This window comes from Acartia tonsa, chromosome 2 (assembly GCF_053477335.1).
Source record: "Acartia tonsa isolate MP-2025a chromosome 2, ASM5347733v1, whole genome shotgun sequence".
Classification (NCBI taxonomy): domain Eukaryota; kingdom Metazoa; phylum Arthropoda; class Copepoda; order Calanoida; family Acartiidae; genus Acartia; species Acartia tonsa.
Window position 1 is genome coordinate 10,057,826 of NC_137261.1, and position 288,358 is coordinate 10,346,183.

At 31.9% G+C, this 288,358-nt stretch overlaps 5 protein-coding genes and 1 non-coding gene across 7 annotated transcripts; 4 read left to right on the forward strand and 2 right to left on the reverse strand.

The window, feature by feature from the left end:
- Positions 1–6,156: 6,156 nt before the first annotated feature.
- On the forward strand, positions 6,157–140,658 carry LOC145304221 (uncharacterized). Its single transcript, XM_080146061.1, has 28 exons — positions 6,157–6,436; positions 75,643–75,747; positions 84,554–84,596; positions 92,970–93,045; positions 93,418–93,518; positions 94,566–94,623; positions 95,069–95,161; positions 102,241–102,298; positions 105,406–105,494; positions 108,454–108,517; positions 111,921–112,012; positions 112,335–112,391; positions 112,792–112,866; positions 115,633–115,728; positions 116,463–116,533; positions 116,773–116,869; positions 117,197–117,253; positions 121,381–121,503; positions 132,044–132,106; positions 132,492–132,550; positions 133,085–133,157; positions 133,490–133,595; positions 135,365–135,406; positions 137,465–137,538; positions 137,790–138,006; positions 138,189–139,039; positions 139,260–139,425; positions 140,080–140,658. Exons 1-28 carry the CDS (start codon positions 6,341–6,343, stop codon positions 140,146–140,148), a joined length of 3,171 nt encoding a protein of 1,056 aa, XP_080002187.1. The 5' UTR covers positions 6,157–6,340; the 3' UTR covers positions 140,149–140,658.
- Positions 140,659–148,653: 7,995 nt separating this feature from the next.
- LOC145312704 (uncharacterized) lies at positions 148,654–150,350 on the forward strand. Its single transcript, XM_080151963.1, has 2 exons — positions 148,654–148,732; positions 149,370–150,350. The coding sequence occupies exon 2, from the start codon at positions 149,398–149,400 to the stop codon at positions 150,229–150,231; it is 834 nt and encodes a 277-aa protein (XP_080008089.1). The 5' UTR covers positions 148,654–148,732; positions 149,370–149,397; the 3' UTR covers positions 150,232–150,350.
- Positions 150,351–159,279: 8,929 nt separating this feature from the next.
- LOC145304230 (acetylcholinesterase-like) lies at positions 159,280–223,276 on the forward strand. Its single transcript, XM_080146073.1, has 11 exons — positions 159,280–159,500; positions 191,229–191,285; positions 210,573–210,719; positions 211,734–211,807; positions 213,049–213,153; positions 213,457–214,662; positions 216,495–216,658; positions 217,355–217,411; positions 218,218–218,286; positions 220,161–220,211; positions 221,016–223,276. The coding sequence occupies exons 3-10, from the start codon at positions 210,573–210,575 to the stop codon at positions 220,181–220,183; spliced, it is 1,845 nt and encodes a 614-aa protein (XP_080002199.1). The 5' UTR covers positions 159,280–159,500; positions 191,229–191,285; the 3' UTR covers positions 220,184–220,211; positions 221,016–223,276.
- LOC145312901 (U1 spliceosomal RNA) lies at positions 209,802–209,965 on the forward strand. Its single transcript, XR_013877172.1, has one exon. It is a non-coding gene; the product is annotated as a U1 spliceosomal RNA (small nuclear RNA).
- A 9,834-nt stretch (positions 223,277–233,110) lies between the features above and the next one.
- Positions 233,111–248,447, reverse strand: LOC145304238 (facilitated trehalose transporter Tret1-like). The gene is made up of 8 exons (XM_080146085.1): positions 248,267–248,447; positions 247,583–247,639; positions 241,169–241,267; positions 238,271–238,388; positions 237,075–237,183; positions 236,364–236,445; positions 235,932–236,042; positions 233,111–235,273 (listed from the first exon to the last, which is right to left on the reverse strand). Exons 1-8 carry the CDS (start codon positions 248,395–248,397, stop codon positions 235,231–235,233), a joined length of 750 nt encoding a protein of 249 aa, XP_080002211.1. The 5' UTR covers positions 248,398–248,447; the 3' UTR covers positions 233,111–235,230.
- A 990-nt stretch (positions 248,448–249,437) lies between these two features.
- On the reverse strand, positions 249,438–267,092 carry LOC145312706 (facilitated trehalose transporter Tret1-like). 2 transcript variants are annotated; one of them, XM_080151964.1, is made up of 9 exons: positions 266,899–267,092; positions 266,294–266,373; positions 263,909–263,960; positions 263,174–263,260; positions 257,951–258,020; positions 257,013–257,091; positions 251,157–251,229; positions 250,597–250,670; positions 249,438–249,647 (listed from the first exon to the last, which is right to left on the reverse strand). In XM_080151964.1, exons 2-9 carry the CDS (start codon positions 266,336–266,338, stop codon positions 249,441–249,443), a joined length of 687 nt encoding a protein of 228 aa, XP_080008090.1. In that variant the 5' UTR covers positions 266,339–266,373; positions 266,899–267,092; the 3' UTR covers positions 249,438–249,440. The 2 variants fall into 2 exon arrangements, with proteins under 2 accessions (XP_080008090.1, XP_080008091.1); XM_080151965.1 differs by having other exon boundaries at positions 266,894–267,070.
- Positions 267,093–288,358: the final 21,266 nt, after the last annotated feature.

A 288,358-nucleotide genomic window follows, 5' to 3' on the forward strand; every position in this document is an offset into this window, starting at 1 on the left:
TTAAACACTTTCCTTTAACAATCAATTGAACAGTAAAAACTAAGAACCCCGTTTAAATTACTGTAAATGAAGGAACTTGTAACAAATTCTGCATTGGGTAGCTAGACAAAAAGCTTAAAATAGTCAAATATTTTAAAAGAAACTAGCGGCTACGCTCTAGAAGCCTCTAGGGGCACTTGAAGAGGGGAGAGTATTTATTTTTTATTTGGGGGGGTCCCCCCTTCTTATTTTCATTTTTAGTTAAAAAAAATTAAGAAATTTTTTTTTTTTTTTGGGGGGGGATTTTTTTCTAGGGGCGATTTCTCTTCGGAGGGTGGTAGTACCCTCCCCTAAAATGGTTATAAACCTTCCCGGGACCTATGAGAATCTACCATGTTCAGGAGAACCCGATCGGTTCAGCGGTTAGCAGAAACACACAAACACACAGACACACTGACACACAGACACACAAACAGACAAACAGACATCCTGTTACTTTAGTATAAGGATATCTATAATATTGATATTCTTTCTAAATTACTGTAAATGAAGGAACTCGTATTTAATTTTGCACTGTTTAGATATTACAACAAGTTTAGGTCAAGGAAGGTAAATGGCTTGCACATATAAAAATTTAAATCGTCCCATTGAACGAACTTACCAATATGTGATGTCCATATTAGCAACTTTAATTTTAAATTGACGACAATTTTCTCATGTAACTATATCCACGAACATTCTATATCCATTATTATCATATACATTTTTAAAGGTGGGTGCGATTAATGGATCAAATTAAACTACATAAGAAATTGAACAAAATTTTTCTGATATTTTGGACATGTTTACAAACTTCCTTTCCCTAGCCTAGCCTATGTGGGTTTCTAGAGTAGCTTTATTATGGATTGATACTGTGATTAACATTAGTTGTAATAGTTAAAATTGTGGTGTAATTAGCAGGGTATAAACAATTCTAGAACCTACCGCGTATTTGATTGGAATCATGAATGAGATTTAATATATTCGAGTAAGAATCATAGATTGATCAATTTTAAGAACTATTTTAATTACTAAAAGTGATTAACTCAGATTTTAAAGTTATAAAAGAATTGAATTAAGGTAACTTTTAGTTCAGATTTATTTAAATTTGAAATTAGCTCTACTAACAATCGTTTGAAGGCTCGTCATTCGCCGACTAAATAGCTCAGGTATCTTAGGGGATAAGACAATAGACGAAAAATTTATGTACATTCCCAATGATTATATGAAAAATTACCCCTATTCTAGATTAAAACCGTCGATTAAAAAGTTTATACACACTCCCAGTTGGGAACCAACAAATTAAAATTCAATTCTTGGGTCAATCCTGTATTTTTGCCATTCCAAGTTTATCTATATAGTAGGATATATAAGTTGGAAGGAATTTTAATGTCAGGGGGAAATTTGAAATCTGCACCAAATTTTAAGGATTTTTTATCTATAAAATTCATTTTTTGTATAATTCTTTATCTATAAGCGGAAATACAATTTAAGTTTATTAATTTTGACCAATAGGATAGTTGGATTAGAAACTACCTGCGCTCTATTGGGTGAATGATGTACGACACTTAAGCTTCTCCAATCAGAGCGCAGATAGTTTTCAATCCACCAATCACAGATGTCAAAATTAATTAACTTTAATTGTATTTCCGCTTTTAGATAAAGAATTATACAAAATACGAATTTTATAAAAAAAATCCTTAAAATTTGATGCAGTTTTCAAATCTCACCCTAACATTAAAATTCCTTCCAACTTATATATCCTACTATATAGTATGAAATTTGAAGGCGTGAGATTTCAATCTAAATGTTTTTAATTGTAAGCATAATGGATATATTATTACTTGGATCTTACACCTGATTTTCATATTCTCTAATAAAGTGAAACATCCAGCGGGCTAAAATAATAATACCCCACTTTCACCCCTTTACCCCATAAATTCTCCACCCACTGGATGAACCAAAAAATGACTTCCATATTAGCAAGATAAATTGACGACAACTTTTCCTCTGTCATAATATCCACGTATATTCTACATCCATTGAGAGCATCCTAGAGAGACAGTTTGTCTACTATCATAAAATTAAGACAAAACTAAAATATTAAGGGGAGGGAGGGGCCAGATAAGATAACAAATTTCTACAAATTAGCAGATCATAATCAATTCACTAAATTGAAAAACAAATATTTAATTCAACATATCCAGAAACATACTGGCTAATAATATTCTTCGTAGCTAAACGTGTTATTCTCGGCTTCTATAAAAGATATGCGGCTGAAACTTCTTGTCAACATTTTTTAGGCAGGTGTTATTTTTTTCTGAACATCCAGTATATAATTTATTTTGACCGTCATTCTGTCTGTCATCATACAAATTATATATATTAAAAATATAAAAGTTCTTGGTATAGGTTTTATGATTTTTTTCTCCAATATGTAAATTCTTGACTTTAACAAATAATCTAAAAATCTCATTGTCTGTGTTCTTATCCATGATTTTTTTGTGCTTCGCTGATTATGAATGTTGTAATCCATGCTGGTGTAAAAATATGACAGTAGACTTTTTAAAAAAGTTTGAAAAAGTTAATTAAATCAATAAATAAGGAACATTTAAAGGAAAAGAGCAAATCAAGAAATAATAGAGAGAAAAAGAAATTTGTAAATTTGCGCATTAACGGATGTTGTCTTTCTTGTTGACTAATATAAATCTAAAACATAAACTCTAAGTCCAACCACAAATAAACTAAAACAAGAAAAGACTAAAGTGCAATTGCGAAAATGATTTGCAATAAAATTAGAGCTTAACATGATTTGCTGCTGTTGCTTGCTCCTATCATAATGTAAGATTGGTATTATGTATGATGGTCTGTCTTTCTGTCTGCTAAAATCTCATGATCAATGGATATATTTTTACATTTTAGACAAGGTTTATTCATTTCTTAATTTAATTCAGGAGCAAGTATATGAGATTGAAAAATTTTACATCTATTCTAGTATGGCTTTGAAACAGATTGAAATCCGCAGTATTAGAACCGGTTATTAGTCGTACTGAAAAATAATGTATAGTATCGTATTACAGAAAATATCTACGAATACTAAAATTAACACGTCGCAGCTTAGGTTTTGATCTTAGTATTATTCATTTTGATATCCGCTGAAAGCTGTCTATAATACGTTGCAATGAAGAACTATTGAAAATTAAATTTATTGTGGTGGGCTGTTCTACCCTCATGTTTTTTGGAAAAATGATTGCTAAGAAAATATTTTAAGCGAAGCATCTCCATAATGTATTATTCCCAAAATGTAAACACAAGACTGCTTTTAAACAATTTTGCAGTTGTTTACTTTCTTTTTGATTTCAGAGCTTCACTTTTATCGGTGTAGTCATCCTTGTTAAGTTTAATTTATTTGTGTGGACGGACAAAATGATGTAAATGATGTAGCTAAGAGTAGCACCGCCACATCTCAAACACTTAAAAACCACAGCTAGACCTTAAAAAGTGAAGTTGTGTATTGGTTTAAGATTAAGGAGGTTGAATGAACACCCAGTAGACCGAGAATGTACACAAGTTTCAAGAGTACAAAGGCAAACAAATATTAATATTCTACGTCTAAGAAACTTTTAGTTTTGTGCTTTTTAGTAAATAAACCTTTTTTTACAAATATGTGTAAAAACCAAGAACAAACCAAAGCACAAAATCTGATCTTCACAAAATTGAAAGCTAATTATAAAACGATGCGATAAGTAATTATTATTTAGCTTAAATTAATTGTATGAAAATAGGCATGTTTTCATGTACATAGTTATTTTCTATGTCAACTTTGGGCTTTTCATAAGTGTGTGTGTGTGTGAGTGTGCGTGCGCCGGTTTTTCGGGGAAATTTTTGGAAAATGGGGTTGAGGGGGGAAGGCAAGTGGGAATTGAGTGCGTACAGGTGTTATAAGAGTGGTTTCCTATATAGTAATATGTGTAGAGTGTTTCTCTTAAACTAATGGAACTTAAATTTTAGCAAATTTGTAGTTATCCCATTGTAGTTTGGTGTTGAATTTGGAAGATCTTGTAATTGTCTGTATAGACCAACAGCATAAAGCCAAGCTTTGCATTGGTCCTCGGTATGTTTTAGTCTATTCTATACACACTTTAAAACAATGAATCCCTCACTTTTTATTTTTCATATATTCAAACAAATTATGTATTTGTATCCAAGGGAGGGGCCAGGGGGGGGGGGGGCTGATATGCTAGGGGTGCAACCACTTAAAACAATTTTTTTTGGCTATTTGAAAGTATTGGTTATTTCTTAAAAACTTTATAAAATGGTTAGACTGGGGGAAAGTTATGTCCCGCCCTCTCCCCTCTCACTCCTAATATAAATCCCTTCTCCCCAACCCCCCGGTGTTCTTTCCCTTTCATCACCTGATTTCCCTCTCAGCAGTGGTATAAATCTCCCCCCCCCCCTTAAGATTCTTTCGCTATTATAGGGTGAGTCAAATGTTAAAAAAGGATAATGGTGTATTTTTTTTGCGAAACAAGTCTTGCATATGAAGTAGTAAGTTTTTTTTTGGTATGAAGCTTAGGATTTCGATTAATACTGAACAGAATAGGTTCTACATTTTAGAGATGCTTCACATATGTCCCGGAGTAGATTCAGGATATCAAAGTTTTAGATGTAGGTCTTCAGATAGTTTTTTAAAGCTATTTTTCTTCTTTTCGATCCCTTACCCTTCAAATATACAGGTCCCCTAGATGCTGGGGGCGAAGCCACTAGTAAAAAATTAAGAGTGCGTAATCTTCTGTTCTTGTCTTTTAAAATGTTGTGGTCGAAATAAAAAAAAATATTAGATTTTGTAATCGAATTATATATTGTATGGCATATTACTTGGTAATTATTTATTTTCTATTTTTTAAATACGCCAAAAAATAAATCTGGCGAAGAGACTTAAATTTATAGTAGCTTCGCCGGAAATAAATAAAATTAAGATCAGATCAATAATGTGCTATTATTAGTTGTCTTTGATCTTAGATTAAAATATAAATATTTCAATTTAATATTAAAATATAGGTTAGTTAAAAGTATAAATATTCTATTCATATTATTAATAGGCATATTTTTTAAAAAGTTATTATTAATAAATTACTTTGTATGGTACGTTAGCTGGTTAAATTGTATTTTCATTAAAAAGTTGAAATAATTCTCGAATCAAAAATACAATCTGATACACCCTAATCCCCCTTAAGTTTCCCCATACCCCCTTATGAGGCCTATGTGGCTTGAAGTAACTGCCTAGGTAGACGATGATTCCCAAAAATTATTGATATACTAGTGTCACATTAAGATTTAAGATAGAAAAAAAAGGTATAACTGTGTTGTGATAATCATAAAAGAGAAAGATTTAGAACCAGCCCCAAGGCACTTGCTGTGTAGAGCCACTGTGAGCGATTTCAACGAAATTTCAAGAAAGAGAGAGCTCTAACTTAAGAAAGAAAGAGAGAGAAGGAGAGAGAAAGAAAGAGAGAGAAGAGAAAGAACGGGAAACCTAGAATTAAGGCAAACATGGGGAAAAAGGGGGGAATTGGCTTAAAGTATGCGAAGTTTTGTATTTCAAGGGTACCAAGTGGTTTTAACCATCGCTATATTTTTGAAATGGCGATAGAATTATATTTTCTTGACAAAAAATAATAAAAGACTATTGAATTCTATTAAAGACGAAGTTATGTAACTTTAGAATTTAAAAACTTTTATTTAAAAAGATTAGAAACAAAAGGTTTCTTTATAGATTAAAATATAAATATAAAATCTTACAATTAAGTAAATCTTTGAGCCTAATTGAAAACCATCCTAAAGGCTTTAATTTAAAAATGAAATAGGATAAAACCATTCTAGGACCTATGTGAAGTTTCCCTAAAACTAAACCCGATTTGCTAGGTGGTTAGCTAGATCTTGATATACAAACAAAATACCTTACTACTTAAACAATAGAAGTTTTTGAGGTTTTCAACCTTATTAAAATGCTTCAAAAAATGCTTAACATTTAACAAATTTGGTTGTATATTTGTAACAAAAACATGGTGTCCGGTAAAAGTAAAAAACCTGGCACCCCTTTCTGTCAGTATCCCGTAGTAATAGTTAAGCCTGTGAAGGGATAACATACCACATTTGAAAATTAAACCCACCATATGTGACTACAAATTATAACAAATATCGTGAAAATTATTATTAAAATGTTTGATTTTATCAATAAATAAGTTATTGTTAGTAAATAATTATGTAGATATTAATTTTTTATAAAGTTATTAAAAAGTGAAATTAAAAAGAAACAAGTATGGGTCTTGGTGATATTGGGTGCATGGGGCAAACCAAATCTTTTCATATTAAGATTCTACTTCTTGACAAGCAAGAACTTATTCAAGAAGTTCAGGTGAGTTTTACATTTTGTGCGGTGGCAGGTTCGAATCAATGTATTATTACTGTTTAAATGCAGAGACCTAAAAGGATAAGACAATGGTCTATAATTGTACATTAGGCTATAAAAGTTTTCCGGAATTTTAATAAATATTATAGATTTGAAATCTGCATAAAATTTTAAGGAATTTTTATAAAATTCGTTTTTTGTATAATTCTTTATCTATAAGCGCAAATACAAATTAAGTTAAATAATTTTGACATCTGTGATTGGTGGATTGAAAACTATCTGCGCTCTGATTGGAGAAGCTTAAGTGACGTACATCATTCAACCAATTAGAGCGCAGGTAGTTTCCAATCCACCTATCCTATTGGTCAAAATTTATTAACTAAAATTGGATTTGCGCTTTTAAATAATGAATTATATAAAAAACGAATTTTATAAAAAATCCTTAAAATTTTATGCAGATTTCAAATCTATTATATTTATTAAAATTCCGGAAAACTTTTATAGCCTATTGTACATCCCAAATGATCACATAAAAAATCACCCCTTCTGTGATTACAATAAGTGGTTTACACTTAACTTCATCAGAATTTTGTCCATAATTCAATATTAAATATACTATATAATGGAAACCATCAACTTAACTTTCTTATCTTAAACAGAAATGCTGTTAAAATGATAACTAAAATATCTTTAAATCTTATCTCAAAAATATGTAAATATCTAATAATCAATTAAGTTTGATGTAATAATTCATTTTTAATAATAAGAAAGCTTTATAGCAAAAACGACCTATAAATATGAAGAAAAAAAACATTATTTACTTGTATTGGCATCTACAGTAGAGAGGTGTAGTAAAATAGCCTTAAACCATCATCGACTTGATAAAAAATTGCCTAAAAAGGAAAATATTGCACCCCAAAACAAACATTTAAATAATTTAAAACTTTGCCTTTAGTGATAAATACCGATCATTTAACCGTTTATGAGATCTTACTGGAAACATAAATACATATCATAAACACACATATTACTACATAATTATATAAGACTAGTTGCTTCGCCCCTAGCATCTAGTGTAAAGCAGAAAAATAGCCCAAAACCACGTAAAGATATTTATAAAGCCTCGCTGAAAATTATAATTCATTTTGACCAGCTGTTTCAGAGATCTCCAGCTGCAGACAAAAAACCTTAATACATTTGGACAATCAAAAATCCTATCGATGAAAGTTTAGACTCTGTACTTATTAAAGTGGGCTAAATTGGGCACACAATAAATTCCAAACCATTTAGGATCAGGGGCCTGTATTCAGAAGAAAAAAAAATTCAAGAGACAATTTAGGGCGGCTTCACTTAAAGTTCAAAACGTACACAGATATCTCTCCCCATTATTATCAAATAAATTGGAAACAATGGGTTGAGGGTAGTGTTTGTCTAAAAAAAACAAAATGTAACTTTAAATGTAAGTTTTTATTGACATGACAATATTTGTCAAAATAAATTTGGTTAGGTACCTGTTATAATACAATATGTATATACATACTGGTACCCAAAGTTTATAAAACACTCTCTGTCGTGTTTTACTTTGGATAGGTACTCTTTTGTGTCCAAACTTTTCCACTAGTAATTTTAATCTACAGAAAGAGTAATTTTATTTATTTTAATTTGGAGTGTACAATAATTTAGCATATCTGATCTTATCCCTTTAAATCCCTGGATATTTTCAAAGAGACTCGCCCTTTCATCTATGGTATAACCTAATAATTGGTATTAGCACATCTACTCTATAATTATTATTTTCCAAAGTACCTATCCCAATCTGTGATTGTATTATCTATGGATCTGTAAAACGTCCTGTACAATTAATTTGCCTTATCAACTGGCATATCTGCCAGGAGGCAGGGTTAGGACAATGGACATTAAATTAATCTTCTCCCATATCTTTTATGTGTGAAATACTTTCTATGAATGTATATTATTAAGGGATTTAGTGTAGATTCTTATAAAGATTATTACATGGATTGGACAATGGCCAACAAGTTGATTTTCTTCGAAAGTCATGCACGTTGAATTTTAAATTTAGGAAATATAATATATTAGAGGGAAGAAATGGTAAAGATTAATTTATCTACCGGCCTATATACGGTATTGAATAAAATGCAAAAGGTCGTCATAATGGTATGTTTTGACATGCTGGAAAAATTGAACAACGTACATTTTCGCCTGAATTAAATGCCCATATTGGTAAAATTTATTTATATAATCTTTCTAAGACTGGCTGGTTTAGTTTCTCCCTCTTAAAGATATATGTATTGAATTTGATTTAAATTTTTGCAATTAGATATAAACAAACAATGTAACCTAAAGTTATTAAAATGAAATTTTAAAATAATATATTATTTGATAGATTCATGCATTACTTAAAGGTGATGCTGTCTAAAATGGTGCAAAAAATGGGGACAAATTTCAAATTGATTTGACGGGGCTGTTTATTTACGTCACAAGTGAGGGGAAAGAAAAGGGAAGGAGGAAAGAAACCCCCTAGAAAAGAGATGGGGGTATGACGTCACACGCCAAAACAATTTGAAATTTGTCCCCATTTTTTGCACCATTTTAGACAACATCCTTAAAGTTAGATGTAATAATAAGTTGTGTGCTATTTGAAATTAGCGGCTGCAGTTTGCAGATTTACCAATTTTACACAAAAAAACCTTTTGATATGGATATTATTATATGTATTAACGAGATCCTTCGGTACAGACACACAAACACACAGACATCCTGTTACTTTAGTATAAGGATTATTCAACAACATAAGATTTGTTATCTGGGACTGAATAAGTCTTTTTATTGTATAAAGTTAGAAAGATTAATGATAGCTACGTTAGAAACTATTAAATATCTCAGTATCTATCTATCTAACTAGCTAACTAACTGCATTTAAATAGATATCGAGTAAATGAATTCACTGAGCAAGGCAATTAATCTGCATAAATTTTCCTAGAAAACTTTTAGATTTTGGATTTTTTACCCCTTTTTAGCAGCGCCACCATTTTTTCTCTTGCGTCTGTTCGTATGTATGCCAACAATGGATGTAGAATATACGTGGATATTATAACAGGAGAAATATAATCGTCAATTTAGGTTGTAATTTCCCCTTGTAATCATTGGTTAGGTCATTTATTCAAAAGGAAAGAAGGGGATGGAGTAAAGAGGGGGGATGGGGGAGATCGTTATAGTAGCCCGCTACAGAGTTCACTTTTTTTTATAGAACATAAAAATCTCGTGTAATATCCAAGTAATAATAAATCCATTATGCCAACAATTTATTTGAATCTAAAGTTAAAAAATCGGGAATCTAGAAAATTTAATATGATTTGGCTTACTATTTGACCCGATATCTGGTCCATGGTTTAAAAGCTTTTTGGTCAATTTCTGTCACCCAAAACATATATGATTGACATAATAAGGTTACACCCAATTAATTTTTTTATCTCCAGAAAGTAGTGAAATACAAAAAAAACTTACGACTGTATCCCTAACATCTAGGGCAAATAGCCTAAAACTAACCCAAGGCTTAAATATACAATTATAATAGCCTAAAACAATTCCGGGAACTATGTGAAGCTCCGCTGAAAAGAAGAATTCAATCAGATCAGCAGTTATTTAAATCTTATGCTTCAGACAGAAAAAATACTGCTTTATATAATGGGAGATAATGATTTATAGAATATTTATTCTACTTTTGATCAAGATATAAAGAAACAAAAAAGTCACCATTACTATAAAATACCAATCCAATTATCGTTGGGATGTAGTCGGAATAAGAGGATAGCTAAATGCACTAGAAAAAAACAAAATCAAAAGTATAACTACATTTATGATAAACTAAATTACCACGTCTGTAGATTATAATTATTAAAAAGCGCGCCGCAAATTTTTTTACCCCCCCCCCAAAATTTTTACCCCGGGGGTAAAATTTGCTTGGGGGGGGGTAATTACCCCCCCTGAAATCTGTTGGCAGGGGTAATTTAAATTTTATTAAATACATAGTATTAAAAATGCGCGCAAAGCGCGCAAAAATTTTTTTTATTAGAGATTTTTTATTTTGGGGGGGTATTTACCCCCCATAATTGTTTGGAGGGGGGGGGTAAATACCCCCCCATTACCCCCCCCCCTTGGACGCCTATGTGTGTTAAACTACCTTGTATTAATACTATAAAACAAAACAAATTTTTTTTTAGTTTTTCAAACTACTGAAAAATTTGAGGCAAAAGATAATTAAATAGTATTATCCTTTAAACTTTTAGTCTAATTTTGAGCAATTATATTAATTAATATTTTTAATTTGTTTCTTTCCATAATCTAACTCCACCTGTTTTGTCAGGGAGAAAGGGGATTCTGGACTGTAAATTGTATAGGTCCTCAAAGTTTTATTAACACGATCTCTCATTTATAGGCTAAAGAAACTTGTTTACATATAATTTTATCTATTCGAAATTGGCATACTATGTTTTTTTACAATTGAGGGTGTAAGTACAATGTACATATATTTATCATCCATTGTCTTATCCCTTTAGATCCCTGTTTATAAGACTTTGTTTCTTTAACAGTTGGCAAACGAATATAATTTATCAGGGATATAAGAATATGCAAGTAGGAAAAAAACTATCAATTAATCTATCTAGAATGGCTATGTGCTATCTAATCAGGTTGGAAATTGTTTTTTTTTGCAGTCAACTTTTGTCACAAAAAAATATTTATATTAATGTAAAACTTTTTCCAATATTACTTCGAAACCAATTAATATCCGCTGGCTAAGAACCGGTTCTCATCCATACTGAAAAATCATGTAAAGCATCGTATTACAGACATTTTCCATGATGCAGTAAATAACTATTCCTCTTACGGTAATAACGTACAAAAAAATCAATACTGTTTAAAGTAGGATATATTATTAATGGAGTAATTTGAAAATATTCCTACACTAAGCTGTGTTATCTAGGATTCTATTACTTTGTAAAATGTAAAGGCAAAAAATGTTTGATAAGATCTTTAGTGGTTTATGGTAGATGATAAAGGTTTATGACTTAACTTCTATAACATCTCTATTTAGCAAGGGAGAGATATTTCATCTCATAAAAATCTGTTATTCCCCAAACTTTTTCACGTACATATTCTTTTTAACGTTTATATAGTTTTCTTTGCCAATGCGCTTATACTCTGTAACTTACATTGACCGTGAGTCTACAGCTAATGTTATGAAATACTTGGAATTTGAATAGGAAAAATATATACCTATCTCGGTTGCTATTAGACATATAAAGTTAAAATTTCTCTATGTTAATAATATTTCTACCAAAGAGTATATATTAAACTCAAATTGTCCCAAAGGGTCTGCCTGTTTGTCTATGAAAACAGTAAAAGTGTCTGACTATGACGTCAGAAAAAATTAACAATTAACCAATGAGAGGTCGCTATATATTTTACCATTGTGAATACTGGCTTCTCATTAGTTAATTGTTAATTTTTTCTGACGTCATTGTCAGACACTTTTACTGTTTCCTTTGTCTATCCGTATTGTACAGATATGTAATGTACTCAGCTGCACTTTGATTCTTTGAATGAGGATTTTAGATTTTTTTCTTATATTTCAAACATTGTCTGTGAACCATTCTCCCCCCCTCTACATAATCAACATTTTTACAATTAAAAAAGCACCCATTGATCGGTAAATTGACGCGCGAAGCATGTAGATTTTTGTCATCCTTTAACAAAACTTGTTGGATCAGGCTAAAGCTGAGTTGAAAGAAAAAATATGATATATAAAATATTTAAACTATTTATTATAAAGAAAAAAACATATTTTATTGTGAAAATTCATAGAAGCTGTCAGATATTAAATCAGACAAAATATTTTATTGTTTTTATTGTCAAATAAATTTTAACATATTTCTATGGAAATAATATTTCTTTAAATTGATAAATTTATTATTTATTTTTTAAATATTATAATCTGAATTAAATTTTTTTTCAGGTAAGCGATGACATATTAGATTGAAGAAAAAGAAGCTAGAATTTTACAAAAGAAGAATTTCAGAGGATAAAAAGATAGAAAGGGAGAGAGACAGATATGGAAAGAAAATGAGAAAGGAAGACTATAAGAGAGAGAAACACAAAAAAAAGGGAGAGAGAAAAGAAAAAGAGAAAAAAAAGAAAAGAATATTATATACTTGAATAAGAATAAGAATGAACAAGCTAAATAAATAAATATTTTGTATTGTCTCATAGCTAAGAGGCAACTTACCCCCCGCCCCCCCCCCTCCTCCTCAATTTTTAAATATAATATCACTTGTTTTTAGCACAATTATAAATACTTAACCTAACTTAAGTCAAATTCATTCTAGCAATAGTTTTATAGTTTTTTTTAACAGCTAGAGACAACACCGCTCACGCGACATCTTAGCTGCCAATGTAAATACAAAAGCAACTCAAATATGAAATTATTTTATTATAAATATACTTATGCTTATTTTATCTTACATTATTTTATTACTACTACTACTACTAACCAGCAATGTTATATAACAAGTGGAGAAGAGAGGGAAGGAGTTGGGTGGTCCACTAAAATTTCAAGGAATATTGTCAAATACTCTACTAAACACGATTTAATCCTACTTATCAAGATTAATGTCTGTCAAAATATATGACTACATATGTACATGCTTACATACAGACAGACAGGAGAGACATAAAGATAGATGAATTAACATTAGGGATGGATAAGGCAACTAAAGTAAAAAAACTTCAACTTTTGTCAGCCAAGATATTTAAACAGGTGCCTATGAAAGCCATAGTACAAAATTTCTAAAAATTTATTTTACCAAAAAAATAAAACTATTGAAAATATTTTCTTTAAGAATAAAATTGTATTTATATAAGTATTTAGAACATTTCCATGTACAAATAATTCAAGGTAGAGAATCAAAGTACCCAGGGAGGAAGGGGACATTGGACTATAAAGTACACTAGTACCCGAAGTTTTATAACTACGATATCTCATGCGTTGGCTTATAAACCTTGTTGACAATGGCCGATAAATTGATGTTCAACCCAAATGATAATACACACAATTACTCCTTCCGTAGATTACAATTAGAGATTGAATTGTTTGGACACTTAATTTAATGAACCAACCAATAAAAATTCAATAAGAACATACCTTAAAGTTAAAAGCCAACGAATATGAAAACGTTATTTTACAACAACTAAGGGGACTATAAAAAACGACCAAATTAAAAAAAAAATTGGGGGTATTTTATCGTTTCTCCCACCATCCGCCAAATAGACTAAACTATCCATGGACCTTAGTTAAACTTCCCTGAAAAGATTAGAACAATCGGTCAGCACTTTCACAAGAACTTTCAAGAAATACTTTGTTGCTTTGTTGATGCTTGACATTGCAGCAGTAGATGATATGTTATCTAGGTTCGATTCTGTTACCGATAATGTGTGTAAACTAACTTTTCTGTATCTTCCTTCATAAAGGAATTTAAAATTGTAGGCGTTGAAAATTGACGTTTTTATTACTTATTACTTATGATATTTTCTGAAAAGTAGTCTATGTTTAGTACATTAGTATGTGAATGTCCAAAGGTGTTAAGAAAGCTAACAGTAAAGATGCTTTTTAAAAATACCATTGACTTAATAAAAAGGCTGGTTGAAAGGGGACACTGAATGATCTGGACAGCCGCGTGTGAGCCTCAGTTTAATTGTCATATAATAACTTTAAAAACTCAGCTTTATGTCTAAACCTTTCTCCATACAAACAATACCATCTTTTCGGAATTTTTTTTTTTTTGTACACAAGACTTTGGGTATTTTTGATTAATCTTGTTTAGTTATTACAAAGCAATGTAAAATATTTTCCACAAATAATTCAAAAAAGGAACTTTTATAGGAACGAAATATAGAGTATCTTTTCTACCATAAAAGGAATGTTAATATTGAAATTTCTTGACAATTCAAATAATACATATTCTATAATGAAAGAATTATTGAAAAACCAGGAATTAAGTAATAAGTTGATAAAAAAAATTAATCAATTTTCATTATGGGTTATTGCAAACCCTACTGCATGACTCTGGTTAGATTTTTCATTTTTCAAGTGTTGTAACACATTTTCTATGCAAATTGTTATCTAAGCTTTGTATGATAAAAATATATCAAAAGGGTTTAAAAGGTTGATTTGAAAAAGTTAGATTTAAGCTCAATTTAGAGCTTTCTGTGAAACATATAAAAAAATATTTTTTTTGGGAGGTGGGGGGGGGGGGGGAGAATCGGGGAAATTTCGTTTGTTTGTTCACTACTATTAGTTCAGGTTAGGTATGATTATATTGGGTAGTCCCGCAGAGTAAGGGATTCCCGATGGGGCTAGGCATAATAAAACTAACCCCCTTAACTTCAATTTATAATTAAATGCATCCATAGACGTCCAAGGTATACCCTCCTAAAACTAAGACCATTCTAAAAATAAAAAAAAAAATACATTAGATTACCTCCCTCAAACCTTGGAAACTTCTTATTTTACCCCTCTTAAAATTAAAGCTTTGACGTCCCTGAAAGCATCCATACTTTCATTTCTGTCAATAATTTACTGCGTGTGTATAATGGATTAAGAATATAAGTGGATATTTATAAAAGGGAAAATTTGTTGTCAATTTAGGTTGCTAATATAAACTTCATTTATTGGTTAGTTCGTTCATCTAGCTGGAGGGGAGGAGATTTGATTAAGGAAGTGAATAGGGGGTATCGTTATATTAACCAGCTGCGAATATCACTTTATTAGAGTACATGAAAATCTGGTGCATCATCCAAGAAATAGAATATCGATTGTTTGAATAAAAAGGATACAAAGGCGGATGTTACACAAAATAAATTTCAAATTAATTATATATATTTTGATAATCTAATACAGCTTTTTAAAAAATTCATTATTTTTAAATTTAACGCATTAATAATTTTTAAATAAAAAATGTACCTAAATAATGTCGAATTTGTAGATGAAAGATTTTTGTACAAAAAAGAATACATAAAATTTCTGGCAGGTAAAGTTAATAAATTTCAAAATAGCTTAAAACCACCGCAGGACCTTTTGCTTTATTTTCCTGAAGAGTAGAGCCTTATCGATTCTGCGGTTACCGATATCTTAAGCTAGACGGACAACAATCAATAGATTAAAAATTAGATTTTAACAGATACAATTAATTGGAAGTAGAAGGATTAACAGACGGGCATTTACATATTCAAAATAGATAGTTTAAATAAAACAGCGGTAATCAACTTGAACAAAATACTTTCCTTGATTAAAGCATCCTATTAAATAAAGAAGTAAGCTTTTTTTGTTTGTAGTAAAGGATCTCGCTAAACGCTAAACTGATAAGGTTCTCCTTTACAGTAAAGATTCTTTTAGGTCCTGAGATGGTTTAAGGCTGTTTTATTTTCATAAGTAGGGCTAGGTATGGTTTTAGACAATTTTTCTGCCCTTCCATATCTTTTCGAATATCAGGCCCTATATGCTAGGGGCTCAGCCGCTAGTAGTATATAAAGTATAAAAACATTTTTATTAGAGTTTGTTATTTTGTAAAGGTTGCACTCTATCATAACTTAAATAAATAAACTTATACTGGACCTTCAATAAGTTTTCCTGAAAAATTAAACCTATCTACCAGAGATTAATAGACAAACATATTACACTATACATTCTAAAAAAATTATAATTTCTATCTTTTACAGATTTTGCACGCATTTTTCAGAAAGATAAAATATGATAATTTTAGGTTTAATAGTCCCCTTTTTAATTTCTAAAATTCCTCTTTTTGAATAAAAAAGCTTGGCTAATCTCATCCTTACTTTTGTGAGAAAGTATGTGGTGCCCATGCAGTGTAACCAAAAGTTTGATTTAAGCAAAAAAAAGGACAACTATGATCGTAACGACTATCACAAAGATAACAAGGATAAAAGGTATAAGAAAAATAAATCTATTGACTCAACTAAAAGAATTAATTATATTTATCGTTTTTTATTAAAAAAAAGGTTTCTGAAAATATTCTTATTATGTAAAATTATATTTATGTTTTTAGATAACATCAGAACTTTTTACAATTCACAATGATTAAGAAAGCCATAAAAAGAATCAAATCAAGCCAAAACTTATTAGTTTAAATGAAGTTATACCAGATATAAAACATTATTCTTTAAGTTTTTTGTCTGAATTTAAAGATCTCAAAGACTGGTAGTTTGAATCAATTGTACTTTTCAGAGAAGCTTTACAAATGTGTTTGGGTGGTTTTAAGCTAGTTTAAGACCACGTTAGCCCTCCCCTAGAATCTATGGCCGATGCAACTAGTTTGCTATATTTTACAATTGTTTATTTTCACTGTTTTGTACCCACTTATTCTAAAATATGCAGCGAATTCTCATGAAATATGACGGAAAGCGCTGGTTGAAAAAATGTTAAAATTTTTGGTTAATTACCGCCAGCTAATTAGCGGATTTTTATACAAGTATCTGGTCAGATTTACTGGCGACAGACATATTTATTCTGAAAAAAAATAGAAAGAAGCATTCCTGTTCCATACCTAAGGTATTACCCCTGTAACTTGTGCTAATTGCTTTACTTCTAATGTTTTATGTAATCCACTAGCGGATACGCCTCTAGTGGCCTCTAGGGGCACTTGAGGAGTCAAACATACTGATACTTTATTTTAAGGATAAACATAAGTAACAGGATCTGTGCGTGTCTGTACTGAACTTCTGAAGGATCTCGTGAACCGCTTAGCCGATACTGTTCTCCTTTTTTCTTTTTGAAAAATGGGGAATTCGAATTTATGAAATGACTTTATGACAACAAAGTAATAGGTTTTTTTAACATAAGCACAAAAGTAGTATATAATTTCCAGTATGGCTTCGAAACCGATTAATATCCGATGAATTAGAACCGGTTCTTAACCATACTGAGAAATCATGCATAGCATCGTATTACAGACAATTTTCCACGAATATTGAAAAAAAAATCACAAAACTCGTTTTAGTCTTATTATTTTTTCTTTAAAATCCGCGAAAAGCTGTCGAAAACGATGCAATAAATAACTAACTATTACGTATGTTTGAATGTTAACGTCTTTTTTTAAGCTGCAGTTTGGTCCAAAATTATTTTGGTTTGGTTTTTATGAATATTTATCCATTAGTTCTGTGGTAAGATGTACATGAAAAAATGAATTAAAACACACATATGATTCTAAATTGTTGAAAAAAATTGCGGGGAAATTTTAAAAATGCATTCTTCTTACAAATAAACATATGTTTATTTTAAAAAAATAATTATTAAATTTTTAAATCACATTTAGACGAATAAACATCATTTTGTTATGATTTCTCTTAGGAGGGTGGTGGTACCCTCCCCTAAAATAGTTATAAACCTTCCCAGGACCTTTAAGAAGATAACCTGTAAAGGAGAACCATATCGGTTCAGTGATTAGCTAGATTCTTCGGTACAAACAGACAGACAGTAAACATCCTGTTACTTTATTACAAGCATTCTAGTAGTTTTGACTTTTGTCTCTTATAAGGGTAACTTACCATAGGAGTTGCTTTTTAAGGAATTTAAACCATTTTCTGACCCGCGAATTTCAATTTAAGTTTAAAAAATAAATAATTAAAAATAAAGTTTGTTATTTGTCAATTTTTTACTGGTAGAGATACTCTCCAACAAAATATTTATAAACCTTCCCTGGATCTAGAAAAAGCTTCACTGTAAAGGAGAACCATATCGGATCAGCGATAAAAGTAATGGCATGTTTATGTGTGTCTATATTTTAAGATCTTATTAACCTATTGACCGATATTGTTATCTTTGCAAATGGGTCCGTCTTTTTTTTTTTGGGGGGGGGGGAGAGTATCTAAGAGAAATCACTCCTGTAAAAAAATATCCCCCATCCCTTTCCTTAGGTGCCTCTTGAGGGGCGTAGCCGTTAGTTAATATAAAAAACCAATGAGTAATTGATCTGAAATTATAGATGAGAGAGAATTTGTTGTTGTAATTCTCTCTTTTGTAATAGATTACATGCAAAAAGTGCAAAAACGAATTCTTTTGGTAGGCCAAAAAATGGTTTGGCATTGAGTGGCTTTGAGTATTCAAAATAGATTGAAACAGACAGAGAGACAACTATTTTTATAAACAAAGTACAAGCATGAAAATTATTTGCAGTAAACAGTTTTCTTGATATTCCTTTGCTGTGAGCAATTTTTACTTCATGTTTTTGAGTAGAAATATAGTGAAAATGGCTAAATAAAACGAGTAATACTATCTATAACATTACAAAAGTGTCTAAATGCCGTTATTTTTAGTTTTTATGATAATGTTGCCGTTTATTTGAATGAAATAAAAAGTATCTTTTCATTGACGCCAGGCACAAACATTCTTCTTCTAAGGGGTGACGCCCTTCAGCTTAATGTGTATTCACTTCCCCACAAATGGATATAGATTCAATATACCTTGATATTATGACAGGGGAAAAATTGTCGACAATGTAGGTTGCTATCATAGGGCTTTTGATTTTCGTCTGCTAAATTTTCTTTAAAGATTTAGGGATGGGGAAGTAGTATTTTACCATGAAAAGGGGGTGAGTATTCATCCTCTTATCCTTTTTCCTTATGGTTGCTATTAACCTCCGGAATTTAATGGTTATTTTATTAATCCAGTAGGAAGGGGAAGGGGTGGTGGGGTAAAGGGGTAAATGGGGGGGCGGGGGGTATTTAACCAACTGCGTGTTTCACTTGTGTAAGATCCAAATTATAAAAAAATGCTTTAAGTTGTTGGGGAGGTGATGAAATCGAGACTTGGCTCAGCACCGCATCAATACTAAAGACGTTGAAATGGCTTTGACTGCTGCTATGTCAGTTGTGCGACATGGAAAGGACCGCAGTGTCACCTAGCCCACAAGAGGTCATCATCATATTAAAAGATAATCAGAAACGCATATATTATCACAGACACGGCTCAAAAAACTGACATCAATCTCATAATTAGACATCCTAGATTTTAATTTACCACCCATGCAGGATATGGCCCTAGCATTTAGCGGAGGTAGAAGGCAGTAAAATAGTCTAAAACTATCCAAAGACTTGCAGTTAATTAAATTAGCTTCTCTAAACTAGAGAACTCAATTGGTTTAGTAGTTAGCGAGATTTTAAAAGACAAAAAACCTGACTACTTTATTTTATAGAATTTTGTCCTTATGCGAATATGTATGAAAATGCAAATATGTCAATGTGCAGAATTGATTGCACACTTTTCATCTTATCAGTGCATGCCTATCTATCTAAATAGATAGGAAGATAGATATCTCTATCCGTGTTAAGACTAACACCATATCTCACTTTTTAGATGCGAATCTACTATATACCTAGTTTATGTCTCAACGAACATAAATACCATATCTTTTTGTTTACCTTAAGACAAAAAATAACTGTTAAAAATCGATATATTAGTATCAGGATGTGGCACCACATTTTAAAGTACTCTAAGAAAGTTATGCTTTCATCTGGCTAAAAATATTTAAAAAGAATAAAGGGTACACTGAAAAACTGAATCATTTTAAGTAAACAAACAATATTTTCTCTTTTTAAATTCATTTTTATAAATCTTATTGATGCAGAACAGAGTTTTTTTTAACAAAAATAAAAATTCATTGTACTTTTTGGCCAAAGTTTTAAACACTCTCTTGCTAGCTCATTGGGTGGCGATTTTTATCAACATAAGGTGTAATTTTGTTTATCATAATTGGATTGTACATTAAATTATCTTGCAATGTCTTATCCCTTGAGATCCCTGCATTTTTCATTGGACATGTAGTAGGTGTTTGAATAGGTACATCAAACTTAAACCTAGAACTTATTAAATTTAAACTTATTTGAAATTGAATATGCTCAAATTTGATTCAAAATTGTAACTTTGTTATGAATAGTGTGGGTAGGTGGGGGTGTATTAAAATTGCTTTCATTTTAATTTGAAACTTTTAAAAATGTATTTTGTTTGTAATGTACCTATACAGGTTATTCAATTGGATATTTTACTTTTAAAACTTTTAAGCCACTGAAAGACATTTTAAAAAGCTTAAGGTTACTTCTTGCAGGCTGCATAAAATTAAAATGGAGTGCGGTTGGGTAGTGTTAATCCCCCCCCCCCCCCTTAAAATTTGAATCGGGAAAGACTGTCTTCCCGTTTTTTACTGCCTTAGTGAATCACTGTGAACGTCACTGGCATTAATTATCACACCTAATTTACACTTTTTGACATAGCCCAAAGTCCAAAACTTAAAATTAAAAAAAGTAGGTATATGGGGAAAAATATGAAATCTTATGTATAGCATCGTTTATCAAACAATATTCTACGAATATTAAAATAAAATCAAAATACAAGATGATAACAAAACTGGTTTTTAGGTTTTACTTTTTCATTTTTAAGTCCACGGAAAGCTGTCTGTAATACGATGCAATAAATAACTATTCTCCTGAAATTTGAAGTGTATTTCAACTCAATAAAAATAAAAGTAACGATAATTTGTTTAAAATGCTCAAGGGCCTGATTTAAAGTTTGAAAATGCACTTTTGTAGGACACAAAAAATTGCTGCCCAACCCGATGAACTTTTGAGGTATTCTATAACTAACTTAACTGTAGAACATTTTTTTAATTGTATGCAGTATTGGAATTATTTTAATGCTATTTTAATTTTGTTTTTTTTCCTTGTGATGTCAACCCGATTATTAATGAAATGTAGTTTGGATTTAATTTTTGTGCTGTTATCATATAAACACAAGTCAATAGGCTTAGTGCCATTGTTAGAATATGTCAACTTTTCGTCGGTACATAAAACTTACTAGAATTCATGTAAATTATATATGACTGTTATAATTAATTTGATAATATTCTATTTTTATTGCTATAACAGGATATTTTAAAAGTATGGCGGGTGTCATTCACAATAGCTGTGCTTCTATTGTATGTCATTGTGATTGTCCTTGTTATATATACATGTATTCTGTTTGCATTTCAAGTGTGCATGTAAATACATGCGGACGTGTGTGTGTTTGCAGGGATCTAAAGGAATAAGACAGTGGCTGATAATTTCCCAATGTACTTCCCCAATGATGATACACACAATTATTCTTTCTGTAGATTACAAATAGTGGTTAAAACACTCAACTTAATGAACCAATCAATCAAAATTCCATAAAAGTCTCCAAAGTTGTTAAGCCAACAAATAAGAAAATATTTTTGGAAAACTAATGTAATAAACAGCCCAATGTACCAACTCTGTGAGTGTGCATGTAAATGGTGTGCCCACACTTCTACATATCCTATACTATAAAGTAGTGTTTTTTTGTCTAATGATAAAGATCTCGAAACTTGTAGTAGAAATTGGTTTTACCTTTTCAGGTAAGCTATAAAAATATGTTTGAGTGGTTTTAAGCTATATGCCTTACCTCCCCCACCCTCCTCTAGGACTTGATTAGGATCTACAAAACCCTACCCACCAATTATGGTAATAATGGTTATCGGGATTGGGGGTAAACATCAATTTATCGGCTATTGTGATATCCCTTAAGATCCCTGATTTGAATACATGAGGACGTTTATGTGTGCATGTTTGACACTGCAGGCCTATATTAGCTAGCATAGGGTAAAGGAAACGTTGATTGGCTAAACAAAAATTTATAGAATTAACCCAGCTATTCTATAATAGGTATGCTATAAAAGGTACCTATTTTAAAAAGATATTTTAGATGTCGTATCTATTTTATAGAGATATTCTTTTCCAATCTACTTATCTACTACTAAAATCTTAAGTTTAAAACACTGTCCTTAAATTAAACTTTGATGCTTAGAGTAATCACCTATGGTCTTTTTAACCAAAAAATATATAGTTTTTTTTATAAACAAGGATGTGCATCCATAAAAGTGAATCTTAACAGAAGTCAGACAAACAAACATTAAAAAGTGTATTAATACATTTATTGTTTAACAGATTTTTGTATGGACCTATCCAAACTAAAACTAATACGTCTATAGGGTATATTTTCTAATCTACAAGATCTTTGGAATGAGGTTTATGTAGTAGCGTATCTATTAGTTGGTTCTATAAAACAAATCATCACATAACATCACTGTTGTAAGCTAGAAGATATCTAAAGTTGGCTGTGATTTTAAGGTTTTATTAACATGAGAAATCTTACCTTCCTGAAACAATTGTTTACAAATGTTTACATTAGTGGTCCAGGAATAATGTTATCAGTTAGGAGGGTAAACCATTTATGTAAAAGTAGAAAAGTAATCTATGATTAAGGTTTTGTCCCTTTAAAAAAAGATAATTTATGATTTATTTTCCCCTTTCTTCATCAATGAAATCATCTCGTTCAATATGATTTTTATAATCCCCCATTCCACTTTCAATAGAGAGGAAACTGGAATGGTACATTTATGTTTCCAAACGGTTCAGTAGTAATTGAGATCTTAAGCTTCAGGCAAAAATCCTTACTATTTCACATAATAGGATATATACGAACGCAAAGGATTTTGGAGTAGCCTCCTCTTTAAAGTTTTAAAATTATTTATCTAAAATGAATGAATATGGAATACAGAAGCCTATTTTGCTTACAATATAGCCCTTTAGTTATGTACCTTCAATTTCGCTTTTTATCATGTATGCACAAATAATCACAATAGCATATAAGTCAGAGGAAGTGCTTAATAAATAATAAGAATAAGAAAAAGTAGACTTAATAATAATACTTATAGAAAAGTAACAGGGTGTGAGTCTGTCTTTTCTATGAAATTGTTTGTCTGTTCCTTAAGATCTCGCTAACTGCTGGACCAATATGTTGTTTTGATTTACACAGAAGCTTCTTATAGGTCCAGGTATTGTTTAATGTTTATAATTATTTTGGGGATATATACCAACCCCACCAACAGAAATCGCCCTGAAATTGAAAGCAGAAAGTCGACTTACCCCCCTTCGCCCAAGTGCTAATATTGGCCTCTAGAGACGTAACCGCTAGTCATTTATTAATGTGATAAATTAGGCGAAAGTGATCTTGTACCAAGTTTAGTTCACCTTTTCAAATATCATTCTATCCATAATAAGAATAAGAATTTAAAATAGTTATTCAAACAAAGCAACAAAATATATTTAAGCAATATGTAATATTTAAGGAGGGATGGGACATTGGGCTGCTTATTACACTAGTCCCCAAAGTTTTATGATAACGTTTTTTATAAGTTGGTTTAACAACTTTGAGGACTCTTATTGAATTAATATGTGTCATAACGTTTTAACAACTAATTATAATCTACATACGAGCTAATTTTGTGTATCATCATTGGGAATTTACATCAATTTATCAGCGATTATCTTATCGCTTTAGATATCTGTTTTTGAGGAATACCTGCAGGTTTTGGGCGTGTCAATAAATTGTGTGTTCAAACTTAAATGCAATTTAAAGTTGGCTGGGAGCTCTAGCTTTAGTATCCACAGTGATATAGGGATATACGAATTTATTTACGGTTAGCTTAATAGAGATTTGCCCAAAAAAGATCCCAATGGATTTTTTATAACTTGGATCTTACACCAGATTTTCATGTTCTATGATAAAGGGAACTCTGTAGCGGCTAAAATAAAGAATTCCACCATCCCCTCTCCCACTATTGAATAAACGACCCAATAATAAAAGCGAGGGGATATTGAAATCTAAATTGACGACAATCCTGTCATAATATCCACGTATATTCTACATCCAGTATCCCATTCAATAGGATTTAATTTTTTTTTGTTGACTTCTTTCGCCAATTTATAATTTTTTCTATAACCTTTCACTAAATGTAAAATTAAAATTATCTCTTTATCCTTGGCATGGCATATAAATAGTTGAACATATAGCTTGCCTTTTATTCTGATTCATGTACAATCCAATACGTGGTGGATTTTTACCTTCATTGAATGCAGGATGAGCAAAAAAATCAAGATTTTTTATTTTTTACAGCGCAGCTACTCAATAACTAGAGTGTACCAGAACGTCTGTAGGTTGTCTATCAAGATCTCTAAATTGACTGTGACTGGGCTATAAATTTAATTTTCAATACGTGTAAAGGTCATACGTTGCTTACAAACATACACAATATTAAATTTATAGCCCAGTTCACAAAAGACTTTTTGAGCCCATCTCACACAAAAAATTTGTGTTCAAAAAGAAGAGAACACAAACTTAAAAAATATAACGGTTGAATTTTTTTATCTGACACCCTGTTGGTAATGTTAAGGCCTAAATATTTATTTGTAGCCCAAGTATTCTTAGCACACAGAATTTACCAATTTGACCAACATTTTTAGCTAGATTGAGCATTAAGAAAATCAAGTCAATCCTTCTTTTAGATATAATGTCAGATTTAGTTAAAAGGATTAAAATAGTTGTGTTTTAAATAACACCCAAGTTAAAAAGTATGATGCAACAAGATTAGGATATCTGTTTTTGCGTATAGTGTAATAAAAAAGACTGCGTTTTCCAATTTTCTTAGGAATATGGAAAAGTTCTTATACTATGAAAAAAATCAAATATTTGTAAAAATGAATAAGTGTTAATATTAATTAATCTACAAAAAAAGTTCAAAATATTACTCTAATATATCATAAAACATACTGTTTGTAATTTTTACCTTAATTCAAGTATAAGGGTTTTATTCCCATTTTGATATGTGCGGCATGTGGGTTTTAATGTACTTTTGACATATGCTAAACCCACAAAGTCAAGTGTACAAATAAATACATTGTGGTACCATCCATCTTAGTCCAGGTATGTGGGTTTTATTGTACTTTTGACATGTGCCAAACAAAACCCTTTCTTATCATGCATGTACCCTCACGGACTAAAGGAAAACATGGTACATACCTAAAAGCCAAGAATTATTTTCATTTACAATGTTTTATTGAATAAATGTATTTAGACAATATTAATTAATCTTTCAAGAATATTTTTGTTTCATCATTAATTGATCTATTCCCGCATCCCTGACTATTATAAATTGTACTACAACATAAAAATGTATTGTACATAGAAAAATAGGATATAAGGGATATAACATACGAAGAAAAATTATTTTTTTTATCAAAAAACAATGTTTTTTTTTTAAAGAATACAGGTACTCTATGTTTAGATTTTAAAATAAGCATAGGAAAAAATAAAGATTTCAATAAGTTTTAACTTGAAATATTGGCAATTTGTTTTTATCGCCAATTTGAAATATTCCATTATATTTTCCATTTTTCATAGAAATACATTCAAAAATAAAATAATATTAGCGTTTTATCTTCTCATGTAACTTATCTCTTACATTTTTGATATGAAAATAACAATGCATGCTTACTTTGACAAATGGAGGGATCGTACAAATATATACACTCTCTACCCATATGAGCTAGTCGGATTGTTCTACCACTGTGTCCCTATTGGTCCAAAAAAAAGGATTGATCATGTATTTTATATATTTATTTAGTTTCTAATATAATATTTTAAAGTGATGCTTCTCTATATTTTAAAACTTCTTTTTATTCCAGGTATGTCTAGCTTAATGTATTATCATGGTTCTATAAGATGCCAACAGTAACGAAAATTAAATCCTAGGTTTGTCTGTAAAACATACTAGAGATGAAACTAGTCATGTTTTCTCTATGCACGTTAAAGTCTCTTCTTTTTTGATATCACGAACATATACACATGAATCGATATATTATTACTTGGATGTTGCACTAAATTTTCATGTTATCTGACAAAGTGAAACTCGCAGCTGGCCAAAAAGACACCTCACACATACACCCCCTCACCTACTACCGGATGAACGATCTGACCAATAAATGAGGTCCATATTAGCAAGCTAAATTGACAACAAATTTTCCCCTGTCAATTTATCCATGTATATCCTATATCCATTTTTACATGTATGCATGTTTATAATATATGAAGTTTTGATTTAAGATGTGAATAGAATAATAATAACCATTTCTTTGTTTTATATTAGACGTATACATTCTCTGGTATTAGACTAAGCATAGAATTCTAGTGATTTATATTTACTTTAATTTAGTTACAGATCTTTGTTTTAATTATAAATTAGAATGACTAACTAGAATTTTAAATCCTGATATATAAAGTAGTAAGCTTTTTTTGTCTGTAGCGGAGGATCTCGCTAACCGCTAAATTGATATGGTTCTCATTTACAGCGAAGCTACCTATAGGTCTTGGGATGGTTTTAGGCTATTTTATTTTTACAAAAAGTCTAGTTCTGCCCTTCCATATTCCTTCGAATATATAGCCTCTAGATGCTAGGGGCGCAGCCGCTAGTTTTATAAGTAATAGGGTGTCTAAATAAATCTGCTAAGACATCATAATCGAACGTTCCACATTTCAGGGAAATTAAGTGTTAGTTTAAGGGCAAGCTTTTTATGGCATTTCAAAGATGGGGATACAACACCCCCTTGAATATGCCATGTCTAGAAAAAATGGGGTTGTCCTTAGATGTTCAAAAATGACTATGAATCCTCTATTGGCCTGAATATAAAAATGCTTCAGATGCATAAAATTCTACTTTATTGTATTTATTCCTCTTTCCACTTTCTAGTTTAGTCCATGGAGGGAGAGCACATTGTAGCATAAATTTCAGTTTTATACCCTCGTTGTCTTATGTGTTGGCTCTATTACTTAGGGTACTTTATTTGAATTTATCTGTCTTCAATGTGCATGTACAGTACATTTATCGTCTATTGTCTTATCTCTTTTAATTATTCAGTTTAGTCGCAGAAGTGTAAGATGTAGAGTAGTGTTTGTTTTTAATAACAAATAATTTTCCATGGTTGCTAGTTTTCGTCCTTGTCAATTTTAATTTTAAGAAAAGCCTGGAACATGAAATATGAAATTTATGTAAAGAATTTTGTTTAGAATTAGTTCATAAGACAAACTTCAATAATGTATAATCATAAGCTAGAAAAAGTTCATATACAAGTAACAAAAGCTTATACATAAACACAGAATAATAAATAGCTGCATCTTAAAGTACATTACAGACTTACAGGACATAAAAACCTACATATAAGAGTAGCTTCGTTACTTATCTAAGTAAAAGTTGTATTTAAATGTGATTAATCATATACTATTATACACACCAGCATAAATCAAAATCATATGTTCACACATTGTAGACATTCTATGAAAAAATAGCGCATTTCTTAAAGCAAAGCAAAGCTACTCTACTACATATCTGGGTTGACCAGTGCTCACAGATTGGCAATTTCACTTCACAAGAAACAGAACCACAAATAAAGTTTTTTTTTTCAATTTAAAACAATAAGAGGAGGTTCATTTAGTGCCATTTCATTTAGTAGTTTTGGACTTTAACATTGATCTAAAAAAATAATTTAGCTATTTTTGAGTAACTTTCAAAAGGCTCTGATTCCAAATTTTTCCATTAATTTATTATCACTGTCGCTGTTTTAAACGAACTCCTTAAATTCAAGGATATTTGAATATATGTGCATAGTTAATATCCTTAAATATCTTACCTAATCATATGTTTCACATTTTCATGTTCTCTTATAAAGTGAAATAAGCAGCGGGCTAAAATCCCCATCCCATCCCCTTCTACTGGATAAACGAACTGACCAATAATTCAGTTCGCAACCAAAACTAACGACATTTTTTCCCTTGTCAAAATGTCCACGTATATTTAATTTCCATTCTTAAATTATTACATAATAAGAGTTTTAATATTCTTTAAAGAAAATAAAGCATCTTTCTTTTTAGATTAAAAAAAATTTAAAACACAAAGCTACTAATAGTAATTTGTTCCTTCATTTTACCTTATTTATACTATCTCATAAATAGTTTGCTGTTTTCCCTTTCATGGAATGTTGTTAGCTTGTTATTGCTGCGTTTTTGTACGTACGTATAATTTTTTTTGAGTAACTTGATAAAGTGTCTCAAAAATCAGCCATGTTACGTCATAAAAATGAGGGAGATGAGAGAAGAAGTGGGAAAGAAAACCCCCCCAAAAAAGAGATGGATATTCCCTCATTTTTATGACGTCACATTGCTGATTTTTTAGACACTTTGTTCATTTACTTTTTTTGATATCCAGTTTTAAAAATTTTTTTACTAAATGTGCATCTTTAAAAATATGGTCTTGCATATACATATTAATAAAATGTATATACGCTAGCCAACTGGTGCTATTAACAAAAATACTTCATTTATTATATTCATTAAGGATACTTGAAACATCTTCTTACTTTTAATAAGATATTTTAAATTTTAACAATGTTTTAAAACACTTATCTATTTAAATTCTATCATCAAGGATCCAAATGGATAAGACAATGGATGATAAATTGTTGCAAATCTACTATAATGATAAACAAAATAACCACTTCTGTATATTGGTATGATCAAATGAAAAGTTTGGACACTCCTAGTTTTAAACCAACCAATCAAATTCTTTATAAGTAGATAAAGTTTTTGAGCCAATAAATAAATAAGACAACTTGTTTTGAAATCAGTGAATTATCTTAGGGATAAGACAATGGCAGATAATTTGATGTACATCCTCAATGTTAATACCCAAATTTATTCCTTCTGTAGATTACAATTAGTGATTTAAATGTTTGGACACTCAAATTAACAAACCAACCAATCAAAATTCATAAAAAGTCCCCAAAGTTGTAAAGCCAACGAATTAAAAAAAAAACAGCCCATTGTCCTCTCTCAATCTTACATGATTGAACTCTAGAGAAGAAACACGTACCAAAACTAGCAAAACATATTTAATTAAATCACTCATTATACCTTAAATAGTCATGTTCTAAACATTAAAAAATGCTCTAAGTAAATTAGCAAGAAACAAGAATGACTAAATTATAATTTGCATAGCAAGTTTAATGCTTTTTCAGATATAGTTAAAGGCTTAAACGTCAAGAATGTAAAGAAAATGCTTCTTCGAACAAGAATAATTAAGTACACAAATACGTAACATAAACTTTTAACCAAAACAATGAATTAATTGTAAAATATAAAAAGATAAAAAAAATCCGAAGCTTTCTTTCATTATTTCCTGCAGTCAGTAAAGTCGCAAAATTTGTTATTCAGTTATGCCTTTAAAATATTAAAAACCAAGTAGTAAATTTATGTCGCTTCAGGTGTTAGACCTCTACACGCACCTTGAAACATGTTCTGTTTATGTGCCAAGGAATTCCCCCATAATCTTACTATTAATATCACGTGCCTGCCTAGTAGCACTAGGTACCATTTTTAACGTATCTAGTATAGTGCGGTGTGGTCCAGACTCGAACTCGACACCCCCCCCCCCCTACTGCAAACGTACACGTTACCAATAACACTAATGGTGCGGGTTTAAACCTTAGTTATGGAGTAACAGTGCTGCCAAGAATGCAAACTAAATTAGGGGTAAGAAAAACGGTTAGTTTAAAGAAATTACATTATCTTGACCACAGCAGTAAAAATGTTTTAGATAGGGAATACTATTCTGAAGATAAAAAAAAACTGACTATGCGCATTAAATACAGCTTTATTTTATAATTATGCAAAGTAAATTTAAATGAAAGTATTCATGGCTAAAATTTTAACATGTTTAAAATGTTATAAATATTTTACCTTATATTTACGTTGACATTGAAACCAAAATTTCTAGACTTTGAAATTTAACCAGGATGATTTTATGTAGGTTATTTAACTATTGTTTTATGTCAACATAATAACAACACAAACAAACTGACAGGAATAAGAAGTAGCACAGTAAATTTTGAAAATATTTTTAGAATAACATACCCCGTCCCAAAATTGACCTACATTATTTTAACTTTTATTGCCCTTCCTCCCCACCTAGCTCTTAGGGACAGTGAAAAGTAACCAGAAAAATAATCTTTAAAGCTTAAAAAAAATTTCTTTGGCATGAGTATTTTTAAGCCTTCGGTCCCTCGAGGCTAACAATACTGATTTTAATATTATAATTTTTTATTTAAATATCCGCAGAAAGCGGTTATATTATGTGATAAATATATAGTCTACCTTAACTCTAAAGGCTATAAAAATAATCGTGAAGTCGATTAGATTGACTAATGTTTTTTTTATGTATTTAAATTTATATTCCATAATGTAATTTAGTTTTTAAGAATATTTTTTCCATATCTTCTTTACTGCTTTGAATCTTGGCTTTTTTGTCAACACAAAATAACCAAAAAGTATAAAAGCAAAAAATCTAGCTTTTATTATTTACCGACTTAACATTCCAGTAACAATATTATTTTGATCTGTTCTTAATGGTCGTTAATGAAAATATTTAACAAATTATATAAAGATGTCCTTAAATTATAAGGTGTGTAAGGTGTCTATATAAATTTTATTCACACAATATAAGCAAATTTTTTAAAAAAAAATTGGCCATTTGTGTTAACATCCTTCATCCTTTTCTCTCCCTTACTCTAAATAAGAAAGTGCTTTTATTATTACTCAGGGAGGGAGGTGACATTGGTTTATTGAGCAAGTTCCCAAAGTTTTATGATAATGTTTTCATATTCGTTGGCTTAACAACTTTGGGGACTTCAATTAAATTTTGATTGATTGGAATTATTTGTGTTCAACCATTAGTAAAATACATAAGGGGTAATTTTGCGTATCATTGGGGATCAAAATCATATTATCGGCCGTTGTTTTATCCCTTTAGATCCCTGATTATTATTTCAGTAAATTGTATATACGGGTACTTTTACGTTTTTTTGTCCTGTATGTATATATGATGAATTTTGCCTACTTGTCATTAACAAAACATGAATTCTTGACGGACAGATGGATAAAGTGAGTTATAGAGTAGAAATATGAAAGATCATTAAGAGAGAGAGAGAGAGAGAGAGAGAGAGAGAGAGAGAGAGAGAGAGAGAGAGAGAGAGAGAGAGAGAGAGAGAGAGAGAGAGAGAGAGCGTGATACCCATGTTCTTATTATTTAGGGAGGGAGAAGACATTGAACTGCAAATTTTAAGTCTTTTAAGTTTTATTTTATTCGCTAATTAAAAGTTTTGGAGACTATTAGAAAATATTAATTGGTTAGTGAAAACTATCTGTGTCCCACAAATAATCTTTAACTACAGAAGTGTAAATTATCATAAATGTCAATATATATTTTTTCCATTGTCTTCTCCCTTAAGATTTCTGGTATTATTAAAGAACTCCTGCTAATAAAGATAATTATGATGAATCTCGGTTTTGTATAACTTTTTCAAACAAACCATTTATTTTAGAAGATTTTAATGAGAAGCTTTTAAAACGTTAAATAAACCCTTAATTTAGGCTTTTAAAATACTAACACTTCATAGAAATTATCAACTTCAACTTAACTAAATTTGTGTTATTGAAGGACGTACGACAAACACAAATTATAGAGTTGTTGCGGTACCCAAAAAAGCCTAAAATCGAACCAGACTTGGGTAACATTTGATAAAATTATTCTGTAGTAGCTATGAAGGGGTTTAAGTTGAGATATCTGAGTTTATTTACATTTTATATATTTTTTGCAAGTAATATTATCAACGGGATCATCACGATTTAAAAATGGTCGACAAATTTTCCTTCGCTGTTTTGTATTTTTTTTCGTTAAGAAAGGGAGATTATTATTATAGCGATGAAATTTATCCACATTTGTAACTGCAAAATTAGAATTTAAAAGAAGGAAGTTTTTCTACAAATTACAAACTCTCAAGTACTAAAAAGTATTAATATCATTAAGGTTTGGATGATTTTAAGTAAAAAGCATTTTTTTTACGTGATCGTAATGTGTAAAATAGTAAAGTTTAGTTTAGCTACTATTAAACTTAATACAATACCTTTCAAAGATAAGAATAGAATGTCGGTATAGTTTACTTTTATAAACGGCTTTCCGCGGATATAGAATGTACAATTATGAGATTAAAACTAGTTTTTTAGCCCCGAGGTGCCGAAGGCACCGGCTAAAAAACTGTTTTTAATCTTATGATTGTACATTTTTATATTCGTAGAAAGATGGATATAATACGATGCTAGACATAGTTTTTTTTCGTATGGATGAGAACCGGTTCCTATCCACCGGATTCGAATGAATACGAGAAAAATATTTACTGACATAGATAACACCAGAAAAGTTAAATGATGAGCTATCGCTCGATCATCTAAAATACAAAATGATAAATATACAGTAAAGTGTTAATATAACTTTTTTTTTATAAGAAAGCAATAAAAAAAAACATTTCTTATGGTTACAAAAGTGTTACAATTATCTTTTTAAAAGCTAATCACATTTTTTGTCAGCATTATAAAGATAAAAATATTGTCTGTATTAATATGATAAAGAATTCTATGATATTGATAACAATTGCATATAATATAATGATATAAGATAATGGCTGATAAAGTGATGTTACATCCTCAATGATGATCCACAAAATTATCCTTTTTGTGGATGATAATAGTAATTGAATCATTTGGACACTGAACTAAATGAACCAACATCAAAATTCAATAAAAAAAAAATTCAAAAGTTGTTGAGTAAACGAATAAGAAAACGTTATTCGATACAAGTATAAAAAGCAGCCGCCCAATGTACCCTCCCTCTGAAATCCCGGAAAACGAAAAGATGTTCTATAATTGCAACTTTTGAAAATATTTGTCTTTGTTTTGTAATTTTTAGTATTCTAAAAAGTTGCAACGATGCAATATATTTGTTCTTGTTATATATTTTTAAAAGCGAAGCTTTTCTATAATTAGGGTCGGTCCGTCCGTACGTCCGTCCGTCCGTACGTCCGTAACGGATAGCTTTTTTCGTTAATTTAGGCATGTTAGAATTGTCCTATTTATATTATTATAATTAAGTTCTAACACTATACAAGTTTTAATGTCCGTTTGTCCTACCGTTTCAGTGCTTCGCTTTTATGGATGTTGTCATCCTTGTTAAGTAAAATTTCAACCTTTTTCCCTATAGATTAAAACAATTCCAAGTTTAACAACTTAAATTTAATTTTAATTAAATTACACCTACAAGAAAAACAAGGATGACAACATCCATAAAAGCGAAGCACTGAAACGTTAGGACAAACAGACATTAACAATTATATGTTGTCAGAACTGAATAATCAGAATATAAATGTATAAGAGTCAAAGCAAAATTGTGAGTAAATTTGTTGAAAAACTGCTTAATACAGGATAATGTTTATGGACATAATTACATTTTTAGGACTTGATTATAGAGTTGCTTCGCTTATAACATTATACTTTATTGTCCCAGGAATCAACATTTAAAAAATCAGATCAATCGGATGATTAGATCACATAAAAATTTGTTGTTAAAAAAGTAAAAAAATCAACATGTTTAAAATGACGTACGGACATTCTTGTAATGATTATAGAGTTGCTACGCTTTCTAAGTCGTACCTAACTACTAAAGGAATCACCATGCAAAGTTTGAAATCGATAGGACAATTCTAACATGCCTAGATTAACGAAAAAAGCTATCCGTGTGTGACGGACGGACGGACCGACCCTAATTATAGAAAAGCTTCGGTTTGAACCCAGTAAAAGTGTCGGACTGATTATGACGTAAAAATAATTATTAGCCAATGAGAGGCCACTATAAAATTTTACCATTGGTCAATAAAGGCCTCTCATTGGCTAATTATTTTTTTTTACGTCATAATCAGTCCGACACTACTACTGGGTTCCTTCGGTTTTAAAAAATAAGAAAGTTACAACACTTAGTACTTTATTGCATTTTGTCTCAAACTTCTCAAAAAAAGGGAATATTTCTTATTTTAGATTCCCTATTTAACAATTTTAGAATACCATGTAACAATTTATAGATCAAGTAGGGGCAGTGAGGGTAGAGAGACTGCCTTGGCCCATAAACAGGCACTGCTCAATTCCATGCACAGTTAGGACATTCAGAGAAAGTTCGTGCAATCAAATTGTTGATTATCTGTTGGATGTTACTTAACCTATTTTCCTTGGGTGTTAGAGTTTCGCATCCCACCCATTACAAGTGGAAGAAAAATCCCGGCTTAACGAGATAATTACGAAGTATAATTGTTTGATTTGGAAAAGATTATTTTATCTCTTATTAATCTATCTTTGCATCCCTTAACCTTTATATAATGTTTGCAACACGTCAAGAGTTTGGGTATCAAATTTTAGTTCTCAAATTTTGCTAAAATTGAATTTTAATTGAAAATTAATGTAAAAAAGTTGAGCTTTTTAGATTAGGTAATTTAAATTGGCTATCATTTCTTGTAGTTGGTACAAAAAGAGTTAAAACAGGAGAACAATAAGAATTTTAGATAAAAAAGTTTTTAAAAGCGAAGCTTTTCTATAATTAGGGTCGGTCCGTCCGTCCGTCCGTACGTCCGTCCGAGATAGATAGCTTTTATTCGTTAATTTAGGCATGTTAGAATTGTCCTATCGATTTCAAACTATGCATGATGATTCCTGTAGTAGTTGGGTACGATTTAGAAAGCGTAGCAACTCTATAATCATTACCAGAATGTCCGTACGTCCATTTTAAACATGTTGATTTTTCTACTTTTTTAACAACAAATTTTCAAGTGTTTTAATTATCCGTTTGATCTGATTTTTGGTATATTGATTCCTGGGACAACAAAGAACAATATTATAAGCAAAGCAACTCTATAATCAAGTCCAAAAATGTAAGTATGTCCATAAACATTATCCTGTTTTTAGGCAGTTTTTCAACAAATTTACCTACAATTCTGATTCGACATTTATACATTTATGCTCCGATTTTTCAGTTCAGATACTATACAAGTGTTAATGTCCGTTTGTCCTACCGTTTCAGTGCTTCGCTTTTATGGATGTTGTCATCCTTGTTCTTTTATAATGCATAATTAGAACTTTAGGAATAAAAATACAACAAATCCCTAGATTGCACGACCTGTGTATTTTAATGTGTTACCCTTATTTTTAATCCATTGTATTTCTACCATACTTTTATTCACTTGTAACGTCTTTCGTCATGATACAAATTTGGATCAGCAATTTTGCTCAGGCTATCCTGATCAAACCTAAAATAATTTAATTCTAAAACCATTCTTTTCTTTATTGTTTATTATCTTTCTAACAAGGATGACAACATCCATAAAAGCAAAGCTCTGAAATGGAAGGACAAACGAACATTCACACTTGTAGATTGTCAGGACTGAATTAACAGAATATTAATGCATCAGTACAAACAATATTTTAAGAAAATTTGTTGCAAAACTGCATAAATAGATGATACTGTTTAAGGACATACTTACATTTTTAGGACTTGTTTATAGAGATGCTTCGCTTATAACATTGTACTTTGTTGTAATAGGAATCAGTTTTCAAAAAATCAGAAGAATCGGATAATTTTATCATACAAAAATTTGTTGTCAAATCGACATGTTTAAAATAGACGTACGGACATTCTGGTATTGTTTATAGAGTTGCTACGCTTTCTAAATTGTACCTAACTACTATAGAAATCATCATGCAAAGTTTGGAATCGATAGGACAATTCTAACCTGCTTAAATTAACGAAAAGAGCTAACTCTCTGTTTTGGACGGACGGACCGACTCTAATTATAGAAAAGCTTCGCTTTTAAAAATAACTTTGGACTTATACACTTCCATACACCTCATTTGCACTTTAATTGCTTTTGAGCACATTACTTTCAGAAAAAGGGGTATTGGTATTCGGAAAATTTAATCAAATTAAATCATGTAAAGATAAAGTAAAAAATAAAACAAATGTTAGATCTAGTGCAGTTCACGGTAAAATGTTCCGGGTAACGATTATCTCCAAAAATCTAACAACTTTAAAGGCTGCTATCGGCCAAGCAGTTGATCTTTACAGATTATGCTTGAGGTCAAATGCCCCCCCCCCCCCCCCCTGGGAATAAAGATAAGGAAAAGTTAAAATTTTTATGAATCTTAATATATTTATCTCTTTATTTTAGATTTGTTAGAACAACAAGAACATTAACAAAAAGCATTTTTGCCTCGTATGCTTCATGTTCATACATCATTTTACAATACTCAACATCATCGCAAAATTTAATCACCATTTAATTTATGTGAACAGTATGGCCCACAAATAATTGTATTTGTATGTTCTTTTTAAAAAATAACTTTTGTATGATTTTTAAAAAATATATAAATATGATATTAGATATTTTTATTTAAGCATTTTAAATTCCATCATGTAAAGTATTCAGTTTGACCCAAACAACTTTTTATACCTAAATCTTTACAATAAGATCTTGTTATAATTTTCATAGTGTGTCATGCATGATAACTAAACATAAAAGAATATATTTACCGATTTTACATTTTACCGTGTGACGAACCAAAAATGTAAAACAAAGAACTGTATTATTCGAATTATTTTTCTTTTTATTTTTACAAGAAATTGCTTCGAATACGATTAGTATCCACTGGATTAGAACGGTTACTCTGCCGTATTTTTTACAATTTCCCATGTTAACCCGGGCCTTGGTCCCACAGAGCTAACAAGACTGGTTTTAATCTTAATTTTTCATTTCAATAACCGCGTAAAACTGTCCGTAATACGATGATATAAATATTTATTTAAACTGTGACTGAGATGATGATGAACTAAATTCAATTCAATAAAAAAATGAACATATTTGACAAAGTAAAAAGTGGAAAAAGTATAAAAATACAGTAGAGTTATAAAAATGAGAATAATATTAGTTAACTCAGGGAGTGAGGGGACATTTGTCTGCAAATTACTTAGTAACCAAAAAATAAAATTTGTCAGCTCCAAAATTTAGTGTACTTTTATTGAATGTGATTCTTTGGTTCCAAACTAGTAATTTTCAAATATCCAACTTTTACATTTGGGGTAAAATTGTTCAGCGTCAATTGGGATGCTTATCATCTTAGCCCAAATTGACTTTTCCCTTAAGATCCCTTAACCCCTTCCAAATATATCCCAACAAATTTTCCAGTCTACTCGTCATTGCGGAGCAAAGCTACTAATATTTTTTTCAATTTTTTTAAATAAAAATTTTCGATGATTTTTAAATTAATTGTTTTCTAGATATCCCAGCTGAACTTGTTAAATTTTACTTTACAGTCAGCAAAAATTATCATTATAATAATTCATGTCTGACAAATAAAATAATCGTAAAGGAACTGTAATTTATTATTGACAGAAAAGTTAGAGGCAAAGTATTTTTATTATTATTGATTTATTATAAAGAAACTTAATTTATACAGCATGACTGATCAACGAACAAGGCATTCCTTGTTTTATTATATTTGAATTTCAAATTTTACCAAAATATTAGATTTACCGTTGGCCCAAGGCTAAAAAAGGTTTTCATCAGAAATTTAAGTTAATTCTTTTTAGTATAAATGGTAAATGATCATCAGGAGGTATTTTTAGAGTTTAGTAATGGTCAATTTTAGTAGCGCAGCTACATTATAAGTTAAATATGTCCATTTCACAAGTAACCAGGGCTCTAAAGGGATAAGACAATTGCCGATAAATAGATGTACTTCTGTAGATTACAATTAGTGGTTAAAAAGTTTGGACTCTCTACCTAATAAACCAACTTATTAAATTTAGTAAAAGTCTCCATAGTTGTTCAGGCATTGAATAAGAAAACGTAATTATAAAACTTTTGGGACTAATGTAATAAGCAGCCCAATGTACTCTCCATCTCCAATAATGCAAAAATAAATGCTTTATGGACATTGTGTCATTTCATATATATTTCTTAATGACTGCATTTTGGCTAAGAAATATAGTATTTTGTTTAATAATTTTATGTTTACTACTGTTAGATTAATTCGCTTCTTTTGTATGAACATGATCTTGATTATTAAATTGACCCACCATCCAAGAATATTATAATAAACAATAACCAAGCATAAAATATTCGTTGAGTTTGGGTGTGTTATCTTTATTCTTTGTTTTTTAAACTACCAGTTTTGCTTAAGATCGCCAAAACATTTGGACCTTTTAAATAATTATTCAAATTAAAGTCTATAAAAAATAGTTAAGGAATGTAATTAAAAATGGAAGTCAGGCTGGCCATTCCTGAAAGGGTAATGTGGGGGGGGGGGTGGTAGTTGAAGGTCCCCCATAGCTAATAGCCGCAAACCCCATAACTAGGACGAACCTTCCTTTAAAAGCAAATATGAACGAATTGGTCTAACTGACATGAAAAATCAGACAAATATCTTTTGTATGAAATTTATTTTTCTCACATTACATATACATAATTATTGATGCATAACTAACATTAAACAAAATGAAATTATATAAACAATCACAAGCATAATTGCGGTCACTATGATCGCTGTTGGTGGACAGGGATACCAACTCTAAAAACAAAATTATATTATATAAACAATTAATAGTATATTTGTGGTCACTATGACCCTTAGAGAAACAGGGATACCGACTCTAAAAACACAATGAACTATATGAACAATTACAAGTATAATTGCGGACACTATGACCACTAGAGTGATAGGGATACAAATTCTAAGAACAAAATGTAATAATAGATAATAGAAAATTATAATAAGACTTTTTTATTTCAAACTGCAAAAACATATATGGATTCAGTGTCGTGCACAGCGATTCACCAGGAGTGTGTGAAACCATTAGGGGGTGAAAAAAGATGAAGACAGGCTTTCCATAATTTTAATTTTTAAGGGAGTAATTGCACCCTTCTAATTTGTTTTTCATTTGTTTATCAGACTAATTTCCATTCTTTAGCAAGCCACACAAAAATTGTTGGAAAAATCGCTTAGCTGTAATTGGCATCCAAACGGTTAATTGTGGGAAATTCTGTCATCTATATACATTTCTTACAGGCAGCGTAGCAACTCTATATATCTTGCATGTTCTGTCTGACAGATGCTAAATTGAATGACTATCAAATTACACACACACGAATACAGAAAATGCACACTAATCCTTTGAGCTTTTGCAAACAAATAAATCAATTGAGTTCTCAAAATTGGATAAGCTTCAAAATAATAACTAGATTGTTTTTAGATTTTATTTGTTTTGTGAATTTACAGCCTCTAGATTATAGGGGCGTAGCCGCTAGTTTTACTTAAACACCAGCTTCGATAAAAAGCTATATTTATATTTTGAGAGATCTTCCTTGTAAAAAATGTTTGAAGTTTTTTTTTATTCCATTAAAATTTGTTACATAAGAATTTTATTTAAATTCCAGTCTTTACTACAGGTTGTATCAACTGTAGTATTTGTGGTAATACACACCTTCGGAAACGGATTTTTTCACGTTTTCTTCAAATTCATTCATATTTGAAAATTAGAAAAATTTATAATTAACAATCATGATGAATTATAAAAAACTAGCGGCTTCGCACCTAGCCTCTAGTGTGTCCCACCCCACAAGAAAATAGCCTAAAACCACCACAGGACCAGTAGGTATATTCCCTGAAGAGTAGAATCCGATCGGTTCTATGGTTACCGTGATCTTAAGGGACAGACGGACGGACAGACAGACAGACAGACGGACAGACATCATTCTACTTTGTATTATAGATACCTAGAAGTAATAATTATCCTTAAGGATCCTGCAACAGGTTTTTATCGTATCGTATATGTATTTCCGCGGGTAATAAAATAAAAAATAGTTTAATTGCAGTGTTTTTGGCACCCGTAAAGGCCCGGGCAAAAAAACTGGTAATATTTTATCATTAACGATAAATTTCCTGAAATACAATACGATACATGATGATTCAGTACGGTATAGAAACCAGTTCATTACAGTGGATATTAATCGGTTTTGAAGTCATACTAGACATATCTTTTGAAAGTACCTTTTAGTTGCTGGATAAATATAAATTTCAATTATATCTATTTACATTTGCTTAAGTTGGAGAAACACACGTATAGATTTAATTGTATTTTTATGCAAGTAGTTTTTTTCTCGAATTCTATTAATATGTCTTTAGAAGAAATATAGTATTGATTACCTATCTATATAAGTAACTATTGACAGTGCCCCAAGCAGGGGTGGGGCACATCTAAAGACATTTATTCAAATAAATATCATAGAACCTACCTGCAACTTATGTGTAGCTTCCCTAAATTCTTTGTTTCTGTCCATCTTTATGCCTGTGTGAAAGAATCATTCAACTAAAATCATGGAGGGAGGGGACGTTTGGCTGCTTATTTTACTAGTCTCAAAATTTTCTATAAAAATTTGGGGACTTTTATTGAATTTTGATTTGTTGGTTCATAAAGTTAAGTCTTCAAAAGTTTCAACCACTAATTGTAATCTATAGAATCTTACACTGAGAGTAATCGTTATAAGGTTACTACGCTCATTTTTGGAATTTATTTTGAAAAATGTTTAAGTCATAGGCAGAGGCACAGGCAGGCCTATTTCATTATCTAGCTATGTATGCATTAAGTATAGTAGGACATACTTGAATTGTGGACAAAAACATGGGTCTTTTCTATATTTTCAATGAACAAGTTTCCCATGTGAGAATGTTCATATCGTTTGATATTGAAGCTACTTTTCATGGATCTAAAGGGATGAGACAATGGCTGATAAATTTATATACAACCCCAATGATGATAATAAAGTTACCCCTTCTGTAGATTATAATAGTGGTTGATACGTTTCGACACTCAACTTAATGAACAAACCAATCAAAATTTAACAACAGTTGTAAAGTCAACGAATAAGAAATCTTTGTAGACTAGTGTTATGAAAAGCCCAATGTCCCCTCTCTCCCTGGAATAGAATTAGTACTACCTTTATTCTTTCTGGCTATTATTAGTTTCCTCTTACGATGATTAATCATATTAAACATAGAAAATTGTGTCTATACGTACAAGTATAAGCACAGCAATACAAACATTCTAAATAACTTAGAGGAAGGGCGTCAAGGGGGATGTCAGAGAAAAAAAAGTCACAACCCCCTTAACATAAAATTGGATGTACTACAAAATTTTCAGTTGGTTGGTACAAACCAGCGGAGTGGATGCACTCCCTACCCCCTTCCCTCTGACACTAATATACATACACCCCTCGAGGGGCTGAGGGGTGTCAAAATTCTCTGCACGCAACATTTGCGAGATCTTTATAAACAAACAATCATACAGATTGGCGCTAGTTTTATAGTGGCAATACTATTTTTAATTAATTGAGTCCTACAGATAATGATTTCACATTGTTTAGAATTGATATATTATTAATCTTAAATTAAACTATTAAAACTATCTTGTAAGGTAATAGTTATTTTTATTATTGAAGCCACTCTACAAGTTACTGTTTCGGTCCGTCAGTCTTTGTCTGTTGGTGGGTAATGCCACATTGTTTCCATAAATCTTCAAACATTTTACTTACTATTTTCTTCTTTGTTTTACTTTCTAGTTTTTGATAGCAACCTTATGGTTTCGCTCTTATTGTCTCCTCTCTAGAATAATTTGTTTTAGTTCAAAATTTTTAGCTAATTTATGATATTTTTTTAGGTAAGTTTAAAGATCTTTACTGTCAAGTATTGCAGAAAATAAATTAAATTAATTAAAGTTGCAAATTTACTAAAATTTAACCTTAGTTGCTTAAAGACAACATAAGAAGCGTTACTTAATTTCTAAGATTAATCAAGGAGAAAGGTGACATTGTTTTAGGACTACGATGTGTCCTTTGTAAGCTTAGAATCGTGATTAGGTCGTTTCATAACATTTGATTGATTACATAGGGGGTAATTTTGTTTATTATAATTAATAGAGTAAATAAAATTATCATTCATTGTCTTATACCTTAAGATACCTTAAGACGGGTAGACGGATTCGCCATTCGGTCGGTTGGAGTCGTGGACATAGCTGGTCATAAAAAAGCTGCTATTTATAAATCCTTGTACATTTTGATCATTCTGACTTATCGACCTTATAAACAAAATTCCATATGGCGTAAAATCCAAAAAGTATAACAGCATAGTTGAAGGATAATTCAAACAGTAATATTATTGTAATTCAATAATAAATGAGCTCCTTAGAAATCATTTTAGATATCCCAATCTAAACTCTCTATATCATGAATCTAAATTCAAAAGTGTTTACTTAAACAAACATTGATAGGTAAGATAGCAAATTTCTAAAAAAAAAATAAAGATTTTTACACTTTTTTCTAACTATACCGAAATTTGATTTATTGGTTGAAAGATAAATGTGTATGTTATTGGATTTATTTCAGCTTTACATGTTACAATATGCATCTAATATAAAATATAACTTTTCCTTTAATTTAGCTATTAGAAAAAGTTACAGTTTTATGAGATATTATTTTGATAAAATCATGGGCCTCTAAAATTGATTATCAATTTCAAATTTTACAAATTGGGGAAAGCTATACGCGTAGTTTATAATAGACATATTACAATAAAGTAAAAATATAACTTTTCTATAATTTTATTATGTTTTTTTTTGTTATGCTAAATGTGCTAATGATAAGATTAGAATTAAATGTGGAAAAGGTTAAACTTTGAAAAATTTCTTGAAATATAAGTCTATTTTCTCACAAGCAGATAAATGGTATGTCTAAGATACTTGCTAGCTTAGAATCACACCAGAATTAATACTATTTTAAAACTGTGATGATATGAAGATAAAATGACTACACAAACAGCCTTAAATGGGAATTATGGTATAAGTAGGAGGTCTGGTGTATCATATCTATAATCTTCATATTAATATCAAATTAGATCTATATCTCATATTGAATTTTTACATTTTAAACAAATGATAACCAATATATATATATATATATATATACTAGCGGCTACGCCCCTAGAGGCCTCTAGTGGCACTTTAAATGTTTTTTTTATAAAAATAATACGATACTTTGTAATGTTGCATAGGAGTCTCTATCAAGTTTCTACGATACCCTGCAATGTTTCGTAGGAGTCTCTATTTGAGAGAAAAAAATCGATTTACTGTGATTTCTCTTGGTAGGGTGATGGTTACCTCCCCCAGAACAGTTGTAAACCTTCCTGGGACCTATGAGAAGCTACCCTGTTGAGGAAAACCCGATCGGTTCAGCGGTTAGCGAGATCCTTCTGTACAAACACACAGACAAGCATACCCACATACATCCTGTTACTTTAGTATAAGGATATCTATCCTAAAACCATCACAGGACAGTGAAGCTTACTTAAAATAGAGAACCCAATCGGTTTAGTAGTCATGAGATCTTCGCATCAGACAAAAACACTCTTAGGATTTTATTATCTATAATACAAAGTAGAACGATGTCTGTCTGTCTATTTGTCTGTCTGTCTGTTTGTTTTTCTGTCTGTTTGTTTGTAGCGAAGGATCTCGCTAACCGCGGAACCCTTCGGGTTCTCCTTTACAGGGTAGCTTCTCATATGTCCCGGGAAGGTTCATAACTATTTTCTTGGGGGTTGGGACACCCCCAACCCCCCCCCCCCCAAAATGTAAAATACCCCCCCCTCAAAAAAAATTTTTTTTTCTTTTTCTTTTTTAAACTAAAATTAAAATAGTGGGTAAGACTACCCCCCCCCCCCAAAAAAAAAAAAAAAAAAATTCAAAAAGGATTCAACATTTTTATGTAATATGCACTTCTCTTTAACAATTAATTGCTTTACAAATTTTCCATTGTACATTTGCTTTTGTTCTACGTATCTAAGATGCAATAGAACACAAGTGAAAATATTTTTAAAACCTAGAAATGCTTATTTTTACAGTGGCTTATTAATCAACCTAAGGATGTTTACACTGTGTAGCTAATGTGCAGATTTAAGATTAAATAAGGCTTTTCTGGTTAGCAAAACTAGAACGTTTTACTTTTGTAGAATATAAATTTTTTTGGATGAAAATTATGAAGATTTTGAACAATATTAAGACATGCAAACAGAAACTGAATTATTAAATAATTATTTCATCAAAACATTCATGACGGACGTACGGGCGAATTCATGGACTGATTGACCCTAAATGTAGAAAAGGTTTGCCTATAAAAAATATGAAAATAATATTGTAAATGTTTTGTTAAATTGTATGAAGATAACCTTTCTTTCTACTTAAGCTACGTATCTAAACACATTATATTTTCTTAACCGCAAAGCTTGTTATTTTTACTACCAGAAAAAACATATGCACTGTTGCAATGGATGTAGAATATGCGTGGATATTAGGATAGGGGAAATATTGTCGTCTATTTAGCTTGCTAACATGAAACTCGTTTATTGGTCAATTCGTTCATTCAGTAGGAAGAGAGAGGAAAGAGTAAAGGGGATGAAAGGGGGAAATCGTTATTAAAGCCAGCTACGAGTTTCACTTTATTAGAGACTATGAAAATCTGATGTAACATCCAAGTAATAATACATCATTTACTGCTGCAAGAATTAAGGAATAGGACAATGATAATGGTTTAAAAGCTTGATATTTTTCTAGCATGCTGAAAAAACATATGTACTGCTGCAGGGATTAAAGGGATAGAGCAATGACAATACTACCAGTGAAACTTTTAGATGGATTAAATAACGATCATCTACAACCACCTCCTTTACCAAATCCCCTCCCCTCCTACTAGATAAATGAACCAATAAATGATATCCATGTTATTAACCTAAAATGAAGACAATTTTCCCCACGTATATTTTGCAGGTGCAGGGAGTAAGGAATGGGAAATTGTTTTTATTTTCTTACATGCAAAGCTAGGTTACTACTGGAAAAATGTCCTGTTATATAAAATATTAAGGTTTTTTGTTTTCCATTAAGATATCTTTCACAATTTTTAACATTATTTTAGTGGATTTTCACCTGTTTTGTTTTAAATTAAATCATTTGGTAGGTTTTTAAATTTTTACCCTCTCATACCCCCTAACAAACAATAGATCATAGAGTCTCTAGTACATTTTATAATATTAATGTTATATGTTCTAATATGGGGATAGTACAATGGACTATAAATTAATCTTCTACATAGTTCGCATGTGTAAAATTATTTTGAAATGTCAATTATTTGAAATGCAAGGAGGAAGATAATTGATTTCTGAGAATTTAGTTGCAGATACTTTATCTAGGGCGATCACACATTTAATATACTATTACTAACTGCCTCGCCTCTAGCATGTAGAGTAATAAATAGCCTTAAAACTTCTCAAAACATATATAATGCTTCCCTAAGAAGCAACATCTGATCAGACCAATGATTTCTGAGATCTTAAGCTCCAGACAAAACAATCTTACCACTTTATAATTTACAATATAGAATAAGGTTTTTATAATAATATTCAAAAATCTAGCTATAGCTTTACTCAAAAGTAGTTTCAAAAGTAGATTTTGTCCGCAAAAAAATTTTCGCAGATTTTTATAAGCGAAGCTACTCCGTAAGTAATCATCTATCCTTCCTTCTGTTCATTCTAATGTCGGCAACGTTGCTCGTTTAACAGGATCACAATAGTTTTCATATTAGGACTAGGTTTACTTGTATTTTATGTTGTAAAAGTAAAATGCAAAAGTACATTCTTGATAAAAAGTACATATTACCAAACCTACTGTGTAATAATATAAGATTGCTTATCATTTTTTTCATGCAAATTAGACGAGAACTTCTTCATTACTCAGAGTTGAAGTAGATTATAATCGAGGGATCTTAACCCTATTCCGGTGGGGGGGGGGGGGCGGGGGGCGTACAACTATAAGAGATATCAAGACACTCTTGAAAGCAAAGTTGTTCCTTTTTAAAATTCAGAAAAATTTAAATTAATAATATCGCCTTGGCACCGTTATCACTGTTAAAAACAGCGATAACTGAAGAAAGCCAGAAAAAGTAAAATGCCATGCTTGCTTGAAAAAATCGCATGAGAGATTCTCCATGATTGTTAGGTGCTTCACTACTTATGGATGTTGTCATTATTGTTCTATATTGTATTACGGATATAGAATATACATGGATATAATGACAGAGGAATGACTGTCTCTGCTTTAGGTTGCTAACGTGGAACGCATTTATTGGTCAGTTCGTTCATCCAGTAGAAGGGAGGGGATTGGGTAAAGGTGAAAGATGATGAGTATATTTTTTAGCCCTCTTCAATTTTTACTTGATTAGAGAACATGAAAATCTGGTGTAACATCCAAGTAATAATAAAATCCATTATTACGATGCAGGGAAGAATAGTAATTATTAGAGGGCGGGGTTCTGTTATATGCTCTCATTTTTAAGGCAATTATTTTGTCCATTTTAAACGTTGGGTTTATGCTAGAAATACAATGATAGGTAAATGACCCTTTAACCCTAAGTGTATTATTTCAAAGTACTAAATTTTTGGTAGCATGCATTGTAAATAGTGCATGTTCGTACCAATAAACTTTATAGCAATTTTTTAAGATAGGCATTGTATTCATTGCATTTAAAAGTAATTTTAAGTTTAAAAGAAAACCATCTAAAAATGTGTCATCTTTTTCTATTTATCTATCATTGACCTATCTAGATATTCCTGTTTATAAACATTTCGACTCAGTCAGACATACATTAAGGTAGAATAGTTACATTTTTCTTTTGAAAGATAATCAATTTTGCCAAGTGTTATTTGGTAAGACATAGAGATAAAACCTTCCAAACTAAATATTATTTTGTACAATGTGACGTATCTTTAAATCCATGAGCACATAAACCTTTTTTTTCTACAACATTCAACTGTTATTTGTTTTAAGTATTTTTATAGGAGCGATACTTCTCTATTATAAACATACAATAGACATAATCTATTGTAATATACATATATCTGTTGGTCATTAACAAGAACCTAAAAGAAAGAATAGTAATATAATTATGAAAGCAATTTAGGATTTAGTAAAAATTACATGAATTTCGGGTAATTTTATTTAATTATAATTGGTTGGTTCTAACTTTGTAAACTTTCGAAGTTCGAACTCGGTAACCAATAATTTTAATCTACAGAAGAGTTTATTGTGTTAGACTGTAAGTGATAATAGGGGAATGGTTATCGATTGTTTATCCATTGTCTAATCCTTTTAGTTCCCTGATTTTCGTAGAAGAACGTAAATGACAAATTTAATACTAATTGGTCATCATAATTGTTATGTCACTTAAGTTATACGCCCATATTTGTTCTAAGAATTAATTATAACATTATTAAAGAAATTAATAATCTATGCTTTTTTTCAGTTTTTAATCACTTTATCCTTATAATTATAAAGTTTTATGTAATCTTTGTTTTAAAAGATATAAATAAAACAAGGATGACAACATCCATAAAAGCGAAGCACTGAAACGGTAGGGCAAACGGACATTAACAATTGTATAGTGTCAGAACTGAATAATCATAATATAAATGTATAAGAGTCAAAGCAAAATTGTAAGTAAGTTTGTTGAAAAACTGCTTGCTTTAGGATAATGTTTATGGACATACTTACATTTTTAGGACTTGATTATAGAGTTGCTTCGCTTATAATATTGTACTTTGTTGTCCCAGGAATCAGTATACCAAAAATCAGATCAATCGGATTATTAGATCACATAAAAATTTGTTGTTAAAAAAGTAATAAAATCAACATGTTTAAAATGGACGTACGGACATTTTGGTGATGATTATAGAGTTGCTACGCTTTCTAAATCGTACCTAACTATTAAAGGAATCACCATACAAAATTTGAAATCGATAGGACAATTTTAACATGCCTAAATTAACGAAAAAAGCTATCCGTTACGGACGTACGGACGGACGTACGGACGGACCGACCCTAATTATAGAAAAGCGTCGCTTTTAAAAATAATTAAACTCCTACCTGCTTATTACGTAGCATGAATGATGGAGTATTGGACTGTAAACTATAATGGTCCCATTCTCATCTCATTCATTGGCTCTAAAACTAAATTAATAATATACATTTTTGACTTAACTCTTTTTGTTAATAAGTTTCAACCACTCCCCTCCCTTATGACTTTACCTCATCCACTCCCCTGAACATAAAGGAACGTATTAACCAATATCTATGACGAACCCCAAACTGTCCCAGTTTTGAGCAAGACGATTCCTGTGACGTCATATAAAAAGGGAAGGGGGGAAGAAAATCTCTTCCCTTTTCTCCCATCTCTTTTGAAGGGATTTTCTTCCCCCCTTCCCTTTTTCATTCCCAAAACGTATATGACGTAACTGGAATCGTCTTGCTCAAAACTGGGACAGTTTGGGGTTTGTCATATCTATTGACTGTATTAGCGACCTAAATTGACGACAAAAAATCTACGTATGCTATATCCAAGATATTACAGTCATATATGTTTTATGATGCTGGGTAATACCAATTTCTTTTTATCCTCTACAAAGAGTAGTTTTGTCTGTTCATTAAGATTTCACTAACCAATTAATCTGATTAAGTTCTACATTGTGGGGAAGCTTCCTATAGGTCTATCGGTTATCCAATCGTTTGGCATATCGAGGCCATCAAAACTGATATTTATTTATGTTTTTTTTTATTTGATGTTTGTGGAAAATCGTCTACAATACGATGCTATAACTGATTTTTTAGTATGGCTCGGGACCGGTTTTAATCCAGCAGATATAAATCTGATTCGAAGCCATACTGGAAAGTATTTTCTTCTTAATTCTTAATAAACTAAAATGAATATTCTCAATGTATCGACTTAACCTATCATAATGTATAAAAATCGACAGCCTCTACTAAAATTACCCCCTTGATATAGCTTATTATGATATTGAGTTGTCTATACCCCGTGTTATGTGGAAAAGTATCTCAGTGGTGATTCAAAATTATGAAAATAGTTATGCTACATTTTCTGCCTGTGTTAAATGGTTAACTACACCCCCCCCCCCCTCTATTGTTAAGGGTAATTTGTCAATTCCCATCATAGTCGAGCACAAAAAGTCCTTACCCCTTTTTCTCCCGTTTTTTATTACTTTAGGCTAGGTTAGTTTATGTAAATTGGGTACTGAGTAGCCTCGCAGATTTAGGGCATCGCCGGGATTAGGCATAGGAAAAAACACCCCCACCCCATTATTTTCAATTTGTTTAAAAATAAGGAGAAAGATAAGTAAAGCGCCGATAATTATTCCGATCATTTTGATGTGCATTAGCTTATGAACCATTACAATTTTCCCATTACTAATTATGTCAAGAATCTGACATGGCAGCAGTTTTTTTGTTTAACCATGTAATTATAGACTACGAATCTGACATAGGAGCCGTTTTTGTTATTTGTAGATTGCCGATATATTTCTATCAGCTATAAATCTTTGCTGAGATAGCAAGGTAATGGTTAAAATACAAAATAACGATAGATTTAAAAACTGAAAAAAATATTTTGAGTTTAGTTAAGTCATATACAAATTCACGTGCATTTACGTATTTAATCGTGAAAAATGTACACAATATGGTTAAAGATAAGGTATTTAGTAGTGTAAATATAATGCCTTAAAAATAGCTGATACTTTTTCATAGCGGCTGAGTGACTGCAATTTTTGTGAACCTACAATCAATATAAATGTTAGAACATAGAAGCTGTACTTTTTAGAATAAGATGCTTGCTTTTAAAAATACGATAAAAAATTAAAAACTACGCTACTTTCGAACGTAAACTTATTTGTTTGTAATATTTTAACACCTTTGTTATAATTCTACGTTATTGTTATACTTTTTTTTTATGGGAAATATTATCTACCATATTATATTGGTTAGAGAGATAGATATATCAATTCATTTTATGGTTGGAGAGAATTCACAGTATGAATCCTTCCCTCAAATTTAATGAAATTCTGCCTTTGATAGCATGTAATTGCCGAGGGGGAAATGGTTGTTGATATATTTAACCTTATACTAATATCAGGTTGACAACATCCATAATACAGTTATTGAGCATAGCAAAGAAAAAAAAAGAGAGAAAAAAAAACAAAACAAATTAATAAAAATCAAGAAACAGATTAAAAAAGGTTTATGTTCTTTGAAGCATAACTGACAGACAGACGGACAAAACAATGTTTAAGCTAGAGGAAAATTCCAGCTTTCTATCTTAAATAGTAGCTGAGAAATTCACGTCCATAGCGTTACGGACTGACTGACGGAAAAACAAAGTGAATTATAGTGAATCTTCGCTACCGAAAATCTGAAAGCGCAAATTTAGGCTTAAAATTTTGTCCAAATGTTTCAAAGTTTGTATGAAGATTCCTGTAACAAACGGGTATCATCCTATATATTATGAAAGAGTCTTTGCGGCTTTCAAACATATTTTTACTATTTTGAACGACCAAATCTATATTTTTCTTAAAGATGAATTATGTAATTTGATTTTTTCTCAGTTACATTTTTAACTCACAAGTTAATGATACTCTAAAAAGTAAAATTAAATAAAATTACAGTCAATTATAGCCGTATTGATATTTAATTGATGTCAAATATTTGAAGATATTTTTAGTAGTGAAGATAATCTACAATAAAAACTAAAAGTAATACGTAAGTTGGTAATTTCAGTCTTTAATTGTAGAAGATATAAGTCATGGCACGTAAACAATATATTGAAGAAGAGAAAAAAAACTTCATCTAAATTCTCCCATTTGCGTTTGTAATTTTAAGAGGATGGTAAGGGGCGAAGATCAATTAATTTACCCTCTCCTTTTACTATAACATTTCCGATTTTAAGCTGTGATTAAAAAATTGAACCATAGAATTAGAGCTTGCACAAGTTTTCACCAGGAGGAGGTGTATTCTTACCAAATTAAATGTTAAGGGGGGTGTTGACACCCATCAACACTCTTCTGTATCTTCTTGAAATTGTGAATGGAAACTTAATTGTTTTTAACGAAATCGTCCTTGTATATCAGATACAAAATGTCTTAAGAAATTACTAATTGTTGTAATATGTAATTTTTTCAACATTGTTAAATCTATAAAATATCTTAGTAAAGTAAATTAGCGCCTTATATGACATAAAAAGTTCTAATAAAACGGTTAAACATTTATGTGCATGTTTTATGTTGGTCCTAATTCTATTAAAATCACCATTGAAACTTTTAATATTTTATGAGACAGTTTTTCCAAGAATATTACTATCAGGGGATATGACCTACCCCTCTCCATCTCCTGCAAATAGATTAAAAACCTGATAATTAACAATATAAAGCTTTTATGCAAGAGTACAGAATAAACAGTTTGGTGTCTAAAATTGCTGTTTTGACCCTTCCCTAAAGATATGGCCTGTCATTTTTTTTGTTTTTTTTTACAAAAAAAATAAAATGCAACAACCTGTTAAGATTCATGGAAAAATGGATCATGGATAGTTTTGGTTGTATGTCACTTAAATTATAAAGTAAACATAGAGATATGTTTTTATAAGACATGTTAATTGTTATCAAAAGAAAAATATCATTTTTTTATGGCAGTATTTTTAATAAGTCACTGAAAATGATTTTTTTTCGATAGCCCAACATATTTGATAAATGAATGATAATTTATAATACACAAAGAAAGAGAGAGGGGAAAATGGGCAGTTTATTACATTAGTCCCCAAAGTAATGGAATAACATTTTCTTATTCATCGGCTTAACAACTTTGGAGACTTTTACTGAATTTTGGTTGGTTGGTTTATAAAGTTGAATGTTTAATCATTTCAACCACTAATTTTAATCTACAGAAGGGGTAATTTTGTGATTTAAGGGATGTACATCAATTTATCGTCCTTAGTCTTATCCCTTAAAATCATTCTGACATAATATGAAAAAATAATTTTGAAAACAATAAAATGGGTTAAAATATCCTCTAAACCCACCCTCCCCCTCCTATGTGGTGTGTCCTAACAAACTTTTCAAATAGTAGCTGAATTAAAATTTTCTTTGTATAATGTTTAAGCTTCGCTTCGTTGTCAGGATGGTTATGTGTTTGAGTCTTATTCCTAAAAAAATAATTTTTACTGCTGCTACGACAAGAGCGTGACAATTAAAGAATGTCCTTAAAGGAAAAGTAATTTCAAAATTAGTATGAATGTTTGAACAGCCCTTTCACAAGGTAAATGGCTTATGGAGAAAATGTTGCAAGCAGGGGAGGGATGCTAAAACGGGTTGTAGGTAAAATAATACCTAAAAAGGGAAGGTGTGTATGTGTGTTGTGTGCCTAAAAAGGGTTTTCCAAGTAAACCCAGGAATAAAGAGTTTAAAACAAATTTAAAGATGCATTGAAATATCTAGAAGAAAACTGGTATCCAGCTTTGCTCTTTACTTAACAAAACATAAATTACGCATAAAAAATCGTTTCGAGAAAAAGTCCTACAGGGGTCCAGATGTGAGGGAAACCGCCAGTAATTGTTGCTGCTTTTCCTATGTACAAAATTACATAAAAATGCGAAGTTGTTTATTATAAAAATTATGTCAGCCCAAGCTTTTTGTGTCTCAAAGCAAAACTAGCTTTAAGATTATATATTTTCATTTTGATATTTACATAAATCTGCCTATAGTACGATTCGACAAATATCTATTTTGTTTTTGTTTATCTGTCCCTCTATCCCTGTGTAAATTAGGGGTAGACCGTTTCAAAATATAATGATAGACGCTGAGAAACAAATCTGTACACACAAAAAATATTATACATTCCATCAGACCAACAAAACCAGAGATAATTAGGTCCATAAGCAGCGCAGCAGCAGTAACAAGTTTACAATAACAACATATTTGATGATTTAGAAAAAATATCAATTACATTTTTTGGGATAGTTAATATAATTAACTATTAAAAGAAATTTTTTTTTTAATAGCGTATCCATTTATGCAATTTCTAATTTAGATATTTTTTAATCTGTCAAAATGCAAGTCTTAAATTTGGAGTCAAAAACAAACAAACAAACGTGTGTAACTTTGTTATAGAGCAGCTACGCTACTTCCTAAACCAAGTTTAGGATGTTTTTTAATAGTTTTAATCATTCCTTACAAGCATTTAAAGGATTTTTAGGAGTAGGGTTACTCATAAAGCTACACATGTTTGTCAGTCACAAAAAAGATATATTTAGTGATCGATTTAAATCATAAAAAAACTTTATTTTCGAATAATAGGAAGACTGTTAAAAATATTTAGATTTTCGTCCGAACTTCTCTATAAACCTTCCTATAAACTTGTGAATTTAGGGTGATATTTAGGAACCATTTTATGGAAGAAACTGACCTCTATATGGGGGATATCACCAAACATCTTATAATTTGCAAAGCTTCCCTAAAAAATGTCGAAAGTTTGGTCAATTTGCGAGATCTTTTCGGACATATACACACAACTTTTATGATAGCTTGTTTGATTTACCAATGCAGGTTTTAGGCTAGTTGATGATTTTATTAATTTAAGTAAGAGTATGTCTCACACTTAAATTTTTAAGTGTACTTTTAGATAAATGAATATTAATGTGAATATCATTTTTTGTTTAGTTAAAAAGTGATTACCAAAAACTATAAAAACAAGGATGACAACATCCATAAAAGCGAAGCACTCAAACAGTAGGACAAACGGACATTAACACTTATATAGTGTAAGCACTGAATAATCATAATATAAATGTATAAGAGTCAAAGCAAAATTGTAAGTAAAATGTGTTGAAAAACTGCTTGATTCAGGATAATGTTTATGGACATACTTACATTTCTAGGACTTGATTATAGAGTTGCTTCGCTTATTACATTATACTTTGTTGTCCCAGGAATCAATATACCAAAAATCAGATCAATCGGATGATTAGATCACATAAAAATTTGTTGTTAAAAAAGTAAAAAAATCAACATGTTTAAAATGGACGTACGGACATTTTGGTGATGATTATAGAGTTGCTAAGCTTTCTAAATCGTACCTAACTATTAAAGGAATGTGTGTGCGAATGGGGCGTTTGTCCATATTTAGGTATGGAGACCGCTCTTCTATGAGTACTACTAAAACCTAATTTTAATGCAATACACATAGACACTCTCATCGTCGGTTCGTTTGTTTAGAATGCTTAACCCTCTATTCCCACAAGAATAATACGAATTTGGTTGAGCTGGTGGAAGCTCAACAAAAGACCCACGCGAAGTATTATGTTGCTTTAACCTAAGAATAAATGGTTGGTTTTGATATTCGATCAGAATTATATAAGTATATTAAGTATTAAGGAAGGAAAATGTTTTTATAAAGTGTATTTATATCACAAGTGCATAAGTTAAGTATGGAAATATTTACAGGATAAGTGTTAAAATTATAAGTAGAGTAGGACAGAAATGTGCCCTAAGTCCCAAGCAGTGAATTGTGCTAAGTGTTAGAGTTCTAACATAAGGCCTGAGCTCAATTCATGCTAAGTACTAAGGGGCCTAAATTTAAACTACAATGCATGCCAAACAACTAAGTCATTACCTTTTTAAAGCCAGAAAGAGAAGTTGATGGTAGGAGAGTTAGTAAATAACTGAATAAATTCAAGAGGTACATGCTATAACATTAGCTCTGGACCAGGATTTTAGTGTTTGTCTGTGCAATTAAATATCTGTGTGTTAATATGTGACGTAAATCAGGCATAGTTGTAGGCATACATATATGTACTGGATGTTTATATGATTACATTAACTATAAACATAATATCTTTAATAAACATATACTATTAGCAAATCACATACAGATTACCATGAATAGGCTTTCGTTACCCATATATGGTGTCATATAGGTAGAAACAGGCCTATGAATGCATAAATTGATACAAATAATGCCTTGGGCCTAGCTAAAGTAATTGTGTCTTGCCCCTGAGTGCTACTAGTTAATTGCAGGGCACGTGTCAATCAAAGGTTCATAATATGATCTATATAGTGTTGATTTTATATCAAGCATAGATAGATAGTTGTGGATGCGAAGCATTTCTGTAAAAGTCTCATATGTACGTTCAAAGAATTTGAAAATTGAGGATCGCATCTCCAATGGGGGTAAGTTGTTAAAAAAGAAAAAAGAGAAAAAGAAAAAGTTTAGTAGTCCCAGTATATAGGCATATATAATAAACTATAAATGTATTCCAAGCTAAGTTAAATACGCTTTCCATTAAGAAAGTATGATTTGCGTATCTTCATAGCTGGGTATACAAGATGATAAACCTCCCAAATAGAATACATTCTTTTCTTGAGGGGTTTAGTTTTATCTAACTTTGTCACATCAATAAATGTTTTTGCATTGGTTGTTCTGGATAGTTCAGCTTCTTCTGATGATGAACTAGGTGGTGAAGTGCTCTCGTTCGAAGTGTAGGTTGAGGTTGGGGGTGAGGTAGATATGTAGCCAAGGGCGTCCACTTGTGCTACCTCGTTTCCATTCTCGTCCAAGGCGATTGAGTGATTTTCCAGGTCATAGTAGAGTTGGTTGAGGTCATCGGTAGAGAGGGATAGTGTGCTGCTGGAGCTGGTGTCACTTTCGGTCTCCACTCTACTATCTTCTCTGGTAGTCAGGGCTGTATTTAACAGGAAATTCCTGATGGTGATGGACAGGTTCTCTGAGAATCCATCGTACTCAGGTGTGGTGATGATGTTGTTGTTCTCGTCTATTGTGTCAAGGTGTTGACAGGAACACAACCGCAATCCGTCCAAGGTAGGGTGGTGGTAGGGCTCCAATACTCCATGATCATCTAGGTTATCTCCAGGCTGGTCCATGGTAGATCCTAAAAAGAGTTAGTGCGCGTGCTCCAACCGGTTCCTTGGGGTATCCTGGCTATGGTAATCTAAACAAAAGAAATTTTAATAATCTTTTATTAATCCTTTTATCCCTGGGATATTCTAGAAATTCTTTCGTTACAGATAGACCTATAATGGATTGGTTAGTTATCTCTATTTCTGTTAAATATAACTGTTTCCTGAATATAAACAATATTTTATATAAAAATGTATAAGTACAATTAGTATTTACATATCGTATTATTTTCTTTGGTTACATTACTCGTATATATGTAAAAATATAAGATTTTACTAACAAAAGTTGGTAACCCTTTGTTTGTATATTTTGTATATGTACATATGGTTTATACCATTGTTGGTATTAGCCGTATTTATATTAATTTTAACATGAATAAATTTTAATCATTTTAAAGACTAATATCTTACATTACGTCGCTATTAAGTGTACCTTTTAAACTTAATATCTATAAAATATATCGTTCGACGTCCGTAATTAAATTTTACGTAACAATAAGTTGTCAACCCTTTGTTTATGTTTGGGCGGTCAAAAGTGATAGGGTTGGCTTTGAGCGAGGTTATAAAAAGCTGGCGGCCCAGTAATTATGCTCATTTATATAATAATTGTCTTTGCGAGCGGAGCTTGCGTTCGAGTGTTTAATTTTACCGCTAAATTCCAAGAGAAATTATATAAAAGTGATAAAATATAGTAACCCGTTTGTTTTATATGACTGTTTTTATGTTATAGATTGTTGATGTGCTCATTATTGCATTCGTTAGCCATTATTTAAGACCCAAGAATCTTATTTTTCTTCGTCGATAAGGCCTTTATCACTGTATTTTCAAATGAAAGTGGGTTTGAAGCAATATGGGTACATCTTCAATATATGACAATTTTGTTCTATATAATATTTGTAGTTTTGATAGGACATATCTGAGTCAGCAAGTAAATTGACGTACCTTGTTTTGGTTACGTTTCCCGTCTGCAAAAGTTAAATTGGTTCATCGTAAACAAAACTTATAATGACACAGATATATTCCATCATTCTACTTGTTTTAACTTTTGATTACAGCGTCCCCTTTGTATAATCAAAACTTATTTGTGTCCTGATTCAAATTTTCTAAAACAAAAATTTTTTTTTTACTATAGGTTTTAAAATAAGATTTTCTTTTTACGTAATTCAATTATAATGACGTTAATTGATAGATTTTTTACGTTACGAGTAACTCAACCATATTATATAAAAAAAAATGGTCGCTTACAAAAATTATATTTAGCTAGCTTTATCTAAAGTGTTTTTAAAACATCATTGAAGATATTCAGATTTAGCTAGTACATAAGTTTCTAATTGCTTGATACATCATAATGAATATGTTTTTGATAGCTCAGCGATAGCTATTTTTAAGCGTTGAATCATGTAAAGTTAATTACATATTCTTTAACTTAATTGAGTCTAATAAAACAAAGTTTTAATGTTTAAATAGCTTAACGATAGCTATTTTTAAGCGTTGAATCATGTAAGATTAGTTACATATTCTTTAACTTAATTGAATCTAATGAAATAAAGTTTTTAATGTTTGAATAGCTTAACGATAGCTATTTTCAAGCATTGAATCATGTAAAATTAATTACATATTCTTTAATTTAAAAAATTTTACTTTTAGATACTAAATTAAAGTTTTAATGGTTAGGAGGTTCAACCATAGTTGCTTAAAATACAAAAAATTATTCGTGTGTACAGTCTTTTTCATAAAATTAACTTTACTATATTGCCTTTCAGAATCACTAGTCCTCTTATTTTAAATTTACATTCGCTCATAATGTATGTGCCTGACAGCCTGGACGCGCATCAGAATATTAAGGAAAGATTCGAGGAATCAATGAGGGCGGCTGCGGCCACTCTCGCCAATTCCTCGTTTCTTGAAAATTCCTTAGACGACTCGAGTTCAGTGTACAGCGACCAGTCTGGGATGCCAAGCCTTGCTGATGTCGATGACTATGGGGGCACAAGTACTGTAGAGTCCGAAAGGGATCAAGGGGAGATGTTCGGCAACGAGCATCTCTCACTGATGCTTAGTAGAACGATACAAATCATCTGGTCTCTCCTCAATTCGGTGATGCAGAACTCCTGCGGTGACATTGGTGACGATGTTGCCGGAGGTGATTCTGGGTCTGCCGAGTTGGGGAGAGACCAGAAGACGAGTCTGGACACCTTAAACATGGATGGCTTAATTAACATGTTGTTGGGGTTTGGCTTGTTTTCATGTGCTCTTATAGTGGTCTTCTTCGGCGCTGTAGGGCTTGAGACTCTCACACGTATTGACGACACCTCAGACAGGTCGTTGGCTCGCTGGATAAGAGATGTATGTACGCGCCTCCGAAACATAGGCGTCAGGACCATTGAGCTTCTCCACTGCAGTAACAGGACCAACAGGACTAGAGCTGGGGCTATGTCGCCAACTGCGGAGCCGTCGGACACCATGTATGAAGCCGCGTCCTCTGAGATTGATGATATTCTGTCGGATACACAGGTGAGTTTTCTTCTGTTGTATATTTCTTATATTTCTCTAGCCACCCGTTTTGTCTAATAAAGCATCATGTTGGTGTATGGTTGTTCTGTCCTATTCTCACTTCCTCAACATTGACTTTCGGCTCTTCCATATATATCGCTCACCGTTTGTCGTCGTTTTATGTCGCCAGAGAAATCTGCTCGGTTACCGCAATTAAGTTGAGATACCAGTTAACATTTACTAAAATCTTAAGTAGCAACCTAATATTATTTCCCTCTGGGAAAATTAAGAGTTTGCTCGTGCCATACGTTTCTCATTGGGGTTTAAATGTTAGATCAAGGCTTTAATGTTTTCCTTTTGTTTTAGGCTCCCTCTGCTAGTCCATCGACTCCAGCAGAAGTGAGGTCCAGGATTGGCCTGTTTGCCGTACACTGTTTGTCTGCTACTGAGGATCGGATTACTGGAAGAAGTGTGCCTGTGGGCTTGGAAACCTCGACGGGAAGTCCTGGCTTCCGTCCGTTGATTGTGGATCAAACAGAGCGTTTACATGTAAGTATCCATGCTTTAGTTTTCTATTAAATTTCAGAAAGAGGCTGTATATTTGTACACGTATCTAGAGGTATTTGCAACTAAAATTCTTTTATTGGTAGAATATTAATCTTAAAATGTATGGTTGCATAAGCATTTTTGAACCGATCTAAGATTTTAATTCTAGTATAAAGTAGGTTGAATTGCTACCTAATCATATAGCTTTACAGGATTTTAGGCATTCTCATTTCCTGATTTTCCTAGACTCATTGTTGGTATTGCGATTAAACTAATAAGATCTATTATATTTTAGGCAACCAACTCCATCCCCCTGGCACAATTTTACACCAATATGGGGAGGTGTAATCGAGTCAGTTCTGAGAGGACAGCTGAGGTATCCAGCGACAGCTCTTCCTTGAGCTCTATTATGTGCTTAAGTCGCATTGAATCTCCTTCTGCAGCTGATTTGTCTGTGGTAAGTTTGATAAGCTCTTATAATATTTCTTCGTTGCAAAAATTACGTAACTTAGACTAGGCTATTTAGCTCAGCTAGCTATGCTTTTAGACAATAACTTTACTTTAACTATGGTGTAATTTCTTCCTAATAGTTAATAGCGAGATTCTAGATAAAGTATTAGTAAAATTGACTCATAAACATATATGGATTAACGTTGATAAATTTTCTTGTGACCATTTATTAACATGGTTGTCTAATAATGTCCCTTTTCTTAATTTTAGGATGCGGCCAGTTTAGTCCCACTGGTTGACGATATCGAGGACCCCGATCTTCCGCCGATTAGATTTAATGCGGTGACTGATGAGATCGAGTATCCCACTCCACTGCGGGTCCTCAGTTTAGAACGTTTGCGCCGCTCCATGCGTACTCCAACGCCTGCTATCCTGGAAGAGATAACATCAGCGGAGAGTAGCTTCAACTCAGCTACGCATTCCTCAGATAACAACAGGACAGAGGATTCCGGCGTCGAGGGAGTCCCTCGACGTCGGGGTCCCATGTTCCCTAAACGCACGCCGTGAAGTGGCGCTGTTAGCTTGGTTGAAACTATGACCTACAAAATTTTTAAGACAATGACCAGTTTTAGACAACATGTGACTAAATTTACAAATTTTCTATTCTTATGTAACTAGTCAAAATAGTAATCACTATGCAGTAACGACTTTTGTTATTAGACATTATGACTTTTTATACTGTACAAAACCAAACATTAATTTACACTACTGCCATTATATTATGTACATATATGTTTAGTCTGTAAGGATATTTAGTATGTAAGGAAATGATTGTAAGGTTGTATTTTCTTTATGCCCATAATTTAAAACTTCATTCAATTCTTAATTACTTTCTTCGTAAGCGAACTAATCCCTTTTTTTTCTCAATAGTATTTTAACAACTGTAATTACAGCCTTATGTCACAGTTTATTCATTCTTGTTAGCTTGTAAGGGTCATGTATATATAAATATTTAATCGAACTCGCAACTCAGTACCTTTTCTCTAAATTTCATTTATACCTATCCCTGTGCATTAATCGTGAATTTTAATTGTGCTGTGATATAGAGAGGACTTGTAAATAGCATATATATTTTTTTTTTGTAAACAATATCTAAGTAGACCGAAAGACTGACGTTTGGACAAAATCATTTACATATGCTTATTCAAGTGTTTTTAAGAAAACTCGTGTAAAGGCTGTTAGTAACTCAAGTAATTAAAGTAATATCATTGATTGGATGATCTCATTAAGGAAGTTTTATTTAATTAGTAAGGCTTAGAATAAAAGGTTTTCCCCTTTTAAATTTCAATACAATAGTCATAAAGTTTAAAGTCTCAAGGTAAAATGTTCTTATGTCCATTTGGATTTTAAAGCTAAGTCTTAATTCCAACAAGTAGAGCTAAATTTCCTTTTTGCTCACGTTGGCTTGTTGTTAGGCTATGCGCTTTTTATATGTACAAATTCAACATTTAGCGTTTGATTAATCGTATTAGCAATCTCGAAGTTTTTATTATGTGCCAATATACAGCTTATGTCCAAATTATATTAACTAAGATGTTAAATTGTCAGAAAACTTCTTACTATCATAATGTTTTCCCAATACTGTAAAAATAAAAATTTATGTTCTGTTTTCAAAATTGATTTAAATTTAAGTTTTCACCAAAGAAAAATATTTGTCAAAATTTTTATACCATTCTAAAGATTATTTACTTTTGTTTAAATAAATATAGCAATTTTAAGTAGCGTATACACTGTTATTTACTGATTTAGTATTTGTTGTGTACGATTCCCGTTTACGTAGCTACTCTATAAGTATTATTGTCTGTTCCTTAATTTAGTTAGATACATAATTGAAGTTTATTTTTGCAAGGTGCTTAATTTAGCTTACATTCACTTGGTTTATGATAACTTGTATAAATAACAACATTTCTTGTTATGTTCTTTTTGATATCTCTACTATGATTTATGCGATTAATTTCCTATCGTTTTCAATAATTACATAGAGATATATGAGAATATAAGTATTTTACATCAATACACATATGTACAAGAGGTTTTATCATATGCAAAACTTTTATATCGTTAGGATACGTCCGTACGTCATTGTTAGAAATCAGATTATAAGAATCAGTTGTAATCTAGTTTACTCTTCGTGGATAGTGGGGAGAGTACAATGTCCAGAAATAAGAAGGACTGTGTCTCTCAAATTCTCTATTTGGCGTGCTACTGCCCGTAATTCGTCTGTTATAGTCTGTCGGTTTCTATACTCTTGCTGTCTATACCGTATAACCAAACGGTTGTATGCGTCTCTATAAGTGTTTCTAAGTATACGACAGTGCAAGTATCGTACAATACGACTAGGTTGGCTGATTCCACAACTAATTTTAAACGCTAACATTTCTTTAATCATCGTAAGCAAGTTATAACAATATTCTACTAGGTTTGCGAAGGTCTCATGTAGAACCCGTTGTGATCTAGGCATAGGCTTTCGGAATCTAGTTTGCATTTTATAACTTTTGTAAAATATTCTGTTAAGACTTACGTGTTATGTGATAACTGTAGTACTTCACAAGGTTGGTGATTTCCTCACTTGTGGATATGTTATAGTAAACTGACTCAATTTCAGGGTAAAATTTAAGTTATCGTTATTGTTTACTACTACTAAAATTCTGAGTGGGCGTTTCCTGTCCGAAGTTATAATTAAAGTTTTTGACATATTTTTTTTGTATGTAGAGTGGTTATAGTTTCTAATAACTAATCAACTCATCATAATTCAAGGCGAATATATATAGGTTGCCTATTAGTACTGCTATGTTTGTACACTTTGTACAATTTGTATTAAATGTTTTAAATAGTTTTTGTGTATATTTTAGGGTGCGTGTTTAACATTCGTAACATTCGTATTTTTTTTTTACAATCTGTATCAATCGTTTGACTCTGTTTGCCTATACAGATTCAAAACTCTCTATATGCAAAAGTTTGTTTTATGTAAGTGTTTTTGAGGGGATCGACTCTTTAGTCGACGTATATTGCATATAGTTGGTCTCCCCGTTGAAGAGAAAAGATGTATATTTTACCACTGAATATATAACCTTGAGTGGGAAAATTTACATGAATATGATAACTTAGTTATCAGATTAGAATAACATATTATCATATTGTTCACAAGTTTACAGGGTAAATGGAAATGTAAATTATGGTTGTGAACTTGTGCTATTCCGAAATCTGACATGTCTATCATTTATTTTCCTAAGTCGTCGACCTCCGGTAATAAATACGGAATCGAGTGTCATGTCCTCGTCGTCACTTGAGTCCTCTATGTCCGAATCAGAATCTAATGGTTTCTTATTTTGTGACGCTTCTTTTCGTGTTTCTAAGGGTGAGTGTGCGCGTATTCCTGGTTGTGGATCTTTTGAATTAACCGGAAATATAAGCGGAAGTGTGTCATTTTTAACTAATGTGGCTATCTCTTGATTTGTGAGTTTATTATAAGGCTTTGTGATAATATCCCTTATTTCCTCTGGGAGGGTGTCAAAATGTTCGTCAATTGGCTTGAACTTTTTGATTTCGTTGAAAGAGTATTTAAATATTTCAGTCTTCTTGTCAGAAATTCTTTCAAGCGTACAACTGTTAGGGCTTACATCTAATACTCTATAGGGTGAAATGTGATAGATAGGTCTAAGATTGGGGTTAACACCAGGTGTAATGGTGTTATTTCTAACCAAGACAAGGTCTCCTATATCAAATTGTTTGTGTATGCGGGTTTTGTTAATATACTTTAGTCTTGCCTCCCTTCCCTTTTCAATAGCTTTTGCTGAAATGTCCAAGTTTTCTTGTATACCGTCTGAGAGGTCTTGCACATAAGCTTCTGTGCGTGCTATTTCAGGGTGATATTCGTCCGGTTTTATTGCTCCAAAGAACAATTTAGACAGGGAGCTACGTGTCCCGAATAATAACTCCATGGGTGAAAATCCAGTTTTTGGTATTTTAGTGCAATTATATTGTCGGACTATTAACGGTAGTAGATATACCCATGAGGTTTTTGAGTCTTGCGCCAAAATTTTAATGATTGGCCATTTTATTACTTTGTTGCTAGCTTCCACCAATCCTTTAGAGGGTGAAAAGTACGCAGTAGAATACAAAACTCGGATGCCAATAGAAGCAAAGAATATTAAATTTTGCTTATCTAAAAATGATTTTGCATTGTCGCACAATATTTGTCTGGGGGAGAAATTAGGATAGAAATAAAACATGAATTTGTTTATAAATTCACGGGATGTGAGTGATTTCATGGGATATGCAAGAATCATTCCTGTTAGTTGGCAGACTATAGTGAGGATATGATTATAACTACGATATGGGGGCAAGGATTGTATATAGTCAATACTTACACATTCAAAAGGTCTTGAAATTGTACTATAAGTTCCTACTTGTTCTAGTTTTGTAGATGAATTTTGAAGTTGACAATTTAAACAAGATCTAGTGTAATTTCTAACATATTTTTTAAGGTTAGGGTGGAAGAAATTTTGCATATTCAAAAGCATTTTAATTTCTCCACTATGTACTAACAAAAGATGAGTATAGCATACTAATACTGGTAATAGTTTGGTTGGGAGATAAACCTTTAAATCTCCTTTTATTTTTGTGAACAGAATCGTGTCCTTAAGTTCGTAGTTCTGTCTTTTATAAGTGTAGGTGCTTGATTTAGAGGTTAGACAACGTGTGTAAATATCAGAGTATTCCTCTTTTTGGTTTGCAATTATATTTTCTATGCTAATCCTTTCTTTTAGGATTTCCAAAGGTCTTAGTACTTTGCCTATAACTCTATGTTCTGCGGCAAGTGAATTTATGGTGATTTTGGGTTTTTGTTGCTTTGGCTGTGGGGGTTGTTCATCGTAACCCAAATAGTCGGGGTTATCCATAATGAACTGTGTCCATTCCTCAATAGTCCAAACTTTATATTGGGGTAAGTTATCTTCAAACCCAGATTTAACGAATTTAGGCAGGGCTACCTTTTTAATGCTTGGTAAAGTAGCCTTATATGCCCTTGTTAAGAAATCTGCCAAATTGTCTTCTCCTCTTAAGAAAGACATTGTTAGCTTCGGTATTAGAGTTAACAGAGTGGTATTCCACCTCTTCAATTTATTAACGGCTGTTAATGCTTTAGGATTAAAGAGATAATAAGCACACTTTGCATCTGTTAACAAAGTACATTCACAGCTTGGACCTATTAGAGTTCTAAACGAGTGTGCTGCATAAATAATTCCTAGGATTTCAATGTCTATGATATGTAATCTTGACTCAGCAACGGTAATTTTCTTTGAGGTGTATGCGATAATTTCAAACATAGACGCTAAAGATTTTAAATTAAAGCTATTGGTTGATGAAACCATTGCGGGTCTTACTATGTGTTGCTCTTTGTGTCCATATAGTAAAAATACAAAAGGGGGTTTTGTTTTGTCTGAACAGTGTTGAGTGACAGGTTTGACACCCTCTATATTTGTGATAACTATCACAGGACGGTACATAGCTACACTAAGAGCTTCAAATATGAGTTGTTGCGGATCTAGATATACATATCCATGCTCTAGTTTGCGAACAAATTCTAAGAATTTATCCCTATCATTATTAAATACAAACTGAATATACTTTTGTCTCAACATCGTAGAGCGTATAATTTTTGATGCTCTTTGCAGGATAGTGGTCAAAGGTGTTTGAACTTTATTTAGTTCTAGAAGCAATTGTAAAGATATCCCGAGACTATTGTGTACCATGTCTTCAGGATAGCCCAAAGTTTTACTAGCCAAATATTCAAACTCAGGTGGTCCATCTTCAGACATACGCTTTGCATAATCCTTAATGTTTTCACCTTCATTCTGCAAAGGTAGGGGTAAAATTGGTAACCTATTATCATAAATAACATGGTGTACAGGGTCATCGAAATTTAGCCCAGGGGGTAGGGTTTTAGCCTGTAATTCTGGTGTCACTATTTGCGCTAAGACTGCCGAATATGAGCCAGTTGAGGTGCCGGCTGCGTCTGACAAGATAATCTTAGGTGCAGATAAGTTAACTAATTTGCTAAAAATTGGTCCTGAGGCTAAAGCTTTCTTAACGTCTTCGAATGCTTGTCTTTGTTCTGGAGTTGGGACAAAAGTTTTACCTATTCTAGTAGAAGTAAGTGAAGTTAGAATATGTGTAGGAGCCATAATATCAAATCTTAAATGTTTATGCATACTCTGTAGTACTCCCATAAAAGATCTCATTATAGTAATATCAGTAGGCATGGGAATATTTAGAAGTTTTTGTACTCGCCTTTGATCTACACAGCAATAATTATGTGAAATGAAGAACCCAAAGAAATTTACCCTACTTTTAAAAAGTTGTGATTTCTTTAAACTAATCTTTCCTTTATGCGTGTGTATTCTCCCCATAACTTTCTTCAAAATCTTAAAATGTATATTCAATGATTCTGATCTAGTTTTAGCTAGTTCAGTTGAGACAATGAAATCATCGTAAATGTGTTGGACTTCTGGGATAGGTGAGTATACCATCTTGGCTAAATCACCATCCATTACAACATTACCATTATCATCATAAACCAATTCCCAGTGTAATATCTTTTCCATAAAGCGTGATAGACTTTCAGGTGAAGTCTTAATGCCGGTTGGTAAGGATGCATGTCTAAAAGCTCCTAAGGGGGTTGCAAACAATGTTAGGTCTCTGCAAGAAGGTTCTAGCGTTATACTATGAAAGGCGTTAGCCATATCACTACTACTATGCACAAATTTGTCCCTTAGAGACTGAATCAAATTTTCTGCTGTGGGTAGCAGTGCAGGTTCAGATTGCAGACAAGGATTCAATTGTTGAAAATTTACAATTAAACGAGGACAGCTCCCCTGATCCGACTTTGGAATCAGATAGGCTGGGCTTGCATAGTTGTTATAGGAATCCCCATCCAAATTAGCTCTTTCAATGGTGCCGTTTTTTAACAAAAACTCTAAGATAGATTGCATTTGCATTTTCTCTACAGGTGATAAATAATATAATTTCTTATGCTGGGGTAAAGTTTGACCAGGTTTTAATCTAATTGTATAATTGCCTAGATATTTACTCATGTTACCTCTATCAGTAGAATGTGTAGATATGATATCAGGGTAAGATTTTAGGAATATGTCTTCTATATAATGTCTTACCTCTGGTGGATAGTCTGACAGCACCACAAGATCCTCTGGTTTAACAAACTGATCCTTAGGCACACTGTAGCCAGTAGGTTCTGTTACATAATCCATGAGGTTATCGGATTCAGCTATATGTTTTAAGCCAAGTTCAATAACGTCATCACTATTTTCAAAAAGCTTATTCTTTCCAGGATCTGGTGTAGTTAGAATTTCATCAATATTAGAACGGTAGTCAGATAAGGCTACTCCTGGTACTGGAGTGTCATTGTTTATAGCTGTAGGATTCGGTATATATCCATCAGCTAAAGGAAAGGATCGTTCTACCAGATTGATGGCGCTGTATTTTGGTAGCTATAAGAGTTGAACTGAGTGGTTTCTGGTGTCTAGTGAGATCTGATTGATGGCTGGAGCCGTGTCCTTTTCTGCGTGTCGCTCCAGGGCTTGTACAATCTCATCTAGCTCAGTTGTCACAGATACATTGTGTAGGAATGATTGCGTAAAATCAAAGTCTGTGGTGATCTCCTTGACTACAAATTGGTTGCTTGGTTCCAAGTATCCGGTGATAACAGTGTTAGTGATTGCATGTTCAGTGACATTTGTTATCATTGCTCTTCCACTAAGTTGTCCTCGGTTGTTGACAGTCAGTTGCGTTTGTCCAGGTTGAATTTTAACTCCTCCATTTCTATCATTGGCAATGTGGTCATCGCTGAGAATGACTTTTGTTCCAGGAGCTAAGTTGAAGAAATGGTTGATGTTCATTTCTATAGTCTGAGTTTCATTAGGGTCAATTTTGTCTATTGTCCCTGTGCAGAGTTGTAACTCATAATCAGAACAGAACAGGCTATCTAGTACTCTCCCAGGATGGAACATAGAGTATAGATATGGTGCTGGCGGGTGATTATCCGCAACGAAAGTCAACCCTAATTGGAGATCTCTAATGCCGTTCATTCCAATGATCATAGGTGTGACATTCTTGTGTTCCTCAGGTACAATCATAAATGGTACTGGTCTATAGATGCCTGAGAATTGTGTGAGACGAATCATGAGAGTTATCTCTCCAGCTACTGGGATTTTGTGTCCAGAATAGCTGACAAGAACCATGTCACTCTTTTCCAGATGGTTCTTAACCTCATTTTGTTGTACTCCAAATAACATACCAAAATAGCTGGTTGACATGATATTTCTGTCTGCTGCTGAGTCAAACAAAGCTGTCATGTATACATCGTAGTTTCCATTTGACATACAGCCAGAACAGTTCAAGTACATTTTCCTATTTTCATCCATGATAGCTGCAGAACTATCGACCGCTAAAATCTTGGGGTCGTTTGGATCCATTCGAACAGTGATAGCGTTAACTCTACCTGTTCTGCCACGCTCCTTGGATTGTCCATTGGCTTTGGCCTCAACCCATTCTTCATATGCCTGTCTAAACACACCACCAGGTCTTACTTTACCACTATGGTACAGTTCCATCATTGCTGGTCGTCCAGGGCATAGGTGTTGTGCATGGTATAGGTCTTTGCCATACTTCTTGTGACAGCTTGGGCAGTATCCGGATGTTAGTGCTGTTTGATATTGTCGTCCTTGGTCATCACACAGTAGTCTGCATCCATCGGATATTTTGTGGGAGTTTTGACCACATGCACCGCAGTAGCGCTTATTGGATGTACCATAGGAGATATGATAATCTTGTTTGGTGTTCTTTTGTGGTTGCCTATCTCTATTATCCCTGTTTTCTCTGTTGTAGGTTTTAGGATAGGCTGGTTTAGCAGTAACTTCTCTAACTGTTGGCCTTTTATAATAGCTTGACGTAGCGGCTACTTTAGCAGGTTGTTTGTCTCTGTTCATTCTTGTATCCCTGTCATGTGAGTAGTTGGTGTTGTTCGTCTTTTTATGAAGCGATAAGTCTCCATTGTAACTGGCTGATACACCATTCTGCTGTAGGTCCAGATCTAGGTCTTCAGTTCTAGGATACATGGAAGCGGTCAACTCATGATATGTAGGGGATCTTCCAAGATCATGTGTGAGATTGTGATGGTTTTCAGATGCTATATTGCGGCTATTTGTTGGTAAGCTACGTTTGAGTGCCTCCACTGCAGTTATGTTGAATACATTCTGTCTTTCCTTCTTGTCTGTATAATGAACAGCGGCTCTGCTGGCAAGATTCTGAATTGTACTGACAAGCTTAGGGAATGACATGGCTTTTGTTCCCTTAAAGGCTATCAGCTTAGCTTGAGCTTCCTGTGGGCTGATGAGTATATCATACTGTAGCAGTAAGCTATTGTAGACACTTTCAATGGATAGTCCAAGATTGAAACTCTGCTGGATAGTAGTATATGCTTCGCCAGTTGTGGTTCTAAGCATAAAGGTTTCAAATTCTGATCTTGAGAGGTTACATAACTCCTGAGCAGTGTTCATCTCTGATAGGTAATCAGTAATGTAGGGTGGTTTACCATCTCCTTTGAAGCAATGCTTGAGAAGGAAGGTTCCATTGGCTAACTTAAGCTTTTGATCGTTGCTTAGGGTGCTCTTACTTGCATAGCTGCTTGGTGGTTTAATTCCAGTTTGGTTGGTGAAGTTACTGAAGTGTCGTTGAGTGCGTTTGTCATTCTCCACTTGTACAATACGCTGGGCTTCTAACTCAACTTCACGTCTTTGTTCCTCTTTGTATTCCCTCATACTCTGTGTGTAGTTTGTACAGAAGTTCCTCATCATTTCTGAGTCCACACGTAGGTTGGGGTTACAAAGTCTTATTGTATCCAGGAATTGTGGGAACAGGAAATTTCCCAGAGGATCTGCTAGTGTTGCTCTAACATATCGATCTCTGATCAGTGCGTCTGGTGAGTCCTCTCGCATGGGTATGGATCTTACAGATTCCCTGTCTGGTTCTGGCGTCTGGGTTCTCTCACCATTCTGTTCTGGTTCCTCCTGGTTGGGCATTGGTTCCTCTCTTCGTGTATCATCTCCTGCAGAAGCTGCATCAGCTGACGGAGTTCTTCTTCCAGGCGTCGTCGAGCGTCCTCGACGTGGAGTGTTCGCCTTTTCAGCGTTGTCATCTTTCTTACTTTTATTAAATAATGGCATTACAGCTAGCTTAAAGCTTTTAAACTTTCTATGAGTTCTTTAAAGAAGCTTATGAGATGTTGTACTATTTTAGGATTTAAATAGCAGAGGTACAAGAAGAAACCGACTAATGCGCTTAACGTTAAAACAATCAGGAATTGTTTACAATAACAAATTTTTCTTTTAAAATTGTTAAATATAGATGAGTATGTATTGTCTACTTCACCTACAGTTGTTTCTACGTCGTGAATGCTTGCGTGTGGGCTTGGAATCTTATTCTGGAGTGTGCGCTAATGCACTCTTATCCTTAATTAAGCTCAACTGTAGAAACACTTTTACTTAGAGTTATTCTATATTTGCTTACAAAGCTAATGTGGGTTAGTTAGCTATACAAATTAGCTATAAGGTTAGATAGAATGTTAAAGTTTGCAGCGAAGTTAATTTGGGTATGCTAATATACTATCACAAATTAACTGTTATTTGCTTAGGCGTCGACTTTTCCTAGCAAATGTTATTGTTGAGAAAAAAAAGACAGCAATTTATAATCCTTGTTGAATTCTTACTTCACTCTAAGGATATGTAGCTTACAATCTGCTTATTCCTGTAAGGCTTTATGAATATAACTTACTAAGGTTCACTCCCAAAGGATCGTCTATATTCTAATAGTATTGCAACTGTTTTGCCTGAATATCAAAGATCTCGCACCCAATACTTATAGTTGTATTAGGGTATGCCTACCAATCCTACTAAGTATTATTCGCGAATTATTACGGGGCTTCACTTGTGATTTCAATCCTTATAACTATATTATTGAGACTCAATTTAGATTATCCTATATATATGAATATATTCAGTCTGTTTTCAAGGTTATTATAGACCGGATGTGCTCTACTTAATTAGTGAGAACACAATATTCTATGTGTCTTACTGAAGTGTGATATCCTACGCAAGGTGATCAATCTATACGCTGGAAGTTGTCAATCAAACTCTTTAAAGTAGACTACAAGGTTGGTGTTATTGCTTGGTCAAATATTATTGAAAATCAAATTAGCTGAATTAGTGCACTTTTTTTTTTCTAAAAAGGTAACAATTTTAGATTATAAAGACTATGAACTATATGTACACACTTTATTTTACTTGGTTATAGATTTTATACTAATAATCCTAAGTAAAATTAAATTTTCTCAATGGTGTAAAAGAAAATATTCTTTCTTTGTTTTAATCCGGATGTTTTATAAAGACAGTAGAGTACTTCCAATATTACTTGCTACTTCTTTTAGAGACGTCCCAAGACTCCCAAGATAGGCTGCTGCAACCTTTTGCTGCGTTTGGTTACTAGAACTTTGTCTCTTATAAGTGTGCTTTTAAATTACATATAGGGCTTAGGTTGTTGACTATACTTTTAAATCACTAATATTCACTATCACTAATGATTGATGGTTTATAACTCTTCTCAAGTTGTCTGTTGAATTCTGGCGGCACATGAAATAGAAATTTTAGCATTAGCAAAGCAAGTAAAAATTTAGTTTTCATGTCCTACTTATTGTTGAGTGAACTGTTTATTGTATCTATGTATATGTTTGTAAGGAACATACAAACAAAAGAAAATTTTCTAAGTTAAGATTGAATTAAAAACTTTCTAAGTCAAAATAAAATAGAATCACTCTAAGTCCAAAGTTGGAAAATTTTGACTAAGTCCAAAAAGTTTCTAATGAAATTATTCTAAGTACAAAATCAATAAATTTTGGCTTAGGAAAAAAAATTCAAAAATTATCTCAAGTAAAAAGTTAGCAAAGTTTGACTAAGACAAAAAAAAATTTTTTTTTTTGAAATTATACCAAGTACAAAATTAGTGAATTTTGACTAAGTCCAAAAATCTTTCAATGAAATCATGCTAAGTACAAAAATAGTGGAATTTTCTTGAGACAAAAGAAATAGAATTACTCTAAGTCCAGACGTGGAATATTTTGTCCGAGATGAAATTTCCTAACAGTTCATTCACAAAGCTACTTTAGAGATTGCCTATAAGTCAAAAGAAGTAGAATCACTCTAAGTCCACTATTGGAATATTTTGACTGAATGCAAATCTCGCTAAGTTAAGGATTTTAAAATTATAAAGTATTAGAGTGTTAGAATTATCCTTCACCAAAAGAAGTAGAATCTCTCTAAGTCCATAATTGGAATATTTTGGCTAAGACAAAAATACTCTTAAGATAAAATTTTCTTTTAAGTGTGGAAAATGAAATTTGTTAATCTAGTTGGAAAAATCGTAATTATTACAAGTCCGAAATTTTGGTAAATTTCCAACCAAGTTCACAATTTCATATAAATTACTATAAGTCCAGAAATTCAAGATTCTCTCTGTAACAAAAGAAATAGAAACGGTGCTAAGTCCAAAAGTGGAATATTTTGCTCAGAGTCTCAGGAATTATTTCTCTGATTGCATACAGCAAATTGTCTACACTTATATCATTCCAACCGATCGATGTTGAGAATATCTTTGAGACTTTGAAATATTTTGTTTAACTCAAAATTTTAGAGGCAATAGTTTTATTTATTTTGATACATCCGCGTATAAATCAGAATTGCATTAAGAATATAAGTCCTAGGCATGTATAAGTAAGTGCAAATCTCAGAAAATCGGTTCTAACGGCACCAAAGTATTAGTACAGTTTAACTTGAGTATAAATGCTACAAGTTTGTAATAATCTTTTGGCCCTTTACTACGACTCAAGAGTACTAACTGCTTTCGGCATATTGTTTCAGAAACATGGCTCCAAAGACAATATGTATCCCAACTAACAGCGTTTCCCGTGTTCTATAGGATTTGCTCCTAAGTTTTCATTTAATAAGGCAGTTCAAAATGGTCCTTTACAAATAGTATTTTGATAGCTTATAAATGAAAAGTTACTCCATGCTTGATTCTTAATAAGTTCTGGTTTAAGTATCAAAGATTCAAGTATTTCAACACTTAGAGAATTTTCGAATAAGTAAAAATCATACTAAGCCCGAAGATTTATATATATACTCCGCCACCTAGCACAACTCCTAAATTTCAAAATTCTGACTAAGTCCAGAAATCAAAATTTTGCACATAGCTCAATCATAGATTATTCCAACCCAAGTGTTTTACTAAAGAGAGGCGGACATGGAGGTGCCGGTGTGCTGGTATTCTCTAGGGCCTCTAGAGTGTCAACCAGTGCGAGTGTCCTTATAGGGCGGCGACCAATGGCCACAAATATGCTAGCATTCTCTAGGGCCTCTAGAGTGTCGGCTAGTGCAACTGCTCGTACACGAGGCTCTCAATTGCATTTGTGTCGTGCCTTTCAGTCCCTATCTCTTCAAACGCCTCATAGTCCTAACCTTGCTCTCAAATAGTATCACAGGTTTTGGTAAATCCGATTTTGCCATAGCTACAATTATTCGATTTTGGTAAAAATACCTGCCTTAGGCGGTTCGGGTACGGTAAGGAAAAAAAAGAAAAAATTATGAAGTAAAATTTTTCTAAGATACAACCGGTAAGTTGCACCATTGTGTGTGCGAAATGGGGCGTTTGTCCATATTTAGGTATGGAGACCGCTCTTCTATGAGTACTACTAAAACCTAATTTTAATGCAATACACATAGACACTCTCATCGTCGGTTCGTTTGTTTAGAATGCTTAACCCTCTATTCCCACAAGAATAATACGAATTTGGTTGAGCTGGTGGAAGCTCAACAAAAGACCCACGCGAAGTATTATGTTGCTTTAACCTAAGAATAAATGGTTGGTTTTGATATTCGATCAGAATTATATAAGTATATTAAGTATTAAGGAAGGAAAATGTTTTTATAAAGTGTATTTATATCACAAGTGCATAAGTTAAGTATGGAAATATTTACAGGATAAGTGTTAAAATTATAAGTAGAGTAGGACAGAAATGTGCCCTAAGTCCCAAGCAGTGAATTGTGCTAAGTGTTAGAGTTCTAACATAAGGCCTGAGCTCAATTCATGCTAAGTACTAAGGGGCCTAAATTTAAACTACAATGCATGCCAAACAACTAAGTCATTACCTTTTTAAAGCCAGAAAGAGAAGTTGATGGTAGGAGAGTTAGTAAATAACTGAATAAATTCAAGAGGTACATGCTATAACATTAGCTCTGGACCAGGATTTTAGTGTTTGTCTGTGCAATTAAATATCTGTGTGTTAATATGTGACGTAAATCAGGCATAGTTGTAGGCATACATATATGTACTGGATGTTTATATGATTACATTAACTATAAACATAATATCTTTAATAAACATATACTATTAGCAAATCACATACAGATTACCATGAATAGGCTTTCGTTACCCATATATGGTGTCATATAGGTAGAAACAGGCCTATGAATGCATAAATTGATACAAATAATGCCTTGGGCCTAGCTAAAGTAATTGTGTCTTGCCCCTGAGTGCTACTAGTTAATTGCAGGGCACGTGTCAATCAAAGGTTCATAATATGATCTATATAGTGTTGATTTTATATCAAGCATAGATAGATAGTTGTGGATGCGAAGCATTTCTGTAAAAGTCTCATATGTACGTTCAAAGAATTTGAAAATTGAGGATCGCATCTCCAGGAATCACCATGCAAAATTTGAAATCGATAGGACAATTCTAACATGCCTAAATTAACGAAAAAAGCTATCCGTTACGGACGTACGGACGGACGGACGGACCGACCCTAATTATAGAAAAGCTTCGCTTTTAAAAAAGCTTCGCTTTTAATAAAAGAGTATAAAAGCAACTAAAAGTCTGAGTAACAATTTATTATTCCAACTAAATAAACTGACTTTTATGTTGGCATTAAATTGCTCACAATAGTAGCTAACACGGTTTATATCTAACCTTTTATAACCTTTTAGTTCATGGAATTACACATATAAGAATGTGTATAATAGAAAGTTTTAGAAGGTAGCTTTTTTGCTAAATAAAGGTTACTTAAAAACCTAAGTATATACAAGGAGTGATTTTAAAACTTTTATTTAAATTTTCACCATTAAAAAAGATTTGTCTACTTTTTGATCATTTTTATTAATGTTAGAAATATTAGCTTTCTTGATTCTTTTTTTCTTGATTAAAATTATAACAAATAATTTTTCAGTATGGCTTCGGAACCGATTATTATCATCTGGATTACTACTGGTTCTTAACCATACTGAAAAAATCATTTATATCATCGTATTACAGATATTTTCCCACGAATATTTAAAAAAACCATAGTACGTGATTATCATGTAGTAAATGCTCGTGAACCCGGTATTAGTGTCGGACTGATTATGACGTAACAAAAAAAATTAGCCAATGAGAGGCTACTATGAATTTTACCATTGGTCAATAATGTCCTCTCATTGGCTATTTTTTTTTGTTACGTCATAATCAGTCCGACACTAATACCGGGTTCAATGCTCGTTGGCAAAAGTTTTCTTACCAAAAACCTTGTATATCTATAATAGGAGACGAGTAAATCGCATTTCCCCAAACGAGGGATGGGTAGACAAAGTAAGTTATAGAGTAGCTCTGCTAAAAATTAATATCTATTAATATTCTTTTTACATTTCAGGGTTCAACAAGCGGACAAGACCTATTGGACAGCATCTACAAATACCTGAATCTTATTGAAACAGCATACTTTGGTCTAAGATATCAAGATAATACTAATCAAACGGTAAGCTTATTATTTTTACCCGCAACTGTGGCGTATCACTTGCATCGTTGTCGGGAAGGTGAAAGGTTCAAATCCCTGCCCAACTTCGCATCACAATTAAAGTCGTTTGAAATAGTTATTACTGCTGATATGTCAGGTGCGCGACATAAATAGTTAGAGTAGGGGGGAATCCCTTGGTCAAAAACAGGCACAACTCATTATAAAGGATTAAGTAAGAATTAGTTCAAAGATGAGAGAAACATAGAAATGTACCAGAATTTGCATAAAGATGTATTTTCTAAATATTTATCATTTAACAATCTGGTAAAAAAATATTTCTGGACCACTTTCAATTTGAGGGAAAATGCTGACTTTTTTTTCAAACTTTTGTATTCATTTCAACCTTTTTCTAATCCGTTTGTAAGTGTGTAAATATTTCTTTTTAATCCTACACACCAGTGCATGTTTTGTATGAAAAAGTATATCACTCAGCGGGATGCCGCACAACAATTTTTTGCTCTTTCTGTATGGTTTAATATTGCTGTTTAACACTAGAATTTCAGCTGTAAATGTGTGGTTGTTATAATGAGAATATTATATTTTGAAACTGCCTTAAAGACTCGTGTTTGATATATCTAGAAACTTGGATTTCACTAAAAAAGGAGGGTGGTATTATTCTTCAAAAAATATACAGAACTGATTTTTTTATATAAATAATAATTTATATTAGTTTTTGCTTCCTTATCAACCTGTTATAAAAGTCTTTTATGCCCTATGAAGTAGCGAAAGTACATGTATGGAGGGTGGATTTGGGTCCAGGGGGTGGGGGGGGGGGGGGGCATGTAGGGTGCTGGGATAAACCTAATAGATAAAGCCTTTGGTTATAACAAATCTGGTGATGCAAAAGTTATGAAAGAGGACTAGTCTAAACACATAAAAACAGTACATGGGGAATTCAATACAGACGAACATTTGTCTATTGTAGAGTGGAGTTGTTTTTATTTGATAGTAAAACTATAATAGCTATAAATTCATCTCAAATAAAATCATCGTCTCTATTGTCTTATTCAAAGCTAAGCTTTTTATAATTTTGGGTGTTTTTGCCCGTCTGTATACTTTATACTTGTCAAAGTCATCCTATCAAATTAAGACCTTACATGGATTTCTGTAAGAAGGAGGTAATGTTTTTAAAAATCTCCAAAAAGTTTTAATCAATTAAATCATGTAATTAACTTTTTGATACCTTGCTTGTGATTAAAATGATAATCATTAGGACGATTAGGCAAAATTTCATTGAATTTTTATGGCACATCTAAATAATATGTTGCCACTTTATATTTGTCAATGTTCGTTTGTTCGACTGGCTGATTTGTTAATCTTCGCTGTTATAGATGTTGTCATTCTAGTTTAAATGCTTTCTTGTAGAGAGTTAAATTCTAAAGTTGAATACAATAGAAGGAAGAATAATAGACTGGATGACAAATGGTTCTAACTTCCACAGACACAGAATTGAATTGAGTGTGTCCACTTCAATTGTAAAGACAGACGACTTATTTCAAAACTTCTCATAACAGTTTTAATATTCTAATTTCTTATGCCCTCGAAATAAATCTATCTTTAACTGCTTTAAAACTGCTTCGCCCCTTGCTTTAGATATGACAGAGAGTGGGGGATCCTCTATATTTGTTGTACTTTGAAGAAAAAAATATTAGTTGTTATATTCCTTCTGAGAAGCACAACCTAACCGGGTCAGCGGTTACTGAGATCTTAAACTGAAAGACAGGCATTGTACTACTGTGCATTATAGATAGCACCAGGCGACGTTATTTTACAAAATTGAAAATGGAAGCATTACCTACTGACAGACCGACCTATAGAATACCTTTGCTATTTTCAAATAATAACATGCTTAAATTTTCTTCGTTTTTTTTTGAAAAAGTTTAACACAAATATGTATGACATCAGCTAATCAACTATTTTTTAGAAGATTTTTCCATGTTTTTGATTATATCTCAAGGCAAAACTATGTGATACTTTTTCAAACAAAGCATGATAGATAGAAAGAAAAAGGAGATAGATTGATACTAAAAAAAAAGATAAATTGATAATATACACTTGCAGATTTTGTTGTATGATTTTTAAATTTATAGTCAATCAGTATTTATCTATTTCTAACATTTATGTGGCACAAGAGGCTTTAATTAACATTTGATTTTATTTCTAAAGATAACAAAGATGACAATATCCATCTAAAAACAAAATTCGCCCTTTTAATTGAGCAAAAGTGCTTGATAAAATATTTAAATTCATATACTTGCCTTAGGTATATCTAAAGTCAGATCTAAAGTTTAGCCTAATTGTAATAGAAACCTTCATTTTGAATATCATATCCATAGGATGTATATTATGTTTTAAAAAATCAACATAATTTAAATTGACATATTGATCATCTGAACTCGATAAAATTACCAAATCTACAACATGCATAAATTTACTATCCGTTACTTACAAAAGACTTGCGGACACTTAGTTTAGAAAAGCTTCATTATTTTAAAAAATATTACTTCTTTTGTTTTAAATTTTGTAAAGATTTCTCTCTTGTAAAAAGATTGGCAGCTTAATATAAAATAATTTAGATGACAAATTGTTTCCTAACCTAAATGTAAAATTAAAATAAACATGGATGACAACACAAAATTCCTCTTAAGGCTCGGTACCCGTTTGAAAAAAGGGTTTGCAATATCTGGGTCATGTTTAGAAATTCAGTTGATTTTTAAAATGGTAAAGGATGATTTACCTGAGGCTTACAGGTGGCTGACGAGCCCTGATTCCTCCAATTAACTCTTAGCAAACTAAAACACAATCGTTATTTCGCATGAATCTCACAAGATTTTCCGTATAATTATAAGCAAAGAAAAAAAGTGTGGAACCCTCCATGCAAATAAATTTTACAAATGACACAAATAATGTGCAAATATTCGAAATCAAGTGTCTCTACCATGAAACGAGCAATTTTAAAATAGCATTGCTACAATTCTATGACAAGCCTTAATGTAGCCCATAGCATATTAAGCACTTGTGCTGTCATACCCACTCTTAAATAATTTAGAAAAAAAAATCAAGATAGTTTCTTTACTGACTTCTCATGTACGTGCAGTAATGACATTTCTTCCTTTCGCCTATTAACATGAAATTATCAAGAAATCAGGTCAGTCTTTTTTGAGATAATCCTATTATATAAAGAAGTCAACGTCTTTTGTCTGTCTCGAAGGATCTCGCTAACCGCTGAACCGAAATTGTTCTCCTTTACAGTGAAGCTTCTTATAAGTCCTGGGAAGGTTTTAAACTATTTTTGAAGAGGGTTTTTTTCCCCCCCTTCCCCCAAAAAAATATTTTTAACTCTTTTGAAACTCAAATTTAAAATGGGATGAGGTCGACTTTTAACCCTCCTACCAGTGCCCCTAGAGGCTTTTAGGGGTGTAGCCGCTAGTATCTACACAAAGCAAAACTTACTACCTCATAATAGGAATGAATATAACCAATAATTATAAATTGAAAAAAATAAAAATATGCTAATTGTTGTTAATAAAGCTTTCAGTATTAAATAAACATAAAAAAAATTGCATACTGCAATGTTGTTCAGTTTGTTCATGCAAATGTTTTGATGATCAATAGTTGAATTGATTTAATAAACATTTTGTCTGTTCCTTACAGCTAATCCAATTGTAAACATATTTTATATGAGGATCGTTTTAAAAAGGGGGTTATAAGATTTCTAAATAAAACAAGATAGTAGGTTATTTTAGGCTATTTTCCTACTTTCCCTCTTCCTTCGAATACAGAGCTCCTAGATGCTAGGGGAGCTGCCGTTAGTATATTATAAAGGAAATAGTCACATTTTAAATTTCTAATACTTTACATCAAATTAGGACACACTAATGGTCACACATTTTTTGTATGAATCAACATAAGAACAAGGAAACAGATGTTTGCAAGTTTTTATTTTCCGTTCATTTGTTTGAAAAGCATAATTAAGATGTTAGCGATTTATATTTCGTTGCCTTCAAAATCAGTTTTATGTTATCAATATGTTTTTATATCAAAATGCAAGAAATATAGCTCATATTTTTTTTTCTCTTAAAACTTTTTTTACTTTTTTCATATTTTAAATATGGTATTTCATCCAAATCGAAGACAAAAAAGATGTTTTAAAAAAAACCTTCCTATTAATTGTATAGGGCTTACAATTTACAGATAAGATCTCGGAAGCCCCCGGAAAGTCAAATTTCTACGTCGTTTGTGTATTCTAGGCTTCTTTCAGGGGTAAGCTGACCCGAATTAAAAAGCAATAAAAAACAAAATTGTAAGTATATTTGTTTCAAAACTGTATAAATACAGAATACTGTTTAGGACATATTACATGTTTACATGTTTCGCTAATTATGTCTGTTTTTACATATATTAACATATAATTGTTGTCCTTCGCTGTTTATAGTTGTTGTCCCTTGTTTAAAATTACTAAACCCAGAACCATTTCATTATGCAATCTGCATTTTCCTGGATATTTTGTCTACGGTAGTCCATAAGTGTACAGCTTTACAGTACATTGTTTCTATTTGTTAAAGCAACACGTATGATAAAAGAAAAAGATTCTTTTTAAAGTAAAATGCTTATATTTCAATCAAAATCTATATTTTTTTTTTATTTTTACCGATCCACTTCATTATGCAAATCAAACGAAAATCAATGGAAAAACGTTTGTTTTGCACTTTTCTCCACTTTTACAAATTGATGTTGATAAAATAACAATTTTTAAAGGGATTTATGCATTAATTATAATGAAAAACAGTTTAAGGTTGATTTTAATGATTTTTCTAAATAAGAAATAATTGAAAAAAAGAAATTCTATCCCTATCACTTTAGAGGACAGCTACCGACCCCCAGTCTACCGATGAACCTAAATACATGTTAAAGATAAAAATTACCCTGAAAAGTATACAATAATGTTTTTGATGTGTTAAAAAAAATCCATTTTAAAATCTTGATTTTGAGGATGATGGCCTTTAAGATGCTCTTACTGGTGGTGAAGGTGAACTAAATGTTATCTAAGAACATGACCATTACAACAACTTGTCTATTAACCTATGTACCATTTTTTGTAGTCATAGCAGCCTCCAGTGGAGCCTTTCAACATAAAATATAACCATTATCTAAAAACTACATTATTTACTTTATAAATTTTAGTAATTAAAATTGCAATTTGTTTCTTTTTGATTATTGCTTGACTGGAGGCTGCTATGACTACAAAAATTGGACCATAGTTCAATATATAAGTTTTCATCATGGGCATGCACTTTGATAACATTTAGCTCACCATCACCACCAGTAAGAGCATCTTAAAGGCCATCATCCTCAAAATCAAGATTTTAAAATGGATTTTTTTAACACATCAAAAAACATTTTTGTATACTTTTCAGGCTAATTTTTATTTTTAACATGTATTTAGGTTCATCCATAAGACTGGGGGTCGGCAGCTGTCCTCTAAAGTGATAGGGATAGAATTTCTGTTTTTCAATTTTTTCTTATTTAGAAAAATCATCAAAATCTACCTTAAACTGTTTTTCGTTATAATTAATGCATAAATCCCTTAAAAAATTGTTATTTTATCAGAATCAATTTTTAAAAGTGGAGAAAAGTGCAAAACAAACGTTTTCCCATTGATTTTCTTTTGATTTGCATAATGAAGTGGATCGGTAAAAAATATAAAAAAATAGATTTTGATTGAAATATAAGCATTTTACTTTAAACAGAATCGTTTTCTTTTATCATACGTGTTGCTTTAACAAATAGAAACAATGTACTGTAAAGCTGTACACTTATGGACTACCGTAGACAAGATATCCAGGAAAATAAAGATTGCATAATGAAGTGGTTCTGGGTTTATATAAATAGGACCAAGCTTAATGATAAATTACACATTTTTGAACGATGTATAAATCAGTAAATTTACCTTAAAACCATCCCGGAACCATAAATTGTAAGAAAATTTATAATTTGTACATTGAAAACCCCATGCAGGGCAGTGGCTAGCAGACACACAAGTCTAAAAACGACAAAAATATGTTAAACTATCCCTTTTTGAACAGCTGGAGCAGATAATGATACTTTTCTTAAAAACTACGTCTTTGGTAATCTGCAATTATTAGTGTAAAAAAGTTATGTAGATTTATTTAAGAACAATTGGTTTTTTCACTTTAAATATTTTGTTTCTGCTTAATTTTTAAAACTATTTTAACCTTTTATTTACTCTAATATGATATTAATTGTTATTATTTGCTAAGGTTTAAAATGTAGTTTGGTGCCAAAAATATTTGGTTGTGGCTTACCAAAAACAATTGACAAATTTTTCAAATTTTAACTGTTGGGAATATGATAAATTTTATCTAGTCATCTTTATTTTGATATTTCATTACATTTAATATGAAAGTAAAGATATCTTTTTATTTTAGTAATTAGTCCAACAAATGTTAATCAATTTAAAACTTATTGTTTAACTTTTGATTCCATCTAACCCACAGTGTCCCTTATTGGTAGTGTAAACCGAAAAGACATTTTTCATTTTAATTCAATACTTTCTTTCACACGACAAAATACACCGTGAAGATAGTAAAAAGTAAATGAGGCAAATAGAAAATTTATGTTCATGTTAGAATTATTCAGCTGTTGAATTTATTAATACTTTAAGACTTTTCATATTAAGCTGCCAATTTTAAAAGCATATAAAAATATGAATATTCTCCTTTATGTTTAATCTATGATGGCTGCTAAACAAATCTATAAGCTGATTCCAAAGACGTCCAAGGGTGTGGGTAAATTTATGTTTACCCCCCTATAAATAAAAAGCTTGGACATAAAACAATGGTATTGATCAGCTTATTTTCAGTTTTTTTGTATCTTCGATCGAGCTCCAGTTTCCTTGATTAATTTACCTCTCCTTTAGCCCGTAGAAAATGATGTCATATACAGTTTTATTTTTGGTCTTAAAGAAAATAAAAATAAACAGGAATCTAAGGGGATAAGACAATGAACGATAAATTGATATACATTCCCAATGATGATAAACAAAATTACCCCTTCTAGAGATTACAATTGGTAGTTTAAACGTTTGGACACTCAGCTTAGTGAACCAGCTATCCAAAATTTAATGGCCCCAATGTTGTTAAGCTAGCGAATAGAAAACATTATTTTAAAACTTTGGGACTAGTGTAATTAACAGTCCCTGAAAAATAAATCTATCTTATTTTTATCTTAAATTTAAAAGAAAAAATTAGCTTATTTAAGAATTGCTGCATTTTTAGAATCGACAGTAAAGCATATTTGTGTGTGATGTTATACATGCTAACAAGCAGTTGATAGTGATAGAGTTGCTATGCTACTCACAACAGACATATGGTAGATATATATAAGTGAAAGAATCAATTGTTTTTGGCAACTTTAGTTCTGTGATAAAATTTTATACCCTTCTTCCCACGCATAAGTGATAATTAGTATTATTATTTCTCATATGAGCGTAGCTCCTCTATATTTACTCCTTTGTATTTAGGTTCGCTTGTTACACATGTAATGACCCAGGGGCGTCCAAGCTTTTTATTTTGGGGGGGGTAAAAATTTTTTAGGGGGGGGGTAATTCGTTTTTGGGGGGGGGGGGGTAAAATGGCGCGCGAAGCGCGCCGCAAATTTTTTTTACCCCCCCCAAAATTTTTACCCCGGGGGTAAAATTTTCTTGGGGGGGGTAATTACCCCCCTGAAATCTGTTGGCAGGGGTAAATTTAGTTTACCCCCCCCAAAATTTACCCCCGGGGTAAAATTTTTGGGGGGGGTAATTAAAATTTTATTAAATGTTTAGTATTAAAAATGCGCGCGAAGGGCGCAAAAAATTTTTTATTAGAGATTTTTTATTTGGGGGGGGGTATTTACCCCCCCCCAAAATTGTTTGGGGGGGTAAATACCCCCTCCTCAATGGTTGGGGGTGCCTACGGCACCCCCAGGGTAGGGGTAAATTTTAAATGGGGGGGGTAATCGCCCCATTACCCCCCCCCCCTTGGACGTCTATGTAATGACCGTAGTTATTTTTTAAAATTAAGATAATTTGTTATTATAGACCTGCTGAATTGTCTTATCGATTTTGACTTTAGCATGTTGATTCCTATAATAGTTTGGTACAATTTATAATTATTTATTTATGTATATTGTATAATGTATTTATCTAATTTTTGAATATATTTCTACGGATTTTATTTAGAATTCTAGATTTTGTATGAGTAACTTTTTTATCTGATTTGTTTAGTTTCGCTTTTATGGATGTAGTCATCCTTGTTACTTTTGTATTTAGGGTAGGAAATAATTTGTCATCTAAATAATTTTCTATTTTGCTGCCAATCTTAATTGCCATGCAGAGAGAAAATTTTGTTCAAGTTTCTTTTTCTTATTTAAAAAGCATATTTGTGAAAGAATTTCAAACAATAAAATCTCTTTTCCAGTATGGCTTCGAAACCGATAAATGACGGCTGGATTAGAACCGGTTCTTAGCTTTACTGAAAAATCATGTTTAGCATCGTATTACAGATAATTTTTAATGAATATCAAAAAAATCATAAGATTAATACCAGTTTTGTTAGACCGAGCATTTGGCCCCTTCAACGCTAACTAAACTGGTTTTAATCATACAATTTTTCATGTTAAAAACCGCGGAAAGCTGTCTATAATATGATGCGATATATAACAATCCTAAAATGTGTTATTGATTAATATTTGTATTATATTTCAGCACTGGTTGGACCCAAACAAGAAAGTAGTGAAGCAAATTAAAGGTAATTACAAATGGAACATTGACATTTTTACAACAAACTGTCCCTGACAACAAACAAAAATTAGCTTAGTTGTTAGTGTTATTATGTTAAGAAGTATAAATCTCTGTCAAATTCATAGACATATCTAAAGTTATAAATGCATTATTTTTGAGTTTAAGTTAATTGAAAGCATACATTAAAAAAAACAATGATTTGTACCCCCCCCCCTCTTCCCCATCCGAGAATAATTTATAAATAAGGGTTGTTTTGAGTAAATGATTAGTAGGTTTATCAATTGGGGGTGATAAGTAAAAATCAAAGGATCTCTGAAATTGATGAGAGGGTTAAGTTTTACTTTTTAGTGAAGCTTAGTTTAGCTTAATTTAGGCCTTAACACTCATGCAACCCTTCAGTCAATAAAAAGGCCCCTAACAGAGGTTAAGGATTATCCTATAATACAAAGTAACAAGCTTTTTTATGTAGCGAAGGATCTCGCTATTTTTTTCTGTAGCGAAGGATCTCGCTTATTGCTGAACCGATATGGTTCTTCTTTGCAGTAAAGCCTCTTATAGGCTCTGAGATGGTTTAAGGCTATTTAATTTAAAAAAAATAGGTCTGGGTATAGTTTTAGGCTATTTTTTCTGCCCTAAGAATATAGAGCCCCTAGATGCTAGGGGCGCAGCCGCTAGTATTTATATAATCTATCATAAAACTATGTTTTTAGGAGATTATTCATATTTTTAAGAATTTTTGTGCAAAAATACGGTTGGAAACAAATCATATGAATCATGTTTAACATTCTATGCAAAGAGGGAGATAGATATTCTGATAATTAAATCTATTTCAACTTTATGGATCTTGGCAGGGCTCGGCAGCCTCCTGTCGGCTGCGTGTAAGACTTAGTGTAATAGTTATATTTTTTCAGCAGGATGTCTTAACCTGTTCCAAAACAGAAAAATTATCTTTTTCGAAATGTATATTTTTGCACACAATCAGACTTAAATTTAAGGCTATTGCGCGTGTGTGGCGCGACTGCCGACCTCGGGATCTTTACTATTACTATAAGCTGCTTCACATTAAACAATATCACCAGTACACGTTAAAATTAATTAGATTAAAATCTCTGAAAATATTTCACTATTCCTTATATTTTACTAACATGATCTGGTTCCAAAAATTAATCTTTGTAAAACTAAAATCACATGAACTTTACTAATTTATGTTTGAATTTTGCATACAAAATTACCCTTTTTGTAGATCAGTATTACTAATTTAGAATTTTAAACAAAATCAAAATTAAATAAAAGTACCCCAGGCTTTTATGCTAACGAATAAGATGATGTGTTTATAAAATTTTTTCGTACTTTGTACATATTATGAAAATGCGTAAGTAGCCACCTTATTTTGCGTAGAGTACAACAATTTTTTGCATCAACTGTAGTAACGGACCCCAAGATATGGCGGTTGGCTTACTTCACTACTTTATAAGAAACTAGCGGATTCGCCCCTAGCCTCTAGGGGCTTTGCAAACTTCACATACATGGCCGAAAACTGGTACTAAACCAGCGGATATTGATTTGTTTCGAAGCCATATTAAAAAAAAATATTTTTCCTCCATGTTAAAGTGTCTGAGATCTGTTTTTAGGGGGTGGGGGGGGGGGGGGGTGATGTAACCAACATCTGCACGCATTTTGTTTCAAAAAAACAGTTATTCGGTAAGCTATAAACATTTAAAGCTTGAAAAATTAAATTGTGGCGAAGATTGATTTATCGGCCTTGTTAATCAAGATTCGCGAATTTATTATTTTATTCAATCCAATCCTCTCAAAACTATTTTTTTTTGTCTTAAATTGAAATATTTGACTAATTGAGGTCTTTTGCTGGAATTTGATTTTTACATTTATCAATATTTGATATATAATTTTATGCATGCTTAATAAAATAATCTTGGTAATTGGTCTTTTGTTTAGTTTTTAGATAGCAATTTATTTTATTTCGTTATCAAAAGTGAAGTTTTCTATAATTAGGATAGGTTCATCCGTCCGTAACGGATAGCGCTTTTCGTTAGAATTGTCCTATTGATTTCAATCTTTACATGATGATTCCTATTACATTTAGGTACGATTAAGGAAGCGTAGCAACTATATAATCGTTACTTGAAAGTCCACAACTTCATTTAAAACTTGCTGCTTTAAAACTTTTTTTAATAACTTTTATATGATTTAAAAACAATATATAATCTTGCACGTCCCTGTTTTGAACTATTTGTTTTTATGTATCATTATCCTTGAAATTAAAGTTTAGAAAATCAATTTACTTTATTTTATAAACGAAACAATTAATCTTTACATCCTAAATCAATTTTTCCCTGTTTCCCTTTTTTTTATTAAAGATTTGAAAATCTTCATGATGTACTTTTTTGCGCATTTCCTTTAAAAACACAACAAATCGATTATTTTCATTGTAACGAACGAATTAAGTGTAGTATCTACGCAGTCTTGAATCTTTGTTATGTTTTTGTGTCATAATAAGAAGTCTACACATTACAGAATATTTATTTGCATTCGGTATTTTTATTAGTAGTATTGTAATTTACGTTATTGTCTTCTAATACTAGATGTTGCGCCCTAGCATCTAGGGGCTCGGCATTTAGAGGGGTAATAAGAACAAAGCCAATTTATTGCTAGATCAAAAATAGAAAAACCTTAAACCATTCCAAGACTTATGTGAAGCTTCCATAAAATTAGAACTCAATTAGTTCAGTAGTTATTTAGATCTTAAGCCTCAGATAAAACCTAACTACTTTATAAAATAGGATATTTGTATTATAAAACAATCTAATTGCTAATCATTTACTAATCTTCCTTTAACCTACCCCTGTAACCATGATAAAAAAAGATATTTGTAATTCTGTTTCTGTATAAGGTTGATAGTTCATCACCTTCTATCATTAAACAAGAATGACAACATCCGTGAGGAGGGAAGCAAACATATATGGAAGCAATATTTATAATATAGTATTGCAATAATTGTGTCTTTAACGACAGACAAAAGACAAAAATAAAAAGTTAATGTAGCTTTTCAATTGTTCTGCATTTAGCTTAGGAAAATTTAAGGCGAAAAAGTCCTTTTATTGTGTTAAATAATCGCTATTGCTCGAAGAAAACTAAAGTTTTATTAAAGGTAGTGACGTACACGAATAACTACACAGCAGCTGCAAGAATAAAGATCATTAAACTAACATTTTGATGTATAAACTCAACGAAAATAAAAATTTTCATTAAATCAAAAAGAACTGATACATTTCAAACACATAAAATTGGTTTAGTCTGTGTATATCTAGCTTTCTTTAAATTTGTAAACTGTTTTTGAGTCATTTAAAAATAATTTTGTTCCTCTATTTTCTCCCAATGATCATAAGCTCCTCAATGCCAAATTTAATACATAAAGCTAATAAATCTAGCATTGTCTTATCCCCAAATCCCTGGTATATTTGTTAAATTATCTTAGAATTGGCGCTATTATGCAATTATTGATTTGACACACATTTTCCAGTATGGCTTCGAAACCGATTAATATATACTGGATTAGAACCGGTTCCATACTGAAAAATCATGCATCGTATCGTATGTGTACAAAATGCGTATTTTCTTTTCTGTTTTTGATGCGTCTGACGCCCTGGACGAATTGTTAGACATACCTTATACCTTACTAATAGAGAAGCTTCGATAATAATAAAATATTTTTATTCCATATACTTATCTTTTTAACATTTTTAATCTAAGGTCTGTGTTTAATGTTGTGGTCCCAAAATGGTTTTATTATCTTTTTCTCATTTTGCTGCACATTAGAATAAATATTAGTAAAAATATTTTAAAATTAAAGCAGACTATTATGGGTTGATTTTGCGTTTCATTCAAGAGATATGTTTTGCCTTTTATCATCAGTTTTGTTTAATGGATGTTTGGTAAGATGTTACAACAAAAACTGTGGAAAGCTGTAAAGATAAATTTAATATTTATCGTCCTCCCCTCCATAAAAAAAGGAACCATGAAAATTTTGTTGATAAAAAAAACCTTTTTTTTTATCATTTTCATAATTTTGATATCTTTCTTTGAATTGAGTATGTGTGTGTTTCATTCTCCAACTCACATTCATATTTTTCATTCATTTATTCATAATCTTTTTTACTTTTTTTATTATCCTAAATATTGTCTTGAGAATTGTGTTTTTTTGTCTATTTTTCTTCTATAACTAAAAAAATACTTTTATCTTAGCTTTTACATCTTAGCGACTAGACTGTTATAATATTTCCGATAATATTTGCTTATTTGAGACCTAATTGAAAGTGGGAACAAGGTTCACCCGGCCCGTGGGTAGAGTTGCATATATAGCTCCTGCCCCCTCTATTCTGTTAACTTAATGATATGACATTCGAGATTTCCCCCTGAAAGATACCCATCTATAAATTGATTAGACCCTAGCAACCTTATTCATTCAACTAAAACTGATTATTATAATCGTTTTAAATCTTTAATTTACCCCTTCTTCATTTTCATAATTTCTTCTCTCTATTCTAGAACTCATCTTCTATAATACAATGTAGAACGATGTCTGTTTGTCTGTTTGTTTGTCTGTTTGTTTGTTTGTCTAGTTGTTTGTAGCGGAGGATCTCGCTAACCTTTGAACCGATCGGGTTCTCCTTTACAGGGTAGCTTCTCATAGGTCCCGGGAAGGTTTATAACTATTTTCATTGGGGGTGGGACACCCCCAACCCCCCCAAAAAAATGAAAAAAAAACTCCAAAAAATAATTTTCTTTTTAAAACTAAAATTAAAATAGCGGGGTCGACTATCCCCCCCCCAAAGAAAATTTTTAAAAAATTTTTCTTTTAAATCTAAAATACGAAAAAACAAAAAACTAAAAAAAAAATCTTTTAAATCTTACATACGAAAAAACGCAGAGCCCCTAGAGGTTAGGGGTGAAGCCGCTAGTATTATATTAAGTAAGTAAATTTTTTTAGTCTGAAGCTTAAGATTTTGATAACTACTGAACTGTTTTAGGTAAACTTTTTGGTAAACTTCACATAGGTCCTGTGATGGTTTAAGGCTATTTATTTATTTAGATATAAGTCTTGGAAAGGTTTTATGTTTTTTTTTCATCGCTCTTATTTCAAATATAGAACCCCTAGATGCTAAAGGCGCATCCGATATTATTATAAAAGGAAGAACCATACAAATTGTCTTTCTCTTTATTGTTTATGGTATAAATAATCTTCACGATTTTTTTGGGTGTGCATTCATTTCAACATAGTTATCACATTGTAATCTCATAAATAACCAATATTTTCCCAAACTAATCCTTTTTCTTCAGCACAACCATGATAAGTAAACTCGCCCTTTAATTTTATTGCTATTTATTTCTTTGGTGTGAATATGAAACAGTGTGGGCGATGTGATACTATGCTGAAGTGCACGCACACCTTTTATCGTGAACATTTCCCTAATTTCACCTGTTTTATCTTCCGTTTGTTTTGTTTACAAGTCGTTTCAAATAATAATGGCTTTCAACATGATATTTGTGTCCTTATTTTAAGCTTGACGTTAAGTTTTGGCACAAATTCTGAAATCACCAAAACGTTTTTTACACCCCCCTTAAACTAAAGGCGATCGGGGAGTAGGGTGGTGTGAGCTTTAGAGGGGTGCATGAAAAACAATAAATTTTAAAATAAATTGCTGTCGAATGTCAGTAGAATATACACAAGAAATGAGAAACAATATGTCTGAAAATCATATAATATACTGAAATATAGTGATTTATACAGTCAGACTTACATCAAAAGGAGTGTAGAGCGGTTTAGGTGGATCAGACCTTCTTTACGCCTCTGGCTGTATGCTTTGGTTGACAGAACTTTAGATGAGTTATAAAGTATTTGCTAAACACTTGTATTGTCTCTAAACCTGTTAATTCTCCTATGTTATTGTAAATCAATCTTTTGTAAAAAATCTAGATTTTCTACGTTTACGGTTTGTTCCAATTTGTGTCAAATTTTATCTGGCAGGCCTTGTCCGCAGTTTTAACAGGGATATAGATAATATTCATCTTAATACATTTAATTTCTAGTTTTTAAAATGTTTAGGGTTACCAACTAATGTAAATTCATCCGTCATTGCATCAATAATTTTGTTAAATATGAATTCAATTAAGTTTAGTTTAAACGTCAAAAAATGACATAAAAAAGTAAAGTTGACAAAATACAGAAAGGTTAAATTTTTTTTGAGAAAAACTATAACTTCAAAACCCCAAACCCATATCTAAACTATCATGATGTCAAATTTTATTTTAAAAAACTAGAAATGAGGTAATTTCGTAATGCCTTATCCCTGCATCCTTCTCTCGTCTGTCCGTCCCTCGGACACATATCAAAATTGAGGAAGATTAATCCTGGGAAACTTATGGCAGGCAAAAAGTGTTTTTAAAATCCTGCAAAAAACTTCATGAAATAATATCTTATACAGTTTTACATATCTGATAATAGCAATTCATGTACATAAAACGAAACAATGAATAACAATGTGTTTATTTGATTTTACTGATCTGATATTTATGCGAAGTTGCAAGAACACCCAAGCAAAAGTATTTATTTTTCAGATAGAAAAAAATCATTAATGTTGATCTTTACTTCCGCTTCTCTATTTTATTCTTCATTCATAGAAAATTTCGCAGATTTTATTTTAAATTGTTTAGCAGATTATTTACTTAGAGAAATGCCCTTTTTTATTTCCAGTTTTTTTTAACAGAAGAATGTTATTTTTAGCTGAATTCAATGTTATTGATATCCTAACATGCCCGAAAATGTTCGCAATCTACTATTTTAATGATTTCATGCTAACTTAGATTTTATTCATTTTTAAAATTTTCATGTTTGGTATATTATTCTTTAGTAACAGAATTATTGTATACTTTTATTGGACAAACAATGATAAAACATCCATAAAAAAGCTAAGCTTTAAAACCAGAAGGAAGGACAAACAAATATTTTTTAGAGTTTCAGAACTTAAAGCAGAACAGCTAGTAATTTGTAAGTTTAAACAAAATTAAATGCTACAGTAAGAGGGCATACTTTAATTTTTATGATATGATTACAGAGATGCCTCTCCTTTAACATTGTACCCAGGAATAAGGTATAACCAACAAGCAAAATAAATCTAAAATAATATTTGGGGGGAAAATGGAGAGGTCGTCAATTTTACGATGTGTTGCCCCCCAACGACAGCTGAAAAACACGTATAGGTTTCGTGATTTTCTTCCGAATTAATTTCATTATTGGTATGAGCTGCATTGTACCTTGTTGTCCTTGGATTCATTATTTCAAAACCTATTTGTTTTTTTAATGTCATACTCCTGACAACTATTGTGCAGTGCAGACTAAGTATGATAAACTGAAAACAGATTATGGAACACAATACATTTTAACCTTTTTTTAGTCTAAACATAAATACATGATTTGGTGTTCTTAAAAAGCAATTATAGGAAAATATATTTTTTACAAATAAGTCTTGGTTGAACTTTCACAGTTAGGTAGTGATTGAATAGTTATTTCTCGCATCGTATTATAAACGGCTTTTAGCCGGTGCCTTCGGCACCCCGGGGCTAAAAAAAAATAGTTTTAATCTTATGATTGTACATTTTTATTTTCGTAGAAAGCTGGATATAATACGATGCTAGACATAGTTTTTTCGTATGGATGAGAACCGGTTCCTATCCACCGGATTCGAATGAATACGAGAATAGTTATTTCTCGTATCGTATTATAAACGGCTTTCCGCGGATATAGAATGTACAATTATAAGATTAAAACTAGTTTTTAGCCCCGAGGTGCCGGAGGCACCGGCTAAAAAAACTGGTTTTAATCTTATGATTGTACATTTCTATTTTCGTAGAAAACTGGATATAATACGATGCTAGACATAGTTTTTTCGTATGGATGAGAACCGGTTCCTATCCACCGGATTCTAATAAATACGAGAAAAGAAATTACCCATTTTTTCTTGGTTTAAAAAAATAAGTTTAATTGATATTTGTTATAAACTTAAATTGTTAGCCTATTAATAAAGTAATATTTTGTTAAATTTCTGAATAGAATGCATGGACATTATGTGTAGGTTTTATTCATAGATTAAAACCTAAAGATAGGCATCTGAGATTATTCTTAAGTCATTGTAAACAGAGATGGAGGGGACGGTAAATTATATTTCTCATAAAGATAACTTACAGTGCCCTCCCTTTCTGAAAAAAAATTATATTAGTAAATTATATTTGCCACAAACATATAATTATAAAAAATACTAAAAACCACTAAGGGCTAAATAATCAATATTTTATTTTTGTTCAGGTGTCTCCCCCATAACCCTGTATCTTGGAGTGAAGTTCTACGCAGCAGATCCATGCAAATTAGTGGAAGAAATCACTAGGAAATTAATAACTTGGATCATATGGTTTCTTCATACTTTTCTATACTAATGTTTTATCACCGAAATGCTTTATTCTGTGAAATATATAAAATTTAATCCTATTAAATAATATTTATCTTATATTATTAACAGTTGCTTCGACCCTAGCCTTTAGGGTGGCTTGAGTGAAATATGGAAAATAGCCTAAAACAAAACCAGTAATTTAAAAAAATTCTGTTAGAAGTATAACACATTCGGAGAAGCGATTTTCGAGATTTTTATCTAAATTATTTGTTTTTAAATTGACCTTATACTTATGCCTATATAGATAAAAATAAACTATCTAAATAAAGAAACAAATGATCAATAGTCAAGTTATTATTTTGAAATTAGATATCAGTTTTTCCTTCAAGTAAAGCTAGATATTCTACAAGGTCGTCTTCCAGTGACTACTGATTTAGCAGTAGAGTTAGCTGCCCTAGCACTTCAATGTAAGTAAAAATGTATATTATTAATTACTAAACAATGATTTAGTTATTTATCGCATTGTATTATGGACAGCTTTTCATCATCAGATAAAATCAACTTTATTAATTTTAGGTTTTTATTCTAATATTCTTGGAAAATTGTCTGTATTACGACGCTTTACAGGATTTTCAGTATGGCCTAAAACCGGTTCTAATCTAGTTTCGAGGCCAAACTGGAAAATGTTTAATTATGATTATGAATTGGTGACTTGTGTGAAATTCAGGTTATTCTTAGTTGAATAATAACAGAGATGAAAATAATTTTGGTTTATTAAGCTAAATATTTTACAAAGTCGTAATCCGATGACCTCTGATTTAGACCTTAGATAAATAAATTACATAGTGGTGAATATATCTGATATTTGAGCAATTTTAGTTTTATGAAAATATGGAAATAAAGGGGGAGGTCATTTTCTAGTAAAATCCGTAAAGGCGTGTGTGTTATAAGGCCTAAAAATAGTAGTAGAACGATAAGGTGCTCTATATATTTGTATTCCCTATTGAATAGAACAATAGGGAGCACCTTAATCGTTCTACTACTATTTTTAGGCCTTAAAACACACACACCTTTACACACATTTACGGAATTTACTAGAAAATGACCTCCCCCTTATTAGTTTTTTCTATCCTATATTTTTTTATCAAAAGTAAAAAAGAAAGGGTGATTAACATAAAATAAAATTTATAACATATCAAAGGTAGAACAAGAATTCTATTATCTTTCTAATTTAATAGTTATTTATCGCATTGCATTATAGACACAAAACAGCTTTCTGCGAATAGTAAAAGTACAAATTTTAACACTCATTCCAGTAAAGTTAGCCCGTGAATGCTCAGGCTAACAAAACTGTTATTAATAATATCATTTTATTTTATTATTCGTAGAAAATTGTCCATAAAGAGTCGAATCGTATACGATTCGACTCTTCAGTATGGCTGAGAACCGGTTATAATCCAACAAATATTAATCAGTTTCTATGCCATACTACTGGAAAATGTATTTTATTTCAGCTGAGCTTGGCGACTATGACCCAAACTTACACAACAGTGGCTATGTCTCAGAATTTAGGTAAACAATATTTAATGTAGAATATGCGTCGTGGATATATGGACAGGGAGAATTTGTCGTCCATTTAGGTTGCTTACATCAACCTTATTTGTTGGACTGTTCTTTCATGCAGTAGAAGGGGAGGGGAGTATCTTCGGTGTATATGAAAATCTGGGTCAACATCCAAGAAATTATATATCGATTAATATTCATGTCGACAAGAACAGGTATTATCCATGAGTGATTTATGTCAAAATAAATTTAATTCTGCAACACCAGGGATAAGCAAAACCCGTTATATACAAATCACATTAGAATTAATAACAAATAATTTTAATCAACAAAAAGAGTAATTTTTACAACATCGTAAGTTCCGTAAACAATTCTCTGATGAGGAAAAACCTAAAAAGAGTTTTTTTTATGAGCAATTTACTAGTTTTTTTTTATTTATTTGTTTTTTTTATAGATTTTTTGCTAGTCAGTCAGAGGACATAGAATTGAAAATAGAGGAGAGCCATAAAAAGTTGACCGGACTTCAGCCGGCCCAAGCAGAAAACAGGTAGAATTATAAAATTTTAATCAGTGACGTGCGAAAAAGTGATGTAGGAGGGTATCAAATTCAATACTCCCATAAAGAAAGATATTACTATTAGCTTACTTTTTAACCACATTAAGGCTACTTGCCCTCCAGGTAAATCGCAACTTATTCTAATTTTTAAGCATATCAAAGACATAAAAGTTGTTTCAACTGGTATCAATCTTTTGATTTTTATTTTTATATTCGTGTAAAATTGTCTTTAATTCGATGCTATTCATGATTTTTAAATATGACTGAGAACCGACTAATATTAATCGGTTCAAGGCGTAACATTAATAACATAGTATAAAAAATATTTTTTTTAGATAAGGTTTCGTGATTTTTACACCAACATTTAGATTTCATTAAAACAACTAGTGATTTTCCTAAAATATTGAAATTTTATCCTTATTCTTAAAGCTTTTTAATATTTCCGCCGTCCTCATATTTTACAAACAAACCTACAAAAGCTGAATGACGATTTGCCCTTTTACATAGATACATACTTAGTGACTTTGCCCATCTTACAGACTAATTATGTTTATATCTGAGACACCATCCCTCCCCACAGTAATGTTTGGAATAATTATTTCTTCTCATTAGGTTGACTTAACCTCCGATCCCCCCCCCCCCCGGCCCCCTCTCCTTCATTCTGAAAAGCCTATGACATGCCCTACTTATACAAAATTACGAGATTTTTATTGACATACTTGAAAAAAACATCAAGGAATAGAAGCAGTAGTTGTCAAATTTTCCTGCTTAAACAGTTAGGGAGTTGAATCCATTTTTATAGAAGCAGAAATATAATCTATGATTATGGTTTGGACCCTCTAAAACTGTAATCTACCTTTCCACTTTCCCCTCTCTTGGTGAAGATATCTTCAACGCCGTTACGATTTTTGAAATGTAAGATTCTACTTTCCCTTCTCTTGGTGAAGATATCTTCAACGCCGATACGATTTTTGAAATGTAAGATTCCACTTTCCCCTCTCTTGGTGAAGATATCTTCAACGCCGATACGATTTTTGAAATTTAAGATTCCACTTTTGCCTCTCTTGGTTAAGATATCTTCAACAAGAGAGACAAAAGTGGAATCTTATATTTCAAAAATCGTATCGGCGTTGAAGATATCTTCAACAAGAGAGGGGAAAGTGGAAGGGTAGATTACAGTTTTAGAGGGTCCAAACCATAATCATAGATTATATTTCTGCTTCTATAAAAATGGATTCAACTCCCTAACTGTTTAAGCAGGAAAATTTGACAACTACTGCTTCTATTCCTTGATGTTTTTTTCAAGTATGTCAATAAAAATCTCGTAATTTTGTATAAGTAGGGCATGTCATAGGCTTTTCAGAATGAAGGAGAGGGGGCCGGGGGGGGGGGGGATCGGAGGTTAAGTCAACCTAATGAGAAGAAATAATTATTCCAAACATTACTGTGGGGAGGGATGGTGTCTCAGATATAAACATAATTAGTCTGTAAGATGGGCAAAGTCACTAAGTATGTATCTATGTAAAATCATAGATTATATTTCTGCTTCTATAAAAATGGATTCAACTCCCTAACTGTTAAATATTTAGAATTAACCGGCAATGTTTTCTTTTTTTTCATTTGAAATTCTACCCGCATAAGACTTGTAAAACGTTTTATAAAGTTCTTACAAATGAAATAACAGAAAACATGGTTTTCCTTCACGGGTTCAAGCTGCGTTAATTCCAGTGGGAAAAAACCTGGATTTTGGGATGTGATAGAAATATATTCTCGAGCTAATAAGATTTTGCAATAGAATGTAAATAAAGGTTTGGATAAGAAAAATGCAGTTGTTTATGTGCAGAATTTATGAGTAGGGTGGCTGAGTGACTTTTCTTTAGTTGTTTATGTGCAGAATTTATGAGTAGGGTGGCTGAGTGACTTTTCTTTAGTTGTTTATGTGCAGAATTCATTAGTAGGGTGGCTGAGTGATTTCTCTTTAGTTGTTTATGTGCAGAATTTATTAGTAGGGTGGCTGCATGAGTGATTTCTCTTTAGTTGTTTATGTGCAGAATTTATTAGTAGGGTGGCTGAGTGATTTCTCTTTAATTGTTTATGTGCAGAATTTATGAGTAGGGTGGCTGAGTGATTTCTCTTTAGTTGTTTATGTGCAGAATTTTGAGTAGGGTGGCTGAGTGATTTTTCTTTAGTTGTTTATGTAAAATCGTTTGGGGGGTAATCGCCCCATTACCCCCCCCCCCTTGGACGTCTATGAGTAGGGTGGCTGAGTGATTTTTCTTTAATTGTTTATGTGCAGAATTTATGAGTAGGGTGGCTGAGTGCTTTTTCTTTAATTGTTTATGCGCAGAATTTTGAGTAGGGTGGCTGAGTGATTTTTCTTTAGTTGTTTATGTGCAAAATTTTGAGTAGGGTGGATGAGTGATTTTCCTTTAGTTGTTTATGTGCAGAATTTACGAGTAATGTGGCTGAGTGATATTTAAATTAGGTGTTTAGTTGCAGAATTTTTAAATAGGGTGGCTGAGTGATTTTTCTTAAGTTGTTTAGGTGTCAATTTATCAAGTAAATAAATATATTCCCATGTAATGTACTAGTTTAGATTTAAAACAAACATCTACTAAAATAAGAAAACAAATATACACACTTTATTATTGGCCCAAGTAAAGAAAAATCAACGCATCTACCCTACTGATTTAGGTTTGCAATATCATGCACCAACGAAAGTAAACAAACTTACACACAAACTTAGAAATACATGAATAAGCAATGGTTTTAGGTACAATACCTGCCTTTGAACTTTTTATTTAAAACAATCAGTTTTAGCGAAAAATAAATTTCACTTATGACACATGGCCTTAATAATTTTTAAAAAAGATTATAGAATTATTGTTTGTCTGTCCTTCCAGATGAAGCTTGAAATCGGTAACCGGTGGACCGATTAGGCACTGCTTTTCAGGGAATATTCCTACTACTTATATCATTCTGTTAGGCTACTTTAGGGGTTAGGGAGGGAGTTGGCACCCTCATTGTTAAAAATTAGACCTCCAATAGTCCTTCTTTTGATATTTAAGGGAAAAATTCCAAACATTCTAGTATATTAATTGAACACATATTCTCATATTCAAGGAAAGATCCTTTTATCTTCTATTGGGCTATCCATGTATCCTGATATAAAAATGCACTAAAAATATTCTTTTTTCAATGTTTGTAAATTAAGATTGAGGAATATTGAAAAGAGAATATACAATATACTTTACATATGCGTGCAATTTAAATGTGCACACATTACTGCAAAATATACAATATGGCATAGAATATAAATCTCCATATATTATTGCAGCATATCACTTATTGGACAGTTTGTTCATCAAGTAGAAGGGGAGGGGATGAGGTTAAGTTTTAGCATGTGGGACCCCCCGTATTGTCATTTAGCCAGCAACAAGTTTCACCTCATTAGAGCACATGATATTCTGGTGTAACATGCAAGTAATAATAAATCCATTTTAGTAATTCTACTAAACTTTTAGGCATGTTTTGGATGAATTTTCGAACCTAGTAATAGTGTCTAACTTTTTATCTTCGTGACGTAACAAAAATCCATCTCTTTTTTAGGGGTTTCCTTTTCCACCTCCCCTCTCATCCTTCGATTTTTGTTACGTCACAAAGATAAAAAGTTAGACACTAATACTAGGTTCGAATTTTCACTATAAATCAATGCACAAAATTTGACATTTAAACAGCAAAATGCTTAAGTTTATATTTAGTCAAACTTAATAGTTATGGTAACATTCACTTAATTTATTAAATCACAAATATCAATTACAAATAATGGGATGAATAATGAAAAATATCTAAGGACATGATATTAATTTAGATTTTTCACCTTCAGGGTGGGGGATAGGTACAAGTACAAGTACAAGTAGGTAAAATTCGGATAGGGATAGCATTCATGAAAAAAATCATAAACCCAATAGCAAAGGCTAATAACTATTGGGACAATGTTCAATAACATACACACCTCCCCCTCCTTAAATTATTTAAACGAGTTCTTTAAACGGATATTTAAAAAAAATTTGAATTTATATTGAAGCATGATTTGGTTCTATAAAGCAACAATACCCAAACGTTTACTTCAATAACTATTATCTACATGAGGGGAAATTATGTTTATCATATTAGGGGTCTACATGCAGCCATTTATCCACTATTGCCCTAACCCTAGAATTGTAAAGTAATTTTTTTAGAGTGATTATTCTTATCCCATCAAATAAATCTGCGAAACCTTAAAATTTCATTTTTTGTAACCTATAGACTTTATATCATATATGAAGTAATATGTGTTCTTTTTGTCTTCGTTTTTTTTAAAGAAAATTATTTATTATGTAAAGTTAAAAGAAGTTGTATCAACTTTTTTTTTTATAGCTAGCCGGTTCTTTTAGTAAGTAGTAGATGTAAAATTTTTCATAGAATTCAGATATGCAATCGTTTTTTTTTGTAGACCTCTTATTTTTTAAGTAATTTAAGTTTTTAAAAAAAAATAATTAAGTCGGTTTTAAGGTACTAAAACGCAACAAAATAAAAGAAGAAAATGGCCAGTAAGAACAAAAATAGTAAGATCTTTAATTTGACACCTTACTTTTAAAATTCTGTTGAGTAATTATTGAAAAAATCTATTTTTTTAACTTTGGTATAATAAAAACTTTAGACCTAAATATTTTCTCAAACAGACATAAAAAACATGGGTTCATATATACCTTTAGAATCAGAAAAATATTACGAATCCATTGTAAGCAAAATTAAAAAAAAGTAAAAAAATAAAAAAATAAACATATGGCCAATTATATTTTTTGTTCAGGCAACACTATTGTCTTCCCTTTTTTACCCCCTCTTTACCCCCTCTTTACCCCCTCTTTACCCCCTTCCCATTTTTATACTCAATTCAAGAATTAAGACGTTGCCTGTACAATATAATATGATATTTTCATATAATTCCTTTTATTGTAGTTTATATACTATATTGTAAACTTTTTTTTTCAATTTTGCTTACAATGGATTCGTAATATTTTTCTGATTTTAAAGGTATATATGAACCCATATTTTTTTATTTGTGAAATAATAAAATTAAGTTCAAAGTTTTTATTCTCGTGGGTTTTAAAAAATCGATTTTTTCAATAATTACCTGACAGAATTGAAAAAGTAAGGTGTCAAATTAAAGATCTGGATCTACTGCAGTTCACGGTAAAATATTGCTGGTAACGAATATTGCTGAAAATCTATGAATTTAAAAGGCTGCTAGCTGCCAAACGGCTGAACGTAGAGAGCATGCCCGCACACTGTTTTAAGCGGCATAAGAAGGCCTACAAATAATCTGGAATAGCCATAAATCAATAATGCATAATTATCTCGCAGTACAGAGAAATGCGCGAAAAAAGGCCTATTTTAAGCGTTTTTTCTTCAGTGAAGCTTTCCCTGTGCATAATTGGATCTTGGCTATTCCAGATTATTTGTAGGCCTTCTTATACCGCTTAAAATGGTGTGCGGGTATGATCTGTACGTTCAGCCGTTTGGCAGCTAGCAGCCTTTAAAATTCATAGATTTTCAGCAATATTCGTTACCAGCAATATTTTACCGTGAACTGCAGTAGATCCAAAGATCTTACTATTTTTGTTCATAATGACCATTTTCTTTCTTTTTTTTGTTGCATTTTAGTACCTTAAAATCGACTTAATTTTTTTAAAAACTTAAATTACTTAAAAAATAAGAGGTCTACAAAAAAACCGATTGCATATCTGAATTCTATGAAAAATTTTACATCTACTACTTACTAAAAGAACCGGCTAGCTATAAAAAAAATAGTTGATACACCTTCTTTAGGACTTTAAAAATTAAATAAAACATGGCTGAAAACAGTCATAACACACACACAGGTATAGTAAAGATTTAATTATATCTTTTGACCTATGAAATAAGATATTCAAGAATAATAATCCTTAGAAGCTGACAGCTAGGAATAGTCGTATGCTAGACTGACCTAACCAACTTATAGAATCTTATGCTTGTAAAATATAAGCTGTACCTTTAATATTTTACATATACCTAATAACCTTTCTTGATATTTGAGTTACATAATTATATTATTACATTTACATATTTACAACACAGCACGCAACAACATAATCAATTCATATAAGTTTAATTAATTTCAATATAGCATAACACCAGGGAGAGAAGGGGTGGTCATTGGACTTTAAATTGTACTGGTCCCCAAAACTTTTTGGACTATTTTTTAGATCTTGATTGAGTTGTTTTTGTTGAATGTACATAAATTTATCATCCATTGTCTTATCCCTTAAGATCCCTGCATAAGATACATCATGCTGAATTTTTAAAAGTATAATTTACATTTATATGATGACAATGTATTGTAAAGGTCTGGGCTGAGTTTTGTCAGATAGAATCATTCTATTTGTTTAACATTTTAAATAGGAATAGGAAGAAATGTAAGTTTAACATCTATGTCTCACTGAAAAGCAAATTTATCCTTTTACGTATCTTTTAAACCTATCATTTTTTAACTAATTAAAAGTTAATTTTTGTTAGAAGTTCTAAATGCAATTCGATAACTTTTCCTATTATCACAAATAAAGAATATTTTGTATCTAAAAACTACAACATGAATGGAATAAAAGATGCTAGCTAAAACATGATAATCCCACAAAACAATGGTAATACAAAACCAAGGAATGTCAAAATCGAAGCCATATATATTTCAATGTTCTAATTTCTTATGCCTTTTACATATCTTTTACCAATTCAAAAAAATCCTATGCTTTGTCATTTGTATGGCCTTTGGGACATCCAATACGATGGTTTGTCTGTCAGTATGTCCGTTCATTACACTCAAGAATATATACACGGTGTCCCACTAATGGTTGTATATATGGAGCTAATATAATAATTTACAAATGTTTAAAGATTTGTATGTCTTTACATGTAAGAATAGTAATCTTTTTTTTTTCTTTTCAAAAGGCATCAGTTTTCTTAAAAAATAATCTTGTTTAATTTTATTATAGGTACCTGGAGAAGGTGAAATGGCTGGACATGTATGGTGTAGATCTACATCCTGTTGTGGTAAGAATTCAATTAGTTTCCCTTTGTGCATATTTTTTGTCCTACAGATCTAGAATTTTTTTAAAAAAGTCAATGTTTTCCCTTTAATTACGTTTTCTAGGTCGTATATTCAATATCATATTCAATTCTTATCTTTTATTTCTATTTCTTTCCCTCTGTGATAATATTTTTTCTATCAAACCTACCATGTTCCTGATCTAAAAGAAAGTTTTGTAGCATTTCTCCTTTTGTAATGCTTTCCCTTCCTAGTTGCTAGAGAGTTGCAAATTCCGAGAAATGTTGACATTTTCGCGCTCGATTTAAATTATACAAATGTGGTATATAGATTATTTTTGATAATATTGTTTTATCTTTATTGCTTAGATTAAAGAAAAAGTAAAATATAAATTAACTCTATTATAAATATAAATTGATAAAGTTTTTTTGCGCGTTAAGATCTCGCTTACCAGTGAAAGGACATAGTTCTCTAATCTAGCGAAGCTTCACATAGCTCTTGTTCTAGCTTTTTTTGTGTCCTTTCATTATCCTTTGAATACAGAATCCCTTATTTATAAGAGCAAAGAAACTAAGAAAAAAAAAGAATTTTTTTTTTCATTTTTGACTGCATAACTATAGAAATAATGGAATAATAATAAGCCAAAAAAATATAAAAAAAGGGGGGAGGGGGGTATTAGGTACTGTGTACTCCCACAAATTAAGATGGCTGACTTTCAAAGCGGAGAAAAAACAAAATCTAATTTCATCTTTCATTATCTCAAATTTGTAGGAGTAATTCTAAAATTAGATTTTTTAAAACCCTCTAATGCTCATCATTCCCTTTACATATTTTGCCATACTTTGCAAAAAAAACTTTTTAAAATTTGTTGCAAATATAATTTTTATGTATGTATGGTTGCACTTTCATACTTGTAGAGTAGGTTGGACCATTTCTGTTTGGTTTAGTAAAGACGATAATGGGATAGTTATATATATTATAGACAGCTTTCGCAGAAATAAAATTGGAAAAAATATAAGATTAAAACCAGTTTTTAGGAGCCAAAGGCATGGGTTAACAAAACAGGTTTTAATTCCAGGATATCTCATTTTATTATTAGTAGAAAATTGTCTGTAATACTATGATATACACGATTTATCAGTATAACTGAGAACCTGTTTTGAAGCCATACTGCAATCAATTGCAACGAGTATATAAAGTTTGCAATTGCATTGAATTTTATCCCTACATAAAACAGAAATTGGACATTGGAATAAAATTAACTTTTTTCTCCAAATTGTTACTGAATATCTTATGATTATTGGTTGAAAGTCACCTCTGCCCTTTTCCTCCCTCATGATTGGAAGTTGTATTTTTCAATTATTATCCGGCGGTTAACTAAATGATATAAAATATTCATTTATAAAAAATGATCCACTCTAACACACTCACACACACCTGGTGTAATATTAGAATGCAAAATTTGATATAATGTGCAAAAAATCCTTTTACTTCAATGTATTCAACAATTTTATTTGAAATTTATAAGCACGCGAAAAAATCACCAATTGAAATTTGGCAATGTACCTCTTTTCAATTTTGAAATTTTTAAACAAACGCAGGTATACAAACAACGATCATGTTTAAAGTAAAGATCTTTGTCATCCCATAAATGGGTGTACCCGTTGTAATAGGAAAATACTAAAAATAGTAGTTTAAAATGATATGAAATTAGGAGTATTATGAATTGATCTAAACTTATCTTTTATTGAAACTCAAACAAAATAGCATAACAAGGGCAAAGAGCCCGAAGTCACCTATGTGTATACCTTGTAAATTTGTATTTTTATGTTTGTGTGTGTTTGCAGTTTTCAAGCATTTGAACAAACTTATTATGCTTTGAGTATATGGAAATTTTCAATTGAAAAAAAACAAATATTTTGTCTTTCTACAAAAAATGCAACTACTGCTCCTTACACCACACTAGCGTTCTGTATTCTAAGGCGTGGGAAAGAGGAAGAAAATAACTTAAAACTATTCCAGGACTTATGTGAAGCTTTCTTAAAAGGAAGTATTCGATCGGTTCAGAAGATATCGAAATTTTAAGCTTAAGAAGCAAAACAAACCTTACTTCTTTATATGATTGGTTAGAAAAATACAACCAATAGAATACCATTATTCCTTTAACTTATTCGCTTGTAAAGTAATAATCCTTATTATAAATTATGTCATCCAATTTTAAATTTGTGTTCAAAATAGTAAAAAAAAAAATTTTTTTTTGGGGGGGTTGAAGACACCCTCCCCAAAAATATTTTAAAACCATTTCAGGACCTACAAAAAGCTTCACTGTATAGGAGAACAATATCGGTTCAGTGGTTAGTGAGATCCTTCGGGACAGACTAAAAACGCTTACTACTTTATATAATAGGATAACTGAGAAACTAATTGTTATTTTTGACTAGAAGAGAATTTTGAGGCAAAACAAGTATTCTCTATATAATCCTTCTCTTCCTTTTTTTCAACATTTCACATTTCATCTAGAAATATAATATGTAATAAAATACCTTATGTTAAGGCTTTTAACAGATTAATATCCGCTGGATTTAAATAGGTTCACAGCCATACTGAAAAATAATGTATAGCATAGCATTACAGACATTTTTCCACGAATATTATAATAGTTATTTCTCGCATCGTATTATAAACAGCTTTTCGCGGATTTTTATATTCTTAGAAAGCTGGATATAATACGATGCTAGACATAGTTTTTTCGTATGGATGAGAACCGGTTCTTATCCACCGGATTCGAATGAATACGAGAATAGTTATTTCTAGTATCGTATTATAAACGGCTTTCCGCGGATATAGAATGTACAATTATAAGATTAAAACTAGTTTTTTTAGCCCCGTGGTGCCGCAGGCACCGGCTATGATTGTACATTTCTATATTCGTAGAATACTGGATATAATACGATGCTAGACATAGTTTTTTCGTATTCATGAGAACCGGTTCCTATCCACCGGATTCAAATGAATACGAGAAAAAGAATTATAAATTAAATGGTCTTCCGCCCTTCGGACTGACAAAACTAGTTTTAATCTTATAATTTAACTTAAATGTTTACTTTTGCAGGGCGATGACAACATTGAATACTTCCTTGGACTGACCCCGAGTGGTATCATTGTACTCAGAAACAGAAGCAAAGTTGGAAATTATTTCTGGTAAGAAACCATAATTCTCAAACTTTATAATTTTTCCTCTGCCTTTTCCGCATATATATCTTTTAAATAACGCTTTACAGTCGCGTAGCTGGTCCATTTTTTGGTCAGGGATAAATTAATGTAAATCACCAATGATGATACACAAAATTACCCTTTCTGTAGATAACAATGAGTGGCTGAAACGTTTGGACTCTTAACCTAATGAACCAACCAAAAAAATTTAGTAAGGTACCTCCCTGGATTTCTGATCTGCTATGGTCGAACCATGGTCCAAAACGTTTGTATATTTTTGTTAAACTTATCTTAGCCAATTTTATTAGATTTTGTATTATTTTATCAATCTAAAAAATGGCAGCATCCAAAGTTAACGCGTATTCTAGTAAATAAATAACAAAATATTACTTATGCATATAAAACAATACGTTAACTAATAAAATGAAGAATAAACGTTAAATTGTTAAATTTTTTGTTGTAATTTTATGTACAAAATATAAAAAATGGACAGTGCTGACTGTCAGACTGTTTTTTTTAGAAAAGCCGTATTTTTATAGTTTTCAGATAGATTACATAAGTTTTTGACAATGTCTTTCATATATCTATTGGAGAACTTACACCACCCCTTAACTTTTTACAAAAAGAATACATTTCTTTGGAAGCATTTAAGTTGGATTAAGGCTTCTCATGATTAGTATCTCGAGTAGTTAGACCTCACCAGGAGTGCTTTCAGTACAATGACAGCGTTAACGTTCGAAACAGGAAAGTGAATCATAAATCTCATAAAATATTTTTTACATTTTGAAAGGTTAACGCCATTGGAATGGGGGTTGTATGACCTACAATATTAAATTCTAGAAAACAAGAACTTCGAACAATTTGTACAGAATATATTCTTTTACTATATTTTCTGTACCTATATTGCTTATTTAGAAACGAAGGAACAATATTTATTTGGTTTTTCGGTTTGCAATGAACTCAACCCCCCCCCCCCCCTAAAAAAGCAATGCTACAAATGTAGAATCATACAAATACTGTCAATTAGACCCATATTTGATAATGAATTTATGGTTCCAGTCTTTTGTAGATAAAACAAGGATGACAACATCCATAAAAGCGAAGCACTGAAACGGTAGGACAAACGGACATTAACACTTGTATAGTATCTGAACTGAAAAATCGGAACATAAATGTATAAATGTCGAATCAAAATTGTAGGTAAATTTGTTGAAAAACTGCTTAAAAACAGGATAATGTTTATGGACATACTTACATTTTTGGACTTGATTATAGAGTTGCTTCGCTTATAATATTGTTCTTTGTTGTCCCAGGAATCAATATACCAAAAATCTGATCAAACGAATAATTAGATCACATAACAATTTGTTGCTAAAGATCAAACGGATAATTAAAACACTTGAAAATTTGTTGTTAAAAAAGTAGAAAAATCAACATGTTTAAAATGGACGTACGGACATTCTGGTAATGATTATAGAGTTGCTACGCTTTCTAAATCGTACCCAACTACTACAGGAATCATCATGCAAAGTTTGAAATCGATAGGACAATTCTAACATGCCTAAATTAACGAATAAACGCTATCTATCTCGGACGGACGGACGTACGGACGGACGGACGGACGGACCGACCCTAATTATAGAAAAGCTTCGCTTTTAAAAAGATAAAAACAAGACAAATATTGAAAATTTCATTCAATCCTAATTTGGGACCCTTAGATGAATTCACAATGGTTTTAATCGTTTTTGTTTATACTTTCACAACCCAATAAATTCTTATTTAGAGTAGAAATCGGTGCATTTTTGGACATTTTCTTACTAAGACTTTTTTGTCAATTTCTTTTCATTATAAAACATTGCACAATTTTTTTTGCAATGTCAGAATAGTACTTTTTTTTATATCTTTTTTACTTTCCATCTATGTATCTATGTATGTAAATACCCCTCCCAAAAAAAATTAAAAAAAAAATTCCGCGCTTCGCGCGCATTTTTAATACTAAATATTTAATAAATTTAAATTAGTAAAAGAAATTTACCCCTGACAACAGATTTCAGAAGGGGGTAATTACCCCCCCCCCCCAAGCAAATTTTACCACCGGGGTTCGTCCATCACGTTTACACCATTATAAGTAGAGTAGCTACACATTGTCTGTCAGTCAGTCACTCATTAACGCTATGGTAGACATGTTTTTTCTCGGCTGTTGTTAAAGCGAGACTGCTGATTTGTTTTGTGAAGATGTACTTTAGCAATGAGCGTCCAGTATTTAAATTACTTGGTCGTTGGTCTCTCAGTTATGCTACAAAAATATAATATTAAAACAGATTTAAACATATGCCAAAACGTTGGTGATTTTTAAAATATAAATTTCTTCATTTATGACGACTAAAAATTTTCTCTCTAAATCCATTTGTGATCTTTTAAGGCTTCACTACTTATATATGTTGTCATCCTTGTTTTTCTAAAGAATTGTTTATTTATAAATCTTGTTTTTATATAAAAGGCAAATAATTATCTATAATCCTTACTTTTAATTATCTATTTTTACTTTGTCTATATCGTCTAAGCTATATTTAGAAATTGGGAAAAATAATTTGTTACACAATTTAGGACTATATAAAGACAAGAAATACAGAATTATATACTTCTTCTTATGTAAATTGGATAATATATGTTTACCTTTGCAGAAATTTGCATATTTTGTATATAATATAACATGTGCAAAAAATACAATAAAGAAATTATTATTTTATATTATGCATTAACTACATTCACTTTGACTTTTCTTGCTTCAGAAATGCTAAATTGAACCAATATTATTTTCTGCCCTCTTACTACAATTCATAATACAGAGGCCTGCCTTCAGGTGCGAGGTGTGCAACTGCATCCAAATGATGAAAGCCCCTCTAAGTATAATGTTAATTGATTTGTAATTTTTTTTATATTTTAGGCCGCGGATAAGCAAGATCTACTTCAAAGGGAAATACTTCATGTTACGAGTTAGAGACAAAAATGTGAGTATCATTTTTAAAAACCTTTTTTGGCGTTTTTTCTGTACTTTCCTGTGCATGATACTGACCCCTCCCCCTTCCCTTATTTTGATAACGAGGGGATGGGGGGAGTTTTTTGTTTCTTTGTTTTTTACTTTAGGTTTAGTTTATATTAGGGCTAGGCATAGGAAAAAAGTACTACCCAAAAGTACAAACGGCCACATGCACCGATTTTTCAGCTTTAATGGGATTTTACATCAAGGGAATGTGCGTAGTCCGTCTGACTAATTGTTATCATTACTGAAGCTGAATTTTACATCTTCATTTGTTGACAAATTTAATACGTAATTTTTTTCAAACATAAACGAGCTATACAACAAAAATTATTCGGTACCAGTATCTAATTTTCTAATAAAAAAAAACAGAAAAAGTAAATGCATAAATATGATAATTATTTCAAACCTTTTCTTCATGAAAGATCTTAAGTTTAGGATCAACTTATTGAGATAAATTATGTATTGATATATATAATTTTAAACTGACTTTTTGTTTTGTTTTTTAGATAAAAAATGTATCTATAGGGGTGCGTTGCAATAAATCTAAAATTATCTTCGCTAATGAACCAATTTTAAAGCCTAAATACAACATAAAAAGAAAAACTGATACAAATTTTACAACCGGTAATAAATAAAATGTTTTAGATTTATATTGTTTTCAAACATAATTAGTTTTTTTACTTTTGCACCAAAAAAGAAATTAAGCCTTTGTTGTCAGTTTGGATTTTGCATGTCTTTCTTTCATGCAGTTCGATGGTCTGTCAGTCTGTTCGTCTGTCTCCATAATTACTAAAGGAGAAATTTTGTTGGTCATAAAAGTAAAGTGTTCATATGTTTATCTAAAACGTAAAAGAATAATCTTGTAGGGAAGATTATTAACCATAGAAATTTATAGAAAATATCAAGCATTGTTTAAGCATATAAAAGTACAACTTATATGTAAAGCGTATTAGTAAAAATAGAAAATGAATACGAAAAACAAGAGTGAGAGTCTGTTGTACCTACATGTTCTTGTCATATTGTCATTAGTAAAAATGGATTTATCATTTACTTTAATAAAGTGAAACTTTTAGTGCGCTAAAACAACGATATTCCTCAACCCCTCTTTACCCCATCCCCTCCTCTCCTTATGGATGAACTAAATTGACCAATAAATGGCAGGAGAAATAGCAACCTAAATTAATGACAGTTTCTCCCGTCATAACAGCCACATCCAAATTGGTACAGCTGATTGAATAAGCTACCTAGCCATTCATACAATTTTTCCATGACTTGTATTGGAGATTATAAACCTAATTGTGCTGTCTTTAGTTTCAAGGATTTTTTGGGCATTTTTGACACTTGATGTGTGGTCTCGCAGGGATAGAGGGATATTAATATTGTGTTGGGTTCAAGGAGAGTGCGCATACTGGATTGTTTAATTTAAAGAGCCTCTATCTACATTTGGGGCTGCTATTTTGGTCGAATGACATTTATTAAAAGAACAGGATTTATATTATTAACGCCTTTATTATGCATTTTACGGGTTTTTAAGCTACATGTGTTAGTTTACCCAGTATTAACTTGTATGCTTAAACGATTATTAATTGTCCCAAAATCAATATTTACTATTTAAATGGTCGAAAAAAAATTCTAAACATCTAAGACACTTGGTTTAAAGTATTGCCAATTTTATTAGTCCTTTTTCCCTTTACAGACCGAACAATTTCGAGTATTAAATAAGTATCCCTACAAAACCACCACATTTTAGAATAGCTAAAATGATAAATTAAAATCATTTAAAATCTAATATATTATATTACAAAATGGATATTACTTGATGATGCAATGATTATACACATATTTAGACCTAAGGCAGTAAATTTGAGAAATGCTATGTTACAGAGCTAAAAATTATCTAGGAAATGGTGGTTTAAAAAAAACTCCCGTAATCAGTGCACATAAACACCCCCCTTTTATCTATCTATCTATCGTTCAGGGATACGGTGAAAGAAAAGTTAAATATAATTTTTACTCATTCCAAATCTCCTCTAATATTTAATGCCAAATAAGGAAAAAAAATTTCCGGAAAAAAACTGCAAAGAATTATTTTTTCTTTTCTTGAACAGTCCCTAATTCCCTGTTTTATATTACACACCTAAAATACCCTACATTGCTTTTATTGCTTGGTTATTTCACCCCAGACGTATTAAATCTTTTTTTACTAATTCCTTTTTGTTAAGATTTTTAAAAATATTGAGACTTTAATAGTTATTTCTTGCATCGTATTATAAACGGCATTCCGCGGATAAAGAATGTACAATTATAACAGGTTTTAATCTTATGATTGTACATTTTTATATTCGTAAAAAGCTGGATATAATACGATGCTAGACTAACCGGTTCCTATCCACCGGATTCGAATGAATTATTTATTTTTCATTTATTCTTCAACTATATACGAGGGAACTGTCCTAACCTATTTCTTTTTCAATTTTCTTAAAAAATGACCATTTAGAGTTTCTTAGCTTCGCCCCCTGACTGTAGGGGCTTCGCCCCAAGACGGAGGTAAGGGACACCTACTACATATATTTATTTTTTATTTTTACTTTCTTTTTAGTTCTAATTGCAATTTTTTCACCGTCAAAATAAATTTATAGGAAAATAGCACCTTTTAGTAGTGCTTTAATTTGTCTAAACAGTTTCGTTTGAAGAGGCGTTTTTTTCCAATTATTATTTAAATTACTGTAATTGGACCGGGGGTCGAACCCTTTTTAACACTTTACTTTTAAATTTTATTTTACAGTGTAGCTCTCATGTGTCATGAGCACTATTTTGAGGAGGATACGATCAAACTCCTAGGAGTAATCATCCCTTAAAAAAAGCAACCCCTCCTTTAAAAAAAAAATCATTTTCTTAAAACTAAATTTGAAAGTTGGGGGTCACTTCCCCCCCCCCCTCACCCTCATATGCCCCTAAAGGCTGCTTGTAGTAAAAAACTATAATATTAGACTTCCGTTATGTCGAGATTATGTCAGCTATGACAAGTTTACTATCAATAGTTAGTTTTATAGGCATTCATAGGTCATATATTAGACGATAGTTATGTTTATATTATAACAGCCATGACAAGTTTATCCTCATAGGTAGTCATAGGTGATTTATTTTCATGCATGTAGAACATACGCGGTAAAAAGGTAAAAATTGACGTCAATTTAGGTTGCCATTTTCCACGTCATTTTTTGGTCAGTTCTTAAATCCAGCAGTAGGTTAGGAGATTGGGTTGTGGGGCAATCGTTATTTTAGCCCGCTACAATGTCTTCTTATTAGTACATGATGATCCGTTGTAAGATCCAAATAATAATAAATACATTTTTATTTTTCTACTTTAGAATGAGGAGAGCACATACGGGTTTGAGACACCATCCCGGCAGGCGTGTAAGCACCTCTGGAAGTGTTGCGTGGAACACCATGCTTTCTTTAGGTAAGTACAGGAAGGAAGGGAGTGGACATTGGCCTGTAAATTACACAGTTACCTAAAGTTTTATGACCATGATATCTGTGGGTACTTTTATCAAATTTTGATAAATTTGATGGTTGGTTCCAAACTGGTACTGTCCAAACTTTTAAACCAGTAATCTGAATCAACAGAATTAATTTTAATTAATTCCGTAAATCGTAAATTTATGCATGCTATAATCGTAAGGTTTAAACTTTACAATGTGATACTAGTATCCATATCTAAGGTTAAAAGCGTAGCAACTCTATAAAAATTACTATTTCAGCTATTTCTTATTTTATTATAGGTTAGTTCAAGTATCCCCATCATTTACGACCACCGGAGTTCTCAATTTAGGTCAAAGGTATGCTTACTGTTGTTTCTTTACCTTATAGGCTAGCGGCTACGCCCCTAGAGGCCTCTAGGGCACTTCTGGTGGTTGGTGGTTAAATAAGACCACTTTAGTTTTTTAGTTTAATTTCAAAATGAAATTGAAACAAATTTTTAGTGGGAAATAATTTTTTGGTGGGGCGGGGGGGGGATCTATGAAAAGCTACACTGTAAAGGAGAACCATTCTTAAAAAAGTATTTAGATTAATCATTGAAATTCACAATCTACCCTATATAGTCTCCACTAATATTTTTAAGCTACACATCGCACAATTTTGTACTTTTTCATAAACCAAACAAATTTGTTAAAGGGAGTGGACCTCTTAGAAATTCACTTCAGTTTCACGTTCCCTGATTTTTTAAATTGATTTCAGGTTGCGCTCTTCTGGTCGTAGTGAGAAGTCAGGTAGTCATGAAGTACAAAGAAGAAATCCTCCAAACTTTACAAGGTAAAGCAATCAGGGATCAATGGAGATAAGACAATAGCCGATAAATTTGTTTGATGTACATTGTACATCCCCCAATGATGATACAAAAATTTACCCCTTCTGTAGATTAAAATTAGAGTGAACACTCAACTAAATGAACCAACCAAAATAGTTGTCGACCCCACCTTACGTACCCCTCTTGCCAATATTTTTAAGGGTTTTTGGTGTGTGAACTTGCAGGCTAAGATTATATCAGAAAAATGTATTTTTTTCCATCAATGCATAAATTTTTGAAAACAGGAGGAAGATTGTTGAAAACTATGCAAAACTGATTTCTATTGACATTTTATTGCAGGAAAATAACAACACAATATAAGGATCAGCAAGCGGGTTATGAATTGTGATTTTTATGTTTAAATATTTTTGGAACCCAACCTATATCTGTCTAACTTGACTCAACTACACAATTTAAATTAATGGTCCAAACTTTTATTGATGAATTGCTTTTTACAAATCTTACTAGGTACAGAACATGATTTGGTAACTGAGAATTTAAGTAATTTTTTTTCTGCATGTCTAACAGATAAAACATTGATTTAATAAAATCAAAGATTATCTATATCATTCTCTGTCACATATACAATGTCGCTAATCCCTTGTAAAATATTTGCAATTGCTTATTAGGGGGAAAAAGTAAATTAAAAGCTAATGAAATTGTGTTTTTTTGTTAGATATAGTTTTGCATGGTTTTAAACCTTTAACGTTAAGGTACAATAAAATTGGATAGTCATTATACATACCACGCTTGGTTTTTTATTAAATGAATAAGTTAGGGTACAATGTTTGGCACTTTCGATATAAGTAAATGATAATAAAAAACCCATAGAATGCGATAATAACTTCAGAAAAATCGAAGAAAATAGTTTTAATACTTAATTAACGTTTTTAAGTTTTTCTTCAAAAAGTTTAGATAAGATGCCTTTAAAAGTCGTCTATGATTTTGTCAGGGATAAAAATGTAACTTTAAAATAAGAATTACAACATATTTTTTCAATTAGTACAAAGTAAAATTTTGAACATTTTATTGATCAGTATATTTTTTAAAATGTGAAGTAGAAACCTGAATATTTTATCATGAAAATTGTGTTATGATTTGATTGTCTGCTAGATTACAAGAAAAAAGATACTGACAGTACTTGTTGGTTCTTTAAAAATAATTAGTTAGATTACTTTCAGAACCCCTCTTTTTGCAACGTTATTTCAATAGAACAGAGCTGTAGTCTTAGTGTACTCAATATCTAGACAGCCAACCATTGTTTTAGAATTGTTCAATTTTTTTAACTTCTGATAAAAACAGAATTAATGGTATTTTTGTAAATATTATACCTCCAAGAAATGGCTATACTTCCCAATCATATGTTGTGTGATATTTAAGAGGAATTATTTTGATATAATGTCATTAAAATATTCGTTAAAAAAAGTGCTATTCTAGCTTATACTTTACATTTTAATGTGTATGATAATTCAAATAAAAGATAATGAAGATTTATATTATATTTAATTGTTATAATTATGAAGAAAAACCTGGAAACAGTAAAAAACTGACTTTATTTTATTGACGTAGGGAAAATTTTGTCAAATATTTGAATAAAAAAACAATATGAAACAAAATAAATTATTTTTAATATAGTCACAAAAAGGCTTAATGAGTTTAGGAAATATTTCATTTACTAATCATGTCATTTAAACTCTATTCCACAGAATACAGTGTAAAAAGATGTTCTCGTTTTAATTTTAAGTAATTTGAAATGCATTTTAATACCTTTTAATGATTTATTTTTTGAAACATCTTTTTATAAAATGTTATTGATTTTTGAAGTTATATGTTAAAATGTTTTTAAATTTTGTTAACATTTTGTTTTAAATGTAGAAAATTGGTAATTCTAAACATTCAAAAAATGATTTTATTAAATTTTCATCACTTAAATTGCATGTTTGATGAAATTTTCAACTGATAATTCAAGAAAAATCGTTTAAGTTTTATTATATTTTACTTTGAAATGTTAAAAAAATATAATTATTGTCAAAAATGTGGAAGTTATATTTTCCTCAAAAAAAGACCTAAAACATGCAAATTAACACGTGTAATGAGATTTTTTTTCTTTCAGGTTTAATTTTAAGTAATTATTGATATTTTTTGTAAAAAGGATTTTATATAAAACGTTTTAAAACTCGAGTTATGTAGTGGTTCTAAAAAAGGTTGCGAATTTATGCAATTTTCTTGCAAAAAAAATTTTCTAGGATTTTAAAAATAGCAAAGGGTGTTATTAGACGTACTTACAGATACAATTGCAAAGTCATTTTGGCCAAACACTAAAATAAAGTTTTGACATCTGAGGGTCCAACCGTGATACATTACAAAGAAAGACAGAAAAAGGGATCCTAATCTTTATAGAAAGTTTTGCGTGGTAAAAGTAGGATTTCAAATAAGATTACTTTTTCGGTTAAAAATTAACACTTTTTTTTGCACATTTTGAATACGAGTAACAAATAATAATGGATTTAATATTTCTTACGCCAGATTATCATGTATTCCAATAAAATAAAACTTGTAGCAGGCTAAAATAATGATCCCCCATACACACCCTTTACTCCATCCCCTCCCTTCCTATAACTAACCAATTAACGATGTCCATGTTAGCAACCCTAATTGAAGACAACTTTTATCCTGTCTTAATAATAATCCACATATATTTTAAATTTATTATTATTTGTTTTCTTTTTCAGAGCCCCGAGTCAGCGTTACAGCAGACGGAAATCAGAAGGGGATCCGAGGTCGTCTTCCACAAGTAATCTGGGACCTAGTGCAATCAATTCTAATGGGTAAGTAAAATTGGTGGCGTTAGGTTAAAAAAAGAGGTGGTAAGCATGAAAGGATATGTTTTTTAATAGTTATTTATTGCATCATATTATAGACAGCTTTCCGCGGATATTAGAATGAACAATTAAAAGATTAAAACCGATTACACGGCTAACAAAACTGGTATTGGTATTGAGAACTGTTTCTAATCCAGCGGATATTACTTGGTTTGGAGGCCATACTGAAAACATCTTCCAAGCACATAAAAAAGTTTTCATAAGCTTCCTTAGTTTTTTTTGTATTACCAGGGAAAAGGGAATGTGATTCTGACAAACAATTCTAAGTGAAAATTTCCCCTCAAAAGCCTTCCCTTTTTTCTCCCTTTCTTATCCACTTACCTTTCAGTTACCCCAAAAAACAAGTTTTACTCTAACTTTACTCCAAAAAAATATATATTTTTCTTCAATTTCAAATGGAATTATTTGGCTGAATAGCAGCCCCTTTGTACGAATTTGACATTAACTATTATACTTAAACTCTAATTTTCCCCCTTTTTTTCCCAATTGCTATAAAAATATTTCTTGAGTATGTTGCAATTTTTGAGGAAAAGAAAGTTCTGTAGATCACTTTTGCTGTCATTTTGCTGCCTTTTCTATTCTATGGCAGTAAAAGCCAGGACTGTAGGAGACATTGGATGTAAATTACACCGCCAACCAAATTTTCTTAATTTCGCTGAATTAAACAACTATGTTTTTAGTGCTGATTTGGATGTTTCGAAAAGAAACAGTTTGCCACGAAATACGAGCTTTCATCAATCTCTACCACCGAGTAAGTTTTTTTTCATTTACTGCAGAGCTTTCTTGTATCGTTAATATTTACTGCCTTAAAAAAAATAATTTGGCTATTTTTAAGTGGACTAAACTGAAATATAGGGAAATTAAACGGACTGGTTGATTAAATTAGCCGACTAACTGCAAACTACAAATTCCTTGTGATTTGATTGCTAAAAACGTCGGCGAGAACCGACAGCCTTCTTCCTGATTCAAAATCTGTGTTATTAATTTCAGGCTTAGGACAGGATCGAAGTTCTCTGATGTTTGATAATCGAGATCTTTCCCTACAATCTCTTCAATACCTGGAGAGTAGGGGTCTTTTTGGTTCCAGGTAAACTTTTTAAATACACAGCATCAGCGTACCTGCTTGTTGTCAGGTAGGTGTCGGGTTCGAGGTTGTCTAGAGACATTTAAATGGTACCTACACCTGTTAAGTCTGGTGTTTGCATTGGCCCGTAAACAGGGGCTGCAAATGATCATGCACGGTTAGGACATCTTGGCAAATGTTGTGTAGTTAAAGGCTTGGCTGTCTAATGTGGGTATTATAGTATTGCATCTCTTGCCAAGCGGATAATGCCTTAGTATAAAATTTTAGCGGACCAATATGGACAGAAAAAACATCTTATTACTTTTGAATGTAATGTTACAAATATTTTAGAAATCGTCGAATGAGTGAGCCGGACACAAGTCATACTGAACCTGGAATTTATAGAAAGTAAGTTTTTAAAATCAATTAGTGGCTACGTCCCTACATAGGTCTCTAGAGACACTTGTGGGATTGGGGTAAGGGGCAATTCAGTTTAATTCAATATTGTGTACAGAAATATGTACAGTGAATGTACAGTCCTGCAGATATGTTGTGTAAAAATATATTTAAAACTAAGTTCATATTAAAGATGTTTTTTCATTACCAAACATATATTTTTAGAACAAAAAGGATAGAATCAAAAATGTTAAATGCAGCTTAGCTACTAAAAATAAATCTTTTTTTACTATGAGCATTGTATTAAACTTAATTAAAGATGAGCGTAAAACATTGTAAATCATTTGGATTAGCATACCATTTATTCTAGTCGTGCTATTTTTTAAATTCTCAAAAATGCATGAACGTCTATATATTGTAAAGTTTTGTATAGTGAGAATTTATAAATTCTAATTTCCTACCTCGCTAACTTTTACATTTATTATCCAATATCAAAAATATGCAGTGCAGGGTTAGGTTAATGGAAGATTATTTGTCCTAAATATTCTTAGCAATAGCATTAAAATAACTAAAAAATAACAGGTTTGTGGGAATAGTGTTGGTTTACCTTACATTGACATTTATCAGCATTTATGCAACCACAAAAGGGTTTTATTTTGTATTTTATTTAATTTTATGATTCTATACATTTTAATATTCTTTTTTTCTATCGGATTCACTTCTAGCCTTTAGAAATCAGTCGGGGGAGCAATATAAAGTGACCAATGGTAAAACATGTTTGAATATCATTTGCCATATACAGAAGGCAATTTTATATCTTCCTGTATGAGATATTGAAAACAAGAATGACAGACTAATAAAGGGTTCTATTTTGTACAGTGAATTGTTTTCAAGAGTTTTAATTTTTTGATAAGGTTTATTTCCTGCAATCTACAAAACAATGTGATTTTAAAAAAAATAAGTTCATCTTTTAATGCAGTATTTTATGGTAGTTATTTGCCATGTTAGTTTAAAGAGTTGGATCTACTGCAGTTCATGGTTAAATATTGCTGGTAACGAATATTGCCAAAAATCTATGAATTTTAAAGACTGCTAGCTGCCAAACGGCTGAACGCACAGATCATGCCCGCACACTGTTTTAAGCGGCATAAGAAGGCCTACAAATAATCTGGAATAGCAATAAATCAATAGTGCATAATTATCTCGCAGTGCAGAGAAATGCGCGAAAAGGGCCTATTTTGCGCGTTTTTTCTTCAGTAAAGCTTTCCCTGTGCATTATTGGATCTTAGCTATTCCAGATTATTTGTAGGCCTTCTTATACCGCTTAAAATGGTGTGCGGGTATGATCTGTATGTTCAGCCGTTTGGCAGCTAGCAGCTTTTAAAAATCATAGATTTTTGGCAATATTCGTTACCAGCAATATTTTACCGTAAACTGCAGTAGATCCAAAGAGTTAAATCATATTAAACAGCTTTTTGGTTATGGTCATAAGTATTTTAAGTAATTTATCGCAATTATACCACTTTTATATTTCTTTTCGATGTCTTATAAATCAAGTTTTAGTATTCTTTCCATTAGTACTCATTCTTGATTAAATCGATAAAACTTTTGTACAAGAATTTGTTCAAACATGAGAAAACTTTGTAAAAAATTTGAAATTCTAGAATCATAATCAAGTCAAGAATGAAAACAGCATAGATAGCGAAGTTTAATATATTTACATTGACTTTAAGATGTTCAAATATCATCTACTAGAGTTGGCTCGATATAATTATCTCCCTATTGGCTAGTTTTCTATATGCATATCTATTTCTCAATAAATCTATTTTCCTCACCCGGCATTACTATCTAAAAGAAAGTAAATATTTAATAATTTAAATGAAATGATTTTTAAAAGATTTTTTTAAATTATATTTTTTTCTTTACATTACCATCACCAAAGGGTTAATGATGATGATTACAATTTTAGTTTAATATTTGAACACACAAAATGTCGCCACAATCGAATTCTTTTAAAACATAGTTTTCTTAAATTTATCATATTATAAATTTAAATTTTCTTTTTTATGATTAGAAATTAAATACATCAATATAAGGTAAATAGCAACATGAAATGAAAAAAATGAATTTATTTTTAATAAAGTAAAATAATGGGTCTTATCGTTCTGGGCAATGAGAGTTTATTATGGATTATTGGAGCACTATGAGTTTTAATCATATATTCCTTGGAAAACTTGAGCTCGTTTATAGACATTTATTTCCTACATAGATCTGACATGGATCTTGAAGCAATTAAGCAGGCCGTTTTGTACATGTTAAAAATTGGAAGATTTCATTAAATAAAAGTAATCGCAAATATACTTAGTAAATAATTCTAGAAGTCTGGACAAAAGTAAATAAATATTTTCTTTAGGTATATACATTTTAAGAGTGATTTTAATGATGATTTTAACAATTTTTTAGTTAAAAAATTAAATTTTTTTTTTTTTTTGGGGGGGGGGTATTTTTCATTTTTGTGGGGGTTGGGGGTGTCCCACCCCCCAAGAAAATAGTTATAAACCTTCCCGGGACCTATGAGAAGCTACCCTGTTAAGGAGAACCCGATCGGTTCAGCGGTTAGCGAGATCCTTCTATACAGACACACAGACAGACACACAAACATCCTGTTACTTTAGTATAAGGATAATACCCGACCCAACTGTTACAGAAATCCATCTAACAATTTATATGTCTTACTTAGCGCTCAATTCCAGTCAGACGGACTGCCCGTAAATGTAGCAAAGCTTCGATTTCAAAAAAGAAATCTCATTTGTTAGTTTATAAATAAGATTCATATTGAACTCTTTAGCTTACAATTAAATAAAATGCTAAGTATATACAATTTTCGTAATTATGTAAATAAAATAACTGCATAAAGAATAAGAAAAAATATCAGGAATTTAGGAGAGGAAAAAACTATATTATTTTCTTATTTTACTTTGTTCATAAAGCCATTTCAAAGATTGTAATGCACAAACCCACAATAATAAGTTTTAAAAAAAATTATAAAAACTCTAGATTACCTATACTTTTGTTCCTTTACTTATTACACACATGCAAATACATAATATACAACAAACTTACAAACTTTTACATTTTAAGCTAATTTCAAAGTCATTTTAACCTTACATAACAGCTAGTGTAAGTATAAATAAGTTAATTATACATCTGACGGGCACAAGAGCTCTATCTTCTCCTGATTAATACCTCTATAAGTATATTAAGTGCAATATAGGGGTGTAACAAACAGCAGGGTTTCTTCAAACTAGCAGTCTCCAAACTGTTCAAGAAATAACCCTAATCTATATAAGGGGTAATTTTGCTTTTCTTTATTAGTGTTGCAATGGAGGAAATGTAATTTTCTTGGCTGCTGTTCAAAGTAGACAGCTGGAATTTAAAGCGCATCTAGTCTTTACATTGTTTTGTCCGTCTTTTAAAAGTTTTTGTATACTATCTCTCTTTCTTTTTTTAAAAACAAGTAAATATTTGCTCTATGACTAACTTTTTTCATCAGTGCATTCCTTGTTTTTCTTTGTTGATCTACTTATGTATGTTGTCAACCTTGTTAATATATGTATATTTATGTTATTGTTACATTTACAATATAAAGGGACTCCAGAACCCGCTGCTTATGGAATTATAAAAGCTTTCAGAGTTAAATAAAGCATGGTAGCATATTTTGTTGTTGTGAAAGTTTAAAACTTATGATACAATGCTAGAATATCATATTAACAATGCATTTTAGTTTTAGCAAGACAAAATTTTCTATAATGATATAAAACGATGGATTTTAAGGGTTTGAAAGTTAGACGACAAATTAATGTACTCCCCTAATGATGATAATCTAAAATTACCCCTTCAGTGAGTAAAAGTAATTTATGTAAAAGTTTGGAAACTAATGGTATGTTTAACCCAATCAAGATTTTAGAAAAGTCCTTAAATTCAAAACATGCGAAATTAAAAGAGATTGTGTTTTAAGAACGTTTTGGCAGTGTAATTTACTTTCTAATGTCCCCTCCCTTCCAGTTATAGATAAACAAACTATATAAAATTTAAATTGACAAGACAATTCCATTATATGATATTTCATATTATTTTAGGCGTGGATCTCGGAGGCGGGGCTCTGACGAGGAGAGTGAGGCGAGTGGCGTGTCCATGGCGAGTGGGCGGAGACGGGGCATGCCACAGGGACATGAGTCGGGCAGTGAAAGTGAAAGTTCCAGGTATAAGTTAAAGATTGCACTGCGTGGAAAATAAAAATAATAGTATTTAACTAATTAAACATATTTTAGTATTCTAAATAGCAAAATAATATTTTTTATATAAGAAGGTAGATGTTCAAAACTCTAAGCGTCTGGTTCAACAGCATCCGGGGGTTTTGGTAGACAAAACAAATAAAAATCTCTTTGTTTGTAAGAACCATGATTGAAATTATTGATTGAAAAGTTTGTACATTTCTGTCGTTTAAACCAATTAATTAAGGTTTGATAAAAGTACCCAAAGCTTTTGTGTCAAACAATCATAAAGAATGTATATAAAACTTTGGGTACCAGTGCAAATTATAGTCCAAAGTCCCCACCCTCCATGGATATTACCATAAAATATATAAACATATGGTCAAATTTGATTATTAATTATTAATATAAACATGAATTATTATAATAAGGGATTAGGTTTTAAATGCAGGGATCTAAAGGGATAAGACAATGGCCGATAAATTTATACACAAAATTGTTTCTCTGTAGATTACAACCAGTGGTTGAAACGTTTGGAAACTCAACTTAATTAACTAACCAATTAAAATTCAAAAAAAAGTCTGCAAAAGACCAACGAATAAGAAAAACGTTATCATAAAATTTTGGGGACTAGTGTAATAAACACCCCAATGCCCCCTCCCTCCCTGTTTTATATAAATATTTGGAAACAAGTAAGTACTATATTGAATGCTCTTTGGTAAGAAGTATCTATAAAATAATAAAAATACAAACAGCAGTTATCTGATATTGCAGCTGAGAAATACACATTTCCCCGATAGCTTAGCTGCCAACAATTTTTTATTTTACAGTGAAGCAAAATTATTATTTCATATATACTGTTTTTTGTTTTGTTTTAAATGTTAAATTTATCATAAACCATGTATGAAAATTGAATATAAACTTAGAATAATAAATTTTCTAAATATAGAAGCTTTGACAAAAAGAAACTCTTAAACGTAAAAAAAAATTAATCAGCCATACGTAATGAAAATATGTGTTTTTAATTTAAAAAAAAAGTACAGTAGTAAAGTTAAGTTAATTTGTAAATGTTTGTTTAGGCTTAATTGTGCAGAATAAGCTACGTGCCTATTCATCTATCCCTATCCCTTTATACCTTCACACACACACACACACATTTTTCCGATACGCCCTTAGCATTCCGTATTCATATCTATTTTTTCAATATACTTACTTATCATATGAATTAATCAATTATGTTGCCTGCTTGCCTTCACACTCGGCTCAAGTCAAAATAAGGATTTTTTCTTACCTAGTATACATTACTAGTGGTTAGCCTCCAGCTTCAAGTGTTTTTTTTTAAGTTACCAGTTGATATTTGTAAAAACCATGACCATCTATATTTAATTTTGTTTGAGAATGTAGATATTTTTCTATTGGGGGTTTAATACCCCACAGAAAATAAATAGTTAAGACCATTACAGGGTCAGTAGGTATTTCCGTATATGTATAGAAAATTCTTAGGGACGGACGGGGGGATAATTATTTGTTCTTTATTACATATATTCTTATTTATCTTAACATCTTCAAGGATTTGATGCCTATTAAAATTCAATGAAATTAGTAAAAGTGTCGGAGCCAAATAATACAGATAATTTGGTTATAAAACTTTGACTAGCAATAATGTCTCCTCCCTCCTTGAAAAGATCAATTTCAACTCAGTCCAGCTGTGTTCTTGGGCTTACTTCACCCCCTTCCTCCCACACGGTAAGGTATCGGAATATACTTGCGCCAGTCTTTAAAGAATTTCTTTCTTTTTCCCTATTTTTTATTAGGAAAAAAAATGTAATATAAAAAATCGGTAAAGTTTTGTGAACCTTTATTTTTGGAATAGCAGAAAACCAGCCCAGAGACATCAACTTTTTAATAAATATAATTGATAAATTCTGATTAAAAACTGATTGTATAGCAGTTGTGGTATAAATAGGTTATTGGAAAACATATACTAACACCAGGGAGGGAGAGGACATTGAGAAATATCACATTACATCAATTAGTAGATCAAAACTTTGGGTACCTTTATTAAATTGTTGGTTAACAGTACAGACTAGTACTGTCTTTTCTTTTCAACCAATGATTCTAACCTAGAGAAGGCGTAAACTTGTAGATAATGGGGGATGTACATTAATTTAATTTAGTTTATCTTATCTCTTAATATTCCTGACTAACTCATGCAAGGGTATTTGACTAAGGTTAAACATTTATGCACGTTTCTATAAATGCTTCTTATGTCCATCTGTCCGTAAGGAATAGCTCTTATCTTTAATATAGCCATGTTATAAATTGTTATATCGATTTCAAACTTGGCATAGTGATAACTGTATTAGTTAGGTATGATTTAGGGGTTTAGCAACCAGTGGCGTGCGAAGCACTTTGTCTAGGGGGGGGGCATTTTGAAGATTTTGTAAAATTTTGCCCCCCCCCTAAATCAAAGTGCCCCGGGGGGGCACTTTGCTTTAGGGGGGGGCATTTTGATTATATATACTAATTTTAAATAAGGGCGTTTTAAGGGGTGGGATTATTTGATTATGGGCCTTCTAGTCCTTATCCCTTCTTCCCCATCCCTATTTCCCATTTATATCCCCCATCTTTTCCCCCCCTCTCTTCTCCCCCATTCCTTCTCCCCACCCTGCAACGACCGAAGGGAAGGGAGCTAGAAAGCATCTTCGAAAAAAAAGTACAGAAGATAATTTAACCTTCCACCCCCCCCCCCCCCACCACAAAACATTTTTTATGGGAGGAAGGGGATGTTATAAAATCTCAGCAGGAAGGATGAATAACCCCATTAAAAAAATTTTTTTGGGGGGAGATAAAAACACTCATTTTGGAAATAATTTACCAAAAATAAACCTAATATGTAGAACTGATTTTAAATATTTCTTTATTGTATGACAACAAGGATGACAACATCTATAAGTAGCAAAGCACAAAAAATCATTAATAAGAATATAGACAAGAAGAGCATTAGTTTAAATAAATATATATTTTAGGTAGAAAAAGTCACAAATCCTTTTTCGTGTATGTTGTGTGATGACAGTCAAAGTAATTTACATACTAGATGCTCGGAACAACAAGAGATTTTATTTTTTTGATATTATAATCCACAAAAAAATTTATTGTACTATAAAATCCAAAGATATAAGAACTTTGTAAAAAATAAAAAAAATACTTGTCCTTTCATCTACAGATATGAAAATCTCTTAGAAATATGGAAAACTTTGGGGTATAGTCTCTTTTGTGGCAACGCCTCTTAAGGGGCATTTCGTCGTATTTTCATAGTAGCTTTTAATAGTTTATTATAGGTTAAGTTAGGTTAGGTGATTTTCCCGCAGGGTTAGGCAATTGGCCCCACATGGGCTATAAATAGGGGAAAAGCTACTGTGAAAATATGAAGAAATTAAAGGACGCCTGCAGGAAATACCACGCTTTAACTGCTGAAAGACTGCCACAAGTAGACCCAATACCCCAAATTTAAGGCCTTTAGCTTCAATAACAAAAAAGTTCTAGGCATTTCAAAATAGCATTTTATGTACAATGAAAATTTTCAAAGATTTCCAATGCTTATAAAAGAAAAAAAACAATATTAAATTACGTCGCCTAGACACAAAATTATGACTTTATCTTTGTCAGAAACTTACATTGCCGGTAACTGATTACATTTTTACAATAAAAACACCACATCTCATAGTCAAAATCCATGAAAAAAATTCGATTTAAATTGCATTTTTAAACGAAAATCATAGCGGAAACAAAGGGGGAAACTCAGCTGTGATTGGTTGCTGAGCTGATTCAGCCTTCTGATTGGCTACAGTACATTTGGTACAACGCAAGTTAAACTTAATTTTTTTTAATGATTATGACTATAAAAATGGGTATTTTTATTGTAAAAAATTAATTAGTTACTGGTTGCCTAAATTTATGACAAAAATAAGCTTATAATTTTGTTTCTAGGCCACGTAGTTTAATTTCAAAATTTCTAACATTAGCACTGTAATTCTTTCAAAATTTTCATTGTACACAAAATGTCATTTTAAAATGCCTAGAACTTTTTTGGTATAGAAGCTGAAGGCTTCAAATTTGGGGAATTGGGTCTACTTGTGGCAGTCTTTCAACAGTTAAAGCGTGGTGTTTCTTGCAGGCTTCCTTTAAGAGGCAATGTCACGAAAGGGACTATACCTGAAATTTGATTTTGATACCCTTAGCTACAAAAATTGTGAATTGGACCAAACAATGGGGGAATTGTGAAAGATACAAAATTGCCAAAAACGTCCTAAAAAGCAGTCCGACCTCCAAAAATTTCTAATATTTAATTATACTCCATAATGTTGGGAGTGTTAACATTAAGTTTTAGCCTTCTATCTTTAATTGCAGTTAAGAAAATTACATTTCCCCATTAGCATTACAAACTGACAGCCATAGTTATTATAGAGAAGATAAAAAGTTATATCAACATATCCTACCCTCTTCAAATGGCAATTTAACAATATGTCAATTTTTCATGAAGTGGTGTTTTCAAGGATTTATTAGGGCAGTGTGCAAAGCGCACCGAAAAATATTTATTTCCTCTTTAAACTAAAATCAAATAACTACAACAAGAGTGACGTATTTTAACAAGTTAGGAATATAGAGTGTAGTTAGTTTTAAGGCTCTTTAATGAAAATTGCCATAAAAAAACATGTCTTTTTGTAAGGGTATGTACACAAAAAAATGATAAACTTATCCTGAACATCATATGACATCATATTTAGTTATTAATTTAGACAGACATACAATGTTGAAAAAAAGGCTTAGATAAATATCAACGATGTTTCATTTTTATTTAAATAACTTTTTGATTAAATATTTGATTTTTACAAATGTTTTTATACAATGTGATAAAAAGCAGAAACCAATTGGAAGGGCGCGAAGCGCAAATTTTTTTTCTTCAAATATGCAGGGAGGAGGGAAGGTGTTTTGGGCTATTTATTACACTAGTCCCCAATATTTCATATAAATATTTTCTTATTCGTTAGCTCAATATCTTTTGGGACTTAAATGGAATATTGATTGGTTGGTTAATTAAGTTGAGTTTCCATACGTTTCATCCACTAATTGTAATCTATATAAGGGGTAATTTTGTGTATCATCATTGGGGATGTACAAAATTTCTTTGGTAAAAAGTTTATATTATACAAAAAAAGATACTTCCTATTAAGGTTAAATGAATAGTAACTGTCTGATTGGCGCGAAGCGCCAAAAAAAATTTTTATTGAGTATTTCTTGATCTTTTTTTTGGAAATTGGGAGAGTTTTGCTTTTTGTAGGATAAGGGGCAAAAAGGGGCATTTTTGTTTACCAGGGGGGGGCAAAACGGGGCATTTTTCAACATTTAGGGGGGGGCAGGGGGGGCGGTCGCTAGGGGGGGGCAGGGGGGGGCGTTTTGGTCGCTAGGGGGGGGCGATTGCCCCAAACGCCCCCTTCGGTTCGCACGCCACTGTTAGCAACTCTATAATCGTTATCAGAATGCCCGTACGTCTATTTCAAACATGTTTATTTTTAACTTTACTATCACAACAAGGTACAATGTTAAAATTTTGAGTAGACTTATACATTTATATTCTGTTCATTGACTTTTGACACTCTACAAGTGCTATTGTTTGTTTGTCCTACCTGTTGGCTAACTTTTTCTTCATAAAGATTAGATTTTAAATTACATAAAAGGTGGATTTACAAATGGAATAACTTTATTCTAGTATTTCTGTCTTTATAAAATATTTTTCCAACCTTACATAAATATGGATAAACCTTGACAACCCTCTCCCCCTCATCCATATCCCTAGAAAAACCAACTATGCTGCCATAAGGAAAACTTTACAATTAGCTTCACAATTTTTTATATGCTTGCAAATACACACCACACACACACACACATATACACACACACAGACAAATATATATTTATACAATCCCAAAATTGTATATGGGGTAATATGGTACAAATTAAAATAATTAATAAGAATAATTATATATTCGTATTATAGTAATAATTGGTTACTCGAATTTGTTAATTGATTACAGAATCAGGATTTTAATCAGGGAGTAAGGGAGGGGAATATGGATCAAATATTCAATTTTTAGGAGTCTCAGACTTTGGGTACTGGCTTAAAGGGAATGTGCAAGAATTTAGCAGTTTCTGACTGACTTTGGGTACTAGCGCACAACTCTCCCTTTGTATTAACTCTCCCTTTACAATTTCCTCCATATTTTCTGGATTAATCTGGATTTCAAGGTTTTTCAGCAAATACTCTTAAATTGAATTAATTGCCCATTGTCCCCTACCTTACTCCCTGAGATTTTAATAAGGTTGTTAACAATATTGATTATCTATATATAATACAAAAAAGAACGGTGTCTGTCTGTCCACCTGTACGTCTGAATCTCTAGGATGAACCGATTTGTCACTACTCTGCTGGAAATATCCTTACTGGTCATGTGGTGGTGGTGATTTTAAGCTATTTTCTTTGGGAGGGGGGGGGGTGTAAGTTCTCACACTCTACAATTGATACTATTCGCTTGTCCTACCGTCTGATTTTGGAGCTTTGCTACATTGTCATCCTTGTTTGTTTTAAGTTGAATATTTCCTGCTTATTATTGTATTTGTGAATAGTATTGTATCAAAGATATTTACCAAAGTTTAAAGGGAATATGAAGAAGATTATTGAAAGAACATTTCCAATGCAGTATGCATGTATATATCAGCTTTAAGGCATTATCCCCAAAAGAACGTTTATTACCGAGAACTGAACCCCCTCTTATATCATCCATGTGTGTATGATGTCCAGTTAGATCTCGTAAACAGTGGTATCATTCGATAAAATAGCCAAGTTGTGCATTTGTGTAGAGTAAATCTTATTCTAAAAGGTGTTGGTAAGAGGGTGGGTGGGTGTTGTAAGTATGTAACTCCCCTAAATACTATATAGCAGATAGAAAAAACCTTACCATCCATGAAAAAAAAATTTCCTTATATGAAAGTATATATACAGGATTTCTAGCTGTTTATATGTCTGTTGTTCTGTCTGTTCCAAAGAATCTAGCTATCCGCTGAACCGATATGGTTCTCCAATTACAGGGTAGCTACTCATAGGCCCTGAGAAGGTTTTAACTGTTATGGAGGGTTACCTCCCAAGACAAATTCGCCCCCAGAAAAAGTACTTCCTCCCAAATATAAAATGTATAAAAATGTTTGATGGTCGACTCCCGACCATAATTATTTTAAAACTTTTTTTATTGTTGAAATCAAATTGAGTTAAAGATTGTAGCTGTATAATAATTTGGACGGTCTCTTTCAAACTAAAAGAATTTGTGAACTTGCATTCAAAGCAGTTAACTTAATATTTTGATTGAAGATGTGAATTTACTTCTGTATATCATGCATTCCACATATTGGATCATTTTCGCAAAGACACGAAAGATAATAAATTAGAGAATCTCCTATGATAGAAGTGAAACACATGCGGTGAAGTTTTGTTCGATTCTAATGATTTTGTAATGTGCTACATGTGCGGCAATGAAATCACACCTTGATTGAACCCGCCCTTCATAAACTTTCTTCATTAACTTGCAATTCACAATGATTTGTTTGCATCGGGCGTAATTGGTTGAACACGAATCTTGTATAATTTTTCTCAGGGGGCTTTTACTCTACAATTGGAATAAGTCAATATTTAGATCTCTTTGGAAGTCTGACCGTTAGATATTTTATTTCATCATGATACATATTTTGGATTTCAAATTTTAAAAGAAGTACTTTTGTATTTTGAATTGTAAAATTTAGTATGCATATGTAAGCTTCACATCTATATAGACTGTCAGTTTAACAGAAACGCTTATGGAATTGAATTTTTATTGTCACACCATTCACTTTACTATTTTGAAACTTTGACAGTGTCATATCACATCAGGTGTAAGGTATAACCAATATGTAAAATAAATCTTAAATAATATTTGGGGGGCAAATGAAGAGGTCGTTAATTTTACGGTATGTTGCCCCCCCACACAACAGATGAAAACCACATATAGGTTTCGTGATTTTTTTCAAATTAATTTTGTCATTTGGTATTAGCTGGTATCACATAGCCCATTTGCGCACTGTAGGATAGGTGGTGGGCTGAATAATGAATACTATTTAAAGACAATTAAAATGTATTACAATGCACAGTTCACATAACTTCCAGATAAAGATCAAAGGGTTAGCTGTTTGTAACACATTTGTACTAATAATCAAAAACTTCAATGTTTGGTTCTTAGATAAATTTAAACAATTGATTTTTTCATTTTCTATTTTATTGTTTAATATGTAAAATTGATTTAGTCTATCAATCTCACGCCATATTAACTTTTGTTTTGTAAATCTAACTTTGAAGTTAAATTTATCTGATTATTTGTATTCTTCTCTCTTGTTAAAAAGCTAGTCTAACTTTTCATATTCAGAATTTTAAGTACATTTTAGTAAATTATTGTTGGATTTAAATTTTGAAATTTTGAGTGTGTGTTGAGTGTGTATATATGATTGAAATGGTGGCAAGAAAGAATGAAAAAATATTTGACAGTGTTGTCAAGATGATTTGAATTTGGATGCTGCCTTTTTTAAGCATCTGTATAAGTATGTAAACCCCTTACTTTCACTCTGATTTTCCCATTTAATCTCAATGTTGCTCTCTTTTGTATATAAATAGCCTTGTTCCTTACAGGCTTCCTTTATACAGAACGTGTATAAAGCTTCTTAGAAAAGCACAATATATTCAAATAAGTCTTTCAAGGGTATTTTTTATCAGATTTTTTATAAATGTATTATTATGTATGCGCATGTTTAGAATAGTTATTTCTTGCATCGTATTATAAACAGCTTTCTGCAGATATAGAATATACAATTATAAGATTAAAGCCAGTTTTTATATCTGTAGAAAGCTGGAAATAATACAATGCTAGACATATTTTTTTTGTATGGATGAGAACAGGTTCTTATTCAAATGAATATGAAAATAGTTATTTCTCGCATTGTATTATAAACAGCGTTCTGCGGATATAGAATGTACAATTAAAAGATTAAAGCCAGTTTTTTTTAGCCCGTGCCTTATACATTTTTATATTTGTAGAAAGCTGGATTTAATACGATGCTAGACATAGTTTTTCTGTATGAATGTGAACTGGTTCCTATCCACCGGATTTGAATGAATATGAGAAAGATTTTTAAAAATTTCATTACTTTCCATAAACATAGTAATTTTCACTGTACTCTGGTAAATTTAAATTAAATTGTCTATAATTAATTATCTTATTCTTTAGAACACTATGTTAAAATTTGTATTAGCAATGTAATGTACAATTTTAATTAAATTTTAACAAACATAATTTTTATTTGTTTAAGTTAGAATAGTTGTTCAACTTAAACCTCAAGTTTTACAATATGAAAATTGTACATTATTTATTTAGTACAGGGGTCTAGCAAAATTAGGGCAAATGTATTCACTCCTCTTGAGGGACATTTACTAGACAATGGATCTTTTTTGACTTTTGATTATTTTATTGAGGGGACATTAAGGTGGGTGTATCCACTCTCCTGAAGCAAAAAAATAACACTCCTCTGATTTTACTTTTAAATAACCCTATAAAAATACAAACAATTAATTAAACAAAAGTTACGAAGCATTATTTGAAAAGTAATTGAGATCCTAAATAACCCTTTTTGGATGTATTCATTTAAAATTTGAAATATATTCTAACTTGATATATTGAGCTGTTGAGAGGGACACATACAAACACACATACACACTCTTCAAATTCAATTTACATTTTTCAATGTAAAAACTCTTGAATAAAGGAATAATGTATGGTATATACATGTTCATCTTGAAGAAATTATGTTCTTTTGTCTAAAAATAGCAGTAGATTTTTTCATGTTTTATGAAATTTTAGCAGATGTTAGGGATGGGTTGTTTCTTTAGTGCAGGAAAAAGATTGATTTAGTAACATGGATTTGTGCTTTGGAAACAATGCATTTACATGAATTTGTCTTTCTATGATATTTTCAAGTAATATTTCTAAAGATGTTCATATAGTTACTTCAAGTTCAAACTAGATTTTAACAAAAGCTTAAGGTGAGTTTTAGAGTATGCAGTTCAATTGTATTGTGTAAGCTGTAAACAAGTCCAAACATTATATTTTACTTTATATTTTACTAGACGCTACACTCCTAGAACTTCTAGGGGCACTTAAGTATACACTCGTCAAAAATACCTTCCCTGTACATGTAAGAAGCTTCATTATAAATAAGAACCATATTGGATCAACGGTTAGCGAAGTCTTTTGCTAAAGACAATAAAAGTTACTAATTTATATAATAGGATTAGGAAACAATGCCTATGTTTGTCTTAAAACAATACTGACTATATGTAGTTGTATAATTAAGTAGAGTTACTGTATTGTAAGTTTAAAATATATTCTTATTTCAGGAGCGCGCGAAAAAATCATAGAGGTAGGCGGAGACGCTCTGGCAGTTATAAACTCGTAGAAACAGGAAAAGATAATTTAATTAAGATTTAAACAAAAACAAATACATCCATTACAAGCGAATCTTTTTGTTATGATAAGCTAAACATTTAGGCATGTAATTAGAGAGTGAGAGAGATATATTCAAAAAGATTTTGGGAAGGTTAATTGAAAGAATTTAACCCAAAAGGCATTTTTTCTTATAAAACAAGGATGACAATATTCATAAATGTTCAGATGACATAAAAAAGTGAGAAAGAAATGAAAGAGAAAGAAAGATAGAAATGATAGTAATAAATCTTGCAGCAAATACAATTCTCTTCCTCCCCTAGCGTAACAGACAACGTAAATTATAGAGTATATTTTCTACTAAGTAATTTTATATTTTTATATTAAATAATCCTCTAAACTAGGAGTAACCTCGCCTGATGGAAGAAGTGCCATTTCTCAAGCCAATATTAGAAAATCAGGTAACTTATTTTTTTATGGAGTGGGGGGGATGAGTTAAGAGTTTTTATCTTTTCAAAGTTGGAATTAATACCTACACTCAACACTCGATAACCCTAAGAAACAATCAAAACAAATAGCTACTTTTTTTTCTTGGCAATTTCTTTAGATAGAGAGAGCGCCTGTGCAATAGTTATAAACCTACAAAGCTTAATAAAAAGCTACCATTAAAGTAAACTTTAGGTGGTCTATGATTTATAGTTGTTAACAAACAGATAAGCTTTTCGTATGACACTGACAGGATGTGATTTTAAATAGTTGGTTATCGCATTGTATAATAGACAACTTTCCTCGTAAATGAAAATGAAGACTTATTATATTAAAACCAGTTCTGTTTTAGTAAAGTGATTATTATACAATGCTATACATTTTTTTTCAGTATGGCTGAGATCCGGTTCTAATCCAAATCTATTAATCGGTTTGGAATCCATACTGGAAATAATATTTATGACCTGTAAGCTTTTCAGAGAACAATTTGTATTAATATAAATGTTTAGGTTATATAAACTCTGGAGCCGAGACTGAAACAGAACTTGTTAATTCCCTAAGAAGAAATAAAAGAAGACAAAGGTATCTATCTATTCACTCGTTTTCAATTACATTTTTAGAGTCCTAAATCTATCAAATGCTTAGTTAAGTCTAAAGTACACAAATTAAAACATGTTTTCAAATATAGATAGCAAAGCAAGTACTTTACAAAATGTTATAGGTTAAGTCACAAACGAATATGAAGTTTACATATTTGTTAAACATTACAAATTATTTCGAGCATGTTTTTTTTTAATTTACCCCATCGAGTACTAGACTTCCCCCTGAAAAAACTGAACTGAAAAAAAGTATCAGTTCTTGCTAAGACAACTTTAGAAAAATAACAAATTTTTATGTTGATCTCTTACTTGCAGGTCAAGATCTAGATCTCCAAGTGAGGCTAGGGCCAGGTTACCTCCAGAACTGACCAAACATTTTGAATACTCACTCATCGAGCCATCTAGTCCTAGTCTACTACAAGTAAGTTAATAATCAGGGAAATTTCAGGGTCAAATGTTTAATGTTTTACTGGAAGGGGGGGGGGTACAGGGGCGTCCAAGCTTTTTTTTTTGGGGGGGGTAAAAAATTTTAGGGGGGGGGGTAATTCGTGTTTGGGGGGGGTAAAATGGCGCGCGAAGCGCGCCGAAATTTTTTTTTACCCCCCCCAAAATTTTTACCCCGGGGGTAAAATTTGATTGGGGGGGGTAATTACCCCCCCTAAAGTCTGTTGGGGGGGGGTAAATACTCCCCCCAAATCTGTTGGGGGGGGTAATTACTCCCCCCAAACTTATTTACCCCGGGGGTAAAATTTTTGGGGGGGGTAATTTAATTATGTAAAAAAAGCACCTACCTAATCTATTAAGTAAATAAGTACTATCCTATAACATAAAGTAGTAAGTAAGGTTTATTTGACTATAGCTTCAGATTTCATTACTTTTAATACTGAGTTCTCCTTTTTAGGAAAGCTTCACATAGATCCTATGATGGTTCCACACTATTATAGGTCAATCCTTTGAGTGGTTTTAGGCTATTTTTCTCCTCCCTTTTTACCCTTTAGAAAACACGAGTTCTTAGATGCTAAGGGCGCCACTACTATTCAAATATATAGTAGTATCTCATTCTTTAGAACATAAAAATACAATAATTAACTCACTAACCAATGAACCAATATGATTATACTTTAAAGTGAAGCGTCTTATAGGTCCTGGTAAGTTTTATAACTAGTTTTGAGACATCCTGACATCCTCCCAAAAGAAATCGCCTATAGAAATTCTTTTTCATTATTTAATGAAATATTTAATTTAGCTAGGTATCTATTTTATGGAATCTTCAGTGCTTTACAATTACATCATAGATCCCCCCCCAAAAAAAAAATTTTCAGTAAAATTTTTTTTTAAGAACATTCAATTTGGGGGGGTAAATACCCCCCCCAAAAATTTTTTTTAAAGAACATTTATTTTGGGGGGGGTAATTACCCCCCCCAAAATGGTTTGGGGGGGTATTGTTCAAAAAATTTTGGGGGTGCCAAATGGCCCATTACCCCCCCCCCCTTGGACGCCTATGGGGGGGGTAATGGGAAACATTTTTTCACCAATAATTGATTTCAACTCTAAGTTACATTTGACCCGAAATTGATTTTTTAAAAATAAATCGCTTTTATGCTACACCTGGCTTAAAGTACATCTTAGTGCAGAAAGCCAACTATTTATTTATATATATTTAGAATAGCATAAAAGTTATGGTTAAAATATGTGCAACAATATCTTTTTCCATTTCAGAATAACTCTCCCCGCAGCTTAAAATTTAAATAAAATTTTATGAACATTATTTTCTCAACTCAATGTTCAAGTTTTTATGGAAAGAAATAAGAAATATTAAACTTTTTAAAAAGAAGAGTTAGAGCAGATTTATAACATTATATTTTCTAATAAATGGGATCTGAACCAATTGGAGCCATACTGAAAAATCATGTATTTTATAGTTTTGTTAGTTTTGAATTTTCTAGTTTAAAATCCGCAGAAAGCTGACTATAAAACGATGCTATAAAAAAAAAATTAGTTAATGTTTGCTATTTAGTTGAGTTTTGCGTTTGTAGATGTTGTCATTCTTGTTCTATTCAATTTAACAAATTAACATCAGCATTTTTTTTATTTTTTATTTCTTGGAGTAAAAATCCATGTCTTTGAATATACTTGAATATTGACTATGTACATATTTTATTACTTTTAATGTATTTCTTTTTATTTCAGGACATACCCTACACACAAGTAGAAACCGATAAACCGATAAAGGTACTTTTCAAATTAAAAATAATAGAATAAGTTGAAAGGCTTCTATTTATGAAAAAAAACGTTGTGAATATTATAATGTCAAAAAATATAAATTGAACAAAACTTATGTAAGATATTTTTCAATATCTGTGTGTCACTAATTATAAATATATCTTGATTTAGCATTTCTCCATTCGAAGTAAGTATTTAGGCTAAAAAAAGTAATATACAATTTCAACTTATTTTATGAATATGGAGAATGACTATTCATACAGTAGTAGTATGTTTGTATGTAAGTCCCCTCCCAATTACAAATTTAAAAAATTGTGTAGCTACGTCAATCTTTTAATTTAATTACAGTTGTTTTATGGTTTTTTACTTCTTTGTATACATTAAGGGACTGAGGGCCATTTATTATTACTTGGACGGACCTTACACCAGATAATATTGCATAAAACTTTTTGAACACTTCGTTTTAGAAGAAATTTTTTTTTATATTTTGGGGAGATTAAAAAATCTTAATTTTATGAGTTTTTAATATTTTTTCAACGATTTTCTATTACCATCCTTTCCTGAATTATTTGCTTGCATGTACAAGCTAAAATAGTTAAATATAAGCAAATAAAAAACTGAACACTTCCCATTTCCTTTTTTTGCAATCTATTGCAATAAATTTATAAACTTCTTTTTTCGCAAGAAATTCACTTTTACAGTATGTCATCGCTGTCGCGATTATACAATAATACATTTGATACCTTTTTGCAAAAAAAATCAATTGAAAATAAGACGCTGTTAAATATTATGTGAAAATGCGATGAGTGGTACTTTGCGTTGCAGTAATAATGCGCTGTTCTAACGACTGAGGATAATTTTTTAAAAGTTATGGAAACGATAAAACACCAATTTTTAGCAAATTGAATATTTGACTTCAATAAATACACTTTTGGTGCAGAACTTGTTATTAAATATTAATTCTATTTCAAATTGGTGCCATTACAGTTTACTTTTTTTTATACATTTTTAAGAGTGTTCCTTTTCTATAATTAGGGTCGGTCTGTACGTACTTAACGGATAGCACTTATCGTTAATTTAGGTTTGTTATAATTGCCATATCTTTGTCAAACTTGGTATGGTGATTCCTGTAACAGTAAGGAACGAGAAAGCGTAGCAACTTTATAATACACGTTACAATGTTAAGCAACTATTTAATCAACTTCTAAAAATGAATGTATGCCCTTAAACAGTATATTGTATTTCAGCATTATCAAATTTCATTTCAATTTTTACAAAACAGAAATTTTATTTAAAGAAATAAACATATCATATTACAACGATGAAAGCCATTTGAAAGTTTTACTGTCAAAATTTTAGTTTTCCCCGTGAAATGTATGTAATCCTTTAGTATAGTGGTTTGCTTACTTTCAAACCCTGTAAGGGCTAAGATAATGGCCGATAAATTGATAAGCCTTACCAACGGTGATACACAAACTTATTCCTTATGTAGAAAACAATTAGTGGTTGAAACGTTGGAACACTCAACTTATTGAACCAACCAATTAAAATTCCATATTAGTTCCCAAAGTTGTTAAGCCAACGAATGAGAAAACGTCATCATAAAATTTCGGGGACTTGTGTAATAAACAGCCTAAACCCCTTCCTTTCTGACCGCTCTTATCTCATTGCATATCTAAACTTTGCTCCTACATAGTTTTATATTTTTAAGAAAATTTCATAAACATGTTGAGTGTCTTTTCTCATAAAAACCATTTTGCAATTTTTAATTGCGAATTCATACAGCCTATTAAAATAATGTATAGCATCGTAATAGAGACAATTGTTCACGAATGTTAAAATAAAAACTAAAACCAATTTTTTTAGCATTTGCTAACAAAACTCTTTTTTTATTTTAATATCCGCGAAAAACTGTCTATAATACGATGTGATAAATAACTATTATCTCGCGCTATCCCTCTCTATGGCTGATTCAACTTGGGGAATGATGACGCCCGTCAATTGAAACATTTTTAAAGCCTCAATGAATATGAATTGTACCTAATTTACATTAAAGTTACTATTTAGGTTCGATACACTCAAGCTACCGAACGACGAACAAGACACAATTCTTCTGGATCTATGAATGCTAGACGAAAAGCGTAAGTATTTATCTTTCTTAGTAGTAAAGCTACTCTGTAATTCACTTTTTCGTGTTCGTCCGTACAACCATTCGTACTGCAATTTTATCGGCTGTTATAAAAGAAAGATAGAAGAAAATCGATGCTAATATAATAAATGCGGAATTTAATTTTGTTTATCAGGATTTGAATGATTATAGATCTGAATCTATTGTCCTATTGCTGTATGCCTGCTCCAACCAATAATCAAAGAAAATTTTTTTTTTTTAAAGTGTGGTGGAAACTGAGGAGCGAGCCATGTCTCTGGTGCAAGCTCCAATCTTCCACAGGATTCAGTCATCCTCCACCTCCAGTCTTGTCAACAATATGGCAACACATCAACATCAACAACAGTTTCCACAGCAGAACAGCCATCAGCAGCAGAGCAGATCTATGAACCATGATGCGCTGAATACTTCCTCAATGTCGTACAACAACCATGGGCATCAGGTATAAAAAGATATTTAACTCCTTCCTTCCCTTGTGTTTTATTTTCTTTTTGTTTGGAGCAAAGTATTTCTAAAATTTTGAAGCAAATTGAGTTAGCTATTTCAGGAAACATCAGATAATCGTATGTGAGGTCATAAGCTAATTCTAAGATTTCCTTGAAACATAATTGTTATTCTTTCCAGGATAGAAAATCAGAGCGCAGGATGCCGCGTAACGATGATTCTGATCGCAGAATGCCTCGTAGTCACCACGAAGACCCAAATCAATCAATTAATAGCAGTAGTGCAAGCTTTCAACACACGTTTGGCAGTCAGAGTGGGTTTCCCTATGGGGTTACCGACTCCCCGCGTTCGTCTGCGGATAGAAATTCGTCAGTTCACGGTGGGAGCAAATCAAATTCCCGACCCTCTAGCTATCATTCAACATTCCAGCATAACAATTCTATGCAGAAAAGCCTTGATAACCATAACCTACAAATGCGGGGACATGAGAATGGTCCTGTGTCATATGGTGGCAATGTGGGGCATAATTATTCGTTGCCAGCATACAGCGCACAGCACCCTGGGCCACCAGAGTACAAACATCCATTTATCCAGCAACATCAACAACGGACAAGTTTCAATTCCTCGCCGCACTCCATTCAGCCGTCCCCGCGCACTGTTCAGCCATCGCCGCGCACTGCACAGCCCTCACCTCGTCAAAATGAGCGGCCTGCGGCTGTAATTCCCAATCCATCGCCACGTGTGCCCCAAGGACCTGCCTCAAACCGAAGTTACAACCAAACCTATACAAACTCACCACATTTGGCCAACCGCCAACCACAAAACTCCCACTCACAATCAGGCGGCAACTTCAACGGTCAACTGCAATCGCCGCCGCCGTATAGTTATGCAGTCAGCCAGGGCATGACGTCACGTGCCGCTCAACCGCATTCAAGTTTGCCACCGACCCAAATGAGCTCGGTTCAGGACTATCGGCCTGTGTACAATTCTATGGCAACTTCGTCACCAAGTGTTCCAAAAACAACCCAAAGGTATTTTTAGTCCTTAAAGTACTTAAAATAAAAAAAAAGTTAACAGACAGTTCATTATTTTAGTAAACAACTAAGTTGTGTATTGTAAATCAATCATTTCATTATACAAATCTTTTATAAACTACTTAAAAAAATACTAGAAGAGTCATGTAAGATAGATGTATTTATTTCAATTGAAGTTGTAGCTGTGATACATTGTTCAATCATATTTTTTTATTAGGGCCGCCCTACCTCCACCCCAATACATGGGTGGTAAGAATCCAGGTAGACTACAGAACGGTCACGGAGGTGTTCACCAGAATGGTGTGACCGATGGATTGCCCGGTCACAATGGTAAAAACTGGAACAACACTGTGTCTATGACCCCACAGGGTACTATTTCTAAGGTAAACCAATAATAGATATTCTCGTATTCATTCGAATCCGGTGTATAGGAACCGGTTCTCATCCATACGAAAAAACTATGTCTAGCATCGTATTAAATCCAGCTTTCTACGAATATAAAAATATACAATCAAAAGATTAAAACCAGTTTTTTAGCCGGTGCCTTTAATTGTACATTCTATATCCGCGGAAAGCCGTTTATAATACGATGCGAGAAATAACTATTATGACTTTGATAAAAAAAGGGTTAGCCATAGATAATTTAAGAAGGAAGGACGGTTTCACTAAAAAATCATGCTGAACAGTAACACAGAACCTCCCCACCCCTCTAACGTTTTGAAATAAATTAAATGTTAATGAGAGGGGGAGTGGTGTTTGCTAGATTAGGTTATATTGAATACTGGGTAGCCCCTCTGGGTTAGGAAACCTCAGACTTTGATCTCGCAGTGGTAAGGCATGCAAAAACTACCCCCCTAATTTTAAAACAAAAGAGGATGGTTGTGGATTGTGTAGCTTACTCAGAAAAATGAGAGACTGACATATGAACATTAGGTGTCACACGTACGGTTGGACATACCATAATTATAGAGTAGCTGGCATTCTTTAGATTAGTCATATTTAATAGGATGCTTTGCTCAGTATAGTTATGTTTTTAGGGTACAAAGCCAAGAGGTGTGGGAGGTGGATACGAGCCCAGTGGTGATGAAATGTCTACGGAATTGTAAATCTAATATATGTACAAATAATTAAACAGTTAGGGAGTTGAATCCATTTTTATAGAAGCAGAAATATAATCTATGATTATGGTTTGGACCCTCTAAAACTGTAATCTACCTTTCCACTTTACCCTCTCTTGGTGAAGATATCTTCAACGCCGATACGATTTTTGAAATATAAGATTCCACTTTTGTCTCTCTTGTTGAAGATATCTTCACCAAGAGAGGCAAAAGTGGAATCTTAAATTTCAAAAATCGTATCGGCGTTGAAGATATCTTCACCAAGAGAGGGGAAAGTGGAATCTTACATTTCAAAAATCGTATCGGCGTTGAAGATATCTTCACCAAGAGAAGGGAAAGTAGAATCTTACATTTCAAAAATCGTATCGGCGTTGAAGATATCTTCACCAAGAGAGGGGAAAGTGGAAAGGTAGATTACAGTTTTAGAGAGTCCAAACCATAATCATAGATTATATTTCTGCTTCTATAAAAATGGATTCAACTCCCTAACTGTTAAATTCCAAGATTTATTCACAATTTTACAGTGAATACGTTATTGTTTTCTTCTTTAGAATCTCTTTTAGTTTTAAAAATTGATTATACAATAAGTTGCTGTGATTGGTATCACCTTTGAAAGTGACCTGGTCTTATTTAAAGGCAAAATAGTTTTTCTTTTGGTATCATAAACCTTTCCTTTTGTATATGTGAAAACAGATATAATTTAAAAGAATGAAAAGCGAGAATGAACTGATTTTAAAAATATCTAAAATGTTATTTAAAAATATTTAATGTGTTGATATTGTATAGCATGATTTAAATAAAAGGGGGGGGGGGGAAATCATATAGAGATTTTGTAATCTAAATCAAATCATATTTATAGTTTCCAAGAAGCAAACAAAGCCCGATTTAAATTAATTCCGGTAATAAACCTGATAAAAGAGTTCATATTTAAAAATTATATTAAATTTTTTAAACTTATATTTGATGTTAATAAATAGTAAAAGAATATACTATAAGATTATTTGTCAGTAACAAGAATGGACTCAGTGAAACCTGTATTTTTTTTGGTAACTATTGGGACATTTTCAGCTCTCTATGATGTTTCCTAGAGAAAGAAAATTCGAGATATCCACAAAATCCCCCCTCCCCTCTTCTTTGTTCAATTAGATTTTTAAAATGTTACTTTGACTGTGATTAAGTTATGTATATAAAATTAAAGGTGCCTCAAATCATTCAATTATTGTTAATATCTTTTTATCATGAAATGTTTTGTACTTGTTAATATGGTACTACGTCAAACACTAGATACGTCAAACAGTAGATGCGACAAACGATAGACAGACAAACAGTAGATACGTCAAACGCTAGACAGACAAACAATAGATGCGTCAAACACTAGACTACGACAAACAGTAGAATTTTCAAATTCGCGACAAACAGTAGAATTTTTAAAGTGCGACAAACACTAGAAGCGACATACACTAAAATTTTTTTTTTGTTAATTAATACTAAATTCATACCTATTACTATCATTGGATGTATCTAAAGGGATAAGATAATGGCCGAAAAATCAATGTACATCCCCTATAGCGTAAAATTAGCGGTTGAAACGTTTGAACACTTTGAACTTATTAAACCAACCAATCAAAATTCATTAAAGTACCAAAAGTTGGTTAGCCAACGAATAAGAAAACTTTCTTCTAAAACTTTCAACCCACTCCCCCCCAACACCATTTTTATTTTAGTATTTTTTAAATATAATTTTTTGGGGGGTGGGGGGTTTAATTATTTTTTAGGGACAAAATATCTTGGGATGGTGGTAGTACCCTCCCCCAAAATAGGTTTAAACCTTCCCAGGACCTATGATAAGCTACCCTGTTAAGGAGAACCCGATCAGTTCAGCGGTTAGTGAGATCCTTTGGTATAGACAAGCAACCATCCTTTTACTTTATTATAAGGATTGATTCTAGGGTTTGTCGCATCTATTGTTTGTCCCCTTTAGAAAAAATCTACCGTTTGTCATATTCTAGTGTTTGTCGCATTCTAGCGTTTGTCGTATCTAGCGTATGTTGTGTCTAGGGTTTGTCTGTCTACTGTTTGTCTGTCTAGCGTTTGTCGCATCTACTGTTTGACGTATCTAGGGTTTGACGTAGTACCGTTAATATACAATAAATTAATTTTGAAATGCATAAATTTTGTTTGTTCATAGTAATGGGCTAAGCTATAATTTATTGTGTATGTCTGAACTATGTAGGATAGGTTAAATTTCAATTATAATAGAATATCTTTTAATTCTAATTTCAGACTATATCGTAAATATATAAAGCAGTAAGATTTTTTTGTCAGTAACTGTAGTCAGGTTTCAATAACTACTGAACCGATTAAGATCACCATTCTATGAAAGCTTCACATAGGTGCTGTGATTGTTTTAAGCTATTTTTTTCCCTACCCTTTGAATATAGAGCACCTAGATGCTAGTATATAAATCAACTATTTAAAATCTTAAATGAAATCAACTATTTTGTAATCCTAAATATACATTGAAAAGAGCAACGCCTGTTTAAGGACTAAGATCTTAGTATGCCGTGTTCAGTATCTTTATTATAATATTGAGTTTTTAATGTAACAAAACTATTATTTTGATAGAAATTAAAATTTAAACACTGAATAATTGATTTTATGACACAATATTAATTGTTAATTAACCGAAATATTTACTTTAATGTATAATAACAGCTAAAATCGTAATAATTAAATTTGATTATGATTATGTTCAAATTAAGCTAATGTAAATACTACTTTTTTGTTAATTTAATTTTCATAAAAGTACTTAAATAGGAAACTTTTAGATAGAGAATTCTAGATATTTTTTGGGGGTAGCAAAGCTTTTCTTTAATCATGGTCTGTTCGTCCGTGCGTCCCATGGATAGTTCTTATCGTTACTATAGACATGTTAGAATTGTCCTATCAATTTCAAATTTGGCATGCTGATAGCTGTAACAGTTTGATACAATTCAGAAAGCGTAGCAACTTCACAAGCTTTAACGCTTTAACGCTCGATCATTTAATACCTTGGGATTTAATATCCATTTATGCTAAATTTTGTTTGCTTAAATAACTCATTCCCATATAAACAACCCCTTAAATAGTGGATGTAAATATTCATTCCCATATAAACAACCCCTTAAATAGTGGATGTAAATATTCATTTATTTCCCTGGTATCTCATTTATATCCCTGGTATGATTTTAGAAGATTTTTAATTTTTTTTGGAAGATTTTATAATTTTTATTAATTACTAAAAGAAAGAAAAATTATACCAGGGAAACAAATGAAATTTAAAAACCAAAATTAAACCACATTTTACTAGCATAAAAATGAGTTTTTGTTTAAATGAGAATGATATTCCTGTCCAGTTTTTTGTTTAGGAATGAATATTTCTTACCCTCGTGAATAAATGATGACCTATCGGTCCATCATTTATTCCCTCGGGTAAGAAATATTCATTCCTAAACAAAAAACTGGACAGGAATACCCCATTTATTTCCCGGAGGTAGTCATTTTTAGAAGATTTTTATTTTTTTTTTTTGGAAGATTTTAGAATTTTTATTAATTATTAAAAGAAACTTGATATCAGGGATACAAATGATCATAGCCGGGAAATAAATGAAAATTAAAAACCAAAATCAAACCACATTTTAGCATAAAAAATGAGTTTTTTGTTTAAATGAGAATGATATTCCTGTCCAGTTTTTTGTTTAGGAATGAATATTTCTTACCTGAGGGAATAAATGATGGACCGATAGGTCATCATTTATTCACGAGGAATACCCCATTTTAAACATCATATTTATTATTGTTCTTGTTTTTAAATGGTATAATAATTGTTATTATTAGTAGCGAAGCTACTCTATAATTCCGTATGTCCGTCCGTCTGTCCGAAATTAATGAATTGGAGGAAACGTGAAATCTTCGGCTCCTATTCAAGATAGACAATTGAAATTTCGAGGGAATGACATATGCCCATCTAATCTAGACATTATTTTGTCCATCTGTCTGTTATTTGGGGTGCTAGATCGATTCCTAGATTTTTAAGTTTTCGTGATTTTCTCAATTCCTTTTCAAGATGGAGGGTTGAATTTTTCAGGGAGTAATAGATTTTACATTCTACATATGTTCACTAAGTTTTAAGAAGATTTGTTCATTAATTGGTGTGCTAGATCGATTCCTAGATTTTTAGGTTTTCAAGCTTTTCTTTATTTCTATTCAAGATTGATGACTGAAATTATCAAAGAATAAATATACCCAATAATTTACATATTTCCATCAAGTTTCATTAAGATTTGTCCATTAATTGCGGTGCTAGATGGATTCCTAGATTAATAATTTTTCTTTATTTAAAAGGTTGCGTGATTTTTAAGGTTTCATTATTTTATCAGTTTAAAGTGTATTTTATGAAACTGCTCTATGGTAAATTTTTTCCCGATATTCCTTCGTAATTTTTGAGCTTCGCTACTTATGGATGTTGTCATCCTTGTTAACTTGATTTTTTAGAATATGTGTTCCTAGGTCCAATAGGTATTAGATATAGTGTTAATAGTTAATTAACCAACCAATTAAAGTTTGATAAAAGTACGTTTTAAAGCATATGAAAAATATAACGAATTTATAAAACTTTGGGTATCAACTACAAGAAATATTTACAGTCCAATGTCCCTTACGTCCCTGGGATTATGGCTTTTTTTTATACTTTCACCTAGACTTGGATAAATTGCATTTAACACAATATTATTTTCCAAGAATATTCTACTTCAAGCATTAAATAATCTATTTCGCCGTCAAAAGGTTCAGTTAGAAAAAATATTTTATTTTCTTTATTTTTTAACGAATACAGTATGCTGCATCCTGTTTAAATTTACAATTTATAATTTCAGTAATCTTTAAATGATTGGATGAGTGTCTGTATGAAACTGTGCTCAGTATTCAGTAATTGTCTTTTGCAGGTTTTGGGCCATTTGTGGGGGAAGGTATTGCAATCCCTAAAGACATGATAATGGACATAGAATATACGTGGACGTCGTGGATATTAAGACAGGGGAAAACTTTTCTTCAATTTAGATTGCTAACAGTCAGTTTGTTCTTTCAGTTAAAGGTATGAGATAAAGGGAGTGGATGGAGGATCGTTATATCAGCCAGCTACAAGTTTCACTTTATTAAAGTACATAATAATCTTGTGTAAGATGCAAGTATTAATAAATCCATTGACATAACCTACTATTTTTAATAGGTTTGTAAAACAAATCATTGGTTCAATCTTTAGAAGCAGCCTTCTAGTAGTGATTATTTACAATTTGCCCGTGTACTTTTTAAACTTACACACATTCAATGACTACTGGGTATCAGTAATCAAATCTGTGTACTAAAACCCGACTCCAATGATGTAATTGAACTTATTGGTAACACAGAAATAGACAAATGTTAAAATAGTTATTTCTCGCATCGTATTATAAACAGCTTTCCGCGGATATAAAATGTTCAATTATAAGATTAAAACCAGGTTCTTTTAGCCCAGAGATGCCGAAGTCTGCGGATATTAATCGGTATCGAAGCCATAATGGATATATCTTTATCACTTTCCCTTTCTGCAATTGTAAGAAAAAATGTCAATTTCTAATTAAAGGAAAATAGGTGATTTCATGGAGTATAATAGCGTACAAAATAAAACAAGAAAAAATGCTTTGTCATTAATATTTTTATTAAATTGTATAAAATTGATTTTAAAATTCATGATTTTCAAACAGGAAGGAAAAGGATAAAAAAATAACGATAGAAAATAAGTTAACTTACATTGTGGTTTTTCTTATTATAAAATAATCAATAATCATAGATGTTAGAAACCTTTCAAATTTAGCAGGATGATTCCTCTAACAGTTAGGTATAATTTAGAATGCTAGAAGTCTAATTGATAGATTTTTGATGTTATACGCGAACCATCTTAGTTTCATGTTGTCTAGAGGCTTCGCATGAAAAGGTAATGTGAGGTCCCCTCATTTATACAAAATTTCTTTAAGCTATACATAGAGATATTTTCAATTATGCCTTGTTTACAAAAAAAAAAATTAAAATAACCTTGAAGAAAATGGCCTAAAACCCCCACAGAGCCAGTAGGTAAATTCTCTGAAGAGTAGAGCCAAATCGGTTTAGTGGTTACTTCTTAAGTTTTAGAACGACAGACAGACATGCATCCTACTACTTTGTATACTTCTTAAAAATGTAAGTTAATGTACTGTCTATTTTTTAGTAGCGAAGCTACTCTATAATTCACTTTGTCCGTCAGTCCCTCCGTCATTCCGTAACGCTGTGGGGGAAATGGGATTTACTCAGCTCCTATAAAAGATAGAATGCTGAAATTGTTTGACAATATTCCCATCATTAAGGAGCACAATTAAGTATAAAACATCGATGGCGGTAGGACCGCTTTTTTAGCAGGTTTTAGGCTATTTTTGTATTTTTCACATTTTTCTCAATATCTTCAGTGTTTAAAGAAACCAACTATGACGGTCAGACTGTTTTTAAGCAGGTTTTAGGCTATTTTTGTATGTTTCACACTTTTCTCCATATCTTTGGTGTTTATGGTCTGATTTCCAAAATTTTTTTTAATTATAGATATCAAAATTAAATTTCCTGTCCTTTAAAGAAACCAACTATGACGGTCAGACTGCCTTTAAGCAGGTTTTAGGCTATTTTTGTATTTTTCACATTTTTATCCATATCTTTGGTGTTTATGGTCCGATTTCCAAAATTTTTAGTAGCAAAGCTACTCTATAATTCACTTTGTCCTACTCTATAATTCACTTTGTCCGTCAGTCCATCGGTCCATCCGTCAGTCCGTCCGTCAGTCCGCCAGTCCGTAACGCTATAGGGGAAATGGGAATTACTCAGCTCCTATAAAAGATAGAAAGCTTGTATGTTTAACATTTTTCTCCATATCTTTGGTGTTTATTTCCAAAATTTTTAGTAGCGAAGCTACTCTATAATTCACTTTGTCTGTCAGTCCGTCCGTCAGTCCGTAACGCTATGGGGGAAATGGGATTTACTCAGCTCCTGTAAAAGATAGAATGCTAAAAATTTTTGACAACATTCCCATCATTAAGGAGCACAATTAACTAAAAAACATCAATGGCGGTCGGACGGCTTTTTAGCAGGTTTTAGGCTATTTTTTATTTTCCACATTTTTCCTCATATCTTTGGTGTTTATGGTCCGATTTTCAAATTTTTTTCAGTTAGAGATATCAAAATTAAATTTTCCGTCGTTTGGAGAACCAACAATGACAGTCAGACTGTCTTTTTGCAGGTTTTAGGCTATTTTTTATTTTCCACATTTTTCCTCATAACTTTGGTGTTAATTTATGGACCGATTTTCAAAATTTTTTCAGTTAAAGATATCAAAATTAAATTTCCCGTCGTTTGAAGAAAACAACTATGACCGTCAGTCCCATCCACGGATTTTTGTGCTTCGCTACTTATGGATGTTGTGATCCTTGTTGATAGCTGTAAGTACAATTAAGTTATACTGTAACCATTAGTATCATAATTATTGTAGTATATGGTGTTTTTATTTCTATTATTATTGTAACTCGTCTTGATATATAACCTTCAAACTTAAAAAAAAACATTTTCTTGATTAACGTGGCTACTCTACTTTATTATGTGTGTGAAAGATCACTCAGAAATACTTTTATTTAGGTAAATTAATTTTCTAAATTTCATATTAAGTAAAATTTTTTGTGCAGCTAACCGTTTTTCGTCGAGATGGATTTCAATTGTTAAAACAAGAAAATGAAGTGAATATAATATAAATAATTTCTATAACATAAGTAATAAAAGAAACATAAATCGTGTGCATTTGAAATTTCTTTTGACAAAAATCAGTTGGATTTACAAAAAATTTACTTCAAATGAAATTTAGTAAATTAAAATGCCTAAATAAAAGTATTTTAGAGTGATCTTGATTTATCAACGTCTTCTTACCAAACCTCGGGAACGGCAAAAAAACGTCAAAAATTTCGCCTTTGGCGGTGAATAACGGCAAAACGGTTCTCCAAAGGTGGTTGATGCATTAATAACAAATGATGTGCCATAAAAAGTTCTACAAAAATGAAGAAATAGTCTATGGCCCTAAAACAACTCCTTTTCCCAAAAAGGGGCAAAAACCGTCATAACGATGTGTTGGCCCCCAACGACAGCTGTTAAAACGCGTATAGGTTTCGTGATTTTTTTCCGAATTAATTTCGTTAGTGGTATAAGCTGTTCTCTACCTTACTTTATTTTTATTTTTCCTAAAATTATACTTAACACAATAATTTAATTCAAAACTATTTTAGATCATTTTGATTTCAATATTCAAGTTAAATTATAATTAATTTTTTTTAAATCCTCGAAAAAAATTAAATTGGAAAAAAAATCCGCGAACGAAAATTTGAAAAATCCTCAAACTGAAATTTGAAAAATCTACGAGTTTATAAAAAGGGTCCCAATCTCATTATATTTTTGACCACCGACAAGGAAGGTTATCTGACTTCAATCGAGAAAGGTAATTTTTTTTTATTTAATTTATAATAATTATTTATCGCATCGTATTATAGATAGCTTTCTAACTTTTTTACTTAATTTATAATAGTTATTTATCGCATCGTATTATAGAAAGCTTTCTATTTTTTTTCTTAATTTAGAATAGTTATTTATCGCATCGTATTATAGATAGCTTTCTATTTTTTTTACTTAATTTATAATAGTTATTTATCGCATCGTATTATAGATAGCTTTCTTATTTTTTTACTTAATTTATAATAGTTATCTATCGCACCGTATTATAGATAGCTTTCTATTTTTTTACTTAATTTATAATATTTATCTATCGCACCGTATTATAGATAGCTTTCTAATTTTTTTACTTAATTTATAATAGTTATCTATCGCATCGTATTATAGATAGCTTTCTATTTTTTTTACTTAATTTATAATAGTTATTTATTGCATCGTATTATAGATAGCTTTCTGTGGATATTAAAATAAAAAACAATCAAAGTTCAACCCATTTTGTTAGATCCTAGGGTCTAACAAAACTGGTATTAATTACATAATTTTTACAATGTATACGTAAGCATTTAAAGTTGTTATTATTTTATCAAAATTAAATTTTGTGTATTAATTATATTTTATCTTTTTAGACTACAAAGAAGTGAATCAGCCGAAAACATGACTTGGAATAGATACAATTTGGATTTGACCAAGAACCCGCCATGTGACAGCCCGCATCTGAACGCGGGGCAGCTGTTAGGACCCATCCTGCCGCTGGTATCTGCCGCCTTGTTCTTTATGCTGTATGTAACCAATGATCCCGGAGACTGCAATGTTGGTTTCTTGGAGTTCGCTCTGGTTGCTGGATGTATATCTCTGTTCATTGTCATCATTGGCCTGGCTTGTAAGATTATGGTAGAGGATGCCTGGGCTAAAGGAACGCTATCAAGAAAAGAAAACACTGTTGTCTGGCTTATAATTAATTCTCACTATGCGATGCTTCTGTCCCAGGTAATAATGTTCTTTGCTTTCTTTATCTACGCTGCTCTTACTCATAGAAACATAACTTATAGGGATATGGCCAGTGAAAACTACTGTGCTATACACATATCTCGGAGCACGTATGGTATTTCAGCAGTTTGCTTTGCCTCCTCTCTCTATGCAACCCTGTACATCATTGCAGTCTGGGTATTTACAAGAAAGGGGGGATTAAAAGACGATAGCATCCAATTGGAAGAGGTGATAGTTTCCCCTGCATCCTCCCCCGCCACCAGAAGTTCACCATCTGCAGGATTCCGCGCGTCACCTGAGCGGCCAAGGAGCATCAGATCCATGGATACATCCAGTTCTGACGATAACATCCAATTGGAAGAGGTGATAGTTTCCCCTGCATCTTCCCCCGCCACCAGAAGTTCACCATCTGCAGGATTCCAAGCTTCACCTGAGCGGCCAAGGAGCATAAGATCCATGGATACATCCAGTTCTGATGATTCTGGCAGATCTGTTCCTTAACAATTTGATTTAAAACTAGTATTAGATCCAGAATAAAAAATAACTAAAAAGTATAAAAGACTTTTTCACTCAGTGAATTTATCATAAAATAAGTAAATAAATAAATAATAATAATACAATATATTTGAATTTTTTTTATTAAAATTCTATAATATAAAGTGGTAAGGTTTTTTGTCTCAAGCTAAAGATCTCGGAAATTACACGTCCGAATAGGCTGTGCTTTTATGGAAAGCCTTATAAATATCTTGTGGTGGTTTGAGGCTTTTGTTCTGACATCCCACGCCCTCCCCTTGAGGCTAGAGGCGAAGAAACTAGTCCTTATAATAAAGTAAAAGAATGTTTGTTTGTCTGTACCGAAAGATTTCGCTAATTGCTTAACCGATCGGGTTCTCCTTAACAGGGTAGCTTCTCATAGGTCCCGAGAAGGTTTATAACTATTTTGGGAGAGGGTACAACCAACCTCCAAAGAGAAATCGCCCCTAGATTATTACATATTAATTTCAGCTTATACTAATAAAGAAATTTTTTTAATCACGAAACCTATACGTGATTTTCAGCTGTCGGTAGGTGGGGGGGGGGGAACACTTAATAGAATTGACAACCTCTTTATCTGCCCCCCAAATATTATTTTAGATTTATTTCGCTTATTGGATATATCCTATTCCTGCATTAGTTTGGAAATTAGAATCTACCTGCAGAGAATTTAATCATATATAGAAATTTATGCTTTTATCGTTCTTTATTTTAATCTTATGCTTTTTAAAATTGAAGCTTTTCTAAAATTAGGGTCGGATAGCTTTTTTCGTTAATTTAGACATGTTAGAATTGTCCTAACGATTTCAAACTTTGCACAGTGATACCTGTAGAAGTTAGATACGATTAAGAAAGCGTAGTAACTCTATAATCATTACCAGAATGTCCGTACGTCCATTTTAAAAATGTAGATTTTTAAATTTTTTAACAATTTTTACATGATCTAATTATCCGATTGTCCTGATTTCTAGGACAACAAAGTACAAAGCAACTCTATAATCAAGTGGTAAAAATATAAGCATATCCATAAACATTATCCTGTATCAAGCAGTTTTTCACAATTTTGTTTTGCCTCTTCATTTATAATCGGATTATTCAGTTCTGACACTATACATGAGTTAATGTTCGTTTGTCTTACCATTTCAGAGCTTCGCTTTCATGGATTTTGTCATCCTTGTTAGGTGTTAGTAGCTGGATGTCAGATTATCCATTAATATCTCGATAACTGACCGCTGAACTCAAGTGTATACAATTAGCTTATTATTGCACTTCTTTGGAAGGTTTAGAGCTATTTTTAGTAGCGAAGCTAATCTATAATTCACTTTGTCCGTCAGTCCGTCCGTAACGCTATGGGGGAAATGGGATTTACTCAGCTCCTATAAAAGATAGAATGCTGAAATTTTTTTTACAACATTCCTATCATTAAGGAGCACAATTGACTATAAAATATCAATGGCGGTCGGACCGCTTTTTAGCAGGTTTTAGGCTATTTTTATATTTTTCACATTTTTCTCCATAACTTCAATGTTTATGGTCCGATTTTCAAATTTTTTTCAGTTATAGATATCAAAATTAAATTTTCCGTCGTTAAAAGAAAACAACTATGACGGCCAGACTGCCTTTTTAGCAGGTTTTAGGCTATTTTTATATATTCACATTTTTCTCCATATATATCTGCAGTGTTTATGGTCCGATTTTCAAAATTTTTTTGGTTATAGATATGAAAATTAAATTTTCCGTCGTTTAAAGAAAACAACCATGACGGCCAGAGTGCCTTTTTGCAGGTTTTTTGCTATTTTTAATTTTTCATGCATTTTTCCATATCTCTGGTGTATATGGTCTGATTTTCCTAATTGTTTAAGTTAAGGATAGAAAAAATTAAATTTACTGTCATTTTACGAAACCATCTATGGCGGTTAGACTGCCTTTTATCAGGTTTTTGGCTATTTTTATATATTTAACATATATCCCTATATCTTTGGTGTTTTTAGTCCAATTTTTAAACTTTTTAGGGATATCAGTATCAAAATAATTTTTCCCATTGTTATGAGCATCTTTTATGTAATTTATCTTGACAATTGTCATCATACAAAATAAAATAAGGTTTGGTGTTTATTTTATCCAATAAATCTATTCTTGATTGTAATAAATACACTTTCAATCTACTTGTAAGTATTCCCATCCATGATTTTTGTGCTTCGCTACTTATGGATGTTGTCATCCTTGTTTTACTTTATTTTTATCAGTTTTTTGCTATGTGCACGAAGCCAAAATAAAATCTTGAAAACCAATTTTTATGTCTACATGTCTAAGAGAAGGGAAAATAAACCCCGAACAAACATATTATGCAAATCTGAATTTTCAAAATAGCAGCTTTATTATTCATTTAGGATGATTTTACAATAAATATGAAATGTTGATGCCTTTTTAAAAAAATAACAGTGGAATTTTGTAACCAAAAAAGGCATCTACATTTCATATTTATTGTAAAATCATCCTAAATGAATAATAAAGCTGCTATTTTGAAAATTCAGATTTGCATAATATGTTTGTTCGGGGTTTATAACTAACATGTTTAATTTAAATATTTCTGCAAAAAAAAAAACAATCTTACATTTTTAAGAAAAAAATCATATTTTGTAAGTACAATGTTATTAAAATATCTTTTATATTATGATAAACTGTAAGAAATGTCAAATTGAAGAAAATAAATGTAAAGTGACATGACACTAATTGTGTCATGACATTCCGAATCCTGACATGCCTAAATACATTTAGATTTATAGATAAATTAGCCAGAATAGCATTTCTACCCTTTGCCTTAACAACGGATGTATAATCGTTGTATATAGCATAACACGTAGCGCATCTGCTCCAAATTTCAACCCAAACCCCATCATAACTATAGACGTTTATCATCTGCTTTTTATGACAGATGCATGTCATTAATAGTAAGAGTAGGGGAATGCCCTGACCGGAAAAAGGCGCATCCCATTGCCATGTATATTTAGAGCGTTAACGATGGACAGTAAACATAGTTGAAAGACAGAATGGCATTTTAAATTATAGGGTAGCTTTGCCACTTGTAATGAAAAATTTGCTGTTTTAAAATGAATATTATAAATATTACCCGCATATTGTAACGCAAATCAGTCATGCAATTCCTAGTTATTAAGAATGTTTCTATTTTTATAAAACTTGTATTTTGTAAAGTTTAAAAACCATGAAATGTGTGTCTCTGTTATAAGAATGAAATTCAATATAATTATGTATTTATGCACTCTTGACTTTGACATAGCTTGTCAATATTTTAGAAAGGACACCTGCCTAACAATAATACATATTTCAAAACTGTATCTTTTCTATAATTAGGGTAGGTCCTTTCTTAACGAATATCTATGATCATCCAATAGATTCAAAGAACTGTAAATATACTAATGTTTTTATGTCTTCTGTCTGATTTTCTACCCCCGCTATTGTGGATGTTGTTTTCATTGTTACATTTTTCAACTTTTAGGAAGGACAAAAATAAAAAAATATGTATGGCTGGTAATTTTTCCTGAGCTTGATCTTTAAATCGTTTTTATGCCGCGCTGAATCGGGGCGATTCAGAGGTAAACTGTAGGCGCGCTGGTGGTAAGCCACAGCGCACCTGATTTTTAAAAGATTTTCGGTGCGGTGTTGTTAAATCGCTTGCGCACTCACTAAAATATCGATCCGCGCCAGTACAACTTTATTACTTAAGCAGTGTCAGTAAGGTATTTTATATAAAATACCGTGTCAGTATAGTATTTTATATAAAACATTAATATATAATTTATTTTAAAAATAACTATAAAAATGTTTTCACGATAGTTTTGCAATAAAATATTAAAGTAATTAAAAAAAAATATTTATTTATTAAATAAATCACCCCGATTTAAACCGCCAATGCCACTCGGTGAGTGGCATTGGCGCGCCGGGCCCGCGCCACTGCCCGATTCAAATCACCCATGCAAATTCGATTTAAAGATTGATATTAATAATTTGATGGTGCGCCAAATGAATCGCCCCGGTTTAAATCACCTATAAACGATTTAAAGATCGAGCTCTGGACTGTTTTAATGTGGATTTCTTTAACCATACAATAATTTACACAGTGCCTTAAACCATTAAAAAGCTTCCCTAAAAATGAATATCATTTGTACCCTATACACAAAACAGATAGACATTAAACTAAACTGAGCTCGATCTTTAAATCGTTTATAGGTGATTTAAACCGGGGCGATTCATTTGGCGCACCATCAAATTATTAATATCAATCTTTAAATCGAATTTGCATGGGTGATTTGAATCGGGCAGTGGCGCGGGCCCGGCGCGCCAATGCCACTCACCGAGTGGCATTGGCGGTTTAAATCGGGGTGATTTATTTAATAAATAAATATTTTTTTTTAATTACTTTAATATTTTATTGCAAAACTATCGTGAAAACATTTTTATAGTTATTTTTAAAATAAATTATATATTAATGTTTTATATAAAATGCTATACTGACACGGTATTTTATATAAAATACCTTACTGACACTGCTTAAGTAATAAAGTTGTACTGGCGCGGATCGATATATTAGTGAGTGCGCAAGCGATTTAACAACACCGCACCGAAAATCTTTTAAAAATCAGGTGCGCTGTGGCTTACCACCAGCGCGCCTACGGTTTACCTCTGAATCGCCCCTATTCAGCGCGGCATAAAAACGATTTAAAGATCAAGCTCTGTGCACAGGGGGATGTGACTTTCGAACTTGTTTAATAGGTTGTATCAGGGGAGTGTAAACCCGTAAAAGAGTGTATCCACCTCTCTCAATTTTGCCAAAGGCACTCTGCTGGTTAAGAATAAGTAGATATGCTTTTTGGTTTCTTTTCATTACCAGCTGCTTTATCCTAGCTTTTGATAATATGGGTATCATTGTCCTTGTTAAATATAGTTGTGTATAGAACACATTTCAATGTGTTGATTATAAGAGGAAAAACTTCTTTTAGTACTGGGAGAGACAATACTTACGATGTAAAAGCTAATGCATTTTTCAAATATCTTCAGGTTTTTTTTGTCTTTTATTCATGTTCATCGATAACGTAGCAATAGATTTAGAGTATATATGTATTAACAGATAGCTAGCAGCAAAACTATTTCAAAGACCTACAATTTTGTAGAAGGTTGTTTATCGATAGAAATTTTTGCTTTCTCACTTAGCTGCTAGAAAGCTCATAAGCTGTCGTTGGAATAAGGTTTGAAGGAACTTTACTGATTAGGGGGACCTTTATTATTATTTCAATTCACGTGAATACTTTTATATAGAACACATTTTAATGTGTTGATTATATGAGGGAATGCTTCTTTATGCACTAACTAGGAGATAAAATCCACATGATATAAAAGCTAATGCATATTTCAAATATCTTCAGTTCTTGTTTGTCTTTTATTCATGTTCATCGATAACGTTAACATGTGAATTAGACAATCGAACTCGGCGACACAAATATTTAGAAAAGGGGTAATGCCTTGGCCCGAAAAAGGCGCAACTCACTACCATGCATAGTTAGAACTTCTCAAACAAAAGTCGTACAATCAAGGGTTGGTTGACTGCTTTACACCGCAATCATAAGCGACGTATGTTTTAATTAAGATACGTGGAGAGGTCTAGAAGACCAAACGACACCAAGCCAACCTAGAGTCATCATCTTAGATATATACTATATTCTGTTGTTTATATTAAAACTAGCGGCTCCCTGAAGAGTAGAATCCGATCGGTTCAGTCGTTACCGAGATCTTAAGCTTCAGACGGACGGACGGACGGACGAACAGACGGACAGACATCAAGCTACTTTGCATTATAGATAAGTTTGAGGGTTAAATATAGGAGTAATAAGTATTACGTTGATCTATTTAGTCCACCTTATTTAATGTGCTAAATACGAACGGTTCGGTGGTTAGATACATAATCTATATATAAATATCGCCATAGATTATATATATGGTATCTATCTGGTTGTCAAACTAGAGTATAGGTCACATCGAGTGCCCCTAGAGGCCTTAGGGGTGTAGCCGCTAGTAGTAAAGACAGTAATATGCATATACTATTTTGCTTACTACATTATGTATGTTGTCATCCTTGTCAGTCCTGACCTTCAATATTTTATTTTCACAAACAATTACACAATAATTTATGTAAAAATTATTATAATCAAAAAGGACTTGAGCTGTCTACATTTTTGGAAAAACATAAATTTTTCCATAAATACAAAAATATTTTTTATGTTATCATATAATTTTAAAGGTACTGTTTGAAAAATAGACATATATAAATTAATATGTATAAGTTAAATAAACATTTATGAAGTGTGAGTGTCCACCATGCCACAATATCTCTGTGCACGCCACACACACCACCACAATATGAAGTGTGAGTGTCCACCATGCCACAATATCTCTGTGCACGCCACACACCACCACAATAGTGTGAGTGTCCACCATGCCACAATATCTCTGTGCACGCCACACACACCACCACATTATGAAGTGTAAGTGTCCACCATGCCACAATATCTCTGTGCACGCCACACACCACCACAATAGTGTGAGTGTCCACCATGCCACAATATCTCTGTGCACGCCACACACCACCACAATAGTGTGAGTGTCCACCATGCCACAATATCTCTGTGCACGCCACACACCACCACAATAGTGTGAGTGTCCACCATGCCACAATATCTCTGTGCACGCCACACACCACCACAATAGTGTGAGTGTCCACCATGCCACAATATCTCTGTGCACGCCACACACTACCACAATATGAAGTGTGAGTGTCCACCATGCCACAATATCTCTGTGCACGCCACACACACCACCACAATATGAAGTGTGAGTGTCCACCATGCCACAATATCTCTGTGCACGCCACACACCACCACAATAGTGTTAGTGTCCACCATGCCACAATATCTCTGTGCACACCTCACACACCACCACAATAGTGTTAGTGTCCACCATGCCACAATATCTCTGTGCACGCCACACACCACCACAATAGTGTTAGTGTCCACCATGCCACAATATCTCTGTGCACACCTCACACACCACCACAATAGTGTTAGTGTCCACCATGCCACAATATCTCTGTGCACGCCACACACCACCACAATAGTGTTAGTGTCCACCATGCCACAATATCTCTGTGCACGCCACACACCACCACAATATCTTCTCTCATCAACAAAATAACCCCTCGTTTTCCCTCCCCCTCCTTCTCATGGACTATTCTGCATCTCCATGGGAAAAAACTGTCCATGGCAATTTTTTTCACATAAAAACTACGCATTATTTTGCTAGAATTTAAAAAGTACATTTCTTTTCTTTAATAATCATTGCATAGTAATTTTTAATATGTTTTAGGCATAAGTTTGTCACACTTTACCGTATTTATCCTGTGTTATTAATAAAAAAAGAGATATTATCTTATTAAAAAAATGTTTTTCCATATATGGTATAATATGGTTTGAAGATAATTTTTGTAAGTTAGAACTTAGCAAAGCGTTTAACATTCGAGAAGTTAAACAATGAATACAATTTCATCCCCTAGATTTACAGCCAAAACGCCTGATTTTTAAAAGTAATTTATCGTTTTGGTTAACTGAAGTCTCATGACCAAGTGAAAAACAATTTGAAAGGCACAATCTTTTTTCTCATGGAGCCTCTCACCTCTCCCCCTCATGAATATTTTCCTTTTTATAAACCCTCTCTTGTATTAACACCCCCCTCTTCTCATACTTGCACCTTCCCAATTTGTATGTGTTGTGTTGTTCATGTACATAAAAGTTCATGGCAAATTTCCTTCTCTCAGCTAATACCATTAATGCATTCAGTAGATTTTATTAGGATATTTTCAACAAATTTTGTATGTATCTTTAGTTTTATATTGCTTTATTGTTTTGGATATTGCTTAAATTTTGTAATATTTATATGAAAATTATGTAGGTGTTATTTTGATGGTAGATGTCAATTATAAAGGTGCCACACCCCCCGCACCCCGTAACACCCCCACTCTACTCCCCATGGATATGCCTCACTTTTCCAACTGGGGGAAGAGAAATGAAAGGGGAGGGGAGTGTGTGGGGAAATTTTTTGGAGGGGGGGAGTTGTGATGGGGAAAGGGGGAAAGAAAGGGAGGTTGCCGGGCCTCAGGCCTGGGCTCTGGGCACCTCTGGGGGCTGTGGGCACCTCTGGATGGAGGATCTTGTCACACAGTTGAATACCACTGCCCAGCCACTAGACACACACCCACACCCACACTCACACACACACACACACACACAAACACACACTCTGCTCATCAGATCTGTACACAACAGTCAGCGCACACACATCTTACTCAATACACCGCTACAAATTCATAAATATTATTTCATGCTTATATTTGACAATAAATCAAACAATTTGTAAAAATTACAAAATTCCATTTTATTGATAATTATTATGTTATGTTAATCTTGCTTGTGACAAGGATGTTACAGTGCAAAGATCGTGAGATACATGTTTTCTTTATAAAGTAATGTATAATGTGTCTATCTGAGAGGTTTGGGGTTGGGTGTATTGTGTATATAATATTCTGACACAAGAATATTGCTAATATAGTAAATAGTAGTCTTCACAGTAACAGTTTACAAAATTCAAGGTTGCCATTATTTAGAATGTCATTGCAGATTATTCTGCCTAAAAGCCGATTACTGTGGATTATTATTTATCAATGGGTGTAATAGATTTTCTTCATTATATCATTTTTAAAGGAAAGACAGCTTTTATACCTCATTATAAATAAAATATTTGTTACAATTTCAAATAACTAAGATTTCAGAGTTTATGATTAAAAAGAAGGTTATTTATAGCCCTTTTGTGTATTGACATACTATTTGTGAATGAGAAATTATTTTATTTATATTTTATTATATGTTTTTGATGTTTATTTGTTATAATTTCAGAGATAACTAAAATCTTTAAAAAAAAACTATTGATCCGGCAACCATTATTTTGCCAATACAATGTGAACAGTGAAGATCTGAACAGCTGATTTGTGTAATAATAATAATAAACAATAATATTGTGGTTGCACGGTTGTGGTAAGGTTGGATGTTAGCAGCCAGTAGCAGCAGCCAGGTCAAATAGCCGCCAGCCTGACAGCTAAGGATTGGTCAACACAGGTTAGCTGCTTCTTTTGTTTAAAAAGCTAAAATAATGTTCTTGGTTTTTTAATTGTTTTATAGACTTCACTTCCAATATTAGAATACATATTCCCAGGGAGGGGGGGGGGGGGGTATTGGGCAGGCAGTTTAATTATTACACTAGTCCCCTGAGTCGTTTAATAAAGTTTTCTTAGCTTAACAACCTTTGAGACTTTTACTTAGCATTGATTGGTTGGTTCATTTAGTTAAGTGTCCCAATGCTTCAACCACTAATTGTAGCCTACACAATGTGTATAATAATTGGGAATGTAAATAAATTACTCAGCCATATCTTATTCTTTTAGATGCCTGAATTTTAAAAGATTTTTAAAATGACAACATCAATAATAATTAAACACAAACAAACAACCAGTCCTGGGGAAAACAACGTTTATTTTTATTTTATAATGAGTTATACTTACTTTTGACAGTCCCTAAAGAGTTGCTAAACTTGATGATTTATATCCTAACGTTCCTGGAATCCTTGAATAACGTTGAAATCAATTCCGACTACAATTAGATCACACAGACATCCCAAAATGTGTAAAACAGGGAAGGGACATTTTGCTGTTTATTATACTAGTACCAACATTTTTATTAGAACTTTTTCTTATTCGTTGCTTATCAACTTTTGGGACTTTTATTAAATTTTGATCCGTTGATTAATTAGGTTGATTGTCCATATGTTTCAATCACTAATTGTAATCTACAGAAAGGATAATTTTATGTATCATCATTTGGGATGGGCATAAAATTATCGGCCATTGTCTTTTTCCTTTAGATCCCTGCATAAATATATTAAGTATAAAATATCAATACAGGATTTTGCACCAAAAGTATAGATTTATATCCAGTGACTCGTCCCTGTATTCATGGCCGACAACATTCCTAATTGTGACAATTTCAATGACACTTTGTTTGCTTATTTATTTTATCTTTATATGCATCAACTAAATTTTGTTTAATACTATTACTCATATATTTCAAGATACACTTAGGAATCCTGGATGACCAACCCCTAAACTGTCCAGTTTTGAGCAAGACGATTCCTGTGACGTCATATAAAAAAGGAAGAGGGGAAGAAAATCTCATCCCTTTTTCTCCCATCTCTTTTGAAGAAATTTTCTTCCCACTCTTCCCTTTTTCTTTCCCAAAACGTATATGACGTAACTGGAATCGTCTTGCTCAAAACTGGACAGTTTGGGGTTTGTCATCCTGGATGTACCTCTGTGGGTTAAAAATACGATTGAAAAGTATGGATACTGCTAGTTTGAGGCAAACAAGTTTTGAGTATTTGTGTTTTTAAAACTTTAGGCAAACTGGCATAATTTATAGTCAAATGTAGCAATTAGACCATTATATAAAGTTTTCTAAAATTGTATATTTCACTGCCATTTTAACTCAAAAGTTATACCACAAAAATACTGATGAAACTAAACTCATAGAACCTATTTAAGTCTTTAAATTTTCAGTATGGCTTCTAAACTTATTAGTATCCTCTAGTCTAGAGCCAGTTCTCAGCCACACTGAAAAATCATGTACAGCATCGTATTTTATACAATTTTCTACAAATATTAAATTACAAAATCATAAAATTAAAATCTTTTAACTTTTTCATTTTAATGTCTATATAATACGATCCGATAAATAACTATACAAAAGCAAATAAATTTTCTAATGGTTTTGTGATTTTGTTATACTGAAAACTTTTAAAAATCAGGGGAAAAAAGCAAGGCTACGATCACAAATTACAGTACATGCTTGAGATTTACAATGTACATATGTCAATTGATTCAATAATTACTCTCTATTAACAGATATTTACACAAATTTACATAAAACTATCTGATTTTCTTTTTGTTGAAAAAGAATAGACATAATGTAAATCTCGACAATATTATACATTAAAAACCTTATCTAAAATTGAAAACTCAATCGTTTCAGTGTTTTGTAAATCTTAACAGACAAACATTAAAACCTCATTACTTTATATAATAGGATAATAGGTTATCACTATAATTTTATACTTTTAATGGTAAAAGCTTAAACTAAGAAGGGTCAAACAGCACTACAAACAAGGTGTGTAGGTTTGTTGGTGATGCACTTGACTTCTAATGAATCATGCAATAAAAACATCTATTTAACACATTGTATGTAAATTTGTTGCAAAACTGTACATTGTACCGTTACCCATAGCATTTATTATTTCAATAATCAGATTCTATTTTGTTGTCCCAGGAATCCTTATTCAAGGCCAAGTTTGAAATTGAAATTTTAAGGACAATAATAACATGCCTAAATCAACGATAATAGGTATCAGTTTTGTACAATAATAATATACATATTTAAAAATAATAAAAGGGCACAGTAAAATTTTTATGGAGATTAACTGTACCACGAGTCAAAAGTCCTTTCGTGTATAATATACATACATATCTTCTTTATTTTTTAAAAAAAACTTTTGAATTAAATAATTTTATCATTCTTGTTTAATATTTGCATGATATCTATTATTGTGTATATCTTCAGGGAGGGATGAGACAATGGGCTATTAATTACACTGGCAGCCTAAGTTTGATAACCATGTTATATCATTTGTTAAATAAAATATTATGAGCACTTTTACTGAATTTGAAATGGTTAGTTCAAACGTTTCAACCAATAATCATATTGTACAGATGAGGTAATCTTATGTATTCTCAATAGGGATGTCTATCAATTTATCGTTCATTGTCTTATCCCTTTATATCCCTGGTTTAGAATATACATATGATATAATTTCTACAAAACTTTCAAAAATATTATAAACTTCAGACACACAACATTCCACATTTTCCATGTAAATTTATATGTAACCAAGGAATAGGCCTCTAAAAATGATAATTTATTATTAAAAACATTTTTAATTTTGTATTATTCATTCAGAGTACCTACCCCCCCCCCCCCCTCACACAAACACAATCGCTAATTAATTTAGATTTTTCTCGAATCAGCATTTTTTACAGTTTTATTCAAAGTCACGTTTCAAAATATTTCAAACTTGAAGAACACATTTGACATTTTCCAGTTTATTTGGGTTGGAAAAAACCTATTAAGATAATTTTAAAAGTATCTTGTAATCTTTACATTTGTTATAATGCAATATAAAAAAAAAGATATTTACGTTAATCACTGATCTTATTTCATTTTCTTTGATTTTTTAAAAACCTTTTAAATCTAAATAAAGTAAAACATTTTTTAAAATTTGATATGATTTTAGAAACATCAATTTGTTTAAATAAAGTGTCAATTCAAATTTGTTGGAAACTAGCAACATTTTCTTTTTGATTAATTATGGATAACCAATAAGTATGTAATCTAATAGGGAAGCTAAACTTGGGAACATTAAAAATGCATGTTATTTTTAGCCAGGGAATATAGTCAATACTATAGATACAGGGTGGTAATTATAAATTCTTGTTATTTTTAGCCAGGGAATATAGTCAATACTATAGATACAGGGTGGTAATTATAAATTCTTGTTATTTTTAGCCAGGGAATATAGTCAATACTATAGATACAGGGTGGTAATTCTAAATTCTTGTTATTTTTAGCCAGGGAATATATTCATTACTATAGATACAGGGTGGTAATTATAAATTTTTGTTATTTTTAGCCAGGGAATATAGTCAATACTATAGATACAGGGTGGTAATTATAAATTCTTGTTATTTTTAGCCAGGGAATATAGTCAATACTATAGATACAGGGTGGTAATTATAAATTCTTGTTATTTTTAGCCAGGGAATATAGTCAATACTATAGATACAGGGTGGTAATTATAAATTCTTGTTATTTTTAGCCAGGGAATATAGTCAATACTATAGATACAGGGTGGTAATTATAAATTCTTGTTATTTTTAGCCAGGGAATATAGTCAATACTATAGATACAGGGTGGTAATTATAAATTCTTGTTATTTTTAGACAGGGAATATAGTCATTACCATAGATACAGGGTGGTAATTATAAATTCTTGTTATTTTTAGCCAGGGAATATAGTCAATACTATAGATACAGGGTGGTAATTATAAATTCTTGTTATTTTTAGCCAGGGAATATAGTCAATACTATAGATACAGGGTGGTAATTATAAATTCTTGTTATTTTTAGACAGGGAATATAGTCATTACCATAGATACAGGGTGGTAATTATAAATTCTTGTTATTTATAGCCTGAGAATTTACATTTTATAAATAGTTTCTACAAAAAAATGTATTTTTATTTAGATTTGATACAAACTTAGCTTTCAAATTTTTCAAATAACAGGTTCCTCTAAACACCCTGTATCTAATAAATGTTGAATAAACATGATATAGTTTGATAAAGGGGAGGAGTAGAGGGGGAAGAGGAATAAAGAAAATATGATTAGTTTCCTTTATGTTATTATAAAATAGAATACTTTTAGTTAGTTATACAAGGACATATTGTTAGTTGCAAGACTACTCTATAGATAGTTTTGCTTTCCCCCAAATTGCCTACCAAGCACTAAAGCCCCTTCGTTTCTTAAAAAAGTAAATTAAACATTGAGTGTAATAGGTTTTGCCACAATGCCTAACCCTACGGGGCCTACACCTGCAGGTCTCCAAGATACTCAATTAACCTGATCTAAAGTAATAAACACTAGTCTGTAACGCTAATTGGGAAATAGGATTTCTTGGCTGCTATATAGGATAAATAGATTTTTTTATAGTGCTGCATTCATTGTATTCCAGGAATCTATTTGAAATTTAAAAATTCGAAATTATAAGTTTTTTGTAGGTCGGTACGTAAATAATGCTGCTGCTGAGAGTATTGGATTTTTATGTGCCAATCATAATAAATAAGGATTTAAAATAATGTGCTTCTACTGTACAAATTTAACTTTATTGATTTCATATTTTTATTTATCGCAGCTTTTGGATGTTGTTTTCCTTGTAATATTAATAAGTATAGGTATGTATAGGAACTATAGTCAATTAACCATTCTAATAAAACCTTTCTTTCTATATCACATAAATTGTATATTTTGTGATGTGCGGCAATTCTTTAATTAAGAGTATATCCGTGTGTTTGTTTATAATATATTGTCAAATCAAGGATGAAAACAGCCATAAACGCGAAGCTCTAAAATAAAAATGAATTATTAAAGAACAATAAATTATGTAAAATGTCATAACTTCATATAGAACATTAAATTTCATGTAAGTCTAAAAATTTTTTTTTGCAAAACTGTATAAATGCAGATTACAGTAAAGGACATAATTACATTTTTAGGATTTGATTACTATGACATTTCGCTTATAATATTGTACCTTGTTGCCCTAGGATCATTATTTCAAAAATCAGATAAATAGGATAATTATACAATACAAAAAGTTCATTTGATTATTAATAAGTTCTAATACTCTACAAATGAAAATGTGTATTAGTCCTACCGGCGTCTAATTTTAGAGATTCGCTTTAATGTATGTTGTCATCCTTATTGCGCATGCTTTAGGACATAATAAATTAACAAATATTTATCCACTTTTGCAAATGTATTCTAAAGTCATCGATGGATTTTGTCATGCTTGTTGAATTGTTTTTTCATTAATAAAAACCCCATGTCATGCTTTTCAATGAATAGCTAGCTACAGGCTTGCAAGTATTGCAGATTTAGTCGCCAGTATTCCGGGAAATAAAAACTTTGAAAAAACAAAGATGACAACAATTATAAGTAGCGAATAAAAATAATAGCATTAAATTACAAACTCTGCGAAAACAAAGACTGCCGGATGAAAAGAACCGTAGAGAAATCATAGAGAAATTTTCACAAGAAATTTTCGCATACTATCTCAAATAATCCTATAAATCTCATTTATCCACAAAAATCTAATTTAACCTCGTAATTATGGGTGGACGAACTAATCTCAAGAAAAACTTTAGACAAGTAATTATAGTTTAAAATGAAAAAATCTTTTTTTCCTCATACTACTTCTAGTCTATCAGTCGAAAACGGACATTTATACTTTATAGAAGCCTCGCTTCAAATTAAATGGAGAGAATGAGTGAAAAGGAAAAGCAAACTTTTTATGCATTTAAATTAACAAAAATTGTTGGTAAAGTTTGAATGTATTAAGTTTAAAGCCTATTCAAGTCAATACAACAAACAAAAGGGTATAATCCTTTTATTGTGTTTTGAGATACATGTTAATCCCCCTTTGTATTACTATCAAAATTAATAAGGACAGCTGCCGTTATTTTATTAACACATTATAAAATCAACACCCCTCTGCAGCATGCCATTGCTTTAAAATAAATTATGGAAATAAAATATAATTGTTAGAATTGCTGTAAAAGGTACACAAATTATAATATTTTATTGGGTGGTCATAACGTCAACACAATTATACTGTTTATGGCTGTTTTAAGAATGAGGTAAGATGTATTAAAATAAATTAATAATGTGCAAGCCGATTGTCTTCCATAATAAGTATAGAGTGACAAACAAACTTTTACCGAAACCACCAGCTGTTGGGAGGTAGGGGGGTGGGAGGTTTGTTAAACTATCTATTTGTGGGATTATGGCAGCAACTGCTTACTTAATCAAGTTTGCAATCAATTTGGTGAACATAATTACAATCATTCTTACAACTTTACAAGGTTAGGCAGGGCTCTGCCGCTACCCATGCTCAGGGATGCATATCCGCGGCCAATTATAGAAAAGCGCCTCTGCTGCTGCTTTCAATCAATTGAAATATTAAGTTGTACAGCTGCAATAACTAAATTATGGGTAGCTGTGATATTTTATAATTGTTTTTGTTGCTGCGGTTGCAGTTTTAAAATTTTCGACTTGAAACGCTGGCTGCGGCAGGTTAAGCTTCGCATACTTAAAAAATACATTATCGGCTAAACCCTAAAAGTCTCTAGGGGCACTTTTAATTAGGGGACCCTCATATTTTCAGTCTAAGTTTTGAAAAGAAAAAGTAAAAAATAATTTTTTTTGAGGGGGGGGGGGGCTTCCCTATACATAATTCATAATATTGAATTATTGAGAGGAAAAAGTTTTCAGCATCTTCTAATTATTTTCCAATTCATAAAAATCAACATTCAACACTTTTATTCAAGAATTAGCTGGAATCTCTCTTTTATAACACCTTTTAAGCTTCCAAGCAGATTTAAATTTGTGGCTTAGCCGCGGCTGCCGAGCCCTTGTTTCTTGCCTAAATTTACAAAAACTAAAATAGTAAAAAAGGTAAATGAATGTAAGTGTTAATGAAAGAAACATTTATGGTGACCATTAAAAAGCTATTAACAAGTTAACTGTACCATGTATTTACATATCCTTCCCATCATTAGCGTTTAACCATTTTTTACCTTTTTACGTTATCATTGACAGAGAAAGCACTCAAAAAGAAAGTAAACAAGTCTTGTTGTCAATTGCAGGGCGCAGAGATTGATTTCACGACCTTTGAATACAAAACTTAGCAACTTACAATCCCCTTATTCTTCTTTATCTTACAATTTAAGTAAAATAATAGAAGGGGCAGGGTTTTAATTACAGTATGTTCAAGGGTTGCGGACCCTGTGCCGCCTTTTAATTGGGTCTTTGATTATCAGTCAATAGCGTTGAAAATATTAACACAGCCAAGTCGCTACAAAAGAGCAGAAAGCAATTGGCAAGCAGATGAAAAAAGTCCCCACCATTTGGGCCAGGGAGTTGTCTGGGTTTTATGTCTACATATAATAAAAACATCTGAATAATTATTTGTTATACCTGTCCCTATCTACCTAAACATTAAAAAATAAAAATATAAATACAAATTAGGTACAAACTGAGAAAAAAAACACAAAACATTTCTAACCAAAATGTTTAAAGTAAAGAAAAGAAAATTGCCAATTTAAAGCATTTGTTTAAAATTAAAGTTTCTACTTAATGGGTAGATAAGAAAAATATTTTCATGTCACAAATTTTTTTTCAATTTAGATCTTTAGGCACTCATAAATAAGAATGGATATCTTTCTATTTTGATTCACTAGCTTCGCCCCTAGCCTCTAGGGGCTTTGCCTCAAGAGGTGATCAAAAAAAAATTTAGGTGAAATTCGTAAAAGGACCAAGGAAATCTCCTGCAAAAAAAAAACACCACAGGACCAGTAGGTATATTCCCTGAAGAGTAGAGCCCATTCGGTTCAGCGGTTACCGAGATCTTAAGCTTCAGACAGACGGACAGACGGACAGACATCGTTCTACTTTGTATCATAGATGGTATGAAAATGGTTATAGGATATACGTGTATATATTGGCAAGGGAAAATTTGTCGTCAATTTAGCTTCCTAATATGAACCTCATTTATTGATCAGTTTTTCATCCATTAGGAGGGGAGAGGATGGAGTAATGGGGTAGGTGGGTGTATCGTTATTTTAGCCAGCTGCGAGTATTATTTTATCAGAGTACATGAAAATCTGGTTGCTATGATTGTTTCGATCATATTTACATGAAATCTGTTAAAAATACGTTGGTAATTAAAATAACGAAAAAAGGTTATATAAAAACAAAAAATATTTTTTTTCTTTTTTTAGCAACATTTTCTGCCTTTATAGTTTTACAATTTTTTTTATTTTTACCTATCTTTTAATGTGTTAATTAAATTAGTATGATTTATGTCATTTAGACTGAAGAGGGTGCAATGTCCACCGAAATATATTTCAATAAATAACTAAGAAGTATCAAAGACTTTTTCACTTAGTGAATTTATCTTAAGTCTTATATTTTGTCAAATTATTAACTTTTCAACATTTCTATCCCTAAATACAAAGAGAGGGGTAGGTTTCTGGTAAAATCCGTAAAGGTTATGTGTTATAAGTTAAAAACAGTAGTAGAACGATTAAAATTTATGTTAACTTTTTAAAAAATTGTTTGTCTATAGTTCTTTTCAATAAGAAATACACATTTTTAGTGAATATTATCGTTCTACTACTATTTTTAAGCCTTAAAAAGTTAAAACACACACCTTTACGGATTCTACCAGAAACTTACCCCTCTCTTTTTCTAATTGTTGTAAAAAAGGTTGATTATCGTGTTTTTCCTTGTATTTTGGTTTTAGAAATTGAAGTAATTGTTTGATAATGAGAACACAAAATAAAGTGCATGGACCAATTTTCACAACAAAATATACTAATTTGTCCAAAACAGACATATGTTTAGTTTATTAGACAATTAAAACAATTTTTAAGAAATTTAGATTGCTTCAAAAATAATGATTGGTACCTTTTTCGTCAGTTATCAATTGCTTTCTGCTTTTTATGTAGCTACTTAGCTCTGTTAATATTTTGACGCTATTGCCTGATTTACAAACACCCAATTGAAAGTCGACACAGAGTCCCCACCCCGCGTGTAGAGTGCCCACTCTATTCTTGTACTTTAATGATTCAAATTTAATTATGTCATAAAATGGAAAATGTTTAGATGTTATAGAATTCATTTAAGAAGAGTTATAAGATTTTGAAAATAATGCTTATTTTTACAGGAATCCTTCTTAAAGATTTAAAATCAATCGGATAGTTCTAATTTTATAAAAAGATAAGATCTAATATGGATGGACAGACAAATGTTTGTTGTAGAAAAGCTTTGTATTTTAAAATTAAAAACAATCCTTATAATCTTTGCTATTTAAACAATGGATGCAAAGTACATAAAAGTAAATAATTGTAGTGTATACCTAAATTGAATATTTAATGGCAGGAGCCTTGCCTTGAGCAGAAGCCTGCTAGTGGGCATGTTATTTCATGCCATGAAAACTTCCTCCAAACTCCTCCCTCTCCTCGCCTCCCAGAGTCCCCTTGTGTTCCTCCGTTCTTCTTTTTTGCTCCCATTGCACTTTCCGTATATCTTTCCTTAATTTATTTCACACTTTCTCTCTCTCTCTCTCTCTCTCTCTCTCTCTCTCTCTCTATCTCTCTCTCTCTCTCTCTCTCTCTCTCTCTCTCTCTCTCTCTCTCTCTCTCTCTCTCTCTCTCTCTCTCTCTCTCTCTCTCTCTCTCTCTCTCTCTCTCTCTCTCTCTCTCTCTCTCTCTCTCTCTCTCTCTCTTTCTCTCTCTCTCTCCCATTCTCTCTCTCTTTCTTCATCTATCTATCTATCTTTGTCATTTACTACCTATCTACGCTTATATATAATGTGCTGTCTTTCCCTTGATGGCTATTATTACTCTATGTTCTCATGAGACCAGGTATTTTTAGACCAATTAAATAGAAGAAAACAACTAATTGGTAAAGTAATTTATATTTTTAGGATCTTCTCATATTTTTATTAAATTTTGATGACAACATCGAAAATAAGAATAAATGTTTCAATAAGTAACGCAGCATTACCAAGATATGGGCATTCATAATGGAAAAGAACAATTTATTGTTAAACAGTAATAAATCTTAAAATTTTACCAAAGGACAACGCCTAAATTAAAAAAGTCATGAAACAAAATATCTCTTTAAAATATTTTTATAAAAGTAATTCAATTTCTGAATTTTATTGTTGGTAAATTGATGAATCTATTTATTAAAATAGGCAAGTTGGTTATACTTACTTGTAAGGCCTACAATTATTCTATTATTTTGTATTCTATGCAGTATGACAAAACAATTTAATATAAAACCTATGTTTAAGTTGTCCAACCAGTTAGACCCAATAAATATCAATAATAATTGGACACTTATTTATTTAATGTATAAAAGCATTTTATGATAAATTTTTCCTGGGCTCGGCAGCCGATTGTCAGCTGTCTGCAATTTAAAAAAAAAACAGCCGAAGTATAAATTTGACCAAAATAATTTTGTATTAATGTAATAATAGCTGTAATAATTTATGTTTTTTTATGTTTAACCACAATTTAATCTTTTTAAAATCCCTTTTTTAGAATGCCTCAGCCTCAGCAAATATTGAAACACGGCTGTGGCTGCGGATTAAAACTAAAGTAATCTTAGCTCCCTGCAGAAAAAAATAGCGGCTGCAGCATCGCTGTTTGCCGCGACATTAACCAGATTCTTCAGATTGTTTTTTATAGACTAAGGCTGTCAACCTTAAAAATAAATTTGATTAAAAATTTAAAATGATATTAGAAACCTGTAATAAGCATCTTTTTCATTTGAAATTATAAACTGTTATTTATTATCTACATTAAACTGAATTTGCTGTTTTTCAAAACATCAATTATAATTATATCATCTTTGATTAAGAAATTGATACCTAAAAATATAACATTATTTATTGCCCGCAGGGCTACAATCTAACTAGGCATGCTCGCATGTCCAAAATTACTAAGTTAAATGACATTGTCCGTCATTCATACACTAATATATTCTATAGCTTAAAATATTTTTATAATAGTTGCCATCTCTCTCTTCTCTCTCTCTCTCTCTCTCTCTCTCTCTCTCTCTCTCTCTCTCTCTCTCTCTCTCTCTCTCTATCTATTTATCTATCTATCTATCTATCTATCTATCTATCTATCTATCTATCTATCTATCTATCTATCTATCTATCTATCTATCTATCTATCTATCTATCTATCTATCTATCTATCTATCTATCTATCTATCTATCTATCTATCTATCTTTCATATATTTTTCTCTATTCGGAAGCATTAATTAAATTAAGATTACATATGAATTGTAACTCTCAAAAGTCAGGGAGAAAAAGAAAGGAAGTAGACGACAAATAAAAACCCCCTCCATCAATTCTCAAATTTAAATCATTACTAATTGAGACAATTGTCGATAAATTGTTGTACATCCCCAATGATGATACACAAAATTACCCTTTCTGCAGATTACAATTAAGGGTTGACACGTTTGGAAACTCACTTAAAAATGAACCAACCAATCAAACTTCGGATCTACTGCAGTTCACGGTAAAATATTGCTGGTAACGAATATTGCTAAAAATCTATGAATTTAAAAGGCTGCTAGCTGCCAAACGGCTGAACGTACAGATCATGCCCGTACGCTGTTTTAAGCGGCATAAGAAAGCCTACAAATAATCTGGAATAGCCATAAATCAATAATGCATAATTATCTCGCAGTGTATAGAAATGCGCGAAAAAGGCCTATTTTACGCGTTTTTTCTTCAGTGAAGCTTTCCCTGTGCATAATTGGATTTTGGCTATTCCAGATTATTTGTAGGCCTTCTTATACCGCTTAAAATGATGTGCGGGTATGATCTGTACGTTCATCCGTTTGGCAGCTAGTAGACTTTAAAATTCATAGATTTTCAGCAATATTTGTTACCAGCAATATTTTACCGTGAACTGCAGTAGATCCCAAACTTCTATAAAAGTCTCCAAAGTTGTTAAATCCAAAAATAAGAAAATGTTACAAAACTTTTGGGACTAAACTAAACTAACCCTAAACAATATGGCCGTAGCTTTTAAAATATAAATTACATTTCTTGTTTTGTTAAAATTGTGATTATTAGCTTGAACATACTTCTCCCTATATTTTAGCTTGTGTAGCACAATTAAATGCATTAATGGACTAAACTTCTCGGGTACGGGGATAGGACCATCAACAACATATTCAGATAATCTTATCTTATAAACTTTATGCTGTAGTTGTTTAATTTGACATTTTACACGGAGCACTAGAATTAGTAGCATTTACATTTTTGGATGTTTTGTTGTTTGGAGTATTTATTTCAATGTTTTTCAGTTCGAGGATTTTTTAAAAACATTGAAAAGTTTTGAAAAAACATTGAAAAATACATTGAAAACCTAATTATCTTGGGAATCGCTAAAACTTTCTAGTGAACGTTAAAATATAGGCTTTAAATAGATTAATTAAACAGTCATTGATCCTCTCCCTCCATGACTAAACTTACAATGCTATATGGCCATGTTAGATATGTTATACATCAATTTAATTTCCTTTAAATGAGCTTTATATGCATATAGTTTATGTCGCGCGCCGCAAATTTTTTTTACCCGCCCTGAAATCTGTTGGCAGGGGTAAATTTAGTTCCCCCCCCCCCCCCTAAAATTTACCCCCGGTGTAAAATTTTTGGGGGGATGTAATTTAAATTTTGTTAAATATTTAGTATTAAAAATGCGCGCGAAGCGCGCAAATTTTTTTTATCAGAGATTTTTTATTTAGAGGGGGATATTTACCCCCCCAAAATTGTTTGGGGGGGTAAATACCCCCTCCTAAATAATTGGGGGTGCATCACTGCATACGGCATCCCCAGGGTAGGGGTAAATTTTAAATGGGGGGGGGGGTAAAATGAAAAAATTCTTGGGGGGGCCTACGGCACCCCCAAAATCGTTTGGGGGGGGGGTAATCGCCCCACAGGGTTAAGCAATGATGCTGTGAGAATTGGTTTAAAAAATATGACGTAACAAAAAAAATTAGCCAATGAGAGGCCGTTATTGACCAATGGCGGCATGCGTAGTGGACTCTCATTGGCTAATTTTTTTTGTTACGTCATATTTTTTAAACCAATTCTCACAGCATCATTGCTTAACCCTGTGGGGCAATCACCTAACCCAATATAACCTAACCTAAAATAACCTAAAATAACCTATAAAAAGTCATTTTAAAAATACGACGGATCGCCCCTTAAAGGGCGTTGCCACGAAAGGGACTATTCCCGAAATAATTAAAAATTGCATAAAAGAAGTTAAAAATATTTTTAAAACTTGATATTTTAAAGGCTACTGAAGATAGAGTTAGTTTTTTAAAAAATAACATTTTACTTAAATGATATTTTCGATTTTTTTTTATATAATTTAATCATACAACTTTCTTTCAGGTAAGATGCAGAAAAATACATATACATTACATATATAGATGAATTACAAGGTATTTCATTTTGCTTATCCATTTTGTTTCATTAAACTTAATTTAGTTTTTATATTTCAAACATTTTATTATACATAAACTTTTGTCAACTTTTGTAGGGGGTTGTTGAAGGAATATTTTCTTGCCCTATTTATTAGGGGTGCGGCAACCCTCGCACAATAGCCTAAATCCTGTCCTGGACAGGTTCTAAATTTTAATAAGAATTGTAAAAGATCCGTGTAGCTGTTTACGAGATTTTTTATCAAACATACAAACGAACAACTTATCTATAATACAAAGTAGAACGATGTTTGTTTGTCTGTCTGTCTGTTTGTTTGTAGCGAAGGATCTCGCTAACCGCTGAACCGATCGGGTTCTCCTTTACAGGGTAGCTTCTCATAGGTCCCGGGATTTATAACTATTTTCTTGGGGGTGAGACACCCCTAACCCCCCCCCCAAAAAAAAAAAAAAAAAAAAAATTTTTAAATCTAAAACACGAAAAATTAGTTTGATAAACCTCTTTGGGCAAAGCCCCTAGAGGCTAGGGGCGAAACCGCTAGTACTTAATATAGAATAGAATAATAAAAAAATACATTTATTTTTAACATGCCTAATTCAAACCTATAAAACTAAAATGTTTATTGAGCACACATAGAAATTAGTTTAATGGAATATTTTATTTACATTACATTGTAAAGTAAAACTTTTTATTATTCCTTTATTTGCTCAGCTTTCAACTATGATCAAAGAAATAATTTATTTTAGTACCTTGTCAAATCATTAAAAAAATTAATTATATTGCTTAATTAAAAAAATATAATTAAAGCACAAAAAATGTAAAGCTTTAAAGAAGCGAAGATTTTTTGTATTTTAAATTATTATTACAAAGAATATTTAGTCCAACGAATGATAAAACGTGTTTAAAAAACTTTTAAAATTTACAGTCTAATGTCTCCTTCCTTCCTGGCTATAATAAAATTCTTCAACGCGATATTGAAAGATTTTTATGTAAATTTTCCTTTAAGTGATAAGTTCTTATTTGTGGAATTGATATACTAAGGGCTCAGCAGCCGCGCTGCTGTGGCTGAAAGAAAAAATCCTATCTTTCTCTGCAGCTGTTATTTCGTTTGGCAACTGCAGCTTCTTTAAAAGTCTCTTCTAGAAACTGATAAGATGTACGCGGCTGAGATAATGGGTGTATTTCAGGTATAAGATATAACCAACAAGAGAAATAAATATAAAATAATATTTGGGGGGCAAATGAAGAGGTCGTCAATTTTACGATGTGTTGCCCCCCAACGACAGCTGAAAAACACTTATTGGTTTCGTGATTTTTTTCCGAATTAATTTCATTGTTGGAATAAGCTGGGTGTATTTCCTCAATGGGACTAAGACGTACTTCAATTTTGAAAGCTTTTTACAATTACATATTCGAAATCTTAAGATCTATCATGTTTTAAACTTTTTAAAGGATCTATTTATTTTTTTGTGAGTTAATTAATTTCCCACTTTCTTCCACCTACTAATAGGTACTAGTTGTGACATCGGATAAAGATTATTTGGATCTTACACAAGATTTTCATGTTCTGTAATAAAGTTAAATTTGCATTGGACCAAAATAGCGGTTTCCCCTTTCGAACTCCTTACCCCATCCCCCCCCCCTCCTACTGGATGAAAGAACTGATCAATAAATGGCAGGGGAAATAGGAACCTAAATTGACGACACTTTTTCCCCTGTCATAATATCCATGTATATTATAACCCCATTGTTGTACCTTATATAATGAGTTGCTTGTACGAATTACAATAGAATTTACGCAGTATTAACCTTGCTTTGCTTAGGATTAAAACTAAGCCTTTGCGCTAATCTTTATGCTAATTTTGGTGTTCATCCACTTCCACATATTATTGCACTATTTCCATCAAGGAAAGGATAGATGGGTCAGATTTCTCTATTACCGCCCTTCCCTACTCCTTTAAAAACAGAGCTCCTAGATGCCATGGCTACAGCTGCCAGTGATTTATTGCGGAAATAAATGCACATTCAGTATTATGTTGTAATGAAAGTACGTTATGTTAATCATATATACTCCTTTACAGATAGTTCAAAACAAACAATAAGGAAAACAAAAAAAACTAAAAATGTTCAAAAAGTTACAATTTAAATATTGCATAAAGAATGTTTTTTTTTTTATTTTTTATTAGAACGAATAAGTAAAACATACCAAATAGACATTTCTTTAGAAAAAGAAGAATATTTAGTTTTTATTGCATTGATATTGACTTTTTGATGATCTTTATTTACACAAGGATGACAACATTCATATAAGCAAAGCTCATCAATCAGAAGGAAACAGAAATGATAAATTACTCTTATAGAGTGTCAGAACTTAATAAAACATTAAATTGTAAGTCTAAGCAAAATTGTACAGTGAAAGGATATACTTTCATTTTTACGGTTGATTATAGAGATGGCTTGCTTATGATATTGTACCTTGTTGTCCTAGGAATATTAAAAAAAAATCAGATGAATAGGATGATTATATTATAAAAAAGTTGTTTTCAAAAAGGAAAAATAAAAGCATTTTTTAAATGGACATACGGACTTTCTGGTAACGGTTATATAGCTGCCATCTTGCCTTATTTTGCTGTATCATTTTAAATTTTCCAGTAGTCTGTGGATTTTTTAGCTGAAGATAAATTAATTGCAATATGGTGTACTTTCGCCATATAGAAGCAATACATGCACTCTTGTTAGAAAAATAGTAGTAGTTAATATGTAAAAAAGGAAATTAATGACCTATTTTTTAAAATTCCATCGGAAGCTAATATTTTGTGATTTTTTAAATAAAAAAAATATTTATTTATTATCCTTGAAGGTGAAGCTGAATATGCAAAAATAAGCTGATTTTTCATCTCTAGTATTCTTTGGTTCAAGTATATTTATTATGCAGAAAGGGAATAAATCTTCTTTACCGTTCAACTTATATGTTCACTCAGGGAGGGATGGGACATTCAAGTGTAAAACTTACTTTGAGGACTTTTAAAAATCTTTTTTTTAGGTAGTATAAAATATTTAAGTCAAAATTATACATGTAAATTTTAAATATATATTTTATATACCTTATCTATATCTTTTCCGTGGACATATATACTATTTATTAGTATACACTTACTTATACATCTTTATTTACTAATAAAGCTAGAATAATGATATATTCTTTATATTCTATCAGTAAAAGTACTTATATTAATGTGCCATAGTATTCACATTTGCAGGAAATAGGTGCTTTACAAAATCAGACCCATCGTCTCTTAAGGCCTAATATAGCCTAAAACAAGAAAGACACCCAAAACTTTGGTATCAGAAAAACGGAGCATAAATGTTTTTAGGACAATTTTATTCTCGTTGTACTTTGTGAATTCTGGAACAGAAATGGTATTAATTGTTTCAATTTAACTCACATGTCGCGTCTGTAAAATAAAATGGCCAAATTTAATTTTCATATTTTGCCAGTTTTATTCCATACATTTTACATTTTAAGTCTGAATTTTGTATTTAATAGGAATACAAAACAATTTTTTAAAAAGTCATGGCAATTAATTTCCAGGCACAGTTAGATTTCAAGACAAAAGTCGTTCAATCAAAGGATTGGGTTGATTACAATGGTTGGGTAAGGTTTATTAACAAGTTCTTTCATTCGCAAAGTAAAAAATTTTCAATCAATAATTTAATTTATAGAAGGGGTATTTTTGATATGTCATCATTGGGGATTTAAAAAAAAAAGGTTTAAGATTCAAAATTTCAAAAAAAAATTATATAAGTATAAATGTGTATTCAAATAAATGCGTGAATGTTATGACAGGAGAAATTTTGTCATCGATTTAGGTCGCTACTTTAGTCTTCATTTATAAGTCAGTTCTTTCCTCCTTCAGGGGGGGAATGGATGGTGTAAAATGGGTGGATTGGGGAAATAGTTATATTAACCCGATGAAAGAACCTTTTATTAGAGTTGGCTAAACTATGGTGCAATATCCAAGTAATTATAAATCGATTGTATGCATTTGTTAAAAACTTTAAAACAAGTCATACTTTCATCAGAATAACTTTCATTCTATCTATATTTTTCTTATAGAAATAGGTAAATACCCCCTATTTTATTCCTATCAAAAATTGAAATCCACCATTTTTAAAATCAAATAAAGATTGGACGTATTTGCTTACAAATTTGGAAATATTTTTCATATGTATTTTCTTGTGTTAACAAATTAGGTATTTTTTACGTATTATCCGTAAAGTCGTGTGTAACCGTTTAGTGAAATGCGCTTATTAAGTCAAACTGTTCTAAATTATGACCATTTTATAAATATACATTTGGTTATAATTATGAACAGTTTGACTTTATAAGTGCATTTGACTATATATAATTCATAAATCTTATTAAAAAATCTTTGTAAGCTTTACTGCCATGGCTGATGTCATTCTTGTTTTTTCTATTGTAAAGTTTTATTTTTCTATATTTCAATAAAAGAAATGATCAAGCAAAAAAGTAAAACTCTTAAATTTGAATTGTAAGTGTTTAAGAAAGTGTTTTTAAATCCTTTTTGATGTTAAAGCAAATAGAAAAAATTGAAGTGCTATTGAGATAATGCCATAATAGACATTTGAAAAAAAAACTTCAGAAAAAAATGTTTAACCCATGTCAGCCAAAAGTTTTCTGTAGAATCAAAAAGTCAAAATTTATATTACAATTCAACTTTTGTTAAGTTTTCCTTAGGGCTCGGCAGCTGTGACTAAGCCTAAAATTAAAACCCATTTGGATGCTTTGATTTAAAAAAAAGAGGTTTTACCATGCTTGAGTCAGGTTTAGACTTTAAAAATTGTAAGGTTGTTTTTTCTTGAGGCTTACAAGCGGCTGACGCGCAGCTGCCGAGTTCTGTTTTAGATCTAATAGACTTTTTAAGTAAAATTTTCTTGGCTATAATAGACTTTGATTGGTAACGAAGCTACGATATAAATAACATGGTATGTATTCCCATTTATTCCTAAGAGGAAATAAGACTTATAGGCTACTTTTTTGAGATATAAATTTTGTTCTAGTAACCAATGAACATCTACTCTATAACTCACTTAGTCCGTTGGTCTGTTTGTGGTGCGTTGAAATACATCAAATTTGTGTAGAAATGAGTTGCAATTAAAAATAGATTTTTGAACCTCTTCTATTAATTTTTTTCTGGATATTGACTATCTACTCCTTAACATACTTTTTAAAAGCGAAGCTTTTCTATAATTAGGGTCGGTCCGTCTGTCCGTACGTCCGTCGTTACGTCCGTCCGTCCGAGATAGAAAGCTTTTATTCGTTAATGTAGGCATGTTAGAATTGTCCTATCGATTTCAAACTTTGCATGATGATTCCTGTAGAAGTTGGGTACGATTTATAAAGCGTAGCACCTCTATAATCATTACCAGAATGTCCGTACGTCCATTTTAAACATGTTGATTTTTCTACTTTTTAACAACAAATTTTTAAGTGATCTAATTATCCGTTTGATCTGTTTTTGATATATTGATTCCTGGTACAACAAAGAACAACATTATAAGCGAAACAACTCTTAATCAAGTCCTAAAATTGTAAGTATGTCCATAAACATTATCCTGTATCAAGCAGTTTTTCAACAAATTTACTTACAATTTTCCTTCGACTCTTATACTTTTATATTCTGATTATTCAGTTCAGACACTATACAAGTGTTAATGTCCGTTTTTCCTACCGTTTCAGTGCTTCGCTTTTATAGATGTTGTCATCCTTGTTCTAAAAATAGTTTAATAAAAATCAAGATATATATAGTTTATCTACTCTAGAATAAAGTTTTATTAAGTTATAATGTTAGTATATCATGAAATATTTATAATTTTGGTAGAGTTCACTATTTTTATAAAAATAAAATTGATGATTTGCTAAAGGCGTTTACCGAATCTGGGAATGATATTCGACAAAATAAAATATGTGAACAGATATAGAGAAAATTATCCATGTTTCAATTATCTTATTTCAGTACAAGCAGCTTTACCTCTAAAGGCCTCTTGCGGCGAAGGGGTTGGTTGGGGAATGAATTCGAATCACCCATATTTTATCTTTTTAAAAAAAAGTAAAAAAATGAACATAAAAGTAAACATTTTAATAAATGCACAAGCAGTTCATAAAGATTATAGCTTTTCTATACTTCATTTGGCTAAAAACGTTATAATTAAAATGGACAATAGTACTTTCTTGTGTGATTGTAGAGTTGCTACGCTTTAAAAATTGCTATTTTCTCAAGAAATAATCATACTAAATTTGAAATCAATAGGACAATAGAGATAAAATCTTTATGTTACGGAATTACGGACGGACGAAGTGTCAGCTGTTGCAACAATGTGTTTTGCAACTATTTATCCCTTCCCCAACGTGTAGGTAATAAATAAGCTTATTCTTGTACTTTTCCCGCTGAGAAAATAATCATCTAAAAATATTCTAGAATGGTTTTAAAATACTTTTTCCTTAAGCTTAAAAGCATTTTGTTTTTTAAAGCGAAACTTTTCTACAATTTGTTCGGTCTTTGCATCAGTTTGAATTCAACTTTTGCATGACGATTCAATAAAATTTCTAATTATTATGTTTCTTCAACATCAAAAGTGCCGTAACTCTACTTTCTTTTGTATTACTGTTAAGCTTCTCTAAAAACAAAAACGCCATAATTGATATACATTTTTTTGCAACAGTTTAAAACTGTGATGAAAGGGAAGAAAACTTGCATATAAACATCTGCGCAAAAACCAATAATACAATTTGCAAATTTAATTGCTGCATACAAGATGGATAGTCAGGATAGATGGATAATGCAGGATAGTAAGATAGATAGTTATTTCAGGGCCATTGCCAAGGAAATTGGGTGGGGTGGTATGAAGAGGGGGGGAGGGGACAATTTATTAACCACAAGGAGTGCATTAAGTTCATGCACACGCCTCCAGGATTGGGAATTTGTGTTCTAAAAAACATTAGAAAAGGCTTTTATTAATAGGGTGAGGGTTTTAATAGGTCAACACTAAGTTAATGTTTATAAAATTTTGGTTTAGTTTAGAGTTTAGGCTTCTGTTTTTTTAACAAGTTACTTTTTTAAAATGAAAACTATTGTAAAAATATTGTTTAAGTTAAGATTTGTTGACAGGAATTTTCAATAAATCAGAAGTTAAGATACTTTATAGTGAACTAGCGGTTGTGCTCGTAGCTTCTAGGGACTCTGTATTCGAAGGAATAGGGAAGGGCATAAAAATAGACTAAAACCATTCTAAGACTTCAATCTAAAAATGAAATAACCTTAAACTCAAACCATCTCAAGTCCTAATTGGAGCTTCCCTAAAATGAAGAACTCATTTGGCTCTGCATGCAGTAATCAAAATCTTAAGCTACAGAAAAAAACATACTACTTTATATATTAGGACTAGCTGCTACGCCCCTAGCCTCAAGGGGTCATGTATTCGAAGAGTCAGACAGTCAATAATATAGCTCAAAACCATCCCAAGACTTAGATATGAAATAAAATAGCCTAAAACCACGTGAAGATTCCCTTAAAGGGAGAATTCAATCAGTTCAGTGGTTATTGAGAACTTAAGCTTTAGGCAGTTAACCTTACTACTTTATATAATAGGATTATAAGCATTTTGTTTCTAAATTACAATATTTCTGAATCTTTTATTCTCTCAATGGCAACACCCCTCCCCCCTCCCCTATTTAAATCTTGAAGGAATTCCAGGGACTTATCAGTTCTCTATAGTATGCAGTAATAAGCTTCTCCCCAATATATGCTACTCTCAATATCTCAATAGTGTGCACAAATTAGGTGCCTTGCCCAATATATGCAGATTAGCTGGGTTCAGAGAGAGAGAGAGAGTTATGCACGTTGCCCCTAAATACAATCTAGACATTTTAACATGAATTTTAAAATATTTCAATCTGAATTGCATATATAATACAACAATTTAATAATTATAAATCTTTATTACATATATTTTTTATGATTTATTACAGATCAAGAAAACAATATTCTTTATTAATAATTTTATTTTATAAAAGTTTTCTAAAAAGCTCCTAAATGGAATAAATTGATCAAATGATTTGCAAACATAAACGTATTTTGTAATCAAAGTTAAATTTTACAACAGTTTAGCTTAAATAGTATTTAAAATAAAAGTATTTGCTAGAGACACCCAAAAAAAGATTCTTAATTGGTCTTTATCTCAATTTCATTAAGGTATAGAGTGTTAGAGAGGATTTTCCAACCATTTTGGTGAATTACTTTCAGGTGATTTTCAGCAAAGCTTATAGAATTAGTGTTGTCAGTTTAAAGGTTTACAATTGCAAAGCAAATTTGCAATTTAAATAAAGGCATTTTAGATCCCTTTAATCTTTTAAGAACATGAATGGCAATATGCATTTGTGAAAATTAATATAAGGTTTAATATATTTTAATAAAAATCTAATCAAGTTTATAGATGTTCTCATATTCCTATTGTCGTAACTACTCTATGCATGAACTAAGTTTGTAAGTATGTATGTAAGTATCATAAATGTTTAAAGTCATAATAAGGCATAGGGAACATTTTACTTACACTTTACTTCTTGAAGGATGCTATATTAGCTATTTATCACATCATATTATAGACAGCATTTTGCGGATATTAAAATGAAAAATTATAAGATTAAAAAAAGGGTCTAAGAAAACTGGTATTAATTTTTCATCTTTATTTTAAAATTCGTGGAAAATTTTCTGTAATACGATGCTATACATAATTTTTATCTTATGGGAAAGAATAGCAAAAGAAAAATAATGTTAGGAGAAAAAAGGGATATTGACTGCTGTAAACACCAATGACCTGTTCCTTAATTATAATTACCATTACCATCTATGCAATTTCTATTTGCTATATGTGTATAATACTACTTCCGTGCCATATTCTACTTCCTTTAGCTTATTATTAATGTCATCTACTAATAAACTATTACAATACAGTTGCAGGCACAGGGGCGTCCAAGCTTTTTATTTTTTTTTGGGGGGGGGGGTTAAAAACCCCCTCCTAAATGGTTAGGGGTATCTACGGCACTCCCAAGGTAGGGGTAAATTTTAAATGGGAGGGGGGGGGGGTAATCACCCCTTTACCCCCCCCCCCCCCTTAGACGTCCTTGGGCAGGCAGGTATATGGTTATAATATACTATATATTACCACTTTTAGATCATCTGAGGAAAGCATCTTTAATCAATTAGAACTCATTACACAAGATACATATGTAGATCTGATAGGGTAATCTGGCAATGTGTGTAGTAGGAAGCATATGGGTTCTTTTCAAATTTACAGGGTCACCTTACAAAATGATATCTTATTTTTAACTTTTATGCATTTTTCTATAGTAGTTTTTTATAGTTTATATAGTTATATTTTCGTTCATTTTGTGAAAACTTTAATAAATTAAAATTTATTTTTTATAATTGCTTTGTTTGTATTTTTTTTGAGAATAGGCCATAGCTTAGATAAAAATTTCAAATCCCATCCATATGAATGTAGTTAAATAATATATTTTTTTATATATACACACAGTAAACGATTAACAAAACAATAGATTGTTGTAACCCTGTAGTTTTGGAATTACTATATTTACAGGAAATTGAATTACTTCTTGTTGGACGTGGTTCTATATGGATATATATCAGGGATCTAAAGGGATAAGACAATGGCCGATAAATTGATAAACATCCAAAATGTATTCCTAAATTAATTAAAACCTGATGATTAGAAGAGAAACTTTAACGTACATTAGAGAAGCTTTGCTTTCAAAAACGTGTACCTAATTGTCGTAGATATTAAAATTCTATAAATCAAGATAATAGGAAAATTATATATCCAGTATGGCTTCGAAACCGATTAATATTAGCTGTATTAGAACCGGTTCTCTGCCACCCTGAAAAAAAAACATGTATAGCATCGAGTTACAGAAAATTTTCCACGGGGGCTACAAAACTGGTTTTAATCTTACATTTTTTTTATTTCTGCGGAGAGCTTGGTAAATTGTAATTTTCCGTTTTGTAATTATAACTTTTTTTTGCAGGTATGTTAACTAAATCTGGTTATTTTCTTGACTGACATTTACAATACTATTGGCTGTTCCAAAATACTTTGTATTCGAAGAGTAGGATAAATATCATAAAACCACCCCAAGACTAAAATCTCAAAACAAAATAGCATAAAACGAAGAACTCATTTGGTTTACGTACTATTTAACTAAATATTAAAGTGCAGAAAAAAACACTTTCTTTAAATAATTGAATGTAAAAAAAACAGTAAAAGCTGCATATTTGTTAATTTTCATTAAATTATTGAAGTTATCTACTTGGATATTAATTTTGGTGAGCTACTTATGGATATAATTGATGTTGTTTGTGTGGTCTGACCTGTCATACATCTCACAAACCATCCATCACACAATAGTCACAACATAATAATGGATATAGGATACACGTGGATATATTGACAGGGGAAAATTTGTCGTCAATTTAGTTTGCTAATAAGGACCTCACTTATTTGTTCATTCAATAGAAGGAGAAAGGATGAGATAAATGGAAATGGGGGGGGTATCATTATTTTAGCCAGCTGCGAGTATTACTTTATCAAAGTGCATGAAAATCTATTGTAACATCCAAGAAATACTATATCGATTAACATAATATAAATGGTGTATGTTCACTTTCGTCCACTCCATAAAATCATCAAATCACCAAAACATGAGTCAAACTTAATCTTTACAATAAATCCTATTATATAAAGTAGTAAGGGTTTTTGTTTGAAGCTTAAGATCGCAATAACTATTGAACCGAATGGGTTAATTTTTAAGGTAACCTTCAGAGAGGTCCAGTGGTGGTTTCATGCTATTTTATTACGTCTTAGGATTGATATATTCCGCCCTTTTGATAGTTGATTAAAATACAAGAAACAAGTTTGCAATTCCAGGGTATTTGATAACTTACTTATTTTATTCAGATACATATATTAACGTAGTAACATACTCGAATGGTTAACTGTGTTTATGTATGTGTATATTTTATGATGTAGGGGCTAATGGACCACTCCTTAAACTACCTCAAATTGTACCTTAAGCTTTCCTAAAACACACTCTTGAACGGTTCAATATGTTTAAGAAAATCTTAGTAATTTATTTATATTCCATTGGCTTACCTTGCTTTTGTCCAATGTAGTAACGAACTGTGCTAAGTTCCATTCTAGTAACTAACTGTGGTGTGGTTATTGATGATAATATTATTTTAGCCTAGCTATCAATCTTACTTATGGTAAAAACATTGCTGCACTTATATCCAAGAGGAAAGACGTATACAGATATGAAGAAAAAAAAAATACATAACATACAGTTAGGTAGTAATAAAACATAAATTCAAGGACATTTATCATTAAGTCCTAACTTACTTATTTTAATTAGAAAGGTTCGATTGTTTGTAAGTTCTCCATTATAGGGAAGCTTTACATAGTTAGTTTTGGGCTATAATTATTATAGAGATGCTTCGCTTATAATACTTTGTTGTCCAAGGAATCATTATTTAAATAATAAGAAGACACGCTAATTATTCTATTATAACTATTATAGAGATGCTTCACTTATAATACTTTGTTGTCCAAGGAATAATTATTTAAATAATCTGAAGACACGCTAATTATTCCATACAAAATTCAAAAAGTAAAAAAGCATTCCTTTTTTACGGACGTACGGACTTTTGGTAACTATTACAAAGTAGCTAATATAGTTTCTACGCTTTCTACGGCGTACTAAATTTTTACTGGAATCATCATGCAAAGTTTGAAATGGATAAGACACGCCTAAAAAACCTATTAGATGTATCCCTTATTAATGAACGTACGGACGGACTGGTCCTAATCATAGAAAAGATTCATTTATAAAAATATTTTGGAAGCAATGGTAAAAAAAATATTAAAGTACTTTCTTTGAATCCATCATAAAATTTTATTTTTACATTAATAGTTATTTTAGGCTACTAAAATACATTTCAGGAAAGGCTTATTTTTAAATATTAAATAAGAAATTTTATAAAATTTTGTTTTTTTAAATAAAATTTCTATTGAAGTTTTTATAAAAGTAAACAAATCTATAATAATACTTTTATAGCTTAATATTCTGAATGTCAGTTCAAGACTAATTATTTTTGTAATGCCCAAGTTTTGGCATCAAAATTCTGTATTTTATATGTTATAGGTCTTAATAAAAATTCAATCTACTAATCCTGTAACGGATCTGCCCTTAGTAACTAGGAATGGAAAAAAGCTTAGATCCATCTTTAAGGATAAAACAGCCATGAAACATTCCAGTAATTTTGTCAATCTTGTTTGAAATGGACAACTTTATTGATTTAGTAGTTTGTGAGATCCTAACGAGTAAACAAAATTTTTAATCAATTTGTATAAGAGCCAAGTAAAATATATTCTAATTAGTCAATGGATGGGGGGACATTGGACTGTAATTATACTTGTACCAAAAATGTTATAACCACCCTTTCTCTCATTCGTTGGCAAATAATTTCCAATCTTTTCAACCAATATTGTTCACTTAGAGAGGGAGTAATTTTGTTTGTCATAATTTGGTATGTACATCAATTTATCGTTCATTGAATTATCTCTTAAGATCCCTGTTAATAAGCGGTCTTAATTGCTTGCAAATATGGTCATCATTTATTGGTCAGTTCGTTTTCGAGTATCACTTTAACAGAGTACATGAAAATCTGGTACAACATACAAGTAATAATATATCGATTGTGGTTCCAAACTAAATGTTCAAAGCCTTGGTCTTCTGTATCGGTGATGATATTTTGTGATAATAATAAGTTAATCTGCTGTAAAGTTGTAAATTACTTTCATACAACTTTTATGATCATACTGGTGGGTTTTCACTCCCACGGATAATTACAGTACTAGCGTCTATGATCTCAGTGACGACCAACTCCAATTTTGAATGTTAGTTTTAAAAGAAAATTTAAACAAGAAATTCTTTTAGGACGGTTGTGATACCCTCCCCCAAAATAGTTATAAACACTTCCAGGACATGTATGAAGCTACATTGTAAAGTAGAACCATATCGGTTCAGCAGTCAGCGTGATTTTCGAATTATAAGGATTACAAGCGCATAATTTTTCAGAATAGCAAATTAATTAGGATTGGGTGTATAATTAAGTGAAACAAAAGGTTGCGACTTTGGTGATTGGCAGAGTGATACATGCATGTGCTGAAGTGAATGTTCGCCTATGGTGATACATTTTCTAGAAATGCACTATATACTACGCCTCTGAGTGCCATTTTAGCGACTTTTGTTCATACAATTGACGAAGATCTTTTTTTCTTTAATCTATATAAAATTTGGCCTTTATCGATTTTCTTACGATTTATTTTTTTAAAAGTAATAAAAAGGATTTCCAGATGTCATATAAACTTTAAAAACTAATACTCGCCTTTAAAGTTTTCAGATTAATTATTATTGTGAATTGCTTATAAATGTTGATTAATCATATTACCTATTATTAATACAAAATCTTACAACAACAATAAACAAATAAATTAAACCTTGAACATTAGAATTTTTTTATTATCACAATAACAAAAATCGAGGACAATTATGTTCAAAAAGTACATGACATGAAGTGGTAACACTATATTATTAAAAACGATGAGAATAAATTCTTTTGTTGTTGTATACAATGCCTTTGGGGGGGGGGGGGGGATATGCCTAACCATGTAAACGATAAAACCTAATCTAATATGAATTAAATCACCAACAGACAATCACGCCCCCTTTATTTTCAATTGATTTCACAATACCGGGGGATTTCTGTGCTCGAATAGGCAATATTTGGGAAATTACATGATAAATTGTAATTATGTATAATGTTGGTTACACCCAGTTATAGAGCAGCTATGCAATTAAAAGTACTACTAAGTAGATGTTTATTTAAGAACTCTAAAGGTTTAAAACAATGTAGCTTTAGTTTATGTACTTATGAAATTAGTAAAGCATTTAACACAAAACATAATCGTGTAATGTTCAACATTTCTTTTGCAAATCTTATTTTTGATTTAAAATCATAGTCTAAAGAATTTTCTTTTAAAAGTATTTAAAATCACTTTTGTAGGCCACTTCTTCAAGATCCAGTCTATTTAAAATATATATGTAGGTCTACAGGTTATTAGTTTAGTTTCTATATTAATAGTGCAAAATTTTATAAGAGATTTAAAAATGAGGTTTTCATGTAAAATTCTGCCTTTAATTGCTTAATATAGTTTTGTTTTTCTTATTTGTTAATTGCTTTATGCCATGTTAGGTTAGGTTACAACAAGTACTGAATAGCCCCAACATACTTTTAGCACGGCAGGTAAAGGCCAAGCAGGGTTAGGGCCCACCGCATAAGTTAGGCATAAAAAGAACTACCCCCCCCCCCCTCCCTTATTTTTAATATATTTCAGAAAAAAGAGGGAGGGGTTTGAATTTATTTTAAAAATAAAGTGGATCGTGCTCGACTGACACCTTGAATGAAAGCACCTTATCAGTGGTTTATACCAAGCCTAGGATAACTCACACACAAACTTTAAGTAAACTAATCCTGTGAGGTTGAGCAGGCCGCAGCAACCAACCTTGCCTGTCCAGGAATGAACAGATTTCAATTTAGATTATAGAATTGGATTGATATGCGCCACAAAAGTTCAATTTCCTGCACAAACATTGGAATTTTCAAAACTTTTGACTTGCACAAAGAATAGTGGTTGCTCCTACAATAACTTTAATTTTATGGTTTTTAACCTTGACATTATGAGATTAGTTTTTGATACTACAAGCTCACAAACATATTCCCAAGATATTTCTTTCTTATAACATCTGCGGATACACACCTATAAGCCTATTGGGGCACTAAAGAGAGGAGGGAGGAAGGGTCGACCCTTTAGTATAAAGTTAAATTTATGGGGGTATTTCTCTTAGGAGGGTGAATTCATAACTCTTCTAAAATAGTTATAAATCTTTCCTTATATGTAAGATGCTTAAGTAAAAAGAAAACAAAAATCGATTTAGTGGTTATTGAGACCCTTCAAAAAAACACAGACACACAAATTCACAGGCTGTTTTGCAGTTGTGGCATTAGGTTGTGCTTTTCAGATTCGTGATTATGAAACTATGGTCGGTAAATCAAATAGTTTTTTCATAAATAACAGTCGATATATTATTACCTGAATGTTGCACCATTTTCATGCACTCTGATAAAGTTGCTCGCAGCTGGCTAAAAATCGATACATCCCTTCCACCCACTTTGCTCAAACCCTCCCCTCCTACTGGATTAGCTAACTAACCAATAAATTAGTTCCATATTAGCAAGCTAAATAGATGACAAATTTCCCCCTGGTAATATATCCATGTACATTCTATATTCATTGTTATAACTAAACATTCATTTCAGTATCAATTTCTAATATTCAATGTTTCGCTATTAACTATTACTAAAAAATATTTCTTCTTATATGGACACTGTATAAAGAGAGAGGAAAGTTGAAGAAAATATGGAATTTGAATTTAAACATTTTATATATTATATTATACTTGTGTAATGTGTAATGCTAAGTTTGGAAAATTTTACTTCTGTGAAAACTTTGTAATTGTTAGTATGTTATGTAAAGCTTAACTTGGGTAAATTTCCCTACTTGTACAGTATTTGGTCAACATCTCAAATACATATTTTGGATTTTTATATAATGATTCTCTTCAGCTTAAATAATACTTTAATTTGTATATTGAAATATTGGAGCTATATTTTTAATTAAAGTATAATTGCACTTAAGCTGTAAATTGTAAAACATTTTTGGTGCTTAGATGCAGAGTATTAAGCATTTTGTCTGCAGCGAAGGATCTCGCAAACTATTTAACCAAAAATGGTTGTACTTTACATTTAAGTTTTTAGGCTCAGGAAGTATTTATAATCCCCATCCGAAGAGAAATCGCACCAGAACAAATACATTTTTTCTTTTCCTTTTTAAAATCAAAAGTAAAAGCGATGGGTCGTCTCCACAATCCCATCGTTTTTATTTTTATTCTTTTTATTATCATTTTTTTAGCCAGCAGCAAGTAACACTTTATTAAAGGACATGAAAATCTGGTACAACATCGATTTTTTTAACTATTAAAAACACATTTAAAAGGAGGAGATTGTATCTTTCAACTCAAATCATATCTATTCAAAATTTGGGATCTATTGCAGTCCATGGTAAAATGTTTCTATTATCGATAATCTACAAAAAAAAAAAAAAATCTGAACTTTGAAGGCTGCTAAATGCCAAACGGCTGAACGTACATGTTATGTAACATCCTAGTTCATGAATGAATTACAACTACAACTTTTTCCTCTACAAGTTTTAAAGCTCCCAAACAACTAAATTTATCTGTATATTCATTATGACTAACCATTTGACAACTCTTTTCAGCGTACCTTAAATTGACAGGATATTAAATGTGAAATTGTTTATTGGTTATACATAAAAAAAATGATCTGCTTTTTGACACCCTTGTTTGTTACTCTAAAAATAGAATAGTACATGAGAGTTTGAGATAATAAACAATGCACAAATCCATAAAATGTAACTTCCGAAGTTTAATTGTTCAGTTCAAAAATTCGTCGAACAGTAAAATCAACAAAAATTATGATAATTCAACATTCAAACATCATTCAACTTTGTCTTCTAAAGTGTATAAGTTATTTTTCGCATCGTATTATAGACAGCTTTCAGTTGATATTAAAATGAAAAATTAAAAGGTTAAAACCAGCTGTGTTAGCCCCGAGTGGGCGAAGGTTCAAACTATTAAAAACTGATGTTTATCTTATGATTTTTAGTAGCAAAGCTACTCTATAATTTACTTTGTATGTCCGTCCGTCCGTCCGTCAGTCAGTCAGTCAGTCAGTAAGTAAGAAACGCTATGGGGGAAACGTGATTTTCTCGGCACCTATTAAAGATAAGACAGCTGAAATTTTTAGTGAAGATCACTATGACATATGCTCATCTAATCTATACATTGTTTTGTCCGTCTGTCTCTAAATTGGGGTGTTAGATCGATTCTTAGACTTTTACGTCTTTTGTAATTTTCTCAATTCCTGTTCAAGATGAACGGCTGGAATTTTCAGGGATTTAATAAATTCAAACTCTACATATCAAGTTTTTATTAAGATGCCTTTATTAGTTGGGGTGCTAGATCGATGATAGATTTTTTAGTTTTCATGATCTTTTCGATCCCTATACAAGATAGACAGCTGAAATTTTTACGGATTGAATAAGTTTAAACTCTACATATTTCCATTTAGTTTTATTACGGTACCCTTCTTTGTTAGGGTGCTAGATCGATTTCTAGTTTTTAAAGTTTTTTTTTCATTTTTAAAACTCCTGTTCAAGATAAACGGGTGGAATTTTTAGTGATCAAAATAGTCAACATTCTATATATTTTGACCAAGTTTTATAAAGGCTTACTATTGGTTAGACTGCTAAATCGATTTTAGATTTTAACGTTTTTTTTAATTAGCTTAATGCTTCAAAAGTTCATTATACCTTCCAAAAGGTTTCGTGTTTTTTATTATTTGTGAAAATTATCTGTGATACAATGCTTTACTTGATTTTTCTTTATGGCTGAGAATCGGTTTTAATCTATCGGATATTGATCGGTTTCAAAGCAATACTAGAAAAATATTTAAGTATATCAAAAATTGTTTTCAAAATACTCTTTTCATTGATTATTTTTCTTTATTTCAGGAATGGCAGTTTTAATTCTGTGATATACTTGAAGAGCTCAAAGAATAGTCAATAAAGGTAATAACTATTTTTAGCTTTTTTGCTGTTAAAATTTAAATTGAAAGGATTTGTATTTTTCTTTTTCTTTTGGTAAAAGTTCGAAATGCCATGGTGAAAATATAAATTTCTCAGCTGCTATTAAAAAAAGACTGCTGATTTATTTGTGAAGATATCTTTACTAATTTGCGTTCATTATACAACTTACGTGGGCCGTCGGCTTATTGGTCATCTATAATACAAAGTAGAATGATGTCTGTCTCTCTGTCCGTCCGTCTAAAGCTTAAGATTTCGGTAACCACTGAACCGATTTGATTCTACTCTTCAGGGTATATACCTATTGGTCCTGTGATGATTTTAAGCTATTTTCTTGGGGGTTGGGACACCCGTAACCCCCCAAAAAACTAAAAAAATCCCATTCATTTTTTTTGTTTATGGGGAAGTTAGTTCACATAAAACTACTGGCAGCACCAGTAGTACATCATTTTTTTATATTTTTTAAAAATTACTTCTTGGAGCAAAGCCCCTAGAGGCTAGGGGCGAAACCGCTGGTGCTTCAAAAGGCAATAATATATTTATATGTAAAAGTTTAAATAATTTAATGTTAGTTTATCTATCTTTCTCTCCCTTTCTTCACACAACTGCGCTACCACCCCCACCCCTCCCCAGCACTAAAAATCTGCTCTTTAAAGGGACTGTAAACAAGAAAATTCTGGCCGCAGCGCTCGGCCCCCTTGCCTGCTTAGCTGCAAAGGATAACGCCAAACAAAGTTTTGAAAAAAAAACATAGAAAGCAAATAGCAAAAGCAGTTTATCTTGGAAATTCTATAACAGCAACAAATTTGCTTGTTATACACTTAATTTATTCCATATCCACAAAATAAAGCAAGAAATATTTTTATTGAAAATAAATTATAGTACATAAACCTTTATATTGGTTGTTAAACATCTAATATGAAGAAATATAAAAAGTAAATGAATTTAGCAATATGTTAAAGTTTTAGAAAAAAATTAACTTTATTTAACACTGCAGTTTTGAATTATTAAGTTTTAAAACTGTAAAAAAGATATTTTACTTTCATAGTTGCTTTTACTCTAAACTATTTTTGAACCACCAAAACCGACCTTATTATTAATTAAAAATCATGTATGTCTATATCTAACGGTACCACTGAAGGAGGCAACAACTATGCGCGGACTTATCAATACGGGGATCTAGGCCTGTGGGGCTTTTATAACTTAAACTAAACAACAAAAAGAATTTTGTATTCTAAAAGTTTATTTATGGTCCAGGGAAACTGCATTATTTTTATATGCTTCATTATTTTATTAAAAAAAATTTTTTTTAGCTACCTTGTTTGAAAAAACATATTCTTGTAATGGTTGAAAAAAAATACAAATAAAAGAAAGAAAATATGTTTGTAGAAAACAAAAACACTTTGAGCGATAAAAATATCCAAATATAAACAAATATGCATTATATATTAATGTATATGATATATATACATGTATTTTGTGGTTTATTTTTAGAAATAAACACTCAAAACAAGTAGGAATTGGTTAATAACTTTAACACAAATAGTGCATTTGTTTTTATTTTTACAAAAAAAATCATTTATTTAAAATATTAAAAGTAATAAATTATCTTTGTTTAATTTATTACATTAAAATGTAAAAGTTGGTTAAATCTACCCTTTAAGAATAGCATCATAAAAATGTTTATATTTTGAAATCTTAATGAATAGGATTGCTTAATAGTGCTGCACTTAAGTTATATACTTAAACACATAATCTCATTACAAAGTAATATTATGTTTGGTATTTTTCTTTGACGATTGAAACTGTGTTAATTATTTGAAATTAAAAAACTTATTATTCCCATGACACTGCTAATGTTGTCATCCTTGTTTGATGCATAAGTTGGTTAGGGTGTACTCAGGCATTACCATAATTCTCAGCTCATCAACAATCAAAATATATAATACACAACCCTCTCTCATCTCTCTTTTCTTCAATATGCTGGAAGCTTATAAGTGTTCCAAAGATATTTCTTGTAACTTGGTTATAACAGCTTAGTAAAAGGATGCTACTTTTGGAGAATTTAGGGTGATAGTAAGAAACAAGGAATCTCTTTAGTATGCATTCCTGACTTTTCTTATTCAGATTCTTCCTACCCCATACCATCCATCCTAAGCCTGGCATTACTCCTCTGAATATTGGTTGAAGAGTAATATACATGTATATACTTATCTCATGGGATGGTAAGATATATTTACATACAGAATACCAGAGAAAAACAGTCAGATATGAGAAGATAGGATGGAATAGCCCTGAGTTTCACAATATTATATATACTATACAGTTAGGCAGATAGGGGAGTATTGATCTAAACCTCTGCCAATCTCACCTGGTCTTACTACTCCCTCACTCCCCTCATTACACCTCTCTCCATATTGCTCCATGTTTCTTAAGTTCATGAACACCATGGGATAGAGTTTAACTTAAAGTCAAGAAAATAAAACATTATGATAACCCGTTTTACCCCATCCCTTATCCTCTACCCCACTTTTGCTTTCATTACAAAATTCTTCCATCCTAACTTAACAACGCTACTCAATAACGTAGCTCACCAAATTTACACATAAGGTGACGTTAACATGGGAAATACATATAATTAATTATGAAAATAATATATCCAAGTGCGTCTGTCGATAAAAAGAGAAAGACGCAATAAATCATTTAGCTCTTTATTTTTAATTTTTTAAGTTTAAAAATATTGTAATCGGCTATTCCTTCGCCGATTTAGGCTTTTAATCATATCCTGGCCGAGTCAAATTTAGACCGTTGACTAATCAAAAATCGGTTCAGTTAGAGGGATACCCAACGTCTCAATTTATTGCTACCAAAAGTCTTATAACTACGTTGCAATTATATAAAAACCCGTAAATTGAGTTTAATCAAAGGAGTATATTTCACATTTCAATCACGCCCCCAACCCGTGATACAGCGTGGATTTAATTTGTCATCGACCCACCATGGATAATATTTACCCCTTCCTCTTTTCATGTGCACATCTTTCCCTCTTTTATTTTCCTCCTTTCTGGTGTTGTTTAATATGCATTTCTCTTTCTATCATGACACTTCTCTCATGGATATATATGTACATTATTTTACAGTGTACATACATAATACTCTAACTCTACAAAATACTTCAAGTTCAAATATTTTACAAATTTATATACTTATGTTTTTAACATTATTAATTATATAAATGTTATGTAGAAAATTTTTCTAAATTAATTGTTATTAAATACATTCCATAATATGGTTTGGCTGAATTTAGTCGTATATGAAAAAGAATTATGAGCTGATCTAATTTATAAATCTAGTAGATATCATCAAAATTGTTTGTAATTTATTACATTTTTATTATAACAAATCCTTCAAAAATCAAACATTGTGGAATCAAGTTTTTTGTTTAATTTTCAAAGAGCTTATTATGCTTCAGCTCTTTGACAAGAAAGCACACTTTGAAAAAACACATTTAAAAATTTGGAAATCGAATTGATAAATTAAGTAATCCTCAAAAATGAAATATTTTGGAGTGTAGTAGCTCATACTCATGACAGAACCTCTTGGAATATATTGGGAGGACAATCAAACACCTCGGAACACCTCAGTGCTCCCCCACTCCCAATAATGTTATTACCCCTCATGCTCTCACATTATTTCTCAGATATTCTCTCACCTCACCCCTCTTCCCCTCTCCCCCTCCTAATTTTTCCTTCCTCTCATGGTTGCCAAGGGCAAGGAGAATAATAATATCTAATTCTGCTAACAATTACTATGTCTGATAATCTATTTTATTTTTTATTATCCAAAATACTGTTTGGCTCAATTTCTTCTTTTCTTCTATTGATTTCTCCATAATCTATTATTGATCTAATCCTAAAACTAATTTCTTCATAAGCATGATAATGAGAAAACCATGCAAGAAATTTCAAGGTATTAGAATTAGATCTATTTTTTAAATTGTAAAAAATGTACATTAATATTTAGACATTTTATTACTATAATAAATCTATATTAATTAACATGCAACAGACTTTAATGAAACTTTAAATATTAGATAATTAAGTAGTTGCTAAGCTTATCTAATATTGCTAAAGGATAAATAAGCAATATCATTAATGTTATATACTAATGGATTAAATCATATTAACCTATGGTCAAACTGAAAGGTTTTGTATTTTTAAAAGCGTCCGTCCGTCCGTCCGAGATAGATAGCTTTTATTCGTTAATTTAGATATGTTAGAATTGTCATATCGATTTCAAACTTTGCATGACGTTTCCTGTAAAAGTTAGGTACGATTTAGAAAGCGTAGCAACTCTATAAACATTACCAGAATGTCCGTATGTCCATTTGAAACATGGTGATTTTTCTACTTTTTTAACAACAAATTTTTATGTGATCTAATTATCCGTTTGATCTGATTTTTGGTATATTGATTTCTGGAACAACAAAAAAAATATTACAAGCAAAGCAACCCTATAATCATGTCCTAAAAATTTAAGTATGTCCATAAACATTATCCTGTATCAAGCAGTTTTTTAACAAATTTACTTACAATTTTGCTTCGACTCTTATACTTTTATATTCTGATTATTCACTTTAGACACTACACAAGTGTAAATGTCCGTTTGTCCTGCCGTTTCAGTGCTTCGCTTTTATGGATGTTTTCATCCTTGTTTAAAGAAGTTTAGTATTGAATTACTGATTTTATAAGACAATATTATGGATATTGAAAAATACTTATTTGTAAAACAGAAATGCAAAACCTTAGAAATTAATTATTATTTGTTGATGTTTGTTTTGTTATAACTATTGTTGTGATGCTTGATAAAATCCTGAGTAGAATAATCTCAAGTTGACTGCAAGAATGCTGTGTCAAGCAGGCACATACACACACACACATATACACAAATTGGAATGTTTTGCGACAAATCATTCTTCTTGCCATGAGGGGGTAGAGTTAGGTCAGGCCCTGACAGGGCTGGGGAAGGAAATATATGAACAAATATATATTCATATATCTGGATGGATAATATACAGTGTGACAACCATTTTCTTGGAAAGGCTCTAAGTTAAAAAAAATACACTAACAAGCATACATTTTTTTATTAAATAACTTTTTCAGCTTTCACTGATATGAAATATTCAAAATTTTAAAACATCTGCTGCAGATATAGCCTTTTTAAAAGTTTTTAGCTCAGACGTAAAACATTTTTAAAAATCAAATAATTTTATAGACATAATGAAATATTTTTTCCCCTACATTTTTACAGTTCTATTAATAATAACTAGCGGCTACGCACCTAGAGGCCTCTAAGGGCACTTAAGGAGAGGAGAGTCGAATTTTATAACCCAATTTATTATTTTAGATTTTAAAAGAAAAAGAAAGATTTTTTTTTTTTTTTGGGGGGGGGGAGGGAGGGGTGGCCGGGTGTCCACACCCATTTTCATTTTAGTTAAAAATGTTTTTAAATATTTTCTAGGGTCGATTTCTCTGGGTAGGTGGTGGTACCCTCCCCCCAAAATAGTTATAAACATTCCCGGGACCTAAGAGAAGCTACCCTGGTAAGGAGAACCCGATCGGTTCAGCGGTTAGCAAGATCCTTCGGTACAAACACACAGACAAACAGACATCCTGTTACTTTAGTTTAAGGATTATGTTTTTAGGACGTGACTCTACCTTTGATGAAAAAAGTGAAATTAGAAAAAGATAGAAAAGAATTAAATAAGAAAAATTCACGAAATGTTGTTAGCTAAAGTATTTATACTTTATGACATACAGACGAACGGCTATACCCCAATAAAATTGCTGCACTGCTAAACCTGGAACAGTTCACAGCCACCCTGTAAATATTTTGTGTAGCCATGAAAACAAAAGAAAATTATCCACATGAGAATAAAGAATATGTATTAAGCAGCATGGTGTGTGTCTGTGTGTGTGTGAGTGTGTCTAGAAATAGGTTTTTCCGTATGATTGGATGTCTGTCGGGGTTATTTTATATTTGTCTGTCTGTTTGTCCGTGGGTCTGTATGTTTGTATTCATATGTTTGGTTGTATGTGTACATATGTCCAGCTATTGTTTATCTAAAAGTAATATTCTGTAAAGGAAAGTTTTGTTTGGATAAGTTATTATTGGTGGGAATATGAATCAGAAAAGTTTGTGTATAATAATGGAAGTAATAATGCCCTTGTGGCCCTGATTTTAGTACCAATACAACCTATTACCAATATTATTTTACTTAGATTTATAACAAAGATGGATTAGGTTTTTATGTAAAAAATGTGTTATTTTAATACGCTTTGACTAAAACAAAGCATTTGACAATTACTTGTTAAATCTTATTTACTTAAAGGGGTAGTTTTACGAAATGCATTTGAACTTAATTTAGTGAACCGCATATGTTTTCCTAGTTAATTTTCTACCACGTAGTTTTTAAAATATCAAGACTTGAAAATTGTCTTTTTGTGATATATGCAATTTAAAAAGACAATTTTCAAGTCTTGATATTTTAAAAACCACGTGGTAGAAAATTTGAATTCTTTCAAATATATGCCATATAAATATAGTTTAACCATTTAACCAGGATAAAATATGCAATTCACTAAATTAAGTTCAAATGCATTTTGTGAAACTACCCCTTTATTGGTCAAAAGTTTTTTGAACCACAAAATTAAAAGTAGTGGAGATTAGTTTACTTAGTTTTATTAAAAAGATGGATGTAACATTTTGGAACACTTTGACTAAAACAAAGCTTTTGACAATTACAGGTAGTTTTTTATTTTCGATAAACTGTTGATTAAAAGTTTAACACTGGTGCACCTTTATACAGCAAGGATCGGATAATTGGATTTGGATAATTTTTATATAAAATTTTTAAAGATTTGTTCGATTTAAGCTTATATAAAGAGCATATTTTGTTTTTTTGGTGTGTCTTAATCAATTGCATAATTTTGTTTTCTATATTTTGACCCTGAAAATTAGAAAAAGAGAAAAATTAATTGTAAATTTGTATGCACTGAACGTGCTATTTATACTACTAGTGGTTTCTAACGTCAAACTTTTTTAAAAATGTGATAATTGACTAATTCTATGGGATGGGGAGTTTTAAATTCTGTGACACTAATATATTTTTTATACTTGAATCGGCCTTTTGATTACAACCCTTGCCTTTGCTGTTAACAAATTTGCTTCAATTTTGCACTTGCAAAAGCATGAATTATACAGTTTTGGTGAGAGAGGGCAACAAAATTGTTGTGACTTGAAGTACCCCAATTATAATTTGTTGATGTATTACAAAAAGAGTGTTAATAGCTTGACTTTTATTTCTAATTTACCTTTTAATATAAATAAGATTTTTTTGTCCACAAATTCCAATCGCAATGCAAAAACAATACAATTTTACACAATAATAACCATTTTTGACTGGCCAAAAGTGCTAAAATTTTGTTTCTTTTTTTAAAAAACTTCTATCAGTATTAGCTTTATCTTAGTAATTTAAAGCACAAAAAATTGTGAATCTAAATGGACTTTTATTAACTAATGGGGCAGTTTTCTTCAATATCTATAAATGTGCAATAACCAATGCTAAAAAAAGTTGCACAATATGAATGATGAGCAAACTTTAGACAAGTATTAAAACTAATCTCATCAAAATAAAAACAAATTAATGTCCTTGTTGTTTATTAGTTTCTTTTAACGTGAGTAGATACAATGAAAGAACACAAAATATTGGTTAAATTATAATTTAGAATTACCACATTTAATTATTTAATAGAAATGATTTAATCTTTTTTATCCTTATAAAAAAGAACCAGTAAAACGTTTCATAAACTTAGATTAAAAAAATATTTTTAGAGAGAATACCTCATCCATCCCTTCCCTCAAGTGCCCCTAGAGGCCTCTAGGGTTGTAGTTGCTAGTTCTGTTTACAGTATGGGTTTAAAGAATATTTTCCTTCTAATTTACTTTTAATTCATTAAATCATTTTCATAACCAAGAGCACAAAAATTACTTAATGAAAAAAAAACTTTTTAAACAGAACATTAATAAACAGTGTTTTATGTTTTTGTTTGTGTTTGACTTTGCTGTTTATGTAATACTAAAGATCTAAGTTATTGTGTTATAACATTACAGTGCAAGGTTATTTGGGCTTATAAACTCTTGTAATACAATAATTCAAACAATTTTAGAACCCTCTCCTGTTGTTTATGTGAGTGCGTGTTTGTTTGTGTAAATTGTATTCAGTGAATAGATTGGATAGATGTGCCTAAACAATATGTTTCATGTCAGTAAGGCAATCCTCTTCTTAAATACATGTACAGGGTGCCTTAAATAATATTTATTAAAGCTTTAATAAGGATTGTATTAAAGTTTTCATAGTTAACAATTTAATAAACATTAATTAATTAAGTTTGGTTTTATTTCTATTATTAATTTAACGTTAGAAAAGGATTTATTTAAGTAGAACAATATACTATTTCTGGTTATTTTGTGTTTTAAAACTATAAACCTCCAGTTTTTACAATATATAAACTTTAAATTTCATACACCCTGTTCTTTAGCTACACACCACATTCATACAATTAAGATCAGTTAACATGAACATAGAACATAAGAAATGGGGGGGGGGGGGAGTTGTGGTCTTTCAGGAATTTTCAGTACGTGGTTTTTCCTAGATTTATGAAATCTCCTTAAAAAGTTTGATAACAATTTGGATATATATATTGACATCCTTAACTTACTACATTACAAAAATATTAGTTCTACAATTAAAAAAATGTCTAAAGTGTCTTAAGCTCAAAGATAAAGCCTTATTTTCTTTAACATTACCAGGTGTTAAAGTTGTTTATAAATATATCATGGAAAGTTGGAAACATGGTTATATTTACTAACAGACATTTAAGTAAAGTTTAAGTCTAATAAGTTTAAATGAAAGGAGAAGTAATTAAAGGAACAAACATAAATAAATAATGACGTCATCAAATTTAGAAACGGTCTTCATCTTTGCAAGAAAAATTTAAAAACTAATTGACATTTTAGTATTTTTTTTCCTTCATTGTATACCTATAATTAGTAAATTAATCACATCAAGAATAGTTAAAGCTTTATACTGATAAGCTATCTTTTTTGAAAGATACACTCTCAATTATGATTGCATAATTACCTTTTTAAAATATTAGTAGAAAAGTGTTGACACTAAGTTTGTACTAGCCAATCAATATCCTTTAGAAAATTGTTGTTTTTTTGAGCCAACGAATGAGATAATATGTTAGTCTTAGGGTAAATATAGGGTTATGGAAGCTTTAGTTGTCTATTTAAAGAACTTCAGACGCGATATTTTGAGATGGAGTGCTATTGCTATACCGTCTAATTTTATAGATGTTGTCATCCTTGTTTGTAGATGTTTTGCTTGATATAAAAAAACCTTACCCCATTTACATTACAGGATAGATTCTGTGATACTATGTATACTTTGCTTTTATAAACATAATTATCCTTGTTGTTATCTGCATTTGTTAGTATTGTGTAAACTTGCTAGAAGCTTCGCTTAAAACTTTTCCTAACCAATTTTTCATTAAGTGCAATCAGCCATCAACACAAGAAAGGAACATAAACACTGAATAACTAGGACAATTATGTTTATATGTAGCTCCACCTGACTAGTATACATAAGAAAATAAACTAACAAGAAGCCTTATCTAATTGTCAAATTTTCATTGAATATACAACGTTAGTTGCATGTCAGTCAGATATACTTAATAACTTATAGATTAGTGCATCTTCGCAATTTAAGAGCAAAGACATTAAACAATTTTCCTAGATCTTACAAATGCCTTATTACTTTGAATTGGCTCATACTTAAAGGATGGACAAACAGAGTGTTGGTTGTCTGTTATAATAACTTTTCTAAATGTACATCTAATAAAATATTCATTAATTTTTGGAATATTAATCCCTTTCCAAGACATGACTCAAAAGGCAAGATAGATAGGAAAATGGAAAAAAGTGAAAGGAAAAGAAAAAGGGAGAGAAAGAGAGTCTTATTTCATGATCTAAGCCAAACTTGCCTAAAAGTTTTTTATTAGTTTTGGCTGTATAAGCGTGGAAAGGCTTGCATAGCTGGGATTCTTATTATTTTTACACTGGATAGTCAATTATTTTACATTACAGGCTGAAATGATGAAATAAATTCTGTATAAATGTTTCATAATATTAATTATTTGCAGACAAAAAAAATATAAATAATGCAATTAAATAATTATAATCTAGTTTTAGCCTCTTAAGAAATAATTAAGGTAAATCTAAATCAACATAACAAACTTTTACATATTGTATTAATATTTTTAGTAGTGAAGGTATTCTATAATTTAGATTGTCTGTCCGTCAGTAATGCTGCTGGGAAAATGATATCTTCTCGGCTGCTTATTTGTTGTTGATTATTTATGAAACTTTCTCTTCCTTACATCCAGTATTCATTCTTCTATTCATGTGTTCTATTGTTTTTCTTTTTTAATATTTTTTATGGCTCTATACATTTGCTCTATGTTTCATTTTCTCTTTTTGTCAATCCATGTTTTTTTTGTGATTGGAATGGTTACTTGTAGAAGTCGTTATTTGTATTTATGTTTCTACGCTTTGTTGATGAAAACTTAGATTTGGAAAAATTGAGAAAAATCTTCTTTTACCTGGTGTATTTGGTCATCTATACAGATGTAATAAAATTCCAAAGGCCAATTCTTAAGAAAGTCGCAAATTTGTTAATTTCTTGAATTTTACGAGATTATATTTAGACAAAACTTTAATAAATTATTGAGGTTTATTAGATTTATTCTTGTAGATCAATTTTTCCAAAAAAATATATTATTGCAACAGATCTACTGTTTCTTTTTTTAAGATTCAAACTCAGGTGGGAGCGAGAAAAGAATTTTTCAATTTTAGCAAAGTACATTGCGGACATTTTTGTATCAAAGCATTGCCCCATAAAATCTGGGAAAGAGGGATGGCAAAATAACTAATAGTTTTGTTTTGAAAAAAATGCATAAATAAGGTGTCTTCTCAATCTAATCAAAATTATTCATTATTCAGTTCTATTTTCACCAAATAATAATGATAACAATTTATAAGATGTAGGCAAGCTTTTTATTAATGTTCACTAATCTTTAATAATTGAATTTATAATTCCACTCCATAACTATTACTTTATAATCTGCCTGAAACTTCAAGTATAGTTATAAATTAAATTTGTAATTTGTTTTCATTAATTTCGAACATTTTTTCCCCTAACATCCTTTTCCTGAAACCCTGAATGAAACCTGAAAGTGTTATGCTATACATGTTCAGAATAGTGGAAAAAAATACCAAGGATTTTGGTATTGTCATATAAACAGGAAAAAATGACTATTTTTACTTATGATGCTGTTATTTAAACAACATATGCAAATGGCGGCGCAAATATAAAAGAAAAATCCATCTTATTCAGAGAAGAGATACTGGACTGTAAATCATACTGATCCCTAAAGTTTTAAGCCAACGAATAAGATAGTAAACTTTGGGGACCAGTATAATTTATATTACAATGTCCCATACCTTTATTAACAATATTAACTCTTGATTGGATTTCATAAACCTTACAACTAGTTCCACCATTAATTTCAACTTAAATTTTGTTTATTACAATTTGTCATCCACTGTCTAATCCCTGAAGATCCCTGATCTTATCAGAGTACCATTTATATAGCTTGATTTTTCCTGCTTTAGGTAAGAAAATAAACATGGAGATTTACATATTTGTAAAATTTGCATAATTTTAAACAATATCAAGTTACATTTCCTTTTAAAATATTTTCATTGTTGATATTCATGATTTTATTATGAGGTATATCTCTATTTTTATGGCTTATGACTTAAGTAAGACAAATGCATATTGAAACTGAAAAATCAAAAAGTATTAGAGACTTAGGGCATTTAATAATTACAAAGTACACAAGCAATTTATGCTGATATTTACTTTGATATTAAAATCAATATTTAGCATCAGGGTTCGGCAGCCATACCTCAGACACCTATAAGAAGCAGATATTTCGATATGTATTAACTTTTGAAACTAGCTGTATCTTTAAACAATTACCGGTCCTACCCCAAAAGTAAGAGTCCCAAACGTCGGAGTGGACAAACGAAGGAGTCCCAAACGCAAGAGTCCCAAACGAAGGAGTGGACAAACGTAGGAGTGGGACAAACGTCGGTGTGGACATTGCTTAAGTAAAACCTAGGAGTGTCCGCTATTTTATTAATATGATAATTTTGAAATTTGTAATACCCCTGTCTACATAACAATGACTATGGCCGCAGCGTTCGGCCTCTAGCCTGCCTAGCCAAAGCGCTCGGCCCCCTGGCCTATAACCTAACCTAACCTAACTAAGAAAAATAACGGGAACGAGGGGGGTTGTATAAAAAAATTCAAACTGAAAAAAAATGCAAAATTGAAAAAAAAATTCAAAATTGGAAGAAAAAAAATTGGGACTCCTGTGTTTGTCCACTCCGACGTTTGTCCGAAAAATCCTGCGTTTGTCCACTCCAACGTTTGTCCCACTCCTGCGTTTGTCCACTACGATGGTTTTCCACTCCTACGTTTGGTGTGGAACCCAATCACCATCTGTGCAGTTTGAAAGCACATAAACTTGTCAAAAAATTTGAATTTTGTTTAAATCAAGTAACAATGAACACAGAAATTTCTAGGAAATTTTTATATATAATATTTTATATCAGACAATTTACCTTTAAGGATTAAAACATAAAATTATGCAATGACAAAAAGTGCAATAGAAAGTGCAATTCTCAGATTACTGGCGCATTTTTTTGCGAGCGATGTTACACCTCAATTAACATGTATTCGTCGGTATGTCCATCAAAGAAAATTTGTCGAGTAAATTTGATTGGTCATTCTTGATATATTACATTGCTGTTATTACATCAACCTAAAACTAGTGCTATCAAAAATATATATTAAAAAACATAAAAGCTTTAAAAGTAATATAATTTCTGTGTGTCTTGTCTATGTTAAAATATCTTGGAACCGTTGTCTTACAATGTATCAGCTTATAAGGTTTCAATACTCTGTTTGGGAGCCCCTAGCGGTCTTCAAGGACGTAGCTAAAGAACATACCAATATAATTAAGGTATTCTTCTTGACTAAAATAAAACTGTAGTTCTTAAAATTTTCATTGTTATTGGAGACATTTGCCCTTGTTTTATTTCTTATAAACTGAACAGTAGTAAAAACGCAAATAAAATAATAAATTTTCGTCATTGCATTTGGTCACGATTGCTTAATCATCATGAAAAAACTAAACAAAAATCTTTATTTTACTTATAGTAATTTTGGTAGTAATGCTACTCTAAAACTAGATTAGGTTCGTACGTCTGCTTGACGATATATCAGTAAACGATTTTCAAGATTGGAGTCTCTGTGAAGTTTCTATGCAATAAATAATAGTTAAGAATCCAAGTAGAAGATTTAGGCAATCTAGCCTGAGCTAAAATACTAAATGAATTCATTAGCTGTTTCTAAAAAACGAGATTTCTGATAATTAACTACTATCATATATTTGTACTTTTGTTTTGTATTTTTTTTTAATTTGTCGTGCTATTTTTGATTTTTAAAAATTAATATTTTTTATCTTTTAATCATACTCATTAAAAGATTTAAATAAATTAAAATTTTGATTTGGAATTATTGAATTCTTTAATTTATTTTGCATAACTTATTAAATTTATCTAAAACAGGGAAAGTGATGTTTGTTTAGATCTTGCAAAGCATGTATTCATCATGCTACATAATGGAAAGCAAAATTGCATATGTAGCTGTAAATTAAAGATATATAAAACTAAATCTAAATAAGTATTAAAAAACATGAGTTATTTAGATCTTTTCTTCATTTTTTCCCATCAATGAGGTTAATGTATAAAAAACAAGGATGACAACATCCATAAAAGCGAAGCACTAAAACGGTAGGACAAACGGACATTAACGATTGTATAGTGTCTGAGCTGAATAATCAGAATATAAAAGTATAAGAGTCAAAGCAAAATTGTAAGTAAATTTGTTGAAAAACTGCTTGATATAGGATAATGTTTAAGGACATACTTACATTTTTAGGACTTGATTATAGAGTTGCTTCGCTTATAATATTGTTCTTTGTTGTCTCAGGAATTAATATACCAAAAATTAGATCAAACGGATAAATAGTTCACATAAAAATTTGTTGTTTAAAAAGTAGAAAAATCAACATGTTTAAAATGGACGTACGGACATTCTGGTAATGATTATAGAGTTGCTACGCTTTCTAAATTGTACCTCACTACTACAGGAATCACCATGCAAAGTTTGAAATCGATAGGACAATTCTAACATGCCTAAATTAACGAATAAAAGCTATCTATCTCGGACGGACGGACGGACGGACGGACGGACGTACGGACGGACGGACGGACGGACGGACGGACCGACCCTAATTATAGAAAAGCTTCGCTTTTAAAAATATTGATACTTTTTGAAATATAAGTAAAATAATGTTATGGACACTTAGATAAAATAGTCCCCCCCCCCAAATCCCCTCTTTATAGAAATTATTTAATTTAACCTCTATTTTTTAAGTTGAGAGAAAATGTTTCTCGCCTTGTCTAAAATCTATTTTTGTATTATTTATTATGAAAACCATTTAAAAGAAATTTATATTTCCGACTTTTGATAATGGAGAAAACTGCCATGAAAGTTAAAAAGATTTCAATTGAAATGTGTAACCATCTAATAATAAAATGATTGCGACTAAAAGTTTAAAAATCAATAAAAATATTATCTATTTGAAAAAGAAAAGGATAGTTAGTGTTATACTTCGGTACAGACACACAGACTGCCATCCTGTTACACTCCTAATGGTCTCTAGGGGCACGTGAGTAAGATAGAGGAAAGTGAGAGGGGGGGGGGGGTGGTAGACCCTCCACTATCAAATTTAGTTTTAAAACATAAAAAGTTAAATATTCATTTTCGGAGTAGGATTTTTAAGGACAATTTCCCTAAAATGGATATAAACCTGTCCTGGACCTATAAAAATCTACAATTTAAAGGTAAAACCATGTCAGTCTAATAGTTGGAGAGATCTTTTGCTGCATAAAGACAGACACATTGATATCCTGTTTCTTCTATATAATATTGTAACAATTTGTTAATGTATCTGTCATGTGGAATTTTGTGTGAGTTTTTATTTACAATCATTATTGTTCCCAGTATTGGAAGGGGCATTTTGTATCCCAATCTTGAGTTGTGTCCATAATAAATAATAATATAAACTAAAAATAAGACATCTTTATTGGTAAACTGTTTTACAAAGTCACGATGTGACTTTCATTATTAGGAATTATAAAAACAACCTGTTTCGGATAATTTAAACTGTTTCAGAAACGACTGTTCCCATTATTTGTGGTTTTCAGAGAAGTTTTTGTTCTTGAGGTGGTTTTAGCATTGTTTAAGTTAATGTAATGATTATTGACTTTCCCTTTTTTAGAAAGAAACCTTAACCTATACTATACAGTGATACGTTTTTGTTGTTGTCTGAAGCTTAAGATTTCAGATATTGCTGGACCAAATAGGTTGTATCATAAGGAAAGCTTTATAAATATTTTGGAGTGGTTTGAAGCTATTTTTCAGATCTCCCCCACGGAGAAAACTAGTTTATATATTTCAGATATACATTTTTGATAAGAAGGACCAAACAAGATTTTAAAAGTATTGGCTGAGAGATTGGCGTATTCAAAATGCATAAAATAAGAGTTGGGAGGTATAGCTTGGCTCTAAAACAGACTTAACTTATAAAAATGCACAGTAAGAACTCTTTATAAATAAAGAAATATAACATCATGATGTACTGTTGTTATACTGTTTATTATATTCCTGAATGATGAAGCTAAAAAGGTTTCAACATGCAATTTTATGATGAATTGTGCATTTTTTTCAAAAATTATACATACACAACTTAGGGAGGAATCGGATATTTGGATGTTTATTACGCTAGTTCTCATAGTTTTATAAAGTTTTCTTATTCGTTAGGGAACTTTATTGAATTATGTTTGGCAGTGTACAAACGATTCAATCGGTAATTGTAATCTATAGAATGGTAATTTTAAGTATCATCATTGGGGATGTTCATCAATTTGGAGATTCCTTTAGATTCCTGTGCACAACTACTTAACTTCATTTTAAACATAAAATCATGATTTAGATTAGAAGTAAGGTAGTCATAAAAGAATCAGTCAATTGATATTTAATAAGTAGTAAATCCCTGCCTTTGATAGCATGCATATATTTATGATACCAAGTATTTTTTGGGAAGCCATTGTAATAGTTGGTGTCAACTGCATAAGAATATATCAGTTAAAATAGTAATGGCTGATATATTTTTATAAAAGTAATAGGATGTCTTTCTATGTGTGTGTATTTTTCAGAGCCTTAAATTATTTGTAATACTTAAAAAAAGATTATTTTTTTACCTGCCCATTCATAATATAAAAGTAAATTCCATTCATGAAACTTAAAGATTAGAAATTAATTTCTTGATATTAATTCTCAAAATTAAATAAATGAATAAATTTACATGTTTAAAACTCACATAGTTTATCTAGAATTTATTAGATAAGAAAAATAAGTTATTTATATATCCTAAAAGGAGAAAAAATAGCCTTAAACCATTCAAAGATAAATTAAATTTAAGAAGTTATAGATATGATTATTTTCCATGTATTACACAAAAGTTTAATTTATGTAGGTTTGATTTTAACAAAGTATTTGATGTATTGATTGGTTTCTTATCCCTACATATATCTTCATTTGTGCGGACGATGGTATTCTCAGCGAGTGGAACAAATATTCTTAACAAATAATATACCTATCAATAGTAAGAAGCGCAGCTACTCTAGGATTTAAATATGGCCGTCTCTATCTGTTAAATTAAGTTAGGTGAAATGTAGGCATCTAAAGTCATAAAAATTGAAGAACATTAAATATTAAATTGGTTTACGCACCCAATGATGATAGAGAAAATTGTTTCTTTTGTACTTAGAAATTATCATTTGAAAAGTTTAACAATTACTAGCATATAATTAAACATCAAAACTAAGTAAAAGTACTCAATTTTATTGAGCCAACAAATAAAGTAACGTAGTTGAAAACTTTAGGAACCAGTACAATTTACAATGTTCCATCTCTAGTAAAAATATTTTTTTATCAACTGAGGTATTACCATATTGTCTGTTGATTAATTGCAATACCTGCCAAACCATAAAAATTATTGCTGCGCAACGACTGTAAAAAAATATGATTGTTTGATAAACTTGTCCCTGGTAAAATATTCTATGCTATACTCAACACTTTGATCGACTTTCCAATGGCCATCGGACATACACGGAATTTAAATTGGCTATCTCTCTTTTTTCTCTTCATGTCACTTCTCTCTCTTTATCTCTCTCGGCCTATCTATTTATGTTGTTCTTTTCCTTTTCATGTCATATTTCTCTTTCTTATTCTCTCTCTCTCTCTCTCTCTCTCACTCACACACACACACTCTTTACTCTCTCTCTCTTCTTCTTTTTCTGTACTAACTTAATCATCCATCTACCTTTACTATACATATTCCTTTGACTAAAATGTTTATAGTCGCGAAGCTACTCCAAGTCCAATGTTATGGTTGATTGGTCAGTCATAATGATTCAAGTGGCTTTGCTAAAAGAGGAACACAACAAGAAATGTTTAATTTTTATAAAAAAAGAGAATAAAAACTGGATCAATAATGCATTTATCATTTTTTAAATTCAAGCTTGTCTTTATGTTAATTCTTTTATGGTTTCTAGTCTAAATTTTAGTGTGTGTATTAATATCTAATTGAATTGAAAATAGTTTCTAAAAACATTGATAAATCAAATTTCCTGACTCTGTCCAAAGTTTTGCCCAACTAAGAGAGGAAGAAAAAACTGTGATTCAATAAATCCTGATAAAATAGTTTGCTCGTGGTCTAGACTGGATACACTAAAAGATTTTAATTGCCTAGGAACAACTTTTCTTTCCTCGCTTTTCAATTCCAGGCAGCCTTTTTCTCCTTTTTTTAATGTTTTTCTCCTCTCCCCTCTCATTAATTTCTACTTTTTACCCTCCTTTTTTGATCTCCCAATACTGAATAAATATTCCCTTAAAGCTGCCAAACAAAAATTCTACAAATCCATTAAATATCAATATTTTATTTTGAGCATCAGATTACGATTTAGTGAATTTACAATAATTATAAGGAATGAAAGGTTTTGCCGCCCATCAAGCCATCAATTAAGAAATCAAAACCAGATTTCAAAGAAATATTCTCAATGAAAAAAAACATATTTTAATTTTTCTCAAAGTGGTACAAGTGTCTTTTAAAATCGAGCAAACCAACTGGCGTTGAGGTTAACCATGATCACTAAGGTGGTTCCTCTAGGGTGAGGCTGTGCCATTGCACCCAGGCATGGCTGACCCCTACGATTACCCCTAACGTGGGTAACTCGAACGCACAATTTTTGTTAGTTCGGCACTGCGTTCGCGCATCCTCTAATAAAAAAAGATAAACTTTGAACAACTTAATCTTGTTTTTGCTTTGCTATTTAATGGATACAATCGTTGATTTTATCTTTTTTATATAGTTGATAGCAACATTGTATAAATGTCTGCGAATTGACTCTAAATTCTAATCATGCCCCCGGCTCCACGTTCATTAGGATAATGATAAAAATCAGACAAAGTACATTAGCTAAAGTAGACATTTTACAATATTTTTTACAGAAAAATTTATTGAATAATGATTTTTAAAAAAAGATGACAATATTCATGATTAGTGTAGAAGAAGAAAAAATGTTTAATTGACGGGCACAGTGTTTAATGAACAGATGTTCAGAGGTTATAAAACAAGAATTTATTAAGTGAAAAAATCACGAAACCTTTCACATGTATCTTTAGACGTTTTTGTTCAATTTGTTCGTTGAATGACTAATATACAAACGAAGTAAAATTTCGTTTCTCTTTGGTAATGGGGTATCTTAAATAGCAGCTGAAAACGAAAATAATCACATCACACTATCATGTGAAACTTTACTATCATAAGAAGTATTTTGTAACACATTTTTTCGTCTGTATTTTTTGTAATTACTTTAATTTTGTTTCAGATGGCACGGGCATGGTTAACGGTATCCTGGGCGGAGGGTGTCCTAACCTTTCTATTAGCAATGGTCAATATAGCACATCTACATGAAATTTCTAAAGACTTGGTCGTACAAACTACAAAGGGAAAAGTGCGCGGGTTTGACACTAAGGTAAGAATAGTTATTTATCGCATCGTATTATAAACATCTTTCTCGTATTCATTCGAATCCGGTGGATAGGAACCGGTTCTCATCCATACGAAAAAACTATGTCTAGCATCGTATTATATCCAGCTTTCTACGAATATAGAAATGTACAATCATAAGATTAAAACTAGTTTTTTTTAATAACTATTCTGTGCATATTAATATGAAGAAAAAAATGTGAAAAAATTGGCAATGGTAGTCAGATCATCGAATTTTATTTTGTAAAATTTTATTTAGGTTCCACACAGTACTAGGGAATTAGTAGCCTGGTATGGAATTTATTATTATAATTATTTAGGTTCCACACAGTACTAGGGAATTAGTAGCCTGGTATGGAATTTATTATTATAATTATTTAGGTTCCACACAGTACTAGGGAATTAGTAGCCTGGTATGGAATTTATTATTATAATTATTTAGGTTCCACACAGTACTAGGGAATTATCAGCCTGGTACGGAATTTATTATTATACAATTATTTAGGTTCCACACAGTACAAGGTAATTAGTAGCCTGGAATGGAATTTATTATTATAATTATTTAGGTTCCACACAGTACTAGGGAATTATCAGCCTGGTATTGAATTTATTATTATAATTATTTAGGTTCCACACAGTACTAGGGAATTATCAGCCTGGTATGGAATTTATTATTATAATTATTTAGGTTCCACACAGTACTAGGGAATTATTAGCCTGGTATGGAATTTATTATTATAATTGTTTAGGTTCCACACAGTACTAGGGAATTATTAGCCTGGTATGGAATTTATTATTATTATGATTATTTAGGTTCCACACAGTACTAGGGAATTCTTAGCCTTGTATGGAATTTATTATTATAATTATTTAGGTTCCACACAGTACTAGGGAATTATTAGCCTGGTATGGAATTTATTATTATTATAATGATTTAGGTTTCACACAGTACTAAGGGAATTATCAGCCTGGTATGAAATGTATTATTATAATTATTTAGGTTCCACACAGTACTAGGGAATTGTCAGCCTGGTATGGAATTCCTTATGCACAGCCACCTACAGGAAAACTAAGGTACATTTTATTGATTTTCTTTGGTTTTAAGATATTAATATGCAACGTAACGGTTTGCATGGTAAAAAACTTTGTCTGTCAAAAATGGTGTAATAAGAAAAAGGTTGAAGAAACTCAATTTTTAAAACTCAATGAAGAAAAAAAATTTTAACCAAGGCATGTACTATGTAAAAACGCTTTTTAAAAATCAGAAGGGAGGGGCATGACAATAAAATTAAACTACATAACCACAAGCTGCTAAATGTAGAATTTGACACACAAATATGAGGAGTAAGATAGATTTAATCTTCACTTCATAGTCCTATTTAAGTATTCCTGAAAAAAAACTTTCAAAAAAGAATTCCATGTAATTTAATCAATGATGTCTCTAAATTTAATGCACTTGTCCTTTACCCTAATCTAAGTGGTGTGCAATCATATCCGCACATGTAACCCATCAACAAATCATCACAACTGAAAATTATTGCATGACCTAAACTCCCATTTTGATAAATTCAGTGATCATTGAAAATCCCTTCTAATTTTTTACAATTATAAAACACAATGTGAAAGTCAAAGCATACCAATCTAAATAATGCATTTTTTTTTACTTTTCCTCATAAATGCTTTTACGAGTAAGTAATTTTATTAATTTATGGCAGACAGGGATTAGTCAATAGTCTAAATTACCACTGACATAGATCCAAAAAAAATCTTACACAAAAACAGCTTATTTATAAAAATATAAATTTTTATTTCTAAAACATTCCTGACTAATAAAGAGTCAAAAAGAACACTGAATTGAAATATAAGAAGTTAAAGTTAAAACTTAATCAATTCTCAGCCGCTAGCACAAAAAGTGTTTTTATTTTAAAGTATATAAATCTTAGACATTAGAAAGACTATATAATATATCTGAATGTATTTGCGGCTTTTAAACTTTTAGGATTTGTCAATTACACTGGTACCCAAATTTTCATAACCTTGATATCTTATTTTTTTGCTCGATAATCTTGTTATTGAATTTTGATAGTTTAGTATTAAACTAACAGTTTTTAAATTGTTCTTACAATAATTTTATTCTACAGAAGGGGTATTTTTGTTTATCATCATTGGGTATTATATCAATTTATCGCCAATTTGCCTACCCCTTAAAATCGAAGGATTTGATTGGAGTTAAAGATATTCCAAATAGTAATGGTTGTGCCGATACTTAAATTATGGCAACCATGATCTTATTATTACTATTAATTTACTTTTAGATTTCGGCATCCACGGCCACTGGACCCTTGGGATGGGGTCATAGATACACGGGAGAAGCCAAATACTTGTGTTCAAATTATAGACACAATGTTTCCTGACTTTGCAGGGAAATATCAATGAAAATCATTTTTATATTCTCCATGATTCATCAATTAATGAACAATTATTTATGTAAAAGTGGATATAGTTTTCACTTTTTCCACTTTTAAAATTTTTTTTTTAATGTTTTCCTGTAATTTGTATGTCAAATACTTTACTGAGCGTAATATTTATTAATACAGTGTTCTGAAATATAGAAATATTTCGTAATTTGGTCTTTTTAGTTTACCAAATAAAGACAAAAGTAAAATATCATGTTGATTTTAAGCCTAAAATAAATGATTTACATTGATATTTTGATAATAATTAGGAAGCGCACAATGGAACGCAAACACAAAATTGAATGAAGATTGCCTTTATATAAATGTTGTAGTCCCCAAGCCGTACCCCAAGGACGCCGCCGTCATGGTCTGGATCTACGGCGGCGGCTTCTGGTCCGGAACCTCAACCCTGGACCTGTATGACATGCGCACACTCGCTGCTGAGGAGAACATCATCATGGTGTCGTTCCAGTATCGCGTAGCATCGCTAGGATTCCTCTTTTTCGACACGGAAGATGTGCCGGGCAACGCGGGTATGTTTGACCAGGTGATGGCCCTGCAGTGGATCAAGGACAACATTGACAAGTTCGGCGGTAACCCAAGCAATATCACGCTGGTCGGTGAGTCTGCTGGCGCCGCTAGCATCTCACTCCATTTACTGTCGCCCTTGTCGCGGAACCACTTCAGCCAGGCTATCATGCAGTCGGCTTCAGCGTCAGCGCCCTGGGGAGTTATCACCAAGGAGGAATCTTTCTTGCGCGGCCTACGGTTGGCCGAACTCATGAAATGTCCAGCCGACAAAACTCAAATTCGGTCAACAATTGACTGTCTGCGGTCGGCCAATCCTTCTGAACTCGTTGAAAAGGAATGGAATGGAATTGTGTTGGGTTTGACAATCGGCATTTTCACACCGATCATTGACGGGGCGTTCTTGGATGAAAAGCCGTCAACATCAATGCGAAATATGAATTTTAAAAAGACAAATATTATGATGGGGTCGAACCAGGACGAGGGAATGTTTTTTATTTTCTACTATCTGCCAGAAATGTTCCAGAAGAAGGAGGATGTCTACATTACCCGAGAGGATTTTCAGCGGGCAGTTGCAGAGTTGAACGTATACTCCAACCCCCTGCAGCGAAAGGCTATCGAATTCGAGTACACCAACTGGTTGAACCCCGCCGACCCTGTCAAGAATCGTATGCAGGTTGACCGCCTGACCGGCGACTGGCAGTTCACCTGTCCAGTTGTGGAATTCGCGCATCGGTACGCCGAGACAGGCAACAATGTGTACATGTACTACTTTACACAGGTGTCCACGGCCTCTACCTGGCCAAAATGGAGCGGAGCCCTGCATGGGGATGAGATACACTTTATTTTTGGACAGCCGTTGAACAAGACGTACAGATATTCTGAGGATGAGATTAAGTTGTCTAAAAAGATGATGACATACTGGGCCAACTTTGCCAAGACTGGGTAACAATTTTTTATTTATTTTTTTTTTAAATACTTATTTTTCCTTGTTTTGTTTTGTCATTTTGATATTTGTTATTGACACAAAATGTATTGTTTTTTTTTATTCTTAAAAGTCTTGTGTTTAGTACTCTTCCTTACAATTGTAATAGTTATTAGGTAAGAAGAGACGTGTAAATTTGATTGTTATTGTTATCAACACAGTAAATATTCAAAAAGACTTGTATTGGTAGAGACATATTTTTAAGGATAGGATATCACTAGCTATAAAACTTAATTTCCATGTTACTTGAAAACTTATATAAATAAGAAATAGTAATTTCCCTTTTAAATTTGAAGAGAACATCACTTCAATTATAATTCCTCCCCCCCCCCCCCCCCACTTAAAATCCCTGAATTAGAATTCTGAAGCCCTGCGTACTAAACTTGGATAAATGGCTTTCAAATTTGTATTACCAAAGACTATTTACCAAGGTTTTATACAAAGGATTATGCTTAGATTTGTATTAGTCCAAAAATATAGTAGAACAAATGAACCCAGTTGACATAAATAATATCAATTATGAACTTAAGAGACTATCATGTATCACACTTTTATCTAATGTCATTTATCAATAATCCATGGAAATTCCATATAAACTAAATGATTTCTGTTTTGACAGGAAATACATTAAAAACTTACTTATTGTCAAATCTAAAAATAAATTGAGACTATAAAAATAATGCCCAATCAACTTTGCTTCTTTATTCTTATTGCTGTATTATATTAAATTGCTTCTTTTCTTGCAATAAAATGATAATCATTGTAACATTTAATTACGATTTAAATATTTTTAATTGCGCAAAGTGTAAAGCTAGCCTTTCTATTGAACCTTGGTATGTAGAATGTGTATAAGGCCAATAAAATTCAATTCTACAGCAAACTTCTTGATCAAAACTAAAAATATGATTCATTCAGAACAGCAAATTTATATAAAAAAAACATGAAATGTATGGGATATTTAGGATCTAAAGTAAAATTTTATTTAGAAATTTTGGTATTTAAAATACAATAAATTTAAATGACTTATAAAATCTAGGACAATTATTAATTTACCACTTAATATGACATATTCGCAAGATGCTCATTATATTCAGAGCAAACTATCTCAACTTTTTAAAATCTATCAATATACCAGAATCATAATATAGACGGAATGAGGGATATCCACAAAAACCTATTTCTGAAAAAAAATGTATGTTTCTTAGCTATTTAAAACTTTAACATTTTGTACGAACATATTATTTAAAAGTGCATGATAAGAATTTAAAATTTGATTATTGAGTGCTTAGAATTTGATTAAGAGAGCTACTTGGTACTTCCCTCAACTAACTCCGCTTTAATTTTAAGTCAGAATCGACAAGGCTACTCTATTATTAGAATATGTTCTTATGTTTGTCAGTCATTTTTTAGCTGAAGCTGCTGTCTCCAAAATTTAATAATAACGTTGGCTGTTGGCTTAACAACTTTGGGAACTCTTATTGAATTTTGATTGGTTGGTTCATTAAGTTGAGTGTCCTAACGTTTCAACAACTAATTGTAATCTGCAGAAGGGGTAATTTTTAAGAGACATATATATAAAGTTCGGCCATTGTCTTGTCCCTTTAGATCACAGCAATTCGCTATCACGTTGCTCTTCTACACATATTTTGCTTAAAGTAATTTAAAGATAGTTTTAACTTGATTTAAAAAAAAATGAATTCTAGTTAGTTAATTATAATTTCTTATATATTTATTTGTTATCTTAGTATACATTTAAAAAAAAATCCTTGTAAATATTTTTATATTTGTGTAGACACCCCTCCCTTTCTGCTGACAACACTTGGACAGATGACTACTGGCCCCTGCACACCCCCCTCAAGAGGGAGACCCTACTGCTCGACGCCAAGAAAACAGAAATACTCGAGGGAAACAAAGTGAAAAAATGTGCCTTCTGGAATAAATTCTTGCCTCAATTGGGTAGGTTTCAAACCAAATTCCTAGTAATCCTTATACTAAAGTAACAGGATGTTTGTGTGTCTGTGTGTTTGTGTGTTTGTACCGAAGGATCTCGCTAACCGCTGAACCGATCAGGTTCTCCTTAACTGGGTAGATTCTCATATGTCCCGGGAAGGTTTATAACTATTTTGGAGGAGGGTACCACCACCCTCCCTAGAGAAATTAAATCTTTTTTAAATTTCTCGATTTTAAAAAGAGAGTTCAACGAAAAATAAACGTCAAACGCAAAAATATCTTAAATATGAAAAAAAAAACATTTAAAGTGCCACTAGAGGCCTCTAGGGGCGTAGCCGCTAGTCCTTATATTAAAGTAACAGGATGTTTGTCTGTCTGTGTATTTGTACCTTAAGATTTAGCTAACAACTTCTCATTTACAGCAACACTTCTTATAGGTAAATAGATGGATTTTGAATATATTTAGCGAAAGTTTGTACCTTCCAAGAAAAATTGCATCTAGAAAAAATAACTTTCTGATTCTTATAAAAATGAAATCAAAAGTGGTGGGTCGACTTACTAAATTATCAATTAAATTATTTAAAAAGTATTTCTAAGCATTATAAAACTGAAGACTGTTGTCAATGTTATTGTGAGCAATTAATCAATGTATGATTAAAAGACAAGTACTTGATAAGAATCTAAAGCTATCTTTTTATTTAGCAATGCCAACCCCGACGAAGCCTGAGTGTGACAAAAATTGTTGTGACGAAGTTAATTCAGGAAATTTAATCATTAATATTCTTGCACTGGATACCTTGTGGGGGAGTAGAATAGTTGGTGCGCGTCCTTTTTATGAATATACTGGATACCTTTACAAGATATACAATCAGATAATAAATCAAATCATTATATGGGGTTAGTTATCTGAGGATATATTGACAGGATGAATTTGTCGTCAATTTAGCTGGCTAATATGGACCTCATCTATATGGTCAGTTCGTTCATCTTGTAGTATCTTGTAGGGAATGGGATAAAGAGGGTAGATGGAGGGTTTCGTTTTTAGAAAATTAACATGCCTTAAACTGGGTGTTTTATTGTTTACTGTCAAATCCCTGGTAAAAAAAAAATATTTATCAGGATGTCTCTAGCAACATGTCTCTCTTAGTATACTTTTTACAGTTTTTAAGTTGTTAATCTGTAAAATGTAAGTATATATATATACACATATCAACAATTGGACATTTGAATGGGACAATGGGTTTATAAATTGATCTTTAATCAACATAATTATAGGATGTAGATTTATATAATATAAGACAATGACATTGACTTCTCCCTTTAAAGAAAAGTTGTTAGAATAAATTAATCTTCCGATCAATTTTAGTGAGTTTAAATTTTTTCTTTGGTTTCTAAGTGTAGAAAGTCCGTTTGAAATATAAAATAAAAATAATCTTTCCTTAGTAAGGACGACACTTAGGCTGGGGGGTGGTGGTGGGGGGGGGGGGGGATTAATTTAGTCGCTATTGTGGTCTCCCTGCCTCCTGCCTGGAGTGTGTATGAATAAATAATGATATTTGTGTGCACAGGACTGGTGCTGAATTATTCATCCCTATTGCTTGTCGTAGCCGCCACTATTCTCAACATTTTTAAAGGTGACCTTTAATTTAATTTTTATATGCGATAAACATCTGAATGTCTAACTGTCTAAATGGAAAAAAGTTATGTAAATAGTCATTTATCGCATCGTATTATAGACATCTATCCGCGGATTAAAATTAAACATTATAAGGCTAAAACCAGTTTAAAACTGGTATTAATTTTTATGATAATATTCGTTGAATATTGTCTGTAAAAAGAAGCTATACATCATTTTTCAGTATGTCTAAAAAACTGATTTTAAACCATGCAGCGTCTATTAATCGGTTTCGAAGCCATACTGGAATAATCATACACGATTAAATTAAATTAAACACGTATTAAGGGTTAGAAAACTAAATCTGTATTTGATAGCCAATTACTTTTAAAACAAATCTTTTTTTTTTATTTTTAGATTGATCATTATTTAATTTAAAGGACAACTTATTATTAAATTTTAATCAAAATTTGTTAAAAATAAAATTATCATAAAATTAAATATTTTTTTTTTTAATAAAAAATGTATTGATTTTAAATCAATCATTAACAGTAGATTTCAGTGTATAGTAAAGATATTCCAAAGTAATTTGCATTTTTTAACTTTTAAATCGGTAAAAATGAATGCAATACTAATATTTTTCAGCGTCTAGACTCCACAGTATCTACGCAATTTCTAAGATTTATTCAGAAGCGTGCACTTAAACTCCTCCTAATTTTATTTGGACTTTTTTTAACTTAATATCCCCCTTAGCTATGTTTGGGGCGTGTTTCATCCCTCTTAATTTTGTCAAGGGAGTTTATACACAACCCTTCTAAACTTATTTATTACTTATTATTATTTTTTTTACTATTGCAGTACTACTTATGAACCTTGAATTGATATTTTTTCTACATTCTTTATCTACGTCTCAAAGGACAATAAATAGAATTATTCTGAACATGCAACAAGAAAAAAAATAATATAAAAAAACTTTGTTGTTGTGTTGTACTTAAAACAATTAGTTTTATAGTTTTCTAACAAGGATAGGCATATTTTCCTTTCATAATATTGCAAAGTTACTCTATAAATTCAAGTGGCTGTCAGTTAACTACGTTTGAGTAAAACTGTGATTACTTTGGTAATTATTAAAGATGTCTTTTTTGCGTATTTCTGTGTCCTTTTGTCTTTTTATTTTTTTATCGTGAATTTGTTGGAATAACTTACATTTTCAATCTGATTTAATATATTTATTAGCTGAGCTATTAATGTCCTTATCCTTGATAAATCATTCGGCCATTTTATTGAAGAAAAAAGTCAAATGAGTACAAAAACTTGCCATTACTGTGGCAAAAAAGCGGCTTTTAGCGTCAAAAGCGGTTGTCTAAACCTGCGAAAAAGTAAAGCCGGTGTCGATAAATCTGTCAAGTAATGGCAAGCAAATACAAAATTATCTACAAACTAAAATTTATTGCTATAAATTGTGAAGGAAGGGTTCACAGGGAAGTGGAGTTAATGTTGTTTATGGAGTACAATTATACACAGGGGTAGTCCAACTGAAGAGACTTTATCCATATTTTCACCATTAAGAATTACAATTCCATTTTTTTGTTCGGTACTTTAAGCTGTGTTAAAATGATATGTAGAAAATTTTATATTGCATATCTTTTCTGACAAACATTAGTATTAGAAGTAAAGTTTTTTCTGTCTGAACTTAAGATTTAGTTAACTACTGAACGATTGAGTTCTTCGTTTAAGGCAAGCTTTACATAGGTCTCGTGGTCAATTTGGTCTATTTTATTTTCAGATTAAAGCCTTGAGATGGTTTTAGGCTTTTTTTTCTGTCTTCCCTACATATATACAGAGCCTAGGTGCTAGGGCTTGATTATGAAAAATAAACCTATTTATTTTTAGAAAAGGTTGTGATTGTTCAGTAAATACAATGAAGCTGTGTTTAAATATAAGGTAAACCAAGCTCACAATAGTTACTTATCGCATCGTATTATTTACACCTTTTTGTGGAAATTAGAATTAAAACTAAAAATTATAAGATTCGGGGCTACAAAACTGGGGATAAATTAATGTTTTTTTAATATTCGTGAAAAAAAATTGTTTGTTACACGATATTATACATGATTTTTCAGTATGGCTGAGAACCGGTTCTAATCCACAAGATATTAATTGGTTTCGAAGCCATACTGGAAATTGAATTATGCAATTTTGGAGAAAAAAACTCCTACAGTTTTTTTTCCGTTTTAGCTAAATTTTTTATGCCCTCTGGTATTTTTTATGGTCCATAGGAATTCTAAAACAATGGTCTCTGAACAGTTTGTCTCTGTGTGATCCGATCAAAAATTAGGATATATGTTCATAGTAAAGCAACAGTAAAAAGTCTAATAATTTTTGTTTCACATGCCAAAGATTATTGGAAGATATTGTTCGATTACTATTTAATTTATGTTTTTAGATTCAAAATATATTTTCAAAAATGCAATTAAAAGTCTTTTTATTCGTTTTGGTGTAATCCTCCTAGTAACTATTTTTCTCTATTTTATACCACCTTCCCTCTTCACATCAGCACGACAAAAAATGTCCATGCCCGCAGCGCTAGGTCGCCTAGGCATATAACATGGCCTTACCTAACCTTATTGTAAAAAATCCTAATAGGATAACGTTTATATGGCTTGTATTTCAAATCGTTCGGTCAGATGTCCCTAAAAAGAACGTATATGTAAACCCTTTAGAATAACATGTAAAATATAATTTTAGGATTTCAACTAGCTTGACAACAAGAATGAAAATGAGCAAACCAACTCAACAAATAAAAGACTTGAAAAATTGTGAAAAGAAGCTCGACCTTATTTGAAAAAAGGCACACAACTCGCACAAGAAATACTCAATATAAATCTATGAAGAAAAAAAGACACGAAATTTGTAGTTGAAAGAAATCTTAGAATTAGCTGCATTTCTGTATGGCAAAGACTTGAAAATAACTATACAGCCGATATAATGAGTTAGACCCTAGTTTAGTCGCATGCGCTAAAACGTGCATGAATACTATGTTCATACCTTGCCGCCAATATGTGAGCGTGCGTGCGGGACCAAAAAAACTGTGCTATAGCAATGTTGTTAAAAATAATAAAATAGCAAAGTCTTGCCAAATTAAAATGTTGTCTCCGTTAGCAAAATTTTCTCTATTTCTCTAGCTAGCGGGGACAGATATATGATAAAGACAAATATGAACTTTAATGAAATTATAATTATAGAGCAAGTGATAATATTAATTAAACCTTTCCCATCATATGAATAATAAACGTATGTTTTTAAAAATCTTAGTCCCGGTTTGAAAAAAGACATATTATCTTTTTAAAAGAGACAGTCACTCACACACACACACATACATACACAAAAACACAACCCCGTAGGAAATCATGATATATATAGATATATATGATATATTTTCAGGCTGTTTGCGTACATTTACCGTACGCTTTTATGTACGTTTCACATTTTACAGGGCAGGATTAGCTTAACTGAGTATTTGGATTGTAAATTTTGTTTTATCATACTTTGAAAAGTATATGTGATCTTTAAAATTTAAGTTTTAAGTTTATAGTTCTTTTCAATCTATTTTATTGCGTAAAGAATTTTTTTAAATACTGAAATTTGATTTAAACAAAAGTCCCTTACCATTTGCCCTTAGTGTGTACCTTTACATAAATCTTTAAAAAGAAGCTTTTTCGCCCTTGTTAATATTTCTATTATTTTAGTCAAATAAGAACTTTGTGTGCAAGGTTGTGAAATTAAATATCTAACAAAACCTAAAAATGAGTATTTCATTAACCACAAAATTTTAGAATTTTTTTTCTTCAAGAAATGGATAAATGTAATTTTTTTGAATGAGTGAAAAAAAATGTACAAATCATTATATGATAAAAGTGACTACTCCACTGCACACACACACACACACACACTTACATAAATATATTATATATAATCTTATTTACATTTAGCCTTTTTTCATTATCTTTGTATAGAAAAAATCCCGTTTGGCAATCTGTCAGTTTCGGTAATCTTTCAATAATGAAAGAAAAAATATATTAATCAATCTTTCCGGAATCAGGACATCAAATAAGAAATTTACCTTTTTTCTATTTTTTTTTCTTTTTTGTTTTCTATACAAGAAAAATGAAATAATGTACAAAGAAATAATTTTTTTCGGTATTCTATTTTTATTAAATGTTTCTTTTGAAAAATTATTTGTTGTCAACTAATTTTTATTATTGTTAGTTTACAATTTTTAATATCTGAACCCACTACACATAATATAATAAATGTATGTACAAAGAAACAAGCATAAAAAATACTTTTTTCTGACTTTTTAGAAATCAGGATTTCTTTGATAAAATCTGGTATTTTCACCAAGTGATTTTAAAACTGTTTTTTTTAATGTGCTAAATTGACAAATAAACTATTACACAAAGAGTTCATGACGCGGGATAAATCAATAATTTTACCAACCAAACAAGCAAATAATGTTAGGTTAATTTTTCCCCTCTTAATCTAATTGTTTTATATTATTTTTTCTTATGAGTGATATTCCTTGTTTCCATATATTTTGTATATTTTGTTTTATCTATCTGTTACTTTGTTTCTTTTATAGGAAATATAAAATTAAACTTTATGTAAAATATTCCTTAAACATCCTAATCCCTTTAAGAAATGCAAGAATAAACATGGTGATCCCTAGAACAAGTTTACTGAAATGTATTTAAAGTTTAGAGTAATACAAATAAGTTGTATTTGTTTTAGAATATCTTGCCTAATTCTTAACTAGATTGAAAGTAGGGATGGGAATCCGTCGAATTTTTGGGCCGGATTCGGATTCCGGATTCTGAAGGAATCCGTCAAAAAAAGTGACGGATTCTTGCGGATTCCGGATTCTTATTTTTGGCGGATTCCGGATTCGGATTCCGGATTCTAGCAGTATTTTAAAAGGCCGTCCGTCACAGAGGGATAGCTTTTTTCATTAATTTTACACTATGTTACTTGGTTGAAGCCTTTATCTGTTTAAAGTGTTAAAGTGTTAAACATTTACATCACATTAGTAATTATTAAAATTTGTTATGTACAAAAAAATTTAAGAGGGAGTTGTAAGAAAAAACTCAAGACGGTAAATTTAGCCTACCAATTTAGAATCCGGAATCCGCTATAAAAAACGGATTCCGGATCCGGATTCGGATTCCAAAAAAGGCCGAAAATTGGGCGGATTCCGGATTCCGGATCCGGATTCCCATCACTAATTGAAAGAAAGAGCAATGTTGTCAAATTAAGTCAAACATTCTCAAAATTTGATGGCATTGGCAAAAAAAATTTTAAGGCGCATCTTTAAGTGAAGTGTTTGTGTGATCACCATAAACAAACAAGACTTTGCACTAAGTTTGTTGAAAAGCAAATCAAAGATTTCTTCAAGTGTTTAGTTTGAATGCTTTGATCCTGAGCCTGGAAAACCTTTTAAACCTGGCATTACTAATTTAAGTGCATGCCACCTGGTTCTGTATGGCCAGGTATAGCCAGCTACCAGGCAGGCCAATCCAAGCAGGCTGGAGACTTTATGCATCAAACATTTAATTTTTACCTTCCCTTGTAGCATGCATTTTATAAATTATTTAGGATTTTATCATAATTTGTTATCCCATATAAGACATACTTTTTTGCATTCTAATAACAATCAATTTTAGGATATTTGTCAATAAACATATCAACAAAAACTATAATTATTCAAAGATAAGCCAAGCATTTTTCTGTTCTAATTCCCTTCCCACTGACCCCCTCAGATTAGATTATTTCGAGTAGTTCTTTGTTGGTTAGACAAGATTATTAATATTATTCTTATACATAGCACAATCCATTTTTATCTGGGATAAAAAGAATCATGCATTTTAATATTGATTGGTTAAACCTTTTTAACACTGATTTATAAATCTATAGGTTGTATATGTACATTTTTAGCAATGCATTTGATATTAAAAAGGGTGTAACTATTCTTTTTCTTCAGATGCCTGATTCTATTAGTCCAAAGAAAACCCAAATTTGATATTGATATTGAAGCCATCAGTACAATGTAGCAAAGCAATATAGAACATTTACTTGAAAATTTAAAATATATTTTTAAAAGATGTGTTAACTTATGAATTTCAAATTACTTTATATTAAGGAATAAAAGCTTGTCTTAAAATTTGTTTTGAATTTTCACTGTATTTGAAATATTGCTATTTTTGTAGCAGTCATCAAAAGTTTCCTATAGAATAAGTATTAACTCAAAAAGAATTGAAGTTAAACTATGATTAATATTTTAAGATGTCCAAAATAATAAATAAATGAAACCCAAACTTGATGTAGATGTATATTATTGCCTTATTTCACAGTTTTACCTAAACAGTCTCTAAAGAAATATTATTATTAATATTATATGTAGTGAAGATGTTTAAAAAACATCCATGTATTATAATTATAAACAAATATACATACATTTAATACAACCATTGCACATAAAACTTAAAGATCCCATTTGAAATTGGGGTTCATATTTTTTTGTGACGGATAGAAATGTAAAAAAATAGTTCTAATTATTATTATATTATTGTACAGCTAAAAAGAAAAGGTGTCCTTTTCAAAAGTTCTCAAAGAAAATTATTAAAATTTCATATTCATCGAAAAAAAGCATGTGCAGATAGAAAAAGCTTAATAAAAAATACTACATAAATACTTTTATGCTCAAGGATCTCAAACTAATTATTAAAAGCACAAGTTATAATTCTCTATCTGAATCAAACAAAAAAAACACAAAGTTATTCATTAAAACTCATTGGACACCATTTTTTATCTCCTCTCTTCTCTCTCCCCCTACATTACTTGTAAAAATTAATTGAAAAAAAATGATTGATATGTAAAAAATGCTCAATATTTTGAGTAAAATGATATAATTGATAAGAATATTATGAATTAATTAATTAATCCTATGCGTACTACATGGTAAAAACTAAGAAATTAAGAGAATGGCAATTGGATAAATAAATTTTTCAATTGTGTAATTTAAATGAAAATTCTGATTATTTCTTAATCAATAGATTATTTAATCTTATGATAAAAAAACTTTTAAAAATTAATTATTAAAAAATCAGCGGAAAGATAAATTTATACATTTGCCCTAACCTCTTTATTTCTGGTAAAAACTTAGCACAATAATTGTTCATTTTTTGCTGCAAAAACGTGGTTTCATTATATGAATTATAATTTTGCTTCCAATTTTCCTAAATATATTATATGTTAAACTATAGTTTTCTTTTCTTTTTTTAAAGCGAAGGTTACTCTAATATTTGTTTGTATTTGTTTGACTGTTGTATTTTTGTTTCATTTTGATAAGCTGTTGGAAGAGTGGATTAGATGTAAAAATTCAAGCAAAAGTAAGGTTTCCATAATTCCCTCACTTATATTTTGATAGACATTTAACACAAGGAAAGTGAATTAAATTTAGCGACAATATCAATTGTTACTTCCGTGGATTTCAGAACGTTTGATCAATTGCTACGTTAAAGTCAAAGTGTTGTTAATCATACAGAAATTAGGAAATTGATAGAGAGAGAGAGGGGATGTAGTGCTGTTTATTACACTAGTCCCCAAAGTTATATAATATCGTTTCTTATTCTTTGGCGCAATAACCTTCGGGACTATTATTGAAATTTGAGTGATAAGTTGATCTAAGTGTCCAAACGTTTCAACCACTTATTGTAATATACAGAACGTTTTTTTGTGCATCATCAATGGGGATATACATCAATTTATCGGCTACTACTTATCCTTTGAGATCATAGAACATCTTCAGGACACTTTTATACAAATATAGTAATAGTTATAGAAGATTTAAATGGTCAATCTGGCATCAAAATCAGTCAAGCTTAAAAAGATATTCATAGCAGACTGTTCCTTTTTGTTTATTTATAATTAGTTGTATACGAGTCATTCCGATAATACGAGCGAAGAAATTATAGCACAATATAAGTTACAAATACAATGCTTTTTCCGAAAAAATTGACTATAATGGTTCACTATACAGATAAAATGAAGAAAAAAATAAATGCCCTTAGCATCAAAATCTGCACACTTTCCAACAAGTAATGTGGGAAAACAGTGAAAGTGTCGAACTATGACGTCAGAAAAAAATAACAATCAACCAATAAGAAGCCAGTATTCACTGTGGCAAAATATATAGCGGCCTCTTATTGGTTAATTGTTAATTTTTTCTGACGTCATAGTTCGAAACTTTTACTGTTTTCGTAATATGGTCGATTTGTTCCTGCACTGCTTTCCCATTGGCTGATTTAGATAGCATGCATCTAAATCTTCTATATTTTAAATATAGTTTGTAATAATATGTCTTATTTCTGATACATCATTCCTGGATGCAGGTTTATTCAGTTTTATGACGAAGCCCATTTTGTTCCAGTGCGACTCCAGTTACGTCATATTTTTCTTTCCCGAAAAAGGGAAGGGGGGAAGAAAATCTCTTCAAAAGAGATGGGGAAAACCCCCTTTTCTCTCATCTCTTTTTTCTTCCCCCCTTCCCTTTTTCGGGAAAGAAAAATATGACGCAACTGGAGTCCCACTTTTCAAAAGTGATACAAATTCGGAACAAAATGGGCTTCGTCAGTTTTATAAATAAACACCAAGCAGGAAAACTAATTGATAAAACACACCAACAAAACTTTTTCAGAGTTGGTTTTTCATGTTTGTGTATGGGTTTAGTTTTTGTGGATGTGTGAATGTTTGTATGTGCGTTTTTGTGTGAATGTTTGTTTGCAATTTTTGTTAGGAAATAGTATAATTGTTCAGATGAATGTTAAATTTTGTCAGATATATGTATATTTTGTTCTTTTTATGCACATTGACTCTTAAAGTCAATTTAAATGTCTTCGGTGTGACACTACGTAATGTATATATTCTGTATCATATAAATTTTGTTGGCCATTAAATATTTTTTAAATTCATTTAGAATTCTTTGTTCTCCTAATTTTTTCGAATTATACAAAGAAAAAAATAATAATATCTTTTTCTTTTAAAAAAAATAGCCATTCCCTTTGCCACTTTTGGTCGTTATTGTCTTATAAAGCATGCGTTTTTATGAGTATATAATTGGGTTAGCATATAAATCTTAAGGAACAAAATGAACAGTAAAAAGATATACAGCCTTAATGATGATAAACAAAATTATTCCTTCTGTAGATTAAAATTATTGATTTAGTGAACATTACCAGTTTGGAATCACAATTCAATAAAAGTACTCAATATTAAATTATTTGATGAAAGCGAATGAGATGAAAATATATCAAAACTTTGGATACCAATTAAATTCACAGTCCCTCCCTCCATGGTTTCCACGCACGACCAGTATACTTTGTTTACAATCATGTAAACAATGCTTTTTATTCTGCAGTAAACAATTGAGTAATACCCAGTAGGCTTTTTATACTGAAACATGATAATTATATCTGTAAGTAGAAGGGAGGGTAGAGAAATTGGATTGCCAACCATAACTGTTCCCAAAATTTTGTTCTTCTCTCACTCGTTTCCTTAAAAAAAAAACATAAACTATTTATTAGAAATTAAATACTTTTAGTGTTCAAATTTGTCAACCAATAAATCTAATTTACAAATAGGGTATCTTTGTTTATTATTGAAAGCTTAACTCAGACAAACTGACAGACTGACATTGTGTGTGTGTGTTTTGTCCTATTAGGTCATTTGTCCATTTGGTCTTTTGTCCATTTGGTCTTTTGTCAATTTGGTCTTTTGTCTACTAAGTCTTCAGGTGTTTTATAATTGGGTCTTATGTCCCAACGCCAATTTTACAATTTGATTCAACATTAGAAGTTACAACTGGGCAAAAAGATTTTTTACAGAACAAACATGCCATAGTAAAATTTCAATATCTTATCAAGTTTGTGATAACTTTATGTTGATTTACACCATCTACAATTCATAGAATACTTTATCTACTTTGCTAAGATTATAAGATTCAGAAAATTTACAACAAAAATAAATACAAAAAGTATATAACTTTAGCTTACAAGAAATATACCAAAATACAAATTGTATTGTTTGATGAGCCCAACTAAAAAGATGAGGAAAGCTGTGTATAAAATGATTCCCAAATTACACACAAAACCCTTGTCTTGTATCCACTATGAGCTAAAAAAGGCAATTCTAATTGATAAAGTATCTATCTAAAAAATAAACCTTGTATAATAGTGACAGAATGTTTTTCTGTTTGTAACGAAGGATCTCGCTAGCCGCTGAATAAATATGGTTCTCTATTGCAGTAAAGCTTCTCATAGGTTTGTAACCATTTTGAGGAAGGGTTACTCCATACTTCCAAGAGAAATGGAACCTAAAAAAATATAGGAACATAATTTTCTCGTTTACTATTTTAGAATAGTTATTTCTCGTATTATAAACAGCTTCCCGCAGATATAGAATGTACAATTATAAGATTAAAACCAGTTTTTTTAGCCCGTACCTTCGGCACCTCGGGGCTAAAAAATCTGGTTTTAATCTTATGATTGTACATTTTATATTCGTAGAAAGCTAGATATAATACAATGCTAGACATAGTTTTTTTTCGTATGGATGAGAACCGGTTCCTATCCACCGGATTCGAATGAATACGAGAATACATATTTTGCCCGTATTTCCAGTAGTAATGCTCTAAGGAACATGGTATTTCTGTACAGTGTGATTTTTATTATGTAAAAATTATAGTTTAATTTAACCAACTAATTACCCTTGTCAGATATCAATCATTAATATCTTATTTTCTTCGCGTGGTGAGTTTTCTTTTAAAGAAACAAAATAGAATTTTAAATTGTCTACTTGATATAGATGTTTTGTTTATGTAGAAATTCTTGTTTTCTGCCCACTCCTTCATCAATTTAGTTTGAAAATATCTCAATAAAAAGACAAAAAAAACCTAGAATTTATCGTGGTTCAATTTAATGTGTTGCGCGTATGATCATAAAAAAAGTATATATAAGTATACACCAATATACAATCTGATTGATTCTTGATTGATACCTAATTTTGCAGTGACAAGCTGACAAATCTTTGAACTAATAAGGTTGCATTAGGAGTTCAATGCTTAGTCAGGGTACAGCAATTCAACTCATGGGCCCTATTATTTAGCGTTATTTGTACAATTTTAGCCAAAATTATGCACTTTTATTCCGTAGTATGTAACCATAGAAATGTAGTAAGTTGGCAAACATTATTGGCGAGACACACAACATTCTGTCTGAGACAGGCAGTGGTATTCATTCATGTTAGGTTTTTCATCAATTTGAAGATTATAATTCTCTTTTCCTGTAATTATCCTTGTATTAAAATATTGATTTTATTAGGTTATCACATGTGTTTAATTATAATATCATCAGGACGGAATAAAATTCAAGATATTATATAGTGTATCTCTGAACTAATCCTTGTTTAATGCTGTGCATAGTTAATGGTTATATCGTCAAACGTCATTCAGACAACCAACCCTTGGTTTGGAATTTCTAATTGTGCCTTTTAATGAGTTGCTCCTGTTTTAGTCTAAGGCAATTCCCCCTACTATTACTATTGATATCGCACATCTGAAATAGATATCATTTTTATGATACAGTTTTGACCGAGATTCAAACCTTTCATCTTCCCAACACGAACGGGTGCGCTACGTGTTACGCCACAGTTAAAACTGCATACTGATAGAATGCCAACATTTTTTTCAGGGATAGAAATAAACTAAAAATATATCAATAATATGTCTCTAATGATAAATTTTATGATATCCTTATATAAAAGTAAAAGGATGTCTATTGGTCTGTGTTTGGTTATGTGCGTGTCTGACTGTGTGACCTTTTGACCGAAGGATCTCACTATAAGCTGAACCAATATTGTATCCGTTTACGTTGTAACTTCTCATTTTTCCTGAGAAGGTTTATAACTATCCCTTTTCAAACATTACGAACTCTTTTCAAGATATCTTGGCTATATGTTACTTTTTACATATCTTTTTGCCGCTAATGCCAGGCGTATGCAAATTTAAATTATTGATATAAAAATAAATGTATCAAATCATGTAGAGTAAAATCAAGTTCAGACGTGTGACTGGACTATAGAAAAAAAGAGTAGCTTTGCTAAGTTGTAACATACCAAAAAGCGTATTAGTATGAGTATAAGGATAAGGCCAAAAATAGTGGTGTTCTTTCATACTTGGAAAAATATGCTGGAAACCAAGGGAAAGCTTTTATAAAAGCAACAATTTTCATCTTTGATATATTGTTATTTTCAAGTTAATGTAGCTGAAGCTGAAATAGTAGAAGTAGATACAATTTTTACATCTTTTATGGAGCGGTTTGGGCCTAGATTCGAATCCATCACCTCGCCTACGACTAAAGGATACCAAGTAAATTGCAAAAGTACGGGTAATTGTTTATTAAATCTGGGCTTAAATGAAAGGACACTAGAGTAATACCATTAGCCCTGTTCTATGTAATTTATGTATATTTTTACATGGGGACGTAAAAACATATGAGCGGTAAAATTTTGTCCATAATCTGGCGGCCAGTATAGTAGAACCCTGTCAAAGTTGGCGGATACATTCTTATATAAAAGTAACAGGCTTTTTTTAATAAGCTGCCGAGTAAATCACATTTCCCCCATATTTTGACGGACGGACTAAATTATAAGAATTATGAATTATAGAGTGGCTTTGCCTCTAAAAATAGCAGAATTTAACACATACGTCAAACATAGTAATTGAGGGTTGATAATTGTGTCGTTTATTTCCTATTTGTAAAAAATGATCCATGTGACGTCATAAAAATGAGGGAGATGAGTGGAGAAGTGGGAAAGAAAACCCCTAAAAAAGAGATGGATAATCCCTCATTTTTATGACGTCCCATGGATAATTTTGGACACAATTTGGTGTTTGTCCCTGTTTGTATTAACCATTTCTTTCAAAATGGTTGAATGAATATATTTCTCTTATTTTCAGGGAGGCTTTGCTAACTGACTGACAGGGTAGTAGTAGCTATGGCTGGCAGGCAATCAATACGCGGATTTACATCACCATGCAAATGAGACATTGTCCACAGTGATGCCAGCTCAATCTGTTTTAAACCCTTCTTACATAAAAAATTTAGGAAATATCCCACCCCCCCCCCCCCCACCCCCTTATCTTAAAATAGTTGAGATGATAAGGGAGAGGTGGTGGGGGTTGTGAGTTTTTTGCTTGTTTGTTTATTTCTTCATTCATGTCTGGTTAGGTTAGGTAATTTATGGATAGCCGCGTAGGATTATTTACCCTCTAAATGAGATAAGTGTAGATAAAATACTATCCCCTCTTGTTATTTTTAAAAATAAGTGGGGGGGGGGGGGCAGGCAATTTTAGGAAAAGGCCCAAAAATATTTAACAATAAAAATACTTGAAAAGTTCGTTAAAAAGTAGCTAGAGGATATGTGAACAAATTGCCAATGTCGTTAAAGCCATTTATTATAACTATTCAAACTGCCATTAAAATTGTAGATATTTTAAATGAACAACAACAAAAGTTCCAAATTAATATAATGATTTATAAAAATCAAATATTATATTATTGACACCAGAAGTAATGAGTATTTTTTTTAAACATGGCTTCGAATCCGACCAATTTTCGCTGGATTTAAAAGATTCTTAGTTACACTGAAAAATCATCTTTTTCTATTACAGACAATTTTTAAAGATATATAATGAAAAACTTGTAGAATTCATCCCTGTTATATTGACCCTGGCCTTAGGATCAAAACTAAAACCATTCCTATGTTTATATTATATTTTACTATCCGCGGAAAACTGTCTGTAATACAACGTGATACTTAAACATATAAAGGTGAAAGGATATTGACGGAAATAGTTGTAACTAAGGAGGATACTGACGTTTTTATCTTAGTTTTGTGCGTGCTCTAACATTCATTCTACTCGAGAATTGTTATAGTTAGAATAAAGGCCATGGCCATAGCATCTGGAGCTCTGTACTCGAAAATAAGGTGGCAGAAAATAGCTTGAAACCACATGAGGACCAATTTAAAGCTTACTTAAATTGATAACTCAATTTGTTGAGTGGTTACTGAGATCTTAATAGAAAACAAAGCAAAAGATAATTTTACTACTTTAATTCATAGGATTTAATGGCTCAAAGTTGTAGGCGAATTATATCCTCCACTCAACCTTTTATTTATAATCTTCTAAGACAAAAATCCTTAGGAAAATTGGTATTATTATTGCACATGTGGTTATGTGCCAAAAAATTTCTTATTGTACAATATTCTTCCTTTTACCTTATAAACTCTTACAAAACATTACTACATACAACCTTACATGCAATCATCCTCCCATCAACATAAAGAATTGCATTTGTTGCGATATTTCACTTTTTTCAAGGGTAACGAAGTTTTGCAAATTTTAGGTACGAGAATGGCATCTGTTACGATGTATGCATATATAACAGTTAAATAATTTTAACAACGTAGGGTCAGAGTATTTAAGGTAAATTGGAAAAGGAGTTTTTTCTCTTTGCCTCTCCCTGCGGGAGACCCTAACCATGCGGGACATATACCTACGGAAACCTAACCCTTAGGTACTACCCAACACAACCTAATCTGACCTAAAGTAATAAACAAACGAATAACTAGACCCTTCTTTCAAAAGAAAGGGGATTTATGTAATAGACCAGACAACAGTATCGGGCTAACATACAGTAAAACAATTAAAACCTAACAATTATTGCAAATATGTTTATTAGTATTTATTTAAATAATATTACATTACATATTACAATAAAACTGTAATAAAGTATAACATGAACATTAATTATAAATTAGTATCTTATATTAAATTATTAAGGTTAGCTTGAGAAAAACAAAGCCAAAAATAAAAAAATAAAACAAGGATGATGACGTCAAATAGAAGCAAAGTTGTTAATTTGCAAGAGTGTTTATTTCTGTTTTTACTGGCTTAAATATGTTAACAAGACCGAATAAATCCAATAGAAGCAATTCTGTTTGAAATTATAAGCAAAAGAGTCAAAGAAATGAGAATGAGAAAAAAAAGAGAAAAAGGTTTATGATATAATACTCCAAACATGCATAAAGGGACGTCCAAGCTTTTTATTTCGATGTGGGTAAAATGAAAAGTTTCAAAAGTTTGAGCGAAATAATCTAATATTTTCTTATATTTGGAGGGGGTAAAATGATTGTTTGAAAGGGGTAAATTCCCACCCTTGGAAGTCTATGTATACCCAAAATATATAAACATAGCAAGAGGTACAACATAATTTGGCTCGTCATATACAGTTTAACTTACTTTCATTGAGCTTTGAGAGCGCTATTGTTAGGCTATGGGATGTCCCTAGTAATACAGACATACAAGAACACTTCTAGAGTAGTATCTCTACTAAAAATATTCATGTTCTTGAATCTAAAGTTGTCATATAGAGAATACAGACAGCATAGGATAAATAAATTCATTTTCATGTTTCTTTATTAGATAAAATTTCAAATTATTGTAAGCATGATCCTCACTGGCATGGTTTGATATTTTACAAAATTCCCTTGCTTTCAATGATTTTAAATTAATTGATTATTACAAAAACCAGTATTGAAATTTTCCATATTATTCTATTTCTGTTGTGAAATGGGTGAAATCAGGCATTCCGATTTAAATTTTAAAAAGTTCAGCCAATAGACAAACTAACAAAAGTAAATGTTTAAAAAATGTTTTCTTGCAAAAAGGTGTGCGTGCTGTTATGGCTTTGAATTATGTATGCATGAGTTTGAATACTGTATGACTGCTGCAGATATACTTAAAAAGTAAAACAAGAACAGCTTCCTCTGTATATAGCATAGCTTTGCTAAAATAATGGATTTAAAATATACTTGGATATTATTAGATGGGAAAATTTGTCGTCATTTTAAGTTGCTAACATGGATGTCACTTATTGGCCAGTGGGCGCATGGGGGAAAAGGTGGAGGAAGTCGTTATTTTAACCAGCTACAAGTACTACTTTATAAAAAGTACATAATAACCTGGTGTAAGATCCAAGTAATAAAATCCATTGCTTTGATAAATTCTTTTGTATCTAAAAAGCCTTTTTTCGTCAATTTTTGGCTATGTTTAGTTTTTCTTCAAATTATGCATGAATAATATCAATTAGAAGTTTAATTAAGTGTTTTAAATTCATCAATTAGTAATTTTCGTTAGTAATATAGTATAGTTCCTTAAGACACATTGACTGTAAAATGTGATTATTTACTTAGCTTCTATTACAGGCAGACAACTAAATAATAGTATGAGATTCTGCAGACCAATGAGCATCTACTCATAGATATATTTGTAGATGACTCTCTCTATATTGACTGTTGCAATCTTGATATTTAGCATTAGATACAAAAAAATTACTAACATACATTCGATCTTACATGTATAATGTAGTATACATACATATACATTCAATATACATACATACTCACATACATGCATACAAACTCATACATACATACATACATGTAGGAGCGTGCACAAGGGGGGTGTAGGCATATATCACTTAAAATATAATTTATGAATTAATGTACTGTTAAAAGCCTATTGCATACATCAATACATTTGATTTTAGTCCTTATTATTATTAGAATTAGTATAAACTATGAGCATCGGAAATTTTATTGTCCCATTGCCAATATCCTCCTATGCCCTTGCATACATGGCCATTTCAGCAATCATAAATTTTCAATACAATTTTCAGATCAAAGAGAATTATTTTCACTTTGCAGCAAACTAGCCTCTCCCTCCACCAGAATGGGTGGCGGCACTCGAAGGCCAGAGAGTGGGGTAGTGCTGTAGGGGCTTGTTGGGTTAGGTAGGTTTGGGTAGCCCGGAGTCTTCTCTACTTGTAGGTCTAGTGAATCACAGGTTATATTTACTTGGGATTATAAAGAAAACAAAGGTTTTAAAAAACGATATAACTAAGCAACATTCTTGTGACTTGAAATTTCAATAGTTTATGTCGACTTAATGGATGACATATGAGGGGTCATAGATGACATATTTTAATCTTTGTCTTGGCATTACTGAAAGTACATATTTGACTTTTACTTAGAAGGACTGTTTACAAGTTTGAAATAGTAATGGTACTTGCTGTCATTTTATCAATAACTAGCGGCTACGCCCCTAGAAGCCTCTAGTGGCACTTTAAATGTTAGGTTTTTTGTTGCGATCAAGTTTCTACGATATGTTGCGTAAGAGTCTCTTTATACGATACCTCGCAATGTTACGTAGGAGTCTCTATACTTAAAATAAAAATTTCGATTTATTATTATTTTTCTAGGGAGGTTGGTGGTACCCCCCCCCCCCCCACAAAAAAAAATAACCACACACAAACACACAGACATCCTGTTACTTTAGGAAACAGTAAAGGGGACCAAGAAGGAAAGGTCAGAAGTCTATTCAAGTCTAAAACAACTGTTTGTATTTTTTGTTTGTTTTAATTCTAATTCTAATTATTTTAAAGCCTAAACTTTCGTACTCGAAATTTAATCATCATTAGTAAATATTTCCTGTTGTTTGGCATTATATTGCCAATAATACTGATGCCAGGCTGGGTATTGCCAGTCTGATTGCCATCCTGGGCGCACAATGTTCGTTCTATCTTTGCCAATGACATATTCCTAAAAAATAATAAATAAATATAAAATATCTAGATGCATACTCTCTAAACCAGCCAATAGGAAAACTAAGGAGGAACAATCCAGCCAGTTATGTATACAGAATTGAGTATAAAAAGTTAGTTAATTTTCATTTTATTAGTATGATGAGTCAGCATTTAATAAGCTTAGCTTGGCCGGGTAATTTATATCATAAGGCGTATGAGAAAAGAAGCTCAACAATAAAGTAGAACCATATACATACAGACAGACGGACAGACACATAGATAAACATCTTTTATAATGTTATATGTTACTTTTATAAGAAGTATATACATTTGTCACCTTGTATCAGGGATAATAATCCAACCATAGATTGCCATGAAAACAGCAATCCCACCGTAGCAGCAGAATGTACCAAAGAAACCTGAAATATATATTTCAATACATCTTAGATATAAAATCAAGTTTTCTTATTCGTTGTTTTAACTTTTGATATTGGTTGATTCGTCAAGTTGAATATCCAAACGTTTCAACCAATAGTTTTAATCTTTAGAAAGGCAATTTTGCCTAGCCAAGTTATATATAATTCGAGATGTCCGTCCGTCAGTCAGTCTGTAACTGTAACTGGGGGAATTGAGATTTACTCAGCTGCTATTAAATTTAGACCTCTTATTTTCCTTGTCAAAATTTTCAACCTTATGAAGCATATTTCAGTATATAACATTCAGTGGAGTCAGACTGCTTTAAAGCAGCTTTTTAGCTGCTTTTATTTCTTTAAACTGATTTCCACATATCTTTGGTTATGGTCCGATTTTCAAAACTTTTGCGCACAATAAACTACATCATTATTTAAATTATTGTCTTATCCCTGATAGATCCATGATGTTTATAGAGTTGCTTTTCTTTTGGGATTAAACTGATAATAGTGTTTATACAAAGTTTACTTGATTCTTTCATGTATAAAATTACTATCAAAGCTATCCATTACAGACAGACTGACGGCACTTGCCAAAATATAAATATGAAACAAAAGTTATAAATAATATTAATTACCTAGGTATTGCAGGATGACATGGTAAAGTTGAGCATTTAAAGCGTTGGAAACTGTGGCAATAGAAACGCAGAGACCAGTCCCCAGGGAGCGACAGGACATAGGGAACACCTGCACACAGAATACAGATGATACAAATACAAAACAAATAGATATAATAAGTTAGATATGAGATAAAATATTTGCATTTTACTGGTAAGATGATCAAAAAAAAAAGAAATTCATTATGAAAAACATGTTATTTCTGTAGTTCCTAGTTGAGCATCGATCCCCCTCCCTCCTTAATTCTTATAATTAAATGAATTAAAAAGGAAGGAGGGTTAGTCTTCGTTTGTTTGTCCATTACTTATGACATGCCAGTTTAACTTATTTACCCCCGCAGAGTTAGTTTATAGGTATGTTTTTCATTAACAAAAATTGAAAAATCTGTGATCTTTCATATAGAAATTTACATTTATAGTATTTACAAACTGTCTGTTAAATTTAATACAAATATATTACTTAGCTATTACGCCTGCTTGTGGATTTTAGACAACCCACTATAAAAGATACTGAGGGTGTATCAGTAACGTAAATGACTCTGAATTATGCATGTCCACTATTTTTTATTTATTTTTTATTTGATTTTTTTTTCAATCTTTCCAAAATAATGTTATTTTACAATAACGCTAATTTGTTTATCATAAATTTGAAGAACATTGATTTATTTTCTATTAACTTATCCATTGAGAAACTTGATTAGTTAGGTAATCTATTAAATAGCCTTTCTCTTTTGTTTTATGACAATCTATGTAAGATATAAGATGTCCTTTATTTGTAACACAGGATCTCAATTTGTTAAGTGATTAATCAGGAAAGTGTAGAATGCCGCGACATATTTCCCAACCCAGGGCACTGCTGTGTATTTCCAGGCCTGCTCGTCAATCATGACAGCCATGCAACTATACAACTATAGAGCACTAAAGTATGTGTGTGTGTTTGTGTGTAATTGTATTTTCTTTATAATATACTAAGGAAAAATATATTTATTCCCGATTTTTGTGTCAGTTGTTTTAAATGGGGTCTCTAACCTAAAGTAATAATCAAACAAAAATTAAACCTATACCCTCCCCCCTTATTTACATTATTTTTAGAATATGGAAATTAGTTTCTGTGCTCGACTAAACACTTTGAGGGAAACCGCCTCAAGTTTTCTCACCTCTGAAGCTATAAGCTGGCAGACAGGTACAACTCCTAGAGAATGTCCAATAAACATGGAGATCATGGCTGCCAGAGGTAATGCAGAGGAATCAAGATATTTCACAGACACCGCTAAACTAAAATAAAACAAGAACAATTTATATTTTGTGATACTAGCAGCGAATCTAAACGCGTAATTAAAATCGTTCCAAGTACATCTGAAAGAAACTAAAATTTGCTTGGGTAAATATAAATCTTATTATAACCTGGTCTAACTAAGAAGATTTTATAGAATTCTACTCTATAGCCTCCATGCTCTAGCCCCTGTAGGGTGACTAACCCCTGCGGAAACCTAATCACACATTGTTTATTCAAACTTAAACACCAAAATTCCAACTTATCCATTGGATATTAAATTAATAGAATAATAGAAAAATGGGTAAATATAAACAAACAGATATTATGACTAGAAGAGTAGCAACGTTCTAAATATAAATTGTGTTATACAAGTCATTTTTCTTCTCTACACACACATTTAATTTTTCTATACAACATAGAATATGTAAATTAGAACTGGGATGGCGAAAATGAGTATACTATCTTATAGAGTAGTAGGATTTTGTCTTTAGCTTAACTTCAATAACTACTAAACTGATTGAGCTGTTCTTTATAAGGAAGCTTTATAAAGAACCCGTGATGGTTCTAAGCTATTTTAATTGTTGATTTAATCCTTTGGTTGGTCTTAGGCTATTTTTGGCCCCTTGTTTCCTTTTAGAATTCAGAGTCCCTAGATTCTAGATTCAAGGGCGCATCCGCTTGTTTTAAGCAAATTAATAAAAAAAACTATACATATAAAAATTCTACCTTACAAGTAAACTAACAATTTTTCTATGCTTTTTAACATCTACACCTGATTTCTATTTCAATACTGATTGAATTTCTTTCCTGATACAGCTTTATATATAACAAGTGGATGCGCCCCTAGCATCTAGGGGATATACTTGCGAAGGGGAAAGGAAAATAGCGTAAAACTATACCAAGACTGATATCATGTTTGATTAGTTGAATAGCCTAAAACCATCCCAGGACATATGAAAAGCTTCCCTTAAAATGAGAACTCAATCGGTTCTGTATTTATAGAAATCTTAAACTTGAGACAAAAAAAAACCTTACTATTTATGTTACCTTAAGTAAGAAATTTAGTATAAAGCTATTTAACAGTTTATTTGAAAAAATGAAATTTAGCCTTTTTTCTGTCTGGTATAGTGGAATAAAAGGCTTAGGATTATTTGTCAGGAAAAAGTCGAGGTAACACTGGTTGAGGCATTTTAGGTATGATATATTATAATTCAGTTGTTCATTCTTTTATATATAGAAGTAGGGCTGTTTGGTTTGCAGCTTAAGATTTCGATAACTACTTCAAGATCTATTTTTTATTTATTTATTATTTATTTTTCTCCTTAATAATTTATAAAAATACATATAGTATTCAAGTTGCAATAAAGTAATTTTCAATGTAAGTTAGCAATATTTTAACTGTCAATATATCATAAACCTATAATTTTCTACTACTTAAAAGCTGTCATAATTATATAAAGGAGCTTTGTGTAATACTAGGTAATTTTGTAAGAATATGGAATAAATAAATAGACAGCAGCATATTTTTATGCCTTGTTTTAAAAAAAGGCATTTAGTTTTTACCTTTTCCACAAAATTTTTGGATCTAGTGCAGTTCATCGTAAAATATTCTTGGTAACGATTACCTCCAAAAATCTATTATCTTTAAAGGTTGCTTACTGCCAAACTACTGAAAGTACATGTCATGCCCACAGAGCGTATTAAGCTGCATAATAAGGCCTATAAAGAATCTGGAATATCTAAGATCCAATGATGCACAGGGAAAGCTCCAATGAGGAAAAATACGCATTGTGCGAACATAATCTATAAGTTCCACTGTTTGGGCCGTTAATAGTCATTGAAGTTAAATCTCAAGGACTCTTAAAAATGGTCTCAAAAATTGTTGTCTTTCTGAACATTAGGAATGATTAGATGATAAAAATATTACTTAATAAACCACTTACTAAAAAAGACATATTATTTATTTATCCATTTGTGTCTGTATTTCTCATGATACAGTTTTGTTGTAATGATTGTAATTTACAATAAAAAGGTTCTCATTGCCAGGGCTCGACAGCCGCGCACCAGCCGCATGTAAGTCTCAGAAAAATTAACATTTACAATTGTAAAGTAAGTTGGAAGTCTAGAAATGACCCAAATATGGCAATCTTCTTTTTTAAATTGTTTTTTTAAATCTAAGTGGGTTTTAATTTTTTATTTTAGGACGATATGGTGTTTACTAAAACCGCATCTCTTTTAATCAAGCCTTAACAATATGAGAATGTCCATGTTAGGCATCTTTTGACATTGGGAATTTCATTCAGACTTATAAATAATGTTGAATATTAATTGTTAATGTTTGTATGTCTGACTGTCTGATTTTTTAAGATTCACTTTTATGGAGTTTGTTGTTCTTGTTTTTAGAATGCTTATACATATGAGAGAAATAAAACATCAAGAAACAATTTAATGACAGTGATTTATATATTTACCAATTAACAGTGCAGTTATTAGCACTTAATGTGCCTATATGTCGCTATAATTTGACACTACAGAGCAACATATCGATTACTGCTATAGTTTACCTATTAAAATAATAGAGGGCTGCGAGCTATATGTAATTTTACCCACAGGGTTGGGCCGATGTGCCAGATTTTAAATGCGGTTTTTGAATATCAGCCAATAACGCCGGAAATAGTAACACAGCTTAGTCACTACAAAAGAGCAGATACCAATTTGGTAGCAGACGGAAAAGGTTTCCAACACTTGGGCCAGGTACATCAATACCTTAATTGTTTACCTGAAAGCAGAAACAGCAATAATGAGCGCAGAGGCACAGAAAATATGTTTTCTAGGCACAAAACACAAAGCCACGGATGAGAAACAGGCAGCAACAACTCTAAATATACAATAAGTATCTATTAATGTTTAACACATTTAGACTATTCATACAAGGAAATGTTGCTTTTACATAAAAAAAAAATATCTCAAAAACTATTATTAATATTTTCGTCTTCCATAGTGGTTGTTTTGAAAAGTATGTGTCAATTTAAAATATGTTTTTTAAAAGATAAAACAATAATTTTTTTTGTTTTAAGTTTAATACAATTTTATTTTTCTAAGCAGTGTACTTTCCTAATTATAGTATAGAGTACATGTGTCATTTTGAGTATTTCAACTTCAACCTTCGAAAACAATAGAATATGGTTTTTATTAACTTATTTTGTAGTAACAAATCTACTCTATAAGTGACTGTGTCTTCCTGCATTTTTGTAACTCAAGCTCTTTTACTCTTTTGCTATATTTCAATTCTCAATCTAATTCCTTGATATATAACCTTATATATTCTTAACATTTCAAGCAGCTTTGGTAAATTCAATACATTATTACTTGGAAGTTACACTAGATTTTCTAATAAAGTAATACTAACAGATGGCTAAAATAACGATAAACCCAATCCACCCCCTTTACCCCATCCCCTCCTCTCCTACTGGATCAACGAACTGACAAAAAACAGGCTAAATTAACGACAATTTTCCCCTGTCAATATATCCAATTTTGCTAATATAAGAAGAAATCGTACTGGTTATTTTATTTATTAGTTCAAGACTAAAATATTTATAAAGATTATACTAGACTACTTCTGATCCCTATTTTAACAGAACAAGCTACCTGGTCATTCATCTTTACTCTTTTGTGAATTGTACTAATGAGGTTCCTCCTTATTGAATAATTAATAACAGTTTGACTTTAAGAACACGTTTGACTATATTGCAATTATTTATTTATAGCCTTAGTTGAGGAAGAAACAAAAAAAGAAAAATAACTGTTATTTACTTTTTTGTATAGCTTACTGTATTGATAAACATTACGCCCCTAGCATTTAGGGGCTCTTCTTTTAGAGAAGTAATGCATTGCATTAAAAATTGTGATAAAACATATTGAACTAATAACATGATGTGGATTTAAAAAAGGAAGAGAGGGGACAATGGACTGTAAGGTTCACCGGTACCCAAAGTTTAAAAAGATAATATTTGTTGGCTCAAAAAATTGATGTACTTTTATCGAATTTTGAATAGTCGATTTCAACTTTGCTTAGCCAAACTTTTCAACAAATAATAAATCTACTTAAGGGATAATTTTTTTATTGGGATAGTATATTAATTTTTCGTTCATTTTTTTATCCCTTAATATTGCTGGAGTTCTATTCATTATAAATATCGAAGACATGGAACAGTTATTCATATAAAATATTCATTTAACCCTTAACAGTCGGGCCCCTTGCCGCACCTTAATCATTCGGGGGGGGGGGGGGCGTTTAACGCCCCCCCATATTATCTCAGTTCCTATTAGAGCTAGAGGGCTAAATTTTTTTGTACAAGTCCCCTGTGTTATAATGAATTTCCGACCTCAAGTAACTTAAAGTCAATTTTCGCTTCCTTCACCCTTTTATTTACAACCTTTGTTTTTAGGTCCTTTTTTACTTAAAAATTTCAAACGGCTGTAATTTTCTTATTTTTGAAGCTAGAAGAACAATTTTTTTGCAGAAAATGTTTATCTTTATGTAAATTTTATATTTGAAATGTCAAAATATAAATTTCAGCGGCCGCAGCTGTACTTGGCAGCTGCCAGCCGCCGCAGTCGGCGGTCGGCGGGAAAACGGCGGTGGATCTTTATGAAATTTTAATACGTTATGTAGACATGTAAGAAAAGCTTAAGTTTAAAATTTGAAGTCTCTAAGTCAAAAATTGAGGCCACAGGAGCCTTTTAAAGATTTCTGGAGACCTGGAGGATCAGGACCTGCAGGATCATACCTGGAACCTGAAATTGACTTGAACACCTGTATTTCATATAAGGATGTACTACTAGAGGATATTTTAGTATTTTGGCAAGATAAAATACTTTGTTTAAGTCAAAAAAATATGTTTGCTCTTTACCTGGATGACCCTGCCAGGTTTGCTGGCATCCTGTGCCCGCCAGGATGGAGATATTCAAAAAATTCCAACTCTCAGTTATGTGTCATACCCAAACTTAAAAAATCACGCAGTTTGGGCTCTTTATCTTTCACACACAGAAAATGAGATAGAAAAAACCGGATGGGGGGGCGTTCAACGCCCCCCCCCCCCCAACCGTTAAGGGTGTAAAATGCTGACCTTAGAATACATTTTTTTTTAGTTATTCCCATGAATAATACAATGATAATTAATTATGAGTTTCTGCACGCATCGTTAGGTAATGATTAAATATGAATATCATTTAAAATAATATATTTAATTATGACTTTGATAAAGAGGTAAGTCATTTTCTAGTAAATCCCGTAAAGGTGTGTGTTATAAGGCCTAAAAATAGTAGTAGAACGATAAGGTGCTCTATATATTTGTATTCCCTATTGAATAGAACAATAGGGAAATTTTTTTTTTTTTTTTGATAACCGTACCTGGAATATCTTAAAAAATAAGAAATTTCTATCAAACGCTTTGTTTGGCTCAAACTGACAAAAATTTAAAAAAATATAATTATAATAATAATGTTTTCTATAGGTACAAGGTAAAGGTTAAGAACAATCTATACCATTAAACAAAGGAAGTTGTACCATTATTATTATAATTATATTTTTTTTTTTTTTTGTCAGTTTGAGCCAAACAAAGCGTTTGATAGAAATTTCTTATTTTTTAAAGATATTCCAGGTAAGGTTATCAAAAAAAAAAAAAAAAATTTCCCTATTGTTCTATTCAATAGGGAATACAAATATATAGAGCACCTTATCATTCTACTACTATTTTTAGGCCTTATAACACACACCTTTACGGGATTTACTAGAAAATTACTTCCCTCTTTTATGTAACTTATACATAATTCATATTATTGTAATGACTGAACTACTATCCAAGTAATACATAATTAAACCAAGCTAAAATCATCTGATAAAATTCCAAATCCTTTATAAATATTTTGAATGAATGAATGGAAGTTAATCAAATTTACAAAATATAAAATTTTATTTTGATATACAATATAACCCAAAAGAACCTGTTGTCTATAAACTAGATGTTTAAGTCATCAGCGGCCCGTAAGACACATCAAATTGACTTTTTACACTTTTAATAATCAGTTTAAAGTCTAAACCTGACCCAAATATGGCAATCCTTTTTTTCAAATACCTTTTCGTGCATCCTAACGGGTTTTAATTTAAGGCTTAGTTGCGGCTGCAAGAATAAAATTGGAATTTTATTAGTATGGTGACAAAGACCTTGTAGTCTAAGAATGTACGCAAAATTTAGCAAATACTATATAAGGACAAACACTGTTTTCAGAAGTTAAGTTTTAAAAATATGTTTGTTTTTTTACATTTTAGTAAATGTATTTACATTTTAGTAAATGTATGTACATTTTTGTAAATGTATATACATTTTTAAAACTATTTTTAAGATTTGAAAAAATCCACATGTACAAAATATGTTCTGTACAAAATCAGACAATGAATCATCAGTCTTTACAAAAATATATCATATCATATTAAACAAACAATCAACCGACATACCATCAGAAATAAATCTGTAGATAAGTTCTGCTAATGCTTCATTTTAAAGATTTAGTTTTACACTAGTATTCTAATCTGCCTATATTCTGGTAGGGAGGGGATTTTGGACTGTAATTGGTTTAATATCCATGTAGCTCTATGTAAATCTTTGGGTTGCTCTAAACTAGAAGTGTCCTAACTGTTTAACTGTTTAGGTTTTTTGATCTAAATTTATCATCATTGAATAATATTATATTTTTACCAATTTATTGTCCAATGTCTTATCCCTCAAGATCCCTTGCCTAAACACTTGTAATCTTCTGATTAAAATTAAGACAGCTTTTATCCTTCACATCAAAATTGAATAATTCCAATTACAAATTAATTTTCAGGTTTAGAAGTTACTCTGGGATGTGGTTCAGTATTGACAGTAATAAACCTGCGACTATAGAGTGACCTCTTCCCGCTAAAAGTTTTAGGAGCATAACCTGGATATCAATTTGTCATACTTTATACATTGATATATATGTAGTTCTGCTAGGGGTGCTAAATGCATGTCAACCCCTGACATCTAGGACTTATACCTGTGGTGTCCTAATCCTTCGGGACTACTATGTAACCAATATGAATAAACCTAACCTGACCAAACCTAGACACACGAATTTATCTAAAATTTATTCTGATATATTTCATCTCAAAATTAAATTTCATGTTTTGAAGTTTAGCTCAGAGGTCTGTTTAACATTTTTACTAGTTTTGAAATTTGAAATATTAATTGCTTTCAACTCAAGGGTATTTCGATGTGTACTTGAAAATAGTGAAATTCTCTTGAACCCATGAGGGGCCATTCAGTTCCTGTAACTAAACCTAACCTAAAATAGGTATTAAAATGTCGTGGAAGGTGTTATGTTCGAGTGTATCTTATTCTTGTTATTGCAAATAATTAAAACAAATTAGCTTGCATATTTAGGATATTTCAAATAAGACTATCGGCTACGCCTCTAGAGGCCTCTAAGGCCACTTGCGGAGGATGGGAGTTGAATTTGATAACCCATTTTTTTACATATAAAAAGAAAAAGTAAAATTGGAGAAAGGACTTTTTTATTTTTGGAGGGTTCTAATACCAACCCCCATTTTTTAATTTCAGTTTTTTTTTTTAATTATATTTTTTTGTGGGGGGGGGAAGTATTTAGGGGCGATTTCTCTTGAGAGGGTATTTGTAACCTCCCAAAATAGTGATAAACCTTCCCAGTACATCTGAGAAGCTACCCCGTAAAGGAGAACCATAGCGGTTAAGCGATTAGCGAGATCCTTTTGTTTATACAGCATGACCCTCAAAAAAGTATTTTTAAGCATCTGCAGCCCTTATTTCTCAATGAATTATAAAAAAATGCATATGTCCTTGTTCTCCATAGTATTCCACATAAGTAGATATAAAAATATTTTTTTTACCTCCATTAACACCGGAGATTTTTAGAGCTAAAGTTTGAAAAAGTGACTGAGGAAAAAGTAACTTTTAACATGAAACGACTTTTTTAGCAAAATTAAGGTAGAAATCCTTTTATTTTTGTTACTAGCAGAAACTTTATACAAAAATGAAATAAAAAATTTAGTTTTTGAGTAAAAAGCATTTTTTTACACATATTTTTTGAGTCTTTTTAGTTTAATGATATTTTGAAAAACTTACTTATTAGGCAAAATTGTTTAAGATTAAAAAACCAAATAAATCTTTATGAATATAGCAGGAAAATTGTTTTTGTTTCACAATCCTAACTTTAATAACAAAAAAGTTATAAAGAAAATAAAATTAAAACATAATGATTTTTTAGTCTAAAAAGCTTAATTAACCCCCTATTAAGTGATTGAGATGTCAAAAAAGGGGGCGGAGCAACTGTCATAATTAATCCTTTTCTCAAATAAGGGTTAATAAATAACCTAAAATTTGCAAATAATCAATTCATTCAGTAGTATTTTTTGCCATTAAAAATTTATATTTTTTGGTGGAATAAAAAAGAAATAATTAGTTAACTTGTTTTTCTTTGTGTATCATTATTCAGTTGCCAGAAAAACATAATATAACCATCCAAAAAATAAGAGAAACAAAAAAAAATTCTTTTTCTCAGTCACTTTTTCAAAACTTTAGCTCTAAAAATCTCCGGTGTTAATGGAGGTAAAAAAAATATTTTTATATCTACTTGTGTGGAATACTATGGAGAACAAGGACATATGCATTTTTTTATAATTCATTGAGAAATAAGGGCTGCAGATGCTTAAAAATACTTTTTTGAGAGTCATGCTGTACAACCAGACATCCTGTTATTATAAGGATATCTGTCATACATAACAGGGCCCAGCATAAGAATGTGATTTAGTATTTACAATGCACCAAGAAAATAAACCTAGTTTTTGGATTATGCCAGGAAAGGTGGATAATAAATTTTATCACTATCACTTTACGATATGTTATTACTTTGGATGTTGTTCCAGAATTTTTTCTAATAAAGTTAAACTCGCAGCGGGCTAAAATAACAATATCCCCATTTATCTCATACCATCCACTCCTACTAAATGGACGAGCTGACCAATAATTTAAAACTGTACCTATCACACAAAAAATAAAAGCAAAAAAGACACCTTAGGTTGGGGGTCTCTATAAGACCCACCCCTAAGAATAGGATATAATATGCAACTTACCTAATACCATTGACTACAACAGGCGCCATAGAAGCGTCAATAGATGATCCTGAATCCCTACAAAAATATTCAAAATTTAAATTGGATCTAGTTCAGTTCATGATAAAATGTTTCTGTTAACGATTATCTCCATAAATTTGTAAACTTTAAAGGCTGCTAGCTGTCAAGCGGATGAACGTACAAACGCAAACTGTTTTAAGCGGCATAGGACGGCCTGTAAATAACCTGGGATAGTCATGACCCAATGATGCACAGTGAAAATTACAGTGACGAAACAACGTGAAATAGGTCTTATTTGTACATTTATGTGTACTGCGAGATAACTGTGCATTATTGATTAAATTTTATTCCAGATTTTTTATAGGCCTTCGTTTGTCTGTTAAAATTTTGTGAGAGCATAATCTATAAGGTCTATCGTTTAGCAGCCTTTAAACTCATAGATTTTTAGAGATAACCGTTTCCAGGAACAATCTACCATGAACTGCATTAGATCCTTTAAATTTAGTTGAATGATAAAAATCAAATACAAAAAACATTTAAAAGCAAAGACCGTTTATTTTCATAGTACAGTATAGCATTATCAAGTTGACAAGAATTTTGTTTTAATAAGATTTTCATTGATATACTGTAGACAGGAAAGGAAACCTTTATTTTATAGAGTTGCTACTCTTCTAGAACTTGTACCTAAATATATGAGTCATATAGAAGACCATAGTCGACACGCCAGTCCACTGAACCAGCAGGTAAATAACTCCAGCTATAGAGAAGGGTCGCAGAAACTGTTTAGAACACAGCTGTCTGCAGATTTTTAACATTTCTGTCCCGCAGTTGGCCTCGCAGTTCTTTGTCGATTTAGGTTTTGGTGGTTCCTTTTGTTTAATAAAAATGTTTTTTTTAATAAGAAGAGTTTTAAAGGACTTATGGTTCTTAGTTCTAGCAAAGCTTAAGATAATTTCAGTGGGGGGGAGTGTTAAAAACGCCCAATTTCCTCTAGAAAGAATTGACCTTATCAGATCCTAACCAACCGAAAGTTTTTTTCTAAATATTTCGGTTTAAAATGAAACTTAAAAGTAGAATTTCGACTTCCGCCCCCCACCCCAAATTCCTTCCCTCAATTAAATCGATATATTATTATTTGGACATTGCACCAGATTTCCATGTACTCTGATAAAGTGATGCTCACAGCTGGTTGAAATAATGGTATTCACCCCCTTTACCCCATTCCCTTTCCTCCTACTGGATAAACGAACTGACCAATAAAGTTAAGTCCATATTAGCAATTTAAATTGATGACAAGTTTTCCCCCGTCAATATATCCACATATATCTTATATCCATTCTCAAAAAAATATTTCATTTTTATTCCTGGTTATCTGTTATTTCTGCAAGTTCTTCTTCTATGTTTGCAGTTGGACCCCTAATAAGTTTTTATTTCATTAAACATTAATATCCAATGGATGGAGAGTTGGAACATCATTCATACTTGAAAATACTCTACTATTGCCATATGAATGAAGTGGTGGCTCTTATACTAACTAAGCAATCAGAGCAGGCCATTGTAAGTTTTCCTCCCCATGGTACAATATAAAAAAGAATATCTTACTTTTAAAAATAGTAAAGATTAATAAGATAACTTCTTCTTTATAACTTATTTTTAAAGACAAAACAGGCACTGTGTTACACTATATCTTATGATATGTTTAATCTATTAACTTCTGCCCACGTAATTTTGTTCTGTCTAAGTGTTTGAATTCTGTTGAGAATGCGCAGATACTGTGTAATGCCTGTGTAAAGCGAGTGTTACTAAAGTATACAAAGAGACGGAATACTTTAGTTATAAAGGTTTGTTGTAAAATAAGTTAAAAGATAATATCTAAAGTATAAGTACATATAAATACTTTCCTAAACCACTGGAGTGCATCTCTGGCCTGTTGGTGCTTCTGTTTGTGAAGCAGCCAGTACGGAGATTCTGGCACAAACCAGAAGGACAGGAACATCAACACAGGAAAACCAGCACACACCCAACAGACAACCCGCCAATGCAACAGCCATCCCAATAGGTATATCTAAACACAAGGAAAAGAATTAATCTAAACTTTTCCATTTGTTGCTTGTGTGTTTAAATCAAACTTTATACAGAACCTCAGAATATTACAATAACTTCAAAAATGAATAATTATGTAGAGAGGCATTAAAAAGTAGCCGATGTAATCAGATTTCTTCCACAGTCGTACAGAAAGACAGACGGATAAACAAAACGAGATATAAATTTGTTATAAATAAGTAACTTATAATAGTTATTTATCGCATCGTGTTTATAGATAGGTTTCCATAGATGTTAAAATAAAAAATTATAAGACTTAAACCAGTTTTGCAAACCCCGAGGGACCAAAGGCCCATGCGAACAAATATTATTTTTCAGTGTGGCTTAGAACCGGTACTAATCCAGCGGATATTAATCGGTTTCGAAGCCATACTGGAAAAGATGTATTCAGTTTCTTTCTTAAGATTCATTATGAATGAAAAAAAAACAATAAATCAGTAAAAATTCACAGAAAGGTTTCTTGAATATTGAAAATGATCATTTATTCATTTAATGTGTTTTTTAAGTCTTAAATAATAGGATATGAATAGATTAAAGTTACATAAAATAGGCTTCATTCATTAATCATTAAAATATAGAGGGAGAAGGATATGAGAATTAAGAAAAAATTTCTCTTGGGATTGTGGTGATACCCTCCTGCAAAACAATTACACTGGACCTAAAAAATCTACATTGTAAAGGAGAGCCATATCGTTTCAGCGGTCATCGAGATCCGTAGCTACAAACAAAAAAGCTTACTACTTAATTCATTAACGCACGATGTCTTTTTATTTATAAACCCAACTGAAGATTGTTTTAACATGAAACACTGTGTATAGGACTAATCAAATAAAAATAACATGTTTAATCAAACTGTGTTGATCACTCTATGTTACATTTTAGGAGGATAAATATAATCTAATGTCACTTACATTAGTAATTCCAAGTGCCAGAAATATTGAAGGGAACGCGGCTAAACTACCCCGCAGGTCTGGATGTGATATTTCTGAAATATGAATATCGCTATCGTAAGCTATCGTATCGTATTATAGACAGCTTCCCGCGGATAGTAAAATGAAAAATTCTAAGATTAAAACAAGTTTTGTTAGCCCCAAGTGGTCTAACAAAACTAGTATTTATTTTATGATTTTTTTTTAATTTTCGTAAAAAAAATTGTCTTTAATACGATGCTCTACATGATTTTTCAGTATGGCTTAGAACCGGTTTTAAACCATCGGATATTAAGTGGTTTTGAAGCCTTACTGAAAATAATATTTTGAAATATCATAAGTTAGTCTTTCCTCAATTTCTGTGTAAAATTCTGCCTATATTTTCTTGAATATAATGAATTTGTCTATCCCTCCTATAAGGAACTGGAATAGTTTTAGATATATGGAATTATGTTGTTTTATTTTTATAGTAAGTCTATCAATGTTTCTTTGACTTATGAATATTGCCTTACTTGTTAAGATTTTCTAAATGATAGCTTTACCTGATATAAATACTCCCATGCTAGGGTGAGCTGCTGAAACTGCTACAGCTGACAGCAGCCGGCCAATCAACAACTGAAACATATAGTATAATAGAGTTTAGAAACAGAATATTTATTAGATGTTTTTTTGTCAGCAAGCAAAAATCTAAATGGTTAAAAATTGATTTAGACATTCTTTCACTACAGCTGTAAATGCTGTGGCTGCCAACAGTGACTTTGGCTGCTTCTTTTCCAAAATTAATCTGTGTGTTCGACTATTACAAATTGGATTCTCAATTTTGAGAAATGAAGTCGGCAAACTAAAATGATAGGTTAGCTGACAATAGTTGATAATTGCGGCTGACAGACCCTGCTTGAAACCATTTTCCCTGAACAATCGATGTATTATTACTTGGATGTTGCACCAAATTTTCATGCACTCTGAAAAAGTAATACTCGCAGCTGGCTAAAATAAAGATGATTCACATCCAATACCTTTATCTCATTCCCTCCCCTCCTGTTTGACCTGACTAAAAAATGAGGTCCATATTAGCAACCTAAATTTACTACAAATTTTCCCCTGTCAATATATCCACATATATCCTATATCCATTCCCTTAACATACACATGATGGATATGCGTGGTAACTAAGTATAACACAATCAATATTTTTAGACAAGGAAATATTTTTTCCAATACTAGATAATTCTTACCTTTCTCTCCATTAGATATTTACAAATCCATGCCAGTTTCCTTTCAACTTTAAACTGGTTAGTTGTTTTAGTCCCCCTTTTTCCCCACTCTATGTCCCATCAAAAAATTTTCATAGTGAAGCTATTCTATAATTAAATTTGTCTCAGTCCATAATCCATTATTACTGCTATCTTTTAAAACAGCTGATTTTCTAGTATCCCTCTAGTATCTTTACAAGCCTCTAATGGCGTATCCGCTAGTCTATAATATACCGCTTATGTTTTTAGTGGGTGGGGGGTTTTCAGATTTTTTAGACTTTTGCGAATTTTTTTATCCTTTACACGCCACATGCCAACATGTACTTACAAAAAGTATGCAAACAAAAACAATATTGCGTCGAATTTTTTTCCTTTTTAATTGTTTAATGTATTCAGAGAATCTTTGAAAATCTGGTCCAAAAAAGCCGTAAATTTTAATTATATGTCTAATGGGCCCAACCATACAGAGAGAGAGAGAGAGGATATATTAGGGTGTTTATTACCCTAGTCCCCAAAGTTTCACAGTTTAACAGCTTTGGGGACTTTTATTAAATTTTGAGTGGTATTATTATTAAGTTGAGTGTACAAACGTTGCAACCACTAATGGTAATCTACAGATGGAGTAATTTTGTGTATAATCATTGGGGATGTACATCAATATATCGGTCATTCCATTGTCTTATCCCTTTAGATCCCGGCACTAATAGTGCAGTCCAATAACATGGGGATCATATATGAATTAAAGTTTTTTTTCCGTAGAAAATTGTATATAATATGAAAAGATACGACTAAGAGCTGGTTTTAATCCAGCGGATATTAATAGGTGTCGAAGCCATACTGGAAATAAATCATTAAGAAATATAAGTATACAAAATACATGGAAATAATTCTAATAGCGAGGCTACTATATAATTAACTTTGTCTGTTCGTTTGTTAGTCAGTGGCTAAAATTCGTTCTTGTTGGCCCCATTTGTGGCCCCCTTGGAAAAATCATTACATGGAAAATATTCAATGTACATAAGAGAAATATTTTTGAATGGCATCATGCGTAATGGATGTAAAAAAGAAATATTAGAATACAATACGACGGACAGACCAAGGAAAAGGGAATTTTAATAATTATGGATTAATCAAAACTTGCATAAGTTTACAACTCTTCACACTAAATGAATAAGCATTTAAATAGGAGAAATGCAAAAAATGTTCTAAAAGTAAACTTCATAACATAACATGTCTGAGAATTTAATATCTTAAAATTTTATCTTTTTATTGATCCTTATTCCCTACAAAAATAGACATAATATTTTCTTTTCAATCTTTTCATTCCACTACGACATGTTAAGCTTATCTTTACTTATATTTCATAGAATACTAATAATAGAGGAACAATATATTCCACTACGACATGTTAAGCTTATCTTTACTTATATTCCATAGAATAATAATAGTAGAGGAACAATATAGCTTATCTTACTTATATTCCATAGAATACTAATAATAGAGGAACAATATATTCCACTACCACATGTTAGCTTATCTTTACTTATATTCCATAGAATAATAATAGCAGAGGAACAATATAGCTTATCTTACTTATATTCCATAAAATACTTATAATAGAGAAACAATATATTATATTACAACGTGTTAAGCTTATCTGTACTTTTATTCCATAGAATACTAATAATAGAGGAAAAATAAATTCTACAACAACATGTTAAGCTTATAATTACTTATATTCCATAGAATACCCAAAGTAGAGGAACAATATATTCCATTGCAACATCTTAAGCTTATCTTACCTATTTTCTATAGAATACTAAAAGTAGAGGAACAATATATTCCAGTACGACATGTTAAGCTTATCTTTACTTATATTACATAGAATAATAACAGTAGGGGGACAATATATTCCAGTATGACATGTTAAGCTTATCTTTACTTATATTCTATAGAATACTAATAGTAGAAGAACAATATATTCCACTACGACATATTAAGCTTATCTTTACTTATATTCTATAGAATACTAACAGTAGAGAAACAATATATTCCACTACGACATGTTAAGCTAATCTTTACTTATATTCCATAGAATAATAACAGTAGAGGAACAATATATTCCACTACGACATGTTAAGCTTATCTTTACTTATATTCCATAGAATACTAACAGTAGATGAACAATATATTCCACTATGACATGTTAAGCTTATCTTACTTATATTCCATAGAATACTAATAATAGAGGATCAATGTATTCCATTACAACATGTAAAGCTTATCTTACTTATATTCCATAGAAAACTAACAGTAGAGGAACAATATATTCCATTGCAACATCTTAAGCTTATCTTACTTATATTCCATAGAATACTAATGATAGAGAAACAATATATTCCATTACAACATCTTAAGCTTATCTTACTTATATTCCATAGAATACTAATGATAGAGAAACAATATATTCCATCACAACATCTTAAGCTTATCTTACTTATATTCCATAGAATACTAATGATAGAGAAACAATATATTCCATCACAACATCTTAAGCTTATCTTACTTATATTCCATAGAATACTAATGATAGAGAAACAATATATTCCATTACAACATGTTAAGCTTATCTTACTTATATTCCTTAGAATACTAATAGTAGAGAAACAATACTGCTTATCTTACTTATATTCCATAGAATACTAACAATAGAGGAACAATTTATTCCATTACAACATGTTAAGCTTATCTTTACTTATATTCCATAGAATACTAACAGTAGAGATACAATATATTCTATCACAACATCTTAAGCTTATCTTTACTTTTATTCCATAGAAAACTAAGCATAGAATATCAACAAAACAAAAACCGATACACACTGCGGCCCTGCAGCGTAGTTTAGTGTATCTTTTGTAAACAACTTTAGTCAACGCGATATTTTACCCAAATCCCGACAAAATTTATCCTTTTAGTAGGTGTTAAAAAGTAAAAACATCATATCTTTGGTCTTATATAAGATGAATTAATATTTTTTTGCATGAATAATTTAATTATGGCCTCATTTATTGTTTTTTATAAAAAAAAATTTATATTTAATTTTTTTTTAGGGCAATTGAAAGTCCTTAAATATAAGGTATTTTTGAGCGGTTACTATTAGCTCAAAAACAGTGTTACCATTATACGCAGCAAAACGCGGCAACAAGACATGCTTAATAATGAGTGTGCAAAATTTCATTAGATTTTATCCGTGGGAAGATCACCCCATCTCACCCCGTATGAGGCATACTTTTTCTAACCATTTCGGTTTTTCCCCCCTGGCGGCTTGTGGGTGGGCAATATTTTTAAAATTTAAACCAAATATTTTAGACATTTTTAAGACCTTTCCAAAACATATCTTAGATTTCTTGTAACTCAAGTATTACTTGCACTTCAAATTTTCAAATTTTTGAGCAATATGTCTGTATTTCTACCTCCCTGCGTTGAGTAAAACAATATGATTTTTTCATCAAAAATTTGCATATCTTGGTAAAACAACAGTAGAAATGATGAAATAAATTATATTTTTAAATTTTCCTATAAAAATACATGCAATCCCATTTCGAAAAAGGAAACAATTAAGTCATAACTCCTAAAAATAAAAAAGTTATGACAGTTTCAACTGTTAAAGTCAAGATTTTTAAGCCAAAGATACGCTAGGGCCAGTGTGTACAGCAAAAAAAAATAAAGTTTATTATTCTATTAAATATTTATTCTATGATTCTATGTAAAAAAAAGAATTCTTGAAGATTTAGATATTATTGAGCTCAACGTCATCAAACGAAGAAAAGAAAAAGGAAATGGCTATCTTTTTTTGTATAACATGTATAGAAAATAGATTATTCACATATGTATTACTTTTGTACTTTGATATTTTGGCTGATATCTCATTGAGTCTATAATTTTTACAATCATATTAGGATTAGGTATAATTTTTTCAATCATTCCCTAATTTTTTATACAAATTTCAAATAAATTTATGAAATAATTAAATATAAAAAATCACAAAACCTTTTAAAATAAAATGTCTGTTGTGGCATGACCGACAGACCGACGGATAAAGTAAGTTGTATACTGGATGCTCTAAGGTAAGGGATATTTTAACCTAAATAATAAGTCCATAACTTAAATCACAAACAGTAGTGTTAAGGTCTGACGAACAGGCAAAGAGAATTATATAGTAGCATCAGTACTCAAAATAATAGTGCATTGTATTTGTCATTGTAATGTTTTATTTGCATTTATGCTTGTATTGCATGATAATAAATGTAAAAAAACATGGGTAAATGTATAAATGAATAGTTTGAAAGAAGTTAATAATTGATCATATCTCTACCAAAAAGTTTATTACAAGAAAATAACACTAAAAAAAGACTTCAATAGAATTTAATCCTATGTTTCTTTTCTTATTTTGTATGGATGGTTTTTGTAAAACCATGGGATACATGTGTTTTCAGCAAGGTTCAGAAACGAATTTGAATCAAAGTTATGTTGGCCATTATATTACAAATTGATAAAACCACAAATTAAAGGTTAGCTTTTCTATTATTTCAAACATTACAGATCTAAATACATTAAAAGCAATGATATGTCCCATTATCTCTGGGTGAAATAAGAGTTTACAGTGACATTTATGGACTAACTAACAACTTTATTATCAAACATTACATTGTGTACTATGTGTACTTGTATGGTAGTTCCCAGGATATTAGTTCAAACACATTATTGCATCTTATCAATCAAAAAAAATTTTAAGGTCGTGTTTTTTTATATTTTTTTTTACATAAACCCCGTGATCTTTTTCAAAATCGTAAACATATCAAAAACCGTGCATATTTCCTTGTTTTGAATTATAGGGGGTCGAATGTCAAATTCTCATAACCTTGCCTTGGTTAAAAAGCGTGATTTAGTTCCATGTGAAAACTTTAAGCCGTATGATAATAAGTTTTTTTTTTTTTAAAGTAAATTATTTTTTATTTTTTTTATTTTAAGCTTATTGGTTTTTTTTAAATTACGTTTTGAATAATCTTCTGCCCATCACAGCAATATAGACCTAGGTACCAAAATAAAATAGATTTAAAATGAAATAAATTTGTTTGTTTTTACCTGAGATATGGATTGGGAGGTAGCCAGAATAATCCAACTTATAACTATAGGTACACACACAACCATACTGATTCCCCTCCTACAAAATTAGATAAGAATAAAACTTTTCAAAATTTGAAAACACCTCTAGAGGCCTCTAAGCTTATTAGGGGAAAGGGGGGGAGTGGGGTTGAAGGGTCAACCATCTTCTTTCAACATATTTTATTTTTTAAAGTTAAACAAGGATGACAACATCCATAAAAGCGAAGCACTGAAACGGTAGGACAAACGGACATTAACACTTGTATGGTATCTGAACTGAATAATCAGAATTTAAAAGTATTAGAGTCGAAGCAAAATTGTAAGTAAATTTGTTGAAAAAACTGCTTGAAGCAGGATAATGTTTATGGACATACTTACATTTTTGGACTTGATTATAGAGTTGCTTCGCTTATAATATTGTTCGTTGTTGTCCAAGGAATCAATATACCAAAAATCAGATCAAACGGATAATTAGAACACTTGAAAATTTGTTGTTAAAAAAGTAGAAAAATCAACATTTTTGAAATGGACGTACGGACATTCTGGTAATGATTATAGAGTTCCTACGCTTTTAAATCGTGCCCAACTACTACAGGAATCATCATGCAAAGTTTGAAATCGATAGGACAATTCTAACATGCCTAAATTAACGAATAAAAGCTATCTATCTCGGACGTACGGACGGACGTACGGACCGACCCTAATTATAGAAAAGCTTCGCTTTTATAAATAGTGATGGAGGGTAATTTGTTTTTAGGAACAATTTCTCTCGGTAGGGCGGCAGTGCCCTCCCACAAAATATCTATACACCTTTTCTGAACCTATTAAAAACTGTAGTGTAAAGAAGAACGATCTTGATACAGTGGTTTGCTGTGGACACACATTGACATCCTGTTACTTTCATAAAGGAAAGTTACCTTCCATAAACTGTAGATAAATATCCACCTATTAAACTTGCTGGTAATCCACCAATCAGGTAAATACTTGCTAAAATAAGAGTTAATTTAAATTAATTTAATTACTGACTGTTTCCCTATAAGTGCATAATTAGAAAAAAACTTGTCATTCCCTACCCCGCTCCCTATTTTGAAACAAAAATGAAAATAAAAGGTGGTGGCAGTTTTTGTGCGTTTGTTATCTATTTCACGTCAGATTGATTTAGGTCATATTGAGTACAAGACAACTGCGCAGGGTTGGGGACAACAGGTATAGGCCCTGCAGGGCATATTCATGATGAAAAAACCTAAAATCTTGTTAGGTTCTCAAAATTCGGTTTTGGTTTATTTTTGCTTTATTTGAGGAAAATTAATTAATAAAATACTCTTTAGTTTCATCATGAGAATTAAGGGGAAACCAATTGATTTAGAGGGACAGAGGAAATAGTTATAAAATTTTTAATTGTAATCAAAACGAAATTTTCTTTAAAAAGAAAGACAATGATAAATATTTAAAATTTAATTAATCTATATTTTTTTATTCATCCGATAAACTAAATTTGTTGTTTACATTGAATTATAGATATAAATAAGTGTTCCTATCCGTAGGTTTGTTTGGTTGAGTAGGAAGGAGGGTGAGTTGGGGGGGGGGGGGGGGGGGTCAACTACTTCACCCACCCTCATCCTCTATTTGTAAACTTTTTGATTAGTTCATTGAAGTTCTTATGTTTGATTGGAATGTTGCAGGACAGAGATGCAGACCATTTTATATTGTTGCCAATTTGATAACTGGGTGGTTTCACTCAAAATGCTTAGTTAAGCACAAAATTCAGCAAACATCCCCCTCCATTTTAAAAAAATAAATAGAATTTAGAGAGGTGTATTTTTCGATTTTTTTGTTTCACCTTTGGACAGGTTAGGTTAGGTTTTCATATATACAAGGTTAAGGCTTGTATATATAGTTAGTAAACAATAGACATATGAGGAAATGTACAAATAAGCTTGTTATATCAAGTAGAAGATTTTTTCTCTTAAGATCTTCATAACCACTAAAACAATTGAGTTCTCTCTATTAGAAAGGCTTCACCTAAATTCGGTTACGTCTTTATCTATTTAGACAAAAAAATTAGTATTAGGTTTGTTTTAGGATGTTTTTAGTAGCGAAGCTACTCTATAATTCGAAATGCCCGTCCGTCTGTCCATCTGAGACAAAGTATGAGAAACGTAATTTTCTCGGCTCCTAGAAAAGATAGACAGCTGAAATTTTTAGGGAAGATTCTTATAACATATGCCCATCTAATCTATACGTTATTTTGTCCATCTGTCTGTTGTTTGGGGGTGCTAGAACGATTCCTAGATTTTCATGTTTTCGTGATTTTCTCAACTCCTTTTTAAGATAATGGGCTGAAATTTCAGGGATTGCTTAAATTTACATTCTACATATTTTCCGTAAGTTTTATTACGGTTTTTCTATTAGTTGGGGTGCTAGATCGATTCCTAGATTTTTAGGTTTTCTATGGTTTTCTCGATTTCTATTCATGATTTGCGGCTGAAATTATCAGGAATTGAATATGCTCATATTCTACATATTTTTATCAAGTTTCATTAAGATATGTCTATAAGTTGCGATGCTAGATCGATTCCTAAATTTTAAAATTTTCGTGATTTTTAAGGTTGCGTGGTTTTTAAGGTTTCCTTATTTCCCTATTTTATCAAGATTAATGTTTATTGTATGAAACTGCTTTATAGTAATTTTTTGCAACATCCATTCATAATTTTTGAGCTTCGCTACTTATGGATGTTGTCATCCTTGTTCTGTCAACTACTTCCCCTGCGGACACAGAGTCCTTAGGGCGCTACATTTGTTTTGATTATGAGGAATTTAAACTTGTTTAGAAAAGGCACTGTTTCACTGTATATTGAATGCAATTGGAAAGAGAAAACTATTTAGATTGGGAGTGGCAGAATTGATAAAGAGAGATAGTTGTTCTCAAAATAAATACGTGCAGTTAGTCTGTATTGGAATTTTTTATTATTAAACCTTAAAGAAAACTTCGTCTTAACAAACAAGCATTGGAAATTGAATAAACCTTACACCATTACATGTAAATATTGAAAATATCAATTCGAAGTAAACTTTTTTTTTAAAAAACGTTTTATGGGCCAAAGTTGCAGCATTAGCCGAAAAAATATAACGGCTAGAGAAAAATAAGCAAAAAAGAAGTAATTGTGACTTCAGCTAAATTCTTTCCTTTTATTTTAACTAGCGACTACGCCCCTAGAAGCCTCTAGAGGCACTTAAGGTAGGAGGGGGAAAAGTCGACCTCATCCCAATTTATATTTGAGTTTCAACAGAGTAAAAAAATATTTTTTTTTTTTGGGGGGGGGGGGTGAAGACACCCTCCCCAAAAATAGATTAAAACCTTCCCAGGACCTATAAGAAGGTTCACTTTAAAGGAGAACAATATCGGTTCAGCTGTTGGCGAGATCCTTCGGGACAGACAAAAAACGCTAACTACTTTATATAATAGGACTAGAGTTGGCTCGATATAATTATCTCCCTATTGGCTAGTTTTCTATATGCATATCTATTTCTCAATAAATCTATTTTCCTCCCCCGGCATTACAATCTAAAAGAAAGTAAATATTTAATAATCTAAATGATTTTAAAAAGATTGTTTTAAATTATATTTTTTTCTTTACATTTCCATCACCAAAGGGTTAATGATGATGATTACAATTTTAGTTTAATATTTGAACACGCAAAGTGTCGCCACAATCGAATTCTTTTAAAACAGAGTTTTCTTAAATTTATTATATTATAAATTTAAATTTTCTTTTTTATGATTAGAAATTAAATACATTGATATAAGGTAAATAGCAACATGAAATTAAAAAAAGGAATTTATTTTTAATAAAGTAAAATAATGGGTCTTATCGTTCTGGGCAATGAGAGTTTATTATGGATTATTGGAGCACTATGAGTTTTAAACAAATATTCCTTGGAAAACTTGAGCTCGTTTATAGACATATATTTCCTATATAGATCTGACATGGATCTTGAAGCAATTAAGCAGGCCGTTTTGTACATGTTAAAAATTGGAAGATTTCATTAAATAAAAGTTATCGCAAATATACTTAGTAAATAGTTTGAATATTTAATGAGCATAGAAAATTTAAGAAATAATAAAGAAGGAGAAATGTAAAAGTGATTTTAAAAGTTTAAAAAATAATAAATATCGACAACAGGGAAAAAGCGCTTAGAGAAAAAGAATAATAAACAAAAATAAAAAAAACAGATAGTAAGAAAATAGAAAGTACATATAATTATATAGTGTTACAAAAAGAAAAAAGAAAGAAATAATCCTGTTTGAATTATCATCCAATTTTAGTTAATAACGATTATTTTTTCAATTACGTATAGCAAAAATAATTGAAACAATAAATAATAAATTAACGGATTACAAAATTTTGTAAAATTTTATTTAAGTCAATTTAATTTTAACAAAGCAATTAATATTTTAATTAGTCGACTTATATACTAACGAATTGAATGGAATCATTATTACTTGGATCTTACACCAGATTATCATGTACTCTAATAACACTCGTACCTGGCTAAAATAATGATTCCACCCCGTTTCCCCATCCCCTCGTCTCCTGCCGGAATTGAGGACAATTTTCCCCCCTGTTATAATATCCACGTATATTCATTATATCTATCCATTTGAAATCCAATTGTCTCCGTATTTAGAAAAGATATTTTTGAAAAGAGGATAACCTTATACCAAAAGAATATCTATAAAACTTTATTGACTTGTATTACAGGCATATTATACATACATTTTAAACCAGGGGCGTTCACAAAAATTGTAAGGTGGTGTTTGTACACCCCCGAATAAAGTTTATAGTAATGCACAAGGTTTTGCCACTCTCCTCACAGTTTATGACACCCCTTCAAACGAAAATCGAGAGGGAGAAGGGGAGATGGAAAGTTAGCCTAAGTCCGAAGGGCTGTTACTTTTTTGGGAAATGTAATCACTCAATTTTATTTTTTCTCTTTGTTGGATTCACCCCTCTAAAATCCTAATATGCTGGTTTCTAGTAAGTAACATCAGGAAAGAAGTAATATTAAAAAAATCTATTAAATATAAATTTTCACATTACTTTGTATACTTAAATATCTACTAAATATAAATTATAATAAAATTGTTAGTTCACCCTCCAGGTAAAAGCTGTGCACGCCCTTGTATACACCATATATTCTGATGCCAAGAGACAGAATATTACAGATTACAACATACTATGAAGAGAGCGGTGGCCTTCAAATTTTCGGTGACAAATATCCAGTAGCCAAAGAATGTATGCAAGTTAAAAGTACAAGTGAACTTTAAAAGTTTAATTAATATAAAATAAACCGTTCTAAAAATAATTTGTTAAGCTTAAGAAAAACCCATATATGTACAGAATATGTACTGTACACAAATAGGCCCTGAATTTGCTTGTCATAAAATTTACATTCAGATAACGACTCTTATTTTACAATTGAATTATAAAAAAAACACCTCCAACTTCATTTCGTTTCAATGAGACATACTGGTGTTTTAAATTAAGATAGATATAATCCAATAAGGGTTTGAGTGTGGCATTGCAGGGATAAGCAAGTTTTTTTAAACACCAAAACTATATTAAAACAATTCTCCCTATTAATTAAAACTAATTTTTATGGTAATTTGTCATAGATAATGTTAGGCCAATTGGGTTTAGTAAATTTTAAGATCTCTGTAAGGTTACAGTTCTCTGCAGGGATGATAAGGAATTTGCATTGGCAATATCCATTAAATGAATAATGAATCAACTAAAACCTCCCTACCATAGACGTCCAAGGTGGAGAGTAAAGGGATGAATAATCCCCTTCAAACTTTGTAAACCCTAATTTTAACCCTAAAAATTGAAGAAAAATAATAAATTAGAAAACCTTTAAAACCCCTAATTTCATCCCTCTCAATAAAAAAGCTTGGACGTCCCTGTTAGATTGGCTAATCAGAAACATATTTTCAGAGAAAAAAAGCTATAATGACATAACCAATGCATCTTGAATATTTAATTTTTGGGCTTAACTTTAGGTTACGTTTAATATATAATACTTTTTCGAGGGTCATGCTGTATAAAACGTACAGTCAAAAGTTATGAAAGAAAACTAACCTATTTTTGCTCCTTCTTCAAATTGAATTTTGAGATTTGGATTTGTTTCATTTTCTAACTGTGGTAACATGGATCCTGTCAGACCAACTAAATATATAAACATTCATCTGTTAAGATTATTATGCTGTTACACTGATTGAATTCACAAAGCTCTATATAAGATTTGACCTCAGATGAGCCATGTTTGAGCTAGAATCGACATGCATTCTTTACAAATAACCTGACACAACAACCTAGAAACTATCTCTATTTGAAAGTGATTTTAAAAGTGATAAACCCTACATTGTGTCAAGTTATTTGTAAAACATGTCATGACACATCTATAGACTCCTTGATATCGATTCTAGTTCATACCTAGCCCATCTCAGGGAAAATCTTAGGAAAAACTTTTTAATCTCTACATGACTATAGATTTTTTATCTAAAAACTAGCAAGGCTGAGGGAAATTCTTACATAAACATCATGTGTTAAAAGCTATTAAGGCTGAGGCTAATTCTTACCTAAACATCCTGTGTTAAAAGCTATCAAGGTTGAGGCTAATTCTCACCTAAAAATTCCGTGTTAAAATCTATCAAGGCTGAGGCTAATTCTTAACTAAACATTCTGTGTTAAAAGCTATCAAGGTTGAGGCTAATTCTCACCTAAAAATTCCGTGTTAAAATCTATTAAGGCTGAGGCTAATTCTTACCTAAACATCCTGTGTTAAAAGCTATTAAGGCTGAGGCTAATTCTTACCTAAACATCCTGTATTAAAAGCTATCAAGGCCGAGGCTAATGCTCCACGAACCTAAAAAAATATAAAGAGCTTGACTAAAGGAATCACGAGTTCTATACAGGGAGAGAGGTACATTAGATTGTTTATTACACTAGTCCTCAAGTTTTCTTATCCGTTGGTTTTAATTTTGATTGGTTGGTTCATTTAGTTGAGTGTCCAAATGTTTAACCACTAATTGTAATCTACAGAAGGGGTTATTTTGTGTATCATCATTGAGGGGATGTACGTAAATTAATTAATCAGCCATTCTCTAATCCATTTAGGTACCTTAATAAAAAAAAGATTTTTTCGCTCATTTATGAGCGCTGCGAAATAACTATGCATTACTAAATATTGATTGTTTGTAGGTCCTTAAAGTCTGATACAATGTAATGTGCGAAAATATTTATTTGGCCGCTAGCAGCCTTTAAAGGTTATTTTTGGGGAGATCTATGAACTGCACCAATTTTGATTTTTAAAAAGAAATGTTGCTTAACGAAAAAGATTTTTTGTGATAAAATGCTAAATTCTGTATAAAAATCTAACAAATATGCATAATTATAACGAATCATCTTAACTTTTGCTACAGTTGTTTATAATTTAGAATTACAATATGATTAGATCCTCTGATAGCATGTTGATGGGAAGTAATGCAATTGTAACAAAATGTTTGAAAAACCCGCACTCTTGACTTTGACTTTAGTTTGTTGAAGTTTGTGTTGAAAAGTTGATTTGATTTGCATTTAAATGAGAAGGTGAATTCCATTATGGACTCATACATACTTTACTGATATGTTTTAAAATTTACTTTAAAGGGAGGAAAGCAACAATATACTAATCCCTAGGATGGTTTTAGAGTTTCTCACCGGGCTTTTTAATAGATAGGCGTTAGATGCTAGGGGCGCATCCACTTGTTGTAATGAAACAGCAATAGAGAAAAGACAAAATATCACAAAATAAAATAATATCCTTTTTTATATACCCTTTCTTTATAAAACTAAAATTGAAAATGGAGGGAAGACTTTCCTCCTTCTTCCCTTAATTAAAATTTCCAAAGAGGCCTCTAGGGGCATTCCTTCTTGTAAATAAGTAAAGTATAGTTATGACCACCAGATTCCTTGTAAAACTCTTGGATAACTCCCTCTTCAATCTCAACTTTTTCCAGGGATCTTAAGGTATATGACAATGGAAGATAAATATATGTACAATCCAATGATGATTAAAACTATTGGTTGAAAAGTTTAGACATTAATTCTTTCGACAGTCATTTACAATTCAATTAAAGTACCCAAAGTTTTAGAGATTACTAATAACATATCGTAGTTGTAAAACTTTGGATACCAGTATAATGAACATTTCAATGTTTCCTCCCTCTGTGATTTTTTTACAGGGAAGGGAACATCATTGAAAAAGAACAATTCATATTACTGGTATCCTAATATAAGAGTAACAGTATCAGGGGGGAGAAACCAAAAAAAGAGTAGATGTGGTGATTTTACTTATTCTTTTTGAAACTAAAATAAGAAGAATGGAGGGAGGGTTGTATTCAACCACACTAAAACCTCAAGTGCCCCTAAAGACCTCTTGCAGGAAGCAATTAGAACAAAGATGACAACATCCATAAAAGCGGAGTTGATTATAGAGTTGCTTTGCTTATAACATTATACTTTGTTGTCCCAGGAATCAACATATCAAAAATCACATAAAAATTTGTTGTTAAAATAGTAAAAAAATCAACATATTTAAAATGGACGTACGGACATTCTTATTATGATTGTAGAGTTGCTACGCTTTCTAAATCGTACCTTACTACTAAAGGAATCACCATGCAAAGTTTGAAATCTATAGGAAAATTCTAACATGCCTAAATTAACGAAAAAAGCTGTATCTCTGTGACGGACGGACGGACCGACCCTAATTATAGAAAAGCTTCACTTTTAAAAAGAATATCTAATATGTTTTAAAATCTTGCCATTTCGTCTAAAGATTTGTTTGTAATTTAATGATTTTTAAAAGCTTTTCATTCACAATTTGACTTACAGACTAACAGGATATATAAAGTAGCACCAGAGCAGTAAATATACCCTGCGTTAGTATAGAATTGACGTACAAAATATATAGTTAGGCTACGCTTTAGAAAAGTTTCTAAAACCTGCGAATAGATATAGAAAATACGTGGATATTATGACAGGGAAAAATAGTCGTTAATTTGGGTTGCTAACATGGAACTCATTTATTGGGCAGTTCTTTCATCCAGTTGAATGGGATTAGATGGGAGTATCGTTATTTTAGCAAGCTTTGATTTGCACTTTATTGGACGTGATGAAAATCTGGTGTAACATCCAAATAATGATAAATCCATTAACCTGCGGGAGTATAGAATAATTTCTATTTTTCAACTTGTAGGCCATTATAATGATATATACCAGCTTATCTCACACATTCACTAGATATGGTTCACCTTTATTTTACCCCGTGCAGCATAGGTTAGAACATTAATAGTAGTTATTTATTCCATCGTATTATAGACAGCTTTCCGCGGATAGTAAAATGAAATATTGTAAGATTAAAGCTAGTTTTGTTAACCCCGAGATGGGCTGAAGGTCGTTGTTAACAAAACTGGTAACAATTTTATGATTCTAATTTTATTATTCGTGAAAAAATGTCTGTAGTCAGATACAATACATGATTTTTCAGTATTGTTAAGAACCGGTTCTAATCCAGCGGATATCTATCGGTTTCAAAGTCATAGAATTAAAAAAATAAGATTAATTAAAGATTTTAGATATATGTAGAATATAACAACTGGTTTTAATCTTATGATTTTAATTTCAATATCTGCGGAAAGCTGTCTATAATACTATTTGATAGATAACTATTATGCTTTAGTTTTGAAAACATTCTAGAAAAATTTAGAATCTTTTTTTAACCTATGCCTATTGGGGGAAAACAAAGCTAAATCTCACAAGACCTCAACAATAATCCATTTTCTTTCACTGCACTTTTTAATGTATTTATTATGATTCTATCTTTTCTTGTGGGGGAAATATTTGTTATAATCTTGATTTATTAATCCAAGTTTATTTCCACAAGGCCCATGTTTAGTATTTTTATCAAGATTTGTTTTTAATAAATGTGTTTTATATTTGAGATCACTAGTATAACTGTAATCATGTTTCTTCATTTTTTAAGACAATTCAATGTCAGGGTTGAGCATATTATAAATAGTCAGGCATACAGGGAAAAGTTATTTGAAAAAAGTTTTTGGCGGCAAAGTACAATAGAATTTTAACATGTCATTGTCCATATGAGATTATTATAATATCAAAATTTATATGCTATTTATATATAAATTTATATTTCTAATTGAAAGTTTCATGGATACTATAGATACAAATTTATTTGCTTACACACTTCATAATTATTTTAAAAGAAATTTATGGGATACTTTTTGAAATTATTGCTTTGTTTTTTTCTGTATCTGGATGACTAAGAAAGATTTGCATGCTTTCTATGTCCTCAGTGAATAATAATAAAACTATCTATTAGCATTGAAATTGATGGTAATCCGTACAACCTTGCAAATAACCAGCATCAGAGTCTGGTAAAGGTAGTCGAGGAAGAGCATGTCCTGGGTCCGCCACACCATCAGTATCACAAGTAAAGTCTTCCACTCTACTCCTTTCGTGGATAATCAATCAATCAACCAGTAATAAAAAACAGGAATTGGAGTGTGAAGCCACAGTTTCTTCATTCCTGTTTAAAGTAGTAATGGAGTAGGGGAAACACTCTTGGTAAGATTTAAATTCAAGTTCATTATCACTTTATCAATTGCCTGATGCGAGCAGAGCTTACTTTTCCCTAATTCTCTGTTAATATTACATATATACATCCGATTGCGCCAGTATCTTCCGATACATTTTAATTAAATAATAAAAATATAATATAACCAATTTTGATGCTTTATACTGTAAAAGTAGACATTTACTACAGGAAATTTAAAGATGTAATAGAGCCACGCCCTAGTACTTAAATAATAAACACCGTTTTGGCCTCACTACAGCTGCATTATTGAATTTTATTGATGTTATAGCACCACGACGTTGCGGTTTTCCTCTATTTGAATTAGCATGACTGAATTACAGGCCAACTTAAACCATATTTAAAAGCGAAGCTTTTCTATAATTAGCGTCGGTCCGTCCGTCCGTCCGCCGTCCGTACGTCTAGAACGGATGGCTTTTATCGTTAATTCATGCATGTTAGAATTTTCCTATCGATTTCAAACTTTGCATGGTGATTCCTGTAGTAGTTAGGTACGATTTAGAAAACGTAGCAACTCTATAATCGTTACCAGAATGTCCGTATGTCCAGTTTAAATATGTTGATTTTTTAACTAGTACAACAAAGTACAATGTTATAAGTGAAGAATTTTTATAATCAAGTCTTAAAAATAAGAGTATGTCTTTAAACATTATTCTGTATTTAAGCAGTTTTCCAACAAATTTACTTACAATTTTGAATAGACATTTATATATTTATGTTCTAATTTTTCAGTTCTGACACTCTTCAAGTATTAATGTTCGTCTGTCCTACCGTTTCAGAGCTTCGCTTTTATTGATGTTGTCATCCTTGTTTTTTAAAGCAAGTGACTCTAACCGAGACTGAAGCGTAACACTTACCGCACCTGTTCGTTGAAGGGTTAGTATATCGGCTTAACACCACGTCATAATTAAAGACGTTAATATTGGTTTCTACTACTGTTGTTCTGTGCTCGACATAAATAGATGGAGTAATGGAAATGACTTATCCTAAAACAGGCGGAACTCCAGACAACGTAGTCGTGCTCTTGCCATTGAAGGATTTGTTTTTAAGCTATTTTTTTTTTAATAATACAAATTATACTTTTTATTTTTTTAAAAGTTATCAATAAGAGTTTAAGTTTTCTTTTATGTTTACACTCAAATACATCAATACTACTTAATTAATTTTATATAAAAAAATAAAATCTTGTTTTAACAATTTTAATTTACATATGTATACAAGCATATTTTTAAAGTCTGAATCAATGACACAAAAATACATCTTATTTAACATGATTGACATGTGCATATTTCTTAAAACACAACAAACTTTTTTGTCTACAAAAAATAAACCCTAATAGCACAATCATTAATTTTCATATTAAAGTTACAAATGTTAGGAAGGCTTTTGCAAACTTTTAAGAAAAGTGGGTAATCAGTTTTTGCCAACCCAATTTTACGTGAAATTGGCGAAAAACGGAAGATTGTAAGATAATGGCAAATCCATGCAACGAGGATCATAACAAATAAAAGAACAAAATGCAGATGCTTAATAGTCTCAGACTAATCTTCATGAGAAATTTCAGCCGTCTATCTTTTAACACAGCTGTGAAAAACCATGCAAATGTATTCTACAAGATTTATATACATAATCGGGTTCTGATTGATCAGAGTAATTCATATAAAAAGATTCAGCCGCCAATTTGGTGTCTCCAATAACATTGCAGGCAGCTATCTAACTCTTATATCTACCAAGTAAATCCCCATGCCCATTTGGATAAACATACGGACAGACAAAGTGTACAATAGAAAAGCTTTGCTACTAAAAAACGTTAATGACTGACCTAATTTCCTTGATTGAATCATAATATCAACAAAACGTTGTCACACTCTCACTTTACTAAAAAATATGTTGATGGTCACAGGAGCCATTTAAAGATTGCTAGAGGACCTGCAAGATCATACAAGGAGCCTGAAATTGACTTGAACATCTAATATTTCATATTATATGTATTAATATAGGATATTTTTTTGTTACATGAAATGTTTTGTTCAGGTCAAAAAAAAAATTTGCTCTTATCTGGATACCCCGCCAGGTTTGCTGGCATCCAGTGCCCGCCAGAATGAGGACAATAACAAAGTTCCAACTCTGAGTTATGTGTAATCATCACATTTAATTATAGTCCTCTATCATTCACACACAAAAAATGAAATTGTTATGGGTTAAAATATTACATTTCTTCATTTTCGCAATCATGATTCCTGTGACGATTTTGCATAATGTAATAAGCAAAGTATCTATAAAATCAAGTATAGAGATGTAAATGCGTCTATATTAGATCGACATCAAATTTTATATTCAAATGCTTCCATTTTAAAAGCACTATCACTCTATGTTTGCAAATTAATTTTACGTTTGTACGCCTGATATGTTTAGATTTGCTTTATTGATGTTATCATCCTTAATGTTGCACTTTCAAATTGCATTTTAAAGTAAAGTAATGAGTAAAGTCATAGTGTTGCAATCGATTGCACAGATATTTTGCAATCAAATTTTTATAGGGCGTTATAAATATTAAACATACATCAGGGTGAAAGGATGTTCATTTATTTGTAGAAGAATTGCATATAAGAATAGGATTAAAACCTACTGATAAGCATTAGCCCGTTATCAAAGCAACTTTTTCTATTTCAATCTGTTTCTAGGACTTTTACACTATAAATTAATTCCGTAGGGAAGAGGTGGAATTATACCTAGTCATACTAAGGACGATAAAAAGATACAAACTGTTGTTACTTCCGGCAAACGACACCATTAGTTAGGATTACTTACTTGCAACCCATAAACAGCAGCAACTAATTACAATGCACAGATAAAACTTTCAGATAAAAGTCGTGCAATCAAAGGGTTTGCTGTCTGTTTGTTACTATTTAACTATGTGATAGAGCAACAAAATGAACGCTGCTTGGAGGGACCTAGTCCTTACGAGGCAAGGTAATAGGTATTTAAATAATTTCATTCGTGATATCCAAATAGATTTATTATTACTTGGATCTTATACCAGATTTTCGTACACTCTAATAAAGTAAAACTTATAGCTGGCTAAAATAACGATCCCCCTATCCACCTCTTTTACCCAAATCATCTCCTCCTTCTGGATGAGTGAACTGACCAATAATAAATGTCCATGTTAGCAAACCAAATTGACGACAGTTTTTCCCCTGTCATAATATCCAGATCCACGTATATTCCACATCCGTTGTTATCCGTAATTCCTGATAGAAATTGACAGGAAGCTTTTACAAATTTTCCTATTTCTCAGGGGCAGTCCGTCTCGTCAACAATTCTTCAATAATTCTTCAACAATTCTTGGAAAATCACCAAACCTACCACGGTAATTGTCAGCTGATATAGCAAAAAGAAAGATGCAACTACTTCTATTATGTACTATTGTTCATTTATCTGAGTATAAATCATAAGCTATCACCAAACCTTGTTAGCTTAGAATTTTAGAATTGCCGTCTGCTGGTGGAATCAAAACAAAGATTTCTTTCTAAAGAATTTAGAATTTGGGAGATTAAAAAAATATTTTTAAAAACTTCTTAAAATTAAAATCTTTAAATTTTTTTCTTATCCAAAATATTTGTAACTGTTTAAAATCAAAAACAAAATATTTCAAAAAATTTTTAATCCTAAACATTTTCAAGCACTTTGTTTAACACCCTGAAGTAGGTTAACACAAAAGTTTCAAAATGATTCAATAACTAATTAATATCTCACTTTATGAATCTATAAAAAATGAAATAGGACAAATTCAATCAAAACAATTTGGATCTTTAAAGAAAAATTGAAAATAATTAGAAAATAATCAAACTTATGCCTAAAGCTCAAAATTAAATTCATTTTTCATTATTTATCAAACAAGGATGACAACATCTATGAGAGCAAAGCTCTGATACGATAGGACAAATGGACATGAACACTTATAGAATGTCAGAACTGAATAATCAGAAGTGAAATGTATAAGAGTCGAAGCAAAATTGTTAGTAAACTTTGTTGAAAAACTGCTTAATACAGGATAATGTTTATGGACATACTCACATTTCTATAAACCTTGATTATAGAGTTGCTTCGCTTATGATATTGTACTTTGTTGTCCCAGGAATCAGTATACCAAATAAATAGGATAATTAGATCACATAAAAATTTGTTATTAAAAAGTAAAAAAAATCAACATAATGTTTAAAATGGACATATGGACATTCTGGTAACAATTATAGAGTTGCTACGCTCTCTAAATTGTATCTAACTACTACAGGAATCACATGCAAAGTTTTAAAACAATAGGACAATTCTAATATGCCGCCCTTTTGATCGTTTTCAATTTGTTTTACATTAATGGTAGGGAAAGGGGGGACTCTGTGCTCTACAAGGCACTTTGGGGGAAATTACCCATATCTTAAATGATTCAAATGTTTGTAAGTTGTAATATTCGGAGAAGATTAGAAGTTTTTAGGTTTGATTATTGCAGTACTTATTAAATCATGATTTCAGGAAAGCTTTTTTATTTTACTTCCCTAATTCGCCACTTTCCTCCAACGTGTTTAGCTATTAGAGACAAGAAGTTGCCAAGAAAGTCAAAATTAAACTACTACAAATATTATAAAATGTATTATTGTGAAAATTCATAGCTATGTAGTTCAGAATTTTATTGCTAGGTGTCGTAAAAACCTTTTTTGAATTAAAGTATGTATATGAGATAAATTTTTAAATAATCTTAAATATTTTTCAAAGTATCACAGCTATTCACTCTTTAGGATTTTTATAAATTTATTCACTCTTTAACATATAATTTACGAGTAGTTTATGATTTAGATAAAATACCTAAATATTGTAAAAAAGCTTTATTTCTGCCCATACATCTTTAAACTGGACGTGCAGGCAAACTCTGTCTATCCTTTTAGCATGGCTTTTAGTAAACAAAGCAAAAAGTGTTAAAATAATGCTTGAGTTTATTATCAAATTCTGCCAAAAGTTGCTTTATCTCATCATCAAGTTTAAACTGGAAATCTAAGAAATCAGCTCTAAAGCATTGTTTGCCAGAATAGCCTTCCCTTGTCCCTGCTATTTCTAGAAAAACGATTAACAATTTTTTTTAATGTATGTCAAGTATCTTTTTCTTCTCTTTTATTTTAAATTCTTGTTATATGTAATTTATGAGAAAAAAATATACTCTTTTTATATAATTATGCATGTGTCAATTTTATTCTATCTGGCAGGGGACATGAATTTACAAAAACATTCAGAAAAGTACACGAGTTTCCTTAGAATATCCTTTGTTTTACCTTCCCAGCATCTTGAACCCCCCTCCCTCACCCCTCGATCGATTAAGAAACTGGTCGAGGACCTGATCTTTCATTGTTTGAAGATAAGACAATAGACGATGATTTGATGTCCGATCCCAACTAAGATTATTTGTCAAACGTTTGAAACCAACTTAATGAAACAACCAATCAAGGTTAAATAAAAATAACCAAATTTGTTTCAGCTAACGAATTAGAACTTTTTTTTATCAATTTAGAGTACTAGTAATATGGACCTCATTTATTGGCCAGTTCGTTCATTCAGTAGAAGGGAAAGGTATGGGGTAATGAAGGCGGATAATTATTTTAGCAAGCTGCAAGCATCACTTTATCAGAGTACATGTTAACCTGGTGCAACATCCAAGTAATAATATATGGACTTTGTTAGCATAAAAAAATAATTAAAAAATCTAAATTGCCTATTATCTGCTCCTTTCCAAAATCACGAGTTATTATTTTTTAATCAGTTCGCACATTACACAAATAACTGTTTAAAATGAGTAAAGTATAGACAAAATTGATTTTCCAGTTTTTTCAAAAATGTGTAGTTTGATAATGTTTAGAGAAGAAAAAACAGTTATTTAGCAATTGCATGTTATTAAGCGTGTGCATTTTAGGTAATTCCCTCCGATCATAGATACAAAAAAAACTAGAAAAATTCTAAAAAGCTCTAGTGTGGCTTTGAAACCGATAAAATCCGGTGGAATAGAGCCAGTTCTCAGCCACACGGAAAAAAAATATGTTTAGCATCGTATTCCAAACAATTTTCCACGAATATTAAATAAAAATATTAATATTGGTTTTACAAAAGCACGGGCCTTCACACTTTTGGGTATAACATAATTTTTATTTTTTTTTCCATGGTACTGACTATAATACGATGCGTTAAATAACTATAAATAACTTTCTGCATAATATGTACTTGCAAATTAATATTATTTGTATTAAAACAAGTTAAGAATTGTCCATAGCAGCGAGACAATGATAGCAAAAATATACTGGACTGAATACGACATAATTTTTAAGACTTATACACTTAAAGCAATACTAAATTTAAATTTGATAAAATCTAACTTGGTGACAAAATAACAATTTATTAATTTACTAGCGGCTACGCCCATAGAGGCCTCTAGGGGCACTTGAGGAGGGGAGAGTCGAATTTAATAATTCAATTTCTTATTTTAGACTTTAAAAGAAAAAGTAAAAAAAAAGATTGGGGGGTGGAACGAAAAAAAAGCCTCCCCTCATTTTGAATTTTAGTTAAAAAATGTAAAAAAAAAGTTTTGGGGGGGATTTTTCATTTTTTGGGGGAGGTTCGGGGTGTCCCACCCTCCAAGAAAATAGTTATAAACCTTCCCAGGACCTATGAGAAGCTACCCTGTTAAGGAGAACCCGATCGGTTCAGCGGTTAGCGAGATCCTTTGGTACAAACATACAAACACACAGACAAACACACAAACACCCTGTTACTTTATTATAAGGATGTCTAGAACTGCAAAAATATTTATTTTTCGTAATGACGTGAAGACACTTATTACATAAAGGCTTCGCTCTTAAAAGATTCACCAAATATATTGTTAATAGAACAATTATAGAAGAATAAAAGAAAGAAATTATGATAATAAAACATATTATCTTCTCTTAATATCCTACTTTATTATTATAAGCAAAGTTTCTGTGCAATCAGGATTTATTTGCTGTGCAACTCAATAAAGGCTTTTCCAGTATGGTTTCTTAACCTATTAATATCCGCTGGATTAGAACTGATTCTAAGCAATACTAAAAATGTATGTATAAGATCGTATTACAAACAATCTTCTACGAATATTAAAATAAATTTTTTGCCCAGGACTTTGGCCCATAGTGGCTAACAAAACTAGTTTAAGTGTATATTTTTTTATTTTAATATCTGCAGAAAGCTTTCTATGATACGTTTAATGTTTGAAGTGTTTTTAAACCCAAAAAATTCCCCTCGATCAACTAATCAAATTTTTGAGCCTAGACCACCCCTTTACATAAAAATGATACTACCCACACCACTGCTTTTCACAAATGGGTGTCAACTATTGATTTTAAAGGAGAGTAAAACACAAGAAACAGAATGATTTTAAATAAAATAAGCATGCAACTTTAACTTTTTCTCATAATGTTATCATCCTTGTTTAGATAAAATATTTCTATAAATGTTATTAAGTGAATATAATTTATAAAATCATCTCTAGGTAATATAAAATTCACTTCTTTTAAATCAAAACTTTCCATTGATAAATTTTCGGCGGCGGTGGAAGTCTAAAATAAAAAAGAGGCGTATCTTCACAAAATTTGTTTTTGAAATGTAGACTTATCAGAACAGCTTAAGTTTAAAAGTTGAAGTCTACAAGTTAGAAATGGTAGCCAACGATCTCAAGGAGGGAGGGGACATTTGGCTGTTTATTACACTAGTTCCCAAAGTTGTATAATAATATTTTCTTAATCGTTTGCTTAACAACTTTGGGGATTTAAAAAAAAATATTGGTTGTTTATTAAGTTGAGGGTACAAACGTTTTAACCACTAATTTAAGTCTACAAAAGAGTTAATTTTGTGCATCATCAGTGGGGATTTACATCAATTTAACGGTCATTGTCTTATCCCTTTAGTGCACAAAATACAGATCCCGTTCAAAATTTTCTGGAGACCTGGAGGCTAAGGTCCTGTAGCATCAAACCTGGAACCTAAAGTTGGCTTGGGGTTTTGGACCAGGCCCTCAATAACTCAAGGAATAATCTATTTGTTTTATTGCATCTCATTGTGTAACTAATATTATATTCAAAAATACTTGCAATATTATGTTGGATTTTCTAGCTAGAATCAAAAGATGACGACCTTCAAAATCATTGGAAACTCTATAAATTATGAAACGTTAATTTTGATAAAAATATTAATGGAGAAACAGATATGTATATAAAGTGGCCCCTACGCCATTTTAGTTTCTTATAAATGCACTTCTTAAAGACATAAAGATTTTTTCTGTTGATCCAATTTGTGTGACCTTTTTTTAAATTAAAGTTGTTACAATTGATATATAATTACTTGGATATTGCACCAGATTTTAATGTATACGATTAAAGTGATAATCGCAACCGGCTAAAATAATAATACCCCAAATCCACCTCCTTTATCACATCCCCTCCTTTCCTACTGGATGAACCAACTGACCAATAAATAACGTCCATGTTGGCAATGTCAATTGACGACAAATTTTACGCTGTCAATATATCCATGGGCATATATTCTATAGCCATTGCTGTTACATAAGATGTATTTGGTTGAGTGACTTTAAACTCGCGCTATTTTGTTTTCAACCCCCAATTTTCTTTAAAACTAGGATGACACCATCAAAGATTTAGTAATCAGACAAACGGACAAAGCAATCATGAATTGATCAAAGTACCCAACGTTCTGAAGCATACAGATAAGAAAGCTTATTTATTAAACCTTGTGAACCAGCAAAATTTACAATTTAATGTCCAATTTCTCCCTGAGATGGGTTCTTAAAAAAGAATGCCGCGTTTTTTCGACATTTTTTAGACATTGATTGATTGAACGAAGACGATATCGTTATACAGAGTATACAACTTAAGAATTCAAATTTTAAAATTTATATTTTAGCCATTTGTATAATTCGCTTTTGTTGGTACGGCCTTCATAGAAGAAAAACAAATGATCTTCAATCCATTTTTGCTGCATATTAATTAATGCACCTTTTCAGAGCTGTATTAGACATTATACAAATGGCTAAAACAATAATTTTAAAATTTGAATTCTTAAGTTTAAGAATTTTAAGTTTTTAAGAACCCATCTCTGGGATAGATAACTCGTTTAAAACTAGAAGTAGTATGTTGTAGTAGTAGTGCTTTGGTGCCCAATACTAGTTGATGATCTCTAGTGGGCAACTAACATATTATTGAACCGAAACATTATTATGTCTAAGCAGTATAATAATGTGTAATGAGTGACATCTTTGTAAAATAAAAATCATAGGACAATATCCAAGTTGAGGAATGAAAGTGACCCCAATCTTGAAAAATACCCCAACCACCCCACCCCCTCACCCTCTCCGCCATAAGTAAAAATAAAGAAATAGTGGGGGAGGATTCCTAAGCTTTAAAAATGATTATAAAACATTTCTAAAAAGTTACTATAAAGTGAACTAGAATAGATAAATACAAGACGAAATAAAGATTTTAAAAAAAGATAATAATACACAGTGTTTCAGAAAAAACTGCGTTTTCCGTTTTTCTGACACAACCAGAAGGAATACAGAAAAAACGATTATATGTCCTTATTCTCTGTAAAAAAGTACATCAAATTTATAACAGGTGTTTTTTTATTATCTCTAAAAATACGGCCTCTATGATAGGTACATAGTTTCCAAAAATGCTTTATGTGAAAAATGTTGAGCAAGAAAAATTGAAATAACTCTTTTATTATGTATAAAAAAAATCGTAGAATTTCAATATCAATTTAGAAAAAGGTATAAGAAAAGTACCTTAATGAGTTTTAAAGGTGAAATGCTTTTTAGCTTCTCACAAAAGCATTTTTAATAAACTGCAAATTGTCATTTTTTCACATTTCTTGATTGTGATGCATTTGCAGTAAAAGAATCTTCTTTAATAACCTAGGTTATAGTAAAAATAAAAAAAACTCCTTGTTATTTGAAAAAAAAATCTCTAAAGACAAAAAAGTTATTGAAGTTTGAATTTTTTTTATTAAAGCATTTAATTACAAATTATGAGTTTATATCTTAACCTGTCAATCAAATTAAAGGATTATAGGAATAAATGAGGGGTGGGGATTTACGAACATGAGCAATTTTTAAGGTCATGTTTCTTAAGTATACAAAAAGAAAAACTGAATATTTGTTTTCAGTGAGGGAATTTTAAATGAAATTTTTAGTGTAATTGGTAGAAAATTGTATTGGCCGTATTAAGATGTTGTTTTCAAGTGAATACATTTTTGAAAACCAACCTTAAGGCACAAAATTCTACCAGAAAAAAAGCATCATACGCATCTTTTGAAATATTTATGCTTTAAAATGCGCCGTTATTTTCAGAGATATTAAAAAACACAATTTCGATGCATATTTTTATAGAGAATATTGACATATAATTATTTTTTTGTACTCCTAATGGTTGTTTCCCAAATTTGGAAAACGCAGTTTTTTTTAAACGCCCTGTATATAACTAGTGTCACAAACAGACAGTCACTTTCAATTATAAGAAGCTTCCCTAAGCTAAATGTTATCATTTATAATTTGTACATTAAATTAAAGCACATGATTGATCATCCCGGTAACTTTTTAAGAAAGTCGTGTACTTTGGATCAGGGTTGTTTATTAAGGTTGAACTAGATAATCAATAGTATCTAAATATACGAAGAAAAGTTCCACCTTTTCTGGTTTAAAAATATTAGAGGGAGATTAGAGATAAGATTATTTTATCTACAGTTGTCTTTTCTCTCCTTAGGAGAAAAACAAACCCTCTCTCTCTCCCTCTTTTCTCTGTCTGTCTCTCTCTCTCTCTCTCTTTCTCTCTCTCTCTCTCTCTCTCTCTCTCTCTCTCTCTCTCTCTCTCTCTCTCTATCTATCTCTATCTCTCTCTCTCTCTCTCTCTCTCTCTCTCTCTCTCTCTCTCTCTCTCTCTCTCTCTCTCTCTCTCTCTCTCTCTCTCTCTCTCTCTCTAATATCTCATTCGTTGGCTTAAATACTTTGGGATCTTTTATCAAATCTTTATTGGGTTGTACTAACCTTCTGCGTCCAAATTAGTCCACTAATAATTTTCATTTATAGAAGGGGATATTTTGTTTATCCTAATTGGGGGTGTCCATTTTTAAATCCATGTCCCTCCCTAACTTAGCTAACCTTTTCTACCCTGTAAGTCGAACTAAAACTAGTATTTTCATAAATTAAGAGATACATAAATAAGATTGTACTATTTCACCCCTTGTAGTGTTTATTAAAGTGACAACAAAGTAACAGGATGTACTTCTTTTCGTCTGTTTCTTAAAATGATATTAATTTACATAACACATGTGTATGTTTGTTACTTTGATTTATCACAATAGCAAATAATTCCATTTCTCGTATTCATTCGAATCCGGTGGACAGGAACCGGTTCTCATCCATACGAAAAAACTATGTCTAGCATCGTATTATATCCAGTTTTCTACGAATATAGAAATGTACAATTATAAGATTAAAACCAGTTTTTTTAGCCGGTGCCTTCGGCCCCACGGGGCTAAAAAAACTAGTTTTAATCTTATAATTGTACATTCTATATCCGCGGAAAGCCGTTTATAATACGATACGAGAAATAACTATTATTGATTTCATATCTCAATATTTTCCATGATTTTACAATAATGCCGTTTACTGTTGTTTTTTTTTATGATAATTCAACTTGCTGTGGTAATTTTAGATTTAATTGTCCTTGTTAAATGAAGAGATATTTTAAAAATATTTTTTATGTACAGATTTTCTATATTTTTATTCCTGAAAGTTACATAATGAAAAAATATACGGGTTGAACATATTTACTGTCAATTTGGACGGTTAGTAATAGAGTAGAAACCATGCTCTTATATTGTTTTTATCTGTTACACAAGTTGATATTTATGATTTTAATTGTTACTGTGCTTTAAAACAGTTAAAATAGTATGAAAGGTATGTTTAACATATTATATCTATTTTTTGTTAGTCTTTTAGTTTTGATGTTATGGGATTAAACATTGAATAGTAATATATGTACATCACCGATTATGATAAACAAAATTGCACCTTCAGTAGATCCAAATCATTGGTAAAAAAGTTGAGGGGGGGGGGGGGCTCCTTCTAAAAATCCTATCACTTGTATTGTAGATAATGAATAAATAAAAAGCACGTTTTATTAGAATTTAATGTATTGATTTTTAGGGTGATTTCAAGCCAGTTATTCAAAGAATTTTTATTTTACCTAATCAGAGGAGGGAGAATGAAAGAATGCTTTTAGGTGTTAATTTCCCCTTATCGTTTTCTTTTTTTAGTTGCAAAACTACTCATTTTATTTGACAGTCCGTCGGTCAGCCCGTTACGCTATAGGGGAATTTGGATGTATTTACCTGCTATTAATGATAGATATTCCAAGAGCTTTAAAGCAGCTTTTTGTGACTTTATCAAACTACAAATGCTATAGTTTTAGATTGCATTAAATGCCTATGATGTTCTTTTGATCTGTGTTTAAAAGCAGGCAAATGAAAAAAAATAAAATGCAACTCAGTAATTATATCAATGAACACTCATAGACCTACTTAAGATTGTAATTAAACTTGTTTACCTAAAAAGTGAGGATAACTGTTCGCCATGATTTCCCTTGATTTCCCTTGATTTTCCATGATAGATAAGGATACCGCAGGTATTGGTCCAACCTAGATATAATTCCTCAGGGGTTAGACATAAAAAAGAAAGAAGATAAACTCTTTTCCTTATTTACAATTTCTTGATAGGGGTTTTATGCTCGCTGGATACTTTGAGGGAAAGCAAAGAAATTTACTAACTGCATCACCATTGGATTTAACTTTAAAGATTCTAAAATTGTTTTAGATGAGTCTTAAAAGGAACCTCATTATAACTAAAGACTCTGAAAATTTACCTACTCTGGTGCTATGACAAATTAATTAAATTAATAGTTGAGTAAAGGCAATGTCTCGGTCAAAAACAATATCGCAATGCAGTTAGGGCATTCAGACAAGGGAAGTTGGGCTTTAAATTTGCATTTCCTTTACTTTATTTACGAATGTTAAAGCTTTTAAAAATTTGACAGACGGTTTAAATTTGTAAAAGATATTTGTGACTACCTTAAAACACATCCTAATTGTAAAAGAAAGGCCGAAATTGCTTGAGTATAGATAGATATCAGGGAAAAATGAAAAATAAATTTATCTAAAAATGTTTGATATTTGGTAATAATTGCCAAAAAGCAATTTTTTGATTGTTCAAGCAGGGACAAGGGATGGTTCATTTGAAGGAAAAATTATTCTACTCTAATTTTTAGCCGGTCAAAAACCTGTAATTGTATCAATTTATTGTTTATTAGCATATTGTTTTCAATTGCATTTTACAATTTTTTTCTGGTAAAGAGAGAATCTTTATATATAAGACGAAGTTTTAATATCTTTTTTCAAAAAGAACTTTAATTTAATTTTTTTAATCCTACATTCCTGATTTGTTGCATACATAATACACACGTTTAGATTTTGGGTAGAAAATCTATTCATTTTAGTTGAGAACTTTGTTTCGTTGCGGACACAATTACAGTGTATCTGTTTGTGTTAGCATTCTGGATATAGTGATAACACGGTTATTCTAGTTATTTGTTAAATATAATACAATCATTAAAAATGTTTAAAAGCTCAGGAAAACGGGTATGAAATCTAAATAAAATATTTGCAATTAACTTTTCCAATAGTTAAGATAAAAAAATACGTTCTTGTGCAATACCGTATTTAATGTCCTTATATATAATAACTCGTGGATGTACCATGGGGAGGGGAGGCGGAGAAGAAGTGGTATAACCCCCAGCAAAGATTTTTTGGGGAGGGAGGTTGTATGTATTACCAATCTTGATTGTAATGTTGCTAAAATCAAGTCATTGAGCACATTTTTTATTTTTCCTAAATATTTTGTACATATTAGTAAATTGTGAATGTTGTCATTATCATTTTTTAGTGATCTTACTATCTGTCTATTTGAGATAAAACAATATCACTGCAAATTCAAAAATAGAGATATTTTTTTAAAAATAGAAACAAATATCTGGATGTTTGTTTTTATGTATTTCCATGTGTAAGATCTCACGAATGGCAGAGTTGATTTTTCCATAATTGTCATATAATTTAGTATCGGTCATGTTTTAGGCTATTAGGAGGAGATTTTTTCTTTCGTTCCTATCAAAACATTACATACATTGGAATTGAATAATTGTGTACATTTGTGGTAAGCCGAAGCGTTTCAGCTCACCGGTTGCGAGTTCGAATCCAACGAGCCCTAGCCTTGAAGTATTCTACCAAAACAAACTAGCAGGATTTAGTCATACAGAAATTATATATTTAACTGAATAATATTTACAATGGATGTTTACTATATATATACAACAGATTATAACAATGGGTTAGGTTTGAAGGGGGTGTGGGACACAAGGGCTTAGCCCACGGCGGTAGACAGTCTGTGGGGGTAGCTGTGGTAAAGGGGGAGGCAGCGCCTCCCGGTTGTATAATTGCGTGAGGGGCGCGTGATAGCTGCGTGTCCGTGCCCCTCCCCATATTTAGACAGGCCAGTTTGACCGCTGGACAGCGGGGTCACCGGCGGTCATGAGGTAAATGGTGATATAATGGGATTAGTGCAGAAGGCTTGTTATGATAAGTCACTGCGTAGCAATTCTGTAAACTGCCCGTCCGTCTGTTGCCGTATTACCACAACCTCCCCTTCAAGGGCTGCGGGGCTCCCGAGCCACCAGGCCTTGAACCTGGGGATACGGCAACCTCTGTCTGCGCAAGACAACATCTTCCTGGGGCACAGCTTGGTGGAGGACAGCCCTGGCTATACAGGCTCCGCGGGACACTCGCTGCTCTGTCTGGCTGTGGTTGGATATCAGCATTGTCAACTCCCGGTTGGCTTCCAGCCGTGGGTTGGCGACGGCCAGGCCCCGTCGTTGGAAGTTTTGCCTTGTTTGCAGGACTAGTTCTGTCTTGGCGGGTAGCTGGACACGGAGGCCTAGGCTAACTCTGGAGGCTCCCAAGGGGGGAATAACGATGGAGGCAGGCGCGTAAAATTCCATGGGGGCGCCTGCCTGGTCCAGGTTACTTGGCCTCCTAGCTCCCACTCGGATGGGGACGGCTGTCATCAGCAGGGGGCACATCGCTTCAGCTTCATCCTCTGGGGCCGCCTCTTCCATCTCAGTGGCCGCCTCTCCTCCTGCAGGCTCGCTGCTGGCCGGCGGGTTCTCCATGTCAGTATCAGGGTTCCAGATGGCATCCCTAGGTGGCTCTGGAGCTGGCGGCGGCGGCGGTGGTTCGTTGGGTTGGTGCTGCAGGTTCTCTTCTACAGGGTTGCGATCCTGGCCGCTAGGCTGTGGGGCGGCGGCTGCTGGCTGGTACACTGGGAACTGTCCTGGGTCACTAGCTGGCAGCGCCGCAGCTCCGGCGGGCACCTCGGTGGCGTCCTCGTCGCCGTCCAGGTCGCCTTGGATGTCTGTTGGAATCTGATGGGCAGTTACATCTCCAGTGTACTTGCGCAGTCGGCCTACATGCGCGGTGATCTCCGAGATCTTGGCTGTTGGAGAGGCAGGTTTGATGACATAATGGACGTCTGTGGCTTGTCGCACTATCTTCCAAGGGCCAGTCCATCTCTTGGTAATCTTGGCTGCCTTCCCTGGCACCAGGCGGGGGGCCAGATACCAGACCAGGTCTCCAACTTCGTACTTGGCCGTGCCTTTGTAGGCGGCCGCGCTCCTCCGGATGGTTCCCTCCTCTCGCTGCTGGATTGCGTCGTACACGGCATGGTAGTGTTGCAGGAGAGCTTGGACGTTGGCTGGGACCGAGGCATACTCAGTGTCTGGCAGCCAGAGCACCATGTCCACCGGAAGCTTGGCCTCTCTCCCAAAGTAGGCCAGGAACGGGGTCACGCCCGTGGATCTGCAGGCCTTGGTATTGTAGGCGAAGGCAATGGCAGGCAAGTGTGGCTCCCAGTTGTTGTCGTCTCTGTCTAGGAACAGCCGCATGCCTGTGTTGAGCGTCCGATGGAACCTCTCCACCCGGTTGGACTGCGGGTTGTAGGGCGGTGGATGTGTCAGGCCAATCTCGAGCTTGGAGGCCAGTTCCTTGAATACCTGGCCGGTAAACTCCATCCCATTGTTGGAGTGGATCTTCAGGGGACATCCGAATGTGGCCAGGTGGCGGTGCAGAAGGGCTTCAGCCACCGTGAGAGTGCGCTTGTTGGGGATGGCGTAGAGGCTGACAAACCGGCTGAACCCATCCTGACAGGTGAGGATGTAGCGGTTCCCGGCTGGGGTCTCTGGCAGAGGCCCCACCAGGTCAATAAACAGGACTTGCTGTGGATACCCCTGGCGGGAGGGCACGTGTATCCCTAACTTCAACCTTTCCTTGGTAACCTTCTGTACACACTCAGGGCAAGTCTGAACCATCAGGCGGACGTCACGGGACAGGTTGGGCCACCAGAAATGCATGGTGACGCAGGCAATAGTAGCGTCCATTCCAAAGTGCCCGGCCATGGGGGTCCCATGGGCCAGAAAGAACGCGTCCTGCTGGAGGGCCGAAGGCAGCAGATATCTTGTTCTCTCTCCTGTCAGGGTCTGGTCAGTGGTGGTGAGGCAGCCATGCTCGTCGAGTCCCAGGGCTGCGAAGCGGCTGGCGTACTGCTGCTCGTCTCGATCCTTGCCACGCAGCTCAGCCTTAGTTGGGGCTTTGCCATCGGCCACCCACTGGCGGACACGGAGCAAGAGGGGGTCCTGTGTCTGTGCCTCTAACACTCTAGCCGGGTCCAGCCGTTCGGCAGAGGGCCGGCCAGCTGCGGGCTCCCCTAGCTGGCAAAGGGTGTGAATGTACTCAGCTTGCTCTGCTAATTCTTCAGCGGTGGCTGTCGGCATATTATCGTCCTCCCGGCGGCTGAGGGCGTCGGCATTGGTGTTCTGGGTGCCAGGACGGTGGCAGACAGTGAAATCTAGGGCCGCTAGCTCCTCCTGCCAGCGAGCCACCATCCCTGTGGATGTGTTCAGCGACTTCATCTGTAGCAAGGCTGAGGAATCAGTGTTGATCTGGAAGCTACGGTAGGACAAGATGCCGTGGAATTTCCAAATTCCATACATGATGGCGGCCATCTCTCCCTTCCAGGACGGGTAGCGAGTCTCGGGGTCGGTTGTCTTGCGCCCCACGGCGGCAATCAGCCTCTCCTTGCCGTCCTGGCATTGGCTGAGGATGGCAGAGATGGCGCGGCTGCTGAAGTCTGTGGTGAGCTGGAACACAGCCGGCAAGTCAAACCTGGGCGGCGCTCGGATGGGGGCTTGGCGAAACTTGTCCTTGAGCTGTAGCAGCTGGGCTTCCATCTCAGCCGTCCAGGTCAGTGTCTTGGCTGTTTTCTGCCGATTCATCTCGTAGGTGAGGTCGGCATACTCTGGGATGAACAGGCGGTAGTATCCAAAGAACCCCAGGAGCGCCAGCAAGTCCTTGGGGGTGATGGGGGCCGGCCAGTCAAGGATGCGGTCAATATAATCCTCTTGCATGGCTATCCCCTCACGGCTGAGGGTGTGGCCCAGATAGTCCACCTTGGCTCGAAACAGCTTGGTCTTGGCTGGCTTGAGGCGGATTCCTCCCCTGCGGTGGGCTTCCAAGACTTCCCGGAGCCTAGCCAGGTGGGCCCAGGTATCCTGGTGAAAGGTCAGGACGTCATCGAGATATGACTGGAGGTTGGCCGTGCCTAATGGGTTCAGGACTCCTGCAATAAATCTGGAGTAGACAGACGGTGCCGTAGCGAGGCCAAAGGGCATCCTTTTCCATTGGTACAAGCCCCTAGGGGTGGTGAAGGCGGTGCAGGGATGGTGTAGTACGCAGCCACCGCATCTAAGGCACTGTAGACGCGGTGTCCTCCCGCTCGTTCTACCAGCTGCTGGATCCTGGGCAAGGGGTAGCTGTCCAGCTCAAGGCACTTGTTGAGGGCTCTGTAGTCGACTGCCCAGCAGGTGCTCCCGTCCTTCTTCTTGATGGGCACCAGGGGGCTGCTCCAGGCGGAGTCTGAAGGCTCTATGACTCCCTCTTGCAGCCAGGTGTCCAGTTGCTTCTCCAGCTCAGCCTCCTGCCGCGGGTTCAGATCCCTAAATCTCTGGCGGATCGGCTGGGTCCCGGGTTTGAGGCGCAGCTGTAACTCTACTACGTCAGTGCAGCCGGGGGTAGAGTTTGAGAAGACGTCCCTGTATTCGGATAACATGGTCCAGACCTCCTTCTTGAGCAGGGGGTCCTTGCGCAGAAATTCGTTCTCCTCCATCTCAAGGGCTGCCCACAGCTCCTGCATATCTGGGGGCTCAACAGGCTCTTGGAACGAATGAATACGAGGGGGAGGCTTGTCAGAAACCTCCAAAAGGTCAGGCTTGACCAGCTCCCCAGCCACGGGGAGGCCGGCATCCAGCAGGAGAGGCATCTCCCCTTCATTTACCACCAGCACTCGAAACACGCTGGCGGAGCCAGGCCTGTGGGCATACAGGCCTTCTGGGATGACAAGATCCTCCCCAAACCTCTGTTCTGGGGCAGATAGTTGGATGGCATCCTTAGTACGGTGCCCCACTAGTTCAACAGGGACAGCCATGACACCGCGGCCAGGCAAGACCACCCTCTTGGCCGTACGGAGGTGGGGTGGTTGGCCATCAGTTGGGGTGACAGCGCTTAGCCTGTACGTGGCTGGCACGGGGTCAGCTTCGGCTCCGGGGTCCACCGGCCGCGATTTGACGGGCTCGGCGTCGGGAGGGGCTGAGGTGTCGGAGCCAGGCGTGGCTCCGAGGGCGTCCGGCCACGATTTGACGGGCTTGGCGCTGGGAGAGGCCGGGGCGCTGGGACCAGCCTGGGCTCCGTGGGCGTTCGGCCGCGACTTGACGGGCTCGGCGCTAGGAGAGGCTGAGGCATCGGAGCCATGCGTGGCTCCGGAGGCGGCCGGCCACGACTTGACGGGCACGGCGCCGGGAGAGGCTGATTCCTGGGGGTTGAGCGTGGCTCCGGGTGCATCAGACCGCGACTTGACGGGCCTGGACTCGGACTTGGCCGGTTGAATTGCTGGGGGCCCCAGGTAGAGGGGGCCAGGTGGACACGGCTGGCCGTTGATGAAGGTGTCGGCGGAGAAGATCGGCTCTGGAGGGCTGGAAATCTCAGGAAACGTCGTTGGCAGGTTCTCCAGAGGCACCTTGGGCACTGGGGGCAACCCCATGGCTAGCAGGTTGGTCCCCCTATGGGCGTTTAGCGCAGCGTCAACCCAGTGCGTGCCTTTCTCAACTACACGCGGCTGCTCTGGCAGTGGGCCTGGCAGAGGCCCCTCGTAACTCAACTCTCTCTCGGCTGTCTCCCGGTCGATGGGGACGCCACGGAGAGGGATAAACTCCCCACGCACCCACAAGCAGGGGGGTTGCATGTCGAAACAGAGCCTAGTTCCGAACTCCTTGAGAAAATACCCTCCTAAGTTCAGAGGGTGTGAGAGATTCCGTACCACAGTCACGTGGTACAGATGGAGTATCAGAGTGTGTGAAACTGCCATATATAACTCATATGATTTTCCAATTACCTGGAGGGGCTGCCCTTCCTCGTTAGCAGTCAGGATTTGGGTGTTGTCTGGAACCAACATGCGCTGCATGCCCATTGCGTGCATGAGGTGTTCAGAAATGACGGCAGACCCTGGTACACAGTTGCCAGAATCTACCATGGCATCAACCTGTACGTGCTGGGCAGGGTCAGGAGTAGGAAACCTCACCCTGATGTGGCAGGGGAAGTGGAGGTCCTGCCCTTGAGACAGGGGGGCCTCCCGCTCGGCTGGAGTCGGCAGAAACTTCGGCGGTGGCCGAACCGCAGCTATGGTAGTATCGCTTACCATGGTGTGTGTGTGTGTAGACCGCTGGTGGTGGCTTAGACTGTAGCTTCGAATCACTAGAGCTTATCAATTATCACTGGGTCAACAATTTTATATTTCTTTTTATCACTTGGTTGACATATATACACACTTATGTGTAGTTATCACTAGGAGCTCTAGGTGTGATTCTGGAAGCACCGGCAGCAGGGGAATGTCCGTCCTGCAAGGGTCAGATGGATGGCGGCGGCAGGGAATGTCCCGTCCTGCAGCGCCGCTGGTTCGAATCCCGAAAGATGGCGGCAGGGAATGGCCCTTCCTGCAGCGCCTCGGGTTCGAATCCTGGGAGGCAGCGGCAGGGAATGTCCCGTCCTGCCGTGCCTTTAGCTCAAATTCTGCTATCCGTCGCAGTGGTAGGCCTTACTTGTGTGCTGAAGCTTCGCAGCCACACATTGCCTTCTCAGGGAGACCAGCACTTAGCTGTCCGTCTCGTAGGTTTGGCCTGGGTGTCCTGGGGCTTGTCCAAGCTACACTTACCAATTTAGACTCAGTTTTGTAGCCGTCTGAGCTAAATTATCCGATTACCGTGGCTGCGCACCTAGCGCTACTCCTACACAGTACGGAAAAAACGCCGTAAACT

Excerpts from the sequence above, each read along its gene's own strand:
- LOC145312706 (XM_080151964.1), bottom strand. The coding sequence starts at position 266,338 with ATGGCCTACAAGTTGAAAAATAGAAATTATTCTATACTCCCGCAG. Across the intron at positions 258,021-263,173 it reads TGAAGAAGGAGCAAAAATAG|CAAGTATTTACCTGATTGGT; the intron begins GTTAGTTTTCTT and ends CTCTTATTTTAG. Across the intron at positions 251,230-257,012 it reads CCTCCCAATCCATATCTCAG|TTGTTGATTGGCCGGCTGCT; the intron begins GTAAAAACAAAC and ends TATATGTTTCAG.
- LOC145304230 (XM_080146073.1), top strand. The coding sequence starts at position 210,573 with ATGGCACGGGCATGGTTAACGGTATCCTGGGCGGAGGGTGTCCTAACC. Across the intron at positions 216,659-217,354 it reads TAAATTCTTGCCTCAATTGG|CAATGCCAACCCCGACGAAG; the intron begins GTAGGTTTCAAA and ends CTTTTTATTTAG. Across the intron at positions 217,412-218,217 it reads TTGTTGTGACGAAGTTAATT|CAGGACTGGTGCTGAATTAT; the intron begins CAGGAAATTTAA and ends TATTTGTGTGCA.
- LOC145312704 (XM_080151963.1), top strand. The coding sequence starts at position 149,398 with ATGACTTGGAATAGATACAATTTGGATTTGACCAAGAACCCGCCATGT.
- LOC145304221 (XM_080146061.1), top strand. The coding sequence starts at position 6,341 with ATGGGTCTTGGTGATATTGGGTGCATGGGGCAAACCAAATCTTTTCAT. Across the intron at positions 93,519-94,565 it reads AGCTGCCCTAGCACTTCAAT|CTGAGCTTGGCGACTATGAC; the intron begins GTAAGTAAAAAT and ends ATTTTATTTCAG. Across the intron at positions 121,504-132,043 it reads AGTGAAAGTGAAAGTTCCAG|GAGCGCGCGAAAAAATCATA; the intron begins GTATAAGTTAAA and ends TTCTTATTTCAG.
- LOC145304238 (XM_080146085.1), bottom strand. The coding sequence starts at position 248,397 with ATGTTAAAAATCTGCAGACAGCTGTGTTCTAAACAGTTTCTGCGACCC. Across the intron at positions 241,268-247,582 it reads GTTGTAGTCAATGGTATTAG|AGTTGTTGCTGCCTGTTTCT; the intron begins GTAAGTTGCATA and ends TTGTATATTTAG. Across the intron at positions 238,389-241,168 it reads ATTGCTGTTTCTGCTTTCAG|TTTAGCGGTGTCTGTGAAAT; the intron begins GTAAACAATTAA and ends GTTTTATTTTAG.